At 41.6% G+C, this 288,358-nt stretch overlaps 5 protein-coding genes across 6 annotated transcripts; 3 read left to right on the top strand and 2 right to left on the bottom strand.

Annotated features, from left to right (window-relative positions):
* The first annotated feature begins 33,280 nt into the window (after nt 1–33,280).
* Nucleotides 33,281–47,137, top strand: NUP50 (nucleoporin 50). The gene is made up of 8 exons (XM_084279137.1): nt 33,281–33,524; nt 36,701–36,779; nt 37,866–37,949; nt 40,022–40,217; nt 41,737–42,396; nt 43,378–43,456; nt 44,479–44,597; nt 46,770–47,137. Exons 2-8 carry the CDS (start codon nt 36,711–36,713, stop codon nt 46,970–46,972), a joined length of 1,410 nt encoding a protein of 469 aa, XP_084135263.1. The 5' UTR covers nt 33,281–33,524; nt 36,701–36,710; the 3' UTR covers nt 46,973–47,137.
* Nucleotides 47,138–59,872: 12,735 nt separating this feature from the next.
* On the bottom strand, nt 59,873–128,245 carry KIAA0930. Of its 2 annotated transcripts, XM_084273513.1 has the most exons (10): nt 128,167–128,245; nt 98,321–98,469; nt 77,503–77,610; nt 75,682–75,759; nt 71,693–71,794; nt 71,124–71,264; nt 69,034–69,228; nt 66,648–66,810; nt 63,832–63,987; nt 59,873–60,279 (listed from the first exon to the last, which is right to left on the bottom strand). In XM_084273513.1, the coding sequence occupies exons 1-10, from the start codon at nt 128,228–128,230 to the stop codon at nt 60,239–60,241; spliced, it is 1,197 nt and encodes a 398-aa protein (XP_084129639.1). In that variant the 5' UTR covers nt 128,231–128,245; the 3' UTR covers nt 59,873–60,238. The 2 variants fall into 2 exon arrangements, with proteins under 2 accessions (XP_084129639.1, XP_084129638.1); XM_084273512.1 differs by lacking the exon at nt 75,682–75,759 and having other exon boundaries at nt 77,503–77,607.
* Nucleotides 128,246–128,309: 64 nt separating this feature from the next.
* UPK3A (uroplakin 3A) lies at nt 128,310–198,219 on the top strand (the record flags this gene model as incomplete). The annotated part of the gene is made up of 6 exons (XM_084268423.1): nt 128,310–128,574; nt 191,980–192,135; nt 194,386–194,665; nt 196,599–196,681; nt 197,144–197,276; nt 198,132–198,219. The coding sequence occupies 6 exons, from the start codon at nt 128,310–128,312 to the stop codon at nt 198,217–198,219; spliced, it is 1,005 nt and encodes a 334-aa protein (XP_084124549.1).
* A 27,999-nt stretch (nt 198,220–226,218) lies between these two features.
* Nucleotides 226,219–261,200, bottom strand: SMC1B (structural maintenance of chromosomes 1B; the record flags this gene model as incomplete). Its single annotated transcript, XM_084268310.1, has 26 exons — nt 226,219–226,411; nt 230,198–230,295; nt 230,541–230,651; nt 232,228–232,297; nt 232,540–232,691; nt 235,148–235,302; nt 236,047–236,203; nt 237,489–237,587; nt 238,956–239,109; nt 240,349–240,494; nt 241,898–242,039; nt 243,685–243,791; nt 244,709–244,825; nt 245,287–245,424; nt 246,034–246,180; nt 247,179–247,358; nt 248,408–248,593; nt 251,419–251,626; nt 252,605–252,687; nt 254,361–254,501; nt 255,845–256,103; nt 256,556–256,794; nt 257,178–257,381; nt 258,480–258,592; nt 259,126–259,314; nt 261,092–261,200. The coding sequence occupies 26 exons, from the start codon at nt 261,198–261,200 to the stop codon at nt 226,219–226,221; spliced, it is 3,897 nt and encodes a 1,298-aa protein (XP_084124436.1).
* Nucleotides 261,201–261,622: 422 nt separating this feature from the next.
* Nucleotides 261,623–272,186, top strand: RIBC2 (RIB43A domain with coiled-coils 2; the record flags this gene model as incomplete). The annotated part of the gene is made up of 7 exons (XM_084279059.1): nt 261,623–261,739; nt 264,686–264,767; nt 266,240–266,584; nt 267,227–267,345; nt 268,889–269,116; nt 270,976–271,142; nt 272,105–272,186. The coding sequence occupies 7 exons, from the start codon at nt 261,623–261,625 to the stop codon at nt 272,184–272,186; spliced, it is 1,140 nt and encodes a 379-aa protein (XP_084135185.1).
* Between the last annotated feature and the right edge of the window lie 16,172 nt (nt 272,187–288,358).

The following is a 288,358-nucleotide window of genomic DNA, read 5'->3' as shown; positions in this document are numbered from 1 at the left end:
GTTTACTTGCACAACTGCCATTAATATTGATGGGAGTTAGATATCTTAAAAATCCCAATGCACACAACAAAAGAATAGACTCCTAAGTGAATGTCTATTATAAAATGACAAAGAGCTGTAGTCTTTGCAAAAGCCGACAAAGAGTATTCTTCTGTTTAATGCTCTAATAAGTGTCCTATTATCCATTTAGTTCAATTACACTGAATGAGTCTGGTTTTTCCAAAGCCTTTCACTTTGTCACAGTGAGTACGGGGAAGCTGACAAGAAAGATAAGCCACTGCTAGCTCTTGGGTAGCTACACTGATCTCTCACTATACCTCAGTGAGAATCAGGATCCACTCGTTAGCAGAAAGGAAACGGGCATGACAATGGCCCCCAGTAGAGCCCTCGAGGTACAAATCTGACAATGATCCCATTGTAAACCTTGTATCATCAGAACGTTTTTATTCTCATCCATTACCCAACCTTTAGGGGCTCAGACGTGGAAAACAAGGCGGCAACGACTCCCTTCTGAACTGCTCAGAAGAATATAAGACCACACGGAACAATTTAAGCCAAGAGCTACGTGGGTTTGGCTATGCTGCTTAATTCTCAGAAATTGGTTTTGTTGTTTTCCACAACAGTGACTTTATCCTCTAAGAGACACCCATCTTCTTTTTAGAAGAAGCCCTTCATGGTGCCACGGAATGGGACACAAATAGGCAATGCTTTCAAGTGAAGAAAGTATACAGAGGTATCTCAAGTGTCCGTGACACCATCATGAGCTAGTTAATCAGTATTTGAAGATAACTGATGCAAAATAATTACAGAGTTCACTGATATTTCGTATTATTTTAGCATATAATATATATTTAAGGGTGGAGTGCATATGCAGGCTTCAGTTTTATACCGACTCATCTTTGTTCTAGCAATTGATCCAACATGCAGAAGCCTAGTATCAGAAATCTTGCATATAAAAAGATATATACAGATATATATATTATATTATGTAAACATTCCAGTTTGTTAGCTTACTGAAACACGTATGTATGCAGTGACATGTCACTGCTCCACAGAAGCCTCTATAATATATTGGGTAATAAAACATTTTAAAAATTGTTTTTTGGGGGTTTTTTATGAGGTGCACCGTAACTTGAGAGGCATTTCAGCAGGTCTGGTAAAACATAAGCAATTGAAAAATTGTATTGGTAACACACACGTACATAAAGATATGTGCATACATATATGTTTATATACACTTACATACCATACTGCAGCTATTTGAATCTGTTGCAGGAATTGGACAGATTCCTTTTCTTTCTGTCATTCTTTATTGGTGTCCTGTCTAATCATTACTCATTTCCATCTACCAAAATTTCATAAGAGAAACAGCAGTTGATATCTTGATCTTTTCTGTCCCTTTCTTAATTTTGATTTGTTCTTGCTAGACAGGTGATGCTACTCTGGTGAAGAAAGCTCTGTCCCCCCAATGTGGAAACATTTTCCCTTTGTTTGACACACCTGATCCCCAGCCCTCCATCCCTTGACTGCTGCATTGCCTGTACATTTCCTTACCCTGGCTTTTCCTTTCTCCAGGTGTTTAAACAGAAACAACTAAGATATCAAGACACACCAATTTTATGCTGGCTCAAATATTTCAATTGGAAGAGTGGTTCCACCAGTGTGATTCCTGGGTTATTGTCCCTACTACAGATACAGTTGCACCAACACCATTGTATTTTCTGACAGCTAACTGCTGTCCTACCCTAAGAAATAAACCTTATTTGAAGAGATAAAACTAATTTAATATAAATACATATTAAATAAAATCAATAAATCAAAACTAGAACAACTTCTGTGTGGAGAGTCTCCAAGGGCACAGGTTATTTTCACCCATTAGAGGAGGTCTGAGTTGTCCATGTGTTTTGATGTTTCCTTGCTTCTGGCACACACCCCAGCCTGCAGCATGTACACATGGTCCTTCTTGATTTTCTTGATGTATTCATCTACTTTATGGCGCCAGTATGTGAAGGAGATAAATAGACTGGCACTCATTTTTTTCTTTTCTCAAAGAGAAGGACGGACTTTTCTCATACCGATCCAATTCAGCATGAGCAGGTGGAGCTGTAGGTGCAACATCTCTCACATGGTGAATCCCTGTCCCTGCTTGGGCTCTGCAGGGCAAGTTAGAGGACCAAAAAATAATAGAAGCCTGACTTCTATTCTCACAAAATCAGTTTGAGTATCTTTGTCCATAGCCGACCAGGATATTTGACTACAATAGCAGAAATAGTCAAACCAGAGACACATCTGAATCCAATTCTTGTGGATTGGTCCAATACTACAACATGACCAAACGGATGGATACATGGGTCATTTTTGGTGCACTGAAGAAGAAGGCACACAGAATCACAGAATCACTAGGCTGGAAAAGACCTCTGAGATCATCAAGTCCAAACACACCTGACTTCTACTAAGCCATATCCCTAAGTACCTCATCTACCTGTCTTTTAAATACATCCACAGTCAGTGACTCACCCACCTCCCTGGGCAGCCTGTTCCAATGCCTAATAACCCTTTCAATGAAGAATTTTTTCCTAATGTCTAATTTAAACCTGCCCTGGTGCAACTTGAGGCCATTCCCTTCATCCTATCCCTTGTCACTTGGGTGAAGAGATACACACCCATCTCTCTACACCTTCATTTCAGGCAATTGTAGGTGGTGATAAGTTTCCCCCTCAACCTCCTCTTCTCCAGGCTAAACAACCCCAGTTCCCTCAGCCATTCAAGTGTGTTTATCCAAGTTATGAGGGGTCAGAACTAAAGGTTTGCTGCTTGAAAGTCTATTAAATAACAGCCTAAGATTTCTAACAAGGTACTCAAAAGACATTGTCCTAGTAGAGGAAAGTTTCTTGGTTGGTTTAAAGAGGTGGCTTTGTCTGATGGTAATACGTATTTCAAACGTGTGACAAAGTATGCTGTGTTAATCAACATGTGACACTGCACTTGAACATCAGAAAGAGCTTTCTTGAATTTTTTTATTGATGTCAATTTTCATTTCCATTCACAGAGAACTTGTTAAGAAAAGAGTGAACGTGACCAAACCATTCTGAGACTACAAAACCCACGTCTCTTTTCAGTAAACTCAAGATGTAATTATTTATAGCCTTGCTGATCTCAGCTCTTTATTGCCTTTAAGTCCTTTTTCAGTGTATCTTCAGTGGTTCAGACCAACTCTTGTCTTTATGCATAAGATAATAATAATAATCTAAAAGCTAGAGTCTCAAAGTTTGAACTTTTTAAAGGAGTTTACCAATAAGGACTGAAACAGCATACAGAAGTACATCAGGATTGAAACAGAAACAAGAAAGTGAAACTGCCAAAACCATCAGAAGACTTCCAAATATCATCCCAAGTTTGCATAGCTATACCCTACTTTAAAGGAAATCTGTGTCAGGAGAATACTTATATGAATTAAGAAAATGCTGCTCAGGAGATTCAACTCAGCGAATATTGAAATCAATGCAAAGACGACCACTGTCATCACTGGGTATTGGTTGGATCTGAAAATTAATTGCTGTCTCACTGTTGTGTATTTAAAAGTTTGTCCTTCCTAACATGTATTGGCCATGTCAAAATCCTGATTTTCAGAATAAATATATTTGCCCAGCTTCATTTTTTCTTCCAGTATCTACTAAGAGGAAATTATATCCCATTACAACATACTTTCATAATGCTTTTTGGAGGTAAAAGGAAAGACATAAGACTTAAATACACTGTATATCAATACAGTCAAAAGATTGAAGGCCCACTGGTCCTATCAGCCTGGACTAGCATTATCAAGCAACTAATGACATTGTTTAGGATTGAATTTGTATTTATATTTACATGTGTTTGGATGAAAACTTTGAATTTGCTTTTCTTTTTCTCATCTTCCAGGAGTGACTGTACTAGTAGCATTTGTTAGCAGAAAGTTGTAAAAAAATACCATGAGTATTTTAGGAACATGTACTGAAATCAGGACTCATTTTGTTCCCTTGCAATCTCATTTTCTTCCACTTTTCCATAGAAGTTTCAATAGTCCACTAAGGGAGCAAAAATAATGCAACACTGACCCGGGCTTCTTAATACACATCACAGAAAGCAATCAAGGATGCCACTAAAACAAGCAACTTTCAAGTGACCCTTGATTTGTCATGATTTTGAAAAGAAATGAGTCATGCAATTTTGGTTAACAAACAAGCAAAACCACCACAACATATTTTTGAACAAAATTCTGACAGACTAAAGGTAAATGACCTGCCAGAAGTGTTTTTCAAAGCTGTAGTTAACATGGGTTGAGACGCAGGCAAAACTGCTTTGATAAACCCCCAATTCATTTCCCAACACAACTTCAGAATCGTTACTTGCTGAAAGAAGAAGAGATCCAGAAATTAAATTCCGGATCGCAATTTGGACTGAAATTAAAAACAAACAAACAGGAATTGGGGAAAGCTTATGGAAATAGATGTAATGTGTTTAGAAATAGATTTAATGATTTAACACCCCTGATACTCCATGCCAATTTTTCAGGAGGCTTTAGAGGACAGATAGAAATAAAGGCTTACTCATACACAGTCTTTGAACAAATGCAATGCCAGACCCAATTTGCTGTTCCCTAAAAGACATGTTAAATAACTGCAAAAGGCAAATTTAACTACGGTTACACCCGGGATGAACTCAGCCCATTGTTTTCTTTCCTGGAGGCTATGACATTGAGTAATTATTAGAACGTTCCTTATTGTCAGTGTTTGAAGGGAATAAATGACTAGGTACAAGTGTTTACCTGAGCACCATTTATTCATCAGTTGGCTTCCAAATTGTGTTTGGCAGAAGACCACTTCCAGTTTTTCAGAATGCTGCTGAGCACTAGGTAGTTGGCAAATACCTACATACAAGTCTCTTCTGGCTACACACATGGAGCCTGTAGGTCTCCCAGCACTGCAAATATATTTTGAATAGTGTTTTCAAGCTTGTGCCCAGTATGGTCAGAATTGTATCTAAGATTTCACAGGATTTAGACTGAACATTGAAACCAATGGTGGCTATAGCCAAATAATACCTCCAGTTCCAGTCTCATGAAAATTTCATGTGTCATCTGTCAGTGCACAGGTTGAGAAACTGTATAAACTTTATGGCCCATTTAAGAATTTCTGGCTGAGTGGAAGAACTCAGCCTCTGGAAGGTGCCTCACAGCTGAGGATTCAGGTTGTCCAACAGACTCCCGCAAGCAAACATCTCTTGGTGGTCCCCCTTATTCCAGAAGAGTGAAAGTGAACAGAAACGAGGCAATGTAAATGGCTTTTTACCTTTAGGGTATCAATAACATGTCTGCTCCCTCTTTCCTTCCTCCTCAGTGTCCCTTCCTTAATTCCATCATAACACAAATTTACTCTATTTTAGATACTGTAGGCAAGAGCTTCCCTCAGCAACATCTGTTGCCAATGGGACATTGAAGCCCACACTAGGATCTGCTAAAGTTCTTGCTGGCATTTGTGCTTACTTCCAATTTTCAGTTTTCACATGGATGATTCACCCTAAATCCAGGAACACTTAATTGCATACATTGTCACCGTTGTCCTGGAAGTTTTACCCTCTGTCCTTTTGTTATGTGATCCCTCTGACATCCCCTTTACAAATACACCCAAATAGGGCTAGCATAAAAAGATGTGTCTGTAATATTAGGAAAGACAACATCTTGCTCCGCGTTTGTCTTCCCTGCAGAAGAAAAAAAGGGAATCAAATTCTACTGCTACTCCTGTAGCACACTAATGTGGGCCTGAAGATTTGCTCTCTGGCAGGGAGAGAAGTAAAAATTCTTGTATAATTTTTGCTTTCTCAGAGGGCAAAGGTTGGAAGAAGTCTCTCCAGTGTGAAAGGTTGTTTTGCCACAGTCACAGATACACCATCATATGCCAGCACCCCTAAAAAAAGCACCTAGCACCCAAGGTCACAGGGGCCTTCAGTAAGTAAAGTATCTGCCCGGAGCCAGAAAAACCCTGACGCCTGGGACAGCACATTGCAATTATAATTTCATCCTGAGCTTATAACACTCCTTTCCACCACCCCACTGCAAGGACGAAAAGGGTCTCCTTCACGCATTGCTGTGTGCCTTCTTGAAGGAAGTGTTTTGTATTTGAAAGATTAGCCCACCTACTGTATGCTACAGGATAGGAGTTGCTATGGGAGGTACTCATTAGAGCAAATCATTCCACCCAAGTGCTAACAGCACAAAATTGATTTGCACTAAACATCTTACCAGCTCTCTGAAAGAAAGAAGTTGAACCTCTCTTTAATGCTGTAACACGGTTATCAGTACACAGTATTACAAAAAAAGCGATAATAGAAAAAAATTGAATTACAGTAATGGGATACTTAAATCATTCTTTACATCTGTTCCCAGAGCAGCTGTGGGAAAAGCTGCAGAAAGCGGCTGTTCTTCTTCGACTGGTGGATTCGCTCCTGTTTGGTTAAGTAATGAAATTAACTTTACTTGGGAAAATCCCACCGTGTTTGAGGGAAGACCTGATTGAGTAAGGGTAATGATAGCACAGTAACACTGAGGATATGAAGTGAGAGACTCGGGGCTTTCCCAAACAACAAAGTGCTTGATTTTCAAACAGGCAAAATAACTTTCCTCTGTTAAGAGACAATATAATGTAGCCCACAAATCTACACACTTTCCCATACAGGCAGAGGACTCAGCTGTGAGCTAGGCTTGGATAATTTCTATCAAAGGACCTCCTAGAAAACTGGCAATTCTACATGGAAAATCTTGTATTTAAACCTTACTGGACAGGACAAATAGAAAGTCTCTGCATTGTATATATATGGCCATATGATTACATATTTACAGGTAGAGAAATGATCACCACCATTTCAGACGATGAAGTGGCCAGGACCCCATAGAATACAATGTGTATTGGAGGCATGCTCCTTAAGCTAGGCAAAAGCCAGTAGGAACACCCACAATATAGTTACAGCTGATGAAGACACAAGCCCTAGTCTGTCCACTTACAGTTTCTGCCTCTAAGATGATGACTGAAAAGGTGGGATCACATTGTTTGTTCTCAACTTCAGAGCCAAGTCCAGGGTCCATTTTTCTTAATACACTACATCTTTTACCCCAAAAGCAAAATTATTATTATATTTTTTTTATTTCCAGTCATACAGTTCAGTGGTGGTACAGCAGGACACATAAAAAACTAGCAACTATGGAAATTATTCTTGCATTTGGACTAGTGAAATTTGCATTGCTAGGGAACATATTCCCTACACAAACCCCCCTGTGGCTTTCAAACCTGTTTGTGGACTGATGAGGCACGCTGCCAATGACTTTGAAAACTTCACATTTGCTGCAAAAATATAACATTTTTCTGTAGTTTATTATGGGATATTTCCTTAAGGGGGAAAAATGTCATAAATAGCATTCTGGAAGAAACACCTTGCCTTGAGACAGGGTGTTTATCAAAACATAATGGAACCTCTGAGTAGTCCTTTTTCACTGGCTCTCAGCTACACGTAGAAGTATAAGACTGGTCAATAACCTTGAAGTTTGCATAGGCTGCAAAAGGACATAAAGTTAAATCTTAAATACCAGTTATTGTGATGCTGCATTATACGTGGTAATAGCAATGTTTAACATTCATATGTTTATTTAATTAATGGCAGACTGTCTAGAAAGCTGACAAACTATTTGACGCCCTCAACTAAGCAGCCTCCTGGTAAATAGTGGAGGATCACTGAAAGATCTTTGCACTCACCTCAGAAGGTGTTGCTTTTAAGACATGAATAAACACATTTCTTTTCTGGAAACCGTAGATTTGATGACTAAAATACTAGGATGCACTCCTGTTCTAGCTCTTGTTTATTCCTCCTAATGCTGCTTCATCAGTTTTCAAGGTCACTGCCACTTCAATGTTCTTGTGACTGCACTCTAGCCCAGGTCTGAAGATCTGGAAATAATTACTAGGGAGAAAGTAGTAACTACTGAAAGAAGATGGTGGAGTAATATATGTAAGAATCTCCCACCTGTGACAGACTAGGAGCAAGGTTAACACAGCTGGTTTTGCCAATCTGGGAGTTCAGTGTTCCAAATGAATGGTAACAGTTAAAAAATGAAGAGAGACTAAAATAATCTCCCTAAAGAAATTCCACAGAGAATAAAGCACATTGATTTTACTGTCAGATCTGAAGAAGCAGAACTTCTGTGGCTCGGTACCACAGGGCAAAGGCCTTAGGGTAAGAAAGACAGAAATGTCGCTCTTTCATTGCCTTGAAATGCCTTTCTCTTGTGTTCTGTTCTCTTCCGGCTATAAAGATTAAACATGTTGGTTTCAAGAAGCTGTTGGGTACTTGAGCACAAATTCTGCAGGTTTTCTGATCTGCAAGATGCTCAACTTGGAGAGGAAGAGAATCAGTGGGCTCTACACTTGAACACCCGAAGTCCTGGCCTCCTCACTACAGGGGTGTGCGGGGACAGCAACCTTAAACAAAATGAAAGGTTTTGCCTTCAAAACATTCACTATATATTTCAGCTATGGTGCAATACAGAAAACTCCCCCCACACACACCACCTTCCCCTCCTCCCAGCAGTAATGATCCCTTCTTATTCATACTAAAATCTTCTTTAACCTTCAGAAATACACAGAAAATGCCAAGCACTGTCCACAGTATTTTTAGCGGGCTTAGTAAAGTTTCCATGCACTTTCCACAGGGATGGATGACTGACCATACTCAGGTGACCACGCTGCATCAGCTGTTGGAGACTTCTGCCTTCTCCTGCCACAGAATGCAGCTGGCTGTGGAAAACCCAGCTTTCTGCAGGCCAGCACCACTGGTGGGTCAGTCAGCCATATGCATCAGCTACTAATGTATAGATTACCACTCTCTTGAGGTAAAAAGCAGCGTCAAGAGTCCTTTAAAAACGAGAATATTACGGGACTGATGTAGTCATGTTAATAATGGACAATGCAGCTAAGAAGAGGCTTTTTATTAAAGCCTATTATTTGGTTTAGTGAAAATAATAGCTTAACTGCTGCTCAGTCTGTTTCCCCCCTGAAGAGCATATTATTTCAAGTATTTCTAGATGTGAAATGAGGGCTTTATTATCTCGGATTCTGAAAAATAAAATAAAAGATGAGAACAAATCATAATGTTTCCTGACATTTTTTCTATACTTGAATCACAAGGACTTAAAAAATATCTTGTACAATAGCTCTGAGTACCATTTTCTTGGAATATTTGATTCTGACAAAAGCAAAATGCAGTTTCAAGTAATTCAGACATTAAATGTAGCCCTCTTAAATGTTGATCCTCTCAGAGTCCTCATTTTAACATTTATTTCAAAGCTACTTTAAAAAAAAAGGTTTTTTTTTTCCCCAAAGAACCCTGAAGTTTATAATTTGTCTTCTTTCTGACATTCATTAATTACACAGGCTGTAATGAATCTTCAACTAGCTCAGCTATGAGAAAAGCACCTCTCTTCTCTTGAGGAGAGGCAATGGAAGCACACTGTATCAACTGTGCAGCAAAAGTATTTTTGTTGCTGTGGATGATGGATAGAGAAAAAGGTGACAGTTTTGCAGCCTTGCAGCTGACCTTATCTTAATTATCTCTAATTTGGATGAAGTCTATTCATAGTGCAGCTCTTGTTTATTAAGACAAGAACACAAATGCAGTGGCTGTAAACTGAGCAAAGCAGACATAGTATTAGGCTTTGTTTCCTGGATGGTGCTAAATGAGCTCACTGCAGTGGAATGATCCAGGTCATAAATGATATTTTTAAAGAAAGATGATAAAGCATATTTTTATGAGAGAAGGTGATATAAACTCCTTCATATTTTGCATCTGGTTTAAACATCTCTGATGGTAAGGAAAAGGTTGCTCTTAGGAGTACAGTAATTGCCAGTAACAAGGCGAGAGTCAGTACTCTCTTACATAATGATAGCATGTCAAACTTTCTGTCATCTCTTCTTTATAAGGGAAATTTGCAATGGTATATCCTTGGTAAGAGAGATAAGCAAGCAGAGAAGTTAGCAAGGTAATACTCAACTGACTTTTACTTGCCAAGATAGTAACCAAAACACCTGCCTTACTAAATTCAGCATCAATGTTTTCCCATTCCATAAATATTTTAGAGATGTCAAATCTCCCCCCATTCTTTGGGAGGGCAAATAGGAGGACTTCTGAATAACAAGAAGAGCAAGAGACTGACTTTTAAACTCAGTGTAATGAAACAAAAAAGCAAACCCCAAAAGAGGTATAAAATGTGCTCCTCAGCAGTCACTCAGCCACACCGGTACAAAATACACTGACCACAGTGATGTGCCTGTGTAATAAATTAAGCAATTAAGCAATAAATTAAAACATTAACTTTTTCATGAGTATTTGTTGGCTCCTTGGGCTATCACATAATATGCCAAAATAGGCAAGGACTTTATGTTAAAGAATTTAGAAAAAAGCAGTGCTTGGTAGAGGGGAGAAGAGGCCCACAGTGACAACAAGTTGTATGCAACAGAGTGCAGCAGTGATGGCATGAAAGATACCAGGGATCCTTCTAGGTAGGCACCTTCCAGGTCTGACTTGCTCCCTATGTGAAAAGCGTAAGCTTACTGAGGAAGAGCAGGGGAGAGGAAGGGGAGGACAGTCTGCATACAGATGCTTCCCCCATTGCTGGGATAGGACAGGGAGGAAGAAGATGCCATATGTGTTAATTCATCTTTGTTCTCCCTCCCTAGTCTTCGACCAAATAGGGCTTTTAGCCCCACAAGAGACATGAAAGAGTAGACAGAGTAGGACGAAATGCACATGCACATGCAGATCATACATTAGGATGTGAGAGATAAATGGGTCTTTAAATCATAGAGACAGCTGAGGGGAATGGACTGGGGAAGAAAGACCTGTACTTGTTCTGAGTATGGCTATCCACAATGAAAGGGCACAGATCACAGTAGTATAATCATGAGCACCACAAAGTGTCTCCAGAAAGATGTTGCAGCCCTTGAACAATAGTGGAAGAAAGAAACTTCTCTTTCTACAGACTTTCACAGCCCTACTAGGATCACTTTTCCCACCTTCTCTTTTCCACAGCCCAAGGAACCTACTTCCATTATTTCCACCCAGCCACGACCACAGAAATTACCCTTGCGGTGCCAGCAATGGGATCACATAAGCTGCGTTGTCCTTCACCCTGAGGGTAGCAGAACTGCATTTTACTATACTGCTCAGAAATGTCACTGCTTATGGGTTCTTCCTCAAATGCTTGGCATTGAGAAGAAAGACATTCAGATAGGTACTGTAGGAGACAGCTACAAAGGATTCTTCACTATGTGAGAAGTGGCCACTGTTTACATATAGACTATGAAAGGTAATGATAAAAATCAAAGCCCACCAGCAGTTGAGTATATAAAATAACCAGCAAATTATTATTTGAATAAAATAGGAGATTTCTCAGAAGGGAAAGAAGACCCACAAATCATACCTACACGACCAATACATCTGTACTCAACAGGACCCTTCCTGTAAGAAGGAGCTACTTACAAAATGTATGCAAAATCAGTGTCCGTCTACCAAATTGATAAGCATGTAGCTCACTGCAGAAAATAAACCCAAGTACTAACAGTAAGGAAAAATGGGGCAGAGAAAGGTTGTGTTGCTTCAGGACTATATCGTTGGTGACAAAAAAAAGGCATTACATGGGGCTGTTACATACATCCAGTATATGAAAAAGGTATATGTTCAAATGCATTTAAAACTAAAATACCTTCAGAACTCCACCAGGGCTGAGTATTGTTATCATTCATGTTTTCTACTTACAATACAATGTATGCATATTTCTTGTAGACAAGGCCTGGGGGAAGAGAGAATTCAAATGAGATATGCCATAGTTTGGCTGTCTGAGTCAGCCTGATTAGACTTTCATATATTCAAGAAGATTTATAAACGGATTGTGTGCCTTTATTTTGAAAACATCCTTGTCTACATGACAATCAGCAAATCCAAAACTGCTGCCCTTTCAAGGACACTTGTCCTGAGCACAGGAAGGTACAAAAAATATTGATAATGCAGTTCAAAATGTTTCTAGCTTCCCTAAAGGAGGAAACAAAAAACAGTCTGGGGCTTCTGAAGAACCACAACTAAATATTAAACATCTATTCTGTTGGCTTTGAAAATTGATTCGGTTATAAATACGCAACCACAACCAAACATTCACCTTTGCAACTTCTTCTGTATCTCCCTTGCAGCACTATCTGTGTTCTCCCTACAATTTAATTCAAAGTCTTTCTGTAGCCCTCATGTTTCGTGTAACTTTACATCCCCTTCACATCCGCAGCCACACTAGGATCTTCAGGTCCTTTCTCAAGAGCAACAGTGGCGCTGGTGCGGCCTACGCTACAAGGCAGGAAGGAAAGACCCTTGACTAACCATGTTCACTGCTGCCCTCTCACATCTTGTGAGCTTGGCATCAGCGTGCACTGTAAGCCTGTGAGATGCTGCCTAGTTCCTTCTCCTCCCAAAACAATAGCCCAATTTCATCCTCTTATTGACAGCTGAGTTGCAGCCACGAAAGTGTGCCCTGGTGTCGAGCTTTCTCACTGAGTCACTTATTCCTTGTCTCATTGTAATATTTCCAAATCCTGACAGAAAGTGCACTGCCCTGCTCTCACTTTTCTTAATCATTTAGGGTCTTTTGCCCCTTCTTGATTCAGTTGTCTTGGCATTCGAGATGTGTGCTTCATGCTCCACACCTGGGCCCCGAAAGGTGCCACATGGCAGGGCACTGTGCTGGCTGGTGGCTATCTGGGGGCAGAGGGGATCCCTGTCAGGGAACAGGCAGGCTGGAGCAGGGAGCAGGGGACAACCCCAGCCATAGGGACAGGACAGGGCCTTGGCAGAGGTGCAGACCCGCAGTGCTGCAGGGTCACTGAGGCAGGGAATGATGGCCCTGAGCTGCAGTGAAATGGGGTTAGGGTCATGGGCAGGGGCAGGAGGGGGTCCTAGGTGGGGCTGGGCAGAGGCACTAAAGTCTATTAGCACCCCCAGGGCCCTGACATTGCCCCTCAGGCAGCTTGTTTGTACTGTCCAAGCCACTGGGACACAGAAAACCTAACAGTATGCTGTGACATGCTAAGGTTGGCTAGTATTTCAGGTGCTTTTATATGCTAATACGCCTTACAACTCTGCTCCTAAGTGAGATACATCCCCAGAATCCTTTGTACTCTAGTAACATCCTCAGTAAATGTTTCTTTAAAACTATCACGTTACAGCATATAGAGCTGTTAAAATTTTCCTTCCTTTGAAATCAGCAATACCCAGACAGTAAGTTTGATCTTTTCAACTTTCTTTCATATTAAACTTTTTTTTTTGGGGGGGGAGAGAGGGAAGAATTCCTCGATGAAAAAGCTATTTTATCCCTCGTGGTTTGACCGCTGACCATATGATCTAAGATAGCTCTTACAGATGTCTTCTGTGAAGCACTGAGCTCAGCATGCAGAACAGACATGACCCAACCAACCAAACCAGGGTGTGCTGCTCGCCCAAAGAGCCATAAAATGATCTTCACTGTACCTACCAAAGCAGTTTATGCATAGCCTCTGTTACTTGTCCCACTGGAATTTACGGATTCATAAAATCCTATAGTATCTAACTAGGGTTGCCACTAAACAAAAATAACTTTAAATTTAGAGTTTTAGAGTTTTATTCTGGACTTTGTGCTGCTGTTCCCTTGAGTTGGCAGAATTGCTTCTGCAGCCAGGTGGTGAACCTGATTGGGAAAACTCTTTTAAGTGGAAACCATCCTGGCAAAGAAATGTAACAGTCGGTATTAATCCAAACCAGTTCTCTACCCTCAGCTGTAGAGAACATCTGCCAACACAGAGGAAACAACAGCTTGAACTGAGGATGAGTAGTAGGACTACTTTTTCATTTTCTGGCAGTGGTACCAGCTAAAGTGTTTCTAAAACTATGGCCTGCCTTATTCAATGGGACTTGTAAAGTTAGCTGCAGGCGGAGAAGTTCTTACATACCTCTATGCAATAAGTTCCTGGAAGAGAATTACATCAGAGAAAGACCAGGATAAATGATCTCTCCTCGTTATTTTATGATCAACATTTTGTACTTTCTTGCGGGTTGTTTTTGGTTTTGGTTTTTGATAGAATGATAACATTTCAGTCTGCTGTCCAATGCTCTGCATGAAATGGGCGAAACCATTACTTGGTTGGAAGAGACTATAGGGAAAACTGATGCCACAGAGAGTAACCTCTGCACCAGCTGCAAACTTCCTTTCAGAAGTCCAGTTTTAACCTCCTTGCCTCAACTGGGAGGAAGCACCAACAGAAAATTACACTAGGTTTTGGCAACATCACTACTGTGTTACCAAAGCATTAGCACAAAGAAATACTAAATTTTTTTTTCCTTTCTCATTAAAATTTGGGCCCTGGGTAACCTTGTGTATATCCAGGCCTGGAGGTTGGTCGCCCTGCCTGTGGCAGCGGGGTTGGAACTCTATGATCCTTGGGATCCCTTCCAACCCAGACCATTCTATGAATTTAGAATCTGTTGCTAGTGCTCCTTTCTACTTTCCCCTCACCCCATCTCAAACAAATCTCTTTAAAAAGTCACCTGTCAGCTATATTTAAAAACAGAGACCCAATTTAACTCACAGTGATATCAAGAAGATTCTTTTCACTGGCTTCTTATCAATTACTTCATTTAAAGGAGTACAATGTCCTACTGGCAAGATCCTCAAGTGTAAACAAGGAGCATTTAGAACAATGAATGCTGGATGAATGTGGGAACATCCAAACCAGGGTGTGCTCCTCACACAAAAAGGCCCTGAGATAATCTTCACTGCACCCAGGAAAGCAATTTACACACAGCCTCTGTCACTTGTCAAGCTGTAAATTACACGAATGGGGGGGGAGGGGAGGGGGGTGGATTGCCACCAAACAAAAATAGCTTAAATTTAGAGCTATTCAGTTTAAGGTAAGATTTACCCCTAAATGTGTACAAAGTTGGTCGCTGTTAAGTGCAACAATCTAAAGACAAAATTATTCCCTTATGTTATGATTGAAGAGACAGATTTTCCCTTACTCTCTTAGCAAATAAATGCCCAGGATTTTTCTAAAAATGATGTTCCAGTCCCACTGATGATATTTTTCTCATTATGTAACATGTAGGGGAACTGTTACAGAGATCACATGTGTATCCCAAACACACACAGAGATTTAACGAAAACCCCGCACAGCCAAGCATGTATCTGCAGTACAGTGACAACTGGAGAGTGTTTTAAAAGTTTCATACCTTTCTAAGTTTAAAGTATATTACAATTCCCCTTCCTTTATTAATCTATTGTATCTGGTCTTCCATCTACCCATTGATACCATAGCCAAAACAATTGAATCACTGTATAACTTTTGCAACCACGGTGATGGAATCGACTGACCGTGGCAATGAGCAATGCTGCTACACGCTTTTTAATGCCCTACCCAGCTGGACAGCTGGCCTAGAAACACTGATTATATAAAGCAGGGTGTTCTGCACAGGTGGATCGCTCTGCACATGGCATTGCGCATGTCCCCAAGCACGGGTGTGCGACCACCCAGGACCCTCGAGGACCACCGACTGGTGTCACTGCACATGTGGGATGGGGAGGAGACCCTGCAGATAACTTCTGAGGAGCTGTTGTGGCAAGACGGCCTTTTCCAAGAAATAAAACGTCTCTGTGTATCTTTATTCTATATAACCTGCATGCTTTTGACTGTGTGGCACTGAGTGTTAGGAGGAGCTAGCCCCCATGCACCCGGCGCTGCGATACACAATGCTGCTGTTTTGCACTGCGCTGGCATTACGAGGTTTCTTCTTGGGTTTGGTGACAATATCACAATGTATCATACTACAAAACAGGACAGTACCTCGGGTTGGACCCGATGATCTCTCAAGGTCCCTTCCAACCCCTACAATTCTGTGATTCTGTGATAATGATCCCTAAAGGAGCTAGTTTCCCACACATGGATACAAATTTTTAAAACATTTTCTGTACTTTGAGAATTATTAGAAAATATTTCCATTATAAACTTATAAATAAAATTAATTCACTTTCTTTTGTCTTTTTTTTTTTTTAAAAAAAAAAAAAGATGTTCCAAGATCTGATGAAAGAAATTTTATTTCCCCCGTTTGGTAACCGAGAGACTTGCTGAAAAAGGACAAAGCCAAAACGGCATTATCCATTAAAAATAACTTCAAGGATGTTCTATATAGTTGCTAAAATCTCTGCATTTGTACAGGCAGATCACAAAACAAGGTAATAGTGTAAACGTCCATTTTTCAAATGCATGGAGATCTTTGCAGTCAGGTGAAATGCAGATAAAAAACTATACTCAAGTGCGAAGTGCTGGTCCAGATCCCTCCCCTCCTATCTGTGTGAACAACAGAGTTATCTATCACCTCATTTAGAAAAGCCAAGTACTTAAAAGCAAGAAAATGAGTATTTAAGGACCCTATAAATCTTAGCCTGCCTACATCATAGAAGCACTATTATTTCTAGGTATAAAGAAATGTCTATTTCATCATAACAAAACAGCCTTAGCTACAGAATTCAGAATAAATATTATTCTCTATGTAAACACAGCATAAAAAGCCCTACAAAAAAAAAGCAGCAGGAAAGTACACAATATGAAGTGTTGTTTGGCCTCAAAAATAAGATGAATGTAAATACTTTCACTACAAAACAGAATTGAGGATTGTTCCTCTATGACTGCAGGTACAGTATTATTGTCAAGAAACAGCACATATAAATATTTTATCACATATTTCTTGACAGTCTGAGGGTGGTTTTTTTATCAGCTGAAAGGACAAGTCCATACTAGTGTGTCTACGTGGTGTGCTGGCATCTATCTATAAACCAGGAGACACTATCCACAAAAGAATGTGCCTCCCTCCCAACGTCCTCCACACCACCTTCAAGTTCACTGCCTTGCAGAAAACAGCTGTCATGCATCACAGGGCAGTTATTGCGTGCTACAGATACCCTACATCTCGGCAAAGAAATGCTCTGCAGCTTCCCTTACATTGGACTGAATTTTTAGACCAATTTCCAACAAGAACCCACTTTGCTCAGCATGCAAGGTGGATGGCAGTCTTGTAACACTTCGCTTTTTCCATATTCAACAAGAAGCTCACGCCTTTCCTTTTGCATGCTATTCAAACCCTGCTCTAAAAATGAAAATCATTAATTTTCTCCTTGTGTGTTGTCTGTGTCATGCTCGTCCATCCTCCCCCCTCCTCCCTCTGTTGTTATTTTTCTTTACCCCTTTAATATTTCTTAGCAAAAGTGTTTCTGGCTGTCTCTTCAAGTAGTGAGTTTTATTCTTACAAATACCCAGTAGGTACAAAGTTTGGGGCTGGTGCAGCTCAAGACATGAGGTTATGTACAAAGGGAGTTCGTGGCTGGTGTCAGCTCAAGACATGAGATTGGAAGAACTCACTGACATCAGCTGCCAAGCTGAGGCATTGCTTCCAGAAGACAGGGCAACACCAGCATCGAGTGCCACTTGTGGATCGTGTCTCACGTGGCTAGCATTGAACTGGGCAGCCTGCCTTCTGCATCTTTCTACCAGTTCAGTTGTTTCAGAGACCAGTTGCAGTTTTCTGTCAATCTGAAGTCTCCCTAAAGTATGAAAGGGGAAATGGCACAAAGCTGCACGAGGGCAGGTTCAGATTAGATGTTAGGGAAAAAATTTTTACTGAAAGAGTTGTCAAGACCTGGAACAGGCTGCCCAGGGAGGTGGTTGAGTCACCATCCCTGGATGTGTTTAAAAAAAGGGTAGATTGGGTACTTAGGGATATGTTTTAGCATAGGACAGGAACGGATGGAATTGATGATCTTAAAGGTCTTTTCCAGCCTTGTGATTCTGCGATTCTGTAAAGTACTTGCCAGTGAATTTTACGCACAAAGAATATTGTGGCTTTAAATCCATCTGAAAATTGGAAAAACCTTACTTGAAAGTACAGATTTTTTACAAGAGATCACTAATAGCGTGGGCCTCGTTTCTGCGTCTTTAGATTGTGATTTACTATTTGCAGGTGTCTCAAGCACTCATGGCTGTAAAGGAAAACAACTGTCGCTGTGCCTAAACATATGAAATACTGAATAATACTAATTGCTGAAAAGAAACAATGGAAAAAAACACCCATGCTGAGAGATGTGCTCAGCAAACCACGAAACACAGATTACACGATGCCTATGTGCAGTAGGTGATAGGTGCAGACAGTGCAACAAGAATATGAAAATAAATTGCTTTTAGATGCAGTGCATCTCATTGGCATGAGTGTTGGACATCTGCAGGACAAATTATCCAGAAACCTGGATAATTCACCCATGGAGAAATCAAAAGCAGATTGCACACCAATGCAAAAACCACATATGATACCCAGTTACTGAGAACCAATTACTCCAGAAGAAATGTTATCTCTAGCTTCCTCAAACTGCCAAATCTTTCACTGACTGCCTCCCCCACTCTTATTTTCCTCCTATTTTTACTTATTACCCTAAGTGAGTCTTAAGAGTATTTTATTTGATTCTGGCTCTGGGGGCTGGTCCTGTTGATAGGATAAGTAGGTTTATGTGGGAAAAATGTGTTCTTGGACAACAGACAAAGAATTAACTATCACACAGAAGTTTAGTTTTAAGACACAGAGGTATCCATATACACATTACTACATACACAGCACTGCTTCTGCAGATTAGGACAATAATAAGCATTCATTTGTAAAATGCTTGATAGCTCCATTTTTTTTAAGTGTGCTAATTTCTTTTAAGCTATTTATTCTTGCCATCTCAGCTTTGGAAGAGGTTTACCTTAACAATGACTGAAAACCTTAAATTCCTTTCTTAGATACACCTTAAGCTCGGTAATTCACTTTCCCTGCATATTACCTTGTGCAACAGCTTCTTCTATAATCTATTAAAAGTAAAAATACAATTCCTTAGATAAAATACCACTACGTCTACCCTTGATTTCTGTGGGGAAAAAAAAAAAAAAGAAAAAACCCCAATAAACATCAAAGAGATTAATCAGAAACAATTATTTTTATATGTGAGTGGATGCTTTACCTTGTCTTTACTCAGTTCCCTGGACTAAACAACATTTTGAACTGGTACAATGATAAGATAAAATAACCTTTGAGTTTTATTACATTTCAAAGCTGCGTGGCGCTTAGAGATTGTGGTGAATACAACACTAACACACTCTGAAGTTGAAGGCCAGCTGTAACCAGTTTGTTAGAAGTCCCCAGAAAGAAGCAAAGCTAAGAATTTTTTAGAACACCCCCCCCCCCCCCAAAATGTAACTACCACTGAAGATGGTAGGTAAACCCACTGTCTGGATTTTATTTCCCCTCACTGTGGACCTTGGGTGAGAGAAAGATCCAAGTCAAGCAAGACAAAACCCAAAAATCTGTGGATGCTGAAAATGTTTGCAGGCACATAAGCTCTGTAGTGGAACAAAGGGAGACAGAACAAGTGCCTGCTTTTTAAACAGGCCGAGCAAGTCTGGTCTCTCAAGGAAGAGATTCTATAGCGAGCAGCAGAAGGACCGTAAATTGCTTTCTGCCAACATTAGGTGAAGAATGATGGTTTCCATTGTGTCAAATTCCAAACACTTATCTTCAAACATGTTATGAAAGGCTTTAACAGAGACGAGAGGCAGTGTTCAGTTTTGAGATGGAGACACATAAATCTATGTGTCTACGTGGAGGTAATTATACGCCCATCTTGTCTATAAGGTTGCATTACAGTCAAAGGGAGATACAGTCAATATCACCTAGTGGTATCCAGAAAGCTATTGAGCTGAGTAGTCATAAGGTTTCTACTTTAGAGTAATCAAAGTCAGTCTCTGGCCTCCACTGATTAAATTACACAGTCAATGAGAACTTAATAGTTGACTAGAGCACCTAGACCACAGGGAGAGGCCAAGACCATTAATTCTTGAGAGCATTAATCATATTTACAGCAATAAAAGGGAAATTCCAACCACAAGCGAAACGGTTTCTTCTGGCTCAGGCAGCCTCAGCAAGCAGCACCAGTCATTTCCGCAGACCTGCTCATCACCATGTGAATTAGGCTTATAACCACGTGGAGCCCCTATGGCACAGGATGAAGCAAAGTGACCCTCATCTCACTGAGCAAAGCATAAGACAGAGTAAGCTTGTGAGGGGCCTCCATTTATCCCACATGGACTAGCTGTGAAGAACAGGGAACTGTAACCCCGTGACCTCTCTGATCAGTCAATATTTGTATGCGCCCCGCAGTCTAAACTGCTTTTGAGGAAGAAGCCCACTGGGGTGAAATATGCTTGAGGAAGTTCAAGGTCATACATCCTCTTCTGACCTTTGGTTAATACCAGCCTCCGCAGGGAACACAGAAGTAATACAGCTAGCCCTCTGCAAGCTTAGATGCACCAGAGACCTCTCTAAGGAAAGAAGAGTTGGTAGCAAGGAACAGTGCTGCAGAAGATGAAAGAGTGGAAGAAGCAAAGAGGTTGTCAGACCTTTTTGTGACAATGTTAAAAGTTTGCAGTCCTGGGTAACAGAGGAGGAGGATACAAGCTCTGCTGAATGTGCTTACTAGTGGTGTGAGACTTAAGTCCCCACAGATGTCCAAAAGCTAAAACATCCCTAAGCCTTCTCTAGAATAGTACCTAAAATATGAATATGCAATTTAACAGTGGTAACATTAAGAGACTGAAGGTCAGGAAGATTTGTAAAATGTATAGGATGCTCAAAAAGCTGTGCACCAGCCACAGTCTGACATAGAGTTTCAGGCAAGCCTTACAGATAGTTGCAGCCAAAGGAAGTTAGGAAAGGAATGGCTAAGGAAAAGCAGGGCTAGGAACAGGACTAGCTGTGTTTCATAAAATAAATATGTCATCGTAAAAGATATTCATGGGGAAATGGGCTGACAAAAGGAATCATTGCCATTCTCCCTTCCCAGAGTTTCCTACGTCTACACAAATATGCACCCAGCAGCCTGAAAGCAAGGATGTATTTAAAGAAAAATACCAATACAATTCAACAACTTCTCCTGAACTAATTGCAAAGTATTTGAGGCTTCTGGAAGTTTAGCCCACGACAGCTAGAATTTTTATGTATTGAGAAGTCTACTCTCAAATTTAGCATGTTTTTACCTAAATGAATATACAAAGTCTGTTTAATGGTAAGCTTGCTGTCACTTCACAAAAACCTTTAGAAGTGTTATGGTTAGGAACTGGGACACAACAAAAATAATACACATGCAGGTGAGGAGCCACAAAAAAAATCTGCATTTGCCTTGTTGTCCAGTAGGTAAAATTACCAGTTATCCAGAGCTCTTCAGGCACAGGAGCTAAAGATTTTTGGCTGAGAACTGGCAACAAACGCTGCCCTACAAATGGGGTTTTCTGTTGATTTTCCCCCCCAGCTTCCATCAGTCAACAGCAGATGGAATTTCATTTTTCTAACAATGACTATAGGCTGAGAATAACAACTTCTACATTTCCAACAGAGATGATGGAAAGCAACAACAACAATAAAAAAAAATCCTACACAAATATTCTGGCCATCTGGACACTGAAATGCAGAACTAATGCTTCTCTACAGCTAGGCTCTTGTAACATGCCCACAGTCTCACCGTGGGTAGAATTAGGCATTGTATTTCTACGAACTATCTATCATATGTAGATAATAACATAACTTGGTATTCATAAAGAAATACTTCTCTATAAATATAGAAAATGTTAATAAACCTGATGGTTTCCTAAAAGCTTATAAAGATGAAGCCAAAACTATGACATCTGTTTGTAAGATGAGAAAAAGCTCACATGTGATAAATAGCTCAAGTAATTAGTATTTTTTAAATTAAGACAGTTACTGCTGCAAAGATCTGCAAACTTGGTACAAACTCATCTTTTGTTTGAAGTCTGGTAGAGCAGAATTTACACTACAGTCGGAGAATGGGCAAAATTGACAGTCTTGACCTATTTTGCAGCTAGGGCTGAGCAGAAGAGTGCTGTAAGCACTTTTGGATTGCTGAGATATGCTACTATGAAAAAATATTCCACTCTTTCAGAACGTGGATCACCTTAAGACTGGTGCATTTGTAAATATTAATTAGGACTAATGACCCCACTTTGAAGTATGTAATTACTATTACAATGATGATAATGAAGAATTCAAATAGTGTGCAGAATAATCTTGAAAATGGCATCACAGAAATCGCTTTTCACACACATTTTTCTACCCAAGGTAGCAGAAACCAAACTGAACAGATATATCCAGACTTTGAATTTTGACTTTGAACTGGTCAATCCATTATATAGAATTAAGTGATTGTATATTAATTGAAAAACATTTTATTGAACTTCTCCCACCCCTGGGAGGAGGGCAGAGAAATCCTACGTCTCCATTCCTGTTTCTCAATTTAAAAAAAGAATTATTAAAATGCATCAAAAAACCTAACATTTAATTTCATTTCAGACAAAGCATTTCCAATGGTCCTCAATTGTTTGCATTTTTTGCCTATCTTTGCAAAAAGAAAAAAAAAAACAAAACCAAACCAAATAAAAATGTTTCCAGTTAATATGAAATTTTAATTTTTTGAATATTTTTAGGAAAGGAACTATCAATAATTCATATAGCTCCTCTACTGTACTGACCCTCTTTAAGATGTAGAGCTCTACCTCCTTGGGGAAATGGGTGTCATGCTTTTCAGAGCTCTTTGATGCATAGTGATGAATATGCCTTACACATCATCCCTTAGAAACCTATATACATGTGCTAGCTAGCCTAAACAGCCATCTTCAGCACTTGGTAGCACTGGATGAGCAAAACACATCACAAGTAGTTAAAAGCATGAACAACCCTATTAGGAGACTAGAGGAACTACAGTTATGCTCATTCCTTTCAACAGCATTGAAAAAAAAAATGCTCAAGAATCTTTCTCACTAGGGAGAATAGCCATGTTTGACTCCTTGGTTTTAGCACAACTGCAAAATAAATTTATCTTAAAACTCAAGAAACATGTTTCAGGCCTAACTTTACATTAATTAATAGGCAATCAAGATTAACAACTGGAGTCATCACATCTTACAGACCATTAGAAGAAATTTTCCCATTTCTTAGCCAGATTAACAGAAAAGCTTTGTCTATTCCTGTGTAAATACAGTTTATTTTAAAATGCAAACATGAATTCTTTTCTAAGAATTCTATTTCGTTCGCATGCTTTTAGCCAACTTTCAAATTTCTAAGTCAGTCAATGGCTTGAAATGCAGCTTCTATAAAAGATGTCTCACACGACCCCTGGCTTCGTGATTTTTGTTAGTTAGGAGTAGTATAATTCTTTCTCACTGAGGGCCCAGCGACAACATCGTATTCTGAGGGGCTAATTAAGAGATTAGTGGTGACATTTTAGCAAATCCAATTCCCTGCTGGGAGATACTCCTTTAATTCCTTCTTTCATAATTTTTGGACTAGAAAGAAACAGCCAAGAAAACAAAGCCTTTTTTTAGACAGTTATTTTGAGGGATGCAGGCTTTTAACAGCTGATCAGGTAAACACTGCAAAACAGAGACAATGACAAGAAGAGAAGCTGTAACAAGGCCCTAACCCCAGATTCACTCTTTGTTACCTGCCAACAGAAACGCCGGTGCCAACGCCTGTATTATCACACAGCGCTGAATATTTTCTAATCACCAAGTCTTTTTGCGTGGTGTAGATCAGGAGTTGTTACACAACGTAGCAGACACGTTTCCAATTAAAGTACTTGCTAGGAATTCCTCAGAAATCTTCCAAGCATCGATGACCAAGCATACAAGCATAGAAAATCAGAAGGACTGCCTAGAATCTGACTAAGTGACCCCAGAAAACTCCTTTTGTGGAAGAACATATTCTAAATGGACCTTTTCTTAAGCACACTATAAGTGCTTTAGTTACAATCAATGAGAGTCCTGAGGTAAAGCAGTTTTAAAAGCTACACTTGTGGAACAATAAAATACATAAACAGTGGAGAAAATGTTTATCTACTTTACTGACAATATATTTAAAAAAGAAAAATAAGGGGTTTTTTTCTTCTCCTATTTATTACATATCAGCCAGATATCTGTATTTGGCTCCTCAGCTTTTTCTGGTCAGCAAACCACACCTGAAACGCTTCACCCTCGGTAAAAAACAGACGACCTGTCAACACCTCATACCTTCAATTGACCCGGTATGGTGGGTGATGCAATCATGTGGGCAGTGACCTTTTCAATTTAAATCGAATATGTCTTGTGAGGGCAACGCTGGATTTGGCTTTCAGTTCCTCTTTACGTGTTCTCTGCCCCCTACTGAGACAAAATTACAATCTTTATTTTCAGCATCCAGGCTGGAGACAGAGTTGGATGCAAACGCCTGTCTCTGTGTGACTTTCTTCTTGTCTCACACGCTTATTTCTGATGATTATTTCTGCTGCTGGAACAAGACACTATTTAGTGTTTCTCTAGAATGGGACTCGAATCACAAACCTGTCTCCCGAAACCTGGCTCACACTTTCATACAGCTCCAGAGTAGCTGCAAACCAGAGGCTTGGTTTAACCTGGCTGAACAAAGAGCTCAGCTGCAAGCCTTGGAGTGAGTCCATGTTCCTCTAGCGCATGTTTGGAGCCGGTGTTTTAAGCGGAGCCAGTTTCCCAAACAAACTCTCTGGGGAAGTTTTCCTGCATCACTAGGACGGCATCTGCCTAACTCCTGCTTTTTGATTACTTAGCCCAAACATTTCACGGGCCAGAATTTCTCCTCTGCCAAAATCTGCTAAAGGCAGGTTACGGTTCCCCGAGTCCGCGGTGCACATGCAAGTCACGGGGTTGCTCTCACCCGTGCCAGCTGGCAGCGGGAGCCGGTGGGCCAGCTGACAGCCGAGGCTGGCTGGAGTGCAGGCACACCCCCCCACAACACCCCTTCTCGCGCTTTCTGCTCACCGGGAGACGGGTGCCAGCTCCTACCTGCCAGGGAGCGATCAAATGCGATCTCTGTCTGGCAGCACTGAGCTGTCCCAGAGGGGCTATGCTGGAGGTAGAGCCCGATCTCAGGCTGCAGTAATGAAAGGGAAGGATTTTGCAGCTGTTCTGATGGGATATTCCAACTGCATGGACTTGGGGACTGCAAACATCGCTGTTGCCTGATGCTGATGTGACAATCCAGCTCCCTCGGCCAGCAGAAAGTATTTTCATGTGCTGTACTTTGGTTTCCCATGTTGGAAAATGATGGGTCCTTGCAAGAGCATAGGGGTGATCTCTGGTTTACACCCACCCATGATGATGCTGATATCTTTCACTGTATGGGGAGGGGAGGTTTGGGCCAGTTCTACAAACTGATATGTAGGTCAGCATTCCCATGAAAATCCAGTGGCTTAATTTACTACATGAAGGATTGCAAGGTCTCTGATACACTTATCTCTTTTCTCAAAAGTGTATTATTTCTTGAAGCTGGGCTACTTATACAAAGTTTAAACCAGATTATAGTACAGAGTTGTAAGACCAAACAAGCTGTGATCAAACCCAATAAGCTTATTGAGTATTATTCTTTACTTCCCAGAAGCAGCACATAAACAAACGTGGTGCTAGAGCCTGACAAGTGTACTGACAGCATCACTGGGGCTTTTTTGTTTCTTTTTTTTTTTTTTTTAAAGAGGATTAAGTACTTAAGCTTTTCATTTTTACTTTTTCTTCAAAGCTTAACAAAACCCTATACACATATATAGCTAGTTTCCACTGAGGTCTAACTACAGCAATAGTTTCAGCAGACGCTCATCTGGACATAGCAGGCTATACAGACTACAAATACAGAGCTTACTTCAGTTCAGGGTCTCTCAAAGTATGACCCTGAGCCTCTTAACACCTTCTGAACAGGCCTGTTGGGTTTAAGACTGCTCAAACGCGTTAGCACTGCAGATTCAACACCTAAATTTAGTGCTATTGCATCCAATGAAAAATGCATTACACATCAGGTGGTAATATTTCAAGACACGGTCCAAGAAAGCACTCTGGGAAGAAAATGGTATATAACTTTCATGAACTGTAACAACAGTGAAGTTACATAAAGCAGATGACTCGATTTACTCTAAGTGTTATTTAGAAATAGATAGCTTTGTATTTTTATGCAATTGCCTATTGTACTGTACTGCACAGGAGTAGATAAATCAGGCAAAAATGTATCCACCAACGAATATTTAAAAGCTGACTAGAGACATCAAGTGTCTTCTTCAGGGCCAGGCCACTACCTCTGTCAGTTTGAAAATGCACAGGGTATCAGAATTTGGGACAAAGCAAGGGACTGGCACAAAACCATTCCTGAAAAATGTCATCAAAATTACTTATTTACAGGAACAGAAAAATACATATTTAAACACCTCTGCCAAAATATCAGCTCTTCTTTTCCCAGATCCCTTCAGCTCCAACTTATGCTCCAACGTTTAAAGCATACAAGTTCAGTAAGGCTAACTTCAACCTGTAGCTTAACTCTGTGCCAGAAAACGGCATGCTATAGAGCACCACACTAACTGTATCAGAAAGCTGCCCCTGAAGGGTACTCCTAGCAGAGAATACTCCTCTTGTGACTACTCTTACGCATGTTTATCATGCGGACAGGAGTACTTTCTCTGTCTGGATTCCAATGTGCTGGGTGCTGGACAAAACTAAGAAAAATAGTGCCTATCCTAAAAACTTTACCATCTCAAGTGATAATGTATGTATCTGTTTAAGGAGCACTGTGAACCTCCCTGTGAAACTGCACATGCAAATGAGCTGCGCAGGTCCCCGACTCAGAGAACACGGAGTACAGTATTTTGACAGCGTGCCGGGAGAAGATGAACAGAGAGAGTCAGAAGCAAGTAGGAAGACAACACAGCAATAAAGCTCCTCTCTGCATACATCACAGATCCTTAGCAATTTGTTGTTTTGTACGAAAACGCTGCCTGTTCCCATCCCTGTCTTAATCCGTATGGCCTTTCTGAAACAGAAGTTGTTACATTTTGGTGTAAGTTTGTTCATTTTCAGATCCGCGCTGGCATTTTGCTTCTGACGGTTCCGTTGTCACACACACGTTACTTCGCTCTGCAACCAGGCTGGCCTGGAGGTGTTACACCAGCTGTGTCCTCCCAGTACCTTGAAACTGCTCCAAGTGAACCTTAACTGCATGCAACAGAGGGGTTAACGCTGGACAAGAGCTCCAGAAATTACACAGAATTTAACTGAAAGACATTTGTCACTAACCCATAATTGCAAGTTCTCACGATGAATAGCCTGCGATTTTTCCTTGGCAGCCTGTTACAACGCTTAATTGTTCTTACAGAATTCCTTACGTCAACTTCTACTTCTCCTGGCTATAAACAAAGTCTACCAAAAGAGGTTTTATTATTTTTCTAACAACCTGCTACACGTTGGAGGACAAACTATCCTTTACTCCCTGAATCTCCACTTCATCAAATAGGCAATTATTTTTACTTTGCTTCCTCGATCATCTGTTTTTCACTGTTACAGTCATTTACGATTGCATGTGGACATTTTTGCATCTATTTGAAAGCTTAGTGACCAAATCTGCACAAAGTATTTAATGTAATTATCTGACTCTACTCATTAGTAAACTTCCAAACCTTTTTTTCCTCTCACAACATTGTAAAACAGTGCTTGGGGTCTGCTACAAACCTCCAGGCCTTCTCAGCCTGCTTCTGTTGCACCAGTCATTCCACACTTTGCATTTGTGGAAGGTCCGTGCCTTCTAAAAGTGATGATACACTTTTAATTTTTTTTCTGGAATTTATTAAGTTACAAGCTCATTCTTAAAACTTTTTTTTCAGCTGCACTGCCTTCCTCCAGGAGGGATTCCCGCTGGCCAACTGGCACTTCATCTGAACAACTTATTTCTAAGCGTTCAACACTGACTGACTGGAGGATTTCACTAAGCCAAATCTCTGCTTTTTACTACAGCGTGACATAAAGTAAGATGACCCTCTTCTATCTGCTATGACCATCATAAAGACCTCAAGAAAACGCCTTCTAAAACTTTTTTTCAAACTAAACCCCTTTAAAGTGTGTTTTGCTGCTTTCTCTTTCTAGTTGCTTTTATGTTTGCCTTTGAAACCCAACCAAGAATTAGGCTCCCCCGTGGCAGGCACTGCGGAAACACAAAATACTAACCCTACAGTGCTCGGCAAACAGTGTGCTTCAGAGGAGCACAGGGTAGAGAAATGGGGTATAAACCAAAGGGACAGCAAAGCAGCATAATGGCAGTACGTTGAAGAAAGCTGAGCTGAAGAGAGTACAAAAGAAGGAATGGGGGAATAGTAGAAGGAATGGTCACCCAATGAAGACAGTGTAGGAGACCGACTAGAGCTTCCAGGTGGTTTGGACCCCAGTTCCCTTTTGTCCTTTTTGCCACCCCCACAAGAACTGCTGGAGCAGGTTACGGACAGACGGACGGACGGGGGGGGGTGTTTCTGTAACAAAGGCTCTTGAAATGAACTAAATGAGTCTTAAGCATTTGCAAACGGGAACATAAGGGATTGCCTAAGCACTAACTCGGCAAAAACCATGGTAACTGGGGGAAAGGTAAAGGTGGCAGGAGAACAAGACCACGGACCACTGACTCGAAAAACTCGCTAACTCAAAACTTCCCTTTTTTGAGCATGCATGCTAATTTACGGTAAGTGGAGCCTAATTCATATAAAAACTGAGTTTATGCAAATGAAGAAAGGAATGATGAGTGTAAAAGAACAAGGCATGGATTTGTGGGCAGGATCCATGCTGGATCTCTCTCCTCTTTTTAGCAAGTAACACCTCACCAACAGATACCCATCTTGTCCTGTAAAAACGCTGAGCCTCAGCATAGCTCCTAGGAAGGGTAATTAAAAAGCATTTCTTCTTGGGAGGGATGAGGATTGGCCATCTGATCCAGTCTGCACTTTCATGCAGATCCTGCTTGATTAGGTTTATCTCTCTGTTGTACTAACTGCCAGGCCTTTACAGAAGTAACTTCTATGCCGAGTGGGAGGGGTACTAACAGGGTGGCCACTACCAGCTCCCTGCCACCTCAGAGGACAGACAGTGGCTGAATACAGCAGTAGTCACAGCCAGAAGGAAAGGCGTTCTTACCCACGTCTCAGAGAGGTCCAGTAGAAAGCCACCAGGAAACACTATCACCGGGTCAGTCTTTAAAACCTGCAGAGGGTTTTAAAGCTCATGGAGCAAGACCTCAAGAGAGCTTGTGGGCAGAAAGAAGCGACTTTGGTGTTTCGGAGTTAAACAAACCAGCTAATACAGGGAGAAACCACCATTGCTTAGAGAGGAAAGTTCAGGAATGCGGATTTGAAAAGTCCATAAATCTTCTGCTGCGATCAGACAATAGGGTCAAACAGTGCTCGTTAGCGGCAGGACCTTGAGTATTGTTTGTGCTTACATATGCAAAGAGCAATTATTTTAGAGGCTCTCGTTAAAGACTGCATCTACCCTGAAGGGGGAAACTAGAATGCATCCAAACTCCGGGAAAGAAAAACCTTAAAAGCCTGCAAGAGAGCAAGTAAAGGTGGGATATTTAGCCCAGGTAACAGGCCTATTTCAGGAGTTTTATTTTTAGAGCAGAGAGTAGAACTTTTCAAGGACCACCAGATACTGCAACAAAAGGCCAAAGGAGAATGGTTTTTGCGTTCTTAAAGGGAATCTTCGAAGCACATGGAGTCACTGATGGGGATCTAAACATAAATGGGATCTTAATCAGCAGAGCGCTAATGGCACTGTGACAGTCCTATTTTTGACAGTAAGCTACAAGATACTCAGGAAACATTTAAATTCAAGGCATTAACACTGGTTTCTGCCATCATTATGCAGCGAGACACGTTTTAAAATTGCAAATCTGAAATCCCAGGAGGGCAGGTAAAATGAGTTTTCCAATCTCTTACCTGAAAGATGGTTCAAAATATTTGTGCATTTTATGAAGAAGAAAAACATGGAGTGAAAATACATTGTTTGAAGGTTAAAACTAGGCAACACAACTAGGGAGTAGGCCTATGCTTCAGGAATGTTAGGGTGCCAAGTAATGACAACAACAACAACAAAAAAATCAGTCTTAGCTACTGATAGAGGGTTCCACCCTGTATGTAATGTATTCACAGAATCACAGGTTCACAGAATTGTAGGGATTGGAAGGGACTTGGAGATATCATCCAGTCCAACCCCCCTGCTAAAGCAGGTTCCTTAGGTGTCGTGTTTTCGCCCTGGCTGGAGGCCAGATGTCCACCAAAGTCAGTCTATTACTCCCTTTAGTTGCACAGGGGAGAAAATATATATATTAAGAGGCTCTGGAGTCAAAATAAGGACAGGGAGAGATCACTCTGTCATCCACGTGGGCAAAACAGACTCAACACAAAGTGAAGAAGAGAGAAACTGCTCTACTCTATTACACTACAACTACAAAGAACAGTGATGAAAAAAACAGATTTGGGAGCGTGACCAGATCTTAAAACAAATGTAACCAGATCTTAAAACACTGTCCCCCCACCACTCCCTTCTTAGCAGACTTCAGTCAGTATTTTGCTCCCTTCTTCCCCCCTGCTCGCAGTACAGGGGGGGCAGGGACTGGGGAAGATGGGGTTCCTGGTAGCACCTTCACCCCCACCCCTCCATTCTAAGCAGACTTCCCTTTAGCCATGATCTTGCTCCCTTCTTCCCCCTGCTCACCGTACAGGGGACAGGGACTGGGAAAAAATGGGGTTCTCAGTTACTTCTTCATGAGCTGTTTTCCTCTTTCAGATCTTAAAACACCTCTAACCTCCCTCCCTGCTCCCTTCTTAACAGACTTCACTCTAGTCATGATCTCACTCCCTACTCCCCCCTGCTCGCAGTACCGGGGGCCAGGGACTGGGAGATGGGGGCTTTCAGTCAGCCCCTTGCAAGTTGTTTTCCTTCTTGGCTGGGGGGGGGGGGGGGGGGGGGGGCAGGGGGAAATTAATTCCACACCCTCTCCCTGCTGCACCGTGGGGTCCCACCCACAGGAGACAGTCCTCCACGAACTTCTCCAACATGAATCCTTTCCCCAGGGCTTTATCTATTCACCAGCTGCCCTGGCGTGGGTCGCTGCTATGGTGGGCAGTCATAAATCACAATGTCTCTCAGTCCCAGTCCTCTGTGGGGTCACCAGCCTCCCCCAGCAAACCTGTTCCGGTGCAAATCTCTCACACTCATCTCTGTGTCTCTGTTTCTCCTCATGGCTGCAAGTGCTGGCAGGGGCTTGTTCCAACATCGGGTCACAGCGTCTTCTCTATGTCTCCACCTGCTCCACCCAGCATGCAGACCCTCCACGGGCTGCAGGTGGGGTCTTGGCCTTTTCCATGGGTTTCTCCACGGGCTGCAGGGGCACCTTCCTCTCCCACACCTGGGCCGCCTCCTCCCCCGCCCTGTTCCGGCCTTGGTGTCTGCACAGCTCGTTACATCTTCTCACTCCCTTCTCCGGTGGCAAAATGCAGCTGCTGCCAGGTTGTTTTCTCCTGTATGTGATTCTCAGAGGCGCTTGACTATCTCTCAGGCCGCGACTTTGGCCTTGAATTGCTCGTTGTTTATAGTTTAGGCTGGCAGAAAACTCGTAACTGCTGCTTAAAAACCGTCTCAGCAGCACAGCCTCACAAAACTGCAACATTAGGACAGATTGCCCTGATAGGCATCCAGACTGGTCTGGAATAAGGAGACTCCACAACCCCCCTGAGCAGCCAGTTCCAGTGCTCTGTCACCCCTCACTGTGTCAAAGTTCTTCCCCATATTGGCCTGGAACTTCCTGTGCTGCAACTCGAAGCCATTCCCCCTTGTTCTGTCTCCACAGACAACTGGAAAGAGGATGGCCATTCCCCCTTGTGTCCCATACTTCAGATATTTATAAATATTAATAAGACTCCCTCTCAGTCTTCTTTTCTCAAGGCTGAACAGCCCCAGCTTATTCAGCCTCTCCTCACAGGGGAGATTCCAGGCCCTTAATCATCGTTGTAGCCCTTCTCTGGACTCTCTCCAGGAGATCCCTGTCCTTTTTATACCAGGGAGCCCAGAACTGGACACAATACTCCAGGTGGGGCCTGACCAGGGCAGAGTAGAGGGGGAGGATCACCTTTGACCTGCTGGCTATACTCCTCTTGATGCACCCCAGGATCCCATTGGCTCTCTCGGCCACCAGTGCACACTGCTGGCTCATGGCCAACCTGTCATCAACCAGGACCCCCAGGTCCTTCTCTGCAGAGCTCCTCTGCAACAGGTCATCCCCCAGCCTGCAGCGAGACATGTGGTTATTGCTTCTCAGGTGCGAGACTCTACACTTGCTTTTGTTAAACCCTATCTGGTTTCTTATGGTTTAGAAGAGCAACTCCTTTATAAAATGAAGCAGCTTACTTTAAAAAAAAAAAAACCCAACGACATTTTGGTGCAGGCACTCCAGGCTGCAAGCTCACCACCCGAAGCCAGAGCTGTGAACCAGCACTTACAGGGCACAAGAATGGCAGCTTTTAGGTTGACTTGGCTTGCCTTTGCACCCCTGCTGTTCCACGGCAGCCACCCCACGGTGCGAGGGCGCCTGGGAATCACCCCGTGGCCGCAGCGGAGGCCGCTACCTCCTCTCCCGTCGCTTCACCCGAGCACTAACCCCACGTACTGCTGCAGCGCCCGGAGACGGGCCCGCGGGCGAGGCGGCACGTCAGCCTGGCGCAGGGCCCGGCAAGCAACCGCTTCTCCCGCCGAGCGCCGCGTGAGTCACCTCCGGGTGACGGAGGGGGCTGGGCAGACAGCGCGGGAGCCTCCCGGCCACGCGCGGCTCGGGCAGACCCCGAGCGCGGTGCGCGGCCTAACGCCGAGCGGCGGGGCTGGGCTGGGCTGGGCTCAGCCGCCGCCGCAGCCCCCAGAGTAGCGCCTGACGCGTCCCGAGGCCGGAAGGGGGAGCGGAGGGGGATGGAGAGCACGTGACGCAAATTCGAACAGCCGGCGCGAGACCGACTCCTCCCGCAGGGAGCATGCGCGGCCCAACCGCCTCCCCTGGCCAGACGAGCCCGCCGATTGGGCTGAGGCGGTCACGTGACTTGCGCGCCCAGCGGCCGGGCCGCCGCCGGCTCCGGCTCCGCCCCTCTCCTTCCCCACCACCATCATCGCCGGCCGCGAGAGAAGGGGGCGCATGCGCGGTGGAGGCGGCCACGGGCACGGCGGCGTTCGGCGTGTCTCTCTCTGGATTTTGAAGCGATTTCTGCCCCGTCTCCCGGGAGGGGCGGGATGGTGGCGGTGTGACGGCGGGACCGGCCAGCCGCGGGGGGCAGAGGGCCCGGTCGGGGAATGGTGAGCGGGTTCCGGGCCCGGGCAGCCTGCGACCAGACTCCGCCTCCTGCCCGCCGCAGCCTCGGCCCCGCAGCCCGGCACCGCGGGGGAGCGCCGCCCGCTCGGCCCCGTCGTCCCGCGCCCGCGAGGAGACGCCCCGCGGGGGTAAGTGCCTGCGCCCTCCTTCACTCTCCGGTCCCCCGCCGCTGCGGCCGTGGCCGCCCGCCCCGCTGCCTTTTACGGGTGCCGGCGGGACGGGATGCGCCGCGAGGGAGGCTGGTGGCGGGATGGTGCCTGGGGCGGGGGGAGGACACACGCCGCTGCCCCCGGAGGGAGATCGTCCCCGTTCCCGCCGAGTTGGCGGCTTCCCCGCAGCCTTTGCCTGGGGTGCGCGTCCCGCCGTGGGCGGGTGTCTCCGCAGGCCCGCCCGCCTTCCTCGAAGGAAGCGTGTGGATTTCAGACGGGGCCGGGGAGTAGGGACGGTCTGGCCGCCAGTGGCACCCGCCGGCCTCAAACCGGGGGACTGGACGCCGGGGGGGTGGATGCCGAGTAGGAAAGGAGCCCACCCTCGGGGCTTCCCGGCTCCGTGCGGGGGAGAGGAGAAGGGGATGGGGGGGAGAAGGAAAAGGGGAAGGCGATGGCGTTTGGGCGAGCTGCGCCGGGCCCGTGGGGCAAGAAACCCATCCAGCTGTTGTAACGGCGCGGAGCCACCCGGGGACGGGTGCGGGGGGCTTGCGCTGTGACGGGGGGGGCCGCAGCTGGGCCTTGGGAACGGAAGCAAGCGGGGCTCGGCACGCTGAGCCGCAACGCAAGGTCCCCGCCGGGACAGGAGAAGCGCGGGTCGGCGGCCAGGCGGTAGCCCGGCTTCCGCCGCCTCCGCGCACCCCGACGTAACGTACGGCGGGCGGTTGCTGCCCCGTCTCCCGGCCCGGGGGCGGCAGTGCGCCTGCCTGCAGCGACCGGCCTGCGCGGCCGCGCCGCCCCTCCGCGGCCCTGCGGCTGCAACCAGGGTACCCACCCGGCGCTGATGGATGTTGGCGCCTGGTTTTTGGCTTGGGCGCTGCCCTAGTCGGAAGTTTTGTGGCCTTGAGGTAGAGAGACGGGTGATCCTGTGGGATGCAGGTGTTACATGAGGTCTCGTTGGCGAGCTGCTGCGTCGAACAGGGTAGCTGTAGTTGCTGGGTGCCCAACAAAACATTGGAGTGGTGGTGTGTTGGGGTTTTGGGGTGATTTTGCGGGGTTTTTTGTTTGCTTTTGGTTGTTTTTTTTTTTTAATAAGGAGCTAAAGACTCCCATCTCAACCTGTTCAGAGCATTTGCTGCTGAAACTTCTTGAAGGCTGTTGGTACCAGGTAGAGGCGCCTTAGTGTTGCTGCTGGTTCCACAGGTTGAAAACGCGCCTAGAGTTGTGTTGCTTCTGTCTTCATACGCGTTAGGTTCTGTTGTCTCCTCCCGTTTTCGGCACTGATGTAGAGATGTAAATACAGGTAGGTGCGAAGAACCCCGGAGCCAAGGCCCGCAGGTCCACTCCACTCCTATTAGCGGAGAACAGGCTTTCTATTGAATGTGCTTGTCATGCTCCACTTTAGAGCGGTAATTTGATCTTTCCTGGAATCCGATGGAGTAATTCTAGGTTTTACTAGACTTTGAGCTCCAGCTGCTGCCAAAGAGATGGAATCTTGTGTTCCTCTGGTCACGAGCGTTCGCACATCGTTGTGGGAACCTGGGCTGGGGAGCCAATACGACTTTAAAATAAGTATTTTACTGTTTCTTTCCTCAACGAGTTAGGTTTAAATAGTTCCCCAGACTGAAGGGAATCAAGCAGGGCATGGCAGGACCTTTACTTTCAGATTGGTGCGGATTAGGGTGGTTTAAAGAGTTTACACAAAGCACTTTTTTGGCACTGTACTTCTAAAAGGTCCTGATAACTTGACCTTTTTTGTGAAGTGTGTCAGACCGAAATTCATGTCTTTGATGTGTGATCTCTGTAGGACTGCTGTGCAGCTGGATTTACTGTTCTGCGTAAAATTATTTCATTGGCTAAACAAGATGTTCCATAGTCGTGTAGTGTTATAATTTTTAGCTCTGAAATTCAACTGTATGTGGATTTTAAAAATTTATTATTTTTTTTAATCTAGCCAGGTCTTAGTCATAAACCTAAGAGGGTTTTAATTTTTGTGCTTGCCTGAGACTTGAATTGCTACAAAACTACACATTTTCTTTGAAAAGTTTTCATATTTAGTGCTAGATGACAAAATAGTAGTTAGTAAAAGAACCTCACTGCATATAAAACTTTAGTAATATGGTTGCTTGCCAAGCACTTCAGAAGATAGGATAGCTGGATACATTCTTTGTTTTTGTAGACAGCTGATAAGTTGTACTTTAGTAAAATGGAACTCAGAAGTATTACAGACCTTCGTCCTCCAAAGTTAAAATCAACTTCACATTGCAGAGATAACTGTAATTGTGTGTGAAAATAGTGGAGGATTGGCAAGGAAGATTGGAAATGTGACTAGTAGGTGGGGTGTAGAAAAACCATGTATCGTACTCATCATCGTTTAGACTTGTGTGTTGGGCAAGTAGAACATCTGTGTGTAGGTAACATAGGCCCGTGATCCCGGCACCCTGTCGAACATGCTTGAGATTCCTGCCCTGCCCTGGGAAGGATCAAAGCCCAGCCTGTGGGAATCCCTGGTACACAGGCAAAAAAGCAGCAGGTGCCCTAATGCTCTCTGGCAGGGACCAAGCTCTGTGGTGCCTGGTGCCTGCATTCCCCACTCGTGTGCCTCTGCACTGAGATTCCCCTGGGTTGTGAAGTAACAAACCCAAATTTACTCTTTGCATTTCATCCATGGGTTTGTGGTTGTTCCCTTTTATTTATTTTTTTTTGTAAGAGAGCATTGCCTTCATTCTTACCCAAACTTTTTGTCCAGTTGCTTCAGTGGGCCCTTGTTGGTATTTTATGTGCTATAAAGCAACTTTTCTTTTGCTGCTTAGATGGGTATCCTAAGGCAAGGTGGGGTAAGTGGTGACCAGGTATATGGGTTATGGGACTAAAAGGCCACATTGCTGCTAAAGAAAACATCTCATAATTGAACTGCATGCTTTTCTTGTTGCTTAAATTTAAGATCAAATGTGGTTTATAACCACAACTTTAATCTTGAGTGAGTTGATTGTTGTTGCCTCAATGATTGTTAGAAACATTTGTTTTCAACTGTCATTCCAATTTTGACCTACATGATTATTAACTCTGCTTCCTTCTAAGTAACACAAATGAAAGATCACTATTGCCTAGCTTTAAATTCTGTGCAGTTCATTCTGTGCATTTTTTTCCCCACGCAGGTGTAGAAAAATGGCAAAGAGAATTGCAGAGAAGGAGTTGACTGACAGAAACTGGGATCAGGAGGATGAAGCTGAGGAGGTAAGGTACACTTTAGACCCCACCCCAGGGTACAGGAAGTAAGGTGGTTATTTGCATGTGCTATTTATCTTCTGGGTGAAATCCGCAGTACAATTGGTCAAAAGTGCATCTGTTAAAGATGATTTTCTATTAGCAGTTAAAATGACATCAGCTCATGAGAAAGGAACTTTACATTTCTAAAGGAAACTCCAGTCTTGTTAAAATGCATAATGCTTTTGAACTCTTTGAATGTGTGATGGGCACTTACGCAGTTCATAAGAAAATTGGGTTTGATTTCCTGAGAGAAATTTTCTTCATGTCTCATTTTTTAGTGGTTTTTTTAATGGTTGGTGATAGTGAATTTCAGAAATATGTTAATTTGGAATGCCTAGCTGAATGTCCCTATGCAGCCAGAGGAATCAAGCAAACAGTCAAATCATCTTTCATCTGACTTAAAAAAAACGATTTTCATGTTTAGTGTCTTGTACTGACTTAAGGCTCATGTATTATGTCTAAACAAACTGTGCTACTTTCTGTGCTACTGGAAGTATTAGATGTAAAATGTGTGAGAGAAAACTGGCAGTGCTCTTCCAGAAATTTGAATACAAGATGACTTAAATTTTCTCATTTATTACAGGGTAGTAATTAATCATTAACTCACTTTGCTAATACTTGAACTACAGCAGACTGCAGATTGACAGATCAGTATACCTTCTCCAGACCGCAGATGTTTTCTAACAGTGCAGTGCTGACAGATGACCTTCAGCAGGGATGCCACACACCTTTGTTGAAGAAAAAAATTTAACCCCCCCCTTGAATTACTTGTAATAAAATTGAGATTGAACAAAGGGAAGTGTAATGCAGAACAAGACAGACAGAGTTTTGAAATTATCAACTAGTGGCCAGGCAGCTGGCAGGCTAATCACAGAACTGTATTTTTGAGGTGTGTGTAGGGGTGTTTGGGCTTTTTTCTTCTGCATCCCATATGTGTTTAGGGACCAGTGTTACAGTTGTGTTCAAAAACTGGTCTCAGCTATCTCTTCAGACTGTGATGATGTCATGTGTTCCAAGAATCTCACTAATGATTCTGTAACTGTTCTCTTAAAGGTGGGAACCTTCTCAGTAGCTAGTGAGGAAGTTCTGAAGAACAGAGCTATTAAAAAAGCAAAGCGCCGAAACGTGGGATCAGAGGTAACGTAGTCACTGGGCATTAATGTTGTAGTTTCACTCATTTGCAAAATATGTCACCCATATTCAGGTTTTTACTCACTTGGGCTTGTAGTGATACTGTATAAAGCCACCATTTAGAAGGTACATGCAGCTAGTAGCTTGTGCATGCAGATTAATTTTTGCTTGTTATTCTGTGGCAAGAATAAGGCTAGAACAAAAGAAATGGATAATACTGGTATTGACTATGGAAGAGAGCTGTATATTTTGGAAGTATAAACACAGTGTTTTTCTGACAAGGTGTCATCTACAGGTGGGGAAGTTATCTTCTAGTTATATTCTAGCTGGGGGATGTCTCAGACAGAGGCTAAAATAAGTAAAAGGCAAAATACTAAGCTATTCTGAGAAAAAACCCCACATGTCTCTTGTTAAGAATGCTGCTACTCCCCCCCCCCCGCCGCCCTGTGAACAGCATTAGTACCACCTACTCTTTGCAATAACAGTTTGAAAATTGAAAGGAAGTTGGCCTTTTGTTACAGGCTTAGTCCCTGTGAAAGCATTAACCTGGTCCAACCTAATTGTAGTCCTTTCAATAAACCCCTGACAGGTGCTTTGTCATATATATCTTTCTATGAAATGGTCTTTCAACAGGGCATGCACCATGTTTGAAGTAGGACAGAAGCTTTGCCAGTCAATCAAATTGTTTTTGGATTGGATGAGACTAAGCACAACCAGGGGGTAGATATTTTCTCCTGTGCTTTTGATTTTTCCCTCTGCTGTCCAAGCAATGCAAATGAGGAAGCTGTCCTACCCCGTTTCAGCTTATAGTAGCACCCTAGATGTGATAGAGGATGCAGTTGATTAAAGGACTCTACCAGGAAGAGGTGATGCAAGAAATAAACCACAACTTAAGCAGGAGGAATTCAGGGGCAAGTGGAATCAGAAGAATAGCTGAAAAAGGGGACTAGAAGAACTATTCAGGAGGTTGTGAGTCAGCTGTTCAGAGAAAGCTGGAAGAAGAGCTAGGATAAACTGGGCAAAGTCTAAAAAGCAAAAGAGATGGTGGGATAGCTGAGGATGCATAAGAAGCCTGTGAAGTACTTAAAGAAAGATAAACCTGACATTTACTGATGTCCCTAAATGGAGAAGAGGAATGCTGTAAAGGAAAGGACTGCAGTTTGATGTGAGCATCCAGAGAGAGGTAGGTAGGATTGATAGAGACAAAAAATACCTAGAAATGAGAATCAGGACTGCACTGGCAAAGGTAAAGCACAAAGGGAAGGAAAAAGAGCCCATACCCCCAAGGCTAGATACTGGCTAAAATTGTAGGTTTTGCTATTTATTCAGTGTCAAAAGCAGATGAAACTGAAGCAGTATTCCCTTTTCTCTTGATGGCTTTCCAGAGATGTTGAAAGTCTACTTCTGGTAGTAAGGGTTCATTACTTTTGAAGCATTATATGTCCTACCAAAAAGTGGCGGTGCCAGTTAGTGTGTTTATCACATAAGAAACTATGTCATAAAATAGTATGGTTGTACAGGTAGCATTCAGAACTAGGTGATGAAAAGGCTGCAGAAAGCATATGTGTTATCAGTCACAGTCTGCCTTTGCTTCTCCCATCAGTCACAGTGGAATATTTTTGTTAAATCACTTAGGTGTTACACAGGTGACTACAGAGTGTGCTGTTTTGATGAGTGCCTTGAAGTGCTGGACTATAATTGCAGTTGTAAATGCTGAAAGTTGCTGAAAATAAGCCTGCTGTTACATATTGCCATGCAATTATTTAAAGAAAACAAGATGATGCTATGAATGTCTAAATAGGTAGTCAAACACATCCGCTGATCTGAACAACTTCTATGTATCCACTTCCTAGATCTAGTTTATTTTCATACCAAACATCTGAGTCCTTTAAAAATAGTAGCAATAATATGTGTCATAAGGAAGCTATTAACTCTGTTTACATAGCTGACTTAGAATAATCCATGAAATGACACACTGAACCAGGGTAGAATAAATGGAATGTGATGTGGGCATAGAGGGGTTTTGAGGAGGAGATGTATGTAACTGGTTGTGTCTTTTTTTCTTGTCCTCTCCCCAGTCTGAAAGTGGAGGAGCTTTTAAAGGGTTTAAAGGCTTTATATTGCCTTCTGGAAAAGGAGGAAGTGGCTTCAGCGGATTCGGTAATGGTGCAGGAATAAAGCCTTTAGAAGGGCTGTCTAATGGAAGCAGCAGTGTCTCCAGCACTCCTCCTTTCAGCAGTTTGAAGACCACCTCTGAAACACAATCAGCATTTGGTAAGTTTTAGATAAGCATACATCTTTATCAACAAATTCAGCCCTAAAATCTGTAGGGTTAGTTTAGTAGGGGAAGACCAACTTCAGACAACCCTGTAGTTCTGTTTTAAGGTTTTCAGACTTTACTCCTCGCCATAAAATTTCTTAGAGATTTTTAGACTGCTGGAGGGCCAAGTTACCAAACACATTGCAGTTTTAAGAGGTGAAAAGTAAATCTGCATTTGATGTAATACTGGAGGTAAAAGCTTTAGAAGCACAAGTGGGAATGGAAGACACTAGCATAAGACACTCTCCAAATAGTATAAACCAGCTGATAACATGTTCCACTTGAATAATTGTCCCAGTTCTCTGAATTTAAAAAAAAAAAGCTAATGGAAAATGTCCATTTAATAGGACTGCAGTTTCTTTTTGTGACCCTTTTTTTGGCAAGGTCTTGTCTCCATTTTTTGCAGTTCTTGGTAAATATGTGCTGCATAGCTGAACTCTCAACCTTTTTTCCCATGTACCTCTCATGTTGCAGACTGTCTTTCTAGAATCCTGTCTGTTTAAATTTATACTTACATTTGAAATATTTTGGCAAATCTAACTAATCTTGTGCTTTAATAGTCCCTGAAGAACATTAGTTCTTCCCTTTTGTGTTGAAGATGCAGAAAAGTTAACCACACCACAGTGTTTTAGAGTCCCACCTGATAGAAATGGTGGGACTAATGGTGGGATTAAATATAAATATTTAATCTGAACTTTCTTAATTTGTTTATTCTGGCTTTTACATGGAAACCATTCAAAAACATGCAAAATCATGGGCTAGTGTGTTCAGAGGGTCTTTTTTTAAAGCAGAAGTAGCAAGAGATAACAATGTTTTAATAACTCTTACATCTTGGTAAAGTTTGAATGTAGATTTGGGGGGGTGAAATGTAAAACTGAAATGTTATTTTGTAAGATGTATTTGGGTTATTTTTATACATCTGTGCTTCATCTACTTTGTCTATCCCTGAAGCAACTTACCCATCTAAACTTGGCGAGCTTAGGTCTGATTCATGGCATTGTCCATTTACTGGTACGCAGGGTTGTGCTACAAGACAGGGTGCGTAGCTGAGCAGGAGTCACAGAAACATAGGGGTTGGAAGGGACCTCCAGAGCTCATCGGATCCAACCCCCTGCCAAAGCAGGTTCCCTAGGATGGGTCACACAGGGAGGCGTCCAGATGGGTCTTGAATATCTCCAGAGAAGGAGACTCCACCACCTCCCTGGGCAGCCTGTCCCAGGGCTCTGTCACCCTCACTGTGAAAAAGTTCTACTGCATATTGGTGTGGAACTTCCTGTGCTCCAGCTTGAGGCCATTGCCCCTTGTCCTGTCCCCACAGACCACTGAAAAGGGGCTGGCCATTTCCCCCTGTGTCCCACTCTTATGAGTGATTTGATAGAGAAATATCGAGACCATTTAGTTCAGGTTTTTGAGAACTGTGCTTTCTGGGGGGAAACCCCCCCACGGTTCTAAACCATGTTTTTCTTCCAACAGGATCCGTGATGTCCAACGGCCCGACTGCTGCTGCCTTTGCCGAGAAAAAGGCTGCGAGCCCGAAAGCCAACGGTGGCAGCCAGCCCTCCTCATCTGGCTATGCTCAGGGTAAAGCCTGTAGCTCCAGCGTGTACCACAAACAGTTGGCGGCTTTAAACTGCTCTGTGCGCGACTGGATAGTCAAGCACGTGAACACAAACCCACTGTGCGACCTGACACCCATCTTCAGAGACTACGAGAAGTACCTGGCAAATATCGAGCAGCAGCACGGGGGCAGTAGTGATAGTGGCTCTGAATCCGACAGCAACAAGACCCCTGGCTCTCAGTCTCTTTCCACATTTGGGACTTCGAAGCTCCAGCAGGGATCAACGTTCTTGTTTAACAACAAAACTGAGGATACCTCGGACAAAAAACCTGAAGCAGCATCTGAAAAAAAAGACCCATCGTTAGGAGCTACATCAACAGTCTCGTTCAATTTTGGCAAGAGTGTTGACAGTTCTGTTTTGGGTTCCCTTGGCTCAGGAACGCTTAGTAGTTTCTCATTTTCTCCTGGGAATTCAGGTTTATTCGGAAAGGATGCAAGCCAGGCTAAGCCTGCCCCTGCAGCCTCCACCAACATCCTGGAAGCTCAGGCAGAAAGTGGCAGTAGCGATGATAAAGGTAAATTCTGTTTAATGCAGTTATTTAAGCTGTGAATGTGTGTGACTTAAGGATACTGCAAAGACAAAATAGCACAAAGTTGAACCAGTTCAGAATTGTTCTTGAATTTCCAAGCTGCAGAAGGGTACCACTAATCTGGAAATGTGTCTCTTGCATACTGCTTAAGTAACACTAAAAGTATATGGTTACTAAAAGCATCATTCTGTCATCAGATTTATACTTTCTGTGATAAAATTAATTCTTTAGTTGAACACAAGGCTTGAAACGATGAGAGTCAGGTGAACTGGTATGTTGTTCATCTTTCAGCCTGCAGGACGTCTCAATCCTGCTGCTTTTCCCAATGGGTGCATAAAGAGATCCCTCAGTAAAATGCGTCATACGCCTTTCTTACAACACTGTGAGGCCAATAAAGTTGTGCAGGACCCAGCAGTTTTACCTCTGCTGTTTAGCTAAGCTGGGTGCAGTAGGTTGATGGAAGTCGTAGCAGTTGAGGGACTGGAAAAGACATGATCCCACTGCTGTCTGTCAGCCAGCATTCCTGCAGCTGATTACCCTTTCCCCAAATTAAACTTGGCTGTTGGAAGCATTTATTATGCTTTACTTGGACCTGTTCTTTGCAATGTAAGTTGTTCTCCCCCAGACGGAAGGGTTTCAGTTATGTTTGACTTGCTAAGCCTTGTAGGTTTTTAGTTTTGATTCTTTGGTGGGGGTTGGGTATTTTCATCCCATTTAAATGGAAGATGAGCATAAAGTTGCTTCATGGGTGTGACTGAATGGAAATAAAAGATGTTTTTCTGTACCTGGAGGTGCTTCAGAGCCTCCAGTGACTCAAATGCATTTTTTGCAATCACTGGCATGCTAAGCATGTATATGTCAAATGTGGCATGTGTAGAGCTAGTGCTAACCCAGCGTTAAAACACCTTCCAGATTGTATGCTTGCAACATTAACGTATGGAATGTATTAAAACTTTGTGTTTAAAGGAGGAGAAGAGGACGAAGAAGAGCCACCAAAAGTTATTGTTAACGAAATAAAAGAGGATGATGCATTCTACTCGAAGAAGTAAGTGACTTTAAGTTCCAATAGAGAATAGAATTACAACTTTGAGAGTAGAATTCATACCTGTACATTAATTCTGCACTACAGTGGTGAAGAACAGCAATGATATCTGTGCTCTTGACTTCCTAATTAATAAAGCTTGTCAGGAAGCCACGTAGGATATGAAGTTCCACTGGTAAGACAAGTTAATTGCAGATAAGAATGTATAAGACCTTACTAAAATTCTTGCACGTCCTGTGCACAGCAACTAGTTTGTGTTCTACTTGTGATCAGTTGTTTTCATCAGGTTTTGTATGTTTCAGTTGTAGGTTTGTACCACGGAGATAATGTACTGTACTTCTGAGAAACCACAGGTTGCTCAGCTATTCGCATAGCGTAATATTGTAAGACTCTTCAGTTGGAAAATGCTGATTGCTGTATGAAGGAGTGAACAAGTTGTACTTTTAAGTTGAGAACGACACTACCTCTGCCAGAAGCAGTTTTTCCAAGCATGTTCTGTAGTCCAAGTAATTCATCTCTGCTTAAGGCTTGGCACAGAACGTGTCCTTCCACAAAAAGCCGCGCGCTCTCTCCGCAAGAAGGCACGCGCTAAGTTATGAAGAATGGCATTCACTTCTGAAATGTTATACACAGGGTGTTTATGTAAAAGTGAAAAACTTCAGAGTGATACAAGTTGTTGTGGCTTTGTAATTAGTGTTTTTAAGCAGCAGCTTACAGTTACTGCTCCTTACGGACCCTGAGTGGGGGTTGCAGTGCGTTTTTACTTCTCCCTGAAAGTACTGAGTCTGTCATTTCAACACTAAAAGAAATAATTTACTGTCTGAACTGGAGTACTACCTGTTAGCATGTGGAACAAGGTCAAGATGACTAAAGATTTATGCTGCTCACAGCATGGTAGCTCCTGATTATCGTTGAACTGTGGGCTCACTGTGAATCAGGTGCATACGTAATGTCTGTGTGTTCAGGAGATACCTTTGTGTTCAATGCGCACGTACCTGCACAAACAAGTCTTTGTTTTTGCACAGGTGCAAACTGTTCTACAAAAAGGATAATGAATTTAAAGAAAAAGGTGTAGGAACATTACACTTGAAACCAGCAGGAAATGAAAAGACTCAACTCTTAGTCCGAGCGGATACCAATTTAGGTAAGGAAGTTTCTTCTAGTACCAAGTCTTGATGTGAAAGCTGAGCATTAGGATTTTTTTACACAGCATAACAGACAGGATTGATGAAAACCTTGCTACTTCTTTTCTTAATAATTTCAAGTTTTGAACAATCAGTTGGATGCCTTTAACGAGTATTACAAAAATAGCACGTGTGAAGCAGTGCAGGGGAGTCAGAAGTTAGGGTGTATGTTTGGGCATTCCTCCCGCCTGCGTTTCATGAATGGCTTTTCTCCATCCTGAACTTGCTGAGTGGCATAAGATCCACAGTGAAGGATACACATATTGGGTGCAGTGATGAATGAAAAGGAGTAATCTTGTGCTAAGGTGCCAACTGTCACTTGTCTGCAGTTCATCCTGAGTATGTAAACAGTTGTCTGTGTGGGCAGAGGGGAGCACTGTATGGGTCAAGCATGCAGGACTTTGCTGTATGTGTTGCTGCAGAAACACGCTGAAGCCCAACTGGTGAACTGTTTCAGCTAACTTCAGTTGGATCCCAAGTGGCAGGTTGACCCTACAGAATTAGAGTAACATCTAATGTGATGGTCCCTCAGAATATATTTTGAGATGAAAATGAACACACAAAAGCTAATTGAAAAGGAGAATAACACCCAACTGTTTCTCTGCCCTTAAAAGTTAGGGAGACTCAATGTTTAAAGGTTTTTAAGGTGTAACAGTGTGGCTGAGTGTGTTGACTCACTCAAACTATGTAAGTCCATGTTTTGATCCTCACTGTTGAGAAACTGTGCTACACTTTGGTACTGAATTTCAACAGACTTGCATGTGAAGTTCACATGGACTTGATCACTTCCATAAAATAGAGTAAGTACTGCACTTAGAGAAGACCTGAGGACTAAAGCCATGCTGCACTGCAGGCTGTTAGTAAATCTCACATTGCTTTTAGCTTGTAACTCCAGCAAGTCTTTATGAAGTATAGGCTCATATCTATAGTAGATAGTAGTTTTCAAGCTACTGGTAGTTTTCAAATACACCTGGTGAGATTAGGGCTCCTGTGTTAGTCACTTCTGAGTCATTAACTTCTTTCATTGGAGATGGGGTTTGCTGGAAAAAGGGCAGTTCTTGTCAATAAAACTGCAGGCAGATGTAGGGCAGAGGTGTCAGTTTCTGTGGGGATGTGAATGTGTGAAATAGAGCGGGTGAAAACTTGATTTCTCTGAGTTACCTACTCTTTAATGAGAGTCTTGTTTTTCATCACTCAACTGATTCTAATCTTCATGATGTTGATGTACATTCCTGCTGCCTTCATCCGAGGTGAAGTGCTAGGAGATCTCTGGGTTTTCTTCAGCTCGTGCACAAAGATATTTCAGCCTGGTGTTTCTAGAAGCTCTTGCAGTCACAGTGACACGCACTTTCCTTTTTGCTATCTTCACACAGTGCTATAATCCTTTCCTAAAATCTCACTGTGTTGAAAAACTGAACTGGAAAGGAAGGTGAAGACTGACTTTCCCCTAAATACTATTTACCAGGTTTACAAAACGCGTGGCTCTTCCGTGGAAGCAGATTGCAGTTGGTTTGCTGCTGTCCTAATAGACTACTAATACCCAAGCTGTCAGTCAAACTCACTACAGAATTTAACAAGTTGACTTAGAGCTGGTGTTGAGGCGTTAACCGGGCAGTAGACCACCTCAGATGCATCCTGTGCTGTGAGGATACACAGTACTACCTCTACTATAGTTTGTCCAGCTTCAGATTAACGAGTCTCTGTGTGTGTGGGAGCTAACTTTGCCTCTGCTTATGGATGGTGCTTCTTGATGCTGCGAGTGAGTAACTTGCGTAAGCATACGCTAAGCACTGCGACTGGTTTCCTGTTTGCCGCTTCCCCTTCTCCCCTCCCCTTCTCCCTGCCTGTCCCCACTATGGTTTGATATTCTTCAGGGTCCTCCCTTTAAAAAACAGAGGACACTGTATTTTCAGATATTTCCTCATTCCTAATAAAGAAGGATATACGTGAGAACAGTGGCCGTGAGCAGCTGCTTAGGGAATAATAAGAGACAAGTATATATGACATTTGTGAATCGCCTTCCTTCCAAACACAAACTTAAATCCCTATTTAGTAAGTGTACTAACATCTGTGTTGCAGTGAAAGCTGAAAAATTGCTAATTGTCATTTTCTTTTCCCCTCTTCATACACAGGCAACATACTGTTGAATGTTCTAATTCCACCCAAGATGCCGTGCACGAGAACCGGGAAAAACAACGTCCTTATAGTTTGTGTTCCTAACCCACCGGTTGATGAGAAGAATCCAGCTGTTCCTGTCACCATGTTAATAAGGGTGAAAACAAGTGAGGATGCTGATGAGCTGCACAAAATCTTACTGGAGAAAAAGGAGGCTTAAATAAGGTGCAGTCGTTGATTTAAGGAGTTATTGCCAAGCTGCTGCTCTCTCTCTTTATTTTTTTTTTCCTTCCATAAATTCATTTACTGAATTAAGAACTGTTACAAGAATTCTGGAAATATTCTGTGAGGAAAAACAAAAGTAGCTAATAAAAGCTTTAATAGAACATAACTGTTGGACTGTGCTCCCTCATTTTTCAATATCTAAATACAGGACCTCTTCTGGATGTAAAGCACGTTGATTTGAATTACAGCATACGTTTTTAACGCCGGTCGATTGGGCCGAATGGACCGAAACCAGAGTACAGACCTATGGTACCAGAGCTTCCTCACAGACTGCAGTGCAATGCAACAGCCTCCTGTTCTGAGAAGGACGGATGGTGAAGTTTAACTCTGTTGAAACTGCTTCTAGACTCCAGATTTATTTTTTTTTTAATTTGAATTGGTCCGTCATATCCTGGTGAGACTTAATTTTTCAAACTGTCTGTGACATCAGCAAGGATACTATATGTTGTACTGTGTTTTAACTCTTGCAGACTCGTGTGCTTTGGGGACTCAGAGACTTCATCTCCAGCTATTTAAAAGGAAAAGTTGCTTGCATAGTCTTGTTGAGGGTAGTGTTTCTTAGAGAGGAACTGTCGGGTCTCTTCTTACTGTAGCAACAAGCTAATGATGTGCAATAGTACAAGCAGACAACTGGAAGACTGTTTAATCTCGGACCACACCTGCAGCTGGCATTCCCTGTCTTTGGACAAGTCAGAAGCAAAGGGTTGCACTTCCATTCCTCCCTACTTCCTTGGGTTAAAGCCCGAAACCCAGCAGAGGCAGAGTTGTAAATGTCATACGTGTCTTGCTACTAGTACTTTTCTGAAGATAATCTCTTTTCACAAACAAATTTCAGGATTTTTATAGCTCTTTCTATTGCCTCTGGCCATTACTGAGAGTACATGCATAAGTGTGTGTGTCAGTGATTATTTTGCCTGTGTGCTAAGACTGCGCTGCTGGACTGCGTTACGTTAAGTACAGCAGCAGTTCGCAGCGTTAGGTCAAGCTTTCTGTTGCGAAAGGAGGGAGTGCTGGGTTAATCTGTAACTTATGTGTTCAACTGTGTGAAAATCAACCACGTGGCAATAAGCATTCTGTTCTCAGTTTCAATCTCAACTTTAATCAGACATTGATTATTGAATTGTTTTCTTTTCCAAGTCTTGTTTGCTGGAAACTCCTTCCCTAACCATTGTTTTCCTGCTTCGCTACCAGCTCTGGACATGACCCAAGAGCTACATGTTTAATACTAAACTTGAACAGCTCTCTGCTTTGTCACGCTGACCTGCCCTGGGGAGATGGAAGAAACATCCCCACCTGGCTAATGTGACACACAAGGGGAAAAAAAAATTCCCATTCTTTAAAAAAAAAACCAACCCATCACGCTGCAGTTCTTACAGGGGAACCTGGAACTCTGCAGCAGTGGCAGCCTTGGGTGCAGGAAAAGTAGAAGTTTGATTAGATGCATCGGATCGTGTCTGTTCCCTGCTGCTCTCTGGGAAGGGGCACAAACACCTGCCTTTAGCCTGCATGCACTGCACAATTTGGGTTACGGCCTTTCCCCCTGCCCCTTAACTGAAAGGTGGGAAAATGTTCTAGGAGCTACAGCCCTCTGGACCAGTGTGCAAAAACAAAGGCCTTTGCTCACATCTTTAACACTGGAGTGTAAAGGATGCTTAGACAATATTTGAAATTGCATTTCAAACAAAAAATCGGTGCCTTTTTTTTTCCATCTGGCTCAGTACTTAAAATATTAAAAGTGACATTACTTTCCTCAAAATAACGTGCTGCTTTTTGTTGGGGGTGGTTGTTTGGGGTTATTTTTTTTGGGTTTTTTTGTTAAATCTTGCTGCTACCTAAATGGGAGGCCAAAAGCTGGAGGCCTACACGGTAGCTCTGTGTGACTGAACAGCGGAACATTGCCTGCCAGCTTAGTGCAGGCTCAGGTTTAAGGTCCAGGGGCCCCATTAATCCTGCCTGTGCTGGGTCTGTAACATGTCTCCATGCAGGAGGGTTCACCAGCTAGAGCTCTGGCTGTGATAAGCAGGTGTCCCGCTTTGAGAGCGGTTCTGTACAGACTGGAGCATCCGTGCTCTTGGGTTTGTTGGCTTATGAAAGCTCATGGGCCTGTAACTATTTCTTCATCCAGTGAAACGAGGACCAGCTAACTGAAATGAGAGACAAAGTGAGCTTACTTCCCATCCTCAATGACTTCCTTCGAAGCGAGGCGGTCTTGGGTTCTTTGCATGTGTATTTGGCCCAGTTCTGAAGGTGGCAAACCCAGTGATGGCTAATGTGACTCTGGCCTGGTCTCAGCGTTCTGGGGGGTGAGCACAGAGCCCAAAGGAAAACAAAAAGAGTAATAAATTACATTGGAAAAACTAAACTTCACACTCTCCATGGCAGCAAGTCATAACTTAGCTGCGAGGACTAAGTGAGATGCAACACCTTAGTTCTTTGGCAACCTGTGTATTGGTAGAGCTAAGTTAAGGCTTGGAATTTGAATCTCAAGTTCATTAGAATGTCAAATATATGCACAAATTTAGGATTTAAAATATTTTACATGGGCAAAGTTGCCACTAAAAGATAGGGGAAGATTTGCTTTACTGCAAATGTAGAGATCTTACTCAGCATCAGTCGTAGTGACCCTGCAGTTACCTGTACCACAAAGCAGGGAAAAATAAGTCATGGTGCTTTTCACCTGGTGTTCAGTTATAAAGCACAACCCTTCTCCAGTACTGTTACAAAATCCAGCATTTTGATGATGCTTCACATTTCTAGTTAATAAATAATAAGATACATAAATAGAGTAAAAAGCCAGAGATTTTTACATAGAAATAAAGGCCTAAAATGAGCTAAAAGCAAAAATTGAGAGAAAAAATATAGGGCATAGAAATAAATGTGCTAACATCTTCAGAATGACATGGCAGATGCTATAGAAAGGAGGATTTTTGATCAGAATTCCAACTCAGTGAGGCATTCCACGATCTGGGTAGATTGCTGGTAGCTGTGAGAGCTGGCTATCAGATACCTGATGTTAAAGATGGAAGCTTCCTCCCTAATCTGAGTGAATGCCTTCACTGTTTCAGCTCTACAGGGGTGCTGGAGTGTCTCACAGATCATACCTTCTTCCTGCTCTAATTTTGAAGTTTCAGCTGCTTAGAAGTCTTCCCTTTCCCTCTCATCAACCCACGCCCCAAACAGAAAATCGAGATCTCTGCTTCTTTTAATCATCAGAATGATCTGTAAAGGATTATTACAGTTGCTTTGAATTTGATTTAAAACACTGAATTGCTATATGCAGGGGGTTTAGGGTTTGGGTTTTTTTTTGTAACATACTTAAAAATTACCTATTTAGGTAATTATTTGTTTAGGAGCACAGTGCTGTGTTCCTGTCATTCCTTTTGATTGTGAAGGTTTCAATTAAATTTACAGTTCAAATGAACACGTTGTAGAAGGCAAACCAATTATGAGGTATGCTTTGCTATCAAGAGCGTCAGCTCAGCTCCCCCTGCAGCACTGTTAACAATTAAAACGCCCTTAAAGACTTTCTTTCTGATGCCTTAACTTGTTTGCATTTGCTGAAGTTCTGTAGCTGGTGCCTGTGTGCAGAAACTGACTGACATGAAACAATTCAAAGGGGCACGAGCTAGTACAAAGCCCAGTGAAAATGCTGAATGTGATGATCTGTAAACAGGTTTCGAACTGCTCTCGAGTTTTTCAGTGAACACTTTAGTTTCACATAACTTGTCATGTAATAATGTTTTCATTAGTTCTGATACATCGAGGAACTGTACAAAAATCCATGGAAAATGTGAATAAATGAATGGGAGAGAAGTGCCTTGTGTGTGTACCCCTTTGACTATAAACCCCTGTATTAATAAAGCCAGTTTTACAGATCAGTTGTGTGCAGGTGAAGTCCTGCCTAGAAAATCCTGCACACAGCCTTACTGCTGCACCAAGGTGCAGCATCCTCCTTGCTCCTTCCTCAAGCCACCTCTGAAATACATCAGAGAGTCATAGAATCATTAAGGTTGGGAAAAAAACTTCCAAGATCATCTAGTCCAACCCTCCATACCACATATATTACTTAATAAACAACGTCCCTAAGTACCTCATCCAACCTTTCCTTGAACACCCTGAGGGATGTTGACTCTACCACCTCCCCAGGCAACCTGTTCCAATGCCTCACCGCTCTTGCTGAGAAGAAATTTCTCCTAATTTATAACCTGAACCTCCCCTGGTGCAACTGGCAGCCATTCCTTCCCATCCTATCGCTAGTTGTCTGCAAGAAGAGGCTGACCCCCAGCTCACCACAACCTCCTTTCAGGTAGTTGTAGAGAGCAATAAGGTCTCCTCTTGGCCTCCTCCAGACTAGACAGTCTGAGAGCCAGTGCAGGACAGCACTTTCTTGCTGCAAGGTGAGCGAGCTGAATGGGCTCACAGGGAGGAGCTGCCTTTGGCCAGAGGCAGATGAATGTTCCTGCACGCTGCAGGAATGGCTCGAGCAACCAACCTTGAAAGTCCTTCTGCTTGACTATTAAAGGATGTAAAAGCAAGCTGTGGGACTTGAGCCTAAAAACACTGTCCTAAAGCCAGGCCACAAACTGATTCTTCTCTAGAGTGGTTTGAGAGAGTTTGGCAAATAACAAAAAAAAAAAAAAAAAAAAAGACAAAAAAAAAAAACCCAACCAAAAAAACCCAACCCAAGGAGAGAGACTTAATGACCGGTGTAGATCATCTGTCCAGCAGAAGAGCATGTAGACATCTGTCATCCAACCACATGTTCTGCTATTGGCTGCTAAGGTGCTGTTTATCCCTTCATTCTCTTTGTAGCTCTGGAGGCATCTGCTGCATGCCCACAGGAGGGAGATGATGGTTCTTGTATGAGGGCACAGCTATGGCTTAGCAAAAAATTACCTCCATCCTGCCGTCACCACCCCCTAATTACCACGACCAGGAAAATCCAGAGCCTGTGTCACAGTTGTAAGGTTGCAGTTGCTATTGATAGTCACATTTCTACCCCAGTTAACCCAGATTTAAAAAAAAACAAAACAAAAATCACCACAAAAGTACTTCCCACACTCAGGACATCAGCACTATTCCAAATTTTGGACATCTCTTACTTAAAAAGGCAGCCAGCACTGCTACTTTTATTTCTCCTTTACAGACTCTCCCTGGCTTTTGGGGGTCAAACAGAATAGAAAAGAAAATGTTGTCAAGATCAGAACGGGCTCATTGCTCGCTTGGGGCCAGGGCAATCCAGGACATCCCCCACTTCCACTTCATGCTTTGCTAACTCACCAAAGGTTTTACTGCTTGCACAACAGGAAGGGACAGAAGTAACGGTGCGGAAAGACACCAAGTCCTGAACACCCAGAGTGCGGAAACACAACGCTCAGAGAACAGTCAGAGTCATCACAATCGGCCTCTTCCCTACGCCAGCAAGAGGAACGGCCCCTCACAGCAACCGTCACACGCAGGGCAGAGTGATCCATCCGAAAAGCACATCAAGTGTGAGCAAAAGGCTGTGGACATGTCCTCGGCTGGAGGAACTGAAGATGACAAGTAAACTGTAACGATGATCCAAACAGTACACTGACAGACAGGTTACACCTCCTGTAACCTATCACTGGCTAAAGGCAAAGCTGAAAGCCAAATGAAAAGCAACGGCCAGGCAAGTGATTTTGAGCAACACACCCTTTACACACGACACGTTGTCTGCAGCTGGGAATGAGTTCAGGCTCCAAAGTTTGGCAAACTGCTTGCTTTGGTAAACACATGCTTCGATGAAAGCTCATTAAGACAGACCCACAGACAGACAACTGAAGTTTGGCCAAAGAGGAGCAACAAACTTCCTTGGAGTGCAAACCTCTGCACTACTGCCACCAGCACGTGACTGCGTGAGCACCCGTAACTGACCAACCCAGGTGAAGTACAGGAGGAGCGCCAGGCAAGGACCAAAGGCCACACACGATGAGTAAAGTAGAAGAAAAAGAATTTGCATTGCTGGAAGTAGTCATCGATCCACTCATCCAAGTTTCTGTTAGGTCCTCATACTGCCCATTCTTTTTGTGGCATCATACTCATTTTGAAATTCTTATTTGCACCTGAGCATCCTGAATAAGCAGCATAATAAAAATAAATTATCATAATCATCAGCTTTGTGGGCATTACTGTGAGGAATATCATAACCTGTACTGAGAGGTAGCACAGAAATGGATCATCTCTAGAAGTCTGCAGAGGCATCAAAGATACGAACAGAACTTGCCTTCTCAGGCAGTACCACTGAGTAAAAAGTCTCTGACTTGGGTTTACTATCTCGTGTCATAGGTGACATAAGACAGTACAAAATCTTTTTGTCTATATTATGGACAGTGCTGGTTTTGGAGCCCTACCTGAACAGGGGAGCATTTGGGGCATTCTTCTTACCTGGCAGTTCTGTTAACCACAGCTCCACAGAAAACTTGCAGGTGGTTTCTCCATTGTAAAAAGCAAACTCCTTACGCTGAAGAGAAAACAGTAGATCATATACCAAACAAAATTACTTCAGCAGTTCACGGATTAAGAGTTTCCTTACCTTTACACTGAAGCCAGAAATGATTACTGTGAACAACTGCCTATGCTGATCTTCTTACAGGCCAGGCAGATGAACTGTGGAGGTAGTTACCAGGAAGCACATAATTCAGAATTCTTGCCAAGAAGGAAATTTGAGTAACCCTTCTTGCTCCCTGATGCTATGTCTATCAGGCTCATTTTCAAAGCAGAACCTAGTCTGACACTTGCAGCGATGAGCAGGGACGAGAGAGAAAGTTGTGCCAACCTTCTTGTCCCTCAGGAGCAAAGGAACACCTCTAGACTTGGGGCAGGCTTAAGGTGTTCTCTAGGTGACATAAGGTTTTGATGAACACAGCGGTTGTATCTGAATTAAAGGCTGAGTGTGAGACTTTGAAGAGTCTGCAGACTGGTACGCTGCTTCTGCTGGATCTCCCCCACAACACTGCTCCAGCAGGAAGAGCAGAACCATAAACATAAACACCCATTTGTGTCTTGAGGAGATGGGAGGAGGCAGAGCACGGGTTGAGTAATCACATGTTGTGAAATACAAAGTTATGAATCACCAGAAGCAACTGAAGGTTGGCACAAACAGCTAACAGGGAGAACACTGAAGCAGCTGGAGCGGGCAGTGAGACAAAGCTTTTTTAAAACTGATCTGAGCAGGGTGACTTGGTCCTTTTGGAAATCATCAGCCAGCTCCATTCATTTCAATCGTGTTTTAGAACTGCTCGTTCCCAACTTCTTTTAATCAGTCTCTCTGAAGTGAATTTGGAACCCTGTGAGGTAACTACTTGTGTACTCGTTACCCACAAATTTATGTCATTTCCTGAAGTTCAGCACCTTCAGCAGTCGTGCTCACACCTCCACAGGCTGCCCTGGTCTGGTCTGGCAGGACACCTCCTCGCCCTCTCCCACCCCTCACCCATCCTGTGCTCCGACCAGGATGACGTCTGGCCAAGAGGTGCAGGATGTTTTGCCAGGAGGTTGCTCTTTTTGGGGAGGTGCCACAGGGTACGCATTGCCTGCGGGTATGACGACAGCTGCCTGGCATTTTATCTGCTGCAGTGGAAGTGCACTGGAGGGATGAAGTCCATGCTCCTCACACGCCAGTAGAACACACACCACCTCTGTTGTGTCTGAACAAGGAAACAGTTCCCCTACCTTGGTTTTCACACCGTCATCTCAATCAACACAACCCTACTAGGAAAAGCCAACTAACTTGACTTGGGGAAGAGTTTTCTGGCTTAACGAATCACGAAGGACTTATTTCCCATGATGAGATAGATGACTAGATTCCAACCTTTACCCCGTGAGCAACCACACTGTGGACAGGGCTTGAATTAACTCATATCTCCCTCATGCATTTTATTATCTTTTCTTTACTGACCAGCATCTGCTTCTCCCAGACTCTCATCTACACTGTTAATGGAATAGGGGACCCAGTGTCTTCCTTTTTTACCTTCTCTCCCCTTATACCACGTGAACCTGTCAGAGGCTCATCACTGAAAGATTCACCGAGCAGTCAGAAGTTGGGCGTCACTCAAAGTGGAGTAAGAGCAGCAAGTAAAGGGGCTGCTTTGCCTCCGGAGTGCCTGCTTGGCCACGCTCACCCCGAGTGCCTGTGCTTGCCACCAGTAAGGAATACATCCAGACTCCAACACCACTGAGCACAGCAGAGAGAAAACACTATTAACGAAGCTCACAGTCGTTTAAGAGGTCTGTTTATTGGCTGCAGGGTCCAACGCTTTCTGCACTGCTGCCATACGCAACGTCAGCTCCATTTTTTGGTGCACAAAGGTTCTCCTTGCTCTTTGTTCAAAGGGCTCGGTACAGCGCCGGCACGATTTCCAACCCACCATCTTTTAATCAACACTGATGATCAATGAGGGTAAAAAAAACCCCAAACCATGCAACATGTGTTAGTCTGACAAAATTAGGCTGAGAATATTTATATATTTACACAGAGAACGTTCCACATTGTAACCTGCTCGCAGCCTTGTGTTACCTCGCCCAAGCATCCAAACAGCTACATTCTGGTGTAAAATACTACTTCGTTTAAGGTTTGGTGTAAAAGCTGCTTATTTCACAACGCCTTTAACTGGATTCTACCGCAACCTACTTTTGAGACAGAACTTGTACACACCAGCGCCACGCACCTTCAGTCGTACCTCACGAAACAAGATAAGGCATCCGCAAACATCTGACTGCTGTGACCACAAGAAATCCATTTTCAAGAGCTTTCAGCCACCACCTTAGGAGACCATGAGTGTTGTCAACAGGTGAGTCTGTAGGAGATAGCCAGTTCTTGTAAGAACTAGAAACTTGCCATTCCTCAACACAGCTACACACAACACAGACAGACTTTAAGACTACCGTATTCATTTCCTAAATAAAAACTTGTTCTTAAACCCCACTGGATAACAACAGGGCTTAGGCACTTCTGAAGATTTTTATCTTATACCTATCTGTAATAAGGGGAAGCTTTAGACTTCAAAATACAGGCCAAGCAATCACCTGGAAAGGGAAAGAAATGAATGACTGGCCAGAAGCAGGTCAATCATCTAGAAGTGCGGAGTGTTTATGTGGCCTTCGCATCCATGCAGACCCCCGGTGACCAGATGGGAGTCTGTACATATGGCCTGCCAGAAGAAATCTGTCTGCAGAGCTGAGGACTACATTGTTTAAATTAAAACTTGCTTTGGGAAAATTATTTTACTTGCTTAAACGTCACTCGTGCAAACAATAACCTTTTCAGGAAAGCACGTCGTGCCCAGAAATGGAACACTGAGTAACGGCGACGCAGAGCCCAACACGCTCGAGCCTTGTAAACAATGACGACCAGGAGAGTAAAAATGAGCCCACACAAACTGGATCAGCCAAGACAGATGAAAGACTTGTGGCGTTTCTAAAAATGGCTTCTTCTTTTACAAGGAGACTTGGAACCCACCCTGTGCTGGCTGGCAACAAGAGACCACGATTTCACGCACGCCGTGGTCTCTAAGGCAGAGCAGTAATCTGCTAATACAAAATAACTGATTTAAGAGCTTTCTTAAAAAACAAAGGCTATTTACTTGTTAAATTTATAGCAGTGACAAAACCTGTTAAGGGTGAAAGGACTTGCATCCTTGCATTTGCTATCTATCAATATACATCATCTGTGGGCAGTTCCAGTGCTAAGTCTTGATCTCCAGGGGAAGTGAATGGGCAGAAGGATGGAGGAAGGTGACTGAGTAATGAGGTACAGTGGGATTCTGTAAATAAAGCAAGGTGTTCTGCAAAGCTTCCCAAAGTCTGGTAACCATGCTGCTTTCTCAAACACCAAACACAACTAATGAAAACCACCATGCTCCAACAGCGAAGACACTGACAGCCATGCAGCCATTACGGCATGCTGGCTACTCCAGTGTATCCCTCAGCCGTTACTTAAATGGCCAACAGAGACTCAAAATGGTTTACCACTTGGGAGCTACAGAATTAAAAACCCCTCCAAATTAAAAGGATAAGAGGTTCCTGTTAACATTCCCTTTTTTTTTTTTTTTTTTGGTATAGTGCAATAGCATGCTAAGGGCCTGGCTGTGTCCTCCTGACCCAAGCAAAACTACTGCCATCGTCCCTGTCACTCTGCCTGTACAAGGACAATTCACTGTCATTTTAAGGGTTTGCTGAAACGCAGAAAAACACACAGAATTTGTTTTCACCACTTGGTAAAAGAAAGTGGGAAGCAGGGGCTATACATAAAAATTCTAAGTCAGTTATTCAGAGAAGGGATAAGAGAGTCCAGCACGTCTACTCGTTTCTGGAAAGCACTATTGACATTCAGGAGACTTGTTGACCTCTGTTTTCTGTGGATGTCCACCTGGGCATACCCATAGCCCTTTTCTGCTAAAAAGGTGAGCCTTCAACATACCTATGGCATACCCACTAACAGGATACATCACATCTATTGACTTTTTTGTTTTGTTTAGGACATTTACTTTGCAGCCCCTCAAAAACTGTACATCAAAATCCACCCACGTACACGTAACGAAGCAGACGACAACTCCTGGTTAATAGATGTGGGATCTGAACGGTACTTTCTGTAATGCTGCCTTGACACTAATGTCCTAGTTTTAGAAACATTCTTCATTTGCTCTGAAACGTTAAGGCAGCAGGAATGGCTCAACCTTCCAGAGCACATGAAATAAAGCTACCTAAACGTAATACACGATACCAAGGAAGGATTACACATTGCTGTCGACTGAGCAGCATCCAGTCACCTACTACTTGGATTCTAATCTGGATGCATTTCCTGTTCAGGTGTGTAACTCCTCTGGCTGTTTTGACCAAGAAAGATATCATCACTAGTAATACAAATATCAGTGTGATCTCCCTTCCTACTCCAATGAATATTTAAAGGAAAACCGAGCACTGCTTGGCCCAGCCCAGCAGTATAAAAGTGCAGAATAAGGAGGATCTCTAGAGGCTTCTAGAGTAGGACTGGTCTTCTAGCTGAAGTGGGGTTTAATTCTCAGCATGGCCATAGGGAGAATGCTTGTAGCAACTGCCATGAGGCACACTACTGAGGGATCTCAGGCAAGCACCCAGGCTGCCTAGTAGGTTCCTTGAGAGGGCACTTCAGCTGCTGATTTAGGACTCCACCTCTCCCCCCAGCCCAGGAAGGAAACTGAGGCACCCAAGTTACATGCCGCAGGTTACACTGTGTGAACACCTTCACACACGCGCCACCACACGCTCCCATGGAGCAAAGTGCCAAGGCTGCAACGCCAACAGTGGCTGTGCGGGGTAGTGACAAGGTGAACTTTCCTCTGAGGCTGCTGCCACACGTCTGGGGGGAGCTGAAAACTGGCCAGCTGTCCCTGGCACGTGCTCGTGCTGCCGGTGTTAGAAGTGCGATCGCTCTGTGCAAAGGTGACTGCTTCCAAGCCTAGCCTCAAACAGACCAAAAAACCAAACCCCAACCAACCAAAACCAACCCTCCTTACCATACTAGATTCACCACGGTGGGCTGAATGATAAAGTTAGTCTACCTTTAAGCTGAAGTGGAGCTATTCCCATGGAACCTGGCCTGAGGGGGAAAGAAAAAAAAGCAGAAAGTCCTATTTGAGAGGTGAAGTCATCAGACGCTGTTGAGAGAGTAACAACAAAGCACTTTGGGAAAGGCTGGGTATGAGAGACACAAAGGGTCCAGGCTCAGAGCATATGCCATACGGTTTACTGCGGCAACAGCCTAAGTTGAGGTGCTCAGAGTCTGAAAAGTGACAGAAATTGGCACCTTTGCTCTCCCTTGTGCGCGTACTGGAGTCTCACACACTTAAGTGACATGCTACCCCGTCCTTTGCTGTGACAGTCATGCAGTCATTAATAAACTGAAGTATTGACCGGCTCCCGTATCAAAACAGTGAACCCAACTGCAGCAGCCTCAGTAACGAGCCGTTTAGCTTCCAAATGTCAAGGACAGCAGAGCTTGGCTATTTAGAGAAAGCTGCATTTTACCTGTAAACATAAGGCTTTGTTCCTGAGAGCTCCTGACAGGGCTTTCAGACCTCCCGCTGCGCTATTTTTAGCCAGAGCAGAATCACATTTCAATCTTTCATCTTTCAAGAAAACTCTCTGCGCTCCAGCATGTGGCAGGACAGTGGAACACCACCAGATGAAGAGCCTGGGCAAGCTGCCCAACCATTAATCAACTCCCATGTCCCCCTTAGCTACAAATGCTACTGCAAGGACGACTCCACATCCTCTGACACCCAGCACACGCGGGAGGGTGTTGGTTACTGGTAAGGTTCTTAGGTTTTGGAGTCCAGTTACGGCCTCCTGCTATTCCACTTTAGGTTCAAACTGGTATCCACGGAGCTAACAGAGAGGAGATAAGCAGCATTAGCACTGCACATGAACCTCAGCTGTACTACAGCAGCACATTGTAGCCGCCTTTTCACCGGCTCATTCTCTCAGCCAGTTCTTGAGGATGAAAATGTTGCTGTTCTTTGGTAGATACGGAAATCCGTCAGGAGAGGAGTTCAGCTGTCCTAACACTGACACACAAACACATGGGAACATTTTCCGCCTCTCTTAAGCTCTGACCTGACCCGCTGCACGTACCGAAACGGCGATGGATCTCTGCAGCATCTCTTTCCTTGTCCTCCCCCAGCAGGAAGTCATCCTCCCATCCCCTCAATCCCCACACGCGCACACACACGCGCTCAACACGCTCACGGTCCAGCCAAACCCACAAGGAGAGTGCACGGGCGAGAGTCGACGGGACGATGCTCATTAGTACGTCGTTACGAAATTCTCAGGTTGTTTCTCTCAAAGAATATAAAGTTTAAACACATTCTGTACATATGGTTGGTTTCTTAGTTATAAAGTAAACACAGTAACAAACTGTCCGTAAAGCGCTGACTCGTTTTAAAACGCAGCCCCTTCTCGTTTTAGCTCGCTGAAAGTCCTCTTCCGGTCAGAAACACTCAAGCGATGTACTGCAAGTGTGCATACGGTGTATGACAGCAGAGGAAGGAAGAAAGAGGCACTTTTGATCGGCTGGTATTCTTGGACTTCCCTTTTTCCTGCGGAGGTTTATGTTCCTGACACTAGGTGGTAGTGTTAGCACAGAAAAACCGCTGTGGTTAGGCACTTGGCAACAAGGCTCCAAGGCAGTGCCCGCTCTCTGCTATGTCATCAGAATTGGTTTCTGCCGCACTTCCAGGATATCTGGGCAAGGGAGAAAAACAAAAAGAGAGATACAGCAAACTTAGGAGGCTCCTGAAATTGCCACCACACCAGAACGCACGACAAACTGGAGATGGGATTGTGGAGTGCAGCACAGTCTCCCCTGATAGGCTGCTGAAGGAATTGAAAACACAGTGAGCACACGACTGCCTAAGCAGTCAACCTAAGCTCAACCTAATTCCTCCCCAGCTGTATCCTAGCTGAGAGATGGTAAGACCCAAATATATCCCATCATGTAGAGATGACAGCTGATCTACTAACTACCTTGGGATGAAGCAACATGTGTCAGACACAGAGCAGCAGAATCTTCCTGAGAAGCAAGTGGAGGTGCCCTTACAGGAGGTGCCAAGGGTTCTCCCTTTCTTGAAGGGAGAAATGCTCTGTCCCCAAGACCCTGCGAGAGACTTGTGGCTCTGCAGATGAAGGCACAAATAATTCAACTGTTTCACCCATTCTATGCCCCAAAGCCTACACTTCTGCACTCAAAAAGCTGCTGCAAAACCCACTCCTTTTGTTGGCTCCTCAGCTCTATATTGTCCAAATGTGACAGAATATGAAGCTGTAAAGTGTCTGTCATAACCGTGGGCATCTTTCCAAATGCAGACAGTAAACCCAGCACGCTGGCAGGGCAGTACATGGAAATATCTGGAAACTGGGCTGCTCTGTCCTTTTCAAGGCTACACAGAGAATAAAGAACAAGGGAAAAGGGAGCACACACTTAATTAAGAGGCTGATCACACACAGCTACCCAAGGAGAATGACGTGAGTAAAAATTGATCCACAGCTCCAGAGGGCTCTAGCCACACTCATAAAGAATGAAACACAGCGGAGTGGGTCCAGTGAAGGGCCACAGAGATAACTAAGGGATTGCAGCAGCTGACACATGAGGAGAGGCTGAGAGAACTGGGATTATCTAGCATGGAGAGAAGGCTCAGAGGAAAGGAAGTCTTATCCATATGTATAAACTTCAGGCATTTTAAAATGTATTTTGATGCCTGCTGGTAAGATTTTCATTTCTTACTACCAGCTTCTTAAACTACCCAAAAATAATGAGCATCTTTCCCACTTCACCTTGCCCCACGTGTAACCCTCCTGGTTCACTGGAAAGCTGACACTGGCACCAGTGCATTAGTTACAAAAAGGTGCTGGAAACAGGCTCTGCCTGATGTGCCAAGCTACAGCAAACACGGGTAGTGGAAAACTGCAGATTAAAGTTACAGCCCAGACATTTCACATCCTATTTCTGTGCATCTCAAGATGTACACAGAGTCCTGCAATTGTATGTTAAACAAATTACATCTCAGAGAGGATGCTCAAGCTCAAAACCAAATATTTGAGCGTGGAGCCATTTATGCCACCCACTTGAGTGAGTATTAAATGCCAGCAGGAACAATACATGTTCTGTGAACTCCTAAATGCCTGCGGCAAGAGAGCGAGCTAGCTTGAAAACTCCTGCTAACTAGCTGCAAGATTATCATCAGCACAATTATCATAAGGAATAATTATGTATCTTGCTGAAACATTGTTTAAAAACCACCCTTAATTATAGGGGATCATTTTTTAACTGGAATCCATAATTCTTCTAAATTGAAATCAATCCCTATGTACAGTAAAAGGGCAAACGTAGAAACACCTCTTTGCCAAGAGGAATTTCCACCTCTACCTCATCAGCTCTAATTTCCTTCTCTGCAGAGTAAGTGTCAGAGTACTTTTGCAAGGGGCTCCAAGATCTCAGCCTGCAAATGAGAAGACTGCAGCTATTACTGTTACGCTAGCGCCGTACAATTGATGACATTACTAACCCTGCTATCTTCTCATCTCTTTTAGCAGCAGATTAACCTGTTTAACAACAGATTTCCCAACTCCTTTCCTCTTAGCTGTCTTTCAGGAAAAGTCTGGAAATAACCATTGTGTAATAGATTGGGTTTGTTTTCAGGTGTGTTCTCTTTTTAGACCCAGACAAGAAAAAGCAGGCACTGATCAAAAGCCCACAATCCAGACAAACCTACTCATCCCATCTGCTGGGTGGGAAGAGAAGGAGAAAGATTAATTTCTTAGAGGAAGAATGTAGAGCTGTTATAGCATGTCCAGAGGAGGGTCACAAAGATGATAAGGGGCTGGAGCACCTCTCCTACGAGGACAGGCTGAGAGAGTTGGGCTTGTTCAGCCTGGAGAAGGCTCTGGGGGGACCTAGCTGCAGTCTACCAATACTTAAAGGGGTCCTACAGGAAAGTGGGAGAGGGACTGTTCACCAGGGAGTGTAGTGATAGGACAAGGGGCAATGGCTTCAAGCTGAAAGGCGGCAGCTTTAGGTTAGACATTAGGAAGAAATTCTTCACTATGAGCGTAGTAAGGCCCTGGCACAGGCTGTCCAGGGAGTTTGTGGAAGCCCCATCCCAGGAGGTGTTCAAGGCCAGATTAGATGGGGCTTTGGGCAGCCTGGTCTAGTGAGGGTGTCCCTGCCCATGGCGGGGCGGTTGGAAATAGATGATCTTTGAGGTCACTTCCCACACAAAGTATTCTATGAAGTAACAGCTACAAGGCTCTTCCAAGGTTAGCATTGCTCTGGGATCATGACTTGATTCTGGTCTAGATTTCGGAAGTGAGCAATAGTTTTGCCTAAGATACTGCTGGATCAAACTTTCTTCCTGCCCATGAAGAACAGATAGTAACACTAGTAACACCTACATGAAAGAGACTGCCACTGCATTTAGACAGAGGAGAGAGTCCTTAACCACTGCTGCTTTCTTAGTTTTCAGGCGTATATGGAGTCTCATGGTGACCCTCATACTGCAAGCTGTATCCCTGAAAGGCTACTGGCTTGCTGGTGGATAGAGTTCAAACAGACCAGTTGTTTTCTCTAATCCACCTGCATTTGTAGGCAGACAAGAGTTAACTGGATGAAAGTCAAGAACTTCAGTACTGCCTGCAGACTGTAAAACCTGACTTACTGTGCTATCCTAGCCCTGCTGAAGCAATGCAGATTTGGCTGTCATCAATCTAGTATCTGGTGTAGCTAGACCAACAACACAGAGGATTGACTATTCATGGTAGAATACACACTGGACACCTGATGGACTTATGTGCATCAGTGTAAGCACTCTGATCAGTCCAAGCAACCTACACAGAAACAAAATCTGAGTCAAAATTGGTGAAGGCAGTCACTTTGAATTCCAGAGCTGCCTTTGTAACCCTCTCAGTCACTACTGCTGTCAGGGGATGGGCTCACAATGAGTTGCCTTGCACTCATGAGATGGATGAAGCTTGAATTCCAATCTGAAAGCTACTAGTGTTCCTCTGGAAGTTTGTTGGAACAATCTTACCAACTTGTTTGAATCATTACCAAGCAAAACAGTCCCAAAGCTAGAGAACAGGTTGACACCACTTGTCTGGTTCACACTGATTTGCTGCTGCAGTATTCCCCTTACAGAGAAATACTTGTTCCTCTGCTTTAACTGTAAAATCCCACAACACAGAAGGCTGTCTTGGAATCAAAGCACTCTCTGTTTATGCATAATAGAGGTTAAAATTCACCTGTTAAAATTCGATGCAATGGCAAAGTGATGTAAGTTAAGTGTGCATAGAGTAGGAAGTTTTCATCCGTTCTGTTCAGCTTCAGCCACGAGCCCACCAGAGACCGTCCTGTCCCGGATAAGGACCTTGACCTCAGGTTTGTCGTGTTGTGCAGATCTGGGAAGGTAAAAGACAGCAAGCTTGAAGGGACTGTACTTTCTGTGCATCATCGGAGCAGCCAGTAAAAGCTTTTCAAAGTAAAAAAACAGAGAAATCCCCTATGCATGGTTCAGAGAGGGGTCACACACAGGTCACTATTCTTACTAGTTTGTTTGGGGTTTAATTACTGGCCTAGCACAGAATTCACCATTTATGCTGAAGCTAATGAATTACATCAGCAGCTGCCAACAGTAGTAAACCATTATCCCTCTCCAGCCAGGTAGCCTTTGCTACCCTGCTGCACAAGCAGAATCCCAACCCAGCCTTTCCTTCCTATAGAAAATAATACAATATCCCCACAATTAGGTAGTTACTCATGCAGGAATTCACACCTGTAACAGGAAGAAAATTGCAGCTTATGAAGAAAATCTACAAGACAGGGAGAGAGTCAGTGTTAATAAACGATTTTACTGCAGATTTCCATGCACCCCAAGCCAAACTTGGGACCTTTCAGTGATGCCATTTTTTCCATCATTGGTTTAGAAGCCCACAAATAGTTTTTAAAACAAAAGGATATGGAATCCACTATAGGCTAGAGGCTGTTTTTACAGCTGCAGGTCTCTCCCACAGCCAGGGATGCCCATGCCATGTATTTTAAGTGTTTCTAAACTTTCTCTCCATTTCCCTGTAAAACTCAGCCCTGCCCCATAGCATTAAAAATCAAATGTTGAAGTGGGTGAAAACAATGCAGATCCAAAGTGATTCAAGCTCTGTGACTCATTTAAAAGCAGGTCCTGAGCCACACAAAGGAAAAATATGTAGTGGCAGCTACTCTAGCAAGATGCATAATAATGTGGGAGGGAAATAAAAGTAATAATTATTTAAAAAAAAAATTGTATCTTGTTTTCCCTCCTTCGCTGTACATGTCTATAGCCAACCAGTTTATTCTGTCTCCCCACCCACTACCACCATGCCATGAGCACTGTGGTGATCAGGTCAGAAGGACCTGACTCCAGTAGCTGGAATATGTACAATTCTTCTGCTGTGTCAAAAGCAAAAGGAAGTGAACGGGGCACTCATGAGCTATTCCTGTCCATGGCAGGTCTGTCTGTATTGGGGGCAGGTCTGTGGCACCACTGGCTAGACTGACGACACTGCTGAACTGCAGGCAAGCAAGTCATCCTCCACCAGTGAGGCCAAGATGTCCCAGAATCTCTCTGCTTCTACAGAACCCCATCACTGGGTGAACTTAAGTCAGCTTTCCCATCCTGAAAGCAGGAGAATTTCAACACCACAGCTCCCGAGCCAACTCTGGTAAGACAGTCAGGATTCTGATGTTTGTAAAGAAGTCTTATTTTCGTCATCTCTCCTTGTAGAAATCTCATCTTTGAATAAATTTAACATCCTAGTACAATAAATACATTAGACTTCCTAGTATCAGCTGTTAAAATATTCCTCTATTTATCTTTAAGACCAGGAACAGTAATGTCAAAACACTTATATCTAAGTGAAACCACAGCTCTTGTTATTTCATATCAATGTTCGAAAATGCCTGGAAAACCTGGGATTTGTTTGCCTCCATAAATTAGAAGAAAAATAAAGTAATAACAACATTCATTATTATAATCAAGTACCTAAGATCAGCCCCTGCAAAGCAACACTGAGCAGACGCTACACAGTGACTGAACCAAAGCCCTACTGACTGCCTGGCAAAACACTTAAAACCACCCCTTGTTTGAAACAGCAGGCATTGTGACTAGGCAAATGAAGGAAAAACAGATGAGGAAAGGTTCCTATTGATGGAACCCCATATTACTTACAACTAGTTTAAGCTGCTCATAATTTGAATTAAACATTATCACTTCAGCTTGGGATCAAACGTGCAGTTCTCTATTAGCTAAGCTGGACCAGTAACCGCTGGTGGGTAATACCTTTGCTACTACAAAGAGAACTTGTGATCTAGAAATTACCTTTTTGTTTATCTATTAGCATGCCAACAGATAGCTTTTTGGGGGGTTAGTTTGCTTTTGTTAGGGTGTTTTTTGCGTTTCAACTGAATTGTTTTTAAATGCATGAAAAGCAGTTTGGCCTTTGACCATTTCCAAATTTCCCACCTCACAGAACTGTACATGACTAGATTTACACTCTGTATTCTGAACCAGACCCCATTTCTTCTTTTGTTGGTTGTTACATAGTGAGTAACTAGAATTTAAAGGAAGAGCTCCATAAGGCATTAAACCATTATATACACAAACTCATCAGGTTTTCTTTTCAGAGAGTTCAAAACTGATCCAAAGCCAATTGAAGTAAATTCCTTGTCATTAACTTCAAGCAGCTCTGGATCAAGTCAGGGAATTCAGAGAACTTGTCCATGACAGCGTGCTCTGCCCCGCTGTACTGTGACATCTAGAAGAGTGCCACCTGAGAGAGTCACAGCTGGGAAAGGAGCAGGATCTTTCCTGCTCAGGTTTCTCTCAAATGGGTCTATATAAAAGGGTGAGGGGTGAGAACTCTCCAGCTTTCAAAAATGATGTTAAGCCTGTGAATAACCCCATTTTCAGCACAGGTGTTGGACTTTCAGACTGCAAACCTTTTGGAAAAATCTAGCATCAGGATCCCCTTCTGTAGCTCTGTGCCCTCTCCAGACAAGCCTGTTTAGCTAGTATTACTTCTCTCACCTCCACCATCATCATCTCTGAAGAACTCCTCACTGTCATTTGCCGAGTGAGATTTTTTCATCTCAGCAATTCGATTTCGGGGCACTTTTCTCTTAAGGGATGGGGAGAAAAAGGATGGGCGATTGTTACGTTCTGGGGTCGGCGGTGTGCTGAAAGAAGTGACCTGAAAGGGAAACAGAAGAAATGCTAGAGGACATTTTGTTTTTAAAGTTCTATGCTTCTAGTAAAAAATAATCAGCCTCAAACATGTGCCATGAGGCAGTGACATAGGTAAATCAGAATCTTGACTAGCATCCAGTAGTCAGCTTTACCAGAGTGTTTAGAAAATGTCAACCAAACAGTCATCTCAGCCTTGAGATGCTCATCAAGAGGAAAATATTTTGATATATCATCACCTTCAACAGTAACATGAATAATGAAAACCCTCTATCCTCAGCTGATCACTTCTAACAAGCATTTATAGTCACAGAGGACCAATATTAATGATTTAGACACAAAGAATGTTGATCTCATTTTCGCATGTTGAAATTCAGAAGACTTAGTAGGCTAAGAATGTATTGTATGGGGCACACTAAAATTGTGGATCTTCACTTCTTTGGCAAACACAAGGTGGTAGTTCCCCTGCTTAGAAGGAGGTCATGTGGGATCACTGTGAAATGCCACAGTGTCTCTGTGAAGCAGGGTCACAAGGCAATTACAGCCAAAGATGCTGATGCAATAAGTGAGGTCAGTGTACCATTATACATACATCATTTACATAGGATGGAGAAAAACAAGTTGAGATGCCCCATGATCATCTGGTTCATCCAAGTGATGACAAATACATGGATGTAATTGTCTATGGTGAAACAGGTTAGGGATGAAACTATAGGCACACCCTCCCTTCCAAGCAGTAGCTGCTCTTGAGTAAACCAGAATTGTAGTCTACCATACCTATTTCAGAAAGAATTGAAATGTAGTGTTTATGTCCTGGCTTTGCTATTAATAATTTGATAGTTTCATTTCAAATGCAAAAACCCCAGGGATAACTACTTTGTTAATAATTTCTCTTTCTTCCTTCATTCTTTACACGGTTAATTTAACAATCCTATAACTCTCCCTGAGCTGACACCCAATATCGCTTCTATCTGTCCACACAAAGGAGAAGAGGGGTGAGATGTGAGTGAGGCTGACAACCAAGCCAGAGTGGTGCTGCTCTGCACAAACACTCTATGTATAAATTCTTCTATGCCTAATGTTTAAAAAGAAAGAAAAAAAAAAAAAGCAGGAGCATTCTACCACCCAATGAATCCTCTCTTTAGTGCACTTGATTACTGATTTGTGTTTGTCTCTCTTTTTACTTCTATAGCCATTTCATATCACACCTGGAGAGAAAACCAGAAACAGACAGGTGCCCATTAAAACCATTAGCAAAAAGCAATGATGATGCATTATCGACTATTTTGACTTTTCCCAGTTGACACTGGAAGTCCTGGAGCCAAAAGATGGGGAAGCCCCTCCAGGCCTGATTTTTCCAGGCTGTGATCTCTATGGTAGAGAGCAAGCACATCCAGTTAACAAGCTTAGTGCTAGCAGCTCATTTTCCTTTTTAGGAAGCCAGAAACAAAACAAAAAAATAATTACATGGCTTCCATGAAGACATTTAGAAGCTGTCCTGCAGACTTTTAAACTACAGACATTACCTATGTTATACACAAAATCAGACTAGAATCCCTCAGGAGCTACCCAGCCCAGGTCAGGACACATTTATGCAGGTATTTTGAAGAGGTTTTACCTAATTCCCATTAACTAGGTAAAATGTCTCAATGGAAAACAAGGCTCAAGACTGGGTAAGGACCAAATCAGAATCTATGGGCTGATTCTATTGGTATTTTACTGCACTTGCACTGAAATTAAGCATACACATCAATACAGTTGTGCACCTAGATCCACAATGTTCACTTTAATATTATATGGGCTTCACTCTGGCAGCATTCATCAGTGGCAAAATCTCCTAACAGTACCATTTCCCCTGAGGTTCAGGCAAGCAACTTACACGGTACACAAATTCCACGTCTCTAGGTAAATCCCATCTTGTACAGAAATGGAATCTAATAATTTTCATAGAAAACAGGCGGATTCATCATTTTCCCTGGCATCAACATCGCTGTTGCTTCAACAAAACACTCCTCCAGAAGCATGAATCATCCAGTCATCTCTGTACTCAGTACTTGCTCAAAGAAAACTGCTAAAAACCCAGCTGCGTATACTGAGTATGTTCAGAACACACACGGGCAAACCCAAGTTCGGAACCTGGGTGGGAGTTAATCCCAGCTTTGGTCTGTCTGCTGGCTCTGGAATACAACATGTTCACGCCTAACTTAAGTCAGTATTTCTGTCTACTTACTCTCTCATGCACTGGGGATTCTGGATTTGAATCTTCTTCTGTCCCATACGGTGAAGTGTCACCAGTAGAAACTCTACTCACTGCCATCTCAGCGTGTCCTTTCCCTTGTGGCCCTTTCATTCGGACAAACTCCATGTTGTTGTATTTATAAAATCCAAAAGACATTTTTTGAGCCATCTTAGCTGCAACACTCACCTACAATGCATCAAAAAGGAGAGAGAAACATAATATCATCTCCATGTTTCAAAAAAATCACATTCCCTGAAAGCAGTTATCTAAGTGAAAGCCACAGTGGATCATGATTATTATCTTGGTTCTTAAGAAGCTTTTTAAGCCACAATCTGAAACGATCACCAAAAGGGAAGAAATTTTACAGATACAAAAACCAGAGGGTCAGAGAAGAATCAACTCCTTTGGATATCCAAAAGGCAGAGTTACCCAATGGCACACTGAGATAAAACAAGAGGTTTTTATTCAGACCCACACCACGTGGCAAACCAGAGCGCAAGCAGGTACGTGCACAACTCAACACAGCCTGTGCAGAGACCTGTTTGAGTCCAAAAACCAACACACACACACAAGATGCTTCAAACTAGCAAAGTGCACTGCACAATTCCAGCACTGCTTTGTGTCAAGTCATTTCAGATGTCTGTGTGCCCACACTGTCCAGGCCAAAGCATAAAGAACCACCCCCCCATGCACAACTAACCTGCATTGCACTGCTCACGGCAAAACCCTGACAGCTTTGGAACCCTTAAAAGAATTGGAAATTGGGCTTAATTTCCAGTTAACACGACTGAACTGAAAACTGAACTGAGAACTGAAAAAAGGAACAGGCCAATATGAAAACAGCCAATGTTCTGCCAGGTGAAATAAGTAAAACTTATCCTTAAGTTTAAGTGGTTTACCACAACTTTCAGCAGTTTATCACTTCAAAGGGCCAGGATGCTCATCATCTAACACAACTCTTACTGTACTAAGAATTAATGCAATATTGTGCTAAGAATTAATACAAACACAACTGAAACCAAGTAACCTTCAAAAGGATAAAGAGATTGCTTCTGTTCTGTTTAAAGAATGGTCAAATGTTAAGTTTTGCCTTTGGCCACAATTGAGTATTTGAATAGCTTACCTTTCTATTTCATCTAACACAACAACACAAAGTATCTGTGTGGTCAAACAGGACATTCTGAGGCTATGAGGTGACTTTACCACATCAAATCTTCTTTCCACTGCAGGGCTCTCTTACCTTGTGATTCTGTATTGCCATGTATTTTAATAACCCACTTACTGATTGTATGAGGTCATGAGATGATGGTGGGTCAGAGAAATCATTTCAGTTTTGTGAACTCTTCTAGCAGTTTTTCAAGAGTACAACTACTCACATTTAAAATGGGGAGAAGAGAAATTATGCAGGACCTCCCCTGAGATGGGTAGGAACAAAGGGCAATGAAGTTTAGAGTCACTGTAGATATCGTGAAGGACTTTTGTTTTTCTAATTTGATTTTTTAAAAATCTCTCAGGTCTTCAGAACAAACTGAGAAGATTTTTGGCTTTTACACTCTCTTAACTTCAGTGCTAAGTATTGAGTTAGAAGCTGAAAGTGCTGGCATTTCATGTTTCCATAGAAAGGCAAAGAAAGCTTCTTCCTGAGGCAATGAAACTAATGCAGCTTCTGAAAGCAGCCCTGAGTACCAAGCACACTGAACAAAATCATGTTTTACATATAGCAAGGTGCTTAAGATCTCCTTGAAATGTGTGCCTTCTCTGAAGTAACCAGAAATATCTATGACCTTTCAAGAAAAGGAGGGGGCTCCCAGCACTGTTGTTATTCAGATCCATTCCTGTGTCATGTTCCTGACTACTTGTCAACTCCTTCTGGCAAATACCAGAGCAATATATCCCTCTCTGAACAGTCCCACCTCTCTGAGCCAAAAGCATTAGCTTTCACCTAATTTTGAAACCTAAAAAAAGACAAGACTACAGCACAGATGATCTAACAGGACAAAAAGCCAACAGCCTCAGGAGCGAAGAACAACTGCGGCCAGAGTATTGTTGCAAAAGACGCCATCTCTTCAGAAGCAACTTACCCTGTTGTCATAGACCTTCTTCAGTGCTTCATAGCGGATGGACCCCTGAAAAATCACCCCTTGGAAGGTGTTGCTTTTGTCACTGGCTACCAGCTCCACACAGACCATTTCTCCTTCTCCCACAGTCATGTCACTGAAAACCTGCCAAAGACGCAAGACGAAGCGCTTCAAGGCAAACTGCAGCTGTTAAAAGTTCACATGTATTCAGATTCCTGTGAAGCCCTTGGGCTCAAGGCAGTTTCAATGTAAATGGCAGAAAGCAAGGGAGCTGCATGCTCCACCTCAGCCTTACAAAAAAAAAAGACTTCAGGCTGTATACACTGCAAACCATCTGTTGAGATAAGCAGTGCTCACATCAGCACATCTTTCTTCAGTCCATCATAAAGATGGATGCCAGAATCCAGCCTGAAGTTCAGATTTCAAACATTAAAGAAAGAGGAATGTCAAATAAAATAAAAAATACTGGAAGATAACCCTTCACCTAGCCAAGAACATTTATTCAAAAGGTACAAGAAAACAGCAAAACATTAGAACAGGGTAAAACTCTGCTGCTGCAACAAGGAACTCACCTCTTCAAAACTGTCAATCATGAAGAATATGTTGGGGTAGCTGATCTTTGACTCCTCTCCTTTACTGTCCATCGGGTGCTTGCTAGGAGACGCGAACACTTGCTGAGACAGAAGAGGGGGGAAAAATACATCTTCTCAGTTAAACGTGCTCAGGAATGGATACACCGAATACAAGGCAAGCAACACCAAAACACCACAGTCCCAACTCTGGTCTGATTTTCACTTAGGCTAGAGATGCTGGACATTCTGCAGGCAAATCTGATCTAGTTTCTGGCTACAGCCTGTTCTGCAATAATCACAGCCTTGTCTAGGTTGGAAAATATCTTTAAGATCATCAGGCCCAACCATTACCCTAGGACTGCCAAGTCTACCACTAAACCATGTCCCTACGAATATCATTTACACACCTTCTAAATACCCCAACTACTTTCCCAGATAGCCTAGTCCAATGATTGACAACCTTTTTGGTGAATAAATTTTTCCTCACAATCCAGTCTTAACCACCCCTGATGCAACTTGAGGCCATTCCTTCTTGTCCTATCACTTGTTTCTTGGGAGAAGAGACCAACACCCACCTGGCTACAACCTCCTTTCAGACAGCTGTAGAGCATGGTGAGGTTTCCCCCTCAGCCTCCTTTTCTCCAGGTTAAACAATCCCAGTTCCCTTAGCTGCTCCTCATAAACCTTGTGCTGCAGATCTTCATGAGCTTTGTTGCCCTTCTTTGGACACACTCCAGCATCTCAAGTGTAGTCTTGTAGTGAGGGGCCCAAAACCGAACACAGTATTCAAGGTGCAGTCTCACCAGTGCTAAGCACAGGTGGATGATCACTTCCCTGGTCCTGCTGGTCACACTCAAGGACACAAGTCAGGGTGCTGTTGGCTGCCTTGGCCACCTGGGTACACTGCTGGCTCATGTTCAGGCAGCTGTCAACCAACATCTCCAGGTCCTTTTCTGCTGGGCAGTTTTCCAGCCACTCCTTCCCAAGCCTGTAGCGCTGCCTGGAGTTGTGACCCATGTGCTGGATCTGGCACTGAGCCTTGCTGAACCTTGTACAGTTGGCCTCAGACAACACTTGTGAAATCCCTGAATTTTCACAGCCAAGTTACCAAATCCTAGCTGCTCCATGGTAAATATCCCTGGGTGTACCTGATCACTCACCATCCTAAGGTACAGCTACAGTATCCTCATTTTCATTAAGAGAGAAAAAGACCTTGAGCTACCTTCAAGTTACTGCAATATGTTGCAAAGTAAAGGCACACAGGGCAAGAAAGTTACTGTGGAGTAGCTGACCTAAGACTATTTGCTTTACAGTTAATTTCAGTGTTACTGTTCACTTAGTACCCTGGTAAGATCAACACCCCTCAGTAATGGGAAGCATCTTGTACGTCTGTTTATTTCTCTATCCACTGTGCTTCCTCTTGCATGTTCCTCCCTCTGAAGTGGTTCCTGAACTCTGGTTCCTGAACTCCTTCAGTCACTTCATTCCTCAAAATAACCTATGTTTAAACAGCTAAAGGCTTTAGATTTTATCAGTCCAATGTGATTAACAAGCTGGTGAAGAGGGAGAAGAATTCATACCAGGTAGCTTGCTTTGTTTCCACCTCTGTTTACAAACAAAGCTTTGAATTAAAGAAAACTCTCTCATCTCAGCCCACTGTGAGGGGCCTTGAAAGCTCTGAATCTGCCCAAATTGTCAGGCTTGTCATCCTCTTGCTGCAAACCAATCAACACAAAACATGACTAACGGTAGGATCTTAGATATTAATGAGAGTTGCTTTACCTTATTTGTACTTATGAAGCCTACATGCACATTTAAATACAGATTGTTAAAAAAGCAGGGTGCTTTATGACAAGAACCAGCATTAGAAAGTACTAATACTCACAAGATGACAACTGCACCAATGCCTGAAGCAAGGACATCTGCCAGGCATCCCTGTTCCCATGCCAGCCAATGCAAATCAAAAAAACCCTCACAACAAACCCAAACACATCTCCAACCAGACACACCTAAAGAAACTACAGTTTGTAGACATCTTATTGTCAAGATTCAGTGTAATTTGCAAAATAATTTAGGGGAGGGTCAGCCTTATTTACACTGGTTTTGTGCCCTGGGTACTCTACTGGTACCAGCCAGTAGCTTTGTCTGGAGTAGCAAATTAAGTCCTACGCCTGAAGAGAGCTTCTACTTACTCAACATCTGGCTCCAGACTGACAAGATAATACAAGCTTTCCTAAGTGAGAGCCGTCAAAGCAGTAACAGAAACAGGAAAAAAGTTGGCTTTCGCTCATTTAGAAATAAGAGCCTCCTGGATGGTGTGTGTTACAATGAAACACCCTGCTGCAAACACACTTTCCACGGTACACTGAAAGAACTGGGGCTGTTCAGCCTTGAGAAAAGAAGGCTGAGAGGGGGCCTTACTAATGTCTAGAAATATCTCAAGTGTGGGACACAGGGGGAAACGGCCAGCCCCTTTTCAGTGGTCTGTGGAGACAGGACAAGGGGCAATGGCTGCAAGTTGGAGCACAGGAAGTTCCGTATCAACATGGGGAAGAACTTTTTCACAGTGAAGGTGCCTGTCCCAGGGCTCTGTCTGCCCAGGGGGGTTGTGGAGTCTCCTTCTCTGGAGATATTCAAGACCTGTCTGGATGCCTCCCTGTGCGACCTGTCCTAGGGAACCCGCTTTGGCAGGGGGGTGTATCCGATGAGCTCTGGGGGTCCCTTCCAACCCCTATAATTCTATGATTCTGTGATATGAGTTGCTTTTTCCTTCTCCATAGATCAGCTTAATGATGTTGAAATATTACCAGTATGTACTGGTACATTTTTAACAAGTGTACCAAATTTCTCCCAGACAGGGAGAGGCAATGAAAAATGGATAAACAGTCCCACAGTGTGAGCCTCTAGGCACAAGGAACCGAAACCTCCTCTTCATTCTGAACACTGCTTGCACACAGTGAGGGCAGGTCTCTCACCCTCATCTTCCTGGTTTTCAAATCTGCAAGTAATATTTACAGATTTTTCTCAAAAGAATTTTGCAGAAGTTAAGTGAGGGTGGAATTTGGACTAGTAAAAAGTGGAAAAAGTAGTGAGAAGTAAAAGGCTGACTGACATCAGCAGTGCAATGTGGTGTCTCCAGGAGGGAACTAACACACCTAACTAATGCAAATTACAAATACAAATCAGCATCACTAGTTTTGTTTGTAAGCAAAGCAACGATTGTTTTAAAGGCATAATGAAATTAAGGGGTTAAAGAGCATTACTTTATTTTAGGTAAATCCACACAGGCAGCTGAATGTGCTGAAGGAATGGAAATGCCTGGGAGACACAGCCTTTTAAAGGCAACAGAAGCCTCTACAAGACAAATATCTGCCAACTAAAAGTCATTGCAAGACCTGCTGGGAACTGAGTGAAGAAGTCTGGGGTCTGTTATTCCTATCCTCTCCATGTTTACTATTCAGTGTCCTCCACTACGCTAAAGCCTGGATTAACAGTGTGCTGCACACAAGCAAGTGACAAAAGCCTTCGGTGTGGAGATGGAAGGAATGAGCAGTTTAAGAGAGAAAACAAAAATCTCAAAAACAAAGACTGGAAATCAGTATATTGTCTACCATTTAAACAGCCTAATGTTACAGATTTACCCTGATGGCTCCTCCTAACTCGGGTCTCATACAATCTCAGACTTACCCTCAGAGTTGGACATACTCCTTTCCCCACACCATCACCCCCAAATTCCGTACGCAAAGATATAAATCTCAAAAACATGCAGAGATCTTTACCATTTTTTTAAGAGGGACTGTAAAGGCCATTTGGATCTCAAATTTAGGTGACTGGTGGGAAAAGTCACTGGACAAAGACTTGAGATGCTTCACAAGGATACCTCTGTCAGAGCAAAGCTCAAGAACCACTGCCGTGGTTGCTACATTTTTTAGGATTAGGTAATACAGGATGCCAACCTCTTACCCACAAGGACAAAAGGCCAAGCTCACCTGAGATTTCTTTTTGTGAATGTGAATATCTCCTCCATCAGAGCGTGTGCACACAGCACATGTCACCACATAATCCAGCTAAACCAGGGCAACAGATAGAGAAATAAAGATTTAGAATTAGAAAAAACAAGCATTCATGTGAATGAGGCAGAACAATTTCTGTGTTAATGTTTTTTAGCTGTCTGGCTAAAAGGTAAGATTGTTTGGTATTGCCATTTGTATTATTCTCTTTACTGTACTGAAAATCCTCTGATTTTTCTCTTTACTGTACTGAAAATCCTCTGATTTTCAAGCCTGTGTTTATTAACTCAGTAAAACTGAAGTATTTTGCACAGATGCTTGTTGAGGTGCACAACGTATGGGTAAAGAAACTGCTGTCAATATTGTGGAACACTAGCTTACTGATCAGATGGGGGAATAAGCATCACACACACACACACACACACACACACACACACACACACACACACACACACACACACACAAAAGCAGACTTCAGGCCAAAAATTGAAAAGATATTCTCCCTTTGAAAAGGGAAAAATAAAAATACTAATGAGCAGAAGCAACACATTAGAGAGGTCAGAAACATTGTATGCAGCCTGCCAAACAACCACAGAAAAGATTTTGTCCTGGTTTTGGCTGGAATAGAGTTAATTTTTTCCTAGTAGCTGGCATAGTACTGCGTTTTGGATTTAGGATTAAAATAATGCTGATGATACACTAAGGTATAGTTTGTTGTTGCTAAGCAGTGTTAAGGACTTTTCAGCTACCATACATATAACTGGAGGGAATTGGCCAGGAAGAGCTGGGCACCAATCATCAGTCGGGGTGCTGCACGTCATTTGTTTCATCTATTTTTTTTATCATCATCATTATGATTATCTTTTTCTTATCTGTTAAACTGTCTTTATCTCACCCCACAAGTTTTACTTCTTTTGATTCTCTCCCCCATCCACCCCAGGGGATGGTGAGCAAATGGCCACGTGGCTGTTTTAGCTGTCAGCTGGGTTAAACCACAACAAACTTGTAGGGAGCAAGCGTGATCGCTTCGGACAGCAAAGCCCAGCTGTAACAGCATCCCTACATTCTGACTGTAGCAAGCGGATTCTGGTTTTACTCAGCATCAAATAAAGGTGGAAACTGCTCTCTGCAGAGAAGTTCTGCAATAAGACTTTTGTGAGGAAGGAGAGAGAATTAAAACAATTTATTTTCCAGGACGTGTGCAATGACCCAGCAGTCTCTCATTCCGAGAACATAATCAACAAAACTTTTAAGGGTCTCAAATGACTACAGTAATGTTCAGCTTCTCCAAGCGCCCATCTAACACATGCAATAACTAAACAAGCTTGGAGTTAATTAAAGAAATAATTTGCACTAGGCTCATGTTTCCACCACAAAAAAAAAAAAAAGGTTTTATTAAAATTCTGATGTCAAGAGCAGCAACCCCCCAGTGTAATACATAATATCTTTACTGTATTTCCAGTTATTGGCTCCCTCTCTTAGCTGCACTGTGAACTCTTAGCGGAAATGCTGCTTGTTGAACAGTCTTGTTCACTCTCAAAAAACTAGTAAACTTGACAAAGCCTTCCATTTTGCAAAATTTTGTTACGAAGCATAAAATTCAGTCCAGCCTTGCTGGATAGAGTTTTTTTGAGGGAAGCTATTATGACTCTACTGAAAAATCAGTAAACATCTCAGTCAATGTTCATTTAGAATCTAAAAGACAATTAAAACCAAGGAGGAAAATGGACAGGTCAAAGCGTACCCTGAAACCTCCCTGGCATACAGAGTCCATACAAATTAGATAAGTATCACTGTTACCTTCTGTAGGATGAGGTTCAAGTAGACGCTCTCTTCCCAGTCAATGTCGGGGTCTCCCAAGCCAGGAAGCTTCTTAGAATCTCTCCGGTAAACTTCAACTTCAACCTGCTAAGAAAAGATCACATCTTGAAAAACCCTACTTAAAGGTACCTATACACAAACATAAAACTGACCCCAGAAGCTCCATGTTGGGTAGCTTCCTGCTCTATTTTTCTGTCAGGATTGGACGTTGCTGATCATAGAAGGTCAGCCCTTGTGGGAGGCTTTGTGTGGAAGTGAAGCTGAGGGGACAGCAGATGTGAAAGGTGAGAAAGGCAGGTCTGCACAGAAGAATCTCAGTTTTGGACAGCAGCTTCATTTATTCCTTTATAACATGTATGTTTTAGTCAAAACATAACAAATAAAATCAGTGATTCACACACATATGTATTTCTCAATGCGATCCCTTGGAACCAGACCTGTCACTAGAAGAATGCTCAACATCTCCTAGCAGGTGGCTGTTGCTTGTTCCCTACTGGGGTGGGAGTCCCTTGGAAGATGAAGTCCACTAATTAATGCCTCACAGAGGACATTTTGGTAATCTCTCTTTTGAAGGTTTCACACTAACAATACTGATTGGATCCAACTATATATGAGATTTTCAGCTGCACTAAAACCAAGGAAATGAAAAATCCCAACTAATCTCAGAAAGCAGAAACAAGTCTACCAAGGCTAACAAACTGAAGCAACTGAGAGAAATATAAAACGTGACCCGATGTAGTACAGAGTGTTGAACAGTGGTTTGAGACTAAAAAATATATATTTCAGCACAGCTTAATCTCTGAATTGGTAATACAAAATAGGGTGACTAGTAGAACACACAACAGATGCTATGCACTATTTGAGAGGATAACTGGAAAAACATTTCTCTGTCTCTGTTGGTCTAGTATCTTTTCTTTGTTAACACAGTAACATACTTCACAGATGTTTAAGAAATATCTAGAATTCTGAGAGCAGTGGTCACAGCTGTAAACAGGGCAATCCATGAACCTTTTTTTCCTTTGGTCAGGGCAGAGGAAAAAAAAGGTAGAGCTGACTTATTAGAAAACAGGTTTCCACAAATATATCAGTGAAATCAAAGAGAGTAAGATTGAGCAACTGTGCATTTATTTCAACTCCTCTGGGAAGGATAAAGCCACAATACAGTGAACAACAGTGAAACAGTACAATATTTCAGGACTGAAGCTTTCATCAGATACCATGAAAGCCAAATGCACAGTTTCCTATAATATGTTTTTTAATTTAGGAATATCTTTTAAAAATGCCTGTAGCCTCACACATCATCATTCCTTTGTTTTGGTTTTGTTTCTTCTAAAGCTCCTAACAATAGATTTTTCTATGAGCAATAGAATCACACAAACAAATGAGAATTACTATTAAAAAAAATGAGTTGAGCAGCTGAGGGAAATAATGTAATTTAAATTCATCTCCAAACAAACAAAGGTGGTATTTGCACTTTCATGCCTGAAAGCACAGAAACATCACATTTGCAAGACTCCAGAAATCCCCTCTGAAACAAAGTCCATCCTGCCTCTGAAGGGAGGACAGGGTGAGAGGCCTGGGTGATGGCAGGCCTGAGTAACTGCAGGGTGAAACTCCAGCAGAGGTAAGCAAGGCCGAGTGCTCAGGTGACCGCCTCAGTCTCCACTCCTTGTATAGCTGTGGAGCCTTTATTTTAATCCATGCAGATTTTAATTGTCTCTTAACGACAAAGTTTAAACCTCCCTTTGCAGAAATCAGTCATTAATTTTTTTCTGCTGGTCAAATTAATCCGCATGCTGAACTGTGTCTCCCTGTTGATTACAAAACCATTGCACAACTCCTGTTTTGTGGAACAGCCCCCAACGTGTGTCAGATAACAACATAAGAAGAGCCTTTCTTTCATCACTTTTCCCTGACACATTAATTTAGGGCAGGATTCCTGGGTGGTACAACCTGTGGGTTAGGGGCTGGTGGATCACAATGAGTCACCACCATGGCTGTTCCCTCAGCCAACTGCTTAAGCCTCACCATTACAAAGGAAATTAAAAAAGGAATTTAAGGAATTCAATTTTTTGCCAGGAAATAAGTTGCACGAGGTACAGATCTCTGTTCAAAAGGCCAAACCTGGCAGGACAGGGATGACCTCTGTCCAGAGGGAAAGGAGCAGTCAGCAACCAGAAGCAACAAAGGCAGCACTCATCCAACCTCAGAAAGATGAAAAATCGACTTCCAAGTACTCTCACAGCACTGGCATCTACTGAACATGTTTTGCAGCTCCTGCTCATGCCCAGGTAAGCATCCTCAGTGAGCATCAGGGGAACGAGCCAGCTCTACCCATCACTAAGGCAGTAGTTAGATCTAGAAGCCAACGATTGCTACAGCAGCCAGTAGTTTTGGATGCCTTCCTTTCTGCACCACCGAAGGATCGGCTTCATAAAACGCAATGAGGCCTCACTAGGATGCTATAGCAAACAGCACCATAGTTCCCTGACTGGTAATATGGTTCACAGCGCAGGCACACAAATTACAAGTCACTTCTAAAAAAAAAAATATAGGTAAATAAAATCTCCCCCTTATCTCAAAACATCTCCATCTGCAACATCTCTTTTACTTCTTTCTAAACAGAAATACCTAGGCATAAAGCTAAGTGCTAAATCTGGGTTGGCCAAAACAAACTGCACTCTCCAGGGGCTCAATTTCCCATGCAAGCGCTGTAGCTCATAAATTAATCCCAGCTACCCTCTACTGCCACAGTGCTGGGTATGTGAAGGTGGCCATGTGATATTAAGTGAAATGAATCAACAGGCTCAGCTCAACTCGTAGCAAATGACCCTGCTGTTGATGGCACTCTGCGGAGCATCAGGTGGGGTGCCAAAAAGTCTGGAGCTGACACCATTCAGCACTACTTTGACATCAGCAAATAAGAGAGGCATAAAAAAAAAAAAAAACCAAACCCAAAACCCTGATACAAAGAACTTTAAACAGAAATTTTCACTGTTCCACACATTTAAATCACTACTGTTTAAAATTAGCAATCTAAGTTTCTTGGCAGGCTGACCTAATTTATCCATGTCTCAAAGGCAGCTTGCTCAGCATCTGTAAGCCAGTCTTCCAAATATACATGCCAAGATCTTAAAAAAATAAAAACCTGAAGCCTCATAGAGCCCCATTCTTCAGGCTCCTTATGGACAAAGAATTGTAGTTGTAAGATCACATAAAACCTACAGAAGTAGTTACCTTACCTGTCACCATGGGATTTTTTTCATTTAAGTCTGAATCCAAAAATCAGAGAATGCAATAGGTTGGAAGGGACTTTCAAAGGTCATCTAGTCCAAACTCCCTGCAGCAAAGCAGGGACACCTTTAACTAAATCAGGTCGCTCAGAGCCCCATCAAGCCTGACCTTGGATGTCTCCAGGAATGGGGCCTTCACCACCTCCTGGGCAACCTGTTCCAGGATCACACCACTCTCATAGTGAAGAACTTCTTCCAAATGTCTAATCTAAACCTACCCTGCTCTAGCTTAAAACCACTGCCCCTTGTCCCACCATTACATGCCCTTACAAACAGTCCTTCTCCAGCTTTCCTGTAGGCCCCTTCAGGTACTGGAAGGCTGCTATGAAAGTCTCCCCAAAGCCTTCTCTTCTCCAGTCTAAAGAAGTCCAACTCTCTCAGCCTGTCTTCATAGGAGAGGTTCTCCAGCCCTTTGATAATCCTCATGGCCCTCCTCTGGACAGGCTCCAACAGGTCCATGCCCTTCTTGTGTTGAGGGCTCCCAAGCTGGAAACAGTACTCCAAGTGAGGTCTCACCAGAGCTGAGTAGAAGGGCAGTCCTCTACCCAAATCAAGGAGTGCACTCGACTGCAGGGGTTTAGATAAAAATAGTAATTTATTTAAAGCCCATGTGCAGCCTCAACACATCACTATTGCAGGTTTTATGGATGCAACGGACAAATGCACTACTCTGGGTTAGAAGTACAACTACACTTACCACAACCACAAAGAGAGTCACAAAATGCACTACTGCCAACAAAACAGTCATGAAATGCAGCATTACGACCCGCAACATCCACATCACTTACTAGTACTGCCTGCAGGCAAGTCACCAGATTCAGTGTTACAACCACGGCAGATGCATGGAACACACTACCACAGCTCACAAGCACACTAATACAACACACGTGTTAGTCAATCACCCCAGACTACAAACCTAAAAGCATATTGAATATTCACTTACCCCTCTCCAGGTAAGGGCTCTCGGTACATTACCTTGGCCAGCATCCTGGCTAAGGGTCTGCTTGCAGCGCTGGAGAATTGGCTCCCCCCTCTCAGACCGAATCCAAGGGGTTTATTTTTTTATGTCTTTGATCTACATGGCAGTGGGCAGGGGCAGGACTGTGCCAGATTGGACAATACTGTCTTCTGTGTTTATCATCAGCAGTGTTCCCCCTTATCTTATGCCCTGCCTTTTGTGTATCTTTGTCTTGTCTGGGCCCATTGAAGCCAAATGGGGACCCTCTGGCTTGCCGTTATCTTACTGTTGGGCATCTGTATGAATAGTGGCTTGATTGGAACTCAGGGCTTATTGTTCATTGAAGGAATTCAAGGCTCCACCCAAGTTTCCTTCTCTGAAGGATGTAGCACTGCCCTGTTTAGTCTCAGTTTACAGGACAACTCAAGTTTGAGATGCCTACACAGCTCCCCATGACTCCTCTCTATGGAGATGAGGCCTCAAGGCAATCCAGGGCTGAGTCACTTTTACAACCCCCCATGAGCTGCCCGGTGCACTAGACATTAGCAAAACCTGTTTGTGGAACTCTGAGACAGACTGTTCCTACAGGTAGTAACCTTGTGTATTCAAGTCATTGCAAGAGAATGTAGGCATTTGGAATTGACAGCATGGGAAACAGAAGACCCAGGTGTTTGCTATTCTGACCTCTAAGTGCTGAGACACCAACAAATGTCAAAGTCTCAACAAATTCCCAGTACTAGAAACCACTATATGAGTTGAGGTAAATCAGTGTTGCCAGTGCTGAGCACAGCAGTTCCTAAATGAAGAGGAACACCTGCCTTACAGAAAGAAGCCTTTCCTTATAATTACATAGAAATGACATGGTAAAGGTGAGTCTAATTCGTATATAAATATATAAATAAAATAATTACACATAATACAGAAAAAATATAAATTAAAAAAATAAAATGTCTTAGTATACCTCAGCATTTCATTAGAACACCATTTTGTGATATTCTAGGCTTAATTCATGTTGTCATGTTTGGCCTTCTGGAATTAAGAAATGACACGGACTAGAGAACATGCTGGATTTCAGACAGCTGAGTCCTCCCAAGAAAACAAGCCCGTCTGAGCCAGGGATCCAAGAGACACTGGGTCATTTTCCAGGTCTGCTGATTGATTTGGCCATGCTTCACTGCTATGTTTGTTTATCTGGCTTGAGATGAGACTTACCTTCCTGCAAGCATGAAAACTTAATAATAGAAATAACTACATAAATACTAACTATTTATTCCCAGTGAAATCCAAAAAGCCAAGCTGGGTATTTCTTCCCTCATTCAAGCATCAAGATGATGACCCTTCTATAGTTTCAGCAAGCTGAAATCCATTATGCCAGTTTTTTATAGAAGTTTTCACAGGGTTACTGAGCTAAGGTTTTAAAGGAGAATTACATCAGCCAGGCTGACCTCCTACGTGTCATGGACATTTTACTCCATTACTTCTTCACAAAAGCTAGTTAATCATATTTGACTAGACAGTGCCTGGGAAAATACCTTATTTTGAGAACTCATTCCAATGATTAATCATCCTCTTGGCTGAAAGCGTGCAACTTCATTTAATTCAGATGCTTTCCTTTTGCCAGCCTCTGGTTCTTGTCATGCCTTTTTTCCACTCCATTAGGCTGCTCTTTAATACTCAGCTTTGCTTTGGTGGCTGGTTTTGGTTCTTTTTTGGGTTTTATTCATTATTCTTTCAGATAAACTGGACAAAATTAAGAGGCCTCTGTGACTCTCAGTAGGTCACCTCTGCAGAACTTGTGTTCCTTTACCATGCTCTTGGTACTTCCAAGAGTACCTCCGGTACTTACCTATACTGGAGTTATCTGGCACCAGCACAGCACTGCTGTACACGCTCTTACTGCTCCCTCAGGATTCCACTTTTCTTGCACAGCAACACAACTGCGCATTAAATAACTTGTGCATCTGCAAATCTTAATTCACCACAAATTTATAGTCCCAGTCACCAGCCTCGGAAGACTCTCCTTGCAAACACCTCTGATGGAGGCCATTTCCCCCTTTGTCTGTTTTACCACTCCTCCTAGCCAAGGTGCCTACCATCATCCTACTTCTTCTCAGCCTGTTTCTTTCCCATGACTGGCAAATGTTCTAGCCACCTCCTCAGATGCAGCATCATCCATCTCTGGGACTTCACGGGTTTCTGCACCAACAAAGCTTGTGCCTACTCTGGAGTGAAACCAGAGGTCCTAGAGAACCTCACAGCTACTCCCACCTGCAACACACATCACTACCAAAACTGTTGGTCAGGAGTTATCATCTGCACAAAAAGAACATCCTAAGTGCAAAGAAACAAAGTGTCTATTAACTCTTATTGTGTTGGGGTTTTTTTCCTCTTTTGGGGATGTACATACCATGGAGTGGTTATCTTTACAAAAGAGCTCAAGACCAGACAAGATCTTAAACTGGTAAGCCAACACAGCACATGAGTAAAGTTATCTACTGACAAACAGATGGGGTATTTTTATCAGAAAACCCAGGAAAACCCACCTAAGACCCCAGTCTAGGTTTAAAATCTTTATGGTAATCTGGATGTTTTTCCCACCATGCCTATTTGCTTCCCAAAACTTTCAGAATACACCTCACTCAGGAGACCATTCATTCTGCATAGTTCCCCAGACATTACTGCTGTTTGATGAAAACCACATGAATTGAAAATCACCTTGTTTGTACAGCCTGGAACATAAGCCTTCGAAAAACTCCTGAAAAGAAATCTACAATCAAAATCGATACAGGCTGTCAGCTGGGCAGCACAGAAAGCACAGGACAGTAAGAACAGGGTTTACATGAAATGCTATTTTGTTGGCATTCAGAAGCCATTCAAAAAAAGCTGACCCTGGTTTTCTGTTACAAAGAATGCTAATGGTTACAGGTCTATCTAGGAGTAGCACTGTTCTTCAGGTTTTCTTCAGACCATGTTCACATAACATATAGGAAAGGGAAGGGGACTGAACATGAAAAGGAAGAGGAAGAAGAAGATACAGTGAACAAAATTCAAGACGTTTCCCACAATACAAGTTCAGTGAGGAAATAACTCCCACTATCTCCAGAGCCAGTTGCAATACCGAGAATGAAATTTGATTTTGATTTCATACCAAAAGGTTTGGTTCAAAAGATTAGGAAAAATCAGCAAAAGAAAAAAATGTTTCCTTCAAAAACTGGTCCATCTTCTACAAAAGCAGAATTATCCCCAGGGTGTTCCCACCAGCACAGTTTTAAAAGCCTCCAGTACACAGTGCATCTCACTACTGTGAAGCCTAGTGGCTTTCAACATCAGAAGCATCTTTCTTACATTTATCCAAGTATCTCCTTTTACTCCTCTTCCCTGCAGCAAAAAAAACCAAAAACAAACAAAACCAAAAATGCATCATTCCAAAACAGTACCTTAAATTCTTTTCAAATTAAATGGTCTTTCTAAATTTGCTGACTAAAGGAACTAATGCCCTTCTTTCCTGTGCTTCAGATCCAACCCCAGACAACAGTCCTAATTCTGCAAGCAGAAGCGTTGGTCCTCCAGGAAACAGGACATCAGAAGAGCCTCTCCACTCAGGTGCAACACTCAGCTGCTTTCATACCAGACTCGCAGGTAACCGACGCCTATCACGCTGCACACAGCACAAGGCATCTGGTTATGAATTCAGACTGTGAAAGAAGATTGGTTTTACCTGTATAAATGATCTCTTAGGGGAATTAAAGATGCCTTTAAAACAAGTCAGAGAAAACATTTAAAGCACAACAAAGAAGTGCTAAATGCTAAAAACCAGCCATCAAGCCACGTCAGGACAAAAATAAAGTGCAGTTAACTGTAACTGCAAGGTCAATATAAACTGTAGTTATAGTCACAAGCTGGGCTGCACATTAAAACCCCTTTTCCTTCTGAATCTTCTTGAACACATACAAGTAAACTGAAACACTTCATACAGCATCAATGGTGCTAGTGTAGCAACACAGTTCATGTATGTGGAGGAGCAAGAATTTGTGACTCCAGCAGCTTTGTATTAGAAACAACTGGTTAGCAAGAAAAACACTGGGGTATAAACAGTCATCTTTGGCTCCTTTTGCCACAAAAACAAACTAGCCTGTTTTTCCTCGACCTATGCAGAGACATCAATTCTCACTCCCAAACTTCAGTTCTCCAGTAACCTTAAAGTGTAGTGCCTTCAGATTCTCAAAACCCAATGTACTTGTGGACTTCTGCACCGTGTCTATGACTAATGCCACCAATTTGTATCGATACAAATGCATTTTAGAGGAAGCAATCAAGCTGTGCTAAGCTACTGGAGTAGCTAGAAGAGTCCTAAAAAAGGCATTAAGAGAAAAATCCAGGTCCTTTGACAGAAGTAGGCCTCCATTAGAATGGAAATGATAATGAGCATTCACTTTCTATGCTTTACTTTCACTGTAGCTCTGAAACACTTCAAATCCCAGTACACTTGCTCTTAATGATACACTCCCTTATAACTTTCAGAGTATTATTTGAAAGATGTAGGAATCCTAAATTTTGAATCAGCTTCACAAATGTTTCAAGATAATTTAATACACAGGGAATGGGAAGAGGAAGAGTTATATTGATTTCTGCATTTAAAAAAAAAAAAAAATAATCAATAAGCTCCATGACCCTGATTTAATGCTGAGCACTCCACACTGGGCTGCACATTTTATGCTATTTTTACCAGGCTGGGGTGAGGTTGGAAATTAACAGATACTAGATTCAGTCAGAGCCAAAGCTAGCCAGCACCACAAGAAGGCTTGCGTGCAGTGACTTCTGTTCATCCTGCTCTTGTGGAAGTGGTGGAGGTAATTCATAAAAAAAAAAAGCAGAAGGTCAGACTGCTGCCTGAAACTCAGCAGCAATACAGGTCTGCGTAACAAATGCAGAAATCTTTGCAATGGCTCCCTGGCTCTAGCACCTCCTCCAGCTCACTGAAGCAAGGCTGGCTGCAGGGAGACATACCTGCCAAAAATCTGCCAAAATGCATCCAAACTTCCTCATTGGCGTGGAGCTGCCACTACAGGAGCACTCGCTTCCCGGGGCAAAAGCTCCCCACACTCAGACCACTGCAATGCAGGTCACACTTTGCTTCGCTGCCTACGTAGAACATACAACAATATGATGCAATTCTGAAGGAAAGGACAGTATCCCAGGACATTTTGGCACAGGAATAAAGCATTTGTCAGAGCAAGAAATCGCTGCAAATGGCACAAAGGTCACTATCACCTCCAAAGACTTTGGCTTCACGTACATCTAACAAGCTGGGAGAAGTTGCAGTAACACAGACCTGCATTTGAAGCAGTGCTTTTGTGTTTTGTAATAGGCTGCCAAGCATCACTGTAGTACACACACCCAAGAAGACAACATGAACTGATCTGGCCAAGTCACCCATGAAAATCCATCTGCTCACTCATCCGCTCGGCATCGACAGACCCGTCTCTACTAAATGGAAAGAAAATCAAAGTAGTCCAGTATTTCCTGAAGCGTGCAGAGAAGCCCTATGGGAAGGGTGCATCCCCAGTCCTGTCACACAGAGAAGCTGCAGAAGGGACAATGACATTGACAACAGATTACGTTATACGCCTCACTTTATATCCAAGATAATATTTAAAAGGGGACAACTGTATTGAGCACTGCAACAGTGTAATGAAATGAAGAAGATTAATTCTTGCAGGTGTCACATGGAACTTTCTTCTCAGGATTCTGGCTACTCTAATTTTCACTGGCAGGAACTGTAAAGGACAAGAAGAAACAAAATTCCAATTCCCTTTTCCCAGATACTACTAATGATGTAGAAGTTGCATCCAGTCCTCCTGGAATGCACTCCAGAGCCCATAAAGGCAACATAATGCCCAGTAGCTACAACAACTTGACACCCACCTTACCCAGAAAGTTGAAACAAAGCTCACTGCAATAAAGCAACTGTAAACTCTTTTGTGCATGATGCAAAGTTCAGCTGCAGACAAAACCATCCATTTTGTAAAAAAATGCTTCAATATTAATTACTTTGAATTCTTTCTTCCAAACGCTTTGGAATAACCAAAAGCCAAACCAATAGAAAGAGCATCAAATTATCTAATGAGCTGACTAATTTCTAGTGTCTCTGGATAAATCAGAACAGGTATCTCATACTCCACCATCTCACAGAGATTCCTTCAAAGGTTCAGTGTGACAAGCTGCATGCCCAACAGCAGTTGCCCACCTTTTCCATGATGTAATTACCCAAGGAGAAGGTATTCATAGCTTTGGACTCCCTCTTCCATTTGTTAGCATGAGAAACGTTGAGTAAGTCCAACTTCTGCTGCTCATTCATGACCTGCAGGTGAGAAACTTGGCAGCCTCAATCATCCTAAAAGGCAGCATTTATGCCCTACCTCTGCCAACACTATGCTGGCATTTAGTTTCAACATTCAACTCGGAAAAATTACTGCTAATGCTCTATGTATTTGTAGGCAAGGGCACAAGATGGTGTTTGCAGGTGGAACAAGAGCCTTGGAGAATGACAGTGGATTATCCTCTTTCATCACCCAAGTTGCAGGGTGGCTGATGCCATATGAAAGACGTTGCTGCAACAGCTACTGTTCCTACTCCAGCCCATACAAATAGCAGGAACAAGGAGTTCACAGGTAGCTACCAGAAAACATGCTTTTTAAAATCAAAATGTAAACAATTCACTCTTTGTCGCACTTTTATTCAAATGGGAGATTCATTCAAGTTAAAACCATCCACACTAAGCTGCAAGAGCAGCTGCAGTATTTCCTATCCTCAAGGAGCTGTGTTAGTTTAAATAAGCAGGTACATTTGTTGCAAAATGCTTTCTCCCATCCTGACCTCTTTCTTGTACCTCTTGCAAATATTTAGGACTTAACAACTGCAGCAACCCCCTCATGGGAACAAGGGATTACCAGGCAGATGTCATCTTAGAGCAAAGTGGCTGCAGGCATAGAAAGCTGTAGGGTTACTGTTGCAATGGTGCATGGAATGAGGAAAAAAAAAAAAAAACCAACATCTGGGCTAAGAAAACGGGACTTATGCAACTGAGTTGCTTCCTGCTCCCAGCCTCCTTTCAAATGTGCTGGCCAACTGCCGGCAAACCTGCCAGAGGGCTCACAGACCCCATCGCTGTGACAATCGGCAACCAGACACCCTCACCTCACTGCTACTGCTGAAGAAGGGCCAGCAAAGGTCAGTCCTTTTCTTACTTATTTGCCATGAACTGCCCCCAGGGCCAGTTACCTTTGGCATTGCTACCAACCAAAAAAACCCAAACCACCAAACCAGAAAAAGGCCATGTGGGGTAGGAGGCATGGGACACCGCTGGAGGGACAGTGCAGGGACGTGAGGGGCTGTGCTCTGGGGAAGGCCCAGGGAATGCTGCAGGAATTGAATCAGAGCAGACAAGAAAATAAGGTTAGTAGAGGTGGATTTTACAACAGATCGTTTTACGTATCCATAGTCCTACTATATTATTCTGCAACTCACCAAACAGCTGATTTTACCCTTTATATTTAATAGGTATGAAATTCTTGCCCACCAAAATGAATGCTAAAACCCTCAGCAACTTCAGAGGAGCTGTGATTTCATCTCAAGATTTTCCAAGTATTTGTAACTTCTACACACATACCTCAAGGTAAATTTGACATGGGTGTATCTACTACAACTGCCTGCATTGGAATGTTTAAAAAACAGGTAAACCACCATAACTATGATTAAATTCCCAAAAGAAATAATTGCATACAATATTTTTAATACAAAAATTCACCCCACACAGGACCTTTTCTTTTGGACAAGAATAATCTGCTGGATTTATAGACTTATGATTAAAAGCCATAGATCTTGTAAGGTTTATTAGTCTTCATGTAAGAAACATCTAAAGCAACAGCAATTATTATAATTAAAGGTAATGAGTGCTGACAAAGCTAAAAAGAAAATACCTGATTTAGAAAATACTTTGGTACAAACATACAGAAATGAGAAAATACTGTGTTCTAAAAATTCAATTTGTATTTTCTTGTCACTTAAAGGCTCCACTTGTGACTATGAAACTGGATACGCATGCTGGGGAAAGACAGACATTACAAGGCTTTGCATGATAGGTACTATTTTTTTTTTCTCCTGCAGACTAATAATAGTTAAGAAGGCCAAAAGAGGCAGTGATTTCACCACTTCTGATAATGTTCAGCATGGCTCCCAATCACTTAAGTTTAGCTCTTATCAGGCAAAGAGCTGGAAGTATGCTTTCTTTCCATAGTGAATTTGGGATTCTAAAGAGAGTAAGATGAATAGGCTGACTGTTTCTGCCTTCTAACAGTCAAACAGAACTAAAATCCTTAAGGGAATAGGATGACCATGAAGTCGATGGCTTTGGAACTTTGTCTTGTGCTGACCAAGAGCTTTCAGGGAGAAAGCCTCACGCAACTGTGAAGGGAACCAAAGCAGGGCTCTGCTGCACCTCACCACGAGGGTGTTTTGATTTAGAGCTGAAGTGCTTGGCAAGGGGAAGGGAAGAGAGGATAGAACAACCATCATGGACCATGCATCTTAATTCCCAAGAGGGATTCTCTCACCACCTATGTTTTGGTGCCCTGTTTTGTCCCTTTTATACATTCTGAAGAATGGTATTTCCAGTATTACTGCTCAAGGTCGTTCTTGGAGCAAAGCTCTGAGCAAGATGTGCTAAAATCCTAACCCTACATTACACAACCGTGTTGTACCTTCCTCAGACTGGCACCTGGTAACACTGAAAGGTTCAGGCTGGGGACACCAAAGGAGACTTATTCCCACAGACTGCTTGACTCATCACTTGTTCACTCAACAAGCAAAGTTGCACTCTGAACTTGAAAACAACCAAGTGAACTCACACCTAACCTTTATTCTCTCCCAGTTCCTTCCTCCTTAACACTCTGTTCTACAAAGCTGTTCTCGCTACTGACATACATTTCAGCACTGCTGTAATTCCTTACAACCTAATCTTTCTCCTGTCATTTACTGATCTGGTTGCAGTTGGTGTCTTAATGGCCTAAGACTGCCCCAAAGTCAACATTTTAGTTTACCTTAGAATGAGAAGTGCTCTGATTTGTGATGTTTAGCCCTTGAAATTTAAGGTTAAATCCACTGCTCACCATTCCAACCTCTGTCAGGAAGGATGAGGCATCACTGCAAACATCACCCAACTTTGATCTGTTGGCATCTTTTCCTTCCACTCTACTGCACTTCTGGGGGAAGAACAGGCTTTGGTCTATGACTAGGTCTGAAGGGTAAACTTCAGTCAGACAGACCCCGGTTCTCTCTAATGATACAAAAGGCATGCAAGGCAATCTAAAGCATCAGTTGGCAGCTAGAAACAACAGCTTCCTCCCTCTTCAAAGACAGAAAACACCCTCCTGTAACCCTTGCACTTCACCCATCTGCAGCAAAACCCACTATTTGACCCCTCACTTGAGGGCACACAACAAACACTATTTTTTCAGAAGCTGCATTGTCTTGAGATTATGTTTTCTCACTGAATTATCTTTTTTCCCTCCATTATTACATAAGCTTATAGCTCAATATTAAAGAAACCACCTTAACATTAATTATAGCTCCTGCAGAAGTAAATTTTAGTCACAAGGAATCCCTGCCAAATGTATTCTGTTTTCTTCTTTTTTTTTACTTATGTGAAAAGAAACCAGAAAGTCGAGTTCTGTCACTGCAATTCTAGCAACATCAGATGAAGTACAGAAGATTAAAAAACAAGAAAAGTGCAAGTTGTTCAAATTACTGGAACAGTCTGAACGCTCAATGATGCTCATCAAATAAATGAGGGGAAAGCAACAAACATGCAATCCCTTAAGATGTGGTGAGTGTGGAAACTCTTTTCTCCCAGCACAGCTCTGGCACCACAAGAGCCCCTGTAACTGTGACCAAGTGAGACAAGGCTGGGAGTTAAAACATACAGATCAGTATCAGCCAGACAAGAAATCACTGTGACTGAGATACAGACAGAGTAATCCTAGCTGCCACCTGACACGTGCACTCTGTGAATCGCATCAGCTTTCATTCCCCAATTCAAACACTCCATAAATCTGCTAAATCAGCATGGAAGGGTACACCTATGACTCGTTAAGCGCTACCACACGTGCCCCCAGACCACAGAGTAACTAATATTTTCAGATGCAACAGGTTGCTCACTGTTACTTCATTCCTCTAATATCACTTCCCAGCCTTCCTGAATTCCTTCCCAGAAAAGGATGAGCACCTGAAGCAACAGGTAGCGTGCCTCCTGACAAACACCATCAGTGAAGCGAGGGAAAGGCACGCTACAAGGTTAATATAAATGCAGCAAAGACATGGGAGAAATAAGATGACAGATGCTAATAAATCATCATATTTCAAACCATCGCTGTTGGATGTGGAAATGCATTAACCAGGATACTGACTAGATCTTGCAGGGGCTGGGGGGAGAAACTCAGAAGGGTAGACTAGGTATTGAAGCTGTAGTTACTAGTGTTATTAGCAACTTGTTTATGATATTCCAGAGCTTAAATTTAATTGCATAATTATTTCAGGTCTGAAAACAGGCATTTTCATACCTTTAATGAGCAAGCTGATGCTGTATAACACATAGATCAAATACCCTAAGCTCTCTGCTGAACTAGTAGCCTGATGAGGCTTTCAGGGAGCTCCAAGCAGCCACTTTTACCCTTTCCAGGGTGTGATGCCCAGCCTAGCAGTGCTCTACTGTCCCTCAACCCCCCAGTGACTCAGATATGATGCATTAGCAATACTGAATTATTCATTACAGTTCTACCAGATGGGGGAACTGGGTCTGGCCTTCTTTTCTTTCCAGCGAAGTTGCTCTCTGCTGCAGAGAGCAGTGCACCTTCTCAGCCACATGGCTCAGGGCTGTCATGTTTCAGTGCAATTCATAATAAATTCACTTCTGATTCTGGCTTTCTTGTCACCCTGTTTGACTGCTTAAGGAGAGTTCTTCAGAAACTGGAAGCAATAAAAAAAGAGCTCATGAAAAAGGCCCCTGCAGCCCACACCCCCTTCCTGAGTCAGCAGGTTATGGACTGTGACACTATGAGGCTGTTTCAGCTGCATGCTCGCTTTGCCTCAGACACAAATTTAACCCAGAAATAGGACAGAATATAAAAGCATCATCACCCCAAGTGCTCGTTAGGCCCCCAGGTACGTCACAAGCATACTCAAGGTCACAGATGGCTGCACTTGGTTCTCCGTGGGAAAGGGGTGGTTTTGTCACCCCCGTGGCAGTATCATTCTCTTCGCATTTGCCAGGCCGCACGTCACACCACACACAGGTAACAGACATGGACCGTGCAAAAAACACACCGTGAGCAGCAGCTTCCTTGTGTTCATGTATTTGACAATCAAACATCAGGAAAACAGCGTGAGAAAGCACACAAGTTTCTGAGAAGGGTAATTGTAAAAGAAGAGCTAATGCATTCAATACATTGAGCTCCTCACAGAAAATCATATCATCGGTCTGATAATGACAGTGTTCCTTTTTCATGCTTCAAAATGCAAGCAACATGTTCACGCTGTCCTCTTCTGCAGAAGCCACTGTTCCTACTCACTGCAACACCTCCACAAACTCAGCACAACGGAAGAGTTGAGGCAGAACAGCTCTGTCTCTGTACTGACTTGAACGTGTTGCAGTCATTGTTTGTTCCCACATACTATCAATGTATAAGGAGGTAGTTTATTACTTGGTAAAAAAGGATAAAATTTTTGGCTATTTGTTTCTCTGTTGCATTCAGGTGGTGATGTGGAACTGCCACACGAAGTCTACCACACAGCTCTTCTGGAGACATCCTGTTTGCTTACAATGTTCAAAAATAAAAAACCCAACCAAAAAAACCCCCTTGAAGCGGAGTTCAGGTTTTCAAATCTTCCAGCCAGACGGATGGTGACAGTGAATTAGAGATTCAGCTATGAAAATCCTGTGATTTTCAGTGGGAGTCATGTGCCTAAAGTCATTTAGCTTTGGAATCTAACTGGTCTCCCACCACAGTCAATATTTGTTGTGTCACAGCTCCAGATGCACATAAACGTGTAAACCGTGGCTCCTGTTCAGCTCTGTTTCTGAAGCTGCAGCCACAACATCAGTAGCTTAAGCTTTCTGAAGACTTAACAGCCTGAATGACTATCCCATGTGCTTGGCAGTAACTCCACATTTGAGTTCAACAACTTGAATCCTCTACATTTGTAGGATGTGGAAGAAAAACGACCTATACCAAAATCCAGGCAAGCTCAGAACATATACCAACAATGTCAGAAGTTTATCTTTTTTTATAGCTTTGCCCTATATAATACAGCACCCTTTTCAAGTGACAAATCATGATGTAAGGCTCAAGGGGTTAACACAACCTAGCTCTGACCAGGTTAATACAACCTGGTCTATCACTGAGGTTTTCCCTTTAGGTTCCCTACTCTGCAGTTGCCTCTGCTAACACCGTACAAGCACCTTCTGTACTCCCATGAGAAAGTTAAAGGGGTTCTCTACAGAAAGATGAGAAGCTTGCAGCTGTAAAAAGCAGAATCCTTTATTAACGCCTTCTGCACTAGAAAGAGACAGAGATGTAAATACCATTTTAAAATCAGAATCCCACATCAAACCACCTGAACCTTCTAAAGCAGTAGGTTTTAGCAACGTGCAGGACCCTCTGAAAGTGAGGATCAGGGTTTATGTTTTCCAGCAGGTCACATCAAGCTGGTGCATGAGACAGCAGCAAAAGCAGTTGTTGAGTCTTGATTTAACAGTGAAAAAAAGTTACAAGTCAAAGGGATTGCACCTTAAAAACAGCTTACTAAGCCCCTTAACCTTGAAGAGATCTATGCTCCAGAGTGCTCTGCCTGCACAGATTCCAACAAAGGGCTTTGTGGTTTTGCTTAAAAACCACTGAGAGAAGAATCATCTTCAAGAAAAACTGCAAGAGTGTTATTGTGACAGGCCAAGAAAACAGGGAGTTGAAGGTACTTCTCACAGCTAAGAGTCTCCAATGGACCTAGCCCAGAATTTGGTATGTCAGTTCTGCTCTGGCACAGACCGTATTAAGAGCTTAACTGCTGTTTGACCCATACATGTGCACTTTAGAAATTGGTGGGGTGGAAAAGAGAAGCAAACAGAAAGTCTATTACACAGAACACTTCAAAGGTCTTTCAAAATAAAATTTATGATGGCAGAGAAATTTACTGTCATCACCGACCAACACACCAAATTGAGAGATTTATTGCTTTAATTTGTTGTGACTAAGCTGCATCCAAAGCCCTTCTCATTCAGCCTTCAAACTGAACAGAACCTCTAATCTTGATCCTATCACTTTTTTCTGCTTCTCCTCCATTATACTTCGACTTAAAACTAAATGTTATTGCTAACACTCTTCAGCTTCAGTAAGCACAGAAAAACCCCCACAAGCAGGAGTGACTTTTAACCACACAGAACAGCCATCAAAGCCTGAAAACCGTTTGATAAATCGACACTTGTCTCTTGCTGACATGAGTCATCACTCCGTGGCATGCAAATGATGCGAACATGCTGCGTGAGCCCATCAGCTCAGAAAACAAACACCACCCTTATCAGCATTCAGACAAACACCCTCTCACCGCTCAACCCATTTTTGTTGTCACCAGCATCAGTCCTACAGCAAATTACCATGCTCAAAGCTGTCCCGACCTGACTTCCATGAATATAAAGCAAGGCTCTGAGATGTCACAGGGAAAAGATTCACCTCACGCATCTCTGCCAGCACTCTGCAGTCAAAACCTACAATTGGCAGGCAAACACAAAGCACGTACATAGCGCCTATGGGTGATCTACAGTGAGCTTGCTTTGCTGTATACTCAGGCTACAGAGAGACCCGTTTCTACAGTTCCATAATCGTCAGCTTCTGCATGGCCCATGGAGGAAATCATGACCAGTATGTTCAGCACAGCTTGGGCACAAAGTAGGAGCCAACAGCACACCTCCTGTTCAAGCCCTTCATGATCACAACCAACTCTTCATCCTCCTTTTCAGTTTACCTCTAGGGATGTAGAGAGCACACAGTTTGTTGGGTGGCAGGGATGCCTGAAGTTATATTTGGCTTTTAGAAAAATCAGTCTCTAGCTTCTTCCCATTTTATTGATGTGACTCTGGTATTTGGACACCATCTTTCAAGAAAGAATGGCCAAAACTACAAAGGGAAATAAAGACCTGCCCAGCCATAATTCAAAGAGTAGAGGTAGTTGTTTGGCATCTCACTGCATAGGACAAGACTCAAAACTGAGATACACAAGGAGTTGGAACTACAAAGCAGTCCACTAAAATCAAACAGGAGAGCTGCACTGATACCAAAGAATCAAACTTTGAAGTTCCACAAGCATCTGAAGTATTTCAAAGTCACAGGAAGGGTTCATTTCTCCGAGGCTCAGCAAAGCACAAGCAGTCAAGGGGGAGTTATAAAATCCTGTGTGCACTAAAAGGCACACTTCCCATCTCAGGTGCTACGGCAGCTGATTCACTAACGCTGATTTTGTAACAGCTATCACCTACAAACCCCTTCACAAATAAAAATTATTTATGATGCTTTTAAGAGGCTTAAATAAAGCTGAGAGAAATGCAAGGGTTTGTTTCGCTGCCTCCTCTCCATGGGAGGTTCAAACACTTTAAAATGATTAATAAGCTAAACAGATTGATCTGGGGTCTGTGAATGAATTTAAGTGGATCAGGCTTCCTCTGAGGTTCACCTTCCTTGTTGGGAAGGACAGGAGGTTAAACAACCAGGCTTTTATTAGGCTGAACAAAGCCACAGTATTGTTTGATGTGACACAGGAATCCTTTTACAGTCATTTAAACAATGATTAGGATGAAAGTTTCCTCCTAAAGTCTTAAAGTTCCAAGTATGCTGGCCAAAGATTACTAAACCACTGATCCAACAGAGAAAGAACAATATTTTGCTGTCTCCTTCTCCATGTTTATCATGATGGAACTCGGAGGGATAGGGGGAAGAAAGAAGATAATTCTGCTTGTTTCCTGTATTGACAACAAAAATTTGGGAAATCTCCTAGGATCGTTTTCTCAAGGGATTTGACAACTATGGTTCCTTATGTCACCACATTTAAGCCCAACAACTCTGGTTAAAAACACTCTCATGTACACCATGTGCATGTATCTGTGATCAAACAGCAGTGCAAATTATTTACATATGTCAGGAAGTTAATAATCTTTTCTTCCCCTGTTTATCTTCCTTTTGATCCTCCACAGCTATGTCCTTAATTCCCAATAAAACCAGCGCGTTTTTTGGTTCTGTTTCCCCCACCTGAGATGAAAACTGCCATGAAAAGCTGAGAAGTTTCTCAAATCTCCAACAGGAAAGTACAGGCACTAATGCAGCAGCATTAGGCTACCCGATTATGTGTTTTCAAGAAACAGTACTTCTATAGGAGAGCAAATTATCTTTACTGTAGACTATGAGAATACAGACATTCCATCACTGTTCGTCAGGACCGTATCCCAACTCCAGAAGGCTGCATGTACATAGATGTTCATTCCTGATACTCCGGTATCTCAGGAAGGGTTCTTCTAGAAATACCATAGCAACAATTTTCATCTTCATTTATTTCTCCCTTTCTAGAGATTTAAACTTTCAATTTATAAAGCATGACCACAAAATAGGACAGATGTCCTCCCTTTCTCCCTGAATGCAGGCTGACCAACATGAAAACTTCCCATAAAAGCATGCAGACTCTCTGATCTCCTCAAGTCCGTGTCCTGGTTTTGGCTGGGATAGAGTTTGCTTTCTTCCTCACAGCTGGTATAGTGCTGTGATTTGGTTTGAGGAAGAGAAAAATGTTAACAACATATTAATGTTTTAGTTGCTGCTACTCAACATTTACACCAAGTCAAAGACCTTTCACCTTCTCATTCTTCCCTAACAGCAAGGAGGCTGTGGGTGCACGAAAAGCCAGGAGGAGACATGGCCACGACAGCTGACCCAAACTGACCAAAGGGATGGATACTCCATCCCATACAACGTCACACTCAGCATACAACTTGGGGCAAGCTGGCTAGGGGGTGACCGTGGCTCAGGAACTAGCTGGGCAGTCAGAGAACAACTGTGCTATGCATCACTTGTGTTGCATATTCTATTATCATCTTCCTTTTCTATTCAATTAAACTGCCTTTAACTCAACCCTTGAGTTTGACCATTTTTCTCCAATTTTCTCCCCCATCCCACTGGGAGGGGGCAACAACCAAACAGATGTGCGGTTGTTTTAGCTGCCAGACAGGCTAAACCAGGACAGCCTGTGATAGTGAAGCTCGTTTACACTGCTGCTGATGTCCTCAGCATTAACCACAGTAATTCTCTATGGGCCAATATTTGCACAACTTCCTGCGGTGGGCAGAGCTGGAGATTCCTTATCCTTGGTCTGTACTTCTTCAGATGTGTCAAGTACTCCAGAGCACTAAGTCCCACGTTAGTTTAAACGTCCCAGGTTAAAACAAATCGTTACTCACCTTCTTCCCCTCTGTACTATCACCGCCGACATAGGCGAGCTTGCGACGGACATAGAAGAGCATATCGTCTTGCCGGGGAGCCCACTTCTCCATGAAGTACGTCGAAAACATCCAAGTCCAGAACACAATGCGGTCATCTTTGAAACACCCTGAGAGACATTAAAAACAAACAAACAAGGAGAAGTAAGCATTGTGGAACTAGCACACCACATCTGACTGTGCTTAAGACGACACCCGAGGTCTTTGCTGCACGTGGTGCAGGCGAGCCCAGCTGTGGCAGAAACACCCTCGTACCCCTCAGAGTGGTTTTTTCAGGAGTGCACAGCACAGCTGTCACTTAGCATGAGTTTACAGTCTGCCCTGTACACCACACACACAGACCAGGGCCCACGAGTACACACCCCAGCTCTGCCTATGCCACAGAGGATGACAGGGCTAGTGCAGTGAGCTAGAATACATCAGAGATGCACTCAAGGAGCAATTTCAAAGGCACTTGATGCCAATCTATGCTCCAGTTAATGACTTGAAATACATCAGATGCCAACAGGTTTATGTATGTTCTCAGGGAGTACAGCCAATACTTCAGAAACTAGCAGCTGATACCTTACTTAAACTGATACATAGGAACACGAATGTAGCCATGCCAGGGCGACTGTAAGTCACCCTCTGACAAGGAACAAACTCCAGCTCATCCTCAAGGAAACAAGGAATTTTGAAGTCCTGAATCCCAATTAAACATTAAAAAAAAAAACGGAGGAGGAGAAAAATGGGAAAAGGAAGATGCAGCAAAGTCTTCTTCAAGGAGACAAACAAATTACATCAGCATCAGCACGGCAGTTGGCCTCTCACCAGGAAAAGGAGGCACAGTACTGGTGACATCATGTTTTGTGAAACTCTTCAAAGCACTTAACTTCAAAAAAACAGCAAAAGGTGCTGCATCACTTCTGTGCTGTAACATTTCCACACTGTTAAAAGACCAAAATTTATACAGACAAAGAGCGGAGTCACTACTGTGCCTGGTGACAAAGGAGCTGAATTTCTCTACTGCTGAAAAGCTACTTGGTGGAGTAACTGCATTCCCTCCCCAAAGCCCTACTGAGAGAGAACTGTGGCTGTTGGCCACTGTCTAGCTGTTTTAAAACCTGCAAAGAGACTCACATTAAAAAACCCAACATATATATTAAAAAGCCAACGTTAAGAGCCAGCTGTTCTGCTGAGAAACTGCAATCTGAAATGGATGATGGATGCTGGCGTTACGTACAAGCCAGACAGGTATGGGGGGTGGGGGTGGTGTATGTACACACGTGCAGCTGACAACCTGGCCTCCCAGAACATCTATCCTTTACAGTGACTTATCTCCCTCAACACTACATGCTGGCTGCCAGATGGGTACAAACATCCTCAGCTACCGTTCAGGTTGGTGTTTCCCTCCCAGCGGTACACTGCACGCACGGAAGAGCTCTGCAGAGAGATGAATCTTGCATGAGACAGAAGTGACATTTATTTACAGCGATACCTGGATTAAGCTTTAGAAGATTTTTTCCAGTCAATTGCCAAGAAAGCTGACACATCCCCTAACAACGAACACGGTTTTTCCTAGACGCTGGTGGCTAACTTCAGGGCTTCATAAAGCAATCAATTATTTAATCCACAAGTGTAACTCAGCACATTTTCCTACTTCATTGCATGTGCAATGTATGCAAGACAAATCTTTCTTTCAATCTTTAATTACTGTGGTGGGCAGGAGATTAGACTTTCAAATTTTCTAGCAGACAAATGGGTGATTGAAATCAAAAATCTTAGGTCTCTCCAACTAGAGTCCAAAAGCAACACTGAAAACAAAATGAAATTCCACTGACAGACTGTGCATAGAATACATTAATTGAGATCAAGTCGGATGGTATTTGAAAGTTTGTATATAGTTGATTGAATTAAAAAAAATAATAAAATGAAAAGGCCAATAGAGAACAGAAAAGGCTGAGGTAGGTGCTTCCCAGCTCAGGTTATTTCTAGGGCATGCTGCAATTGGTTTATTTGCGTGGCTGCAGGGAAGTAATTTCAATTACTTAAGGTGGCATAGGACATAATGTGCAATAGTGAATAAAATCTGCAGTGCACTTAAGGACTATTAGTTTTTGCATCAGAAAAAAGGGAATCGAGCACTGGAGAGATATAGAGAATGCTGGGCACCTGCACTATCTGAACCCCTCCCTTGGGCAGAGTTGAACAGGATGGGTAGACAAGGTGGTCAGGGATATGGCTTAGTAGAAGACAGGTATGGTTGGGCTTGATCAAGTCAAAGGTCTTTTCCAACCTAGTGAATCTGTGATTCTGTAAACAGCTGTATTTGAGAGGCTACCACATAAGAGTTAATTTAAACGTTTTCAGACTTCCCAAACCAGGCTGAGAAAGGACAAGAGTATAGCCACAGATGAACACCAAGAACTGAAAAAAAACCTCTTCAGCTTTAAAGATATACCCCTGACACAAAGACAAATGCCCCCAAACTACCCACCAACACATGCGTAGGCTGGAAACTTGAAGCCAATTCCTGAACATTCAAGCCATAATGTTCAGGAGCAGCTGCCCCAGAAAAGTGAGTACAAAAATCCCTACAGATGTAAAGGCACAGCTCAGCTTGGGTAGGAAAGTTCATGTGGTACCAGCAACAGCCGAGGACACCATGACCCAGTCCTGCCTCTATATTTAGCCAAGAGTAGAAAACAGTGCATGCATAGTGATTCACTAATGGTCTCAAACTTATTAAACGTAATAGGTTTTGTGTACCTGAATTCCCAGCCTTAATTAAATGGGGAGGGGGGAGGAAAAAGGATTGCCTTAAGTTGATCTGGACTTCTAGGAAGATCAAAGAGAAAAAATAATTAAAGGACAACAACAACAAAAAATCTACATTCTTTAAGAATCATCTCTGAAAAAGTTCTAGTGCTCAAAAGGACATGGTTTTGATTTTGCTTTAAACAAAATAACCCTAGCCAAGCTACTCCTTAATTTATAGAAGAATGTTCTTCTGTTTGGGGAAGAGAGGCTATTTTCCCCTTATAAAGCTAAAATTGTCAAGTTGTCTAAACCCAGAATTATAAACAAGGGTTAAACCACTTTTAGATTCTGGCAGTACCTGCAAAAACCTGAGCAGCTGTCCGATGAGCCGATTACACCATCGGGCACACTTTACACAATGAAGCACAGGAGTTAATGTGCTCTTCTGTACTATTTATGGGTGGTCATAACAGAGTGTTAATACTTGCAGGAGAACAGCAGGACAGGATAGGGTACCAGTACTTTGGGTGTGTTTTTACTCTTGCTGGGGAATGCAGGACAAATGGATTCGATATATTTGACATCAGTCTAAACAGAAAGCCAGGAGAGGGAAGTGCTGTGGCAGCGAAGCTTGTGCAGCACTGCAGCATAAATGCAGGGGATAGAACCCAACCCAACCTGCAAACCCTTATAGCTATATGGCTGTCAATCCAAAACCCTACCTGCCAGAAATTAAATGTAAAATTGTCCTCCAAGCTTCAGGGACGCTTGCGGACGTTGCTGTAATTAAAACCAGTCTGAGGATGTTCTAGCCGTTCTGACTGCAGTGGTTAAAGAACTTTCCTTGAAGCCAAAAAGAGCCAAATCACTGCAGCAAGACTGATTTTATTAAATTTTTGTAGAAGCAGGAAGGATGAGGAACAGCACACAAGAATTAGCCTTTAAAATCTACTGTTAAATAGCATTAACTTGGAAAGGAGACAAGGAAGTTTCTAATTGTAATCCAGATTTCTTAAAACTTGAGGGGGGGGTGGGGGTGGAAATCTATTCACATTTTAAGCCAGAAACTGTCAGATCCAATATATCTACTCAAGCTTCCCTTCAGCTATTAGCTCCCCAAAAGCACAGCTGTACCCTTACTGTTATTTTGGTGGTTTAAAGCATCTCACTGGGAGACAGACAGCTTTGACAAGAAGAAACTCGGAAACTGTTTTTATAATTGTTTTGGGTAATGACTTTGAAACCACCAGGCTAACAGCCCAGCAGCCCAAGTTACTCTTTTCAATGGATGGAAGAAAACACAAAGCCTCAGCTTCTCAGCCTTTGCCACGGCAGGTTGTTGGGGGGGGTCTCAGCTGCGCCCAAGACAGTTGGGCTCAGAGTAATTAATTCTGTCCCCATCACACGCCACCTTCCACAGAAGCAGATGGAGTCAGCTCATGGCTGGACTGCTGATGACCATAACCCTCCGCTACCATACTCGATACTGCTTCTATCCACCTGGCAAGGACTGAGATAAAAAACAGAAGCCAGTTTTTCTTAGCCCAGACAGTCATAACTCGGCAGTAGCTTTCTGTCATGTTGGTCCATCGCTGTGTGCTCAACACTGGGAAGATGTGCACACACTTACCTGCGTTACCATTAAGTTGGAAGGCCCTTAATAAAACACCTGGCACTTAAAAGCCCTTGAAGATTGGGGAGACCTTTTAAAATGAGAAGAGTTTTATTTTTGCCAGAGGAGAATCTGAGCCTTCTGCAACGCCAGAATTAGATGATATTTGCAAAGGAATCAAATTCCATCTATAGTTGAGTGCATGGAGCAAGAGAGCTTCCTGAAAACACTCCTCCCCTAGAAAATTCTGCTTCTAAATGAATAAAATGGAATAAAAGAGTTCAGACTATAAATCTTAATACACTAAAAGTTGATTATATAATTATGAGACCTTTGTCATGAATAAATCCTAATTACAACAATTTACTGTAATGATTCATTTACATGGATTTTATCCTCATTAGAAGCAAGATTTATGCCAGCTGCTATGTAACAAATGTCTTTCTCTTTACCTACTGGATTTTTATATTGAGCATTCATTTCAGGGAACTGATTCCAGATCCACATATGAAGTTACTTTTTTTTTTTAATTAATGCTTTCAAAAAAGTAATGAGTAGATAAAGAGAAGTGTCAGCACATTATTTTGCTTCAAAGCAATAGAAGAAAAGACTTCCCCATTTGGTGGATAATCATTTTTTCAGCATGTACCACTCAGAGTGTAGAGGAACAAAAATTCCAGCCAGACAGGGTTTCTTTCTATGCTTTTATTACCCTAACTTGCCATGAGCTACTTTTAACCATGAAAGATCATAAAACTCATTCCATCCAATGCTGCCACAGGGCAATCACCTGTAAAATGAGCACCCTTAGATGTTTAAGGGTTAATTAAATGCTTATGAAGATCTCTACAGCCCCAGCATGGAAAGCAAACTAGAGTTCTAAGCAATTCATACTGTATTTAAATTTTTCTTCGAGTTTAGCCAAGTATTCTTCAAGGACAATATGAGAAGTGCCTCGTGTACATTAAAACCACCTTTGATATTATAAAGTTATAATTATGACTGTATAAAATCAGAATGGATGTTCCCTGTCCAGTGATAGTTGCCAGCTAGGCAGATCACAGGCAATCTAACGTTCAGTCTTCTTCCCACGCTTACAGAAGACACCATCTCATCCCTTCAGCTTGACCTTACATACAGGACTTCACCAAACTTTCACAAGTTCACTGGCAACCAACAATTCGAGAGGTGGCAACACAGAGGGGATGTGTTACCAAGGGAGAGGCCCCCAGCACACGTCCTTGCAGCACGTTCCTCCCCCAGAAATACCAGGGCTGGGAAAGGAGCACCCCCACCGACGCCAGCTGCAGTGACACAGCACAGTGAGAAGCGTGCTACTGCAAGCATGCCAAGCCCTAAACTGCCAGAAAAGACAACATATACCTTCAACATAAGTATTTCTGGCAGAACTCTAGCTAAAAGAGGAAGGCATCGTGGTAACAGCAGTGACAGGGACAATACAGATGCCACAGATTAAACATCCTACTCTGCCACAGACACAACCCTCCTCACCATAAAATGAGGTGAGTATTCTCCTACCCCATCACACGTTGCATGCACACACCCATTAACACAGTATGGAGAGGAAAAGCAGAATATAATTAAAGATGAGAGACTAATTTTGTAATAAATACAGCATTCAATTCTTTACTAACAGAGAGGAATTCACAAAGAGGATGGATGGAAGCTTATTTGAAGTTGAATGAAGACTAGGCTAAACCAAATAAAGTGTGGCTGCTCTTCAATTTCTTTCTGTGGGCATTTTAAGAATACATTCTCTATCACACTTTCAAACTTGCATGCTTACATTAGACTTTTTTAAAGACATAATTGATTTAAACCTTGGCTTTTTAGCATATCTGTAAGAGACTGGACTTGACAAAATTTTGAGCGTCTGGCATTGAGTCATCAATGTTAAAAAGGCTGAGAAAAACATTAGGCCAATTACTCTTCCAGCTGCAGTGTCATATTTAATCATTTGCCAATAGATGACATCACCTCTGTCATGTTTAGCACCTTCCCTAAATGGTAGGCATCACTACCATCCCTGGAATCAATATGCAGTTTCAGTACACACCTTAAATTTAAAGCCTGTTCTCATCAGATAATTGACTGAACGGCACAAAATAACTTAAGTCAGAAGCTGCTGCTTAGATCAAAGACAAACGTGTCCTCTGCATGGAGAGGCAAAGATAAACATGTTTCTACCTTCAAGAATAGACTGTAAAGCCTTCCATGAAGGCCTGTGAACAATTCCATGAAATAATAGGTCCAAAACACTTGAGACTCGGAGAAACTGAGCTCGTTTTTAACCAGTAACTCCCATTTCCCTAAAACACAGGAAGGACCGAGAACACACTGAACTGAAGCCATGCTTATGCTGAACTAAACCACATCAAAGAAAGTGTAATTCTGTTCTAAAGATCACAGTTTATCCTACCCAGTAATAGTTTCCCTCCTATAGCACAGAGCTGTAACTTTGAAACTCCAAGTCAAGCTATGGTTGCAGTGATGCAACTTCAAGCTCCACACTTGTAAAGCACCTGTCAGTCACATCACATACCTATCCTCTACTTGCAAAGTGAGGGCCTTATAGCACTGGGTGGGAGTGGGGAGGAGGAGAAAGAAAATAAAGGAAAAAGAGAAATACCACTTTTAATTCTAAGAACCACAGAATAACCTTGAAGTATCTCTGACATTCACTAGTGATGGCTCTCTGCTGCACCACGCTCCTCCTGAGCCCTCAGACTGTCCCCTAACCTGCAAACAATGCCGTTCATTCATACAATTACATAGACTTCTTTGTCTACACTCCAGTTATATTTTATCCACAGAGGCTATACAACCAGGGTCAAGGCTGATACATCAAGGGACATCTGTCAGGGAGCTTTTAGGAGGTTTAGACTTGCTGCACCATAACCACATCCCTACCTAGCCACTTGGCCTTTGGATGGGATAGAGTTGTGCTATAGAAGTTAGGACAGAAGGCTTTGGTTTCAGTGTTGTACAATTTCCAAACATCTAAACAGCTGACACTTCACAGGCAGCTTATCTTTGTCACCACAATTTACTGCTGTCTTCAACCTAGTGTGCATGTCAACTACAATCAGCTTCTTGTCTCCCTGGAAAATATGAGAAAGTTCACTGATGTCGCAGCATCCCTTTGGGTATCATAAACAAGCTCCTCCTTTCTGCTCAGAAAAGAAAGTAATTCATACAAATTAAACACTCCCAACATCTCCCAACGTTGTCAGGAGTGCATATTCTTCCCAGCTAAGAAATATCCATGAATTACTTTGAGGGCACAAAAACATACCTAATCAAAACAAGCAATAGACAGACAAAGTTTACATCCATCTACGTTTAGTTAAAAGTGCCTTCTTTTGTGAAGGGTCTGCAGAAAACAGTGTAAGATGTGTGTATTAAGCACAGAAGATTTTTCTAATGTTGACTGTGGTTGCTTGCATTCCAAGAACAAGAAATGTCATGGATAACCACCTACAGAGAAATAATCTGTACCAAGAATGACATGTTTTGGCCAAAGATTGAGAGTAACAGTCTCCCCGTAAGACCAAAAAAAAAAAAAAAAAAAAAAGAAGTTTTGTACCTTTTCCTAATGTATTTTTTAATAAAAAGACAGCAGTTTCTCCATCATTGTGTTTCTGGAAAGGGCCTAGAGAAAACTGCTTTATAATAGCTATAAACTCAAGGCCAAATCTTGAATTCACTGAAGTTAATCGCAAGCTTGTAAGGGTGGAAGCTCTGTACTACTGGTAATCCATTGCCTTGGCTCTTACCTGGATCAATAAGATGGGAAGGAAATTCTGCATGTGGAGGGATCAGTTCTCAGTGCTATAATGTTACTAATTACACCTGATTGTAAAATGGAACAAATAACATTATATACATCAACCATTGGCAGATGTTCTGGCAAGAAATATGTCTTGAAATTAGGCTTCAAAGTGGTACTTTGTGAGCTTTCCAGGTCAAATATTACAATGATAAACTTAGCAGCACAGATAAGATATAAATACTAAAGTTCCATGATGAAAAGTGATTACTTTTTGGATAAGGACCTACAGGTCCAATTAAACCACTTGAAGATGACAATGACCAACTTCTCCTACATTACAAAACAGCCTAAAGAAATACGAGCATTTCAAGATGAGTGCCATGTATAAAGCCCTTTTGGTAAAACTAAGGATCTTTTTTTCATTCTAGTGTTAAGAAGTGATCACCCTCTTGCCAGCAGTATAAAAATACTATCTGTTAACATGAACAATAACAAACCACCAATTCTCCATGTGGAGCATTTGCTTACTGAAGACCAAACAATACTTGCCAATGAAGCAAAAAAAAAAAAAAAGATTGAGACAGAAAGAAAGAAAATACTGTTAAGGAAACACATGAAAGATAAAATACCAAGTCATGGACCACCACATCTTGCTTCTTGCTTCTAACTGGGACCAGGAGCCTCAGAAAAAGCAAGAATCATTTCACAACAGGTAGGCACAGGATAGCTCACTGCACACCCAAACCTCAACTTAACCATTAGCAGCTGGAGCTTGTGCTGCACATTAGTACATGAAGGCTTTTGTCCTTTCTAGCACCTTGGAATTACCCTAATTTGCCTCTGTAATTTTGGGGGGTCTGGGGGAGGAATAATCTTATGAATATAAAAATTTCTCCCCAAAACTTGGCATGTTCTTGTACTCAACTGATTTTGATATAAAAGAGTAATATAGGGGTGGGGTTGTGGGGTTTTTTTTGGTTTTAGTATTTCATAACTTGAAGAACTAATTTTGAAGAGGAGAATAACAGTGATATTGCTCATGTCAAAACTTTTAACTTTGCCACTTCTGGAAAAAAAAACCCACATTGCAAAACAGCCAGCTAGAATGTTCCTAGAAGAAGACAAAATTCTTCTTGGAACTTACAGGAAACAAGCATATTGTCACAGGAGTGGATTAGCAGTAACAGCTTCTGGTTACTAGTAGCAGGTGATAAGTGTATCATTTCCAGGGCAATGACTGTGGATAAACACAACACATTTTAGTGTACAGCCAAAATACTCCCCAGGGGGTCTTGCTACAGATAGCCATTTCCACTTTCACACATGCAAGTGCAATTCAAGCACACAGCAGGCTTCTGAAAGACAACAAAAAGCACTTATTACAGGAAATGGTAATATTTTAAAAACACACCTAACTTAGAAATATACATCCCACTTCCAAGAAACTGCAAGCAGTTGTTTTTAATATTATACTTATTTCCCTCTTTTCTATCCCATGGCTTTATTTCAAAATTCCCATTGCCTGTCTTCTTTCCCCTGAGAAGACACAGAACAAATGGAATCAATTCAGGATATCAAACACCTAACAAAAGAGACAGTAGATAAACACATAGAACCTTTTAAAACCTGAATAAAGTCATGCATGAAATCTGGAAATCAATACTTTCTCCATTTCCAAAGCTCTGAATTTCTCCATTAAATCTGATTTATTTTAAGCTTTTTTCCATAAAAAGAACTGAACAGATTTTTTCTTTTTTTTTTTAAATGCAAACAAAAGCATCTGGGATGAAAATGAAGGACTAAATCAAGAGAAGGGAAAGGTTACTGGAAATGCTAACAGATCTACTGAGCCAAGACAAAGCCTACCAGAAACGATGCCAGATTTTGCAAGCTGCCACCGTTACCAGAACTGGTGTGAATCCTGTCCCTTTTCTAGTAGTTACGTACTTAAAATGTATGTCACTTAAAAACATTAAGATAATATTGAACAATTATTATAAATATAGTAAAAAAAAAACTCCAACTTTTTGAATGTGTTCCATTTAACATACCTCCTCTGGCTACAAAGCAGGATTTTCAAGGAATTTCAAATGGAGAGTGACTCGTTGCAAGCGCACACTCAGACCAGGAGTGAAAACTGAATGGCAAATACCTACATCACAAGATCAAACTAGAGTTAAGATGCCTTCCATGTTTTATAAAATGCCATGCAAGAGACATGCATGAAATAGCTCTTCCACTAAACAGGAGAATTTCCTGGAAAAAAGCACTTGCAGTTTGCAACCAGTAAAAGGAGAGAGATATAAACATCCTGCTAGAATAGGCTTGTGTCTTACAAATCCTTAGGTCCATAGATTTCAGAAGACAATAGGCCAGTTTTAAGGTAAATACCTAACTGCAGGTAGCAGTTGTAGTTTTGCTCTCCAATGCTAACAAAAGACCACCTCAACCTACTTTCTGATGCTGCCCTTCAAATCTTCCTGTCTCATGCAAACCCACCAAGCAGGAGGAAAAAAGAGCTCCTCAAAGCAATAGCTGGCACAAGGGAGGGGAGGGCTGCCATGGTGGCCAGCACGGCACTGTCAGCGACGCTTTCCTTTCGCTCCCGTTGCAGGCTACTCTGGGAAGCTGCCCGGTTTCCTGTCAGGAACACAGGGTAAGGGATGCTTTCCCTTGTGGTCAGCTTTCCTTCTTTATGTTGAACAAATGCATAGGGCTGGCTTTTTAATTGCGTTTTTCCTTTCCAAGTCTTCTTGAGCAGCCTCTGAATTCTTCACCAGTAAAATAATACCAGTGAAACACATGCAAGGAAATCTATGCTGACTTAAAACCCAAGACAGTGAAACTGAAACGTGCCCCATCCCTACTTCAGTCCCATCCTCTGAGCTTTAAGATACTCTTTCTACTTGCCACTTCATAGATGTCAGTAACTGCACAACATGCAGTTACATGAGGTGTGTGGATGTGGGGGTGCTTGGTTGCTCTGGCACCAGCTGCTGCAATGTGCCAGTAGCATTTCCCAATCGCAGCGTAACAGTGATGTCAGAATTACAGGCCAGCTCTTCACAGTCGGAATACTTCATTTCCTTACACTCAGGCTGCGAAAGCCACAGAAGGATATCCTTCTGACTTTTCTTTTTCTCCTCACCCTCCCCTTTCTTTTTAGCCTTCTAGCTGTGAGACTGCACCAGACTCAGGCTTTCTTTCCGACCTCAGTATGCATAACAGCTCTGGTATCTAAACCCCACCGAGATGCTACTGAACGCTGCTTGAAGGCGACCTTGGCCAACCACAAGAAAAGATAAAGCAGAGCATGAGTAAAACAAAAACCATGATGACATCAGCAAGCAGGGAACTGACAGAGGAGGGCCTTCAACAGAAGCTGCTTTTGCCAATGTTGCGGTCTTGCCCCAGCCAAGAGCTGCTCTCTCTAAGAGGGTGTGGGGAGAAATTGTGGGGAAGGAAAACAAACAAAAAAAACCCAAAACAAACCTCTCATGTTGGGGTGAAGGTTTTCTGGGACAGCAGAGAGAGAGAAAGAGAGAGAGATAACAATAACAGGACCTTATAGCAAAACATACAGAACTGTTGCTACCCAATGCAGTTTCTCACCAAACCACATAGCTCAGGCTGTACAGCTTGGAGACATTCTGAAACCAGACCTTCCCCAAAACCACACACCCTGGAGCTGTGCCCTCCTTCCCCACCATCAGCCTCCCTTTATGCTGAGCATGACATCATCAACATGGAATACCCTCTCTGGCCAGTTCAGGTCACCTGCCCTGGCTGTGTCCCCTCCCAGCTTCCTGGGCACCCCGCACCTTCTCATTAGCAGGGCAATATGAACAAATGAAAAGTCCTTCACTGCCTGGCAACAATTCAAACACCCACGTGTTATCAGCACCGCTCTCACCCTAAACTCCCAAACATATCCATGCTGAAACCAGGATAGCCAAGTAGCCAAAATAGACTACACAGTGCACAGCAACATCTGTTTTGCTGATAAGTTGCCCTGATCAGTGAAAGAAGCCAGACAGGGTACAAGAGAAACAATAAAAAGGAAGGGGAACGCAATTCATCTTGTATCTTCCAACCTCATTTTGTTGCTTTTCTTCTCATAAAGCCCAGATTTATGGCACCATCACACATGAAAACTGTATTCATTCACGCATGCCAACATCCAGCTTCTTCTGATACTTGTTTCACCTGAGACCATGGACCAAACCATACGTGTTCCCATGTGTTTCGGGGAAAATAAGCAATCTACCATCAGGCTTTGAATGTCATTTTGACATAAACACTTCTGGCTACCTGGAATTAATGCATTTCTTGGGTCAACTGTTCTTAGCCCAACACCATCACGATTCAGAACATCTGAAAGATCAAAGCAAAAAATGTATCTTAAGGAAGGGGGAATGTAGTATTAAAAGCCATAAATACATAACAGCTATCCTACAGTCTTTGAACATACTTTAGAAATGCCAGGCATTTCCCTGAAAGACGTGCTTAGCAAAGAGGAATTAAATATTTTTGGTTTTACCAACAACATCTTGCTTGTGGTGAAACAAGAACCTTATTCCAGTAGAGATACACCTAAGCAAAGTTAGCTGAGTGCCTGGCGTTTGGGGAACACACAGTGATTGGAAGGGAAAAGGGGAAACAAAAAAAAAAGGATAATGACAGAGTAGGGATAAACAGCTTCCAATTTGCCAAAGGGGAAAAAAAAGGGAGAAAAAAAAAAAAAGTGTTACAACTAAGACCCAAGACTTGTGCTTCACAAATTAAAACTTTCAATTCATATCTGCTCCCCCATCCAGCTTTCTTTTGTGTAAGAAATTTGACATCTTGATACCTTTGACATATGCATTTCTTTCTGCAGGAAAAAAAAAACAAACCCTGAGCTTTCTTCTTAGTGTATCAGTTGTCAAGCTGTCAAGCTGACTAGCATTCACATCACTGCCACATCACTGTTGTTGTCCTATTTAAGTACTAAAAGCATTTGTCAGAAATTTTCTGTCAAATTAAAATATGAAAGAGAAAATAGCAGAAATAATTATGAAAGAGGATTCCCAGCTGGAGAATGAAAAAAATAAAAGTAAAAAGCTAAGTAGGAAATTACCTCTCCTTCAAATATTAACATAGAGAGTGGTATGCTGGGAATAAATAAAAAGTTATTACTTAACCTGATGTATCGGGACAACAAATTGCCATGAGAAAGTCACTTCCATATGTCAAAATTTTCTACAGTTAGATGAATTTCTTGACTAAAATGTGCAGTGAAGAAAAGCAGAAGAACAGTAACACAGCTTTTCTGCAGCACAGCACTTACTGAAAATAGCCTAGTGCACTACTTTAAAAAAAAATTTTCTCCTGGGATGAGCTAAAACTCAAATCCTGAATATAAGGCCAAGTAGCCTGGGTATAGGAGGAAACCTCTCACCTTTCCACCACAAATACACACAAGGCACATGACTGCTCCAAATTGTCAATACAGGTGTTGAATTTGCACCTCAACGGCTGTAGTTCAGACTATTAACATGAACTAACACTGACTTCTCTTAGGCTGACAGGCTGTGAGCACCTGAGGAACAGACCCAGTGACCATCCTGCAACCTCTACTATGGAGGCAATCTTCTCCAGCAGACAGCAGGGTGGACACAGCTGGTGCTGGCAGCATCTCAAATCCTCTCAGCATGAGTCTGATGATCATCTACTACGTGTCTTTTCATATTAATTCCAGGTATTTGTTCTCTAGAAGCAGGAGCCAGTAATCTCACAGATAAACACTGATTACAGAGAACTGCCTTCTAGAACTCACAGAACAGACAACAAATTGAAGACACTAACCTAATAAAATAATTAGACTCAACATTATCCCAGCAAGAAAAACTGAGATCCCTGGCTTAATGCTTATCCAGAAAACAGCTGTAGATGAGCCAATAAATCCATAGAAGGGCGTGTAGCCTGACTGTAGTCAAGCAAGTACTGTTTTCAAGGAAATCCATACCTAGGTACTGTGCTACAAAGCTGTGTAGTTACAAATGCAAGAAGACATCCTACAGCATCAGTGATCTCTTACCAAGTTTGTGTCTGGACACCAATCAAATTATCTGGAATTAGAATGGGAAGAATGTGTGTCCCCTCTCCTAACAAAAGTGAGAAAGCAATTCCTCTGCTTGAGTCTGGGGAGATGAGCTTCTTTAATCTCTGAAGCTAATGAAAAGGAAGAAAGAGCTTGATGGTGGTAAACGAAAAGATCAGCAGAAAGTAACAATAGAGAAGAGCAGATACTGAAGAACTTAAAGGGGTTTAAGTTGCATAGAGAGTAAATAAATATCTGAAAGCACAGAAACTGCTACCAGTTGTCCTTTCTTCAGCTCTGGGTGAATTTCAGCATCCCCCCATCTCCTCTCTGAGCTCAGATTCTTTTACTCATGCCCTAGACACAGCATCAGAACCTCCCAAAATGCCACAAAGAGCTGCACACACATCCCTCCCAAATCTATGCATCCACCTGTCAGCAAAGACTTCCCAGTGATCAGCCCCACCAGACAGGAATGACACACTGTCACATGACATCACCTACGTCATCTTCTGCTCAGGGTGCCAATTCTCTCTGTCCCTACGTTCAAGGGTGTGCTTCAAAGTAGTAGTAAGATACCCTGAGAGCCTCATCTGTGGGGTGGCCTATGAGTCCTAGCACCTAGGACAGCGGCCCTGCCCCACCATTTCACCTCCTCCCACCACCTGGGATAAACCCCCGGTGTTATGAAAACTTCAAAGCAAGCTGGGCTGAAGTTAAAAGAAACCACGCGAAGCACGCAGAGCTTGCTGCAGCATTCCATGGATGCTGCTTATGTGGAATCTCTACATCTATGACAAAGCACGAGAGTCACACCTTTCCAAAAGGAAAAATAACAATTTCAACCCACACAAGGTGATTTTCTCCCACGTTAATTTCAATCAATAGCTGTACAAGTAAACTCGGTTATCATGGATATTGCACTTAACTGTCTTGTAGGATTTTACAGACCTTTTCAAGTAGAAATGCACACTGAAAGCTCTAATTTAGTCCCAAATCAGAAACACGGCCCCACACAGGCCACTATGAAGAAGGGTGACTCTACCTGAGTGCAACGAAGTACATAGGTCTATTTTGCCAGATGACCCATGTCATATCCAGGCCACTCCATCAAGAAAGGGCAGGATCCTTTTTATGAGGGTGTCCACTTTCTCAGGGAGGCTGCTTTGAGAGCAAGACTCTACAGGCCCTTGCAGTCATTAGAGGATGGGCTCCAACACCCCACAGATGCTCACAGGACCAAGCCCCTCCTGAGGTAAGACCCAGTCCAGAAGCATTACCCTCCCTCTGCAGGTTCTGTCATCCTGCAAGGCAGGCTGTTTGATGCAAACTGCTTGCTCCAACTCACAACAGCCTCTCCCTGCAGGCCCCCTGGCTTCCACTGCCCCCAGACAGGCTCCCAAGAACACACACCTCCCACCATAACCCCTCAACACCTCACAAACCCCTGGACCAGGCCCAGCCTTATCGGGCCAAGGAAGGGAAGGCCCATGGACAACCTTCTGCCCAGAAGTGCCGTGGAAACAGGGCACCACCAAGAAGCTCTCTGCACAAGGCCTCTGGTGCAGGGCGAGGGTGAAGCTTCAGCTCACCTTTACAAACCACAGAACGCCTGTGAAAAAGAAACCCAGAGAACCCACAAGCCCCATGTGCCCAAAAGCCAGTCCTTTCTCACCAGTCAAGGGACAAGGACCTGGCAGGTGGCATCCCCTCTCCTCCATGCCACACACAAGGGATCCCACCTTGGCCTTAGTGCCACTAACTAGGGCAGCCTGATGCCCAAGCACAGCAAACCAACCCCATGGGAGCTTGGGCAAAGCAGCATTACCTTCCCCTTCCCTAAGACGGCATGCTGGCCTTTATCAAAGCCTGTCCCTGTGCTGCCATCCTCCATCAAATCCCTTTGTCTGTTCTAGGGACATCCCTGGCCTCTGCCGTAAGCCTCTGGAAAAGCCCTGATGAGCGACAGGGGATCACGACAACCACTTTGGCTACACAAACATGATAAGAGAATCTCCTGCTCCCCAACACCTCAACATCCACCCAGCCTCTTTTCCCCAACCCCTCCTGAAACAGCCACGGGCAAGGAGGCAGGAGTACCAGAATCCTTACCCCCACTGCCTGCCCATACTCAAGCATCACCACAGGTGGTTGTGTAAATCTGCCTTAACAAGAAGCTTAGCCACAGAACTGAATTACCAAAATCAAATAATTCAAGAGAAGGATAGCCAGTGCTAATCTAACACATGTACACAGACTTTCTAATAAACGTAATTACAGTCTTTCTGTAACTCATTTGGGGTCTTTGTTTCTACCTCCTAATTAACCACTGGCAAGCAGGAAGAAGAGTGCAGACACAGTCAGTGCTGAGAGATCTGAGCACGGTTCCTCCACGAAGCCTCTTTCATCTGACTCAATACCTCATTAACAGGAGGAGACATTTAAGTTGTTCATCTGTCAGTTATTTCTGATTTATTAACAGTATTGGTAACAATCTAATAGAGGCAAAGCACTGACCTCCTTTTTGCAGGATTTGGCAAAATAAATACTTTGTGCAAAGAGCAGAAGAAGTGGTAGTACGTTTATTCCACCAATATTTGCTTATTTTGTCTAAAAAAGAAGAGTAGAAGAACTTCTGTGAAAAGCTGTTACCTTGTGGGAGAAAGAACACTGTTCAAATACTAGATGTGGCCAGCATCCTCTTGTAGGTGGGTTTTTCCCTGTTTTCCTACCAAACTAAGATTTTTCTGCCTAGTACTCACCTCTCCATTTGAGATACCAATAGTGCCCCTTTATCTATGTCCCTAGGGAAGGACTCAGGCTGGAGAAGTTCACAGAGGACTGTCTCCCATCAGATGAGTCCCATCCTGGAGCAGGGAGAGTGTGAGGAGTCCTCCCCCTGAGTGGCAAAGACAACTAGTGATAAACTGATCACAACCCCCATTCCCCTCCCCCATTTATTACTCAGGGGAGATATTAGGAATTAAGTTGAGCCTGGGAAGAAGGGAAGGGTGGTGAGAGGTATTTTACGATTTGGTTTTATTTCTCATTATCCTATTTCTTCCATGTTGAGTCTGTTTTGCCTGTGACGTTGATTGCAGAATGATGTCTCTCTGTCCTTATCTTGACTCCTATGCCTCTCAATATATATTTTCTCCCCTGTCCACATGAAAAGGAGAGTGATAGAGCAATTCTGGGGGGCTTCTGGCCTCAGAAGGGGGACTCAGCCCACCACAAACACTTTAGTTCCTGTCTTCTAGACCTCACATACCACCTGCCACTTTGATCCCCTTTAATCACATTTCTTTTCATTTGTTTTCTCCCCCCAAGATGAACATAGAGCCACCTTTGCAGGAGTCTAGCTCAAGTCTAACTCCTCAAAGTATTTTTGTGGAGGTCATATGAAGAGAACAACTCGTCAGATACTTCAACTTATGTTAAAGTATATTCTAAGCATATGAATGTCTGCATGTAGCAGCACTAAGATAAAGGTGAATGTTTATTTTTTTACATGATAGCTATTAACAGACATGATAGAGTAATAACATTGTATGTCACAGTGCTGAAATACATTTGATAGCTCTATGTCCCCATGAAGTTTTATGGCTGGTGTTCATTTGCACCTTTCTCTGTCACCTTTTAGTGGTTTTTCAAAGTACCACATACAGATTTGTGTGTCTGCTGCATTTTGGCAGCTTTCTCAAACGTGGACCCTCTGTGATCCGTCCTGAAAAATGCTTATGTATTACTTTACTTCCTGCAGGTAATGAAAATATGAAAGGAAAACCACTGGCTGCTCACACAAAAGCATCAAGAAGTCTCTGGGCTTGCTCCCTGGGCACTGTGGTTTTCTCCTTTATTTCCCTTGGGATAGTTTCTGTATAACTCAGAAGGGGAAGGTGGGGAAGATCTTCTTTCCTCTCCTCCATGTGTATTTGTTTCAATTCACCATTTCCATTTGCTCTTCTCCTGCTGAAGAAGATTGCTGCATATCATCATGGCTGAGAACACAAACATAACCTCTTCTTGAGACAAAAGTGCTGTTAAACATATTCTTAAACTTCACACCTCTTTCTGTTGGTCACATCTCTTCTATTACTACATATGCTGTGAAAACCATCGTTTTAGTTAACACTTAATATCAAAGCCCAGGATTTAAAAGCATAAACTACTGTGGTTATCTGCAAATAACCACCTTTTCAAAAGCAAAATTCAAAATAAACCATAAATAATTTGAGAACTATTGTCCAAGACAGAGCAATCCTGGATGTTAAACTTAGAGAGAAATAATTAAATATCATTTGTTGGTATGAAATACCAAATTGAGACAGCATCTTACAGGCCAGTTTACTTTAAATATCTAATCCCAGCAGAGGTCAACACAATTGGCAGGATACACTTATCTGGCACTGTACTTTAGTGCACAGAAATAATAAACTAATTTTCATCACCCAGTCAACAGCAGCTTTGCTGCACTTCAGCCTCTCGTAGCATGTGGTGGTTCAATTCCCTAGAAGCTGCATCCAGACCTCTCTCAGACCCATGTGCAATTCCATGAGGGACTGAAGCATTGCTTTCACAGATCTAATTTATCCATTAGGATAACACCAGAGCAATCACCTAGTTATGCCTTTCACATAAACTAATGCAAAAACCTTCTGTTTCTTACCTGAGGTAACTGTGGGAATTTAATGCAGGTGTAACTATCCTCCCCAGGCAGAGGCAACCTTGCTCCCACTGGATGCAACCACATTAAACCCCGTGAAAGAGGGTCAAATGGTTACACATTCCCTACTGCTGCTTCCAGGACCTAGCAGCAAGAGCCCTAAACTTTCCAAGGCCTAAATCCAGTCTGGGATGTCTACTTGTTAACTTAATGGAGCATGCTGGCACCACTGGAGTGCAGAAACTCATCTGTAACAGCACAAATGGGCACGTTCACTGCTATACACACACGCTGGTTTTGTTTCCCACTGAAGCAATCACTCCAACTGGTGACTGCCGACCGCCGCGCACTTATGACACCCACTGTCTCTATTTCCACACTTCATAAAAACCACTGTCAAAGCACTGAGGGACTACTGTGGTAGGTCAGGTGAAACCAGCACAAAGCTTTTTGCCAGACCTCCAGCCTTACGAAGCTACCTGGAGCGTGGCTGCTTCTGATGTTTTCAGGCTTCTCCTGGCTGTGGGCTGCTACTTCGTGTCACGCTGTCAAGGCAGGAGGGAGGAGTAAATTACTCCAGCAGCAGTTTCCCAGGGAAGCAGAGTTATTTCCTACACACGCCCACTATCCTAGGGTGGTGTCTTCTAAATTCAGCTTCTTTGTTCTAAGTAGAAACATGGGCAGCACCTTTCCAACTGAGCACTTGGCAGCTTCGCCCTGGAAGCTGTAATGCTCACTCACCTTGGAGGCCACAAACCCATTCGCTTTTAGAAGCTGACAACCAACACTTTCACCCTTCTAGCGGCCTAGATTTTTTTAAAAAAACCCAACCAACCAAAACCAAATGACTGTTTGACGCTGCATCTCTCAACTGGGTGTCCAACTTGACAGGAAACATCATAAACTACAGAAGGGGGGACTTCTTAAAACAACACGCCCTTTAAAAATCCTACTTTGAGTTGCTTTCTAAAGTCTTCAGGCTAAAGCAAAGTGGTACTTAAGGTTACAGCCAACCAACAGAACGATTTTGCCAGTGCCTAGATATTTCAGCTAATTAGGCAGCACTCCATTCAGCATTTCCATGATTATTAACACAGGCTTCCAGGGTAACAAATATAGCTGCTTATCTAAAAATAAAAATGAAGAGCGTCTGCCCACACACATACAACCCAGTGAAACCTCCTCTTACTGCAAAAGCAGGCCCCTCTCTTTAAGCAAACCACACTGATCCGTGTCTCCCAACAGCTCTCTTCACTGTGAAGCCATCAAAGGAGACCATCAATCCCCTTGACAGCACACCAGCCTTCTGTGCTGCAGGCATCCTGCACGTGTGGAGGTGGGACGTTGTTCCTTGCCAGCCCAAGTGAAACACAAGATTTTAATTGAATCCACAACAGAACAATTGAAAACTAGAAAAATTAGCGCTCTGGGGAAACGGTCATTACTGGTTACAAGAAAGAATGGAGGAAAAAAAATAAGGTGTTTTATTAACATCCATGACATGCTAACTTCAGTCAGAAAGAATCCAAAACAGCTGCCCTAAAGCCAGCTACTCCTTAAGACACAGAGCAACTACTGCAAAGCTACTGTTTGGTTTAACAGCCAGAGGTTTAGCCTGCTGCTAACATGGTAGCTGCTGACAAAGTGCTCATCCCTTTCCATTCGTAACCAGCATCACTACTCCAGCTTCTCCTCCAAAGAAGAGACTTGGACAACCACAAATTCCTACGGAACTGGAAGGTCTGCACACAGGTGTGCTACAGTGAAGCAACCCAGGAACATGATTACAGGACTAAATAGTCAAGAGACTTTATAGCTTTGTGCCTCCAGTCTGCAACATAACTATGGTTTGACACTTCAGCTGTTTCTTCTGCCTTCTCTCCCTTCCCTGGGGTCTCTCCCACCCACCACCTCACTCCCAAAACAGCCACGCTCTCTCCAGGCTAAAAACAAGTCCTTACAAAATACAGCTTATAAAACCAGAAACAGTCACATCCTTTATCTGTTGAGAAGTCACTACCCTATCTCATGACAGTTACAAGGTGTCAAGGAGGAACACATCAGCTGAGAAATAAAGGTCTTGTTTAGAAAATTCCTCAACAATCGCACAAGGCAGCAATGTCCTTTGCTGCTTTTGCCCACCCCTCGGCTTCAGGACACTCTTCCCTGTGATTCTGATTACAGAGTTTACTACCCTTTGATGTTGCCACTAGAGCTTTCAAGTAAAGAATATAAATATTCTTCCATTCAGTCATCAAAGCACTAAAGCATAGATCTTACATGTGAAGAGACGCAAAGGCTTCAGATACAGTTGCAGAAATTCCAATTCCCCCTCTGTCCTTTTTTTTCCCCATGAATTTTAGAAAATGCCCTCAACCTCAAGTTTAAGAGGCAGTGACAAACAGGTACAAGGTAAGCACTGCATTTTTAATGTCGCATTTTCCATAGCACTTTGCTGAAAAGGCAACATTTGTGATTCCTTTTAAAGTTTCTTGCCAAAGAGAGAAGTAGAAAGAGGAAGGACATGCCCATGCTTGGTTTCCCTGAGGTACTCCACTGTGGCTGTCCTACTGCTCCTTAGAGAGGGAGCTTTCAGCTCCCACCCACCCTTTGTCCTTAAGATATTAGAACTGTTGTCAACTGTAGGACAGTTTTCCCTCTGAGGTAATGGGTTATTGATTCCCAATACCAGATGGGGAACACAGGCACAAAGAGTGCCAGCAACTTGCCCAAAATCAAACAATCCAGATCTCTGAAGTTCAGCATCTGTGCTTGGTATAACCCTCCTCAGCACATGCATGCAGGGTTATAGACTCCAACTGTATTCCAGTTTAGTGACTCACTCATTCCTCCCCCTCCTTCTGTAGTGCCAGAAACATCCAGTAAAAAGAATGATGAACCCTCAGGTTGACTAAGGACTCAAGCATCAGATGGATGACAGTCTTCTATCTGCAGGGGAACTGCCAATGCATCGCTCCCCAACACCTCAACAACCACACTGCCACTCATTCTGCACTTCCACAGCCCCAAAAGGAATTGCTCACATCATAATACATGCCTTCAAAACAACACATTGACCTCAGAAGGATTTAACTTTGTGAATGAAACATATTTAACATACTCCCAGAGAAGTTCTGCATAGTGCCAGCACACAGCCAGTACAACAGTGTTAGAGACCAGTCAAAGCAAAACACCTTGTTTCTAAAACAGAATTGTAGAAAACCCTATAAAGTCTCACATATAGCATCCATGCCTTAAACAGTAAGAATTCAGGGAAAAACATTACTTAGGATGCTTGGTGCATCTAATTAACATCAATCAACAGAACTGCTGTCAGAGTGTACCCAGGTCATCATAACACCTCTACAGAAGCAGCACAAAGCTGCATCTGATGTTTCTATATCCTGAACTGTATTTTATTTCCTGCATCGAGTAATCAATACACTGTTTGGAGATCACACACAAAAAAGAGCAACCTCAATTCTCTGACATTCACCTTGCTTCACTCAAGGGGCTGCAAATAGACCAAAAGCAGCTTGTTTCACATTCTTTTGAATACTGACTCGTTGAAAGTAGCTTCACTATTCAGCAGGCTCCTGCCACCATAAACTGATTTTGTACAGACTTTCTCCTAACATCTTATCATTCACTTCATTGTAATACTTTCAATGCCAGTGAGCTGTTACCCTGATCCTACTTACCCTGTTTACAAGTATAAGTAGATGTAACAATCATTACTAACTTTTTAATCACAGGGTTTCGTTTCCCCAAAATGTAGCTGTAGCACAAGAGGCAGTGCATTTCACCTACTGAAAAGTTTGCACTCTCTGAGCTTTTTCTATTGATTAGCATCCTGAGCACAGACTATGAAAGGGGAGACCAACATGTTTCATCCTTCAGGAAATTCAATTTTTCATTTATTTGGAAAGAATCCAACCAGTTACACAGTTAAATCCTTAGAAGGTCCATCCTGAACTATAAAGGTAAGCTGTATTCTAATCCTCAAGACAGACCTCCAATCCATCTTAAACTCAAAACACAGTCTTCAAAATGGATTTGTGACTGGTACCTTATTAAAGATTTAGGCTATACTACTAGAACAACAAAACCAAGTTTTGTTATCAACTAGAAGTACAGTATTACACGAGAGGCAGATTTTTTAAAATACCCTGACTATTCCCACTGTCAAGCTTACAGATTCATAATTCACCCCTGAGGGACCAAGTCATTTTTAAAAATAAGTTGGGGATTCTGCTAGCATCCAGAAACCAACTGCACCATGCATCATTTTAAAAACTAAACGGCTTATTTAGTTGGCACAGTAGTGTTCTGCAAGGTATCTTGGATATCTTTGGTTTTGCTTGTTTTTTGGGGTTTTTTTTTGGGGGGTGGTTTGTGGTTTGTCGTGGGTTTTTTTAAATCTTACTCTCTTATCTCAGCATCACCACATCACCACTCTGTCTCTTGTAATTAAAACTCTTGAGCAAGACCTGAAAATCCTATAAAGTTTCATCTCCATTAAGAAGAAAGAATAAACTAATAAGCCAACTGCTCAAAAAATATGTAAAAGCTGTAATAATAAATAAAAAAGGACCATATTATATTATCGATCTGGGATGACATCTGTCAAGCTCCTGACGGAAGCTAATCTTCATAGCCAAACTGCAAATCCCCTGAAACACTGGTGTGTAATGGAAAGCCTGACAGGCCATTAGTGACAACAGCATGAACAAGGTTCTAATAAACAACAAAAATGGAATTTTAAACGAACCATCATTAAAGAAGACCTAAAAAGGTATTTACCCTGGGGGTCTGCAGCTACAGTTTACCCCAGATTGCCCTTCTCCATGACTCGATCCTGCACAGATATTCCTAAATATTCCACCCTTGACTGCAGAAGCATCAGCGTGGGATCCTAGGGCACAAGATCTCAATACTCCTTCTGACACCAGTTATTTTCTATTCAGCTTGAATATCAAAACTCATTATTTGCCCCTGTCTGTAATCTTAAACAACCCTACCCCCACATCATGAGGCCTCCCAGTCCTGGTGTGAGATCTCTCAGTTGTCCTCCCCTCAATCCCCACCATCACAGCACAGAAACACACCACAGCAAAATCACAGGCCTCTCTTCTGCCAACAGAACAGGACACCAACAGAATCCTCATCAACAAAAAGCATGCCACCTAGCACAGTGCTGACAGAAAAGGTATTTCCCCAACAGCCGCCTCCCACTTTGTTCTCACTGATGCGTCACAGCAAGAAAAATTACCCTAAAAATGGGTGCTGCACCTTGCTTTTTAATTTACCAACTCCAGCTGTAATACAAGCATCCAAAGTTACCCTCCACAGGGCTTCCCTGGCGCCGGCATCCTTGGAGCACAAACAGTACTCCTCACATGAGTACTGTTTGCTGAGGCCCATTCCAGAGCAGCAAAAGGTTCTCTCTGCCACCCTTTGTTCTCCAGCATAGCTGCTCCTCACCCCCGGGCCTTGCTGGGGTAGGAGGTGAAACAGACCCCTCGCAGGACCTGGCGAACACATCCCTCACCCCATCAGTCCTGCACACAGGGGTGCTGGACAAGCACAAATGTGTCCCCATCCCATGGCCAAACCCACAAAGGCCCAGAATCTGCTCCAGTTCTGGTCTCTCCTACACCGGTGGCTTCTCCTGCACGACCCCATCCAAGCACTTAATAACATGTCAAGTGCCTACACGTGTGCTTGACTGCAGAAATTTCTCCCAGACAGTTTTCTATAACAAACAAAAAGAAAAAGGGAAAAAAACCAAACCACCTTTAAATAATCTTCCCCTTGTATCTCTAAAAATGATCACTTCTACCCATTTCTGCACTGGAATTTCTTTACTATTTGCTCATCTTTCTCCAACATAAATCTGAGGTTTGATACACAGTGTGAGCTGGTTAATTCACTTTGACTTAGAAGTATCTACTTTAAATCTGATTTAAATAATCTGTTCTGATGTTGTTTTGCATATATACTTTTGAGAACTTTGGAAAGAAATATAGATTATTCCTGACTGGAACAACATGAGTTTTGGGGATTTATTTTTTTTTTTACTGATTAAGAAGCTATATAGACATTTATTCCCTATTTTACTATTTGTAAATTACTTTCATTATTATCTTTTTTTTTCCCTTTATTATTTGACTGTTCATTTTTCATTGAGCATTTCGTATTCATTAGCTGCAAAACATTTTATAACTAGGATAAAAAAAAAACCTTGTATGAATATTATGGTACAAGTAATAAAAAATGTCTTTGGATCTCAAATTAAATCCTTATAGCTGTGTTGAATGAAAATAAAAGTAAATTTGTGTTAACTCTTTACACAGGACATTACCTGTAGTCAATGAATTTGGTTGTATACGTCCCTCAAGCTTTCATCAGGGCAGATGTGATTTTCATACCTTCTTGCTATTCATAGATCAAAAGAAAACAAAGCTTCCCAGCTTCTGGAGTTTCTCACCTTCCATTGGGCAAGTCATTGAGCTGACTCCAGGAAGAATCATGAATGAAGAGTTGTGTTTTGTTTCTGTGTGAAAACTACTCCTGTCAAACCAGTTCTGTATTGCAGCGAATTCTACAGCAGGCATTTCCACCTACTCAGTGGTTACACTTTCCTCAAAGTTTCCGAAGCAAATATATCCCTCTTGAATATTATAATTTAATTAAAAATTATTATTGTGTGAGAGAGTTAAGGCCTAAATCTAATACTTTCAGATCCCAAGTATTAATTCTTCTTTTTAATTCTTCATTCTAACCTCTTTTGCTTTCCAAAAATTTCTTCCACCGTTCTTCATCCTTCTACCCACACTCTCCCCCTTGGATCATCGTTATTTTCACAACACTCACATGCACGAGTGCTTAATGTATGCCACCTCACCTTTCCTTCTCCCAGGAAGGCTAGAGACCTATTTATTTCCAGGATTTAATCATCAAGAGAATTTAGCACATGAATCATCCCGTTGCCTTTACTCATCCGCCAAGCCCCGAGGTGCACTGCTGCAACAAACAAGTCCAGGCAATCCTCAGGCTCCAAGGGTGAACGTTCCTCCTTCTGTCCCTGTGCCAAGTACACCCTCTTTTGCTCTCCCCTCGGGAACAGTCGGTCAACTACAAACAACACCTCTGCTACCACGGGGAAACCAAACAGAAGGAACACTTCACTGCTGATAAGGCTATCAGGCCTTTTGCAGGGTTTGGCCTCTCCACTGGAGCCTGTGACCACCACCACCACCACTTCAGATCTTCAGTGCCTGGCGGCAGCAGTTTACAACTACTTCTTCAATGCCAATTTCCCACAGCCCACAGAGCAGCCACCTGCTTCTGGGGATCCTCAGGACTTCTCCAGCTTTCACCAGGCTACATATCTCTGTTACCAACCAGCCACAGGCCAAGTCATTATTCAGACCTACCTATTAATTCCTTCTTTTTCATTCTAAGTCCCAATACACACCATGCCACACCTCTGCCCAAGCACCCTGTCCTGCACTAAAGGACAGGGAGAAACAAAGCAACTGACAACACTGTACAGTAGTTTCAGGCACAACCAAAAAATAAAGCCTTGGGGTTTTATTTTTTGTCCAAAGTTCAGGGCTTTGGACAGAAAGGTAACTTCAGAGCCTTACGTGCAGCCTAGCTGAGGAGATGTGCAGAAAGTATGTCATTCTCCCAGAAGGAGAACTGTTTTGTCAGGAAAATGTTGTAACTAATGACATTTCAGAGCAAGTTTTGCACACCACACTAGTGCAATACTTCGCACAACTGGATGCCACCAACATCCAGCCGAGACTTCTTGAAGAGGCATCACCCTTTCCCCCTAAGCAGCTCAGTAAGGAGTCAACACATGAGTCATCGTTCTGGAGCACGGCGTCAGATCTGATGTATTTTCTACATTAGACAAGCAGAACAATATGGAAAATCCCATGCAAGGGGATTTACAGCTTTGGACAATACTTGTCCAAATGCTTGCGTGATATTCCTGAAATCAAGCGATTCTTCTCACCAAAATGCAGTGTCAGCAACAAATGCAATTTCCTCCTTGTGCTGGAGAGCTGGGGCTCACTTAATGGAAATAGACAAAAGGAGAAAGGCCATCCAAATTATGACCCAGCAAGTCCCATTTTATTGTTGAGGGGTTAACAACACTCACAAAAACCCCAGAATTTAACTTGCTCAAAGTCACTGCCACCTGATTTCAAGATAACTCAGCAGAACCCTCCCAACAGGTTTAACCTCCTGAAACACCTGAAAAGGGTTCGGCTCTCAAAAAGAAGCATCACTGACATAAAACCAGCTGCAGGCACGCTGCTCCTGCAGCCCAACATCTGACATCCCACACCTTGGAGCATTGGGACTGTCTGATACAACAGCACCCAGGCTCAAAGAGCAGGCAAGACCCTTGCGTTAATCGCCTGAACCCATACAGGACTGTGACTCCTTTTGTGAGTCCTGGGCTGGAGGAAAAGCCTCCACATCTGCTGCGCTGCGAGCGCCCAGCGTAGCTGCATTACGGCTACTCTGCCTGTGTTGGCTCTGCCTGGCAACAGCGCTTGCTAGTGCAGCCCAGACACTGGGAAACTGAAGCCACAGCGTTCCGCCTGAAAACTTTCTGTGCACCTACAATTCCTACCAAGCACCACTTCAGCAAATCAGAGCTCTTCCTCAGAGAAGTATTTTTAACTATTTACTTCCCTAGCTTTCAATCACGGAATAAGGGGAAAGAGCACCCGATCGCTGGGAGTCACAGCCTCACACGCAGCACACGAGATCAGGTTCTTGGAAAATCCTTCAACATATGAAAGCAGATATCTATGGCACATAGAGACCCTTTGCCTCTTTGGCCTTAAGGAACCTTCCCAATACGTTCCTCCCAGGCTTTAAGTAACAACATGTATAGATTTAAAAAAAAAAAAACCACCCAACCCAAACAGTCAGATGCTGTCACAATTTAAATGTCCCCATGGCAACCTGAGATTTCGATCTCTAATCCCAAGAGGGGTCCCACTTGGTGACTCTGCAGTGCTCAGTTAGGGATTAGTGACAGGAGTGCCAGCAGGAACCAATATTCAGCAACGGGGCTCATGAACAGTCATCGTAAAATGCGCTCTCCTTGCGTTACAATCACAGCCACCTCCGCTGAAGGTCCTTCACACCCAGAGCTGCCCTGGGCAGGGAGGTCTATGGCACTTCTCCAGCTGCAGAACACTGCACCCGTGAGAAAGGCTAACAGCTATGCAGAGAGGAAACATTTCTATGTTCTTAACAGCCCCGCAGGTTTTTTTTCCCCCTTTCCCAATTTCAATACAAGAAACCGATGGTGATATTTCTCTTCCTGCAAGTCTTTATTCTTATTCAAACGTGACACAGCCAAACACGAGCTGACAACAGCTTTGCAGTGAATGCAATCTCACGGATGTTTAGATTTTGTGGAGGTTTCTCTTCCCCTTTTGTTTGCAGTTTCCTTTCCCATAACATTTTTACACTACAGTAACACCAGGAGATTGAATTCCATTTGGAAAAAAAAAAAAAAAGAAAGTCTAAAGAAGCTAGAAAGACTCATCTTCTCCTTGTTTGCACAAGCTTTCATTACAGGCAAGGCAAAATTAAAGAAGGGAGAGCCCATTCCTCCCCGTGGAGACCACAGTAAGCGCTGGCAAACTGATACACAAAGGTCAGGAGGGATCTCCCATGCCAACCCACATCACAAAGCCAGTAAAACTCAAAAAAAACCCCTCAAAAATAACCCCCTCATTCTGAGTTTTCAAGGAAGATTCAGAAAGTGAGAATTTGGGGACCTTATAAATGAACTGAGGAAGAAGGTGGCATTAGTAAAGGCCACATGGAAGAAAGGAGAGAAGTAACGTACATCAGTGTTCATAACTCGATGCCCTGACCCAGCAAGGACTTTTGGGCATTGATCCCCTTAGAGCACACATCCAGTCCGGGATATACAAAAGCTCTGGGCAAGGTAGAAACCATTACTCACACCAAAAACTTCTGTCTACAATCTCTAACATAAAAATTAACGATTTCTATTCATTAGCCTGGGGAGAAGAGCTTCTTGACACGAAGGACTTTGGGCTGAGAGACCTGTGATACCACTCTGTTGCCTCAAGACAACTGGATTTCAACTCCAAACTTTTTGTTTTGCAACGTGTGGGCTGTGCCGAAAGCTAAATAAGGATGTGCCACGCAGAACGTGCACCGATCACGACGCAAGTAAGTCAAGACAGCCAGAAAGCTGAAGAAAACCTCCCCTATTAAGAAAAGCGAATAAATAAACGGGCTGACCACCGGGAGCCACGACGCTGCATCCTCACTAGACCGTGGCAAGCGGCGTGAAGTCATTTACTAAGAGAAGGGAGGTGCCTGACTCAGAAGAGGCGGAAAAAAATACCTTACAGGCATCGCCGGGGAGCTGCACAGCCTCACGCACCGGGCAGAGCAGCAGAACAGGGGTCTGCCTGCCCCCCGAAACACGCGGTACGCCGCCCGCACCCAGAAGGAGACTAAATAAACCCCACCACCGCCACATATCTGTGCTCGGTGCCTCCTGAGCGGTTCCCTCCTCCAAGGGCATTGCAGACAATGGAGCAGGCAGCTGCGCTCCCCGGTTCGCGGGGACCCCGGGAGGAGACAGGCCCCGCGGAGCAGCGCAGCCCGGCGGCACACAACAGGTTTCCAGGCCACCGCCGCCGCCTGCACAAGACGAACAGGGAGACTGACTCGGCCCCCCGGTCCCGGCCCTAGAAGAGCGAGGGGAAGGGGGAGGGGGGCGAGACGGCCCGTGCTCCCGCCGGAGGGGCCGCATGGCCCCGGGTCGCCTCGCCCGCCCCTCCGCTCACCCTCCCGCCCAGCCCGGCGGGGAGGCCCCGGCCGCCCGACTCACCGAGGCCGCTGATCTCCTGGCGAAGGCCAGCGCGGCTCCGCTCCTCCGCTATCGCCCGCAGCATCTGCTGCAGGGAGCGGTCCAGGTCGCCGTTGGTCTCCTCGTCCTTCGGCCCGGCCCGGGGGCCGCTCCTGGCAGAGGCCATGCTGCCGCTGCCGCAGCCGCCGGCGATGATCTCATGTCAGGCCGCCCCGCGGAGGCGGCCGCGGGTACCCGGCGCTGCCGCCCCCGCCGCCCGCACGGTTCTCCCGGCAGCGGCGGGCGGAGCCGGGGGCCGCCCGGCGGTTAAGGACGAGAAACCTTCTCGACCCGCTTCCTCCGGCTCTGGCGAGGGGCGAGACCCCTCCCCGGTTCACCCCTCAGAAAGTTTCCCGGGCGTAACCGACAAACCCCTGGGACGCCGCGATGGTTTCCACGGGCGCTGCCCAAAAGCGCTCCGCCGCTTCCTGCTACAGCGGCCACGGGAGGGGGGGGGGGGCGGTCCCGCCGGCTCCCGACTCCGCCCTGCCGGGGGCGGATGGGCGGGGCGTAGTCGGGAGCCGGCGGGACCGCCCTCTTTCCCTTCCCTTCCCTTCCCTTCCCTTCCCTTCCCTTCCCTTCCCTTCCCTTCCCTTCTCCCTCCCCTCCCCTTCCCTTCCCTTCTCCCTTCCCTTCTCCTTTCCCCTTCCCATCCCACCATGGTTAAGGCCACCCCTCAATCACGAGCCCATCTATATGTTGCATCTCTTCCTAGATGGTCTGCTGTGTCACGAGCCCAATGGGCTATAAATAATTCGCCCTTATCTTGCCAGTTCATTCTGAGCAGCCCAGTCCACATGCTGGTTGTTCTGATGTTCTCCAGCGGTCTGAGTCTTGGGTATCTGGGCATCTATGCAACTTACTTTTCCAATCATCTTATTGAGCTGGGCAGCGATATCTTGCCACACTAGGGCAGCCCAGATGGGTTTGCCCCTGCATTGCCAGCTGCTCTGCTTCCATTGCTGCAACTGCCCCCATGGGGCATTTGCCACCACCCATGAGTCAGTATAGAGGTAGAGCATTGGCCACTTTTCTTGCTCAGCAATGTCCAAAGCCAGCTGGATGGCTTTCATCTCTGCAAAATGGCTCAATTCATCTTTTCCTTCAATGGCTTCTATGACTTGTCGTGTAGGACTCCTTACAGCAGCCTTCTACCTCCGATGTTTTCCCACAATGTGACAGGACCCACCAGCAAACAAGGCATGTGGCTTCCCCTTTTCTGGCAGTTTGTTATACAGTGGGCCCTCTTCAGCACTCATCACCTCTTCTCCTGGCAATACTTTGAAATCTTCACTTCCTGGATACTCTGATAGATCACTTCCAAGATCTCTGGGTGACTGGGGTTTCCTGTCTGATCCCATTGTGCAATCAGTGTGACCCACTTGCTCCGTGTAGCATCCATTGCATGACTTGTAGAGGGGACCCTCCCTTTGAATACCCAATCCAGCACTGGCAGTTGGGGTGCCAGGAGGAGCTGGGCTCCAGCACCAGCCACCTCTGAAGCAGCTCAAACCCCTTCATATGCTGCCAACATCTTTTTTTCAGTTGGAGTGTAATGGGCCTCATATCTTCTGTATCCTGACTCCAAAACCCCTGTGGTCGGCCTCGTGTCTCCTCTGGTGCTTTCTGCCAGAGACTCCAGGTAGGGCCATTCTACCCAGCTGTAGTGTAGAGTACATTTCTTATATCTGGCCCTGTCTGGATGGGCCCAAGGGCTACTGTGGGGACAATTTCCTGTTTGATTTGTTCAAAGCCTTGTTGCTGACCAGGACCCCATTTGAAGTTATTCATGTCACTTCATAAAGAGGGCTTACAATCAGGCTGTAATTTGGGATATGTGTTCTCCAGAAACCCACAGCACATAAGAAAGTTTGTGTTTCCTTTTCCAGTGGGTGAAGGTATAGCTGCTATCTTGTTGGTGACATCCACTGGGATCTGATGACACCCATCTTGCCATTTTATTCCTAAAAAAATGGATCTTCTGTGCAGATCCCTTGACCATACTTCATTTTATGGCAAAACTGGCTTTCAGAAGGATTTAGATTATGTTCTTCCCTTTCTCAGAAACTTCTGCTGCTTTCGCCTTTGATCATGACATCAAAGTTCTGCAGGTGCTCAGGAGTGTTCTCCCATTCCAGTGCAGCTTGGATCAGCACAATGCAAATGGTGGGGCTATGTTCCCACCCCTGGGGTAGTCAATTCTAGGTGTACTGGACACCTGTCCAAGGGAAAGCAAGCTGTGTCCTGCACTCTACTGTCAGAGGGATTAAGAAAAAAGCATTTGTGATACCAACAGAGGAGTGACACTTGGCTGCTTTTGACTCCAGTTCATACTGAAATTCCAGTATGTTCTACGTGTCAGTACTCATGTCTGGTGTGACTTAATTCAAGCCACAATAGTCTACTGTCAGCCCTCCCTCTCCATTTGTCTTTAGACTTGCTCCTGAATGTTTTCTTCATCGGCATTAGCACCATGTTATCACTGTAATGGTGTGATCAGGAGCCCTGTCCTTTCCATCATGCATGTTCTCACTGAACTCAGTTGCATACAGAACAGTGAATTCACTGTCTTCAAAAGGGCTGATGGGTGTTCGAACCCTGAGGGAACTGAAAGGCCATAATGGCCCTGACAAGACTTACCTGGGGCCTCCACACACACCCACAGGCTGGGAACTCTATTCTCAGTCCTGAGGCTGTACCTGAGCTATGGGGAAGGAGTGTTGGTCTTTGGTTCTGCTATACCTGTGCCTGTGTCTGGCCAGGGATGATGTGGATGTGCACTCTGACCTGTGGGTTGACTTCTCAGCTTGGTCATACACGTAACTCATCATTGTGGATGTACCTTTTGACCTAGGCTCTGACTCTGTTGCCTTGCTCGGGCTTTGTAGTGAGCCCTGTTGACCTAGGAGTGTGCCCCTTTGATTCCTTGACCCCCAGGGACCTTCTAGCCTGCATGGTGCCCTCTGCTCTCTTAAATAATAACTTTGTGTCCCAATATAAAACACCATATTGGCCAATAAGATGGATAGGCTGTGGGCCAGGGGATAAGCTGGATGCATCCTTTTACCTTAGGATGTGCGTTCTACTCAGTGGAAACCTAAACCAGTAAAAACCCAGCTGACCTAATGTTGTGAAGCACATCTTTTGAGTTAGTCAGTCACAGTCAAGCCTTGCTACACTTCCACAGGACTGAAGCAAGTTATTTACATAGGTTCTACTTTCCTTATTTTGATTTTAGTAGCAGCTAACAGCGATAGCCTGCAGTGTGTGTTGGCAGAACCACGTGGTGTATGGATACCTCGCAATGGAAAGGTTATGTAAGCCAGCAGGTAGGGGTTTACTCAATGCATTTGAATGCATTTCTAACTGATGAGTCCTGTAATATGTATATCTTAAGGTACTGACCCCTGAATGAAGGGGTGAAAAGGGAGCTGCGATAGAAGTAGTGCTGCTTAATAATTGCTGTGATGTTTTACCAACCATTATACAAATTAACCAAAGCATAGGGTCCTGCATTGTTTATTGCTTAAACTAACTGAAGCATAGGGTCTTGTATTGTCTTGCTAAAGGTTAGCTCTTGGGAATTGCTTTGCAAGCCAGCAAGAACCAGCCCTGCAGTTTGGATAAGAACCAAGAGACCACTGAGCCTGTGCAGGAACAAAAGGCTACTAGCGGTGACGACAAGGAGCCATCAACCTTCATCCTGATGACCACCAACAACCACCACAAGAAGGCAACGTGCAAGTGCAACCAAGAGGATCTTATGGAGATGAGTTCTTGGAACTGATTTTAACACGGAGCAGGGATAAGTCATGCATATGTATAGGCGTTCGGTGAAATCACATGAATATGTAATACTTGATAAGTTGAGACTGTGAGTTGCTACCTGACATACACAACTTTGGTGGGGTTATCCCCCCTGTGATGCCCGGCGCTGAATAACCATACCTACCTTACAATCTTACAGATTGTGCAGTCTGTTTTCCACACATCACCCCATCAAAACTTGTGCAGCTATGTATAGCCTGGCAAAAGACTCAGCGTTACTTACATGCTTCAAGGTCTCACACAGACTTTAGCCACAACAGACATTGTAATGTCAAAGCTTTGAAAGCCCTGTTCAGCCCTTACAGACATTCAAAGGATCCCTCTTTAATGTCTGGCTTTAGCGATGACGATGGATTTGGCTTTGTAACAGCTACACGTGGCAACTGAATGTTACACCCACTTTAAAGACGCAGGGCATGAAATGTAGCTTTGTGCTGAAGAGATTAAGCAATTTGCTTAAAAACCCTAATCATCTTTGAGTCATAAATTGGGATATCTCCGTCTTCAGCACTCTCCTGATTTCTGCTGAAGGCATGCTCGTAGATTAGTGGGCCACCCAATGAGTTTGTATGCAAAAATGAATTCTGCAATTTTTAATTAATCGCCTTCCTAACTGCATTAAGGCATTTTGACTTGGGACACAGGAGGTTTGGGCCTCCCATTATAAATTGTGCTAAAACAGTGAGCTTGAGAGATTATTCAGAATTACATCTGGAATTTTCCAGTGTTCAGCACAGGACTAATTATGCTCCCAAGATTAAACCTTGTCCTGGTTTCAGCTGACATAATTTTCTTTCTAGTAGTCAGTATAGTGCTGTGCTTTGGATTTGGTATAAGAACGATGTTGCTAACACACAGATGTTATTAGTTGGTGCTTTGTAGTTGTAGTGTCTGCATGAAATCAAGGACTTTTCAGCTCCCCAGGTCCTGCCAGGTGCAGGAGAAGCTGGGAGAGCACAGCCAGGACAGTTGGCCCAGTCTGGCCAAGGGAATATTTCTGACCATAGAGCATCATGCTCTGGATGTAACTGGTAAATCATAGAACAGTTTGGACTGGAAGGGAACTTTGAAGGTCCTCTAACCTGTCTGCAATGACCAGGGACATCCTCAACTAGACGGGCTTTTCCAGGAGCTCATTGTCTCCGTGTCATGCTCTTTAGGTAGCTGAGGATTGCACCTTGATTTTCTCTTCTACAGGATAAGAAAACCCAACCTCCTTAGCCCGTTCTCGTGTATCATATGCTCTAGTTTCCCAGCCAAATTGCCAACCCTCCTTTGGACTTTCTCCAGTCTGTCAGTCTCTTTCATTGGGCATCTTCAATATTTCATCTGGGTGCAGACTCAGAGGTGTCAAACAAATGCAAGTAAGCTCTTCCTTCTCTTTGCTGACTGTACCTTGATGAGAGATAGCAGGATTCTCTCCTGATGAGCAAATGTCCCATTCCAGGTGAAGAAACTTAGAGGCAAACCTAAGCTAACTTTCATATCTTAAAGAAAGATAGAAAGAGAATCCAGACTTCCTGCAGAGCAAATATTGATAGGGAATAGTAGCAATCGTTTCCCACTGGTGTTTGAGAGATGTATTTCCACATACATAACTGTTACGGTCTTGCCCCATCTAACAGCTGAGCACCACGCTGCTGCTTGTCCACTCTCTCTTCAGCAGGGTGGGGGAGAGAATTGGAGGGGTAAAAGTGAGAAAACTCATGGACTGAGATAAAGACAGTTTAATAGATAAAGCAAAAGCTGTGCACACAGGCAAAGTGAAAAAGGAATTAACTCACCTCTTCCCATAGGCAGACAAGTGTTCTGACTCCATCACATGTACAAGGGTCACTTGGGAAGACAAATGTCATAACTCCAAATGTCCCCCCCCCCTCCTTCTTCTCCCAGCCCCTTGTATGCTCAACATGACATCATCATACGGTATGGAATATTGTCAGTTGGGGTCAGCTGTCCCAGCTCTGTCCCCTCCCAACTCCTTGTGCACTCCCAGGCTACTAACCGGTGTGTTGTGTCCTGGCAGAAAAGGCCTCAGCTCTGCATAAGCCCTGCTCAGCAGCAACAAAAACATCCCTGTGTTAACACTGTTTGCAGCACAAAGCCAAAACATAGTGTCATAATAGCTACTGCAAAGAGAAAGAACTCAATCCCAGCCAAAACCAGCACAATACTTTAGCATGTTGGCTCATGAATTACAGAAGACTGCTAGTTCCTTCCCTGACTGCAGTGATGTTCTACCCATCATCTACTCAAACTTTCTAAGGCAGTTTGCAAGGCATTTACTGCAATCAACCCTGATGGGTACTGTGAAGCCTTTCTTCTTTACAGGCACAGAGTCACACTTCTTTCCATGCAGCCCAAGACACCGTTGGGCTTTCTGGGCTGTGAGTACACATTGCCAGTTCCTGTTGAGCTTTTAATCTGCCAACCCCTCTCCTTGGGGCTGCCCTCAATCCATTCCCTGCCCAGCCTGTAGTTGGGTTCTGATGAAGGAGGGGGGCTGCAGGGGTGGCTTCTGCAAGAAACAGCTAGAAGCTCTCTGCAGGCTTACAAGAGAGTAAACGCTATCTGGCTCAAGCTGGGAGTCATTGTTGACCAAGGCCGAGCCCATCAGCGATGGTCACATTTAAGAAGAAAAAAACCCACAAGCAGCCACAGGTAACTTGGCAACAACCAAAACATCCCTGTGTCATCAGCGCTGCTGTCATCCTAACTCACAAACACGGCATTCCACCTGCTGCTGCTCGAAAGACAATCAATGCTATCCTAGCTGGAACCAGGACAAGGGGGCTGTGAGCACCCTGATCTAGTGAAGATGTCCCTGCTTATTGCAGGGGGGTTGGACTAGATGACCTTTAAAGGTCCCTACCAACCCAAGGCATTCTATGATTCGATGATACATATTTGCAAGCTTTGGGTGTGTAAGCAGCAACACATGAGGAGTGCTGCCCACCCCCCAGGGACCCGGTATTTCTGAGCTGTGAACATGTTCAGGTATCACGTATATTCCATGAGATGACAAGTCTGGTTCAGGAGAAGTGGGTGGTGGGTCTGCCACGGTTCTGCAAGATGAGTCAGTGGCGAACTGGCCTTGTGTAACAGCAAGCTGCGCCGATCCGGCAGCGGCGGCTGCTGGGATCTTGCGTGTTTGCTGTCCAGTTTGGATGACGCTGAATGCTTATGTAAGATGTGTTTGTAACCACAAAGAACAGGGTTCAGCCTGCATCCAGGGGAAAGTTAAATCCTAACAGGCAGCAATGGAGGGTACAAAAGAACGTGCTTGTTTCAGAGAAGCTATGGAATTGAGCACAGTTTTTAAAGAAGGTAGTGATTAACTCCTTGATTCTCTTGGGAAAAGATGTGTGATAACTTTCAACAAATAAACTGAATTTTCAGCAGTAACTTCTAAATAAAAGTACTGGAATTTAGATTTTAAACTCCTGAGTTCTTGTGTACGCTACCAGAAATGTAGGGGCAAAATCAAGTTTGAGAATGAGTAACAACTGTATGAATGCAACTAGTAATGGTCGAATCTTTTCATTTCAGAAATCTGTAACCAAATAGGTGTTAGAATCTTACACTTTTTGTAATAGAGCAGTATTTTTACTTTGCTCTTTTTAATGTAATGTTGATTATACTATATTGCACAGTTAGTATTTCACTATTAATTTTAAGGAATATTAGTTACTGTTTTATATAATGGGCAAAATAAGAAAGAACCTGCAAATAGAGAGCAAAAGCAATTGTACTCTCTAGAAGATCTGTTTTTACAGGCTGTGCGGCTCTAATGAATTGTGTAAGCAGCAGCTCTAGATAAAGAACTCGGTATGGTGAGTTTTCTTTGGATTCATAGTTACTTAGCATTCAGAGTGGGTCAACTACACTCAAGACAATTCTGGTAGTTTTCAATACTTCACCTAAAGGAAAGAGTTTTTCTATGCAGATCACTTGGCAGAACTCTGCTTAGACCCTCTTCCTTCACCGACATCTAATCAGAGCATTTCACAGAATCACAAGGTTGGAAAAGACCTTTAAGATCATCAAGTCCAACTGTTCCCATCCTATGCTAAACCATATCCCTAAGTACCTGATCTATCCTTCTTCCCCTTTGCAAAACATTCTGGTACTCATATACATAACATAATACTTGAATTAGGGCAATCAGGTTCCAAATTAAAGAAATCCTTTCCTGCTTAGAAAAAACAGTTTTATTGTCAGGAAGATCTTGGGTGGAATTTGGTCTTATTGAATCAAGTTTGTAAAAGAATGGTGCAGTGGCTGTCAGTGAGATCAGGAATTCATGCTGTGAATTTTAAACTTAGTACTTTTTCTCTATGTCCCTGTAGAATACAGTTAGAAAACATCTCTTACAAAGGCATCAAGTCATTTAGGCATGCAAGGAGCTCAGTCTCTACTTTTGTGATGGAGAAGTTGTAAAGCAAAACAAGCTGAAGGCTCCAGGTACTATTAATGCTTAAAGGGAATTAAATGAAATGCTGCTTTTTTCTCTCAAGAGCCAAAACATAGTGTTCTTTATTTTGCTTAGAAGCAGGGGAAGAAAACCTGCAAAACCCAGAATTTTATTTTGAAGATGCATCTCCAACTATTATGTTATGTTGGTGACTTTGAGTATCTTATTCATGATGATATTAGTGCATTTTTTCCATACTGGGTGTTAAGCCCACTCAGCTGACTCCATGAGATCTTTCTTTTCCACCTAGTGCTAATGATTCACCAGTGATGAACTGAGAAAATGCAATTAGCTTGGGTAGCTATAGCTGTGAAAGCTGCCTCCATTCTGCAGTAGCTTTTAGAAGCATTTATTAGTGCCCAAGGTGATTATTACTTCTGAGAATCCTTAGCCATACTCATTTAAATAAATGTTTTTATAAATAATGGGATCTGATGTTCTTGCATAAAATTACAGAAGTTATATGTGTATGTGTTTCTTAAATGGGTACCTATCTAGTGAGTTCACAACCATGATTTATGATCACTTCAAATCATCTTAACTTTTGCTAATACGTTTTTTTTTTAATTACAGTTACCTCCCAAGTTTCAGACTGTGTACCTTGATAGTCACACATTGTACATTAGTGTATTATATGGTAAGTTTTATATACAGCAATGCCTGGAAATTTATGCCTCATATTTAAATCAGTGGTACTCGGGAACATGAACATATATTTAATAAAATTAAGCAAGTTCATCCTCACAAGGTAAAACATAAGAAAATAGATAATTAAGAGTTAAATCCTAGTATGCCCTGGATATTACCAGAAAGCTTGGACTTTACTAATCTGAACAGAGTACACACCTGCAAAAAAGTCAGTCCTTACTAAACTCAAAACTTAATGGAGTAAGAAGGGAAACTGCAGCACAGGGAAGGACAGGGACTTTTGCAGTCAGAGAAAATCCAAAGCCAAGAACTCGTTTTGCCAGAAAGCTGGTACCTCACCTCCCAGGCCAGTACCTCCGAGAAATTCTCCTCTAACAATACCATGGGCTGACTCCAAAATTCTTGCCTAGCCAGGCCTTCCACTGGTATAATTCTGTTTAGTTTTGTGGGGTTTTTGTTTTGCTTTTGTTTGGGTTTTAGTTGGTTGGGTCTTATTTCACATGGACGCTGTAACTGCTGTGTTTGTTAAACTATCATATTAGTCTGGATTACTTCAGACTGACATTGCCTCAGTTGTTGACACTAAATCCATAAGGTGTGAAAGAGCAAGAAGCTTTGTGCTGGCCTCAGTGGCACAAACTGCCTACAAGTTTGGCTTATTCTCAGGCAGAAAGATAAATTATGTTGATGTGGAAAAAAAAAATCTCAAATTCTAGTAATGATTATCGAAGAAACCTCGACTAAAAGTTAAGTCAGTCTTTTTGAAGACCACCTGCACATCCTAAAAGGAATCTGAGCAGTAGTAGGTGCATTACAGCACAGACCTGAGTTATTTGCACAGGTGTAATTAATGGCAATGGAGGACATAAACTTTAAGAAGAGCTAGGACAGTGGACTGAGAGGCAAGGAGTATAATGACTTGCATTTTCTCTCTGACATACCACATGTCTGCAGAAGTTGTAGCAAGTGTTTAGTGCTACCCACCCTTTTTGGAGCTCTGGGTTCCCTATGCATGCAAGCATGCAGTGCTACTAATCAACCACTTCATTAAGAGTTGCTGACATTTTGCAATGCTCAGCAGAAGCAGGCTATTGAGAGGAAGGAAATACTGAAAAATAAAACCAATTCTGAATTTGGCAGAAGCAAACGGTGTGAATCCAACGAGACTTGCATGACCTGTTCTCACCTGGTGGGTTGGGTCCCTTCAGTTCAACAGGCTAGGAAAAATTACCTTCCTAGTAGGCCTGCTACTTACAACTGGGGGCAACACTAAGCTCAGATCTGAAACTGTTTATCTCTAAGTGTGTGCTGCATATGCAGCCAAACTTCTCAGTGGAGTTGGAGTGGAACTAACGCTTTCAGGATCTATTAAAATGCCTGATTTTCAACATTTTCACATTCAATAAATGTCCAGACTGCTAAAAATCCTGTCTTAAATCATGAAAGCTGGAGTAATGACATTAATGGCTGGCTTATATCTTTGTCACCTTTCTTTGTCTACTGATGTTCCAGAGGAACCTATAGGAAAGTGTTTTTAAATATCAAGGTAATATCTCTGGTTTCATTTCTTCCTCTCCAGCTTCACTCTCACCAAAATCTGTAGAATCATAGAATGGTTTGGATTGGGAAGGACCTCAAAGATCATCTAGTTCCAACCCCCTGCCATGGGCAGGGACACCCTCACTAGACCAGGTATCCCAAAGCCTCATCCAACCTGGCCTTAAACACTTCCAAGGATGAGGCTTCCACAACCTCTCTGGGCAGCCTGTGCCAGGGCCTTACAATACTCACAGTACAGAATTTCTTCCTAATGTCTAATCTAAACCTGTCTTCTTCCATCTTCCTTATGGTGTCCATTTTATTTTTAACATTGCTCCCTCTTTTTTGAAAGCCACATGCTTCCAACTCCTCAGATCCCACACCTTCTATCACTGCATCATTTCTTTCTCTGCCAAAAGTTATCTTCTCACTCTCTCTTCTTGAACATGACTATGTTGGGTTCCTTTGCCCTAGGGCCCCTGTTCTGCATACACTTCCCCATGTGCTTAACTTTAATTGTCACGTACTAAACAGCAGCCAGGCTAAAGTGACACATTTTGAGTAACGTCAACTTATTTCACCTTCTTATGGCAGATTTGGTCATAGTAATTTGGTAAATGTGTTCACCACAAGGGCACTTTGATGAGAAGGCTAAAAGCTGAAACTGGAATTATAAATAACTGGTATAAGCTGAACAAGCAGAGAACATGCTGCTTTGTTCACCTTGCTGTTCTACAGCTATAGGTTCAGCAACAGAGGTTCAATGGGCCAATGGTTCATCTCGTTTAATTGTCTTTACATCACAGACTCTTACCCTTCATACAATAAATCCTGCACTAAGCTTAATAAAGCCAAAGGACAATGTTAATCTTTTCAACAGGCTGTTCAAAAGCTTGTTGACAAAAGTGTAAGTCTGGAATATATAATGTCTTATCCAAGGGTCCACCAATCTGAACTGTAGTGCAATTAGTTTAGTTTTCCATTTTCCTGGCACATTGGTAGTTTACATAAGCCAGAAGTTATTTGAAATACAGCAGAGCTTGCTGTGGCTGGAAACCAGAGTTTTACTTCTGAAGGGTGTATGCACGTATTCCTACATTTAGACATTGTATCCTGTTAACAGCAACTTATATATATATATATATGTATAAATCTCAACTAGACTTGCAGCCTTATTTCACAATGCATAAAGAATTCCCCAAATAGTATTTTGGAGGTGCGATGGTTCAGTCCCAGACAGTGGCTGAGCACCAGACGCTGCTCATTCACTCCCAGAGGAGAGACAGACAGAGCCTCCATGGGTTGGGATAAGGACAGTTCACTGACAAAATCACCATGAATGTAGAACAATAATGGCCAGGTACACTCACACCCAGTGCTAACACAGAGTACCTTACTGACCTGACGATTACAGAGTGCTGCCCAACAGCAAGGGCCCGCTGGCCAGCACCCCAGCAACACTCAGACTGTCCAGGAGGCAACAAGCCCATACCCTTTCCCAAACAGCTGCTTTTATGGGGAAGTGATGTTGGGAACAGCCCAGGAGAACTCAGCTCACCTGGGCTAACTCAGCTCCCTTGTGCTGACTGCTTGGGGAGGTTGACTGTGGCCTGGCTAGAACCAGAACAGGAGGGATTGTGTACCTAGAAGTAAAAGCTTCTTTACTGTTTGTAGATAAGCTTACTCTCTCCTGCAAGGGATCAGGGTCACACCAGGGTTAAAGAGCTGAAACCAAGTGAAGAACTGAGGTGTGCAGTGCTCTTTCTGTGTTAGCGTTAGGTTGTTCACTGGCCACCTGTACACTCCCACAAATCCCCAGGGAATTTTGGGTTTGGATGGGTAATCCTATTCTAGGAATTATGTGCTGAGATTAATTTGCCAGGTTTAATAGCAAAAACTAAATAGCCATAAGTTAATTACTAGACATGAGATGCCCTGCTTTCCCACAGCTGTGGCTGTTGTGAAACCTCAACAGTTTGTGTCCATCTCTGCTTGCTACTAGTGCTGAGGAGTGAGGCTGATGTCAGACTAAAGCACACAGAAAAGGTAGACATGGTTTTACATCATTGGTGATGTTTAAGACTGTTCATGGTTTCTGGGTTTCCCCCAGCACCTCACTACTTCGTGTGGTGATGTTTTTCCCTAGCCAAGTCTTTTAGATTTTAAAAAAGTGTTCCCCAGAGAAGCTTAAAAAGTAGAGACATCTGTTAGATTTATGGGAGCTTATGTGATTATCTCAGGTAGAAGGCTATGGGATTTCTTTTCCTGATGCTGTGCAATGGAACAACGGGCAGATAAGGAGCTTCATGAGGCGAGATGCCTCTTTCCACTGAAAAAAAAGAGGCTTCTCTTAGTATATTTAACATAAATAAGCTGAAGAACATAAATTTGAATTTCACAGTTCTAATTACTTGTAGAACACTTTGAGTTATTACTTCATGTCATGAATTCAGGGAGAAACTTTGCAGTCTTGAAACACAAAATTTGGTACCTAAGGCCAGAAGCAACAGTGCATTGCAAATGTCGCTTCCACAGATGTCTTTTTTTCAGTGCACCCCAAGTGTAGTTGCCAGCTTCTCTCCTGGAAAACCCATTATCCAATAGGTGTTGCATGTCAGGAGTGCCAAGGGGTTGCCGCTATGGCTGCTTTGAATCTAAGACTGTACTGCATGTACCAACTCTTGTGCCTCGTCCTAGCTGCTTGCAGGGACTACTTACTGTTGGTTTATGGATGTCAGATGCCAAAAACACAGAAGTATTTCCTGTGCCTTACTAGCTCTGTGGAAACATTAAGGGAGAAAAAGCAATTTCCTGTCAGGAAGAGCTAATGTCTCTAAGTGCAAGCATTAAGGCCCTGCAGAATGTTGGTTGCACATGCTGTATCTCCTTGCCAAACTCAATCAAGTAAATGGGAAGACTTGGTAGGTAATTAGCTAGTGCTTCATTGTCTGTTCATGGATGCTTGGCTGTATATTAGCCCTGACAAATGTTTTCATTCAACAGTGTAATTGATAACCTGCCAGACTTCCTCGTGATGAGCTGGTTTGATGTCATGCTTTGTTTCAGTGTCATGCTTGCACCTTTGCTGATAAGCTTGGGTCAGGACTCCCATTGTAAGGCTTGTATGTTCAGAGGGGTAAACACAACTTTAAGTATTTGCAATAGGTAGAAAGGGGTGAGATCATATTAATTTGTTGGGCAGCATGAAAAGGGTAAGGGTAATATTTTCAAATGAAAGGAGAAATGCCATGCATATTAGCTTTTCATGCTCCAGTCTCCCATACAATATCTAGAGGCTCTAAATCATGCTGAGTCTAATTATTATGTATGCACAAAGGAAGAGATAGTCCCTGTCCTGAAGAGATTAAACAGACTAGTTATTTCTTATGCATGAGGCTTTACAAATTTGATGTTAGAAGGCTTTCAAAAATCAAGATGTGGCAGCAGTAACAGAACTGCCATAACACAAGCATTCCAGTGTCGGGTCTTTGCTACAACGCGGATGCCACCTGAGACTTCATCCACAAAATCCTCTCTTCCATATAGCTGGCTGCAAGCCTTACTCCCATTTCTTCTTTCATTTTTTTCCCATTCTCCAATCTTTTCATCAAACCTAGATGAATTCTGCAACCCAGAAAAGAAAGGAAACCTGTTTGCAGCTCAGTCCAGTCACTCTTGAAATGCTTTACTACATCTTGAGTAGCAAACCAAGCGGGCACAACATGTAACTCTTGTGTACTGGTAAGAGTCACCAGGGCAACTTTGGTCTGGGGAGATGATCCCCAGATGTGGTTTGGGGGCTTTGCACAGGCCAGTGACTTGTGGTGGTGACATTGTCATGGAGGACAAGGGATTTCAGTGGCCTAGATGTCAGTTGTGCTGTTTGTCCTGGAGATGGAAAAGGGTCTTTTATCCCGTTTTATATGCTGGCCTCTCTGAAGCTGCAGAAGAGTTCAGAAAGTATTTGGGGGACCAATTTGAACTAGTGAGCAGTAAGATCTACTGAACATGTTTCCCAATGCTCTTCATAGAAAGGTGTTCAATCAGGAAAACATCAGGGGATCACATCTTCAGGCTGGGGAACTTGCTGTAATTTAATTCCAGCACCATTCCTCGAATGTTAAAAATGTGAACAGACTTAACAGCACACAGAGGAATGGTATGATGAAGCAGAGCCTTGGAAAGAGGCACAGAGCTGACACAGCATAAAAATGCTGAACAGCTGCTTGAGAGAGCTGTCAGAGCCCTGGGGCTTTGGGTGCTTGGGCTCATGGCCAGCCCAGAGCTGATGTAGCTGGTAGGCTTGAAAGACAGACAAGGACCCTCATCAGAGGCTCTCCTGAACATCTGTGCTGAGAACCGCCAGTGGGGGCTCCTCACATTACTTTTGGGAGCTGTTTTCAAGCTGCAGCTTACACCTTTAGTGCCTCAAGCTCTGCCAGAGCTGTTTTCTCTGCCTGGTGATGCACCCTGCAATCTGGATGCTGGCCCAGACCTGGGAACCTGACTTTGCAGCCTGTTGCCATGAACTTGCCTGATGTTCTGGGTTAGGGCCTGCCCCTGGGCACACCCAGATCTGTTCTCCTCCCTGAATGGGTGTGGTGGGACTGGCTCTAGCTGGTAAGGACCCTGCACTACCACACCGATGGGGATCCTCTGCAGCTCTGCCCTTGCAGAGCAGCCAGCTGTCACAGCCTCCTGACAAGAGCTTTACTTTCAGTAGCAGGAGACCTTAACCCTCAGGAGCAAAAGTGTCTGATGTCATTGCAACAAGCATCATCATCTTGCATTATAACAGCTATTATTGCACGCAGTAGGTAGGTATATATAACAATATGATATTGCTGGTTGGATGATGGCAGCAGATTGTCACAATAAATGTTGATTTTTAATTATTCTTTTTAAACACTAAAATGCATCAGCCTAAAAGTAGGGCACTTTGTTTTGGAACTAACACTGTGGTAGGAGTGTGGGACTGCTGCTCAAATGGTCCAGAACCAAGGGAGCGCCATTGTCACAGTCCCCCTAATATAATATCTTACATTGTTTTGGTTTTAGTTTAGAACATGATTTAGATTTTGAAGGAGTTATAGCAGCTATGAGAATATAAAGCACGTTAAGGCCCTTAGGAATAAGTAACTAGGACGGTGTGTACCTTGATCAATAAGGGAATCGCTGTGGTCTCCGAATTAAAACAATGAGTACTGGTTATGGACCTTGAGTCAAAACAATAGGTACCAGAAGAAACTGGCTGTGGTTATGGAAGACCAGCCAAAGATGAAATGAGCATGCACGAGGATGGGGTTCACTAGTGGACACAGCGAGGAAGACTATCGACGACCACGAGAGGACCCCCTCTCAGCATAACTATGCATGTGTTGGGGGCATTTTAGTATGATAATGACTTCCAGGCAATGACATAAATATCTAATCAATACCCTCCCCTCTTTGTATTTAAACCAATAATTTTAATAGAATAAGAATATAGATAAAGTGAAGTAATCGAAAGCCAATGATTGCAAAGGTCAAATTAAGAAGCAAGCATTCCATGCGATTTTAAACAATGACTTTGCTAAAAAATTGTATAAATAGGTTGTGCTTTTTCCCTGTCAGGGAACACGTCTTTGTTGGAGCTATCCCCTGTGTTTCCCAGTGCTGGAATAAAGAAGTGCCTGCTTATCTGCTTTGCCTATATACATTCTTTGTGACTGTGAGTGCTAACACCATGACAGTGTGGGCTAATCAGAATGTTACCAGTTCCATAGAAACCTTTGCTTTCAAATCAAATATATTCAAAGAATCACAGAATCACTAGGTAGGAAAAGACCTTTGAGATCATCGAGTCCAACCACACCAAACCATACCATTCTTTTTAGTTACCAAGAGATTTTAACTAAAATTCTCTCTCTCTCTCTCTATCTGCAGTGGACTGTTTGGGACAGCTGGTGTTTCACAGGAACTCCCATATCTTTTTCTTCCCCTTCTTTCTCAGGAAGAGGGAGAATCAACAAAACGACTTTCTGTCAGAGAACCAGTCAACATTTTCCTGCCATAGCTCCAACACATGGCTTTTAACACATCCTGAATGTGCATCAAAGATTAAGGAGCACTCTGAAAACATCTCACAAATGGCTAAACTGCAACAGTCCTCCTCTCAGACTGAGATAATTCCTGAAAAAATTAGGTGAGAGATAACCTGAGCTCTTTTATGACCAACTAGAATGGGTGACTATGTAAGGAAAATGAGGTGGCTAAGGAAAGAAAAAAGAACAAAAGAAGAGATGGTCTTGTGAGCAACACCAGGCAATTTCCTGGTTATAATGGAGAAATGTTCAGATTTTCTAGCCCTCAAAGGTATTCCTGGCCACCCCCCAGCTTGTGCTGTTCTGCTGGGTGTTCTGTGATTGCTGCCCTGCATTACGCAAGGTAAGGAGGCTCTGCAATCCCTGCAGGCAAAGGTCAGAAATATCTTTGCAAGCTAGGAATGTGGGAAATCTGGATTCTGCCCTTGGCTGGGCCAGTGACATGTTGGTCAGCCCTGAATGAGTCAGTTTAGACCAGTGTACCTCTGTTCCTTTCCTACTTACAGGCAGTAAGTAGGGATTTTTCCTTTCCCTTCAGGATTCTCAGATGTATGGGGCCTGGCATAGTGGATCCTCTAGCATGATGGCTTCTTTAGGCAGTGCCATAACAACCATACTATAAAGGAGGAATCTCCCCGTTTAAGCAGTGAATGATATATATATATATATACACATACACGCACACCATATATCCTGTGTGTGTATATCACAGAATCACAGAATCATAGGGGTTGGAAGGGACCTCAAGAAATCACCGGGTCCAACCCCCCTGCCAGAGCAGCTCCCTAGCACATATTGCACAGATAGGTGTCCAGACGAGTCTTGAATATCTCCAGAGAAGGAGACTCCACCACCTTCCTGGGTGGAGCTTGTATTGAAATGTGTATCCCACACTTGTTCTACTATTATTTCTGTTTCGTAGTCTGGAAGGGCAAATCTAGTGACATAAAGTAACTTAGCTTTTTGGCCCAGCAGTAGAGTAGAACTTGGCACCTTCCATTGATTATAAGAATGTGATTTGGAACTGCACTGTCAGAGGCCTATAAAAAACAGCTTTGCCTTACATTAGGTCTTTACTGTTTCTAAAATAGTTGACAGGAGAAGTGCTGTTGTGAGGTAGAAGACCTTGGAGTTATTTATCATTCATTAGTACCTGTGCCTGTAATGAGGAAGACTTTAGGAAGAGAAGAGATGAGCACAGCACTTGTGATGTTAATTTTATTCAAATGTCTTAGGTATTCATGAGCAACTCATGATGCATGACTATTCAGATTTCCCATGTTGGCCCACTACTTAGCACATACTGTTTGAAAGGAAAGAAAGTAGTAATAATTCTAGCATGGAATTCAGGAAACAGTGTTGTAATGGAATTATCTGTCCTAACAGGCCTATGAAGATACAGCATCTTTGCTGCTGGTCTGGGCTGAAAGCATGCAAGCGACTGCACAGACATGTAGCTGTATGGACAGTTGTGTGCCAGTGCTCAGAGCAATGGCTGCAAGTTGGAGCACAGGAAGTGATGTACAAACACATGGAAGAATTTTTACACAGTGAGGGTGACAGAGCCCTGGGACAGGCTGCCCAGGGAGGTTGTGGAGTCTTCATGTCTGGAGATATTCAAGACCCGTCTGGATGCCTCCCTGTGCATTATGAGCTGGGGAGCTGCTCTGGCGGGGGGCTTGGACCCAATGATCTCTCGAGGTCCCTTCCAACCTCTATGATTCTGTGATTCTGTGATTCTCACCCTATACATTTACTGTCTGTACAAACATCACTTTTGTTCCTAGCCAGTCCAGGCTATGGATTGCTGTGTCTGTTTGGTATGTTTCTGTGGACATATGAGGTATATAAGGAGCAAGAATTACATAGGACAGTCAACTTCTTAAACTTGTGAGGAAATCAGGTTTCTGACTGGTGATTTGCACATGAAGTTATTACCAGTACAGACAGCCATTGTACAGCACACCGCTTAAACACTGTCTGCCCAGGATCTTCAAAATAACTTAATGCCCACAGCAAAGAGAGGTTTTTATAAGCTTGTCATACACCTGGCAGCTACATTGTTTCAAAAAATGATGACAAATAATCATAAGTGTTAGCTGTGGTTGTTGAACTCCGAAAGATGTAAGGAATTGCTAGTGTTGGCCAGATAGAACTCTGATCTTCAGTGTGTTTGAATACCTGGTTAAATTTTGAAGAGCTTCTACTGAGCTTTTGAGCTTTTGAGACTTCTACTGATTCATAGAGGTAAGAACCTTTTTGCAGAGAAGTAAATGTCCTGTGTCCAAAAAAATGAAGTAAATGGTTTTCTGTTCTTCTGTGAAATGATACAGTAGATAGGTTTTCCTCAGTCTCTCTGCTATATTATACTCATATATTTCATTACAGTAATGAAATAAATTGGAAAGATGCTAATAGCTGCCATTATGTGAATGTGATGCAATGATTATAGCAACTTAATTCTAACCAAAGTAAAAGGATACACTAAAAGGCAAAAAGAAAAAAAGAAATAGTAGACAGTTGTATACAGCAGGTCTGCTGAAGACTGTGCTGTGTGGAAAATGTTAAGATTCTTTATAGCAGAATGTATATGAAATAGGCTATATAGGTCAGCAGAAAGCTTGAGACAGTATTGATAAGAGCACGAGAACACAGAGAAGCACATTTGATGTTCTCCCTGATCAAAGAAATGGTTAACTGTTGTTTTCTTTTGCAAACAAAATTCCTCAAAAAATATACATTCCTTATGACATCAATATTTGACTGAAATGGAAATACACCTACAACTCATTATTTCAGCTAACTCTTTGGGAAACCGTAATTTCCCCTACGTTGAGAGACAAATGTATGGTGGTTTGTGGTTTTGAAGCAACCGAAGGAAACCACACATCACTTATCTCTGGGCATGTTTTCTCATTATGGAGGGTTTACAGAAAAGAGCAGCAAATCAAAATGGCTGTGTTATTTATCCTGCACTGTTTAAGCAACTATATAAGAACACTGCTGAACCTGGCTTACAATTCTGGGTCCGAAAATTCCTATGCCTACAGTGTATGATGAATAGAAATAGCTCATGCAGCTTGAAATAAGCTAGTTCGGACATGACAGCATTAGCAGGAGACTCTGCCTAGGCAAGTTCCCCAAACTTTACACTGGGTTGGAAATTGCTCTGACATTTTGCAGTAAAACACATGTGGCCAAACCTGTGCAACTGAGAACCACTCAGACTCAGCATTCCATTTGCTACAAGGGGCAATGCCTCTGCACATTTTCTTGTATTAGCTGCTTATAAAAAACAGAGTTCACAACATGGCAAGATTACAAAGAGTTGAGATTAGGACTTGAATAAATTTATTCTTTCAATAAGCACATTTTAAAGGGGTAATATTTTTCCCCCTTTTCTGTATCAAGGAAAACTGGTTTCCATGCCATCCTGGCACTGAAGTTGAAGTCAGACACTGACTCTTCCACTGTCAGCCATATCTAGCTTCAATCAGTGGCTGCCTTCCAGTGATGGTTCAGCATTTGTGTCACATCTTAACAGGATATTATAGGCTCAGCCTGTGGGCAGCACAGGAAGTGCTTTTTCCTGCTCTGATATCACCGGTATGATAAGCAGCCAGGAGCAGGATATAATTGCCTAATGACATGCATACTGAACTCTAAGCATGGCTTTAAAGGAATTGCAGCACATAGCTCTGCAGCAGCTCAACTCTTACTAGCCCAACACAATTAAGGCAGAAAATTAGTCATGCTGGGCTTTGTTTTTATGTTGGTTATTTATTTCTGTCTGTGCAGCACAATGAAACTTTAATAAAAAAACCCAGAGGTTTTCATTTTAGAGGTATTAAAATAGTTCAGTGGCAAGATGCCCTGCATGTTCCTGTACCTTCTTTTTATTGACACTTGTTTTAATTTTAAAACTGTCAATATCTCAGTTTGACAGCAGAAAAGTAAATTATTTCATATAATGAGCTTAAAATGGCTGCTTTAAAGTTACTTGACTTGTTGAGTAACTGATCTTTAGGAAAAGTCAATTGAAAAAATACAAAAACCAATTTAAACATACTCAGATGTGTGCATACACATGTGTATTCCTTCAGTTCTTTATTGCTACCCAGCTTAAGGTTTCTTTCCTATTTCTGTTTGTTTTCCTGACTATATATGTATTATTTTAGTAGTAAATGACTCTCCAAAGCTTTAGCTGTTCATTTTGGGTAATAACTCCAGAAGGTGGAAGGGCATTTTTATTTAAAGGTAACATTAGTTTTCCAAAGCTTTGGGAAGAGGGCTGTGGTTTGGGTAGTGACAGACCATAGGCTGACCTGAGTTCCACCAAGGTACCAAAATGGACCAGAAGGTACAGAAATCACATGGATTATCACAGTGATTGTAATCATCTTTGCCTGTTAGCAAATCCTAAGGAAAATCTTTCTCTGGTGTTGGGCAACCGGAGGAACAAAATGAGGAATACCAGGATTGCTGAATGAACATGAGAAGAAGGGCTGTCTGGGATCACAAGAGGATATTATCTTCCATGAGGGTCCCACTCCTTTCAGCCCTTTTCTTCCACTGTCTATCAACAAAAGAGCAGTATGATCCTGCCAGCTGCAGCTCTCTATGAGGGGCAGCCACTGACTACATGGGTGATACTACCGGTGAAGCAGCAGAATGCTTTTCAGCATAACAAGATGTTCTAAATCCGTTGATGACTTGTGAGTACAAAACCTACATAGTTATATCAATGGATTTAGGTTTTAATTTTAAATCATTTCAGTCGGTGTTTTAAAATGTGGGGATGGCACAAAAAAGAAATGAGAAAAAAAACCCTAAATCAATACAACTCAAGTGCTCAGAAGTTCCTTGAGACCTGTGTTAACATAATTTGTGCATCCTGAAAGCAGCTTTTGTCACATTATGTGCCTATTCCAGACACTTGGCCCCCAACCTGGAGGTGCTCTTGGGTTGATTTAAGATTGTGTAAAGAACCATCTTGCCAACAATATCTCTTCAGAAACTGCAGAAACATGTGTCTAGCAATTACGGTTTCCTGAAGATCAGCTTGGTTGAAACTGAACTCTGTGATTTTTGTGCTTGGAACAAATGACACAAAATGCAATAGAGGTGAAAAATACACAGTTACTGCTTCCTCATATGGGGTACTCCAGATCGCTGCAAGCTTTTTACTTGATTCTTTCTGTGCTCATTTCATGTTGAATGAGTATTTATCATTCTGACAGGCAAAAAAAAAAGTATGCAATTATTACTTTTGAAATAGAAAACAGTGATGATGAAAACTGTAAAAGTATCTGTAAGATTATTGATTATTCTGTGGTAGAATGAGCTAGAATTCATTATAGTAAGAGAGGGTGTCAGTCACTTATTCCTGAAGATACAACAAGGTATCAGTAATCATTCCATTTATGGGTCATAATCCATCTCCTATGGATTAATTTAGGGCCCAAGACGAAAATAAGATATAATGAAAGACTGATTTTGCAATCTGAACAGTTCTGTATATTTTTTGCAATTAAAATATATTTTCCTGCTACAAATTTGAGAATATATCCTGCTATAATAAACTAAACAAATGCAAAACCATCACAATCATTTGGTTTCATACACAAACACATAAAATCAGGTCTTTCCCTTTGATTAAAAAAATGACAGGAAGCAGAAACAAAACCTTTAAATTAAGAGTGGCTGTGGTAGGATTGTCCTTGGGATAAGATTTTGAAGGTTGCCTTCTCAGCTGGGATGTATTGCTCACATACCAATGGAGCTGTGCCAGTTGAAAAGCGCGAAGGGTATGGCCATGTGTCAGCAATATTAAAGATTTATGATATTTACTATACTGCTTTTTATAGCATGCGGCGTACTTGGGTTTTGGTTCTTACTGAAGGTGGTGTGAAATTTCACAACTGATTTTCTGAGAGGTTTATGAGAGTCAAAACTGAAGGGACAGCTATAAAAACACTCTGTTTCAGAAATGAACCTCACATTCTACTGTCATTGCCTTTTTCTTTTTGCGGTTTTCTGATCTATGTTGTTCCTAGTAGGACACCCCCCCTCCCCCGCCCCCCCCCCCCGCCCCACGCTGTAATACTGCACTGCCTGTGCTATAGTAAAACTCAGCAAATATAAATCAAAGTAATGTCTACTGAGGAGCACACATGCACACACACAAACACACTGATTTGCAAAACTAGGTGAGGTCATTTCTCTCAGCCAGTCCCTTGCTTCACATTTCCCTCAAAAGATCTGTGCACAGGACTTGGCTTTTGAAGTGCTTCCAAAGCAGCAAAGTGGTTTGCATAATTCTGCCTTCCCCCAGGCAGATGCACTGGGTGTGGGAATTCCTCCTCTCCCTGTTGGCTCAGATCCAGCGGGCGCTGCAAGGATGGGTAAGGACAGACTGGTCTCCTGGTGCAGCTTGTCCCACTGGTCACATTCACAGGTCACAGGGGAACAGGGCTTCTAAGACATGAAGAAGCTTGAGATTGCCTGAAATGGATGTGTCTAGAGAGCTGCACAGACTCCCCCTGGTCTGTATGAGGATCCTGCAGCCCAGTTTGTATCCTTGTGCTGTGTTTTTTATTGTGCTTATAAATGATGAAGAGAAATGCTTCCTTACAGGTGTTGCCCTCACAGCCATTCTGTTTCCTTTGTGCTTCAGGGAACCTGTGGTCAAGGGAGAGGTGAGATCCAGACCCAAGCCACTGAATGCTGGGGCAGCACTTCATCTCTTTGCCCCTTTACTGCAAGCAAAGACCTTCACAGACCTTCAACACCTCTCACTCCCCACCCCCTCCAGTCCTACTTACACCAAGTATTAAAATCCTTCTTGAACTCTGCTTTCTGAACTGGCATGGGGAAACATGAGGGTCTGGTGAACAAGACCCCGGACTGCCAGTCTGGGGAGCTAGACCTCACCTCTGGTCACCACTCATACAACATGGACTGTTGGTGAAATAACTTCACTTCCCTATGAGCTTTCACTAAGCTTTAAGGACAGTTTCTTCTCTACCAAGCAAAGCTACAGTATTTAAAGCGATAAAAAAGACAAAGACAAACCTAACAACTTATTCAATTATTGTATGAAACTACCAAACCTTTGCTAAAATTAGGAACCACAAGAAAAGCTGATTCTAGCACGATTTACACTAAGGGATCCAAGGTACAGAACTGTTGGAGAAAAGTGACGTCATTCAGCTTTCAAAACGTGTGATTAAACTTAGGCATTACTTTGATTCATGGCCACCCCTGTGGTACTCTAATTTTAGAATCCATTGTTGGGGTTCTTATAGAGGGCAAGCCATGACTACCAACGTGCCCTGTGATGTTATCATTGGTATTGCAGAATCCCAGTTCCAGCCTCTGCCTGGCCATGCTCAACCCACAGGTGTCCGTGTGTCTGTATGTGGGGTTTACATGTGTGCTTGCATGAGGTGGGGAGTGAAGGTCTTTTTTTGCAATGTTCACACTTTTTCTTATGTGTCTGTCTGGTAATGAACAGGATTAGGGCAGGACACTTTTCTCTGTGAATTTTATTGCTTTATCTTTATGACTAGTAACAGCCCCGTCACTGCAACAGATTTTTCCTTTGTGAGATGGGATTCAAGGTGTTATAATGATTTCTCAGTCATACCCAGTGGAAAAGAGAAAGACCTGGCTTTTGCTTTCATGACTGTAAGGGCAGAATAAAAAAAAAAAAAGCAATAACATAAAGCCAGTCAAACGCTCAGTTCTCTCCAAGAAATAAAAGCAGTGTCTAGGAGTCATATTTCAAGATAAGATCTGGCTGGGTATTTGCTCCCTTTTCATTTGGAAAGAAATTCCCAGACAGTGTTCTTTCCATGCAGCTTGAGAAATGCGCTCAGGCCGCTGCTGTGCAGCTTTTGGATGATTTCAGTTTCTATATAAAGAAGATGACCTCATCTTCAGTACTTAAAGATGTATCACCCTACTTTTTCCCCCTGCCTGGCACAAAGGGGAATTTCAATTTATGAAGCCTAGTGTGACTATAAAAGGATTGACCTGAATGACAGAAAGGCATTAGCTTTAACCCCTTCCCCACTTCCAGCCTGTACGTGCTTGTGTCCTGGCAGGAAGAACAATCACCTAAAGCATCTGGGAGTTGAGATTCATGCAAGGTTTGTGAGGTGGGCTGCAGAGAGGCTGCATTGCTCCATTGCAGACAGCATTTCTCCCTCTGAGGTACAGTATCACTGATCTGTGCCAGTACTTGGGCACAGGCAGAGAGTAGCATGCTCAGCTCTACAAAGATCAGGACCCAGTGGGTTCCCTGGATGGACTGTGAGAGTACTGGTAGCCTCCCAGGAGAGAGGGATTCTATACCACGAGTGTTTACCAACATTTTCAAAACCAGATAAGTAGAGTTTGAACCCTGCAGTCACACTTTGGCATGCCCAGTAGGATTTGATTTTCAAAAGACCTACTCAAGTCAGTAAGGAATGTTTAAGGTGCTTAGGATTGCAAGAACAAAATCACTCAGTTAGACACCAGATATTAAAAGGTTTTTAGGCTCCAGAAACCTCTTGATACTAAATTTAATTAGGTTTTATGAGCCTAACACAAAATATATTGGCCTGAGGGATTTGAGGGGGGGTTGGCCCATGTGTATGCACAGATGCTGATAGCAGAGTAGCCATTTCACCTTAGCTACCTGCTTGCATTCTCGTAACACAAGGGTGCTTTTTTTTTAAAGTAATTTAATAAACTTAGTCTAATTAAAGAAAAAAAAAAACACAAAAAAGAATCATATAAGGGACATACAACTGTGTCAAGAATTTTTTTTCCCAAAATACCTTTTACATTCAACGTGCAGACCTTGGTATATTACACAGTAGTTTCCCATGAAGACAAGGCGCAAGAGGAGGTGGATTGTAACACAGAAATGATCTGGAGTACTGTACGTGTTGCATTTCCTAGCTAAATATTCAACTCTTCATATCTTATCACCACTTCATTCCTGCCTACCACTGACAGCACACACCTCAGAGTGCAATCCAGCTCTCGTCTACACTTCAGTTCCTTCTATTGTTTTTTCTTAAGAAGCTCCTTAATAACTTCATCCAGCAGTTTCAAAATGGGCTAAAACATGCTGAATTATCCTGAACACAATAGGTGTACTAATAAGAAAGGAAGTTTTCCAATATCCCAAAGTGTCTTTTCTTCTTCCCCTGAAAAACAAGAATTTTTCAATCTGGTTCTAATCAATAGAGTTTAGTCATCTCAATTTACCTCAGCTCGCACCATGCTCACTGAGATTGCTCTATATCAGAATTAATCTTCTACTACCTTCAAGCCAAAGCTTGCCATGTGCATCCCTTCTCATTAGGGGTATCACTGTTAATTTATTACAGGAGAAGAGACAGCTCATATAGAGGTAGAGGAGAAAAGGGTGATTTCAAAAGAAATTGTTTTATACTGTGAGTAGTAGGTGTGATGATGTTACAATTTTGTTTGGAGGAAAAAGAGAGAAGCTATGGATTGCTCTTGCACAAAGCCTGTTTTCCCTTAGGTTTCTCATTACCCGTTCTTCAGTCCTGTCACACAGTTTAGAAGCTTTCTAAGCACTCTATAAACGATTGACTTTCATGTACTAGAGAAATACATAGAGCAATAAAAAGGTACTCAATAGCAATTATAAATAAAAATACTTCACATTTGTATAATGGATTTCAAAAGGACCTTTCAAAAAACATTTTCTTTTTTAGCATTAATAAAGTCTTTAATATCTCCTAAAGGAAGATGAAAACTGTATCACCAGTGTGGTGGTTTAATAGTGACATACAACTGCTGTCAGGGTGCAAAAAAAAAGCCACATAATGACTTAGTGCAACTTCACAGTTCAGAAAAGAAGGCGTAAAGATTCTGGAACTGAAAGCATAGGCTGAATTGCTGGGGGTAAAATGCAGAATGATCTGTGCTGAAATTTGGCCAGAGCTTCAGAACTTGCAGTAGTGTGAGGTCATCAGTGTCTGACAATAGTAAGTGGGGCAGGAGTCTTGTTCTCTCATACAGACTATGTGGGACATTTTCAACACTACAATAAAATGATAGATCCCACCAGATTCCGATTAGGGGATCCTACTGAACTCTTTCTTACAATAATTGCATCACCTGAAGGGAACAGATACATTGCTAAAATATAGCTAAACATTTCCTTTTAAAAAAAAAAAAGTATGTTTATGGAGAATAAACACATCATTTGACCCTTCTTTCTGGCTTGAAGTCTAGAAGTTTGGATTTTTACATGACTGGCTGCCAACACTAAAATCCAAACCAAAAGTGGATTCTTCCCCCACATGCATGCTAGGAAGTTTGATTTGGGGGCAGCTGGCAAAAATATACTAAGGAATAAAATTTGAAGCAGCAGATTTTGTTCAAGTTATAAAAAAAGTTATAGAAGCAAGTAAAAAACTCCATAAAGAACAGTCAAAATTTGATTTTTGCTTTGAACTGTACAATTTCAAACGCTGTATTACTTAAATATCACTCTTAGAGCATCATTTTCTCAAGAGATGCTCAGATCTATGAAGAATTTGGACTTTGCAAACGGATCTTCTCCTTTTCTACTAAAGCCCAAACCTGTGTTCAGAGCACTTCCCATTTATGGATTGCTAAAAATGTCAGTGCAGATACACTGAGACAGAGTGCTCCTTAAAACAGACACCTCGTTTTACTGGGCAAATTTAGTCTCCCCAAAATGTCAGTAAACAAGAAGGGAACTGAAACTGCTGCACAATTAAACCCCCCAATATTTATAACATGATTTGTGAAATATACCAGAGTAAGCCTATTACTCAAAAGACTTCCTAAAGGAAAAGGTAAAAGTGAGAAGAAGAAAGGGCTTTCTCTACCCTTCAAAGGCAGTCATTCTTAAGGGCAGTCTGGCAGCAATCTCTCAGGTGCCTAAGGCAGCACCTCTGGCGAGTCCTCTGAAAACAGGGGACTTTTGTGGTGGACTTTGAAGCATCATTGACATTCAAGACCAATCAGAAAAACTGGGATATAAATGGAGATGGGAAAGTGTCACCCTTGAGGCTGAGTTCTGTGGAGTCAAGCCATGATGACTGCAGCTAAGAGGTGCTTTGGACATCCTCGGACCAAAGCCTAAGTCTATGCATATTCAAAATTGCTATTTTTTGCTCTTATGCTTTTATTTCCAGTTTTAAATGGAAATTTTACTGTCTTTTTTAAATAGATTTTTGTTTTTAAATTTTGAGTTTCTTTGTCATTTAAAATGAATTTTACTCAATGTGGCAAATTAGGGATGATTTTGATTTCTCTAGAGGTTCGTACTCAAATGAGGCCAAAGTACTGCTGCAGATAAACCAGGTGGGCATTTGAGGAACTGGGGTGCATCTTCATCACTAAAGTTGAAATGCCAGGTAGAGGGAAGAAGTCATCCCCATGATCTAGGAGAGAGACAATCACCAGCTTCAGAAAATCTTGGTTTATTTAGTGGAGTTTGCAGCTGACCCTGAATCAGTATTATTATTATCAGCAGTATTTGCCAGCTTTTGCTCCTTTATCACAAAGAAAGAACAACATTAATGATGCATTGTTGAAACTCATTGCTACCTTGTGAGCTACAATCCCCAGATGAGACTGCTGGAAGGATGTGGCTTAAGGATCAAGGAAGTAAAGTTATTCAAATGTCATTTTAGTGACATCACTTTTCTCTAATTGCAGAATCTCTAGGATACATTATGTTACATTACTGGAATAATGATTTTTTCATAATTATGAGTCATGCCATAAAAATATGAGTGTGTAAGTCTGTTCTATTGCCAATTGAATAGACAACATGAAATGGCATGAAATACATCTGAGTTTTAAAGGGAAATAACTGTTCAGATCCATGAGAAGTACAGCTTTCAGTATTCACGAGCTCTCACCTACATTGAATGAAAATACAGCGACCCTGTGTTGTCCCAAAAGTGGGGTTGTTACCTGGTGTGTGGTACACCAATACATACACTGAACAGAGGCATTTGATTTATTCCATGTCTGTGCAGAGATGGGCACTGGGTGGTACTTCAGCAAAGTCAGCCTGCTGCACACAGAATTTACAACCTATTGATCTTGTTGCAGGATTAGAAAAAAACACCTAAATTTACATGAATTGGCTAGTGGCTATTGCATCATCTACTACAGGTCAAGGATATTCAAATTAGCGTGCGTGCTCCTTGAAGGTGTGTGTGGGGTCATTTGCATAGTCCTTTAATTGGGTGAGTGGTCATAGTCTTCCTTTGCCACCTTGACCTTTCCCCCAGTTTTTGTGGCCCTCAGGCCTCTCAGGAAATGTCCCAGCCCTGGGACCCTCTGGGGCAGGACGTTTCCTCTTTATCAACCTTTCAGCTCTTCTCCAAGGATACTTTTTAGCAAAACATGCTTCTTATCAATCCTTCAGCTCTTCTTGAAAAGCAAAGCAAGTCAGTACATTTAACCCTAAATTAAACGGTGTCTAAGCACTAACCCAAACACATATTTGTGCCTGTGAAAATGATGGGAATCACCTACACTTCTGAGAATTAGTTCTTAGTCATATAGTTCCAATGAAAAGCAAACCATTATAAAATAATATCTGCAAATATTTTCTTAGCTTTGATTTCATGAAATAAAACTGTCATCAGAAATTTGATGGGTAAAAATATACATTTAGTGTAGCAATAAGTCTACTATCTCTATGCTTAATACCTCCATTAATGATCTGGATGATAGTGCAGAGGGAACCCTTTGCAAGATTGCAGATGACACAAAACTGGAAGAACAGCTGATACACTAGAGGGTCATGCTGCCACCAAGAGGGACCTTGTTGGACTGGAAAAATGGCCCAACAAGAATCACAGAACCTCATAAAGTTAATAAGAAGGGCAAAGTCTTGCACCTGAGGGGTGAGGGGTGTCCTGGAGCCTCACCCCAGGCTCCAGTACATGTTGGGGGGCACCAGCTGGAAAGCAGCTTGGCAGAAAAGGACCTCAAGTGTTTCTGGGTGAACACCAGGTTGAACATGAACCAGCAGTGTAGCCTTTCTGCAAAGAAGATGAATAGCGTCCTGGGCTGCATTAGACAAAGTATTACTGACAAATCCTTTCCCTTTATTCTGTGCTGGTGAGGCCACAGCTGCAGTGCTATGTCCAGTTCCGGGCTCCTCAGTACAAAAGAGATGGGTATACTAGAGACAGTCAAATGAAGGGCCATGAGGATGATGGACTGGAGCATCTCATGTATATGGAAAGTATGAAAGTGGTGGGACTGTTTAGCCTAGAGAAGAGACAGCTCAGGGGAATCTTGTCAGTGTATGTAAATACATACAAAGAAGAAGGAGACAGGGTCTCTTCAGTGGTGCCCAGTGCCAGGACCAAAGACAATGGGCCAAAACTGAAACACAGGAGGTTCCCTCTGGACATCAGGAAACATTTTTTACTGTGACTGAGCACTGGCACAGGTTGCCCAGAGAGGTTGTGGAGTCTCCATCCTTGGACATACTAAAATAATATCTGGGCATGGTCCTGGGTAACCAGCTCTAGGTGGCTTTGCTGAGCAGGGGGATTGGACCAGATGATCTGATCTCAGGGGGTCCCTGCCATAGAATCATAGAATCATAGAATCATAGAATCATAGAATGGTCTGGGTTGGAAGGGACCCCAAGGATCATAGAGCTCCAACCCCCCTGCCACAGGCAGGGACACCAACCTCCAGGCCTGGATCTACAAAAGGCTGCCCAGGGCCCCATCCAACCTGGCCTTGAACACATCCAGGGATGGGGCATACTTGACCACTCTGTGATTCTGTGTTCATGTTGGGCAGAAATTTTTTTTAAAATAATTTCACATTTCAAGACCACTGATTAATCCCATGAATCCCACAGAACTGATTTCCTGTTTGTGAGCTTGCTGATTTCATCTTGGACAGACAGCAGAATTGGAAGCAGCCTTTCTGAGTTTGCTTCATAGAGAGAGACTGTGGGGCAACCCTTTATTGAATGTTGAAACCAAGTCTTTTGTTTATGTTCTGTCACTGAAAAATTGGAATCTACTCTGGTCATGTAGTGAGGTCGACCTAGAAAATAACATTAATCCATTGCTACATTCAAGGCTTGATTTCTCTTCTGTTAAAATCAGAAGCAATAAGGAGTACCATGAGTACCCTAGCCTGACACTTAAATATGAGGTCCAAGATTGTTCTTGGACGCCTCCATCCAAAAAGTGTGAGTAATTGATAGAGTTGGGCTAAGTATATTTACCACCTATTGGAAGCCTAACCTCTCCTTCATGTAGTGTCGACAGTTATGTTCATATGTTCACATAAATACCAAGGGAACAGATGATATCTTGTTTTTAAAAGTATATTGTAGACCTAGCTATGCCAATGTACATATAATGCATTGTTAAATAAATAAATAAATAAATATTTGCTCACCAAACTAAAGATGTTCCTAAGATAATAAGAGGCAAAAGTATCTTGCCTCACAGGTCCTCTTCTCTAGCCCTTTCTTGATTTCTTTTAGCACAGACTACTTAAGAAAGCAATGTGTGACTCTTCTGGTGCAACATATTTCTCAAGCCTGTAAATATATTATTTCACTATCATGAATATGAAATACAAGTTCACCATTTAGTGTGCAATGTATGTATCATCAAGTGTTACACAGGGTTGAAAAGGTTTTATTGAACAGATAGAGCTCTGAATGGACACTGTTTTGGCTTCATCTCCAAGCCCAAGCAGTGTTATGCTGTAAGTGCTTAAACTGTGGAAAGCTGTTGTTGTCTTGCCTAATTAAACCTCTTGTAGTATCACCTTTATCACCATTGATGACATCTTTCAGAAAATTTGAACTGAAAGTTGATGAGTTCTCCCTTTTGCTGTTGCTAATTATTAAGGCTATCTTTAACTTAATGTTTGAAAAGCTCTTTTGTAACCATGTTGGTAGAATGGTCACAGTATTGTCATTAAAATGTACATCAGGCTTACAGTTGTTAAGCTAGTGGTGCTATATAAACTAAATGCTAAATACTTTCTCAAATAATTACCCATTCTCATGATGAAGCAAGAAATTCCATGAAGGTGAAACAAGATATTTTCATTTGACATTGACTTCTATGTTAAACTGAAGCTATGCTTACTTTAAATATAAATCTAAGCCTTGCTACAAAAGTTTTGATGTCTGTTATTTTCATTGGATATAACATTTCAAGATGTTCCAGAATGACACTGATGCTGAAGCCTTGTCAAAAGCTTTCTTCAAATATGCAAAACTTGTGAGTAGCTTTTGCTACTCAAATTTCCCTTTGATGATTATTCTTAGGGCAAAAATCTGGTGGGCACATGGTTTTCTGGAATGAAATGTGTCTTGCTCTTTCTTTCCTTTTGCCTTAGTTCATTAATTCTTCTTAAGACAGTATTGTCTTTGTCTGCAGGGGACCAAAGGACCCTGCCACCTGCATAGCTGTTGCACAAGCTTAGGACATCTTTGGCATTTTGAACAAAATGTTGTTTTCACATTGATATAAAATCTTCTCCTGATCTAATACAATTTTTTTTAGCAGTTTGGTGATTTTACTGATAATCTTACCAATTCCATATTTTTGTGACTGGTTTCTTTTAAAGCTTTTCATCTTTACCTGAAACTGCATTGATTTTACATTTTCCACAGCTTTTTCACAGCTTTGTTCATGATGTAAAACGATTCAGGTTTTACCTCTGACTGTTTAAACACTTTGGAAACCTCATTGTTTTTCTGTGCTGCTTTCCAAGGTTCCACCTCTTAAGCATGATTTGTCCAGAGGCTTGGGGTTTTTTGTCACAGAAACCAATGAGCATTTTCACCATGATAGCATATATTCCAAAGAAGGAATAGTATGTCTTAAGCAGCATGACTTCTCTCCTAGAAGGACATAGAAAGGTTACAGCCCTTCTCCAGCACTCTGTCCCATCTCTTTGGAGTAAAAGAACAAAATACAATTTCCTTTTTTTTTAAGTTATCAGTTTAGACCAGCTTAAAAAAATACTTGTTAGGCTTGATGAGCCAGATTCTGATCTGCTAGAGAGATACTGGAACTATTACACATATTTGTGTAGTTTAGCCCACCTTGAGCTATGTCTTGCTCTCTTCCCAGACTCAGTGATACACTACAGTTTCTAATTTCCAACGTGATACAAACTTCTCCACTCTTTTTTTTCTAGAAAATGTATATCTGTAATTCATACTGCAAGCTCAAATTCCTTATAAAATACAGAAGCAAGAGCTACTCATAGAAATAGCTTGGGAATCATAGAATCATAGAATCACAGAATGGTCTGGGTTGGAAGGAACCCCAAGAATCATAGAGCTCCAACCTCCCTGCTGCAGGCAGGGACACCAACCTCCAGGCCTGGAGGTTGCACAGGAAGTCTTTTGGAGAAAAAATACTTTCTATGTTGCCTGAACACAGACAATCTGAGAGCTCTGTAACTTGTCAACAAAAAGTACCTTAACTTAAAAAAAATATTGCACCAAACAAATAATTTTTTAATGAAAACCAATTTTGAAAGGAAATGTTCAGCAGCCTCTGTGTAGGCAAGTGACTCTCTTGTTACAACTCCCACCTCCTTCCCACAGCCTCATCTGCTGCCTGCTCTCATGGGAGCCTCTTCAGAGCCTGGAATGCAAGGAGAAGGCAGTAGAGGACAAGGAAGTAGTGCGGGACTCTTCTACCTTAGGAGAGGGCTGTCTTTACCTTGACAATTGTGTTGCTTCAGAAATCAGAAAGGAGGCAGTGAGGCTTATTTTAGAAGACTGTATGATGCCCCCTTTGTCCTGCCTTCTTCTGGCATTAAGGAGGCTGAGCTCTCACAGTTTGTCTGGAGTCGTAATACACTGAAAAACTTCAAGAAACGGAGAAACTGGGGTATTCTGATTACCACAGTGAACCTGTGCTGCATAAACCAATAAGCTTCTTTATAGCTTTTTTAACTGCTTGACATGAGAATATCCCCAAAGAGCAACCTGCTCATGGATTTCTTCCCTCAGGCATTTTCAGAGGAATTCATTGGCAAATAGTTATGGACAAAGTCCTAAACAAGGGTCTGCTCAGGAAATAACTGACGTGGAAAAGGTATGGAGAGGTAGCATGACTGGCTGAAACCTCCTTACAAACCAAACTCCATTGTTAATCTTGACACTGTGGTCTATCAAGTAAGTGATACACCTCCCTGCAATAACAACACATTTCATCAACCACTTCAGGCATTAGAGGACAAGAATAGTTCAGCAATGCACGTACATGGAATAATTACCACATCCCAACTCAGGCATGAAAACAAGGCAAAAAAAAACAACCCTCCCTGAATTTCTTGGGAGAAGCTGACAGAAATATCATAATGGCTGTTTTGAGCAACAGTTCAGTCACCCAGCTGTGCCAGAAATATGTGTATCTGTAACAAGATGTGAAAGGGCTGGGATGTTCCATTACTGAGATTCCAATTAGATAAAATGAGGATAAAATTGGTTAATACTTAAGCTGATTCAATCATCTGTCTTTAAATTTAAAAGCCAGAATAGTAATCATCTCAAGCATGTTCTCAACCATGTGATCATGACAGCTTGAGGATGAACCAATTCAGAAGATGCATCCAGCAAAGATTTTCAAGAGCTGGTTGACACACATCTTTTGATTTCTATTTTGGCTTCTCTCTTTCAAGTCACTTATTTTTGTGTTGAGAATTTACAGTGACATACCCATTAAAGCACTGATACTAGCTAGCATTAATGCACATAAAGTTACACAAATCTCTTATATAACAATAGCAAAACCTTTTTATTTTTATTTTAGTAGGGCACTAGAAATCTGAGGATGCAGCCTCTCTCCTGGTTTTTGTAGCTAGCTCACTGTGGTTATGAACATATGTAGCTGTGTGGAGTTTAACCTCCTCTCCAAGTCACCCAGAAGATGAGCCAGCTCCCTTCCGGCAGCCAATTCGCAGTGTTATCACGACCTAGTGCCTGATCTCATCTGCCTGGTTGTCTGCAATACCTTTCCTTAAACTCAGCATTGCATTAACAAAGACTTCTTTGAAAAGTAGTCATTTGTTGAACACAGGCAATAGATCCTTGTTCTGAACACAAACTAGAAATATTTCTCTCCCTTGGCATTTGCGTGTGAGGCACTGGGAACACCTCAGATAGTCAGCATGCACACACACACACACACACACACACACACACACACACACACAAACACACACACACACACATACACACACACACACACACACACACACACACACACACACACACACACACACACACACAGAGTCGTCCACTAGGTTCACATCACCAGACTCCTTAGTCATTTAGTCCAGCTTGACAGGATCAGCCTGAGGAAGCTGGAAAAATGCACATTAAAAAAAATTACACATAACCTGTATATCAGAAGACTTTCTAAACCATCTGGTTAGTGATTGCTCTGTGTCTTTCACCTCCCAGTGCAGTTGCTGCTGCTTCATTGTGCAATTTATAGCTGCAAGAGGGAAAAAAAAGAATAAAATTTGCAGCCTGACAGAAGTCTCTTCATACCTAAAATAATAGAAATCCTCCTCTTCAAAACACCCCTCAGCTGCTTACTACAGATGGTTTGCGTATTACGAGAGCATGTTTTGTGCTCTCAGTAATCTTTGCCATCTTCCTATGGTTAACATTGGTCTTTACTTTTTGAACAAACGAATGTTTTATAGGAATGCACTGAATCTTCTGAATGTGCCATTTCCATTGAGAAATATTTTGTGTTTATTGCTACGTGGCCCAATTAAGCTTTAAGAAATTATTAAAGGTGTCATACATTAGTTTCTTGTTCAATTCCTCAACAACTGTTGTTGACTCATCTGAAATCATGGCATGCTGTGGCACGTATCAACCTGACCTAGAAGCTGTTGGAGCTATTTTGAGAAGTATAGATGTCATTTAAAAAATAAAAATGCAAAGCACTAGCTATTATGTTTCCACTGACACTTTCATTTATGTATTCATTTATGTATTCATTCTGAGGTTTCGAATCCATGAGTAATATCCCTGTGGTATTGCACAACCCTATCAAACAAAGATCAAGTACCTTTCATTCTACATTATGTGATTGTTCTCCAATACATCTCTCTAAATTCTCTTTAAACTCCAAAGCGTCAGCTACAAGATGGAAGATGAAGCTTCTCTCGTCTGCTTGAGTACAATTCCCTAGAGCAAATAACTTATCAAAAGCCATTTCCTGTTTGGTTTTTGCCCCCTCCTTTTATTTTAAATTTATTTCATTACATTTGCTTTCTCTATCAAGGATAAAATGCCCCTTTTAAAGAGATATCCAGTGCAGTGCCATAGAGAGAATACTTTGCCGAAGGGCACACAGTCCTGAATCCGGTTGTCTGACTCTTCTACTGACTTGCTGTGTCTGTGGGGATATTTTTTTTTCTTTTTTAGCTCTCGCTGAGTCACTTTCTTCTCCCACCTTCTTTCTTTCTGTGGTCTCAGCTCAGACTGTATGTTAAAACAGACTCTTAATCAGTGCATACATGTTAATTAAAAAGAGGTTCTCAGGAAGTGATGAGCAAAAAAGACCTTTGCGCGCTTTACACGCACTGAAAGACAGAAGACCGCAACCAGAGCTACACAATATAAAATCTGACTGTTCTGTTCCTTCTTCACCCCCTCACATGATCCCATGGTACACAGAAATAGATGTTTTAATTTTATTTCACAAACCAAAGAAGTTTGACTTGCATTAATAAGTTTTCTTGACCTTTGGAAAAATCTGGACACTATATTAACTTCTGTTAGTTCCTTCTGTGTTTTGCTATTAAAAGATTTCTTCACTGCAGAAATCAGATTGCTGGTCTTCAGACTTCTATTACAAAGTCCCTTTGCATTTCCCTAAAACACTCCTGATGATTTTAATAGGCCAAATTACAGTAAAATATAGGATCTGTCCTAACCCAGATGCTTCACATTATCATGTGACTTGTGGGAGCAACAGCTTGGGAAGTGTCAGAGCTGAGTAAGAACACGCAAAAACAAAGGGATAAAAATAAAGCACAACAGGAAGAAAACTAGAAAAAAAAATCATGTTTTTTAATCACAAAGAAATAAAAGGCAAACTAATACAGCAATTATTACAAACTCACTCTTTTCAATATTGTTTCCCTTATAATCACAGGCTGGTTCGGGTTGCAAGGGCCCTCAAAGACCACCTAGTTCCAACCCTCCTGCCATGGGCAGGGGAACTCTCCACTAGACCAGGTTGCCCAAAGCCCCATCCAATCTGGTCTTGAACACTGCTAGGGAGGGGGCAGCCACAGCTTCTCTGGGCAGCCTGTGCCAGGGCCTCACTGCCCTCACAGGGAAGAATTTCTTCATATCTAATCTACCCTCCTTCAGCTTCAGGCCATTGCCCCTTGTCCTATCACTACACGCCCTCCAATAAACAGCCTCTCTCCATCTTTCCTGTAGGTCCCTTCAGGTACTGGAAGGCTGCAGTAAGTTCTGCCTGGAGCCTTCTCTTCTCCAGGCTGAACAAGCTGAAGAAGCCCAACTGTCTCAGTCTGTCTTCACAGGAGAGGTGCTCCAGCCCTCTGATCATGTTCATGGCCCTCCCCCAGACTCCATCCAACAAGAAGGACTCTGTTAGTTCACTTCTCTCTGGCATGGTTCTTTCACCCCTGTTAATTCTGGCCATGCTTTAAATATCTTCTAGATTAAAAACCATACACTTTTCCTTCCTCAGTGTATTCTGAGGGATCCCTCAGTGGAATCAGAGGGATTCTTTAGATTGACCTCTTTCCTTTCATTCTTGAACTGCCTGTGCTTGTCACAGGAGATACTTTGGCTTTACTTCTTTGTGTCTCGCATAGTTATCCATCTTCTCTGGGTAAAGCTGATACAATCTCATCACTTAGTAAGAATTCTTTATTAAGAAGTGCTTTCACGATGTACTTGTCTTCAAAAGGCATTCTGAGATTTTTCAGAACATTGGTAGATCTCTGGGTTTTATAGTCGACAGTGTGGATTAATCTTTGAGTTGAAGATTTATAATTCAGTTTTTCCTTTGCAGACTCTGTAGTCTTTTTGACATTGATGACAGCATCCCTTGCTTTACCTGCTCCTAAAATCATTTATTTCCTTGCTCTTTAGCTTTAATGCAAGCTAGTTTACACCTACCATTCAAGGTAAAAGATGTTATTGTACACATGCACTAAGCATATGACCAAGTTTATGACAGATTTAATTCACTCCTAGTTTAGCATTAACTATGTAGTCTAGCCCAATGCTCTGCAGAATCTCAGCTCTCTGATTCCTTTCCACCACTCCCAGATGTCTTCTGCACCCTACAGCAGGTAAGGCAGCCCAGGAAACTTTAATTTGCAGCCAGCTTAATTCTATCCAATGCCACACAGGAAAGATATGTCAATCTTGATATATGTCCATAGATATATTCACATTCTGAATTTTGCAACACTTAGGAAAGATGGCCAAATAATTTGTTGAATAGTGCTTGTTGGCAGTAAAGATGTTTATACCGCTTTCTCAGAGGAAGCTCAGAATTACATTGTTAATCTGACATCACAGAAATTTCCAGTTCACCTACTGTTTCATTCTGTTTCACTGTCAGGGTAAACTTGCTTTCCATGACTGGTTTACATGAAGCATGTCATTTGGCACCTTGCAGGCTGCAACCTTGATTAATTAATATTGAATTTATTGAATTCCCTTCTGAATTTGAAGGGAAAATCAATACAATTACTAGGTGAGAGGAAAATATTTCTGTATTAGTAGCTGCGTTAAAAGCTTTTCCAGAGGGGTTATGCAACACAAATAGTAATAAACATGAAGACATATCTCAATGTTTAGAAAAATTGGTGATTCCTTTCAAGAGTTTGTTTTTATCTTGAAGGACAAACAGAAACACCAGTTCTTTTGTTAATGCTGTACCTACTATTTGCAGAAGTGGAGTGAATGGAGACAGGTGAGACTCAGGGCTTGGAAGGAGAAGGGGAAAAAGGATGCAATGTTAACCAGTGTGAGAGAAGAGAACAGGTTGTGCACTTGAAATGAACAATCTGAAAGGCAGAGGAATATTTAAGACAGTTTGGCAGCCTCTGTACTTCTTCCAACTTCTCTTCTCCAGAGAAGGAGAAATGGAAACTGAGGTCCCTTGGGCTTGACCTTCTGTTGTTTCTGAGGAAGGACAAAAGAGGAGCTCAACTGGAGTACATGCAGACTCCTCCTCGAGCCCATCCTTATTGGTGTAAGTCCAAGAAGTCCAACTGTTTCTAGTCCTGGCTGTACGAGAACGATTTGGTTGAATGCCCTAGTACAGAATATGGGCTACAGCTTCATAGAGCTAGACAAAGATGCATTTTAAGCGTTTCTAAAGCACCAGGGATTTTGATATGGGAGTTTTGTTTTGCAGTCGGTGAATCTGAAAAAGAATTTTGGGGACGTTCTGGCTGAAAGAAAAACGGGTTGGACACCGATGTGCCTGCTGGAGTGCAGTTCGCTAGAGGGAGCCGTTGCCATTTCTTTTCACTTAGCGGTTCCTGCAAAACCAACCAGAAGACACAATTCCTGGTACAGAAGAGCAACTGTCTTCTGATGTCCCCAAAGTCATGAGTTTTCTGCTCTATGACATAGAGCTCCACTGCTTCTGGAAGAAAGATAGGGCCAGAGGCAGAAAGGTTTACTGAGGGGCTGGCAGTCAGCTGCATGCTGGGTAGAAGGACTAGGCCCTTCTGTGCTTACATTTTCTACCTCACTCCCATTTGAGACTTTGACTCTTTTGTTTTTCCAACTTATTTAACTCCATTCTACCTGTAATACATTCAGGATGCAGAGTATTCCCTTTCCTCCTATAAATATACATTACAACCTTATCTGGAAGAACTCTCCTACAAAGGCAGTATCTCTTGAAAACTGAGATGAATAGAAATTAATTTTGTTAGGCAATACCTACACCTCCAAAACTTCCTAATTAGTAGGATATAAGAAGGACTGTGATCAAAAGCCAACTATTGCCTACCTCAGAAGTAACTCAGTTGCAGTAATGGATGTGATAAGTTAAATAAATCCCCCAGGTAAACCAGAATCTGATCCTATGAGACACTAAATTCTGAATATTCAAGTTCAAAGCCTGAATAATAATAATATCAACACTAGTACAAATTCTGCTTTTGTGTCTTTTCCAACACAGGGAAGTGGCTGGAGAGGAGATGACACTGGTTTGATGTCACTTTTCTCAGGAAATCTGAAAATTTTTCTTGTTTAGATTGTGAAATTTAAACCCAGGAGGAAGCACTGAATGATTCAGTCTCACGCCAGCGTGTCACAGAACACAGCTTTCAAACCATGGCTGCATTATCTGTGTAACTTCTGCTTTCTACTTTACAGCCACCCAGTAATTATTTGAATTCACCAATGAGTCATTACTGCATCATTTGACATGGCTTGTTCAGTTAGTTCATGTTTATGTTGCAAATATTACTCTCAGTTTTTCATGGAAAAGGCTTTGACAACCTTTGCCTTTGCTGGGCTTCATTTATGCCCCATCCCTGGAGGCATTCAAGGCCAGGTTGGATGGGCAACCTTGTGTAGATTCAAGCCTGGAGGTTGGTGGCCCTGCCTGTGGCAGGGGGTTTGGAACAGTATGATCCTTGGGGTCCCTTCCAACCCAGACCATACTATGATTCTACGATTCCCTCCTCGCTCCTTCCTGCACATCTCTTAAATGAAAGGGAGAGGTGAGAGTACCTGATCTTTTCTTCCTGCAGAGGCTCTCACAAGCTGTAACCAAGTTCTCTTTTCCATGCATTATTTTTAACAAATGGAAATCTTTGTAATAAGAAATTTATGGAATTTTATGAAGACATCATTGTTTTCAGTGATCTTCATCATGTTGTCTCAACTTTTGGATAAAATTTCCACACACAAGGAATGACCCGAGTCATTTTTATCTCAGCATCCCACTGGCAGTTTTCTTTCTGTGGTCAGTTCATTCCTCCACATAATTTTTCAGTCCTTCCCAGAGTGACTGATTTGAAGCTTCATGTTCTCCTATCCGTAGGCAAGATTTATCTTCCTTGTTCAGAAGTCCGTATTTGTATTTGGCTATGCCTTTTACTGGGCTCTCAAGGTCATTTTGTGTGCTGCTTTGCCTCTATCATTATACACCTTTTTTTGCCAATACTCGTGTCACCAGCAATTTTATCAGCAGTGTCCATTTCCCAGTCAGAAATGACAGTTTTCTGCTACTTTCATTTACTTGACTGTCAGCAGTACTTAGGTGGTGCCACTGGGGAAGAAATTCTTATGTGCAGAAGAAATTGTAGACCTATTATATGCTTCTTACTAATGACTACCCACACATAACTGGAACAGTCCTATATATAGGATGTCCTTGGTGTGCATCAATGATACATGAGTTCTTACCTTGCACACCATTTTTGAAGCTGAACATGTTCCAGGAGGATTTTATTTATAACAGGGACATGACCATGTGTAAGTATTGAGAACTTTCCCTGTCAAATCTCTTGGAACTGCAAAGTTTGAAAACACCTATTACTTTTCTATCCTCAACCAATAAACTGCTTTGATCTTAGATTCTATTCCAGAAAAGGTTTTATCCTAAAACAATGTGTGACTTCTTTGAGGAAAATAATCTTTTAATTCTACAAGCTTTTCTAAATCAGCAGATGTTTTGCAATTTATAAATGAAGCACCTCAGCAGCCAAACCTTTCCCCTCCAAAGGTGCAGTTAAATCAATGTTTGTCATTTCCAAAGGGTGATTGTTTTTGCTTCTGAGGTTTTCAAGTGTTTCACTCCAATAATTTATTTAGTATTGCACTAAGGCATTACCTTGTTGAGATTTTTCATTGATCAAATTACTAATGAGTAAAATACATCTCAAATCTTGTAGGTGCTGATACAAATCAATAAGGTTGCTATTTGCAACTGTCAAACTATGATGAGTCTATTTACTCTTGTTTTACTAAAGAGAAGAAATGCAGAGTTTTTTTACATACTCTATATTGGCCTTGAGAGCTTCAAAGGATAAAGAAAATAGCAGAACAAATGAGGGAAGGCCAGCCAGATGGCAACAAAGGCACAGAGAAATCAACCAAGCTTTGTTTTGGTGCAGAGGGGTGGATGTTATATATCAGATGCTATGATATTCTCTATCTGTTGACAAGTTCTATGATGTCTGTTTCATGTTGTCACATTTTTAAAATAATAAATGAAGATTCACAACACAAACCATGAAGACTGGGGCCTTCTCAGGATAGAGCAGTTGAGCCACATGACAATTGAATGACTTGCCAAAGTCACACAAAAAGCTAGAAGAGATTCGATCTGGAGTCCCCAAGGCCCAGTTCAGCATCTTAGCTGGAAGTTCTCCTTGTATCACCCTTTTCTGCTGTTTTGGGGGCTAAGACAGGGGACAGAATTAGAACCAATCAGAAGAAAACTTAACTTCTACTGCCAAACCATATGACAATGACTGAAGGAGATATTTACTTCCCGAACACAACAGGGAGAAGGTGTCTTGGTCATAGTAAGGGATAGCAGAAGGGACACAGCATGAAGACCAAGATTTGCAAGGACAGGGGGAATAGAAGTGGACAGGAAGAAGAAAGAAACCAAAATAAGCAAAGAGCAGAGGCTGAAAAAGAGGAAGCTTTTTGTTGCAGTGGGAGAATAAGAAGCAACAACATACCCTACCGCAATGGTGAAGTACCAGCCAACCAATCTGCACTTAGAGGAACATCAGTAAAAATTTTTGAGCCTGGGAAACTATGAGAGCTTTCCTGAGTTTGTCTGTGTTTGGCCATATAGCAGAATATCAGACCTGAAAACATGACTGAAAAGTCTCTCTCCACTCTTTCTTATCAGCGGTTATCTTTTTGGGGCTTCCTTTCTATTTTTTATTTTCCCTCAGAAAACAAAATAAACACAAATCTCAAATGGGGAAAACAACAAACAGCCCCCCCAAAAAAACCAACCAACCACCAAAACCCCCAAAGCAGAGCAGGCATGAAATCACCTTTGAATTCACTAGGTGGCAACAAGGAGTAAGAAATCTACATTGGAGTCTTCAAACAGAACATCTGGTTGGACCTTCACAACATCCCCCACCCATTCATCTCCACCAAACACTCAAGTTCTGGTTGATCAAATGACCACCTTCTAAACACTAAATAAAATACACTCCCTGCAGATGTATAAATATTGTCTCAGTTGTCTGGTGCTCATGCTGACTGACTATCACTGCATTTATCTGGTTTCACTCACAGCCACCTTTGTGTGACTTTGATGTGGCATTGAAGCTACCAGCTTTGACGTAAGCCTTGGGTCTGTAGCTCTCTTTGCCTCCTGAAAGCAGAGCAATTACTTTCCAGTCAAGCAGCTTAGGAGAGGGGAGGGGAAAAATAATTCATTTTCTTGATGTATAAATCAATTACATGTGTTGAAATGTTCCCACTTTACTGAATATGGGTTTCTAAGGGAGACATTGCCTTTCTTGTCTCTGGTTCTTATTGCCTTTCTTCCCTTGTAATGGCAGCTTTAAGTTAGTAAACAAAGTGGCACATGAACAAAATGTATACTTTTTTCTTCCAGTTAAAATACACAGTGATTATCTTCTGCTGTGTACACCTCTAAATTGAGCCATTTTAAACAAGAAATAATATCAGCATGATATTCTTAGACTTCATGCTCCTTCATTTTTTGTAACTGTAGGCAACTCTGTGTAAGGTTCAAAGCCCTGAGGGCACACATAGGCCTTCATGTCCCTGACCACAACCCCTGCTCATGGGCCAGTTAAAGCCCAGCCTTGTGCTATGGTCTTTGCTTGAGTGTTGTTGTAGGACTGCTGCTCCTCTGTGTAGATGAGCCTATTGATGGGTTGACACGGACCCTGTTGATCTGGACCTGAGGGTTGACATTCTAGCCTGTCTGGTGGTCAGTGAGATCTGCCTGACCCTGGCTACCATCACTGGACCTCATCCTGACTTGTGGATTGAATTCCTTTCTTGATCCTGGACCTGCTTCATCACCATGTCCTTGCCCAGTGGCACAGACTCTGTGCTTTCCCTGTACTTGCAGGCTCCCCTTGCTTGTTTGAGGCTGTGGCCTAGCCCCTGCCTGGTGAGGACCCTCCTGTGCTGGCTGTGATATCCCCTTGGCTCCTGGCCCAAGGGACCAGCTAGCCTGTGATGTGAAGTCTGTGATGTGAAGTCTGGCGTTAGTAACAGCACAAAGTCTGCTGTTGCAAAAGCAAGTGAGGATAGAAAAAGCAGCAGCACAACCTCTATGCATGCAGCAACTCATCCTGCCCCTAATGAGAAGGCAGAGATGAAAGGCAGAAGTACATTTGAAATGTGCTGCTGAAATCAAAAGAGGTACCAGTGCAAGTTAGTGGCTGTGAGCTCCTGGTTCCTCTTGAGTTTCCGACTCTGCTGAAGTTACTGCCTCTTACGGAGGCAAGCTGTCACCTCTCAACTGAACAGCTTGGGAACATCTCAGAGCCTCCCTGGGCTTCTAGCAGCATGCCAGCCACTCATCTGAGGCAGAAAGATACATTCTGGCATGTCACGCTCCCTCCAAGCTGTCAGCTTCCTCAATGCACCACTGATGAAGGACAGAAGAGAGACGCGTTCAGTTCCTGCGCCATTCCCCTCCTTCCTGTTCAGTGCTCCCATACACCTGTCAACTTACTCAGCTCCAGAGCTACAGCTGCAAAGTGGGAACAGCACTTCTCAGCCTCAGACAGCCGGGATACAAACCCACCCTTCACTCTGGGACTTCCAGGGAATACTGCCTGTGGACTCCGTAGCTGGGCTCTTCTGGTGAGGGACACTGGAATCTGTGTACCAAAATGCCTTTCTGAGATGTAGAGCTGTACACAGGGTTTATTTAGCCGACTGTTCCTAACACCACTGTAAAATGTCAGTTCCCTTTACCACGGGCTCAGCAATGGCATTGCAATTTAAAAGTGCAGATACAGCACAGGCACTCATCTTGTGACAGATTAAATCTAAGCCAGAGAAAGATGGTTCCTTCTTAGGTAGCAGCAGTGCTTTTTATCTGTATTTTCTTGTTTATCTTCACTAGATAAATTTGTAGTCCTCCTTTTCTCGGACTGGTAGTCGTATTGTTGTCATGGACTGGACATCTTACTCCCAACGTGCTTATAATGTCAGCAAATAATTTATTGGTTTCACTCCCAGCTCTCTGACCTGGTGAGTGAGCACGTGCTACACTTCTCACTTCCCTTCCACCATATGCAAGTAGAATGACTTATTTTCTTTTTCCTTTAGGAAAGATACTCACATGAAAGATATTGCCATGTGAAAGATATTCACATAGGCCAAACCAATCAGCCATGGAAAAATTAGATGCTGACTTCAGTGAGCACCAATAATACAAAATGTTGCACAAATACAATAATAGTTACAACAGACAGTAATATAGCAATATATCAGGGTTTATGTTTAATTAGAGACAGAGCTGTAAGACACTTAAGGGCTGTGATCGGGCAATGCTGAAACAGCCCTGGTTATTAAGATACCAGGGGTAATGACCTTAAGCTGAAGGAGAATAGATTTAGATTTAGAATATAAATTCTTCCCTGTGAGGGCAGTGAGGCCCTGACACAGGCTGCCCAGAGAAGCTGTGGCTGCCCCCTCCCTGGCAGTGTTCAAGCTGGATGGGGCTTTGGGCAACCTGGTCTAGTGGAGGGTGTCCCTGCCCATGGCAGGATGGTTTGTACTAGATGGTCTTTGAGGTCCCTTCCAACCCAAACCATTCTATGATCTTCCAGTTCCCGGGTTTTATTTAGTGCTAGACTGCCTAGTTCTTAGATATTAATTATCGGAAGACAATTCCCCTTCCAAGGTTTTTCTCTGTGTCTCTTAAATGTGTTATTTAAGGAACAGTAAGAAGCTAGAAGTGCTTTGTGCAACTTTAACAAGCAGACCAGTCATTAGCTGTGACCACACAGTCACTGTCTATGGCTTTAAGCATGCACCTGTGGACTGAAAGGGCACCACTCATGGAAAAGTTGCAGTTTAGAAACACCCGTTCTCAGAATCCTGGCATCACAATTAATCTCTGTTGTTTGGTTTTTGTCTTGGCAAAACCAGCAATTGTAAGTACTACCTTCTAAATTTGGTCACTGCTTTATGCAGAGCTTGCTCAGGACAGGAGAGATAGGACCTCAGGAAGAGGAAGATTGATAAGGTCAGGACTGAAATCAGAGGGTGGATCAATAAAATAGCTCTCTTGTGCACAAAAAAGGAGACTATGAACCCTGCATGCTTCCTTCCAAGTCATCCTGTGCTGTTCTGAGTAACTCATATGCTTGAGCTGGAGTGCAAGAATTTCCAGGGAAAAGGCGAAAATACCTATTCTTCCTACAGGGCATAACGGAGTTGGACTGCGAGAAAGGAGAAGTGAGCTGCCTGCACAGTTCCCCCCACCAGTCACAGACCATACTGCCATGGGGAAGGAGGAGCACAAACCGTTCGGAAATCAGGATATGAATCAAACTATAAATCTGAGGGGTCATCTGGAGAACAAATCTCACTTTGTGATGGCCAAGGCTTTTCTGGCAGCGTCACTAATGGGACAACAGTATTTCAAATAATGATGTTCTTGTTGGTGGCAGCTGCACTCTGTGCCTGTCTCTCTCCTTCCTCACCTATTTATATTGCAAGCTTTTCAAGGTGGAGGCTCTTCTGTGTTTTTATAAAGGTCTGCACAGTGAAGACAGCATCTCTCTTGGGATTTTTATGTTCAGATGAATTATAATAGAAGGCCAATATTAATTGCAGAACTTAAGGTATTCATAATGGAGAAGTGCATGCAGTTTATGTTATTTAATGTGGGGCTTTTTTTCCTCCACGTTACTTGAAGGATATTTGTGTTCTGTGCCACATGTCTTTATCATAAACATTATATCATTCCAGGAAGACTTTCTTCCTAAAATTCAAGGCTCATCTGACTCTCATTCAACATCCAAAATAGAATTCTAGTAAAGACAGATTAAAAATTCTCTGGCTTAGATAACTAATCCTTTCGTGTAAAGTGAATTGTTTTACCCATTTAAGTCATACTACAGATATGACTGTTGTATTTCATTGAAATAGTGTAACTACAGATCCAGAGGTCCAGTAATTTAGATCTTACTCAAAGAGCTGAAAAATCAAAAGCAGCTATACAGCCAGCCAGCAGAACTCCGTTCTTGCAGGTCAGGTTGAAGCATAAAAGCAAATAAGTGTGTGTACACCTGATCACACACATATGCTCTTAAATCACGACTGACAGAATCTATTCTCTTTAAGTCACAGTAACCTTGACCACCTTCAAGACCTCTGAACTACCTTGTAAAGCAAGTGTGCTTTAGTGCCCAGTTTCATCTGGATGAGAAAGTGCTATATAAAGGCAAGAGATTACTATCACTAAGCCCCATGTCTTCAGCCCTCAATCTATCACTTATCCATCATCTGGTATTTTTATGCAAGGGAGGGAGGGAAATATTTAATGTTAATGGAGATGTTATCTTCACTCATAAATATTTCAGTGGATGAAAAAAATGTTCAAAAGGGGTCAGTGCAGCTAATATCCTCTATAAAAACAAAATTCTATGCTTCCTTAGAATATTTTTAATTTAGATGAGGATTTTCATAATTCTGGTAAGAAGAATAACAGTTCACCTTTTATACTACATTTCTTTAAAGATTCTAATCTCTTTAAAGATGTATGACATCATTTTAGCTGTCTTTGGATTAGATGTCATTACTTCAATGAAAGAAGAGATTTTTTAAAAGAAAATATGTGATTTTTCCTGGGAGATACTGGCCTATTCTGCAGTTACAGTGTAAATTCCATCATAAAATGCTTCACTAGTTTTATATCCCTGGATGCCTGTAAGACAGAAGAAGAATATCTAACAAGAGCCATTTCCAGCAGAGATGTGTGAAGCAGAAGGTCAAATTCTGATATACAGCTACAGAAAATGCATGTTTACATTCCTGACAATGTTGAATTCACCCTTACAGTGATGAAGCTCTAAGTACAAACTGCCTTGAAATTATATTCTTTAGTTTTCAACTAACCAAAGCGATACTCCTTGAGTCCTGGCAGGCAGACTGCTACTCAGATCATTGGACCAGAACATGGTACATTCATGTACAAATGTCAGTGAACAAGATTCATTCAAAATCACAAACATGTACCGTGCATTTTGGGGAACTGTTAGGGAAACTAAGTGAACTAAGCTATACATAAGAACTTGACTTCAGAAGAGATTCTGATGACCTGTGGATTTCTGCTGTTTCTTTCTGAAAGGCAATGAGCTACAAGCCAATACCCTATTTCAGAAAATGTGCATTTCTTCTTAAACACACACATCCAACCCAGCATTCCCAAACAGTTAGGAAAGGAGGGTGGGGGTTGCTGGAGAGGAAATAATTTTATAAAAAGACTCAAAACCAGTTTACAAATAATTTAATGCAACTCGTTAAAGTAATATTGCCAGACGCTTTGTCTCAACATTTAATAGTGATCTCTAATTAAAGAACTAGTATAGCACTCATTATTCCATGAAATTATTTAGATGTTGGAATAAAAATTTAAATTATTGCACACTGCCTTAGGATTTAATGTTACTTTGAATATGCCTTATTAGCTCATCTTAATGTCTCTATGCGTATTGCGTGGAATAAGGGAAGCTCTGCTTAAAGGATGGACAACACAGCAGAGCCCTCCAGTCTTCCTTAGCTTTTGCTCAAACAAATATCTGTCTGAATTTGATTGCAGTTTAACTTGTGGTGAGATTAACTGCTGGGAGGAAAAGGTTACAATATAGTAATATAATATGTATAACTACATAACATAACATAACATAACATAACATAACATAACATAACATAACATAACATAACATAACATAACATAGCTGGATCTATAATAATGATAAATAGTATCCACAAAGCACTTTTTCATCATTAAATTAAAATTTGTGCAGCATAATTTCTCAACTATTGACAACATAGTTTGTGTTCCCTAAGGTTACAAATTCATTAGGACATTATTTGCAGCCATCATAAAAGACTGTTCTTTACCCTTTTCACCAGAGTTGTACTTTGTAATCCATTCCCTCCTGTCACAATTACAGGATGCTGCCACCGTTTGTTCTTAAGGCTGAGATCAGTGCTCTTCTAACATGCTTAAACCCTTGATTTTCCTCCAGAAACTTTTTTCATTTAGTTACTTCTTTCACAAATTATTCCATTTAAAATGAGCTAAACCCAATCTCAAAGATGAGGACTTGGAAAGAAGCATTGGTGTTGTCCCCTCCTGCTGCAACCCTGAGCCTCGGACTTGCAGTGCCAGCTGGCGAGTAAATGCTGAGATGTGGTGTGAGTACAGGCAGACGGCAGAGAGGGTGACCATGAGGCACCTAGAAGTTGCCTCTGAATTATGTGACAGATGAATGGGGCATGAAACATCTCTGGATGATGTGCAACATTTGGGAACACTGCAGAGGGAATAAAATTTCCAATAACTTTTAAGTTTTTTAGTTTCTAGTACATGACTGATTGTGTTTTCAAGACAGACATTTATGTAATCCCAAACTCTTGCCCTTGGCTATGAATGCACTTGCAACTTGCTCTGCTGTGAGCTGGAGAATTTTCTACAACTCAGTATTTCTGTGCAGTTAACCATTCTGACTTTCTCCTTTTTTTGTGTATCAAAAAAGCCCTCTCTCCTCTGGCATCTTACCAGCTTGTAAGTGTGAAATGTTTCCTACAGCAGCACTGGATTTATTCAACACTGCCTGAGATGTGCCACATTCCCACAGCCTGGCTGAAGGCTCAGCCCTGCTCTAGCGTTACCCACTCTCTGCCCCCTGACAGTGGAAAGGGACATGGGTGAACTGCAGTGCCAGTCACAAGCACCTGGCTTAGGAGGCCATATGCTCCTCTGCTTTCTACTTGTTGCTCCAGGAGCACATTCCCATGTTTGGATGCAGAAGGTACTCTGTTGACAAAAAGAAAAACTAATTGACTTTGTATGTGCTGGCTTTGTTTCATGTTGGCTGTGGAGAGCTTTGTCTCCTTTTTGTTTCTTACATCATGGAGCCTTTTGGTTTGGATCTCATCTTTGTATTTGCAAAATCTTTGTTCTGTCACTGTCTTTTCCCCAGTTCTCTTCAGCAGGTTCTGCCCTGTTCTCTCCTCTATTTAACAGTCCTTTTTAAAGAATTACCAGTGCTATCAAGGCAGCATCTGGAATCTGCATGTTCATTCCCTTTTTCATCCCTTTCCCAAGGAAAGGTTTGTGCAGGCAGAGTAACACTTTATTTCAGGAAGACTGTGTCTACATATTTTTATGTATGTGGTGCTATATATGGTGTGTTCTTGGATGAAAGAAGGAGGCTAATTTTCTGACAGTCAAGTTTTTATGGAAGACCATTACACAGGCTAAGAAATCTGTCTTCTCCATGTATATGCTCTACCATGTCTTTCATCAACCCTTTTTCTTTAGAGGAAATACAGTTCTGCCTTCCCCTTCCCTGTATCTTTCCTTTTCATTGTTTGAGGAAACTTAAGAGACACTACAATCAATTAGGAGGGGTTACTGCCTGGAGGAGACCAGACATACTATACTTGGTATAAAGCTATGTAGTGGCATTGGCTTCAGTTCATTGTTCTATCTTTGTAAGTGGTATCAACAGTGTTGGATTTATGATGCTATCCTTCCAGCTCATAGATAGCATTGCTATGTGGTAACACATCTGGAATGGTGGCACTGCCTTGTTATAAAACCAGATGTATTATAGACTCTAAAATGTATTTTTGCTGCCCTTTGGTATCTAATATAGAAGTCAGGCATGATAATGGTCTTCAAGTTCTGGCATGTCAAGTGTGAGCATCACTAGTCAGCTATTGGTAGAAAAATTGCTCTGACCAAGCAGGATGATGGTTGTGTAATACAGCTGCAGATGCCTGAGCTGCTGGATGGTTCTCTTTAAATATCTATGCTGTGTTCTATTGCATTTAGGAGAGATGACCCTAAAGAGAAGATTTTAGGCCTATGTGGGCTATAAATGCACTTAAAAAAGGCTTGATAGAATAAAAATCTGTAACTAACAATCTTCCTTGGGATGTGCAATTCATTGTTAATAGAAGAGCAGGGATTAATGGAAGTAGAGCAAAAGAAATGAGCTGAAATGCAGCTCTAGCAGATAACAGATAGAAGTATTGCCATTTGAGGCAGGCATAACAACATAAATGAAGCCTTGCCTGACTGAGAACTGACTGAGTAATAGTGAACAGCCTGATGTCCAGATGGAGAGTGATGAAGGTTGATATCCCTCTGGGGTCACTATTGGGACAGGCACTATTTAATATTTTCATTAATGACATAGTGTGATCAAGTGCCCCTTCAGCAAGTTTGCAGATGACACCAAACTGAGTGGTGCAATTGACACACCTGAGGGTAGGGATGCCAACCAGAGGGACTTGGACAAGCCTGGGAAGTAGGCCCATGTGAATTTCATGTGGGTCAACAAGGCCAAGTGTGAGGTTCTGCACATGGGTCAGGGCAGCCCCTGCTATCAATACAGGCTGAGGAATGAAGGGGCTGAAGGCAGCCCTGAGGAGAAGGACTTGGAGTACTGGCAAATTAAATACTGGATGTGAGCCAGCATCGTGCACTTTCAGCCCAGAAAGTCAACTGTATCCTGAGCTGCATCAAAAGGAGCATGACCTGCAGGCTGAGGGAGGCATTTCTGCCCCTCTGCTTTCGTGAGACCCCCCCACCTGGAGTACTGCATCCAGCTCTGGGGTCCTCAGCACAGGAAAGGGAGCAGTTGCAGGAGAGCTACAAAAATGGTCAGAGGGCTGGAGCACCTCTCCTATGAAGACAGTCTAAGACAGATGGGCGTGTTCAGCCTGGAGAAGAGAAGGCTGCAGGGAGACCTTAGAGCAGGGTCTCTTCCAACCCAAATCGTTCTATGATTTTATGATCTGAGTGCAAGTTTGGAGTTTTTCTTTGTTTTTGTAGCTGCCTACATCTTGCCACTACTGGGTAGGGTACTGGAATAGCAGAGCTATTGATAGAAATTGTCAGGCTGGATGAGTGCTAAGCTAAACATAAATTTTTTTTTAAAGCTGGAAGAACTAGGCAACTAATTAAGCTTGCTCAAACTTTTCCCTTCGATTTACCAGTGGGATTTCAGGTTCAGATTAGATGTTAGGAAAAAAAAATTCACTGAAAGAGTTGTCAGGGCCTGGAACAGGCTGCCCAGGGAAGGGTGTTGACTCACCATCCCTGGATGTGTTTAAAAAAAGGGGTAGATGAGGTACTTAGGGATATGGTTTAGCATAGGACAGGAATGGTTGGACTTGATGATCTTAAAGGTCTTTTCCAGTCTTGTGATTCTGTGATTGATGTGTGATCCTTACATGTAGATAGTTGCAAATGATTGAATTTCCCCATTTTAATGCTCTACTATTCATCACATCAGATGCATTTACTGTCAGTGTAACTAGCTCTTACACCACTGCAGCTGTATAATGAAACATGACAGCTTAAGTGGTTTAAGTTATCTCGGTGTAGTCCACAATTGCAAAGGCCTGGGAGATCTCATACATCCAGCTCACGTGGCTCAGATGACAAGATGGAAGCTGGTAAGTCACAGTAACTTAATGTTAGCCCATGCAATCACCAGGTAGCACATTTGTCATACCAGTTGCTGGGAAAGAAGAAATCGTGTCTGCTTCATTCCCAGTTTTAAAAGGATTTGAGGCTGGAATAGCAAGCACATCATCCGTTAATATTTGTAAAGACCCTGCATGCTGGACGTCTGGAACTGCCTCTGGTGAAATTGAATCATTCCACCAAACAGGAATGACCTCTTGGAGCTATGCTTTTCTCTTGAATGCTTAACAACAAAGATAGTGGCAAATATTTCAAAAATGTGAAATGCAGGAGACAGCAATGAACAATTCTGGCCTGTCTGGTAGAACAAGAATTAGAGTCAGACTGAAAGCAGATGAAAAGCTCTTGCACATTTGACAAAGTCTATTTAGTACCTTTTCATTCTCATTTTCAGGACTTTTGTGCTAGGGATACACTGTAGCAGGCACTGGTTATGAATGTTTGCTATTAATCCCCAAACTAGCATAGCAAATGAGGTGCAGAAGTCATCTGCTTTTGTTTTATCAACAAGAGCAGCACAAAGGATCTGACTTCATTTTTGTATTTGCATGAGGGACAAGGATGAGCAAAGATGTGTCTTCAAATAATATCTTACACAATCTGTTCCTCATTTTGGTTATCAGGTAGTCTGCTTGGTCTCTGGTCCAGATTACAGCAGTTTTGGCACTCATAATTTCATGTGGACATCTTCTTGACTGCAGTATATTTAAAAATAGAATTCACACCATGGTGCATTTGTAGTCTTCCTGAAAAAGCATTTCTTAAGCATTTGAATTACTTTTGGAGAGACCCTTTTTCTCTCAGTTGATTGCTTATACTGCTGATGGACAACCCTTTGTACAGAGTCCTGTAATGCCATTTGGTCCTGTCTTTCCATGTGCTTCCTCTTCTGGCAACCTTCTTGTTACAGGGTGCCACCCATCAGGTGTTTATATGCATTGATCGGGTTCCCTTCTGCAGGCTAAACAACCACAGCTCTCTTACATCAGATGCTTCAATCCTTTAATCATGCTAGCTGTCCTTCAATGAACTCCCTCCAGTAACTGCAGGTCTCTCTTACACTGGATAGTTCAGATTTGAGCACAGCACTCCAGCTGTAGCCTCAGCAGGGCTGAGCAGAGTGTGAGGACCACTGCAGGCAATGATCTTCATGCAGCCCTCCATGCTACTAGCTGCCTCTGCCACAAGGGCACATTGGTGGGTCATGGATAACATTCTGTCCACCAGGAGCCTGGCTTTTTGTCTGCAAAGCTGCTTTCCAGGCAGCTGGCCCATTGGGTACTGCTGTATAAGGTTATTTCTTCCCGCTGCAGGACTTGGCACTTTCCTTTGTTCAGTTTCATGAGATGCCTGTTGGTCCATTCTCCAGCATGTCAAGGTCCCTATGCATGGCAGCACAACCCTCTGATGTATCAGCCACTCCTCTCAGTTTTTTATCACCTGCAAACTTGTTGAGGGTGAGCTCTGGTCCACCACCTAGGTCGTTAATGAAGATGTTAGATGGCATTGACACTTGTATTGACTCCTGGGGTACACCATTAGCAACTGGCCTCCAGCTGGCCTTCATGTGGCTGATCACAGCTCTCTGAGCCCAGACATTCAGCCCACCTTGCTGTCTGCTTGTCTGGTCTGCTCTTCATCAGCTTGTCACTGAGGATGTGTATTTCCATATATAAATATCTTAAACCTTGAGATTCAGAGTTTGAGTTCTTGGTATGTGGCGATACTGGAATCAAATTGCTCAAGAATCAAGCCCTCTTGTGCAACAAAGTTCTGTGTGTATGAAAAAGAAAACAGATGGTTCAGCTTCTGAGCAGGAATATTTGTTTAGACTGTGTTCATATGAAGTTTGCTCTTAAATTATTTCAACAGCTTGTACATATGGCAAGCTGCATGGTGAGGACTTTGTTTCCAGAGATTCTGTGCATGAATGCTTGGACACTGGAAGTGAGTTTGAGGATTGTATTCTATGTCTGTCCAAACTTGACCAGTGAATTGTATTACAATAAAGCCAAAACCTTCTTATAAAGGATAAAATAACCAATATACCTATTTAATTAATAAAGAATAATCTTTCCCCTAAACACATATAGTTTGAATGGACAACACCAAAAGCTGAGCGGAATAACTTTTATTCCTATTTTACCAGTGGGCAGATGAAAAACTAAATAGATTGTTTTAAGAGTCACTAACTATGCATAATCTTTAGAATCCTCATCCCAAGTCTTAATCATGACACAATTATTTCTTAGGGGAGTAATTAACAACTGAGAGCCAAGACAATTGCACTGCAGAGGTGGGCACACTGGAGACAAGGATAAGATATTTGATTGAAACTGAAGCTGCCTAGAGAGCAGATTTCAACAAAATGTCTCTTAATGAATCCCATTTAGTGCATTGAGTGGACAAAGAAAAGGTTTAAATAGCTTTATATGATCACTGAATCATAGAATACTTTGGGTTGGAAGAGACCTCAAAGATCACCTAGTTCCAACCCCCCTCCCATAGCAGGGATACCCTTACTAGACCAGGTTGCCCAAAGTCCCATCTAACCTGGCCTTGAACACCTCCAGGGATGGGGCTTCCACAGCCTCTCTGGGCAGCCTGTCCCAGGGCCTTACTACCTTCACAATAAAGAATTTCTTCCTAATGTCTAACCTAAACCTACCGTCTTTCAGCTTAAGGCCATTGCCCCTTGTCCTGTCACTGCACTCCCTGGTGAACAGGCCCTCTCCCACTTTCATGTAGGACCTCTTTAAGCATTGCTACTGTTGCAATTAGGTCACCCATAGCCTTCTCTTCTCCAGACTGAACAAGTCCAACTCTTGCAGCATGTCTTCACAGGAGAGGTGTTCCAGCCTCTTGATCATCTTCGTGGCCCTTCTTTGGACTTTCTCCAACAGCTCTACATCTTTCCTGTACTGGGAACCCCAGAGCTGGGGTCTCAAGAGAGCAAAGGGGCAGAATCACCTCCTCTCGACCTGTTGGCCATGCTGTTCTTGATGCAGCCCAGGTCATGTTTGGCCTGAGCCACTAGCACACACTGCTGGCTCATGTTGAGCTTGTCATCGATCAGCACCCCTAAATTGTTCTCCTCAGGGCTGCTCTCAATCCATTCTCCATCCAGGCTGTAGTTGTGCTTGGGTAAACCAAGTTTCTGCCTACCAGGTTAAGTAAAAAATTCTAATCATAAACCACCCTGAAATAAACTTGCAATGGGATAGGCTCAATTGATTAGATAGGAGCCATGAGAGTCAAGACACAGGCTTCCTTCGATTTTAACACCTCAGTCAAGTCATTGCACTTTACCAGTATCAGTTTCCCCATTTCAGTGTTTTTCACAGCAATGTTTACTTTTCTCATGTAATCTTTTTGTGCAAAATACAGTTGGAGCTTTATCTCACTTTACAGGTTTCAGTATGTCGACTGCAGAGAAACATACACCAGCATAGCTGAAATTCTAATATTGTTTTATCTATCGCATCCCCACCCCTGCAGCTATTTACACTGAATCCTGCCTGCAATCAATTATTAACCTACATTTGCCAAATAATATCAGCTGAAAGCTTAGAACATTCAGAAGCACCAGAAGTCAGGAGAAACATTGTTTTTCATTTCTTATATTGTTTCTTAAATGGTTGTTTCACTTTTAAATGTTAAAAAATTATTCTAGGATGTTTTATTTTTTTTTCAAATGCTTTCTACAGAATCAGATTGACGTTTCTTTTGCCTTCAATCACTGACCAAAGCTTTTCGCTGCCAAGCACATGATCTCAGAGAAGCCGTAGAAGAACACTGAAGCATCTCAGTTTATGGTGAACTGAAATTCTATAAAGGTCATGCTAAACTACAAACCATACAGGTACAGCTGTGTCAAGTGTTTCTCTCCCTTTCCTAAAACAATTGTAAATCACAGTAGTTTACTACATCAGGATTCTTTTCCCCAAATCTCTTGGTTTAGTCATATTCCAAGTGTATTTGTGCATGAAAAGTTGCTATATATATATCATTTCATCAAGCCATAAGAATGAACTCCTTAAAAAAGCAATCTTTTTATGCCGCTCATTGACTTACAGATAACTCAGTACAGGGTTGGCAGCATTCCTGCTTGACAGGTTCTCAGGGCTTCAATTCAATTAAGAATTGAACAAGAAGCCACTGATGCCTCGGAAAGCTGGAATCAAAACTCAATAGCATTGGTGACTACTAAGCAGGTATCCTTTATTGCAGCGCTGGGGACACAGGGGATCACTCCATCTTCTGGCATCATCTGTGCTGGAAGCACGGATGTGAATACCATGGACTTGTGTATCAGAAGTGTTTCACAAAGCCCTTTTACCCCTCTTGGAAGGCAAAAGAGCAGGGCATTTCTGCGATATCGTCTGAAGAATGAGGATCCAGACTTAATAACACCTGATCCATATACTTCTTTCTAGGAGGTAGTTTTGGTTTGGGGTTTTTTATCTGCTTGTTAACTTCAAACAGTATGTAACATTATTTAGCATAAAGCACTTCAGCTACAACATAAAGCCTGTAGTTCAAAAAGCATATATACTTTTGGTCCTACTCAGAATGATGAATCAGCTAGTGGGTTGCAATTCAGGGAGTACAGGAAGCCTTAACAGAAAGCTTTTTCCATTTTTCAATTACGACATTATGGTCCCAATTCATCATTTTGTTAGAAAATTTTTACCCTGGTCTGACTGTAGTGGAATTTGGCACTCTGATCAGTACAAGAGACTGGTTGTGTTGTACTTCACATTTGTATAAAACCACAGCTATTGCACCAAGTTCAGCCAAGTCTCAAGGGTATTAAACTGGCTCCATGAAGTGATATTTCAGTACTCCAGACTGGGAGAGGTATTCCAAGCCCTAATAAAATTGTTGTGAGGAAAGACCCCATTCTTCACCCATTGCGTAGCGATTCTTCTCAAACCTCAAATATTAATCAAGCTGCATCTCATTAAAATTCACACTTGCTTGTCAACCCAGAAAGCTATTTTATTTACTCAGTAAAATGAAACTAAAAGAGCTTCTTTATACAAATAATCAGGGGTGACCTAAAGACAAAGGTGAGGGATTACACCTACTGCTTAGGGAGGGCTGCTTCCTCACATCAGTCAGGGAAAGGGTCATTGCATGGCCCACATAATGCCACCACAATAAAATTCCCTGAGCAGGAAGTTGGTTAACAGAAACTGCAGCCTAGGGAATGTGGCCAGTTCACAGCCAGGAAGATTAACTCCATTTCCTGTCATCTTTGCTCAGTTCTTCGTCAAAACCCACGGTATTTTGGTCATAGATATCACACACAACTATCCAACCAAATTGCCAGATACCTCCTCCTGTTCCCAGCACCAGTTTCACTCCTCATCATAACTGAAGTTTAGAGCAAGTCCCTAAACCAACAGTGCATTCACTGCACTAGGAAAATATTGTCCTTTTTCGGGTGAAGAAATGTGGGACTAACCTACACTGACCTGCCTGGCAGAAATGATCTGTCACAAGGGGCAGTTCTGCGAAGGCTGCAGCAAACAGTCCTTGCTTTTATTTGGGACTTCGACACTATCACGAGCCCAGGACTCTTATAAAAACAAGTACTTTTTAGTGGTTTTTAACAGTATGAAAGTTCAAGCAGATAACTGTAGATGGTAAGACATTTCCTCAGCAAAAAAAAAAAAAAAAAAGCAATAACTTCTGTGTAACAAAGGGGCCTCTCATTTTAACCTCTGGGTTCTCCAAACCACAGATGTTTCAATGTTCTGTGACTGTTTGGGGTTTACTGCAGTGATAGGATCTTATATGTAATTTCTGAGGGGAATGCAGGAAAAACCAGTTCTTCTGTTAGTAAGAAATTTACCTCAATGGAGCTGTGCCAATTTATATTAGAGAATGGTGTGGCCCTGATTTTTTATGTATAAAGTTATTTTTCCCCTCCTGATGTTTCCACTGCTTGACCTTTCAGGTTTGCACAAAATTAATTGTCACCAGATGATAAAATAAGTTCCAAGTTCTCATCTTTCTGAGCCTTCATATTTCCTTATAGACACATGAAAGATTTCTAATTTAAGGAGATCAATGGCTCAGTGAGTCATGCTGCTCCGATCTGTGCACAGATGTGACCCTCACTCAGCACCTAAGTCTGTTTCTGTGCTGAGTGAGTGTAGGATGGGGCTTAATCTCCATTACACAGGTCCCTTTTTAACAAAAGGGTTTGCAGAGTTCTTCTGGAGACTCACAATCTGTACATGCAAAGGGACTTTATTAGGAAAGGAGGAAGAGAAACATTGAAAATAAATCCTGAGGCCATGTTAATAGGTGTGTAGATTCTACAGCCAGAAGTGAATGCCCCTTGTAAAGGGGCCTCCTGCAAAGGACAGAAATACTTCTCCAGGAAGCCAAAGACATCTCAAAGAGATGACAGAACTGCACAACAGCACTTGGCCTCCATGTGGCCTTTGTGCAGCAGATATTGTGAGATGCAAATCTCCTACTGCCTTGAAGTATTCTGGCAAGACTGAGAGAGAGAACTGTCATAAGAGTTATTTCACTGTGCTTTATTCTGACCAGCAGCTAAAACAATGACACAGGTCTAACTATCCAGGTGGCCTTTGTTAAATGTGTATCCTGAGGTCTGAAGGTCCCAGCACTCATTGCTCTCAGTGTAGTCTTTAGCAGCAGGCTGTGGCAGGGGACATAGGATAGGTTTCCAGGATCTGATCGATGCTTCCACCATTTAAACCATGTAGTGATTCCCTTGGAGGATTTGTTGGAGTGTGATATAATCATAGAATCTTCTGAGTTGGAAGGGACCCACAAGGTTCAGCGAGTCCAACTCCTGACTCCATGCAGGGCTGGCTAAATCAGAGCATGGGACTTGGTGCGTCATCCTGATGCTTCCTGAACTCAGCCAAGCTCAGTGCTGTGACCACTTCCCTGGGGAGCCTGTGCCAGTGCCTGACCACCCTTCTCAGGAGAGAACCTCTTCCTAACATCCAAGATAAACCTCCTCTGTGGCAGGTTCATGCCATTCTCTCTGATTGTATCAGGGTGTGTCTCCATCTGTTCCTTTTGCTTCAAGAAAGATGCAACTCTTCCCTAGTTCAAATTTCCCTCACCAAATGCAACTATTTTCATGTTACACTGCTTCCTCGTACTATTACGTATCATTACAAGAATGCCCTAGTCATAGGTGCAGAAGGAAATTAATTTTAATACACTGCTGTATGACACAACTACTTAGCTTATGAGTGTGAATGAGCAAGATCTGTACCCTCATATTAATCAGGATATTTCTCAGTTGAGCTGAATTTCCATGCTTGTGAGTTTCCTAGAAGTACTTCCAGGCCTCCCCGTAATGCTATTACAGGCATCATCCTACATACTTGAGAGGCTTTAACCACTTGGTTTGTTTTATTTCAGCTCACATTTCACATTCATGGATTACCTGTGCAGTAGCATCCATGGTTAAGTCCACCCCTTAATTATAAACCCATCTATATGTTGCATCTCTTCCTTGATGGTCTGAGGATTTCACAGTACCTTATAATGGTGCGTCTCTCTGCTTCCTGAGTCAGCTCTCCACAACTCTCCAAAACCTTGATCACCTGCTTTATCAACTTCTTTAAGCATCCCTGTGTTCCCTTTCAGATATTCTATAGTCATGGAAAACTTTTTAAAAATTAGCTCACAAAGGCATTAATCCTCTCCTCTTTCAGCCCATTCCTCAAGGTCTACACCCACCAGGATATCTGCAGGAAATTGCAAGCTAATAATAGCTATGCAGAAAACTAGTGAGGACACTCAAAGAACTTTGAAATGGACTCTATGTTTTATTCATCTTTCTCACCCTTTGGATTAGATTATCTCTTGACCGGTAGATGTCACCAACAGTTTTTTTAATCTCTTTATTAAACACCGTAATGTCTCTATGTGGAGCTGGGCTTGCAAGTTGCCTGTAAATTTTAGCCTATGCAGTGGATTGAAGATATGTAGCACAGTGGACTGTGGAAGGTTATCTCCACTACACCCACAGCTGAGCATGTAAAGAAAGCTTGGACTTCAGGTCCTGGAGGTTTTCTATAGATTTCATGGCCTTTCAGGACTTCAGGCCTCATCCTCCTCAAACACTCATGGGCTTCATATAGCCCTGGAAAGCCAGGCAAATTTTGTTCTCATGGAGCCATCATTCCAAAGTGACTGGAAGTTTTTATGAATTACTCCAAAATTCCCCACAAGGTAACATGGAACAAGAAAATTGGCATTGTTGCTTAAATGAAGACATTGGAATTTACAATGGTTCCTTTAAGGAACACAGTAATTACTCTGAGGTTAAGATTGTTTGTGATAACATCCTTTAAAAGCAGACCAGCTACCCTGACTTCAGTGGAGTTAATATGGATTTACAGAAGTGTAAGCAAGGATGAAATCTGGCCCTAATTTAGGACACATCTGCCAGCACAGATGGGGATGAGAGAGTTTATTGTCATGTTAATTTTCTACCTTTGTTTGAGATTCTTCTGAGCACGGAACAAAGCCAACAATTGAAAAATCTTGCAACACAGGCAACGTTGTCCCTCCTTATTGTGGCTGGTTCCACCAGAGCACAAGATGGCCTTGCACTCAACAAAATCATGATGGCTTATAAAAACAGCCTTATGAAAAACAATGGATACAATTTTCATCCTGTAACCATTTTGAAAGGTGATTAACATTCTGTGATGAGCAGCTTTCCTGGCTGCTGCAAAATTAATCGCCTGAGTAACACTTGACATGAGTGCAGTCCAAGGAACAGTTTGCCAAACTTCATCCAGGCAAGACTCCAAGAAGTTCATGCAGAGTTTTGCCTGAGTAATAAGTGCTGAATTTATTGCTTGATGGCTGCAAACCTAAAAATATAATAAATAAATTGCTACCTTTAACCTGTTGATTTTCAAATTTATACTGTTTTCTGTTGTCTGTTTTGATGCTTTAGAGAGTCGATGAGGGAGCAACACTTCCTTGTAACATTTGGAAGAGTATTCTGTAGCACATACAAGTGTGCCATGAAAAACAATATTTCTTTTATTCTGCTACCCAACATGTCCTGGTGTCTATTTTTTTTCTTAATTATGCAAATAATGCATCTGTTTTCTGTCTTCAAAACAAAACAAAACAAAACAAAAATCAACGCTGCTGATTGCTCTGAAAGGGTTACCTGTCTAAAGAATTCAGGTTCTGATTTTACAGGAATCACTGTTTGGAGAAAGTACTGATTTTGTGAAAGAGATCTCATTCTTCTTAAGCTCTGCTTTTACTGTGGAATCAGTAACCTTATGGGTTTTGCACATTATTATTTCGTTTTAAGGCATAAACCCACTCTTGAGCAGATCAGTACCAAGTTTGTTGAACTAACTCCTCTAGTGGAAATGTTAAAAATCAGATTCCTAGCAACAAAAGACAGAAGGGTAAGGTCTTTGCTGGCTTAATCTGATTTACCTGAGTATTTATGCTAGCACAGGCTTAGAGCGTGTTGTAGAATGAGAAGGAAAAATATACAACTCATTCTTATTCTACTGCAGTGCTAAGCTAGGGTAACTCCTGTATTCAATACGCTCCCTCAAATGGCAGGGCGAGAAAGAAGTCAAATCAAGCACACTGAAGATGACAGGCAGAATTTGAAACAAAATGAGACACATATGGGGAGGAAATTGCATTATAATCATTTGATTACATATTTCAAACAGATTTCTGGGGGCCATGGCATATTCATAAAGGAGATGGATTTTGTAATGTAACTATAGTGATATCAGTGTAAATCTGGAGGTGCTGCAGTGACATCATGTTAGCCCCATTAATTCTGTAAAATCTCCCTGATACTCTTTTTTTTCCTTTCAGCCTATTTTAAGTGGGTGATTAATAGTTTTGTAATATGAGCCATTGTGTAATAGCAATTACTCATCAAGAATATTCTCAGCTGAACAATTTGGTACAACAGGCCAGATTCAGATTTCCCAGTGGTTTGCTCTTCATGTAGTTGCCCTGAATCACATTAGGGTTAACCAGAAGCAGAAGGCTTATGTTTTTCAGGATGTAACCCAGGAAACACAATTCAGAAGGCAACCATATCCTCAGTTAAGGCTGCTCAAATTTAGAGCTCTGAATCACAACCATCCATGATGCAGAGGTCAGATAGATATTCAGTTCCAAATTTTTCCTACTTGAGAGATTTCAAAAGTTTTTTAGACAGAAAGTAATGAAAGAACAAAGCCACCTATCAATGACATAGGTAGGAAAAAATTCTCTTTACATTTGTAGCACTGTGGTGAGCTGCACTGGTACCCAATATCAGATGGAAATCAAAGCTACAACCTTCCTCACCTGTGAGCAGATAATAGCTGTGGTGGGGGAGTTGCTGACACCTGAGCAGGAGGGGCAATAAGCATATAGGGAGGTGTTGTGGAGGCAGGCATCTTCTCACCACAGAGGCCCTGTGGACAAAAGCAGGTGGGGTTGGCTTCAGGGAGGGAGTAGATGTGAGAGCTCTTCAGTGAGGGCTGACTCCTGGCACTGTATTTCCTTTCGTGTCAAGTTTCTGGAAAGCTTAAGCATGTACAGGCATTGGGTTATGTTTGCCTTTTGCTGCTTTGGACAGCTGTGTGCAGGTAAGGGGGACTCTATCTACAGTCTCTTTTCCCTTCTTGTTGCTTATCCCTCTGTATCTTCTCCCTTACTGCTTCTCTTATGACCTTTAGTTGTTGTTTGTTTCTCTTGGGAATCTTTTTGCTCTAGGATCTGTATTGGAAAGGGAGGAGAGTTTAGTACTTTAAATGTATATTCTGCTGGAAAAATGTTAAAGTGTCTCTACTGCAGCTGGGCTGGGAAGGAGGAGGAGCTGCTGTATCTCTCAGCTCCTAGTTATCTTCCCCAGGTAACTGAAGATCAGATGAGCTTGTGTAGGGAGATGGGCAGTGTCCAATATGAACTTTACCTTAGTGCCACTTGCTCTCTCTAGGGCTTCTCCCAGAAAGCTCTCCCATCTGCTAAATCTCTCATGCATACATGACCCTATTAAGGCTCCTGGCTGCTAAAGGATTCAAGAACTGACTGTACTGCTTCTGGTGCTGCCATAGGAGGGGAGAGACTGTACATTGGACTCTAAAGACAGAGATTCAAGTCTGTCCTAGAATGCGGCTTTGTCTTTCTGAGGTGATGTGACCAGTGTGTTTGAGGAGCAATGCTCTTGCCTCCCTCCTGAAATCCCTGTGTTTTGCATTAAAGCAAAACCTTGAACTTTAAGACTTCTATGGGCAGGTAGGCTGCTTTCTGCTCAGCTGTGATCCGCATCCCTCTTTTAGGCTTTAATGTTGCTTGTTAGCACTGCCACATCTTCTCTTCTGACTCAGAGCTTGCAGCAGGGAGAGGAGAAATCTTTTTCATATGCTTTTTTGGTAACTTTCTCTTCTAGATCAGAATCTGAAGCCTCAGCTTGCAGCCTCTCAGCTTGCCACAAACAATCCTACTCTCACTACCATTGCTCTAGAAAAGCCTTTCTGTGTGTTTGACAACTCACTGTCTCCAAATAAGTCTTATGTCATCTACTTGTACGCAATGAAGGAATCGGGTGAGTATTCCAGCATTACACCTCTCTGGAGGATGATGTGGATGTTGCACACAATTTCTGACAATTTGGTGGAAATAGGGGGAAAAGAGAAAAATCTGTAGTTGGAAGCTATGAGCAAACTAAGCCTCTGGTCTGTTTTCTCCAGGGTCTTATTAGAAACAATAACCATAGTATTTCAATGGGGCTGATTAACGACAGCAAGTGTTAGTACTGTGTGACCTGACTCCCAATAGGTGTGAAGCAGTGCTATCAGCCATAGAAATTTGTCCAAATCTTACTAATGTAACCAAGTGGCCCACAGTCTGATTCTTTATCTTTGTTGAAGAATGTCTTGTGTAAAAGCCTGAATTCCCCCTAAGTAAACCTGCTTAGAGAAACTGGGTAACTGCTGCTGTTTGCTTCATAGCTAGGGCAGCCAGCCCTTGCAAGGACTACATTTCTTTTTGTAGATGAAGGTAAGTCATGCTAGGCTTGCTGTCAAAGATGCCTGGCCCATGTGTTCATTCATAAAATGAATTTCATAACTGCTTGGCAATGAAATCTTGCTGGCAGTGACTCAGAGTTGCTGCCTTTGTTCCCTGCTGCTTTGGCAGACTGTTTTGAATGCCAGCTAGAGATACCCTGTAAGCTGAGAGAAATAAATGACTTCTTTGTATCATACCTTCTCCACTGAAGGTTGTGTGCAGCCTCCTTTCCTAAGAGGCACAGAGATCTTGAGGGAGGGCAGTAGAGAAATTGACCAACAGATAGAACAGTCTAAAACTTCCTCTGCTGATTGTTGCCATTTTGGACAAGGTGGAAGGAAAAGGCATTGAGTTGGTAGAAGCCATAACCTGAGACCCTATCCCATACAGCTGACATAGCTGTGAATGCATGGCCTTCTGAAACACATCCCATGATTGAAGTGCACATCTTTATATGTCTAAAATAGACTAGAAGTGCATTATAATTATATAAAAAGCTACTGATATCTATCTATACCTCCCAGTGTGATGTTGTGTTATAAATTACATCAGTCATAGAATGATTCTGGTTGGAAGGGACCTTAAAGATCATTAAGTTCCAACTCCTCTGCCATGGGCAGGCAGGGACACCTCTCACTAGACCAGGCTGATCAAGGCCCCATCCAACCTGGCCTTGAACACCTCATCTTCTGCAGACTCTGTGGCAAAATCTTCCTACACAGATAGGTGAATACTTACAAAAGAAGTTATATATGGAGAAATCTCTTCTCCTGCTTTTAAAGCAAGCAGATGCAAACTTGTGACTTGGCAGACTGGGAGGAATTTTGTTTGGATTTGCCTTTGGTCTGCAGAGAAGCATGTTGATCACCCTTGGATGCCTCTTGAAGCAGTGAGAAGGGAAATTTAAGTGAATTTAATTTTCTTAACACCTCATGTTCAGGTCCTGTTGCAAAAACTCTGCTCCAGGAGTGGTGCAGAACGTTCCCAACTGAAGTAGTTATCAATGTACTGTAACTTTGGAAAAGAAACGCTATTCCTTTGCTGGTAACAGCACTGAAGAGCTGCAGCCCACCACCCCCTTTCCTCCCCCAAATAAAATAATACACATCTGCAGAGTCTGTGAGCATCTCTTGGGACTTGTGCCTTGGCTTTGCAGCAGGAAGGTCTGAGAAGCTGCAACTGATCTTTCAAACAACACTGTAGGGCTGGGCACAGATCCACACTCCTCTTGAAGCTGTGAGGACTTCCAGGCTTTCTGTGGCATGCTGTCTAGTTGCACTGGCGTGCTTGACTGGCCAGAAGTGTAGATATTGCATCTGTTCATGCAGTCCCTACACACTGATCTGTATACTGTACAGTTCTGGGAGGTCCAGCTGTTGCATGACCAGAGGTCTAAGTGTTTTGGCTATGAGACAGTTGTGACTCTCTAGGAACTCCATCTTGGCCCTAGATTAAAAGTTGAAATGGCAGGATTTAGGGGATGCTTATTGGAATCATGTGTGGCATGGGGAAGAGCAGCCTTTGCCATGCCTGTCCCCACTCCATCAGATTTTCCTTGGGGAAAAATCGGAATTTTGGGAACATGGCTACCAAAAAGTGTTGCTCTAAGACACACTGTGGATCCTTCACAGTTACTGAGGGACAAATGGCAGAGACATTTCAACAAATGAGGAAGGAGTAGGGTCACTACACAGCCAAAATGGTAGCAGTTGTCAAGTAAATACAGGGTGAATGAAAAGGGCTAAACTACTGCTAACAACGTTGTTAAAAAGCATCTCTCTTGCAGCAGTTGCAATAAGCTCCCTGGTGACTGACAACAGCAACAAACCACTTGACAGCACGTTCCAACAAACAAGTGGGGGAGGGCTTGGACCTTACAAGGCTGCCTTGTTCAACGTACCCAACTGTGCATCACCTCCCAAGCTTGCAGATGTAGGAAATGTCAACAAAGTCGCTGATGTCCTGAAACAATACCTCTTCAGAGTTGGGGACGATGGGACCTGTTTGTATGACCCAAACTTCCTAGGTGTCTGTAACCCACCTCTTGCACCAGACACAACATACAGGTATAATTCTTATTTCTTACAAGGTCATTGCTGCTCTTAATCATACAATATTTAGGTTGGAAAAGACCTTTAAAATCAAGCACAGCCATTAATCTAGCACTGCCAAGTCCAACCATGAAACCCTGAGCATCACATCTACACACCTTTTGAATGCCTCCAGGAATGGAGACCCAACCACTTCCCTGGGCAGCCTATTCCAATGTTTGACAACCCTTTTGGTGAAGAAAATTTTCCTAACATCCGACTTAAATGCCCCCTGGCACAAATTGAGGCCATTTCCTATTGTCCTATGTCTTGTTACTTCGGAGAAGAGACCAACACTCACCTGGCTACAGCCTCCTTTCAGGTAGTGGTAGAGAGCAATAAGGTCTCCCCTCAGCCTCCTCTTCAGACTAAACAGCCCTAGTGCCCTTAACCACTCCTCTTAAGACTTGTGCTATAGACCCTTCACCAGCTTCATTACCACCCTGTGGACACACTCCAGCACCTCAGTCTCTCTTGTGAGGGGCTCAGAACTGAATATGGGACTCAAGGTGTGACCTCACCAGTACCAAGCACAGCGGGATGATTACCTGCATAGTCCTGCTGGTGACACTATATCTGACACAAACCAGGATGCTGTTGGCCTTCTTGGCCACCTGGGCACACTGCTGGCTCATGTTCAGCCAGCTGTCAACCCATACTCCTAGGTCCTTTTCTGCTGGGCACTTTTCCAGCCATTCTTCACCAATCCTGAAGCATTGCATGGGGTAAACACAAAATGAAATAGGAAGCAAACTTGACTCTGTTCCTTTGTCATGGTGCAATGTGAATTACCAGTCCCTAACTGAAATGTCCTATTGCAAGGCCAGTTGTGAAGGTGGCTTGGCTTCGGATTAGCATCCCACAGATGGTGCTCTAGCAATGGTGAGCTCTACCCATCAGGTTAAATTAACGCATCAGTAGGAAAATTCATGCGTGAACTGCCAGATCTGTATGTTTTCTGTGATTCCATTTATGTTGGAGTGGGTAATCCAGTTACAGCCTCTGATTAGAAACTGCTGGAAGAACAGGACTTTGACTGTTGAGATTATTCACCATGTATTTTGTATTAGTTGATTCTGCCAAATTGCAGATATGCACCTGGCTATGCTTGCTTTGTTTTGATGGGATTCTTAGGAACCAAAGCTTTCCTTGGTCTCCAGCTCCAGGAAGCCCCTAATGTAGCTGGAAACTTTCCATTGAGGGCCAGGTGGCTTGCAGACCTGTCTGACCCCTGTTGTCTGGGGAAGCTGACCATCTGGGGGATTCAGGCAACCTAATAGCTGTTACCCAAAACACTTGTTTGGCTGTTGCCAGCTATTTAAAAGTGATAGTAAAAATGGCAGTCCCATGGAGCTATATCTGCTGCAGAGACCTAATGTGCTTCTGAAACAAAATACTGTGGGCTCTTAGTTTTGCAAAATCTTGCCTCCTCTGTCTTTTCAGAATTTTTGTGAAAACTCAAACTATTGTGGAATGGAAACTTCATTTCCTTGCCAAATCTGATGTAGACCTGTCTCTTCAGTGCTCTCCTCTAGCAGCGAAAGTTCCAAAGATCTCTACTGTTGGACAAAATCTTTGACTTCCATATGGAAATCAAAAACAGTTGCTGTCCTAAATAATGAGGCTCTTCACAACAGGGAATAGCAAGTCTGGAAAAACTGTTTGTTGGAAGGTTCACAAGAAAAAAGCGCAAACTGTGCATGACATAGCACAGAATGCTTTTCCATGATTAATTCTATTTGGTTTTTATAAGATCTTTGGAAATACTCAGGTTACCTCTGGCTGCCTCAATCTAATGCTCTGATCATATCTGAAGGCTCATTAGCTATTCCAGTAGTTTAGGAATTGTAGTACAGCAGTACAAAGCTCAAATTTGAAATATGTAGTTTAACACTTTTTCCCCCCACAGGTTTAAATATGTGTTGGTAGAAAGCACTGAAGGTATCATGAAAGACCAAACTCTCTGGTCTGATCCAATTAAAACCAGAAGAGGTAAGTCTGTGGCTTTGCTCAGGTCTTCTGAGTAGCTGTGCTTGCCTCAGGGCACTTGCTCTATGAGTAACACCTATTCTTTTACTAAAGTTTTAAGAGTTTTGTCAGTCCTTTAATATTGGAATTGTAGGCTTAAATATGGAATAATTCTCCTCTTTTATGTACTTGAAATAAAGATAAATTTGTACACATAGTTTCAAATTTGATGCATGCCATAGTATCTTGTGCTGTTGATGTTTCTCAGCAATACAGATACTTGTCATACTGACTAACCTGCTGAGGAAAGCTTATAAACACTAAAGGATGACACTGAGTCTTAAACCTGTTTCCCATAAATCATCTAAGACTTCAGGTATAGGCATAATCAGCTTGCCTCTCCTTAATCACCAGATTTCTCCTATTTAGTGGATGTGTTCATGGTCAAAAATAGACCATAGGAACATTATTTCCATCCTTTTCTAGTTAAACTTCCCTTGAAAATTGATACCTGGCCTGGTCGAAGAAGTGGAAGCATGATTGTCATTACATCAATCCAAAGTGTTCTTGTGTTCCTTCTGCTTGCTGGCCTGCTTGCTTCTGTGTCCTCTGCTGTCATGTAAGTACTGCTATGCCTTATGACTTCCAGTCAAAGTACCTAGCTCCTCAGATGTTAGCCTTCATCCCTGTGGCTCCAAGCCACTGTTGCTGGTCTTGTTTGAGATTATATTCTCCAAATTTTGAAGCTGGTAACAAGAGAAGGCTACTTTATTATAATCTTCCCTAAGATCAGCAGCTCGTGTAATTATCACACAACCTTATCCTTACTAGCTGGCAGAATTTACTAAGGACTACTGAAAAAATTCCCCAACAAAATGGTAGAGTTGTACATACTTAAAGCCTGTATATTCTTTCTTGCATATTGCAGCATTCCATCTATTCGGGAATTTTGAAACTGTCTTTAAGAGTGCAGGCACTTGTACAGATCACATAATGTCCTAATGAATGTCTTGATTTTATTTTTTTCTTCCTTCCTGGGAGAAATAAGTTACCCTTTTGAATTAATAAGTGAGGCTTTGCTAGAGCTGTATAACTGAGTTAGTCTATGCATGTTCCTTGTCTTCTACGCCTCCTGCCCTGAGAAATCAAGGAGGTCTGACAGATTCCTAAACTGAACTTTAGAGGGAATTAATGTAATTTTAGAAGTGTTAAGAACCAGGGCTGCTAACACTCACTTATTTCAATCATTTGAAAGTGATGCAAGTGCTTTCTGTATTCAATCAGCTCTGCCAGGCTCTCCTGGATTAAAGATGTGGAGAGCAAAAACTGCATTGTGAATTAACATGTAAGAAAATTGATGGGCTTCTCTGACACTAAATGATCTAGTTACCAGCCAGCCTTCACAAAATGTTGTGACAGTAGGCTTCACTCAGTCCCTACTGGAACTTAATAAAGCCTTTCACTTGCCCACCAGGAGATCAGAAGATGCATCTGCAGAGACAAGGGGCGTGTCTCAGAACATTCAACAAAGTGAACCAAGACCGCAGTTAAGCTCTGAGTGAATAATCTGATTCAAGCCAAGCATGGAAAGGCAACTGAATCGCTACATGTGCTAGACCTACAGGAATGTCTCTTCTACTCAACCCTAGTCCAAAACACACTACAGTACACAACCAGGCAACTGAAGATGAGTGGAATAGATGACATAAGGGCACCACTTTGAAAGTCTTGCAGTACATGATATCCTCTCTTGTCTTGATCTAGTTAATTGCATATATAGCACAAATCAAATGTCTGGACTGGAGAAAGACCCTTCAGCTTCAGTGTTGTGATCAGAGCTTGTCTAGTTGTGTATACATATCATCTGGAGTAAGCATTACTGCAGGCCTCTAATCTGCCTCTTGCAATCAGATTAACACGATACAGTGATTCGCATCTCAGCCATTCTCTAGGGTAACTGATGAGGAATGAATGAAAGAATATCAAGCTGCTTTAGAAAAAGATGTTTTTTGAGAAAGCTAGAGACTAAAAGTTAGACAATGGGGAGCTACTGTTGCTTCCTTGGGATTTAGTGATTATTTGTGTCATAAGAGTGCATAAGCAACCAGGTTCCAACTGCCCTGTATGTAGCTGGGTGATTCTGATCTCAAATATGTAAATACCCTCAAACAGCTTTGCAGGGATGTAAGCTTAGAAAATTGCTTAAAAAAAGGTGTGCCGTTTTTGGCTCTGTAATTTGGTGGTGGACTAGCAGGGAGATGCTGCTTTAGTGGGAAACAGTATATTCACTGTTGTCAGGTTTAGCCTTATTTCTGACCTTTTCCTTAAGCAGAAGCAAGCCTGCACTCCTCACATTATAGTGACTGTGGTGGTGAGGCTTTTCTGAGCTAATTCTCTGTCTTCATTTGATGGTCTCAGTTGGTGACTAGAAATAAATCTTTGTCCCAGATTTATGTACTGCTTTTTTCCTCTGATGCCAACTTCCATATACAGTTTTGTCTCTATGAAAGACTTGAGGAAGATCTAACTTCAAAGCCCTACCTTATACCTCTTGAGCATGAAGAAGAAACTGTCTATTGTTGCAAGCACTTAATTGTGATAAGCATAGAACTGTTACTGGTTATTATTGATGGTTTCTTATTTTATCAATAAATTTCTTAACTGTCTTAGATTCTAAACAAGGATTCTGTTTTGATGCAGGTAGTTCACTCTCGCTGTTGTGGCTGGATGATCTTGCACTGATACTTATTTGGAGTGGAAATCAAGCACTTCAGATTATGAAAATTCAAAAGTTATGTGTAAAGTCAAATATTGCCAGGATGGAATGTTGTGACTGTAGCTTGGTGACATAAAAAATTGCCATTTTAAGCTTCAGGACTTAGGCCCAATGAAACTGTACAGGATCTCTTGGTGTTTTGGTATTCTAAATGCAGTATGTTAAAGTTTGCTTGCTTTCTCTTGGTGTCAGCTGTGCAAGGACTGACAGGGAGAAGGGAGAAAGCACATTAGGGGAGTGATGGGTGTTGTGCCTTCTGGCTAGAAATGCATGCTGAATTATATTTTTCTGGTTTTTGGCTGTTAGTACGTTCCCTGTCATTTTCTGCCATACAGGCTGCTCCAAACACTGTTCTGAGATGCGTTCTCTGTTTTGGGTACTAATTTGGAAGCAATGGATACCGGAAGAAAAGGGCAGTATGAATTGTGGAGCATTAGAGTATGTGAGAGCTCCTTGGAGGGTTTGTCTCCTTTATAAAGCCAAAGCAGTACTTCATTGCTATAGAAGGCTCTGACTCCTTGCTCTGGACCCAGTGGAAAAAACAGTCTATCTAACAGTAGGATCAGTAAAATTAATAAAAGCCAAATAAGCACTCTCAAATGCAGACAGTCAATATATGTCATATCAGCTAATTCTATTACTGGAATAAGTTCTTCCTTTTGCTTAAAGGAGTTGCTTGAGACTGTATGCAGCACATATAGCAATATTTTGAGACACAGCACTAGAATAACCCAGTCTGCGTTCTGCCAGCCTGTAGTGAGGCATTCACATCAAGCAGTTTCTCTCCCTCAGCATCTGATTTTAGCCAGTTTAGCCCTGCTAATGGACCTAGTTATATAGCTTACATTTCTGCTTGCACTTCTCTTACATTTTTCATTTAAAAGATCTTCGCTTTCTTTATGGAAAAATTTAGAATGGATTACTTTGTGTTTTTTTTTTCTTCCCCATCCCACACAAATGAAGCAGAATTAACTCTCTCACTTATTCCTATACTGGATTTTTTCACTGTAGCTTTTCAAAATTTTTCCAGTCTTCATAAAGTTTGCGTGAAAAAGAATTCTGCTTTTCACCAGCTTCAGATCTTAGGACATTTCTTTTTCAAAGAACATGGAAAGGAAGAGAATTCTAACATATGATTTTAATAAAAATTTCCTGTTGAAAGATTTTGTTGAAAATGACAACTCATCTTACATGTCAGTACCCATTTGTTATGTTGTGAACTGTATTTCAGGGTTGTGCCCTGTCAAAACAGTCATGATAAATAACAGAACAAGGTTACAACTGCTTTTGCCTCTCCATATGGTATTTCCATTGATCTGAATACTGACTTCTTCCCACTCTGCTTTTGACTCCTCACTGAAGAAAGTGTGTGGAAATTCCTGTTTGGAGCCTGTCAGAGGTATGTCCTGAGTCTTATCCAGGCCATGCAGAAGAAATACAAGGTATCAATGATTAACAGAATTTCTTTAGTATATAGACTTAAGAAACATAAAGGCTGGGGGTACCCCTTAATTTTTGAAGGGCTGGGGTTGCGAAGAGGCTACACCCAGCTTTTCCAGGAGTTGTTGTCAACCTCACCAGTTGTTGTCTGTGGTGTTGTTCAGATATGCCTTTCACAGTCAGCCTACCTCACCAAAGGAAAGAGCACGTATGTCTAAAAACATTCCCAAGCCTTACATCTATCTACATTAAAAGTATTAACAGGAATGAGACAGAACTGAAAAGTGGCATTTGCTAGGTGTTTTCCAGGTCCTGTACATCTACTTCTAGCTATTGCTTTGGGCATTGAACAGTGGTTATCATTCCTTCAGTAACCCTGCAAAATGTATTGAAAATGCTGATTGCAAGTTCTGCTGTGTAGTAGAAAGTAAATATAAAAATCAGACCTGTGGAGAGACTCCAGGAACCACTGCAGAAATCCTGCTTACATTCAAGACTTCAAGGTTGTGCTTAGGCTTTATCAGTGTTACAGGTTCAATTTGAGATCTCTCTTCAAGAGAAGCTCTAAGAAGACTTTGACCCACACCTGCTAGCCTGCACTGAGATAAATGCAGCCCAAATGACATTAGGTTGCCATGAGTTTACTTGTATACTCCATTTCTCATGTTTTACCTGAGTTCTGGCACTCCTCTGGGCAGAAAGTAATAATACGAACTGTACTGTGGAACAACCGCTGGGATGAGGTTACTGTGCATATCTTTACCTGTAGTCCAAGTCAAGCATCAAATGCCTGGTCTCTGGGACTGAAAAAAACCCAATTTGCATTCAATTCTCTTTGCATCACTCACTGCAGGATGCCCCCAGCTAAGGTCCTGGCAGAAATGTGACTTTAGGTTGGCTAGAGGATGGACTGACTGCACTAAGATTCAGAGTAGTTGAATGCTGAAGTTGTTGGCAGCTGTGACCAAACCTGTCTGTGGAGCTGCCTGAGTCTGGATGTGGAAGGCAGGTGGTTAAAAGAGTGAGCGATAAACAAGATTTGTGTTGCTTCAGGCACTCTGTTGCTTGTCTCATTCATTTGTCCTGGGGCTGCCTGCTGCTTAAAACATGTCTATCCAACCTTGTGTTGGCTAAAAGACTCCTTTCTGTGTCAACTATAACATGGTGAGTTCACAAAAATAACATCCTCTGCAACTTCAAAACAGTCTTTTCTACTCTATTTTCACCAGGAAAAATACATAATTAATCAGAATTAATACACTGGCAGGGTAATAGAAGAGGCTATTTCCTTCAGAACTTGTCTTTTATTCAGTAGCTATTAACTGCCTGGTCACTAGTACCATTAGAGACTTCAAAAAAATCCACTCTTAGATAAGGAAGTAGCTCATTTGACTGTAGCAAGTAATGTTTTGGGACAGAGTAAGGAAAATCAGCATTCTTGGAAGATCCTGGTAAAAAACATTCTCAGTTGTATGAGAACTGAGCAGGAAACCTGGGAAACGCAATATTTAATGCTCTTTTCCAGTTAAATCGGGGCACATACCATTAGGTTGTTTGGATGCTGAAAGAACCATGGCCAGTGAACTGAAATAGCTTTGCTTTTGTTTAGTTTGGGCATAAATGCAGATCACTTGCTAGATATATCTAGTAGTATTAAACACCAGCTGAGCAAGCTGCCAGCAAAGTCTTGGGGCTTTTTTTGGGTTTGTTTTTTGAACTGGTTGGAAGCAGCAATGCTGAGGTACTGACAGGCTGACTCTTGTTCTTACCTCTGCTGTCAGAGTGCTTCCAAAAAATGTGTATCAGTACAGTGATAGGCACTTTATATATATATATATATATATATATATATATATATATATATATATATAAATAAATTCAGGTTATATATATACATATGTATATATATATATATATATGCGCATCGGGAATGAATCTGTAGAAAGGGGTGCTAATGAGAGCCATACTGTAAAGCAGTCACAGTACTTTTTCTGAGTATTTGTGATAGATCTGGTCAGCTGTGATCAGGAAACCTACCTCAAGCTCAGGACCAAATTGTAAAAGGCATTTATCAATGCCTAATGGTACTGAGCATCAGTACAGTGCTGGATGCTTTTACTTATGAGCAAAAAACCTGACATCTCATAGACTCACTGAATGGTTTGGGTTGGAAGAGACCTCAAAGATCATCTAGTTCCAACCCCTAGCACTGAAAAAATGCCATATGTTAAAAAAAATCAGAGAGGGATTTTACATTTCATTGGTAAAACCACAAAGAAATAAGAGCTCTAGAGTTCTCAGGCTGTTTCAAAAACCATGCTGCTGATTTTTGAATACCCAATTTATGTAGTGTTTTCCTTCCACAAACAAATTTGCATTCTATTATTTGATAGTTTTTCTTTCCTGAAGAAGCCTGTAAACCTTTTCTAGTAGGAAATGATTGATGATCAGAGGGTGGAAGCACCTCTTCTATGAAGACAGGCTGAGACAGTTGGGCTTGTTCACCTTAGAAAAGTGAAGGCTCTGAGGAGACCTTAGAGAATCCTTCCAGTACCTAAAGAAGGCCTACAGGAAAGCTGGAGACGGGTGGTTTACAAGGGCATTTAATAAGAGGGCAAGGAGTAATGGGTTTAAACTACAAGAGCGTAAATTTATATTAGATACAGATAAGAAATTCTTCCCTGCGAGGGTGGTGAGGCCCTGGCATGGGCTGCCCACAGAAGCTGTGGCTGCCCCCTCCCTGGGGGTGTTCAAGGCCAGGCTGGATGGGGCTTTGGGCAACCTGGTCTAGTGGAGGTCCCTGCTTTATGGCACAGTGTTTGAAATCAGGTGATCTTTGAGGTCCCTTCCAACCCAAACCACTCCATGAAAAGTCTCAGCAGAATATCTAACATTCAAATACTTCTTTGGCTATGCTTGGTAAAATGCACTGACTTCCACATGTGAGTTATGACTAGTTCTGACCTTAACAAAGTAATGTATGATAGCTTTTAATCCTATTATTGACAGTGCTGCTTGAAGAAATGCTCTGACCTTTTACACACTTGCCTGCAGGGCTACGTGCCTAAGTAAAATACCTGAACTGAAGATTGTATCTCATGGATACGGCTGTCTCTCACAGAGTGACTCAGCATTCACCATAGGTGATTCAGTGTATAAAGAGCTTTTGAAATTATTTTGATTTAAAAAAAATAATAGTTTGGTGTAGGCTGAATGCTAGGTAAACTCTTTACCACTTCATGTATTATATAAATTCAGAGATACACCTCTGGTTATATTCAGCCTGGTTTAATTCCTTGTTCTAAAGGGAAATTTGCAGCAAGCATCTCTATACTAAGCCAGTTAATACTTAATGACAGAAACAGGATGACAGTATCAGCACGCTGAGATCAGTTACTGTAAATGTCCTTTGGTCTCACATCACAGTGATTTTAAGCCATGGTCTCGTGTCTTCAAGTTAAAATGCTTGAACAAACATTGCCAATGGTATTCCAGATGTTATGTCTACACAAACATTTTTGCTTTACTGAGAGGTATGAGGTGAACTGTGTAATTAAAAGTTACTCGGAATCTGCAAGGCAAAGAGTTTACCTGGACAAAGGGAAAAATCAGAATAAAATGGTCATCTGGATCTGTTAAAGAGGTCAGTTGCTGGCTCACTATGTTTATCCACTATGGGGTACTGAGTGGAAGATATTGCATTAGGAAAAAGTACCAAGAAAACACCACTAAACTTTTCTTTCAGAGGCCCTTCAAAGGGTATTATAGACTGGGGTGCAATATGGTCAACATTCCTTGTTGACATCATTACAGTGAATTGGCCATCAGTTTCCCAGGTGTGGAAGTGACTTCTAGAGCAATTTTCACGGTTGCTTCTGTTGGTGTTAAAATATTAATAATATTAATTAAACTATTCCAGATATATCCAGCTATGAGGCATGTTTGTATTTCAAACCAGTAATACTAGCATAAACACTGCAGATTGCAAAAGGACTGAGATGTCTTCATGTGTGACTAAATAGGAATCACCAAAACTCTTGTGCTTTCCTAACAACTATATTCATTTCCCCTGTATACAGGAATGTCTTTCTTCCGAGGTAGCCTGAAAGAACAAGCTTGGGAAAAGCATCTGCTGCCATATAACCATTTTCCCCAGTCTGAGCAGAATTCACCAGTAGAGATCTGAAGGTTTAAAAGCACTAGGAATAGTTTTCCCATGATGGAAAAAATAAAAAAAGGGTAGTTGCTTACAATCCCTGGTTCTAGGGATTCATCATGCATCAACAGACTCAAGATTAGAAGTGGGTACAGAGGTATGTATGGGTATAGCAGGTAGGTTTGCTATTTCTATTCACCTGAATAGTTTTCTTTGTGATTCTAATGAGGCACACAGGAATGGCATTGTATTCTAGAAGTGTGATATTTTTGAGGGTAATGCTTTGTTTTGTCGTTTATCTACAAGATAGTATTCATAAGTAGGATCTGTGACATTTCAATATTGCATATGGTGCTTTATGGCTCCAATGAAGCACCAGCTGAATTTAGTTAGTCTTTCTCCTTTTTTTTTTAACAGATCTTGTATCATGACTTTGGAGAATGATATATATTTTCTTCAAAACATTGTAAATACTTTCTGGATGAAAGGAGGTATTTAAAGACAATGGATTATTATTTTTTCCTTAATGGCATGAGTAACTTTGGGAGAGATTCTGTTGCAGGCTTGCCAGCATAGTGTAAGCCAAATCCATTGAAGCCTGTCCATTTTCTCTGCATTTATGCAAGCAGAGCTTAGGAGCAGAATGAGTTCCAGGGCTGCAGCCCTTTCTCAGGAAACATCCTCACTGAGATTTGCCTAAGGTTTGAATGATTATGTACACTTGGAATCAGTTTATCAATATGTGAGTCCTCTCACATCTCTTTCCACCCCTGGCACCAGCACAACTGGCCAGAGCCCAGCTAAAGCACACAAGGACTAGTCCACAGAAGAACATCACTCTGCAGTTGTGCTGAAGCTGTGTATCTGCTCTTGGCAGCCTCAGGAGAACCCTAGGTTTTATCTCAAATTTGGCTCAGAGTGAGGAATTCTCAGCTTAAACATCTGTAAAAATCCATGCATTACTGATTGCTTATGATGTAATTGCAAGAGAATATGATGTTGCTAGCTCTACATGCTCTTCTATCGCTTTTAAACTCCAGTTTAAGTAAGAGTTTGAGCCTGAACATAATTTTAAGTATGTGAATTATGGAAAGGGACTTTACAGAATTCTAGCAAAAGATACAGTTTTCATGAGAAATGTGTTTTCACAGTTGAACCCTCCCCCCCAAAAGTACCAACTGAACATCAAAACATTTTGTCCATGTTGTTAAGTTTGTTGGTTTTTTTTTAAATTGGCTTTGGGTTTTGGTGGGGTTTTTTTTTGGAGGGGAGGCATAAATAGGTAAAATATAGATGCTATACTCATCTTTCATTAGATTTTCTGTCCATCAAAATCTTGTGTGGAAAAGGATTTGCTTTAATGTCGTCTCTTATTTTCTCTCCAGTAATGAACAGAATTATAGCATCATGAATGGTTATTTCTTTTGTTGGTTGTATTCCAGAAGTATTTTCTCCTCTCCCTTTTCAGTTCATACCCAACACCATCATCATCATCAGCTATTCTTGAAGATTCAATTGTTGTACTAAGTATGTTATGTCTGTTTCATTTATTTTTGGATTTGCAGGTAGTTTTGCACTTCTTGAAACATTATTTATCAGAAACATGTGAAAGTGTTGCCACTTGCCTAAACAGATTTCTGATCATCACAGAAAGTCAAGGCAACGAAAGTGTCTGTCTTCCTTGTCTGTGACTTCTAGCAGTTCACCTTTATGTGGAAAAGGTTAGTTCAGTGTCTATATCCATCACTTCTTGCTGCTTCAAAGGATTTAAGAGCTACTTATAATTTGTCAGCTTTCCTGCATACAGTTTGCAGTCTATCAGGAATGGAATGAAAATGATTTAGATAATTTCAGACATTAATGTGTTCCCCTTGTTCCCAGTAGTATTGGAATACATCTGTGCATAATTCCTCTATTATACAAATACACTTTTGGGGAGAATTCCTGTGTCTTGTGTTATAGCAGCTAGGGATCTTTTTTAAATGGACATTGGTGGCAACTATAAAGTGATCTTGTTACTTAAGCTGTCAGGTGGGGCTCTTCCACAATCACATCCTTAAGTCATCATAATTTTAAATGTATTGCATCAGTCAAATGAAATAATAGTAGCTATTTCATTTTACTCATTCAGCAGCTTTTACTTCTTAAAAATAAAACCCACAAAACTCTTATGTTATTACTGATGAGAGGAAGGTACAAAGTTTTGTGGTAGCCTAGTGTTATCTATTTGCCTAAAACTAAAACACCTTTTCCTGATTGCATTCAATACCTACACAGAACTAGATGTACTTGAGAATTAGAGGTGCACCTAGTCCACAGGTAGTAACTATAGAAAAAAAACCCAAACACAGCAGAACTGATAGTAACAGAGCCAGTTAATTCTTAAAAATCAAAGAGATGTTTTCTTGTTCTGTGCTAACAAATTGACATCCAAGCACTCAACGTTCATGCATTACTACGTGACTAGGATCACAGAATCACAAGGTTGGAAAAGACCTTTAAGGTCATCAAGTCCAACCAGACTGATGTTCATTGCACCATTTCAAGTCAGTCTAAATTCTATCTGGAATGCAAAGCAGCAGCTTCACAAACCTCTCCCTTGCCAAGTAGCACGAATAACAGGTTCCAACTTAAAGCATGTGAGATGTGCAGCCTAATTCCAGCCATGCTGAAGTCTACAGGAGTCTTTCTTATAATGGGTGGCTTTAGACCAGACTCGTAAAGAGCCTTGCTGTAGAGTGATGAAAGGGCTCCATTTAAATGGACAACCTAAAAATGGATTCAGTGAATATGTTTAGGATAAACTCAAGCACAGGTACAGATTTAGGGTAAATTTGAAAGTAAAGGATAAGAAATAGTGACAAATCTAACCCAAATTCCATTTCCAAAACTCTTTCCTCTGAGCAATAGTAAATTGAATCCTGTGGAAGGCATTGAACTAGATTTTTCAAATTACAAGTATCACATGGTCCTGCCCTTTTCAGTCATCTTCTATCAAATGAATATTTATTACTGTTTGGACTGGACTAACAGAGAAAAAACACAATGCAGAGCTAATTAACAAAACAAGTAGTGTATGCTAATTTCATAGGACTGTTCTAAAGTGTACACTCTGGTCTTTCCCAGGGTTAAGTTAGGGCTTTTTTGAATGAAGGAGTTACAATAAATGCTCACACAACTGGCCAATCTTTAAGATGATAATGTAATCTTTCAGCTGTGCTCATCAAGTCTCATTTGCCTGGCACCAAACCCACACACATAGAGTACTGAAACCCTTCTTTAAATAATAACCTTGCAACACTTCTACTGCTCTATTACACTTCACATAACTGTTTACATGTGTACTATATCCAATGGCAACATTTATTTTACAAGTGAAGTCAGATCCCTAGATACCCCTACCCTGATAAAATAAAACAGATTACAACCTTTGCTCTGGACTCCAGGGCAAGTGGAACAGCATTGCTCACTTCCACATGGCTAAATGCTTTCCTCTTGAAACAGAGTGGCCTTGCCCATACTGCTGTTAGGAGTAACACCTGGCTAGTGCTGTCCCCCAGATTCTGTCTGGACATTGATTTATGTATTTTTTATTTCTTTGAGAGTGTTAGTTGTCATAAGCCAAAACCCTACTGGGTACTAGCCTGACAGTTAAAGCGTATGGACAACCATGAAGCAGAGGTTGGGCCCATAACTTAACAGTTAGGTCATAGCTGATGGTTATGACTGCATTGATATTCAGCATTAATTCCTGCCCACCCAAGCCAGTATGAGCTAAACCAACATATTACAGACTACATCACAGCTCCTACTGCAGCTTAGATCAAATGCAGAGGCCTCTTGGGAGTTGCTCTTTTCTGTGTGCCTTTGTTCACGAGCAGTAGCCTCTATATCCAAATTGTAAGGCCCAGCAACATGCTGCTTTATATTGAAGTGTAATCAATACCCACCCACTCATCCCATTTTTCCTTTCTACAGAAAAAAACCCCACAAAACTCAGCAAAGGGCTGCAGTGTCCTGTGCCACTTCTTTAGCCTGTGGGATGAGAAACCATGAGTGTGTCCTGGAAGACAGATGCTTCATTGCATAAATGTAGCCAGAGAGAGAAAAACCATGGAAAAACAGAGAAGGCATCAAGAACTGGAGGACTTTGTGGTGTCAAGGGGTGTCCCATGCCCTGGGAAACTACAAACTCAAGACAGAGAAGAGCAGGACCAAAGGTAAGCACTGGAAAAAATATACTCTGGACAGAAAGATTGCTCCAAAGGGTTGACATGAAAAGACCAAACTTGCAAGATACACAGAGAAGACATATACATACATATATATGTGGGAAACTTCCTTAGAAGTTGTTCTGGGTCTGGCTAGGATAGAGTTAATGTTCTTTCTAGGTAGCTGGTGTTCATGCTGTGTTTGGGATTTAGGAGAGGGCAGTGTTGATCACACACTGATGTGGTGTTGCCAAGCAGTCAAGGATTGTTCAGCTTTTCCAATTGCCTTGCTAATGAGGAGGGGGGTGGAGAGGAGACACCAAGGAAGCTGGGAGAGGACACAGACAGGACAGGAGACCCAAATGAACTAAAGGGGGTATTCCATACCAATGATGTCATGCTCAGCATAAAGGGAGGCTGGTGGGGGAGGAGCATGCAGCTCCAGGATGGTCCAGTTTTAGGACAGCTCTGAGCTGTATGGACTGAGTTGTGTCGCTTGGTGAGAAACTGCATCATGCATCAACAGTTTTGCATGTTTTGCTACAAAGTCCTGTTATTGTTATTTCTACCTTTGCTGTCCCAGCAAGCTGTCCTTATCCCAAACATAAGGTTTGCTTTTGTCTTTCTATTTTTACTCTTCAACCCAGCCTTTTTCCCCCTCTGTGGGGAGCAAGAAAGTGAGTGGCTGTGTGGTGCTCAGCTGCCAGTTGGGCCACGACAGAAAGTCTGTAGTGTAATTGGTTTAGATATAATAAAACTCTGTTTTGGTTCAATATGTTATTGATTTAACATATTCCCCCAGACATCTAAAAGCTTACCTGCAGGCAATATGTTTCATTGACTTAATTATACAGACTTTAAAACTGACTTAGTGAATCAACTGCAATATCTTAATGAAGGTGGTCTTTGTCAGTTTACATCTAATTTTACTAAAATAATCCTGGTATAGGGTTATAGAAGGTAGCTTTAAACATGCTGCACTCTCTTTGATGTATTCTAGTTTTAGGGTTTCAGTTGTCTTAGTGGTAGGTTTCATGTAGGACGTGTCACTTGAAGGGCAAGTGGCAAGAACATCAGAGTGTGCTATTCTGCTTTTTGCTGTTAGATGCTTCCTGTTGCTTGGCTTAGTTGTGGCAACATCTCATGAAAGTGGAAAAAAACCCAACCTAAAACCATAAAGCAATAACTATTTCTTTCCAGATAGCAATAATATGATGTGAGTAGTAGTACATATCATGGAGGTAGCATTAAGAATGAGAATGTGAAGACATGCAGTTTATGAAGTGTGACAGTATTTACCTCAATTCCTCATGGAAGAGATGAGAATTCAAATCTCTAGGCCCAAGATATACAGTGACAATTACTTTGGACCTCTTCTTAATGGCCTCTGGAACATAATATAAAATTGACTTTTAATTGAGATACTAATATGAAAGAAGGCACAACTTCTTATTTTTTGAGAAGTAGTATTTCTGACAGACTGGACTTCACATCTCAACACATACATATGATGTGTATTAGCCAACTATGAGCTCCTGTTTAGAGCCCTGAGTTAGAGGTCATCTGCCTCTGACTCAAGTCTGGTATTTCATGTCAATATAACAACTTATGATATATGGCAATGGTGTTTGATCTTTAGCTGAACATCTGTAATTCTGCTGACTCAGCTCTGCAAGCTCCTTACTAGCACTTGAGAGATGCAGGCCTCAGCCCATCTTGAAATCCAGACTTCTACCCATGCTGTAGATGATCTGAGGAGCTGCCTGCTTCTTGTGCCAAATTACAGTATCATTTCAGCTCCTAAACGTTCTGTGCCTATTACCACTTGAAATATTTTGGCTGAGGCTACTTAGGCTTCTCACATAACTAATTAGTTTTCATCTCAAATAGTTTATTCTGCTTGATCCCAGTGATTAGAATTTATTTTGGTCTTAGAACAGTTGCACTTGCGCCTGAAAAGCTTCTTATGTGATCTCCAGGAGGAAAGATGCTAAATAATTTTTGCAAACCATAGTGACGTTGAAAAATGTTAGTGATGCATGAGTGAATAAAATACCAACATAGCAACCTCAGCAAAATTCTGTAATAGCTTTCATATCATTTTTTGTCTACAATTAAGTAAAAAATTATAGAAATCACCCTCAACTTCACATAACCATTTGAAATTTAATTCTATTCCCAATCCAACTTATTAAAGGGCCATTGATTCCAATAGGACCTCACATGTTTAAGCACAGACTCTTACTTTGGAGTTCATCCAAAGTCTATTGAATCCTTACAGAATACATTCTGTATACATGCAGTGGACTTAAAGTTAATCTCTTTCCAGTTTTTATGTTTCAGGAAATGAACTTTTCCAATACCTAATAATTAGCTAAAGTCAGTGACTAGTGATTACTTTATGAAAGTGGCAATGATATATCAGTGTGTGTTACAACCCACAATAAGAAATAAAAAAAAAAGAATGATGGTACTAGAAGTGTAGCTGTAGTTCTCAGATAATCCATTCCAAAGAAAAGATGTTCTTCTAGCCTATGCTGGGGGAAAGGTCTGCAGCACCCCATGGAATGTGCTAGCTGATTTAAAAGCAATAAATACAAGAGTTTAGCTTACACCTGAAATATGTTAACATAACCTGTTAGCAAAGTTGTCTTCCATTTACTGATACCACTGTTTACGATTCCATTACTCTTAGAGTCTCACCAGGTATGCACATTTTTAGCTGAGAAATGCACAGTAATCTTACTCTCATGGTCTTGATAAATTATGATGTTTGGGCTTTCAAGAAATGTGAATTCTTTTTCTACCTCTCTCTCCAGTCTGTCTTTACTTTTTTTTTTCCCCTTCCTCCTCTATTCTGGCCATTGCTTTGAGTGTCAAATAAAAAGAAGTGATGTTCCTAATTTAAAGATAGCCACAAATATGTACTGATTCTAATTGCAACAACACTGAATCTTGGTTGAAAAGAAGATTTTTCTTTTTAAAAAAATCAAATTATTTCCTTGTAAAGATGAATTATTAAAGAAGAAAAATGCATATCATAAAACATGTAGTGAGACATTTTTATTACTTTCTATATGCTTTCCAAATTAAGCTAGTCCTGCTCAGTACTTGAATTACACCCACATTAAAGTGGGATATGATTTTTTTGTTTTCTAAACTTATGAAAGTATATTTACAAGCAAAAACCCTTGTGTGTACACAACTGCATATTCACACTGTGGGTGACCCCGGTCAGTACTGGGAAGCATACATACATGTGTGTGAGAGTCTGAGAGTCTTGAGGAAAACAGCGATTGAAAAACGGCTCTGACAAGCAAGTGCTGTACCCTGGCTGGTAGCATCTGCTGGAGCAGAAAGCTTGGCAAAGGCATGGGTGAAGCAGAAGCTGGCTGTTATTGCAAGTGTTCTATACAGATATATTTTTAAAACTTGGTATAGAGATCACCCAAACTCTCCTACAATGCAGTCAAACCACACACAGAGACGATGGATCAGTTTTAGCCACCTGTTTTAAGTCTTGATGCAGCTTTCTATTTGATAAAGAAAACCTGAAGATTAACACTGGAGTACCCAGATAACTTACACCCTTGGTGTTGAAGTCAGGGAGGCCCATCCAAAGCCAAAGGTACAACTGACAGACCACTGGTCTGGAATCAGGGGAGCGGTGGTACCTACAGATGGCAAAGTTTTACTCCCACGTCACATGAACATGGTGTATAAATACACATTTTTAGAGTCTGCAGGAGCATTCCCTATTTCTGGAACTCACCCAGCATTCAGGTGTGGAAGATGCCAGCGCAGCTATTTGGACATGACAGACCCACGTCTGCAGGAGCAGATGGAGCCAGCATGTTGCCTGCTGGGGCCCTAGTGTGCACGCTGGGAGCCTAGGCATCTGCCCTGGGTAGTGCAACTGCTGCCACTAAGCAGAGACTTTGCAGTGCTGGTGCTGAATATAGCAGGGAAGGAGCATATTGGTGGTTCTTACTCTGCTTAAAGCCTAAAGTCAAGCTCCACTGTTCAGTGGCTTAGTCACTTAAACTGCCGTTACTTTGCTGGGAAAACTGCAAAGCTGGTGAGAAGAGGCTTTCTCCTACGGAAATAGGGCACAACAACAGTAAAATAAGGTAAGATAACAAGATTATTGTAGATAGGGAATGTATATGCAGTAACATAAGGTAAACTTTTTGGGGGATAGATGTCCAGAGAATTTGTGGATTATCTATCGTTGGACATAATCAAAACTTGATGGCACAAGACCATGAGCAATCTGATGTAGTTCTGCTTTGAACAATGGACTAGGCAGATGATCTTTAGAGGTCCTTTCTGACATAAATTTTATGGTATTACACTATTTACATGCTCATATATATACACACTAGGAACCAAGTCTGTATTGCTTCTGTAATACAGAAACAAACTATCCACAATTACACAGTTAAAAATAAATATGATGTGAATAGAGTACATAAGCTATACAGTAGAGCTGCCACACATACAAACTAATAATAGGAAGTACTTCCTCTAAACACTTATCAACAAAACATGAAAGGTTTTCTTTTGCTCTGAAGACCATCTGATAGATGCCTCAGCTGCAGGGCATTATGCCAAGAAATGTTTAAAATGTCCTAGAAGTCATAAAGCACTTTGCACAGAGTTCCTCTCTAGAGGGAATTATTTCTGCTTGAGTACACAGTTATGGTACCTAGGGACTATTAAGATACACAAGGCATCAAGAGCTGAACTACTTGTGTATATACTGTTGCCCTTATTTGCATTGTGCAACATTTAAGAGATCCTCTTTGTAAAAACAAGAGCTCATTGTGCTATCTGCTCTAAAAACAGAGAGCAAACCTGGCCCAGTGTATAGGATGACCCAGTGCAGAATCTGTTCTACATAACAGAAAAAGCTCCAGATCTCATACCTGAAAAAGACTTATTTTTGCAAACTGCTGTACTTTTCTATACCATACTATTAGTATGGAATTAAATAATAAAAATGGAATGCAGGATTCCCCTGATATTATTCAAGATAATTTACCCCACGATTAAAAAGATAATTTGCTTGAAGGTAAATATTTATAGAATTACAGACTGGTTTAGGTTGGAAAGGACCTTAAAGATCATATAGTGCCAACCCCCAGCCATGGGCAGGGACACCCTCCACTAGACCAAGCTGCCCAAAGCCCCATCCAGCCTGGCCTTGAACACTGCCAGGGAGGGGGCAGCCACAGCTTCTCTGGGCAGCCTGTGCCAGGGCCTCACCACCTGTATTGTAAAAACTTTCTTCCTCGTATCTAATCTAAATCTACCCTTTTTCAGTTTAAAGCTGTTACCCTTCATCCTATCACTAGATGCCCTCTCCAGCTTTTTTTTTTTGTTAATATATGTATCATACATTTTGCTACTTCAAGCCCATATGTTCCTTTTTTAATTCATCCACTATGTTTGAAACCTGGGGTATTGCATACGCCTGGAATGTTCTCAATGTTCTACACCATTTTCTAAAAAATTGAATGTTTTGCCATTATTTCCAAACACTTACCTATACTCAGATCTGAACCATCTGTAGCTGAACCAGTGTATGTTGTTTCAAGTTACAATGCCCTCTGGGCACTCATCCTGTAAGTCCTAGATTTGTGCCTAGAGAAGCATTGGGTTCTGGGTGAATTTAAAAAACATTTTTGAGCTGTTGGGCAACAGACAAATAAGTAAAATTTTTAAATGCATTTAGTTAACAATATAAAACTTCAAGAGACAGGGTTTGGGTTTTTTGGTTACTTGTAGCGTTCTAGTTCAGTTGGGTAAGTTATACCCTGCATGAGCTTCATGTATCACCCGTACCAAGCTTGCTCATGTACAGCAGAAGCTGTACATGTATTTTCAGTACACGCTTCTCATCATCTGAAAATTGGCATCAGGTAAAACATCTCACTGTTTCTTTCTGGCAGAATTTTCTATACAAGTAACCTTGAGCTTCTATAATGTCTCTATTCTGTGGTCTTTTTTATAATAGCACTGATGATGATAATATATACAGTTATGTTTTTCCACTGTTTTCCATTAAAGGACCCAGTCCTTAGCTACTTTATGACCTTCTGAACACCTACCCATACCGGCTGATATATTGCAATAGCCTAAAAAATACTCCAGAAAATAGACCTAAGAAATTCATCTAAGAACATGGCTAAGGAAAATAATTCGTTTTGTTCCTGTTTTTCCCCCTCAAGTGCCTGTAGCACTCCAGTGTTCTCCACCTGAAGCTTGAAACTTCACACAAGAAAAAAGGAGGGAAAAGACATGTGTGCAGAGTAGGAAATGCCTCACCTTCTTTTCCTCACAAAAGTAAGCTATAACAAATTAAAATATATTAAAATAAATGTCTATGTGGAGAAGGCCTAGCAGTCTCCCTTTACATTTTTCACCTTTGCTCTCGCCTTTCGAGTGCTACCTCCAAAACAGGGAAAGAAGTGCCAGTTGGAGATGCCAGAGGGGCAGCATTGGCTACTGGTGGCAGGCACAGTATGGCTGTCACCTATAGCTCTGGGCCTAACAAATCTGGCAGCTCTGGGGGTGGGCTGAAGGAGAGGCGGCCCTGGCCTTCCTCTTCTCTGTGGCCTCTGTACCTGGATGCTGCATAGCCAGCTTCTACTTGACAGTATAGGGCAGGGAAGGGGAAAGCAGGGAGAGTGATGAGGTGTTTGGGGTAAAACAGGGCTGAAAATACACGTCTCTTGGAGAAGTGAGGGTGACATGGAGCTCACAGGTAGAAAGGGATGGCTGTGGCAAGATGGCGCTGCTGTGGCTGTGTGTAAGATGCCTCCAACGGACCACCACCACCCTGGCAGCAGGCTGGTTTTCATGGGGGTGCTGGTTCTCAGGCAGACTGGTACAGAAACAGTGAAGGGAATAATCTCATAAAATGTGATTCTGCTTGTTAATTAAAAAAAGCAACAAAACATCCCTAGTTACTTACTGCTCTGTAGCTGCTTGAGGCTGCTGAGCCCATCCTGACAGGAGAAGGGTTGATTTTTCCTGAGTCCAGGCAGGAGAGCCATACAGGCAAACCCAGGCCCCAAGAGGCAGTTACCGGCTGTGGCTGGCAGCTGCCAGGCTGGGCAGGTAAGCTTCAGGCAGGCAAATCTCCCAGAGCCCAACTCTGTGACCGGTCCCCAGCAGTGCCTCTGAGGGACTGGCTGCCATGGGCAGCAGCTCCGGGCTGCCATGTCCACCGCTGCCTACAACCTCCAGCTGGAAGCCAGCAGTTGCTATACCTCAAAACACAGCAGTAAACAGCGGAGTCCCACTGGGGTGAGTCTCAGTCAGTATGTGTGCCAAGAGCTTAAGCCCACCTTTATTTTTTAGGTTGACCACCTGTGGAAATAGGGCATATACCATAATAGAATCATTAAGGTTGGAAAAGACCTCCAAGATCATCTAGTTCAACCATCCCTTCCACTACCACTAAACCATGTCCCTAAGTACCTCATCCACCCTTTCTGAAAACACCCCAAGGGACAGGGACTCCACTACCTCCCCGGGCAACCTGTTCCAATGCCTCACCACTTTCTGAGAAGAAATTTATCCTAATTTCTAACCTGAACCTCCCCTGGTTCCCTCTTGATCTATTGCCAGTTATCTGCAAGAAGAGGCTGACCCCCAGCCTCTACCAGCCCCCTACCTCCTTTCAGGTAGTTGTAGAGAGCAGTAAGGTCTCCCCTGGGCCTCCTCTTCAGACTAAACAGTCCCCGTTCCCTCAGCCGCTCGTCATAAGACTTATGTTCCAGACCCTTCACTAGCTTTGTTGCCCTTCTCTGGACGCACCCCAGGGCCTTGATGTCTTTCTTGTAGTGAGGGGCCCAAAACTGAGCACTGTATTCAACGTGCTGCCTCACCAGAGCTGAAAACAGGGGTAAGATCACCTCCCTGGTCCTGCTGGCTATGCAAGCCAGGATGCCATTGGCCTTCTTGGCCACCTGGGCACATTGCTGGCTCATGCTCAGGCGAGTGCCAGACACAGCTTCTCCAGCAGCTCTTGAACCCACTGGGCACCCCCATCCAAATCTCAGTCAAGTGTGGTGATCTCCTAGATAATTATGATTCCACTTAATTAGCTGCCATGCCAGCAACTGGGCAGAGGAGGGAAGCGTTCTGCTATGCGGAAGGCTGGCAGAAACCGTTGCCTCTCTTTTGGCAACAGAAGCAGCATGAATCTGGCTTTAAGCCATCAGCTGCACTGGTATAACTAGTCATTGGAAAGACATTAATGTATAGCAGAGCATGTTTGTTAGTCCTGCTGATTAAGTAGTAATTTGTTGCAATTTATTTTCATTTGGTGAATTGAAAAGTCTTTCTGTAGTGTTTTACTGCCCTGCGAGCTGCAGTGGTAGCTGCTTTTGTTTGTCATTGCTCCCTGTGCTGTGGGCTGGGTTTTGTAGGTGGTTGAACAGAAGGGTTTGAATGGGCCATGAGATGTTTCCCACAGGGCCTGGTTGAGGCCACAGTGGCGGTAGCATTGGTGCAGTGAATGCTGCCTGTTAGGCTGGGAGATTGTTCATGGCTGCAAAAGACTGGCTTCTGCCCACAGCAGGCGTCTGTGGGCCTTGTGCTGAGTGGGCTGTGAGTGAACCACTGAGGCTGCCCTTCCCCAGAACGGTTGCTCAAGGGCTAAGGTTACACTTGCCAAGATTTCCTTGGGGTCTTCTTGTCTCAGTAGCTGTAGCAGAGGAAAGGAGGAAACCATTTGGTTTAAGTGTCTGAAGAGAGGGCTGAATCTGGTGGGGACTTAATCTCTGGAGTTTTGTGGGTGTCAAACAACATATTATGCAGCAATGAACCTGATGGAGACTCACTTTCTAGGCTTTTGTAGATTCCAGTAACATATTTTGCGTCAATGGTATTGTGGAATGTGCATACCAGCACATTGTAAGCTTTCTAGTGGGACTGTCTCTGAGGACAAGAAAACTCAAAGCTACAAGGGGCCCCAAGACCTGTCACATGGTTCTAGTAAGCAAGAAGAGGAAGATATGGGTTAAAACTCACAGCAAAAACAGTGATGAAGATGAGTGAATGAAGTAAACTACCACCATGGTCCTTGAAGACCACCTAAAGACTGTAGTATGCATGTGGGAAAGGGTGGAAATCTATGATAATGAGTTCCTGGAAAAGGAATGAGTATGTTAATCATTTCTTGGAAAGGTCACAAATATGTGTGTATATCCTGCATATAAGCTGTGGAACTAACTTGTTTGGCATGCACATTAGGAGGAGCCCAGCACTGCAAGTTCAGGGTCTCATGAACTCGTTAATTTTGTTTCCTCTCAGTCATTCAAATTACTCCTATAATATTAATCACATTTACATAATGCTTTCATTCCAAAGCATTTAAGTCCACTAGTGCAACCCAGCTTCCTACTGTTTAATAATATAGCTAAAATATAGAACTGGACTTCCAAACCCAAGGGGTTCTTTCTAAGCCTGGTCAACATGTTCTTGTATAAAACCATGGAATAATTTAATCACATGGACGGGAGGTATACAATTAATACTTCTAGAGGAAGTTAAATAGAACTGAAGTAATGAAATAGGGTTTTAACTAAGTCACAAATATTAATCCTTAATGTCAGTTTAGCTTCTGTGTCATCAGAAACATTGCGTGTGTGTGTGTGGTGGGGGGGGTGTTATTGTTGCCTTCCTTGAATTTTATTACAGTACAGGCAAAAAAGAAAGATCTTACCAACTTACAGGCACCAAATACAATACTTTTGGTTTGGATCCCTTTGCCCAAATACCAGTCTCTGTAGCGTGTGCTATGTAACAGCAATGCAGCCCATAATAGGATGGCTGCTGAATTTGATCTTTCTGTGACTGTGGACAGCCTTGCATCACTACAACATATCCCGATGCCTCTACAGGAAACGTTTCTGGGATGCCTGCCTTTGCAAATGTTCTTTCTAAGTGTTCGCCAGGCAGGTGGCACGTGTACCCTTGTGTATACCTTGTGTCCAGCCTGGTGACAGTGCTCATTTTCTTTTTAGTTTCTACAGACCTTTTGTTGCAGAAAAATCAAAAGACTGGCTTTTCAGTTTGCCATGAAGCTGAAGAGTGAAAAATAAAAGGCTGTGGCTTTTTGGTACTAAAGTTCCTGAACAGATTTAATCGCAGTGCTGGTTCACTTCAAGACACCAAACCAAAATCAAATCTTAGCCTTATATATAGGAGTAATGGAATGCTATTGCACAGGATTCCTTCTGGCTCTGGCATTGCATGGTGTGCAGTGCAAGTATTAGCTCTAGCTTGCAGGTGAGGAGATACGGAGTGAAAATGAAGCCTGAAGGAGATGTGAAGTCTTGGGAAATTCCTGTCGCTCAAACCTTTTATAACTATCTTACCTTTCCACAAAAAGCAGGACTAGCACCTAGGTGAAACTACCTGGAAGTATCTGGATTTTTTCACCAGGACGTTTTTCAGCCAGGAACACACTGCAGAGGTAATTTGGGGTTTATATTCTTTCATGTATTTATTTTTTCATATCTACTACTGTGAGTCACTGTAAGGGATGTAGCAGGAGAAGGCAACCATTTCTTAGAAAGCTGACTTTTAAAAAGTTAACCACAAACTAGCTAGCACTTGCTATAATCAAGATTGCATTAGTACAATAAACCTAATTCTACTTTTATTGTTTCCTATTAAGAATGAGGAATTCTGGAGAGAGGCATATTGCACTGTGAGTCAGTACTGGAGTTGATATCTTGCACAATAAATCCACTAAAACTGGAGATTATGGAGCCTTTTATGCCTCATTAAAGAGACTTGGAGATAGTTCCCAAAATAACAGACCAAGAATTTCTTACAGAAATTTCTTATCATAGTGCATTCTAGTGAAATACTAAAACTCTGAAGTAACCTCATAGCTTTTTTCCTTCTGTAGAATGCAGGACCTCTACATTTCAAGTTTTCAAGCATTTATGGGTTACATATTATTCAAGTAGTTAAAGCTGAGACCTGAAGACATTGTCTTTCTGTGATATCATGTTTATGAGTTTCTGTACGAAGGCCCAGATTCTCAGATGAAAGAACGGAATGTAAGTGTCTGAATATCCCTGGGCTGGGATAATGTCTATTGGAATGACAGTGTACATTTATAGCAAGACATTTTATTACAACATGTGTTAAATGAGATATGTAACTGACATCTCACACCGAAAATCATATATGATATATAATATGGTTCTCATCTCTTGGTGATCTTAATCCAAGCAAGCGTAACATAAATGTGGTATAAAGCTTCATTTCTCTTTAGGTGTACTACAGGGTAGGAGGGATGGCAGCTGGCTGGATCCAAAGAACTTTGCTTTTTAAGTAAGATTTCATTTGGCTTCCAGCCCTAGACTTAAACGCTGCGTTTGCAGCTTCCCCTGTAGAGCTGGTCCTGACTTCACAGGAACTACAAATACAGATACCCTCAGCCACGCACCCTACTAGGAGTCAGGCTCAAGCTGCAGGAGAGATCGTGTATCCGACCACCTCAAAGCAAAAGTTTGTTTACTAGAAAATGCACGAGATCTGGGCAATCAATAGCATTATTATGCAGACAACTCCCCAGTGATACCCAGCCAGTCCATCTGGCCACCAATGCACAGGGTTACAGGGTTCCTGTTTGTTGGGGTCCTTTTTGCTGCAGGTCAAAAGAAGTCCAAGTCCTTAAACCTATGCTTGTCTACTGTGCTTCTGCACTGCATACCGGACCCCCCTACTTGTTGCCTTTATAGCTCTCTGCTTGCTGATCTGTGATTGTGTTTTTAAGCTTGTTAAATACATGCCTAGAGAGAAGCAGCAGCCACTGGACCACAAAGGCCCAGCCAAACAGAAAACCCCCTCCGGTTACTCAGCCTTGCACATGGTGTGTTTTAACAGAGTAGAGGAACACTGCTACTTTTGTCCTTATTTTATATGTATTTTATTTCTGTAAATATTTTGGCAAACATCTTCAATATCTGACAACCAAAAAAGGTCTTTATGCCAACAAGTTCTTAAAATAATATTCCAAAGGTACATTTCTCTGACCTGGTTCTGCTTTTCACCAAGCAGCAACGTATTCAAGCAAAATGTGGATATTTAGAACTTCCTGTCTAGCTTTCTCTCTTCTCATTTCTTGCAGTAATATGCTTGATTTAAATCCATTCCTTCCAGTCTCTGTTTTATTTCCTTTTACCTTTTCTCTTTTCTTTTCCCCTTGTATTGTCTTCTCTGTTTTTTTTTTTTTTCTCCCTTTTTCTATTACAGTTCTGCATCTCCTTCCGGATTGTTTTTCTCCCTTTCACACTGCTTCAGGCATTGCTGCTTTCAGAACAGAGAAGGGGCTTGTGACAGAGCTCCTTTGGTTTCATTTGTGTTTTTGTGAGTGGGTTGGTTGATTGGGTTTTTGTTTAAAAGTGCAAAAGAAAATCTATTTAATCGAAGGACATTCCAGTCAGTTACAGTCCTTAGTTTTTCAAAGGAAACTCACATCCTCAGATTTCACTGTAAACAGTTCAAGCTAAATTCAAGGTCAGGAAGACTGCAGCTAATGAAGCTAGCTTCCCCTGTCAGTTACCTTTCTAATACACATTTTTCCCACATATGACTATGCTGAAAGGATTACACTCTCACTGATGTTAATGCCACTGGACTCTAGAAAATGGATTTTTATTATAGGGATTTCTCTAGTATTAATTATTAATTTGTTAATCATTAATTTAATTGTTAATTATTGTATTAGTTTGTTGGAGGGGAGAGCCGTGGTAAGCAGGTTTAACAGGTTGTGTTTGAGGTGCATAAAAAGGGTGCCTATAATATAGAATTATATACTGTAATTTTGTCCTGTATTCAGTGTAGAGTCAAATCTGTTATTAAATAGATTTGAAAGCTTATACATCAAAAAGAATTTCCCAAGAAACCATAGCTCATCATCCCTTCCCACAGTGAGGACAGCAGCAGCAAGCTGTGCCTGTTGAAGAACCAGCTAACTTAACCAGCTACCCCTCAGCCAGCCTGTGAGAGGGAGGTGCAGGGGAGCGCAGAGAGTGCATGGAGTTACACTCTGTTAAGTAAAAGTTGACTGCAGGGAGACCTTGTTGGCATCTGGCACTAAAGCTGTGCTTATCGCTTAACTCTAAAAATAAGCTCTAGTGTCCACCTGCGGTGACAGACAGAGCTAGTTTACAGATCATGTCTCAAAAATTAAAAGGTTGTCTTTCAAAATTAATCTCTGTGTTCAATCACAGGTAAACTCCAAGTGAACTGACACAGGCTTTTGAAAGCATACTTGGAATTTCTGGTAGTATCTTTCATCTTCAAAGCATTTTATAAACTGTTCTGTTTGCCAAGATGACAAACTAGTAAGATCCAGTCAGATCTGAGGTAGGAAAAAAGCAATCGCCCCTCAGTAACTACCCCTTCCACTGTGCATGTAGGAGGAATTTTCTCTCGATCAACAGGGTTAAACTGGTTTCCCGCTATGACAAAAATTAAGACATGAGTTAGTTGGTGTCTTAAAGGTACTTCTCAGCACGGTCAATAAACTTTCATTACGAGTTTTACTTTTTTTTTTCCTTTCAAACCAGCAGGTTCTGGCATGATGTCAGATTATAAACTAGGAATTGCTTTATCATAACTTATTACACAGCGAGATGTCAGAATTAAATCAACATTACAACTTGGTGCATAAAACCACAGCTGAATAATCAGATGCATTGCTTCTTCCAGCCAAAACCATCCAGCTGCATTTCTTATCCTGATTACATCACCTTGAGTAGCATTTCCAAAGTCTGTGAGAAAGCCCTAAATAAGCAACTGAGTTTACGTGTTGTTGAGTAGGCTTGGATAAACATCTGAATTTACAGAAATATCTCTTGGGTTGAATGGAGCAGTAAGCTTCTGTAGCTATTTCACTTTAAAAAGCTGTGTTCTGCCTCTCAGAGTTGCTCGCCTGTGGCAACAGTACTTGCCTTTCTTTGTCGCTTCTTGAATGAAACACCCTATTTCAAAGCTAACGGGTGTCAGCACACTTCATCATCCTCTTCTTGCTGGGACTTTTGCCTACTGAATCTTATGCCAGTTTTGTGAAAGTGTTTGCTTGCCTCTCATAGTTTGAATAATAACAAGAAAAGAGAATGAAGAATATATACATTGTTGACTCTTGTTGTGGAGTGGGAAAACTACACTGAATCTCATTTCAATTATATTTTATAGGGCTACTTTTGGACAGTATTGGATTGGAAAGTACTGATACTCTTTGTCCTTCGTGACCTTCCTAACCCGCCACAAGGGAAACCAGAGCTTACAAAATTTATTATTGTTGTGAGTACTCTTGGCATGTTTAAATAACAGTTATCATAGCCTAATGACAAAAAAGGAGCAAGCCTGACAGGGAAAAGTAATGCTATTTGTCAGATTGAGTCAGACCAAAAAACGGAAAAGCTTTCAAGTGCCTTCACAAATATTTCCTCCTGTATTATTTTTTAAATTAATATGAAACAAAGACTAATTCAAGGTGTTGTAAACACACAGGATGGGTCTGATCCTGAGTCTCACGCTCAGGAAAGTATTTAGCAAGTCTTTCTGACTCCTCTCTACAGCTGACAAAATAGCCTAAAGTATTCTGCAATTCTCGTAGTAAGACAGTCCAACAAGTCAGTGTCAGATGGCATTCTGAGTTGGATTTCCCACGTAGTTACTGGGGTTTAGAGATCAGAATATCACCTGTTCCTTTTAAAACCCAAGATCTTTGACCTTCAGGCTTACCAAACCCTAAATATCAGCCTGTTCAAGTAACTTTGCTGACTGACTGGCGGTAGTGAACGGTGAAAGGCAAAGAGCTGGAGGCACAGCAGAACTTATTCAACTGAACTTCAGCTCTCAGGTGTGAGAGGAGTTATACTTTCTTCTCACTTCCTCTTCTCTCTGATCCCATCCTCTCATTCCCTTACCACTGGGAATATGAGTCTCCAGATGTTAAGCCTTTCTTGGGACACTGCAGCACAGTAATATAAACAAACAAACAAAAAAAGACAAAGTGAGCAGCAATGTCTAGGGAATATTTCACTGATGGTTCGTGAGGACATAAAGCCCTTCAGCAACCTTAAAGGAGGTTGTAGAGAGGTGGGCGATGGTCTCTTCAGCCAGGTGACAGGAGATAGGGCAAGGGGAAATGGCACAAAGCTGTGCCAGGGCAGGTTCTGATTAGATGCTAGGAAAAAATTCTTCACTGAAAGAGTTGTCAGGGCCTGGAACAGGCTGCCCAGGGAGGGGGTTGAGTCACCTTCCCTGGATGTGTTTAAAAAAAGGGTAGGGATATGGTTTAGCATAGGACAGGAACAGTTGAACTCAGTGATCTTAAAGGCCTTTTCCAACCTTCGGCTGTTGGTTTTCCCGTGTCAGGCGCCGAGGTGAGTGAGAGGCTGCCTGGCTGTCACTGCAGATACACCGCATGCCACCCGCCTCGCCCGTCAGAGCCGCGGGAGAGCCGCTTAAGGTGACTCCGCGGCCTCCTCCTGCCGCTCCCCGGGGGCTGTTCAGCTCTCTCCTCGCGCTGATGCTTTAACGCGTCTATCGTTTCCGTAGCGCCAGCCCTATTCATCGTCAAGTTCATCCGTTCCCTTTCTCCTGCAACTGGCAGCTGCCCCTTCTGCCTGGCACACAGACCGCGTGCCGGTGCTGCTGCCTGGCAGGAGTTTGGAGGGGTTATAGGGTACGTTACGAAGCAGGCGAGGTGTAGGGGCGTCCACCGCCTCGCCCAGCACCCCCAGCTTGTGTGGGGGAGCGGGGCAGGTGGGGGGGGGGCATGTGTGTGCTGCAGAGCTCTCCAAAGCATCGCGCTGGTTTTAGCGAAACCGTTTCCCAAAGCACAACGTCACGCTCCGAGCGCTGCCCCGACCCGCCGGGCCGGCTGCACGGCTCCAGCCGTTCCCCTCCCCTCCCGCCCGGCCGGCGTCTCTCGGGCCGGAACCGTTCTCGGGCGGGACGTTGCTCTTTGGGCGGCTGGTTCCCAGCCGGCGGGGAGGGTTCCCCTCGGTGAGGGGACGGCCCCGCCGGTGAGGGCGGGGGTCGCGCCGGGGGCAGCCTAGTGCCCTGCCTTGGCGGGGCGCAGCTGCTCCTGTCAGATGACAGCGCCGCAGCCGGGTCCGCGCCCTGTGCAGGGGATGGGGGACACACACGGGAGCGGGGTTACTGCGCGTAGTCCGGGTCTGGTGTCGTAACCAGGCAGAATTGGCGTGTTTGGCTTGCGGGTGTGTAAGCAGGGGAAGAGATGGCCGGTAACGGGAGGCAGCCGGCCCGCCCGCAGCGCGCTGCGCTTCTTGTGCCGCCCTGTCCCGCCTCGGGCACGGGCCGCGGGGCGCCGCTCGTTCTGCGCGGGTGACTCGCGCTGCCGATGGCGGGTGGCATCGCGCATGGCCCCGAGCGCGGGTGTGCGACCACCGGCACCGCCGGGGACTGTCGAGGACCACCGACTGGTGTCTCGGAGCGTGCGGGATGGGGGGGGGGGGGAGACCCTGCAGGTAACTTCTGAGGGGCCGTTACGACGAGACGGCTCTCCCGGGGGGCACGGCAGCTGCGTGTGTGTCGTTGGGCTGTGTAACCTGTACGCGTTTGGCTGCGCGGCATGCGCGTTAGGCGGAGCTGGCCCCGTGCGCAGGGGTACGCGACGCTGCCTTCTCGCACTGCACCGGCGTCACGGGGTTGCGTCACGGCTTTCGGTGACGACGTCGCCGCCGCCGCCGCCTCCCCTTGGGCGGTAAGGCCGAGCCCAGCGGGACGGAGGCGGATGGCTCGGCGGCCTGCCGCTCAGCCGCTCCGTGAGCCTTTAAGCGCGGCCTTTCGGACTGCCGGAGCGGGGCTGGGTGTCCCCGGGGCCTCCCCTGGGGAGCAGCTCCCCTCTGCTTACGGGTGAGGGAGGCTGCCTTCGTGCCCACTCGCTGCACCGGGTGACGCCGGTTCAGTTGCCGGGGGGAGGCGGAGAATTGAACTTGGCAGACCCCGCTGCCCCGCGCAGCCCGGTGCGCTTGGCTTTGTTCCAGGGAGAGTCGGTGGGCAGGAGGCAGGGGCTTCCCTTTGCTTCAGAGCGGTTTGGGCTGCTGTCATACCGGCTGGGAAACTGGTTTGGGGCAGGTTTCTTACCCACTTCGTTACTGTGTGGAGAATTGTTTGGTCCAGCTCAACCATTGACTTGACGACTCAGTCAGTGGCTAGAGCTCTTTTGTCATTGATAGATCCTTAAATAAAAGTTACTTTTTTGAAGAGGAAGGAAATAACGTGATGAGGGTTTGTTCTGACAAACTCTCCTTGTGTTTGGAGTACAGACCCGGCTCCCACCCAGCACTTTTGGCCCCATCTGGATTATAGCAGGGCGTGATTTCCAGGCTGCCGTGAGGAAAGGCTGGAGAAAAGCATCTGTGCAAAGCCTTCAGCTGGTCCCAGGTGGTGGCCAAGGCAGCCAGCGGCTTCTTGGCCTGCATCAGGAATGGTGTGACCAGCAGGAGTAGGGGAGGCAGAGTTGTACTTGGCTGTGGTGAGGCTGCATGGGCCCCTCACTACAGGAAGGATTTTGAGATGCTGGAGCGTGTCCAGATGAGGGCGACAAAACTGGTGAAGGGTCTGGCGCACAAGTCCTGTGAGGAACGGCTGAGCGAGCTGGGGCTTTTTAGTCTAGAGAAAAGGAGGTTGAGGGGAGAGACCTTCTCACTCCCCACAACTACCTGCAAGGCGGTTGCAGAGATGTCTCTTCTCTCTAGTGTTAAGCGATAGGACGAGAGGGAGTGGCTTGAAATGGCACCAGGGGAGATTTAAGTTTGGTATCAGGAAGAATTTCTTTACTGAAAGGGTTGTCAAGCATTGGAACAGGCTGTCCAAGGAGGTGGTAAAGTCACCAGCCCTGGAGGTATTTAAAAAGTGTATAGATGAAGTCCTTAAGGACATGATCTAGAGATGGCCTACGCAGGGTTAGGCTATGGTTGGACTTGATCTTAAGGGTCTCTTCCAACCCCAGTGATTCTGTGAATGCTGGTGGCCAGTTCCTCTTTTTCTAGACATGCTGATGGAAGAAGCATTTATTACATCTAGTGACTCAGGACTAGTCACAATTACTCAGGACCCAAAGGCACAGGGGATTTGAACTTTATCATTGCAGCCATTTAGCTGTTGCAGGTTGGTGATAATTCCTGTCACTTGTCTGCACAGCTTCTGCTTCCGGGAAGCAACCATTAAGGGTTAACAGGTCTAAAGTGTTGGTTCTGAAAGCATCCTGTGGTGAGGTGCTGATTTTACTAGTGTGGTAAGTTACTTGTGCAATTATTAAAACTTCCTTTGGGCTTCTTTCCCAAGGACTTCAGTGGATGGGGTTATAAAATAATAGTCTTTTTCAGAATAAAGAAGTTGTGCTTCCTTCATGGGGTGGTGCTGCAGTGTGAACTCCTAACTTTTCCATATACAAAGGAATCTTGTTCTGCAGATTTTTGTAGTCTTTTGCTCTAGATAGGTTATTGTTCAGAACTTTGACTGTGTTAAAGTTCTTCTAATGATAGCGTAACATCTTGGGGGATACTGTCAGTGACAGCAGGGAGCATGAAGAAAGAAATATTACAAGGTAATATTTTTTCACTTGAAAAGACGCTGGGTGCATTTGCAGAAAAAAAATCAGTGTGCTTTCCTCAGAAATGTCCCTCTATTATAGGGTGGGGGGGTTGTTCTCTTTTTTTTTCTCCTCTCCTTATATTTGTATAATATCCTGCAAAAAAAAATGTATTTAGAGTTTTAAGTGATGATGTTCTGATTTTGAAGGAAATTCCCTTCCATTTTTACTGTCCAGCAATGCTGTTTATGCTTTCAACAGTACCTCACACTGAGATTATTTTCCACTGAGAAAGGGATCCAGACATTTTAAAGAACTCGACTGGCATCATCACACCAAACCAAGAATTATTTTCTTCCAAAGGTGGCTGAGTGAGCTTCTTCCCATTTCAGTGTTAGTACCAGAGCTCTGTGTCAGGGAAGAGCTTGAGATCAGTGGATTGGTGCAGACACAGCATGAGTAGTGTTACATTTAAGAGTTCAATACAAGAACTGCAGTGGGACCAGTGTATTTATCTTAATGTTTGGTGCTCGTGATAAAAATTACACAGAGCACACAGGGGCAGCAACGTTGAATTCCATACTCCCTACCCAGGAACTTCACCTGTGGACTGTGCTACAAAGCAGTTAGGAGGAAGTGTCACTGACACTCCTAAGGGAATCAAGTTTTAAGCCCTGCTGTTCAAATCAGTACCCAAGGACTCTGAAAGAACTAACCCTAGAAATCTGCACGTTCAGTCACTTTTGGCAGCTGTACTGCAGCTGGCTCTTTTTCTACTTGGTATTTTCTTTAGTAATATATTTATTGAAAACAAGCTTCTTGACCATTCATTGTCCTGTTTTGCTCAAGCCATGTAATGAAGCTGATAGGACATCTCTGATAGTATCATAGTCTCTTTTAATGAAGTTCTTGTAGCCAGACAGACCATTCTTGTACAGCAGTGAAAGGGTGCAGCTTTCACTGTTCTTCAGAGTGTTTTAAGTCTTTCCTGCATTTTTCCATTTCAGGCAGCTGCTCCCAGCAAACAGTTAAACACCCACAAACCAACCCCAACCTTCTGTATTTGCATCCGATGTGGGTCAGAGGTCTTTGAAGAGCCTTCACACTCCTCTCTATTTCCACATCTGTCAGTGGACTGAATTAAGGGACTGATGCCAACTCATGACTTACTGTAAATGATTTTATTAAATAAGTGTGGCAGCAATATAAATATTTGATAAACAGCTGTCTACTGGGTAAGCACACACATTTATGTTGTTGAAAACTTCCCATAGGAAGATGTTATTGGCTGCCCACATCTCACTCATGCTCTTTATGTCGTAACCCCACACATCCAGGTGTCATCACTTGCGTACAACAAGCACAGCATTAGCAACAGACTACAAGGCAGATGTGTATAAGCAGCACACTGGACAAAAGGAGCCTAATATATGAACAGAAGAAGATACAATTATTATCAACAACCATAAACCAAATAAAGCTTGTCAGCACATCTTGAGGTGAACCAGAAGCCAGGTGCTCTCAGTGTTCTGTAACCAACTTCATTAACTTTGTTCCTTAGGTGAAGCACAGGCGTCAAAACAAACCTGACTTTACTAGAACAGCTGTGTCACAGTCTCAACTGCAAACCAATATACTTTCTGCTGAGGCTGCTGTCTGTATGGCATCTGACTCACCCCTGTGTTATTCTGTCCACTTTTGTGTGTGGTAGGATACCTCAGAAGTGATTTTTTTTTCCAGGTTACATCACACCTATAGAAATACAAGTTTTTGTAAATTTATCATCTTTGTAAGGTTGCAGTAGAAGATTGAAGTTTAACTTTATGTCCCAAAAGTCACATAAGCTACTGGCCAGATTCCAGTATCTTTTTTTAAACCCAGGAAATAATCCTGTCTGAAGGCAGAGATGCAGCTGCAGCATGGAAGAGAGACTGGTGGCAGCACACATCCAAACAGTGCACCCGAGATACAGCTAAACACATTACTTCCTAAGAAAAGTGAGAGGCTGTTACTTGTACCCATGCAGGTATGTGAACCTGTAGTGCTTCATCTAAAGGCAACACCATCACCCCCACCCCTCCTCCCCAGGCCATGTGAAGAGAAAGCTTTGCTTACCAGAGTGTGTACAACTTCAGTAACCACCCGCAGCTCACTCCTCTAACAAAACGGTATCAATGAGTAACAGTTTCTTTCTTCAATATTTTTCCAACCAAGCATTTTTCTAAGGTGAACGTTTCTCTCTCAACCTCTATTAGCAACATTGAAACTCCAATTTTTAACAGCCTGCTGTAAACACTCTTCTTGCTGTTGTCACCTGGCCCTGAAGTCATCTGTGCTTCACACTGACACAGAACTGTGGTTGTGCCCCTCTCTCTCTTCCTGGCCATCCTCTGGATACTCGGTAAGATCCAAAGTCAGTACTTGGCTGAACATAATGTCATCGCGCTGCAGAGGAAGGATTGTACAATTTAAAACACTTGACATTTGAAATAAATGACCATGAGATGCAGTCAGGAGTTTGAGTTATCACAATGTTCTTCTAATCAAGCCAGTACCTGCAGTTACTCTTGAACACAAAGTAGTTCAACACTGCAGTTATGAACATGATTCACTGCAATAACTTGTAAGGCCAGTACTCCCAACAAAAAAACACCCTGTATTATTTAACAGAATTTGGTAAGAATTGTTACCTCTGGGCACACTCCAATCAACGCGTCTGCTTTGGAATAGAACTCTTCCTTTAGAGAAATAACTATCATTTGCAACTGCTCATGTGCCTGTTCTCTAATGAAACTTGATACCTTTGGAAAGAAGCCAAATATTTCAATAAGTTAGTTCTGGCAGACTTACACTGTGCTGTAACGAGGGAAGGATGAGGAAAGAACTGAACTATGTTAGCTGAAGAATTGAGTCATGATAGAAGCAGGATACAATGAGAAAGAAAGCAGCCTTTAGCCAGATACTTCGTGTGTTCTTACGAAAGCCCCTCAGACTCACTGCTTTTTGAATTAATAAAGTTATAGGAAAAGGCCAGTGCCAATGGAAAGTGATTTACTTAATGTAACCACAAAGCAAGGTGGAAATTCCTTAATAAGGCAAAGATGTAGGAAAAAGTCATTAGTGGCTGTATACCAAGATCTTCAACAGGTATTGGTTCGCTGTGGACAGCAACATTTTTTTCCAGTGATCCACAAAATAAAGGTAGGAATATTAAGTTATAAACCAGTGACTGAATAAAGCAGTATCCCAGTGTACAAGTTTAATGCTGAATAAAAGCAGTCTATTTTTCATTATACTTTTGTCTGCACAGTTGCATCTATATGATATGGAAGTAATTTTTTCAATGGAAGAACTGCATTTAGCAAGTTACATTAATTCACATTGATTTTACAGTATAATTGCAAATAAATTATTGGAGAACAGCTTTAGTAAATCCTTAAACTGTAAGAATGGAAAGGAAATGACTTAATTCCAAGCATGAAGCCTGGATACCAGTGAGTACTAGCAACATACAATTTCCCATCTAATGGGAATGCTATTACACATTAAATAGTGTAACAGCAGATAAGACAGACAGTAAAGGAGAACCTGGAGGCAGCCTAGGTAACTCCCAAGTCATCAGCCATGATACATTTGACTCCAAAATTAAGAATAACAGCCAGAAACCACAACGCTGGTAATTAAACAGAGTATGTGATCTTCAACTATCAAGTCAAGTGGTCCTGAGTAAAAGACTGGTAACTAGGAGAGTGTCCAGTTAAAAAGATTAGATCACAGAGGTGTTTTGTGATTGCTTGATGTGTTCCTAATCATGTCACTGAGAACCAAACCCTGGACGATGGGTGTCCCTCATGGTCCTGTATTCCAAGGAATGGATAAAGAACTTGTGTTCAGGAAAACACATCTCTCAATGCTACGTGGAATCAGTATTGTTTGAGTCTGGTTTTAATGTAGTAACGCTTAGCCAGTTATATCAACACTCCAATGATAGCATGACTTGATTTTCAACATGCAGACACACTCTGTTCTGCTTCTTAGAGGTAGGAGAAACCAAAGGCCTTAAAAACTCCAACCAAACAATTCTCAAGTGACCTTCAGATGGTACTAAATGTGGTCACCCAGCATATAACTGCACATTCCTAACCTACTTTCTCAACTTCATAGTTTGGAGATTCATTAAAAAAGCCACAGATTTATGAATTTAAACCTACCCCTCACTTGACCTCTTGTACAACCATTAATTTTAAAAAAGAAATTAAGACAGTGCAATCAATCTCTTTATCCCAACAACCTGTAATAAATAAAAAGTAGCCATCCTTCTGCAAAAGACACCATTATATTGTTGATAAAAGGGTGATGTGAAATGAACCAACTTACTCTATCAATGTTTGTATTATCCAGGGCAGCATCTATCTCATCTAAAATAAAAAAAGGTGCAGGCCGGAAACTGTAAAAGAAAATAAGAGTATTTCACACTTAGATGGAAAGATGTTAATAAACATTCTAATAACTTTTGAGATTCACATACTCTATTAAAAAAAAAAGTATGAAAAGTAAGGACAGGCAGAGCAGAAAGGATTTTAGTAAATGTTAAGACACTGTCCCAGCAGATTTTTAAACATGTTTAGAAGTGTAAATCTTCAGGCCACTCACCCCCATACTTGGATGATACCCTAAGATTTCTTTTACCTGTGTATAGCAAACACAAGAGCCAGAGCTGCCACAGATTTTTCACCTCCTGACAAACTGTCCATTGGCATAAAGCGTTTCCCTGGAGCCACGCAGTTAAAGCCAATGCCTTCCAGATAAGGCTCCTCAGGATTTTCAGGACTAAGGAATGCCTGGAAACATACACATTCCATTATTAAGAGTGACATTTTTAAAGCTGAAGTGGGTATTTTTTGTGTTTAAATACTGAGTTAGTGTTGAGACTGGAACTTGGCGTCATTTGTGGGAAACACCTGCTCATCTGTACTGAAGAGCAACACTATAAAATTTCCCAGTGAACTTGTTAATGAACCGTGAGCTGGAAGGCTAATTAACACCACCATTTTGGAAATGACTCCACATATTTGTCATGTACAGACTTTCAGCTACTAAATAAACCTGACTTATCACCTTTTATGCAGCTGCTTTTAATTTATTTTTCTTTAATTACTAGAATTTTAGACTTCAAAAACAGTTTTCTTTTTTGTTTGGAAGAAAATATACATCCAAAAATCACGCTTTTTGTGTGAAAGGTTAGCTTCACAAAATCTAACTTCTAGCTGGAGAAAGCTGTATAGGCCTCTATACTTTGTATCCTGGTTCCCCAGTTCAAAAATTAAAAGCATTATTTTAAAGGGACAGCCATTTTACTAAAGCATTAAAAAGTATAGCTGGTAAGGTAATTACTACATGGTTTATTTCTCCCATTAAATAGAAGAGACAATAGAATAATATATTATTCTTGTCTGCTCAAGTGGATGCAGATAAAAGAAAAACACTCCATCGATGACTGGCATTTCAAATGGCTCCTCTCAGATCAGATACAGTGGAAGAAAACCAAAGCACTACATGTACTTTGATTTACAATAATTTCTGTGGTAAATGACCCTGGAAGTAAGATAGAATGCTTTGTTTTGTTGGTTGTAAGTGTATTTTCGTCTTCTCCTGTGAAGAGAGAATGCCTGTCAACATTCTTCAGGCAGGAAACATGTCAAGTATCTTGCAGTGCAACTCCTGGTTCTAAGCCATTGTTGAGATGTATGGACACTGTTAGTAAAAGTCATCTTGTAGCTTACTAGGGTACAGATATTCCTCACTCATCACGATATGAAAGGAATGACATTTCTCTCTCCATGGAAGGACGGAAGAGAATTGGTGGTGAAACCAGCACTGATACCTGTTTACACACAGTTTCTTAGGCAGTAGTTTCATTCAATGCACTTCTAACACACAATTGTGCTGATGAAATACTCTGAGTGCGTAAGTGTTCTGAATCCAGAATCTCTGTAATTCAGACTAATTCAGCCTGTCAAGCCTCTCTTTTTTTTTTTTTGACTAGATAGTAAAGCATTCTTAATGCTATTAATTTTTTTAAAATTAATTAAATATTAAAAATATTAATTTTACTATTACAAAATGTTCATGTTAAAAATTGTTAAGCTTGCTTAAAAAGCATCTCTTCAAGCTGCAACTTAGGCCACCCCCACTGACGGCAAAACACAGAGGAAACCCTTTCCTGGGCAAGCCAAAGCCACAGCTGCACACACAGCAATCGTTCCTCCTGCAATGCAGTTAGACTGGGCTCCTTCAGCTACTGTGTTAGCACCTAGTAGGCAGCTTTAGTTTTCCAGCTAAACACAGGACCATCTCTTGGCTACATTATCACTGTGGCTCAAATCGAGGCAAAGGATCAGAAAGCAAGCACCCAACTCCTTGTTTCTGGCAATGCAGCTGGAAAATACTGGTTCTTTCAGGGCGATGCAAACTCAAGACCTGCCTCATGTTTAGTCTAGGGGAGAAGGTATGTGCCAGCTTATTACCCCACCCAACCTAAAAGCAGCAAGAATATATTTAAATGTTATTTAAAGCATTCATTGAATATTTGACTTTGAGGGAAAAAAATCTGAAGTTTAAGAGAGAGAAGAGTTCAAGCCTGAGTCCTTCATAAAGGCTGAACCATCCATGGAATTTGATGTAAACAAAGCATTTGGGAGTTTCCTCTTTACTGTTGGCATTAATACTAGAACCCTAGAAAAGAGAATACAATTGTGACACCATTTTTCTACAAGATTCTTAAAAGCTAATATATTAAGCCTATCTTTTTAAAATGTTTATTGCAGCGGGGTGTAAGAAGCTTCAAATCTTCATACAAGACACTAGCACAGAAATAGTGATTTATGATTTTTAGATTTATCTATACTCATGATTAAGCATTTTTAATTACTCACCGCCAGTACCACCAGGTCTGTAAGCCAATGTTATTTTAAAATCGAATTCTTGATTGTGTTTCACATTTGCATCCCAATAATTTACATGCCTGCTAAATACAAAGAGTAAAACTAACCCAAAGGGAGTAGTTCCCAATTTGGTTAGTACTTTATCTCACATTTCGCTGTCTCGTGCCAAGCCTGCTTTGGCACATTGCCTATTCCTCCTCTAACCTAAAATTCTGAAGTCTTTATCATTGGTGTAATTTTCTTCTTCAGGATCGAAACTATCTTCAGAAACTAGAAGCTACTAAGTCCTCCTATTCTAGGTAACAAAACCTCAAGCAGGCCTTTTAAGCCAAGCACCTAGGCACACAACACACCTGAGCACTGCTGTTCCTGCAGAGCTTCTTGTAGATCTGATCGATAGCCACCGAGGCGTGCTCAAAGCACCGGCTGAAAAGCTCGTATCTCTTTTTTTTCACCTGTTCAAATTCCTGCTTGCATATTCTGGCCTCCTTTCTGCTGGTCTCAAAAGCTGTGAAACAAACCCAAACAACCCCAAAATTACTCCCCCAAAAGCTTCTGAACAAATACACAGAACAAATACATATTGTGTACTGTAACGAGTGTCAAAACATAATTACTATAGAAAAAGGGTCTAATGCACATACAAGGACCATACCAATATTATGAGTTTTCTTCCAGATTTCAAATTGAGGAGCCAAAACCTGGAAAGCTGGGATGTATTCAATCTACTCTACACCACATCTGTCTGGAGCAATGCACAGAAGGATTCAGGAGAAGAATTGTGTAAGCTGGATAGCATTTACCTGTTACAGCCTCAGAATTCCCTCATTTTCTTACTATGTTGATGTTTACAATGCTCTTCAAGGACACTAATAATTTTGAAGTAATACTCCTGTCTCAGTTCTGGGCAACACACACACACACATATATATATATTTTCCTTCAATTATTTAAGTAAAAAACTTTAATAAGTCAGTAATTTTTAGAAAAATAAGTAAAAATACTTCATTATGTCATCTGGTCAACAAGTATCTTTCCAATCATTCAAACTGCATTTCCATACAGTAAAGTATATGTTAATAAACTGTTTGCTTATAATTAAAAAGACAACTGAGAATAAACATTTGAGCAGAAAAAATACCCCAGTATCTGAAAGAAGTGAAGGCACCAGGACCAACCCCAGAAAGAATTTCATTTAGGGTAAAAACTCCTATGGCCACGAAAGAGATTAGTAAGAACAACTCAGTATTACCATCCATTGATTCTTGGAACTTGTCCCGAGCTATCTGTAGTTTCTCTACTGCTCTCAGGTTTGGAGCAGCTGCTTTCATTAAAGTATTCTCTTTAGCTTTTATTTCCTTCTGCATCTGGTTCAGATGATCCTCAATATCTTTATCAGACTCTAGCTCCTAGAGTGAAAAATAAAAATAAAAATACTAGAGCAATAAAATCTGCTTTTAGGCCAAGACATTTCAATACATACAGCAAGCACTCATGGTTTCTGGAAGAATACCCCACTCATTAATAGCTTTAACTGGAAACACAACAAAACAAAAACCTCTAACTTAGTTCTCAGAATAAATGAACTAGGTCCTAAGCATTGTTTCACCAGACCTTTAAAAACAGACAACAAATTCTCTTCAGCCTAGAAGTCTGGGTGAAAATATAACATGAGGAGAATTAGCTGACTTTACTATTTGATTTGCTAAGAAAAGTTCTGAAGACAGGTTCTTGAGTCAATGATGGCAGATTCATCCCTTGCTCTGTACCCAGACTCTGATACTTAATTATTTTCCTTATTACTAAAAAGAAAAAAAAGAATTATGAAGAACTGCTGAGAAAATATGACCCAATGAAGTGTTACAGAATGAAATATGTTAAGCCTCAGTCTCTGAAAATACTATGAAGTGGTGGGACCTCCCTGGCAGACAATCACAGCTTTCTAGAGTTTTGAGTTATAACCTATAGTATTGGGACTTGAAGGCAAAGGTAAAAAGACAAAGGAAAAATCAGAGTTATATTTACTATTTCTCCACTCCGTATTTATGGTTTAAATAAGCATTAAATTAGTTATATGGGAAAATTACTTGTTCAGAAATCACAGGGGGCCAGAGCACCACTCCTGTGAAGACAGGCTAAGAGAGTTGGGCTTGTTCAGCCTGGAGAAGAGAAGGCTCCCAAAAAGACTTTAGAGCAGCCTTCCAGTGCCTACAGGAAAGCTGGAGAGGCGCTGTTTATCAGGGAGCAAATACACAGTGACAGGATGCAGGGCAATGCCCTTAAACTGAAAGAGGGTTGATTTAGATTGCATGTAAGGAAGAAATTCTTCCCTATGAGGGCAGTGAAGCCCTGGCACAGGCTGCCCAGAGAAGCTGTGGCTGCCCCCTCCCTGGCAGTGTTCAAGGCCAGGCTGGATGGGGCTTTGGGCAGCCTGGTCTAGTAGAGGGTGTCCCTCCCCATAGCAGGGGGTTGGAACTGGATGGGCTTTAAAATCACCTTCCAATCCAAACCACTCTATGATAAAATCCCACACAGTAGTGCTATGTATGACTGCATAACCAAAACACACATGCTTAAGCTTAACAGCAGTAAGTTTCATTTTAAAACTAGGGGAAGAATAAATAATTTCAAACAATAGGGTATATTAAATAAAAATTAAAAACTCATTCTGTAAGTTTCAAACCGAAAGATTACCTTCAGGTATTCTTCTAGGCTGCTGTAGTCTATCTGAATTGCTCCCTCCCTTTCATAGATACTTGATGTAGTCCCAGTGTCTTCTGTTTCAGTTCCTAGCTATAAATACAGAGAACATTCCATTTCAGAAGTAACATTTAAACTATTAAAACATGTCTTAACTAAGACATTAAAAGGAAATAAAATGAAGAGACAGTAGTAACATAATATATGGTAATTTTATTCCATTGCTCCTCCCATAGCCAAAATGGAGTTAACAGTTGGCTAATATTGAATGAGTCCAATTAAAAAAAAAAAGCACCTTCTTTACGAAGGTGGAAACACATTCTAACTTCAGTTTGAAGCTAAAAAAGCAGCAGTAATTAATTTGTAATATATTCAAAACAATGTGCATACTCTAAGTCTCCTGATTGGAAAAGATTCATATGGTAAGGCATTCCATTTTCAAGGAAAGGGTCTGAAGTGTGTACGTCAAGGCACTTCTTCCACTTGGTTGGCCTCAGAAGAAATAAGTAGCATCAGTTCTGTACAACATAAGCACCTTATGTTCTTGGCATTGTACACCTGGATTTTAAACAGCTACTTTCTCTTAGATAAAAGATGTTCTGCACGTTGTTACCGGTCCCTTTCCTACCACCAGTCTTTCCTAGAACCCAATCTTACTGGTCTCAGTGGTCTTAATTAGGAATCAAAGTTGCTATTCCTACTGCCCTCCTCCTTGGTTTCCTCCCTTCCTTACTCAAAGAGTGAGCGGAGGTGCCTACATGCTCTCATAAAGTCTCACTGACTTCATTTTGTCTTCTGACCCACTGATTCATATCCACCCCTCCAACAAATGTACTTCTCTAAGCAATGGGTTCAGGATGCCTTCCGAGTTCACAGATGTTACAAGTCCTTCAGAACCCACACCTCTTTTCTTTTGTAACAGTGGAGAAAGTACCATTTCTCCCTGCGAAAGATATACTGGAAAAAGAGGGAAGACTGAGAAAAATCATGAGAGTCAATCCTCTGGTAGCAGAACTATTTCTATTCTAGCCTATCCCTCATTTCTGTACCTACCTCTACTGAAGACAAACTGAAGATTTTAGCCAGCATTTATATTATGGATGATTAGCCAATTATAATGTCAACCAATGTACATGCCATGTAGAGTTCTGAATTGACCTGTGTGTCCTCTCACACACATGCATCCAGAATACTCCATACCAATTTTGATGCACCACAATGACTGTGTGTATTTCACGGGAATCCATTTCAAGCACAAGCAAAAATACTGGCAAACACCACTTCTATCTCCAAAGTAAACAAAATCCTTCTCTTCAGTGGATGAGGTCCGATCATGTGAAAATTATCTATTTATTTTAACATCACTACGTTAAGACAAACAGTTCCATAAAGAAAAAGTAAGTATCTTTAAATTCATGACTAAATAATTGGTCCTCCATATTCTGTAAACATTTTAAGTACCTCTACTTCACTGATGTCATCCAGTGATCCGGACAGGAGCTTTATTTTCAAGTCCTGCACCTTGCATTCAAGAAGCATGTTATGTCGTCTTAATCTTTTCTCTTCCAGAGAGGTTTCTAGAGCTGTACCTTCCCTTTGTAATTGTGCAGCTTCCCTACATGCAGAGAAGGCACAGAACTATTAAAGAGCAGCAGCACCACTGCCAGTCACACCCACAGCTGTACAGAACAAAAACCAGTTACCGAGTACAAGAGAGCTTTACCCTCTATAATCATTAAGCATAGAAGATAACAGTACTTAGCTTCCTCCATCCCCTTGATTCTCCCAAATTATTCAAGAGGGAGCAGGGAACCACACACTACTCTAGCACAAAAGCTAACACTCTGCTATTCTGTACTGACTCTTAACTCTACCACAAGGTAAATGCTGAAGGCAGACAACAGACAAAGATTCAACATATTGCAAGTTCACACTATATACAGCGCTTGCTAATACCCACCCCTCCTAACCACAACTAAACTCTGCTCTGTTCAGCTCGCTGAACACATATGGAGATCAAATCCTTTTAATTTTAATCCAGTATCTTTTATCATTACTTGAAATACACCTTGATGCTTTGCAACAAATTCCTCTGATAGTATGAAGCTGCCAAACAAGGCAGAAATAGAACAGTCTTAGATTATTAAAAATACATGCTATAAAACCATTTACTAGGCATATAACATACAAGTTTTTATAGAATTCCACAAGTTTACCTAGCCATACTATGCCATTTAGTTGTTAGGGGGGTTTTGTTTGGGTTTTTTTTTTTAAACATAAAGAAGACTCCTTATTAAGAGTTATTAAATATATCAGTAATAAACAAGCAGAATAAAACTTAAGTATAAGCTGTCCCCAAACCATCTGACTTAACAGAAAGGACAAAACAGCGACCTAAAATTAATATTAGTTTAAGGTATCCAACACCTGAAAGGCCTGGAAAAAACAAGAACACTGAAATCACAAAAAATTTTAATTAATTGAATGAACTGTACAACTCAAAACTCCCCAAAAAACCTACCAGCAAACTTAATATGTTCCTCCCCTACCAAGCTGTAAGCTAACAGATAACTTGCTAGAAACAACTCCATATTTGTCAGACATCATCATGAGACCTAATACTAGGCAGAGAGGGAAATGTTATCGTAAATAGTCTGGTCCACTTAACTTTTGGGAACTACATACTGAATTAGAAAAAAACCAATTAACTACTGCATACTGCAAATGTGAGTTACCTTGTATCCAATGTATCTTCACAAGAAAAAAGAACAAGAGAAATTCAAGCATATGAGCACTTAAATTCTTTTAAATGTTGCCATATTAGTAATTTTCCCAGGAGTACAGTGGTAATTACCTATTTAGAGTTAGCAACATCTTTCTGAACTCTTCAACTTCATTTTGGGTTTTTGTAACCTCAGATTTATGGACACTTAATCTAGCCTTTGCATGTTGCTGCTCCTCCACCATTTCATTCACTTTTTTTAGAAGCTTCTCCTCATCCTGCATAGGAACATTTACATTTTTAACTTGTCACCAAAAACCTTTATACAGAACGTTTACTATACAGAAAGAGTCAAGATTTTAAATCTGTTATAATTACTTTATGTTACAGCTCAAAATCCAAGAAGCACTGGGAAAACAGCTTTACAGTTAGGAAGACCCTCTTGTTTTGCATACAGAGGCACAGCCAGCTCCAGATTTGTGACTGTACCAAAGTATAAAGCTATCAAACAAGGCAGGGATTTTAAAATACCCAGGATCTGCAGACTACTCTCTTTTCTTCAATTATTCCCTTACTCCTGCAAGAAGGATCCCATCTACTGTGTATCTACAACATATTTAGCAACACCTAAATTAACCTGAAATCCTTTAAAAGTATCCTTCTTCAAAGATAAATCCTGAGGTAAGCTACAGAGAATCCAGAAGTCTTCCCCTACATAACCCATACCACTGTTAACTTGCTAGATACAAGGTTCTAGAATATAGTAAACCAAATGCTATGTGTACGAAGACATGGTTCTTAGGAGACTAATATTATGGCAACTTAATCAAGACCTACTGCTGTTGCAGCATCCAAAGTAAGTGCCTGCAGAACTGAACACAAGGCAATCCTTCTCCAGGACAAAAATGCCTGAATTTACTCAGTCCTAATTCAGAAGAATTATGCACACAGACGTGAAGTTAAGACATGTTTTTTATGCGTGACTGAGCAAGGGTCGATTGTTTTTCCTACAGTACCAGAAACATGTCTTCTAATGCTAAACAAAAATAGTTCAAATGATGCATGCAGGGTTTTTTTTGCCTATTTTTGGGCAGTCTTAGATTTCATTTTTGTTTATTTATTCAAAGCACTATTACATTTCTCTTTTCCCTTTATTTCCCAGTGTACCACATGCAGTTTATTTAACAAGCAACATTAACACAACAAAAAGTTGCTTCTTAATTAAGACAACTATAAAAGAACAATCCATACATATTATTTCAACTAAAAAAAAATTAATCTAAATTAGTTTTCCTACAATCATTTTAAGTCTATTAGTGACTGTGAAGCACCTTAAAGATACAAAGCACCAGAAAATCCTCAAAGAATCTCAGCCATATGTTACTAGTTTTATATGTAGTCACATGCCACCTCTTGATGTCAACACAATGTAACACTACATACAATTTTATTTTTATCAAGTATTAAAAATAAGCTTACTAAGTACCTCAGGTTATCCCAAGGTTAAAATGACAATATGCAACTGGGGTTTTTAAACATTTGCAAAGTCAAAACTGAATTAAGCCCCAAAAGAATTACTCAACAGCATCAACTACGTTTATTCAAACTGCAACTGAATGCATTCTTTCCTCTCAGTCCCAAAGATATATAGATAGATATAAATACATAATTTCAGAGTTACCTTCTTTAGCCTGGCAATCTCAGCTTCATCTTTATCAGCTGTCTCCCTCAGCTTGCTGACTGTGTTTGTTAATTTTTGTAGATGGTCACGAACATATTCCAGCTGGACGCTTAGTTGCGTCTTCTGGTTTTCAAACTCCAGTCTAGTCAAAGCACAGTATTTCAAACCAATGCTTACAAAGCAGGTTAGCAGCTATGATTTTATGTTATTACAAGATACATTTTGGTTTTGACTATTTAGATAGCATTCTACACAAACACAAAAATTTGCATACATTAGGATCATAGATTCCACTACGCTGCATTCTGTGGATATACTGGAAGTTACAGAAGTACAGGGATGATAGTTCCAAAAACACAGTACAAAGATATTGCTGTGGTCACATTTTATGCAGAAAGGAACAGTAAAAGTTCCAAGTACCTCAGTGTGAACAATATACCTGTAAACAATACAGACCTGATCTGGGCAAAAGCAACACTGATGCTGTATATTACCCAATGCCTGTACTCCCTGCTCTACCTCCACAAGGCTCCCTGTCAGCTGGCAAGTACGTTTATCCGAGTATTACAAGGGACCCCTCTCTGCTGGGAGACAGCAATTAAGAAGCACAAGACCAGGAGCTTTTAAAGCCCTACTTGGCCTTGTGTATCATTTCTCAGTTGAGACCTGTAGTTGTTTAAATGGGTACAATGGCAGAAGCTGCTTCCTGAGAAAGGACTACAGTAAAACAAAGTGGCTTTTTACAGAAAGGTCTCTTCTCAGCTGTTGCTGTCTGCCTCTCCGCTTCCCAAATGACTTACTACTAGTGCTGCATCTCTTGTTCAGGCAAAAGGGTTGGCACACCACCAGCTACAGGCTCTTTACACTTGGGTAAGAAGGGCCCATAGCACAAGCTCACAGGACTGATGATGGCAAATTAGGGCACAAGCAAGGCCAAGGCTGTATATGCTGTGCAGCATAAGACCATGCAAAAAGCTCCCCTTTTCACTCTTCTATGACTGGTTTCATACCCTTCAGCAGACTTAATTTATTTATAAGAACTGATTAAACCCTGTCAGCCAGCAATTGCTTTAAATGCAGCTCAATGTGCTGCACTACTAACTCACTGCAGCCCCAGGCTAAAATGTAACATTTGGACGATTCTGAAAACCAGTCAAAGAGCCTCTCAGCAGATGAGGAGACAGCTGAGAAGAAAGTGATGTTCAGTGGTAGCCCTTACACTCGTCACATAGAAAAGCTGTTATCTCCTGCAAGTAACATTAGCAAGTACACAAACAGTCACCTGCCTGAAAACACCTATATACAGACAGTTCCTTTTAACATTCTCATTCTTTAAGATACAAATGTGTGGTCCTGTGACTTGTGCCTGTTTTGAGGGAAATATCTGAGAAAATCAAGATCTGATTTTCCTTAATAGTATGTTCCTATACTAAATTACTGCACCTTACGACCAATTCTCCTCTAAGATTTTTGATACATGACTGAGCCCTTCAGGTCATCCTCAAAAATGGAGTCATTTTTCAGTGTGAATTTTAGAAAACTGTTTTTCTACACCAGCACTTTTGGAGGTAAAATACACTCTTTTCAAGTTCGTAGAAAAATGTCACTGACTGTAACTCTCCAATAAACCCAAACCATAGGCAGCAGTGCTAACAGATCTTTGCAGTGATAACATAACCTTTTACAGTCTTCTCCCTTTTTGTCATATTTCTTGTGGTGGTTACTCATTTACCAGCATACCCAATCTAACACAAACCACTTTTTTACATTTCAATTATAAATACCACCTTCTCTTATCAATCTCCTCTTGCTGTCTCACATATTCTTGTTCATACACACGAATATTTTCTATACCAATTTCTTCACAGAACTCCTTGAAAACAGCATCTTCAGCCTTTGAATAAAGAGAAATGGAACAAAAAAGTGTTTATGTTATTTTGGCACTCACAGAAGTAAAACATTTACACAATCACACTGCACTACAGGCTGGATTTTCAAGGTACTTTAAGGAAGCAAACTGAACTACTGAGAAGTAATCTGTACTTCACATTTTCAAGTTACATTTTCAGTGCAAGTGCCAGGTACAAGGCATATGATCTGCAAAAGCTAACTCTCATCTAAGCTCCTACAGACAGCACTTGGCCAGTCCAAAGAGTCACAATAGTTTAACCAGCTTCCCTGTTTCTGCAGTTCCCAGACAACTCAGGAAGAGAAAGCTGAACAGTACACAAGACACTAATCAGGTACCAAGTTTCTTGATGTAGCTCAGATCTTCATTTTAGTCCTTCCAAGCAATCTATAAATATTAACTGCTATGTTCCATTACAGCCTGTCACAGAGTCTTTCATTTCTTAATTATACAGTATATACTATCAAAAAGTTTCAGACAAAAACAGCCCTAAAGTTCTAATGAAAAATTTAAGCAGGCAAATAGGCACTGTGCACACGGCAGGACTGCACAAAGATACAACTGCCTACAGCATTTAGAAGGAAACCCATTGGACCATGCAAAGTTTTAAGAGAACTTTGCGAGTCAAAACCTAGTACTGTTTATACTTTTTTGGTGTGCAGGCTTGTTTAACCAGGTATCAAAAACTACATAATGTATGTATATACTAACATCCAGGTGCATTTCTCTTCACATATACCTTGCTAAGAAAGGCAAAGAATCTGAGAAGATTGCTGGAATGACTTAGAACCCTTGCTTACAAAGTAGTTTACAGGTGTCCAAGGTCTAAAAGTGAGCAGGAACAGAAATTTCTTTAGTGCAATGGCACAAGCTGTTATGTATGATTACAACAAATGCATTACCTCATTAATTTTTTTCTGAAGTTCTTGTATTTTTTCTTTTCTACGTGCTAATCCTTCATTCAACATCTCATGCTGAGACTCAATGTTTACCAGTTCACTTTGCAGTTTTGATTTTTCCTTAATAGAAAGGTAAAAAATTAGACAGTTCTGTTCCAAATGAACTGTATTTTCTAATTAAATATTTTCTTCTCACTTAGCCACTACTATGCCATTTACTCACTATTATTGCTGATTTGCATGCAATGATCACACTTATAGTAAGCAGCAAAGCAAATTACATGGCAACCATCATTTCAAGTGCATTTTGACTCAGACTTCTGAAGGTTATTAAATTATAAACCTATCATACCAGAAATTCAAATCTAAAATCTAAAACAGAAAATGCTTCATGTAACTATAAAAAACAAGGTTATAGAGTAATTACGTTTATTATTAATTCCTCAAGCATAACTGCTGCATGTAAAGCAAACTGAATTAAAAACATAAAACACTATGTAAGGAAGTAGTATTTACTTCATCTGCACCTTGGATTAAAAAATTAAATTATTAGCCATGGAAAGAAAGGCTTTGTACTATACCGTGTAGAGATTAGCAAGATGTTTCTTTTTGATAACCTCTAATTCCATCTGTGAATATTTAAGTCGCATCTGAGTTCCGTGGCACTGAGCATGCACCTGCTTTAAGTCAGTCTCCTTACGTCTGATCTTCATTAAATCCTAGAAACATATTGCAATGGGAGAAAAAAAGCAGTTTAAACAGAGGACTTCCAAGTAAGTCACTCATTTTTCTGATTCATATAGTACGTAAAGCCTCACTGACACAGATCCCAGTCAAGGTAAATACTGATAGTACTGGTCACATTCAATGTTCATCTTATAACAGGTATCTTTCTCAAGAGCAACATGCCTGCAAACCCCTAGATTCCTACTCTATCTACTTCTATACTGGAAGTATGACAAATCATTTTCCACTGACAGGTTTTGGTCCATGCAAATATTTTCACATTGACAGAATGTATTATCTTCTTCATTGGAAGTCTTCAGGTACTTTAAAGAACAGCTCTTCTTCCTTGAAGGAAGCTGTATAAAAAGTACTGTCCTGGTTCCCCACCTCTGTGGTGTGTGAGTCACCCCTCCTGGCTAAGGACAGAGGCTCACAGTTGATTAACTAGAAGAGGACAAACAGCTATTATGTCCTGTCTGCATCTTCTGGAAGTTTTGAAAAATCACCTTTTTAAAAAATCCTCCTCCAGTACCGAAATTAAGTTACCTACAACTTTTATTCACATATCCCTTTTAGGGTCAAGTACTTTTCAAGAGACCTACCTTTAACTCGTTAATCAAGCTATCTCTTCTTTCTTTCATTTTATTAATTTCCTTCTCATCCCAACATCTAGCTTTAAATCTTAGATCACTTGATCCTCCAGAAATCACTCCAGACTTCAAAAATAAAGTTCCATCAAGAGCCACTGTCTAGAAGAAAACAAACAAAAAAAACCCAAGCCAAGTAAATCTGAACACAAACCAGCCATAGTATCTCAAACTAGCACACCAAGATACAGTAGTTAAACAAGTGACAAACATGTTTTAGTGGGCTCCAATATTTTCTCCTATTCCAAACCTTCCAAAATGTTACATGAAGTCACAGAGTTGTCTATTGTTTCTTGACACTAGTCACATTTTAATATTATTGCAGCCAATCAGAAAAGGAGGCAAAATTGCATAAAATTTTCTTGTTTTTATGAAGTTATGATGAGACATTTGTCTATACACTGTGGCTATGTCTGTCTCAGTACAGCAAACCAAGCAACATGATAATAGAATAAAGATAGTCAACAGGAAGCATCAATTTTAGTAAAGAATGTGGGCGTTTTTGTGATTTACCTGGATTCCAATTAAACATGATTTCACACTCAACCTCAACTTAAAGCAGTTTTAATCAAGATTTTAAAAGATTTAGTAAGTGGACAAAAGGGCTTTACAGCCTATGACAGCAATAGATACACGCAAGAAGAACAAATTGCAGGAAGAGATGCAGGAAGAACTGATTCCAGTTCTCAACACAATCTACAACTAAGAAATTCTGTCAGACATTTTGAAGGATTTTTGAAAGCATTTCTTCATAGAAAACCAGCAAGATGAAGTCTGTATTTTTAAATTAGGCTTAATTTAAATTATATCCCTCCCTCCTTCCTCCTCTTCAAGAGGACCATAGCAAGAAACATATTCAGACACTAATTATGCTCTAATTTGCTTCCTTTCCCCAGGAAAGGATGTAAATATACTATTATACAAAGGAAAACACAACCATATGAAATATCTGTGGGCTTATTTGCGTGGGAAATACACAGTGTAGTACCATTCTGTGTTTATCTGTAATACTTCATGGGATGTTTATAGAAGAATTATTTAAATGGCATCAAATATATAACAGTGATGAAAAACACAGGCACCAAAATTAATCTGCTTACTTTCAACCTTACTGGTCCATCAAACGCTATTTGTTTTGCGTCTTTAACCGTTTCACAGACCAGGCCATTCCCACTCACAAACTGAATCACTTTTTTCAGTAGAGGAAATGGAGTTTGTACAACATCCACCAACAGTTTAGCTCCTTTTATCTCTCTCAATTTTTCATTGATGGGTTTAACCTACAAAACAAATAAGGGTCATTTAGAATCCATGTCATAATAGCAAAGCATGTCCAAATCTGAGTAGTCTTGGGACAGGACATACAAATCAACAGAACAGGGGATTAGTCGCTACAAAACTAGGAACAGATCTGGTGTTTGTTCTCTGTGTATACTGCAGTCCGTAGATCTGTATAACCTATCTCACTGCATGTGAAATGCAAGTACACTAATGCATGCACACGGGGAATAAACAAGATCCATATGCAGTTGCAAGGCTAAAATCTTCTTGGGAACATGGAGACATGGCGGGATGGCTCCCACAGCCAGAGTGTTGCAATGGAGGGACAGAAGCTCTTCAGGAAGAACAGGCTAGGAAGATGAGGTATACCTGCCCTGTATGTGAAACCACAGCCAGAACACACAAGGAAGGACCATCCAACTGAGAGCTCATGGGTAAAGACCACAGAAATAACCCGTAAAGGAGCATTGTAGTGGATTTCTGCTACAGGCCACCTGACCAGGACAAACAAGTGGATGAGACTTTCCACAAACAGCTAAAAGCAGCATCCCATTCTCAGGAGAGCAGTGGATATTGTCTAAAGACTTCACTAAGTATTTCAACACTGTCTCACACAAGATCCTCATAGAGAAGCTGATGAAACAGGGGGTGGATGAACAAACATGGTGTGGACTGAAAACTGGCTGAACAGCCACGTCCACAGACTGGTAACTGGTTGCACAAAGTCCAGTTGGAGTTCAGTGGCTAGCCATGTCAATACTGGGACCTATCCTGTTTAATATCTTTAATAATTATCTGCATGTTGGGGCAGAGCATGCCCTTAGCAAGCTTGCTGATGAGGCAAAACAGCAAAACGGCTTGATATACCAGATGGTTGTGCTGCCATCCAGAGGGACCTCAGAAGGTTGGAGAAACAGGCTGACAGGAACCTCATGAAGTTCACCTCTGCCTTAACACTTAAGCCTATCTTAGTTTAAATAAGCCAATATCAAGATTTTCAAGTGTTTTAAACTTACTGGTGACAGGAAGAAAAGAAAAATGTACTTACATCAAGGTAATCCAAAGCAAGAAAAGTTTCAGGTTCAGCTCGTTCTTGTTTTAGGAACCGAATGCAATCTTTTGCTGTTTTTTCAGTGGCAACAACAATAGCAGTCATGTATTTGCTGAACACTTTGGTAACAGCAAGCTGGTATTTTTTATGAATGGGATGACACAGGTCGAGCAATCTTCCAAACTGAAGACAAAAATACAAATAAAAAAATTAATGTTACTTTAGATATCAAATGTTACTTTAGATATCAAATAACATTTCTCCATGCATGATACTGAAATAGTAAGAGGCAGAAGTGTTACCTACCTACCAACCAGCTGTACATAAGAGAAAAAAAAAAGGAAATCGCAGCAGATATCAAACAAAATTGCAAAGTATGCCTTCAAAATCTGAAGGGATTTCAATTTTTTCCCTAAGCTTAAAACACTGAGATACATCACTGTACTCAGACTCTCTAGCATACACTTCTAGAAGTATGACAGAGTGACAGCAGGAAAGATAGCTAAGCATCTTTTTTGATGAGAAAGTATCTAACACATATCAAGATCTTTGAAAACACATATCAAGATCTTTGAATGACAATAAGGTCTTAAAGAAACAGAACTGTTAACTGGAAAATGGTAGCAAGAGACACTATTCCAGTTTCAATTCAAAAAAGATATATCACCTTAGCAGCTTTTCTTGTACTGCACAGTCCAAATAACTCAGCCTGTTTTGCCATATATTCAAATAAAACTCCTGAGATAAAACTAATCATGTCTTTCCTGTGCATGCTCCCTAAAGATCTTTTGTTCCACTTCTGTATCTGTAGAGTTGAGCTTTCCCTGAGTGATTAAAACTACTCACGCACTTTCTCAACTTTATAACCTGTGAATGCATGCAAGCACAATTTCTCTGCTTGCTGACACATAGCTACAGTTCCCCTCCTGCATATCTAAATTCTCATTCTTATCAAATTTGAACAAATGTGTAAAGGACGACTGCTGGTAAGAGTTGTACGCGACAGGTCATCCACAGTATTAACTCACGAATGGTATGATAGGGATAATTTTCAGTAGATAAATATCACAGCCTTGCTATGACCTACTTTCCTACCCTTCTCTAGACAAATGTTTTCCCTTTTCTGAAATAACACCCAACACCACAAAGCTCTTTATTTAGCTTCCTAGTTTCCTCACACAGTGTCATTTACTTGGATGTTTCTCTCTGCAGCTCAGCCACATATTCCAGACATGCAAAATTATAGAGATTCTATTATACTTTCAGATGCAGGCATTTAAGTCCAGACGGAATGCCAGATTTCTGTGAAAACAAGTATTGATGGCCAAACTGAATCTGTAACAACAGTAATCTTGCCAATTAAGACTCCCAACGTAGGAATGCCATTTTGAAAGCTGAATTGTAAAACTCAGCTGCAAAATTTGCTTTGTTGATCAGACAAATCTGTGAAAACGCACACATCGCTCATACAGCAGGAATCATATTGCTGCACGGCCCCTCCAGAACCTGGCATGTTCACCAACCAATAAAAGAATGTTTTAGAAGAACAGAAGCTTTAAAACATGTAGAAACTAAACATTTAGAAGCAGTATGATACTTTTTGCCTTTGAAATCCAGCAGGCCAACACCAAGGTTTCCTCCAGTTCCGCCCAAGTACTTAGAGGACTACCAGAAGACAAAGTGTGCCATGCGTGACCCTTCCATCCTGAGACTTTAATATGGATTGTGTTCAGAAATGTGCAATTAGTACACCAGCATCTAAGTAACAGCTCAGAAGCAACTCTGTTACCTCATGTGCTGGTGTTGTGAAAACTATTGGAGGAACAAGGGTAACAAACACATGTCATAATGACTTTCTCTAAGAGGATCATTTTGTAACCAATTTGACTTATCTAGTTTTCAAGTGCTAGGAGATCACATGTAACTACTTTTCTGTTTGCAGCTCCTGAAGCTAAACGGAGAACATCACAAACACCTGCTCTCCCCTAAGCCAGCAGGGTTATCACCAGCCTGATGCACTTTTCAAAGAGGGGTACAATGCAAAGAGTGAGCAAAAGAGAAATATAACAATCACCTTCGTGATTTTTTTTTTGAAACACCTTGTTAGCATGGATGAAAGCATGCTGGAGAACAGCTGTAAAGCAAAGCTCTTAATCTCTTAAGAAAACAACAGGATCAGACACCAGACTGATTCTGAGGTTTCATAAAAAATTAAGAGGCAAACAGCAACCAAAACCATTTTAGTTTTTATGTTCTTATAGCAGCACTAGGAAGTAGAGGGGTGTGTGTCTGTCACCTTCTGAACATTATATAAAAAAAGATTCCCAGCTTGTACATCTCAACCGACCATGTAAATCAAAAAGGACTGTTTATAGTAAGACATGTTCAGAGACCAACTATTTAATTGATTAGATTATTTTAAAAGTTCTTATTTGGAATGGCTCCCAGTATTGGAGCAAATCTTTAAAAAAGGTGTAAATCAGCTTCATAGAACAATCAATGTCTGCTGACAGTTCAGAATCAATACACAAAAAGCTTCAATTACTCTTAAGTAATAAATACAGTAACTGATAAGCAAAGAAAGACCACTTGGAAACACAAAAATCTCATGTACCTAATCAAAATTTTCCTTTGGAAGAAGTATTATTTCTGGAATAAATGGTCTCACTGCTACCCATTCATTTGTTCAAAATAAGCCAGTCAAAAATGTATTTGATGACAGAAGAAAACCAAACCAAAAATGGAAAAAAAATAATGTGAATGCTACAAAAATCACACCAGAAATCAAAATTAATGCTTTGATTCAAACAACAATCTCTCTAGTTCCGAAAACTGTGAAAACTAATGACAGTATATGCCGTCAGTAATAGTATTCCAAGTACACTCAAGCAACCATAAAGTTTAAAATAATATTAGAGACAGTCAATTTACTCTAGCTGCTTACTCTAAGGCAGAATTACTACATCTTGATTCTAAAGTAAAGCATTTAAATGAGGCCATTCGATTACCACAGAATCCGGATATAGTCTTTTGAGACTCTCCAGGATCTCAGCTTTCATTTGCTGGCGCCTTCCCTCATGGTAATCCATCTTGGCATTCTGCAGTTCCCCACCTATTTTGTTCAATTCTTCATTCACTTCAGCCATTCGCGTTGCTGCATTTTCGATTTCCTTAGTTAGGACTTCCTCTTGCTGTTTCTTCTCTGCTAACGATTCACTTCGAAGAGAAGCAAAAGTAGGAAAGCAATTTACTATTTCATTTTTACAAGCTTTTAGCTTATAAAATTAATTTTGTCATCACCAGCTATGAAAATTATTAAACATTTGGATTAGCTATAAGGAGCTACTTCTTACACCAATTGCATTCTATGCTCTAAGCTGTTTCTGAGGATTCAAAATTGAAGTCAGTTTTTGCCTGTGTAACACACAACAATATTGTTTTATCCTCCATCAAGAAAATGTCTAATATTGTAAATTTAGGATGGAGAATACTCATGCAAAGTTATGACTCCCTTTACACTCTCACCAAAGTCACTAATGCTTTACCACACTCTACAACTCCTTAATTAAAGCCATTTTGCATCACACTAAATCACAAGGGGTCTGCTGCTACCTGTCCATGGCAGAACTTAGTTCAATACACAGACAGAATTAAGCCAAAACACACCACAGGGGGACAGGAAGAGATAAGGAGGAAAAAAAAAAAAAAAATCTATGGAGATCCCCCACTCTGATCTCCTGCACAAAAAACAAAACACAGGCTAATGTCAGAGTTAATTCAGGTTGTTCAACAAAGGGTTTATACACCTCACTTCACAAAGAGTAAAAATCAGGTATGAGCCAAATACTAGGAAAAAAGAATTGAGCTGTCCTAACACCCAATGTAATTGGGTCCTAGAGCAGCACAAATGCCCTGTTCTGCCACTCAGAATTTGTACACTAATTGACCCTACCTGTAGTGACATAATTTTCACACCTACAATAAATCAGAAGTAATGATGAAAGTGGTTTCAAACATGTGGATGAGTCATCATACTTCCTACTTTATTCTGACAGTAACTAAACTATTAATTAGAATCTAGTTCTTACTAGAATTTGAAAGAAAAGAATTTGAAAGGATTAGAAACCTCCTTCATTAACTTTAAAATAAAGAATACATAAGAAATCCAGTAAGCTTTTAATTTTTTGACCGTACGTGCACATCTTGACATATTCTTCCAACTTCTCTATCCGGTTTTTATACTCTTCTATCTGTTCCACAGTCTGTTTTATGTTTTCCTATGCAATCACAAATAGAACGTATTAAAAACAAACCAGGTGAAAACAACAGATTTACAGCACAATATGAAGCTCTTAATTCCAAACAAGTATGGCTACATCTTATCTCCCTGTCTGGTATTTCAAAAGCACATGCAAATTGCACCATGAAAAATAAAGGAAAATTATTTTATGAAGGCCATTACCGGATTTTTCACATTTAGCTACAGTTCAGAGAAAGCCTCTTCAGCACAAGGAATCATAGAATCACACCACCATCAAAGAAAGTGACCTTAAACACAGTGCTAGTAAATTATAGGTGTTAAAACAGCAACAAAAAAGGTGCTTTCCTTGGCCTGGGATTAATAGTTTTCATAAGGACACACAAAAAGTTGACAGAATTTCCAATCTGACACAAAAGCAATGTACTAAAAACCAAACCAACAGTGAAAACAGTATTTTCAATTAAATATTCAATTCAAATTGAGTAAGAATAAATGAAGCAAATGAAAGGGGGAGAAATATTGTTAACTTTATCTATTATTAAGACTGAATTTAACTTCTGAAATCCTTGTAACCTTTTGAGGATGGAGAGTCCACAACCTCACTGCACACTCGCTTCAATGTTTGACTGTCCTGGAGATGAAATAGTTTACCTAATAGCTATTCTGAATTCCCTGCATTCCAGGTTGTGCCTGTTGTCTCCCATCCTAACACTGTGCACCTCTAGTAAAAGTGACTTTACATCCTCATAGAAAAATACAGACTTCTCCATTTAAGCAAGTTCACATGTATAAGAGAGGTGTTAGGAACTCTAGAACTGGTAAAGTCTCATATGATGGACTTTAAAGCGTTCTGAACATAAGGAGTCTCCTCCAAACCTTGACTCCATAAGTCAGTGAAGAAATGCATACTGGGTCTCTAAGTTCTTAGCAGGTGACAAAGCTGTGAGGTTAGTATAGTTTGGAGGGGGAGGAAGGCAGAAAACCACCTAGTAGGGCAAGGTTTCAAAGACAAATTACCAGCTGAGCTTCTATCCATTCTACTTTTATCAGAAGCATCATGCAAAGTCAAACAATTAGGAAATATTTTTTCTAAACCACAACATGGTGACTAAGTCATAGTGAAAAATGTAAGCATTTTATTGTTACATTTAGATCTGCAATAATGAACAGAAACAAATGACAGTAGTCATCTGCATTCGCAGCAAATATCCTGCCTCTGAAGTGAAACAGAAAAGCAGACACCAAGGAGAATTTTTCCAACACCACACTCATCCACACAACTGACCTTAAGAGCATTTCAGCAGGAAGGTAGCTTTGACCAAAATAAAATTCTCAAGTGTGAATATCATACACCAGTGGTAGAACATCAGAAAGAAGAACTACACTTAGAAAACCAGAAACTATTACAGTTAAGCATAAGTTCTGAGTAACTGTAAAACATTAGAGCCACAGCTTTCAAAACCAAATCATCAGTGTGGGCCCACACATCCATTTTTTGAACAGATTTAGAAGCCACTTTGCTAAACCTGGTGTAACATGAAAACTAAACTAACACTTTCAATACATCTCCTCTGCTGAGGATCTGCTTATGACAAAGCATTTAACAGATTCATGCTGACATTAATACCAGAAGGAGGGGCAGGGATACATTTTTCTCCTTAAATTATAGTTCTAGCATGATACAAATACCTCAACTTCTTTTTTCTTCCTCCAATTAAGTTTCAGCCTTTCTTGATCTGCTTTCTCCTCCCAACGAAGTTTTTCTAGCTGCTGGGTTAGTGTAGCTACTTTCTTTCTTGCAATTTCCTTTAGCTCTTTATAGCGTTCCAGCTGGAAAAAAGCAAACCAAAATACATTCACTCCCCTGAAAGTGGGAACTCACATTGTTACAGCCTCGATAACTAATTGCCTACTTAGTCAAAATTAAGATTATGAAAATCACCCAATTCTCCAGACCTAAGATACTAATTGCATTATAAGAAGCTTTATTTTATTGGAGAAAGATTCAACCCAAAGCTTATACTTAATAGTTCTAGAGTCTTGTTTTACACTTCCAATGACATATTTTTCATGAAAGTTTATAAAGTTGACAGTACTTTGCAGTCGAGGTTAACAGTAAAGTTTTTTCACAGCCTCAAAACAGTGCAAGTTGTGGTCTTTATAATTACAGCATTTTCATGTTATCAAATAATTTTTGAAAAGTAAACATTTAAAAAAAACACAGTAAAAAACTGACCAATGCTAAGTAGGAAGACTCACAAACCAAGAGACAACCCTGCAGCTTCTCCATTGAGGGATCAGAAATTATATTAAGGAAGAGACAGTGAAGAAAAGCAACTAGCATTTAATTTTAAAAGTATTTCTGGCCATATGGTTGCAAAGATAGCTGCCTCAAATACAAATTTAGTATCAAGTGATGTAGTCCTTTCCTTCTAAAATAACCTAAAATAGCTCACAAGTGAGCTTCCTCAGCAGATGGCATGCATACTACCAAGTCTTGTTTGCATTTTTGTTGTCTTTTGCTTTTTCCTAATTGAAGACATATTTCTGTACCTAAGCTAACATGCCATTTCACAAAAATTACCATCTCACCTCAAGATCCTACTGATGTTTTCTGTTCTACCCTTCCACAATGTACAATGTGGACTTCCATGAAGCGGAAAAAATAATAATTAAAGAGATCCCACAATCCCTGTAGTCCTCAACCACAGATGACAGTCCCTGTGTACATCCCTTCCAAAGTTCTCATCAAAATATTCTCAACTTCTTCACTGAAGACTTACTGCTTCCTCCAGTACGGTATCTCCTCACATTGCTTAGAAGATGTACTTCACACCCTGGGAGAGATGTTTACCATTTGCAGTCTCACAAAGGTGAATATTTAAACATCTATGCAACTTGGATTTGCTTACTACAAATCTTCTACATTTGGAACTTCTGTGAGATTCCCCCCCCCCCACCTCTCCCAGAACGGAGGCAGCCCACTCCCCCCAAGAGGCTGCATTGTCACTTCTCTTCATCCAAAGAACCAATTTCTAAATAAAAGTTACAGCTTTTGAGCTCAACAGCAAAATGATCATTAGAAATGACAGGTGTAAACAATGGTTCCTCCATCATCAGTGGGAGGAACTTTACTTCACTAGTAAACAGTATTTTTTGGCCTCCCAATTCACCTGACTTTCTTCCAGCTCAATATCTGCTGCTCTCTGCAGCATCTCCTCTTCGGCTTTCTTCTCAAATGCTCTCCATGCCTTCTCAGTATCATTCAATTCTATCTCTAGTTCTTTTATGTTTTGCTTTTCTTTATCACAGGATTTCTCCTTGTCCCTTAGAGATTTTTTAGACATTTCTGCTTTCTTGATTTGGTACAATGTGTTTTCCTTTGCTTTTACGTAGAGGGATTTCTGCTGAATAATCAATGCTTCCAGATCCCTATAAAACCCAAACAACCAAACTCAGAACAGCAAAAAAACCCCACCCCAACCAACAAACTGCCAAAAACCACCCAAAACACCACAGCCACAGCAAAAAAAGAACCACTCCCTCCCCAACCACACATGCCATCGACTTGTCAACTGCAAGGTCAGATACCCACAGAAGATTTTTTTTTAAACTATGCACTGACAATAGAATTTTAAGCAGCATAATCTTCTAAAAATATATAACAGCAAATGTCTTTAACAAAATTACTGACAACCTGGGCATGGTGATGGAAATAAAATCACTGTCTAGATATTACTTCAGTAAACTCCTACTAACTGACTTCCCTAACACTGGGATATCGTATCACCCAACTGCTCTAACAGGAAATGCACCCTGCCAAGCAAATCCCTGTGCAACTATGCTTTATCTCAACTATCAGAGAATGTGATTGGAAAGCATACTTTATGTCTCTTTCAATGTGCTGCTGGTCTCTGTTTAGCACACCAAGCACTTTTTTCTTGGCTCTAAATGCATCCTCTGCTTCAGAAAGAGACTTTTTCTTGCTCCTAGTCTCCATATTCTTCTCATCCAAACTTTTTTTCAGAAAGTCAATGTTGGTTTCATTGTGATAAAGCTGGAAAAGCTGCATCTGCACCCTTTCTTCATACAATTCCTTGAGAAGCTCCTGGTAATGCTCTGCCTGCCAACAATACAATTTTATTTATGGTTCATAAAACGGATTTTTAATCATTAGCAGTCTAATTTCAAGTCCCAAGTGATGTAATATACCGTACCAGTACCTGTAATTTCAATAATGTGTGCTAAGCATAGAACTCAAACATTTAAGTCAATACTTAATTATACTGGCAAATCCACCGTTCCATTTATTAAGATTGTACATAAATGTATTCCTCTATTCTTTAAAATTATACTAAGTTATTACATTTTATAAAATACTAGAGGAAAAAAACCAGAGGTTTGGTTTTTAAGAAAGCCTGTATTTAAGCTCATAAAAGATGCAAAATCCGAGCTCATAACTCAAAGTTACTTCTTTTTTTGCATGTTATGATCCTATGATTCTACCTCCTCTTTCTCTATCTTTGCTTGTTTGCGTTCTGCTGCAATACTTTTCTTCTTGTTATAATTAAACTGGGCATCCTCTTCTGCTTGCTGCATTTTTTTCTTTTTTGTTTCATAGTCTTCAGCATATTCCCATGAATTACTGATTTGTTCAAACAGTTGAGTTCTCTCCTTTGGCTTCTTCATTGCAATAGATTCCACTGTTCCCTGAAACATAATTGCAAAAACATGCAGCACTCTAGATAACTGTATTGTCTAATTAATTTAAGAGTTTATAGCACAGATTAATCTCCAGATTTATTTATGGTTAATAGAACTGAATGGAAATAATTTTAGATTCAAACCCAAGGAAAAGTTAGTAAAGAAAATGAGTGTCACCTAGCAACTAAAATGATGTCTGGTAGTAGAATGTCTGGTAGGGTCTATGCAAAACATCTGAAAACTAAATCAATTTGCACAAATCAGTGAGCAGTATCAGAATGACAAAATTAAACCTTCTTAGCCTCTTTAAAGCAACAGAAAGTAATTTTCAATGAAAAACACACTAAGCCCCCTCACTCAGAATTTCTAATGCAAACCAGCTGAAATCAATGCACTAGAAGATTAAAAGCTCCCAAAGCTAATGGCTGCATAAGCTTTGTGCATTAATTAGCTGCTCAAATCTTCACATATCTGAAGGAATCACTGTTTTCAGTGAAGTGCAGCAAGTAAGTTTTGCCATTTCTATTCTATTTATATAGCAGGCAAATACTGTGAAGATAGTTTCAGTGATGAGGGTAAGAATCTATACATAGAGTTTCTGTAAATTCCTCTGGAATCTTCCTCATCAATGGTAAGGAAGAGAGTCCACGAAACAAACATACTCATTGTGAATATATGGCATTACTGACCTATGTCATTCAAAACTTGTGAACTGCCAACCCAGTAGAATTTTAAATCCTATGAGTTTTCATGCCTCTTGACCACTAGGAGTGTTTTAAGATGAAATTATCTTTTCTTGTTTAAAACACCCCCAAAATTTCATACAGTAAGCATTTATAAACAGAAATCCACATTTTCTTGTATACTCCAAATAATGCAAGCACTGAACTTCTTTCCTTTTTTCTTAACAGTGCATTCATGTACACATAATCCCCATTGTTTCCATTCTGTAAATAATTCTTGCAATTCTTAGCCAAGGTCAGGAAAAAAGGTACTGGCTTGAAATTAGCTACGGCTGCCCCCTTTTCTGGCAAACAGATAACTGTACTCCCATGAAATAATCTCAGCAGCTTTTATTTTCTTACAAAGCATTTGAATGCTCACCTGAAAAATAAGACAATTCCTAGCTTTGACAAGTATGCCTACTTTTTCAAGCTCAGCTATGTAAGTAGATCGGCTGACAGATTTATCATTGAAAAAAAATTCAGAACAACTACCTAAAGGAGGAAAGAAAAAAAATTTACTATAAAATGGCTACAATACAAAAATCTACTAGAAGAGAGCTAAACTAGTGGTACAATTTAACAGCACAATTTCCTAAAAGAAGAAAATAGATTTCAACTACTCCCTCCGTCAGTTCAGTAATTTCTTTTTTCTGCATGAAAATTCTAGTCACATACTTCCAAAAGGTATTGGCAGACACTCAAGTGCTCATGCCTGCAGCAAGGTGTCAGTCCCCACTTTCTACAGCCCACACCATCTACATATCCCAAGTGACTAGCTACAGATGAAAGTACACTGCAAAGAAGGCATAGTACTTTAAATTTTTAACACCGACCCAGTATGTTTTCTCAATTATAACACTTGACTACCAAAATGCTAGTGATGGTAAGTAAGAAATACTACAATTCTTGATCCACTCAAACATGAAAGAACATTAAGCATCTGAAGTCAGAGCTGCATGTTCTTGGGTCTCCATTTTTTATACATCAGACAACAGCAAGTATGTTCAACAGCCCTTACTACCTACCACGAATAACTCTTGAGAATGTTTTTTCTTCCCCGTCGTCTTCACAATACACTAACTTCACACTAGCTGTAGAAGAAACCGGTTTTCCCACATGCGCTCCATGAATAAGCTCGCGAACGTTTTTAACTCGCAAATTAGATGTCTTTTCACACATCACAAAACTAACGGCATCCATGATGTTAGATTTTCCTCAAAAAAAAAAAAGAAAAAAGTATGACGTGGCAGAAGTGAAAGGATGCATCTGATTAACAATTAACCAAAAAGCATATACAAAATTGCAGAAAGTCTTCATAAATTCCAGTTCTCTACTTCATGGAGGAAAAATATGGTATTTAATAAGATTATTTTTTTAGTGGTAACACCACAGCAGCAGGTAACAAGCCTGAGTGTAATAAAAATCGTCACAAAACTGATTTTCGTTTTGTTGAACAAATTTTCTCTTACACAGGCATCAGAGGTCATTACTTAATCTGAGTGAGCAGCGTCATAACCCTTACTTGGTAGTTTCTTTTACACAACGCATGCAGTGAGGTTTGCAGCATAAACACACTGTCACATAACTGAAAGTTTTCCACTATAACTCCAGTGCTCTAAAGCACACAAGTATTTTTCCCAGATCCATTTACCAGAGCAACAATGTTCCCTGATCATACTCCTCAGACAAAAATCCTCTTAATTGAATTAGTCTTCTTTTTGTTTTTCCCCTTTAATCTTGAATATTTCTGTTGACAGCTTAATTATTTTCTGCCTTCAACCTCGTTATTTTGGCAATATTTTTTTGACCTGCTCTCCAAATTATCATGAAAGGAAGAATACTAAAGGGGGGAAAAAAACCCAAACTAAAAAAAACTCAATTCAGAGGTTACACAATATCCTTATTTTTTTCCTCTCTGGGTTAATCTGTAAAATGTTAAATCTGAAGATTTAACTAGACAAGCACCTGGAGAAAGCATCCATAACTGTGAGACTTTCGAAAATGGAACAGTGGGTATAGGAGGATAAAGAATATTCTAACTTTACTAAATAAGTTACTTACATTCATAGATCTCACTTCAATTAGTTAGGTGAAGAACCAACAGGTTCTAAAAATCTAAATCATAAACTCAATCACTAGCAGCCTGGAGAAGCCAAGACCAGATGCTAAGTCCTTCCTTGTGGCTCATTTTTAGGACAACCCTACCTCCTATCGTATTGTTCTCCGAAAATATAAGATAAAATTCCATTTGTTGAATGGAGCTTTCAGAAGGGAATCAAATTTTTGAAATTCCAGTACCCACAAGTTAGTAACATGGGGTTACACCTACAAACCAAGGCTCTTGTGGGATAAACTACAGAGCAGCTACCATCCTGCAAAGCTTCTGTTTCCCACAGGACTTTATTCATGCCTAAAAGACCAGGGACTCCAATCAAGAAGCAGTTTTTCAACCGTTACTGTTTACAAGTCAATGTGTTAATGTAAAACCATCTTGTCACCTTAGTAAACTGAACTACAAACTGGAGTGGCAAAAGCAAGGTATACTGTCTGCAAACCACTCGTTCTAAAAGGGCTGCAAAGAGCACATAACTAGAACTGGAAATTCCTGTAAGCTGGAAAAAATATATACTTTCCCTTAAAAAAAAACCCACAATGGTGTATCAAGAGCCTGAAAAACTTTCCTTGTGCTGCCACCCCCTCAGGTACACACAAAGAGATTTTAAGCAGGCCAAATACAGTCTTTCCTTCCCCTCTACAATGGTCGGCAATTACACCTTAAATGGCACATTATCACCATCCCCACCTGTTCAAGGCAGCCATACTGGGCCTGTTCCTGCACTGCTAGCACTTCCTCCCCATTAGGCCTGCGGTCTTCACAGAAAAGACCTGACAAAGACCCTCAAAAGACACCCCCATCCTAATAGTTACAATAAAGAAGCAGGGCCACCAGTGGCCCCCAGACCCTCCCTTGGCCTCCCCGCAGTCTGCTACCTGATCCATTGGGCCCAATGATGCAATTGAACCTCATGAAGGGGCCAATAACCTGATGCCCCCGCCACGACTTGAAGTCCTTCATCACCAGCAGCTTCAGGTAACCCATCCCCGCAGCAGCCAGCGAAGAGCAGCTGAGGCAGCTAGCTCATTCGCTTCTCCCTCCCCCCGGGATTTAAATAACCAACGACTATTATTTTCTCGCTTGGCTTCAAGGAGAAGGAAAAATTTCCCGCCGAGCGCGCTCAGCGCCCCAGCCGCCACCCAACCCCCACCCCCCGCCGCGACAGGCGCTGCCGCCACCCGCCCCGGCCTCAGCAGCCGCCCGCCTCGCGCTCGCCGCCGACCGGCCTCGCCGCGAAACGACGACCGCACCCGCGCGCACGCGGAGGGGGCGGGATAGAGGGAGGAAGGGCGGAGCTCCCGTTCCCATCGCGACCCCGAGTGTTGTGTGGGCCGCCCTTCCCGCTTCGTCCCCTGCTCCTGCCTGCCACCCGCACGGCCCCGATGGCTGGTTCCCTTTCCGGCGTCATGGGAGGGCTGGGGCTGCAGCGAGACCTGCAGGAGGCAGCTGCCCGGGAGCGGCGGCGGCAGCGGGAGCTGCAGCGGCAGAGCCGCATCTTCAACGCACGAGTTCGGACCATAGGGGTGAGGGCGCGGCCCAAGCTCCAGCCCGGGCCGCAGCGCAGCTGGGAGGGACAGCGCTCTGATGTGGTCTTGAGGAGATCGGTCTATAACGGGGGAGATCCTTAGGACACACCAGAACGTGGACGGGGGTGGGGGGGGCGCGGTGCGCAGCCATGGCAGCCTGGGCGGGCGGCAGCCGCCCAAGCCCCCTCAGAAATTCCCGTGTCTGCGAGCGCTTGTGGCTCCAGGTCGGGGAGGGGTGGGGGGAAGGAAGAAGCGGGAAGAAAACACCCTGTTGCATCTTGTAAAGAGATGAGACTCTTAGGGAAAGTTGCTGGTGGGAGCGAGTTGGTGCTAGGCGTCGCCAACGGTTACTCTTCGGCAGCTGTCGCTGAGGGGGTGCGTGTGCCTGAGGGAGCGGGTGGGGGATTTGGGTCTCTCTGCTGTAGAGTTCAGGTGCAAGTTTTGATGTTTTTCCTTAATAGGAGGAGAGATCAAGCCCCGTGTTTCAATATTTGTGTAGGAGTTTAACTTCAGGTAGTATGCTTTGCTTCGGGGTAAGCCAGAAGCCTGCGCAGTGAGCTCGCGCAGTCTGGTGCAAACAGAATGTTGTTTACCTCACTGTGCTACTGATAGTTCTTTCATCTGCTTGATTCTGACCAGCAGCCACAATCTCTGAGAGATTTATTGCTGAAAGGCATCCTGCAGTTGGTCCCTATTTTGCATTATGCAAAGTATGACATATCCATCAGGTCATGCTTCTGTATGCGGAGTTAACTGATATGTCTCATATTCCCTGGAGCCGATGTCAGAATGTGAGCGCTCTTCAGTCTGTGAAGTTCTGTGGGGCTGATAGCTTCAGTCTGGTGGGTTTTTTCTAGAGTAATTGATGGAATTTGTGCCCCAAATGCCAGGAAATTATGTTATAATTTATATAGATTTAAAATTTGGGTGCAGTAGTTCATTTAATCTTCCAATAATATGTCTAAAGGCTCCTGTTAAGACTCCATGTGTTTGCACAGAGGGAGAGTGTTGTGAGGTCAATAAAGTTTAATTTTGCTTGTATTTTGAGTACCCAGTGCTGATGCATATATTTATCACGTGTAAGTGGTGTAGCATTAGCTAGTGTAGAACTAAATTCAGAACTGGTGAAAATAAGCCCACTACGTTCACTTCACTGGACTGGTAAAATTGCAACAGATGTCAGTGTGATGCATTTTGTCTCTTGTCTTATTTTAATGTGTAGTATCTTATTTGTCAGTGTATGGATATCTTCACTGTATCTTTGACAGCACCTTAGATGATTTCTCATGACTCTTACGCAAGAGTCATTTTAGTTGCATAGGAAGTAGAAGTTCCCACTTAAACAGGACGGGATGCCCACATATAGCCAACAATATACATAAGTGGAAGGAGCTAATAAGCTTTTTTAACAGATGCGGGATGGGTATAGTAAGAGAGTTGAATTTTATTCATCAGAACATACAAAATGACTTTGACTTCTGTACCTGTTTCCTCATATGAGTAATGGAAAAGGAAGATACTGCTCTCTTCACCTACAGATTTAAGAATGTATCATCAGTAAATAAGTAGTTTCCCAAAAAAGTTCAGATGAGTAGTCCAAATGAAAAATTACTTTCCTTTTACATATGAACTATTATACATAAGCACAAATAAAATAGAAATCAGCTGCTTCAGACTGCTATAGTAAGAGATTTGATATTTTAATGCTTAAAAATTTGATCTGCAGCTTTATGAAACTAGGGATGTTGTCTTGTCAAGTGAAAGCTATGCTAACAGGAGAGAGCTTATAGTGTAACTGAACTTGCACACACAGGTCAATACGTTGATTTACCTGTATTACTGTTACCGCTAATTAAGCCGTATTGAATTTCTCTTAACAATGTTTCCTATAGTTACACTGAAAGCTTAGTTTCCCAAAAGAGACCTCTAAACGGGTTAATATTTAATGCCCATGACACCAGCGTTTTTGGACAATGATACCCTGTAGAATTCTTTATAGTTTCACCCTTGCTTACAGATTTACCTCTTTTCCAGATTGGTATAGTCAGTAGCTCTTTGTGGCATTAACAACATACCTTTCAAGCCACAATCTGGTAAAGTCTTTGTGTCTTGATCTGAATAGTTTTTAGACAAAGACTGTCAAAATAATTTACCAGATCCTTAAAGAATTGTCATTTTAAAGACATTAAGTGACTTCACCAGTTAAAAAAAAAAAAGTAATCCAAGTTTCTGTCAATTAAATTGTCATCGTCTGTCAACAAATATGGGATCGAATTCTTTTGCCTGAAATAGGTAGGTGGCTGCTTCCATTTGGTGATATGCCTTAGGGTATTATGCCTTGCTTAGCTACGACTCTCCAGGGATGTGAATATTCTGTCAGCTCCTTGTAGGTGTCTGCATGTACCTCAAATGGCATCCAGTATTATGTTTTGGCATCTACATGAATCCTGCTCCCCATCAGAGCTGGAAAATATCTTCCCATTTCCCAGTATTTCTTCAATGTAATTTAAATCAACCATCTATATTTTTTTTCAAATCTGAACTACTACAACTTTGTGTCATCTTGGCTGTCAAAGTGCTTACGTGCTTTATAAATGAAAACAAAAAACCAAGAATAAAATAGGAATTTTTTCTCTAATGGGAAAAACATATTCCATGTAATGCATCTTAAAATGTTTATAGCTGTATATGTCATGTAAATGTGATGTTTTGAGTTCCTTCAGTGCAAGAATATGCGTATCGTTATTAAAACAAAGTAAACAAACAAAAGTACCGTTTTTTCTGGGTTTTCTTTTTGTGTTACTTAACATTAAATAGTGATGTGTATATACTCTTGGTAGTGGCTTTTTATCTAGTACAACTGTGAATCAATATAGCGTGACAATCCCCATTTTTAATTGTTCAAACATAGAATCTCTTAAAAAGCTTTTTTCTTTTTATTAGGTTGATAAAGAAGCATTGGATACTCAGGTCAAGGATAGGAAAATTCAAGAGGCAGCTGAAAAAGCACGAAATGAAGAACTTGGTATATTCATAGATACTCTGATATTTCTGTGAAGTCAGATGTAATTTACCATCTGCTTTCTGCTTGCTTTTTCCCTTCATGTATTTCAAACTGCCATATTTATTTCCAAATGGAGCCTATCTCCTTGAGTCTTGATATATAGCTCTTTCTATATAAATCTATCAATCAAGATGATATTCTCTAAATTCAGACACACAAACCAATACCATATTGCATAGTCCTATCTGTGTCCATACATTTGCATTGGTGCAGTAGGTGCCTAGTACCTGAACATTTACACTGACATGATTATACTAGTATATCTTGCCTAATAGGCCAGAATTTACAATGTTTTCTTTTATAAAATACTGAAAATAACATTGTTTACAGATCTGAAGAATAAAAAACCTTTATTACTTAATACTGTTCTTTTCAGAATAGTAGTGGCAAATTTGTTTCCCTTTTTAGAGAGTAAGCCCAAGTTCTGTCTAGTCAGTTTTAAATAGAATATATAGAATCCTCTAATGATTGTTATTGCTGGGACCATGGGCCCTGTCCAGTGGGGCTGTGAGAAAGAGCCATTGCTGAGTCAGAACACATAGCCACACAAATATTTCAGCCATGTCCCCTGACCTCAAAACCCTTTGTGGCCCTCTGTGTTTGGAATGCTTTCCTGTGGTATCATGTGAAAAGGTCCCACAGACTGAGCTCCCTGTGGGTTTCAAGAACAGCTAGAACGGAGCTGCCAACTTCCATGCTGTGCTGCTATGGCTGCTTGTGATTTTCCTGGCAAAATACCTGTCAGACCGACTCCTAGGAAACTGCTAGAACCAATGTGTAGTCTGGCAGCAGAGATTTTTTTTTCTTGTGAATTATATTTAAATTACTAGAATGGCTAGTTTTGTGTGGGGCTATTGTTTGTTTGATTTTTCTGTAAAGCTAAATCAATTACAGCATTTTGGTTAAATAGACAAGAACTTTTAAAGTTCTTTGAAGACTGTTAATGCCGGCCAATTCTTTTAGTGGAGCTATGAAACAACGATCTATATTCCTTTCACTGGGTGCCTGATTTTAGGCTTTTTTTTTTTTTTCTTAGTAAGTAACTTAATATATTTAGTCTGTAACTGTAAACCAAAACTGAATGGAAAGAATTAGTATACCATACATTTCATATGTTAATGCAAGTTTTAATCAAATGAACCTGTGTAGTTCTAAAAATATGCATGTGAAACAAAGGCAATACATTTCATTGTAATGATAAGAAAATTGATTTCTAAAAAAGTGGGAATGTTTTATGAGTAAATATTGACAACATTAGAGTGTTTGCTGGGCTGTTACTCATAGATCCAGGGTACCTTTCCTAGGATATAAAACTTTGAAGAGTTATATTCTATTTATTCCTCCTCGGAATTTTATTTTCCATCTTACATGTGTACTTCCGTGATACGTGTGTATTTTAAAGTTATTTTTTCATTGGGTTCATTTTTCTCTAGCAAATGAAATGAAGCAAAATGACAAGATTGTGTGTTTGCTAGAACAAAGACAGAAAAACGCCATCAGAAACATAAATAAGGCTATAAATGAATATCAGAAGAATTTTCAGAAGCCTGAAACAAGACGTGAATTTGACCTGTCTGACCCACAAGCCCTGAAGAAGGATAGACCTGCTCGACTTTCAGACGATGACCCTCGATGTACCATATCTGGCTTGCAGAAGTTTATGGGTGAAGACTTAAACTATGATCAGAGGATGAAATTTCAAAAGGAGCAGTTCAGAGAGTGGTCTCTTCAGCAGCAGAGAGACTGGAAGAATGCATTAGCTGATCAAAAGTTTGCAGGTAATGAAAGAAGACAATAAGGTTTTAATGTGCTGCTTTTTTTTGATTATTTTTAGATTGTGGTGTATCTGACAAAACTGCGGTATAGCCTATTGTGTCAGATTCTAACAGCAGTATTTTGGTGTATTCACTATTCAGCTTTTAGAAACACTGCGACAGGTTTTACTTCACAAGTTGTAATGTATTTGATACCTCGGTTAAGAAATATGTATGATTGTAATATTACCTAGGTTTCATTTCTGGTTTACAACTCAGATGAGGTATCAGAGCATTCTGAAAAACTATGTTTTGCTTGCTAGATGGTATGTTTATTTTATCAGACCAAATTGTCCAATCTTTACTATTCTAGAGCACACAAAAATAATACTGATTTTTCTTTTTTATGCAATACTTCGCATGCTTCTTCATGTTAACTTTGCCAAACTGTTAAGACAGGATAGGTTACATAATAAACTGATTTCAGCAGTCACAATAAATTCCAAAATGGAAAGTTTCAGCAGTGAGATTTGGAAATAGTTATGTATTTCAGCTTACCATATCTGTAGCTTCTCTCTCTCTCACATTCTCCGTCTTATAGAAGCTTACATGATATGGCACATCATGTCCATGAACATTGAGTAAACTTCATTTTAATCTAATTAGATGACCTTCATGACAAGAATAGGATTGAAATTGACCAAAAGAGTATGGAGCAACAACGAAAAGAAGAAGAAAACAGGCGTGCTGTTTGTGCAGCTACTAAAGATTTCAATAGAACCCAGGTATATTAATGTTGGGTCTGTTTGGTTTGGGGTTTGGTAGGTTTGGAGGGGTGGGCTTGTTGTTGCTTGTTTGTCTTTTTTTAAATGTGGAGAGACAGAAGGAAAAAAGTGATGTCATGGCTTAAACTTGCCTAGCAACTAAGCACCACACAGCTGCTCACTCGCCTCCACCCCTGCAGTCAGATGGTGGAGAGAATCAGAAAAGTGAGGGAACTCATTGCTTTAGATGAAGACCGTTTTATAGGTAAAGCAAAAGCCATGCACTCAAGAAAAGCAAACAAAGAAATTAATTCATCACTTCCCATGGGCAGGTAGTTGTTCAAACATCTCCAGGACAGCAGGTCTCCATCCTGTGGAATGGTGATAGGAAGACAAACATCATCACTCAGAATTTCCCCCCCCTTGCTCTTTATATGCTGAGCTTTATATGCTGAGCATGACGTTATATGGTATGGAATATCCTTCTGGTCAGTTGGGGTCAGCTGTCTCAGCTGTGTCCCCTCCCAGCTCCTTGTGCATCCCCAACAACAAAAACATTTCTGTATTAGCAACACTGTTTTCAGCACAAATCGAAAGCATAGCCTCATACTAGCTACAGTGAAGAAAATTAGCTTTATTCCAACCAAAACTGCCACTGATGAGCAAAAGTACAATGAGTAATGATGTTTTCCCAAAGCGTTTTTAGCAGCGAACTTCCAAGGTTGTTTCAGTCACTGGAAGAAAGAATTTATTCACTTTGTTGTCTGCAGGAATCTTAGCTCTGTCTTCCTGCTTTTCTGTTGCCATGTGTGGAAACATTACTACCAGTAGCTTTTGTCATTACTGCTTATATTGATTCTCTGTGACCACCAGTTTTGGCACTTCGACTGCCTCCGTGGTATTTATGTACATGTCTCTTTGTTGTTTTCTTAGCATGCTTTGGAATATATTGAAACATGACACGAACCTTTCTCTGCCTGTCTTATTATCTGTCATAGTCCAGTTCTCTATCTTACTGCCCAAATTTTTATCTGTTCAATTTATGCAAACAGCTCAAAGAGCTACATGCATCCTATAAGTTTGGTTAAACTAAATTTTGTATGAATTAGCTTTAAATTTATTTAGTTGCATCAAAATAAGCCACAATAACATTATCTACAGTTGCTCATTGTGCTTAAGCATATTCTTCACTTAGATTTATTATATAATATATATAATGGCTGGTAATTCAAGATTGTAAATTGTTATCATAAATTTCTTCCATATTGTCCCTGGCCTCCAAATATCATCTGGTATTTGCATGTGGATAAATGTGGAATTATTTTTTATTTAATTTTGCTTTTTCTTCCTTTCCCCAAATGACTTGCTCTGCGTGATATGACAACATGAAAGAAACATATTGCCAGCCTTAGCCAATAGGACCCCAATTGTAGTGTTCATATGAGATGCTCTTGACAGTTGTATGTAAGCTGGAAAGAAAGCTGTTATGATGGGCTTTGTTGCATCCCTTAGTTAATATCTTCTCTTGGAAAAACTATCAGTTCTCTGCCTTCTCTGAATTCAGGCTGCTGAAGTAGCTGACAGAAAGAAGTTGGAAAAACATCAAAAAATGAAAGATGACATGGATGAAATTTCCAGCCTCCTTCAAGGAGACTTACTTTCTGAAAACCCTAAACAAGCCATCAGTTCGTTTGGTCCACATCGCGTGGTCACAGATCGATGGAAGGGAATGAGTCAGGATCAGCTGATGGCAATCCGGTACTCTCAACAGCAACAAGTTCTGGAGAAACTGGTATTTAAGCTTACATGCACATTCTCTATTCCTGACAATGTTTGCATGTCCCATTATAAAACTGTTTTCCATTTAGTTGAATTTTACCCAAACTTTTATTTCCCAAACTGAGCAGTGTCTCTGAAGCAGCTGGGAAATGTCAAGGAGCAGGAGTGGGCTGGAGTTTTGGAGCTGGGCTGAGAGGATGGTTGCTGTAGAGCCCAGGGCCACGGGGCCTGAAAAATCCTGGGGCATGTTCCATGGTGGCCCAACTGAGGAGCAAAGTCCTGCACAGCCTGAGAGCCAGGCTTCATGGTGCAGTGTAGGGTTTAAGACTTGATGAGCTGCCTGCAGGGGACAAGCAGGAATGGGCTGCTCCACAGGGGAAGAGCCAGGAGCTGAGTGGGAGCAAGGCAAGCAGAAGCAGTGTTCACATGTTCAGGGGTACTTGAGAAACACAAATAGAGCAGGTGAATCCTGCTCATGCATATTTTATATTTCATAGGTACAACAGAATTTCCTCTCTACCACCCCACACATCTATGAACCATGCTCTGGGATAGAATTACACTAGGAAAACTCAATATTGCTAATAATTGCTGCTTTAAAGGTGGATGGAAGCAGGCAGACGAAATGAAGAAATCTACCTATCCTAGGTAGTCATGAGCGCTTAGGCCTGGGCATTGTGATTTAGGAAGCTAATTTCCTCATTCGGTGCAGAGGCTGGATGCATAGCAGCTAATGAGCAGCTGTTCAATTTTATTTTTTAATACCTACAATATTTGTATGCTACACTATGTCTTACCTACATCTGTAATTAAAGTCAAAGACAGACTTGCCATTTTCCTGGCTCTCCTATGGCTCTAAAACGGACTCATTCAGGTAGTTAAGCTGGCAGAAAATGAGCCCTGCCAAGAAAAGTGAGGTTTTTTGCAGACCTGGGTTCTTGAATCCATTCAATGCAATGTCAGACAAGAAGTGAGGAAGTGGTAATACAAGGCCAGAGGGAAAAACAAGTTGTCTCTGTTTGTCTGGTGTCAGAGGCAGAGTTAGCCATATTATATGCCATACCGATGACTACTAACTTCTGACCTCAACAAGTTGCGAATCTTGGTAACAAGAACTTAAAAAAAAAGCCAAGCCCACAACTCCTGTGTTGCTGCTCTGGGTTTTTAGAGAGCGCTAATGTGTCAAAGAGAAATAGTAATTTACTGATTAACCTCTGCCAGGCAGCAGATCCTAATTTTCTTCCTTTGTGCAGAGGTAGGAATCAGTCTTGCTACCTGGAAAAGGATAGATTTCTCCTCTACAATATCATACTTAATTGTGGTGGTTCAGCCCCAAGCAGTGGCTAAGCACCACACTAAGCTCGCTCATTCCCCAGGCAGAAGCAGCCTGAGCCTCCCGTGGGTTGGAATAAAGACAGTTTACTGACAAAATCACCTCAAAAGAGGAGCAGTAACAGCCCAGAGTAAATTACACTCCCACACAGAGCACTTTACCAACCCAGACAGTAACACTGAACACTGTATCAAGACTAGGACTGACCCAACACCCCAGCCACACTCAGACTTTCCCAGAGCAACACAAGAGCACCCCTCCCTGACCAGCCCCTTTTACATGGGAGTGATGCCATGTGGTGTGGAAAACAGCTAACTCGGCTCACCTGTGCTGGCTGCTTGGGGAAAGTTAACTCTATCCTGGCCAGAACCAGGACACTAATGCATGGATTTCTACCTAGATTTCTCCTTACTTCAAATGCTACCCCTGGTGTTTAGTAAAGGCAAGCAAGTTTGTTTGATGATTTTACCACTCAGACTTTATATTCTGTTTCATCTTTGAACAAGGAGAAAATGAAACATTATTTTTCACTCCTGTAGAGACTAAAAGAGGAAGAACGCAGAAGAGATGCTGAATGGGACAAGCAAACTATCCAGGTCGCGAGAGCACAGTTGATTTTAGAGCGGCATCAACAGCGACAGAATCGGGAACGCCGCCAAGCTTTAGATAATATAAATGCAGAGCTCTCTCAGGAGCAGAAATCTAAGTAAGTACCAAAAAAGTTTTCTTCTTTTTAAAGGAAACTCTTTGCCATTAACATAATAGCTTGGTTTCCAGAGAGTTTTTTACTTGTATTGTTTGTTACTTTAAAAATGCAATTTTAAAAAGATTTTACTTTTTAAAAATTCAATAATTCCACTTAATGGTGTTTTCGGTACTATTTAAAGAAGCTCCAAAGAGTAGGTTATGGTTGTGATTGACTTACATGTATGGATTAGCAGCTGGAATTCTTAAGTCTTCCACTGACAACAAAATGTTTCTATAGATAACAAAATGGAGAAAAAAAAAACTATGCAGGGAATTTTATTATCAGGTGTAAACAGTATATGTTTCTTAAATTTACCTTAGTTTTTTGAAACAAAAAAGGATGGTTATCCAGTGACTTCAGTAGAACTACCAGTTTCTGATAGCTCAAGGATAAGGTAATGGCACAAGTGGAGCTTTTCCATTTCATGTGACAAAGCTAGATGATTCTTTAGCTAACCACTGGGTATGACTTGGTGGACAGGTCTAGCATCTGCTTTTAATAGGAAAAGAGGAAGACAATATGTTAAGGGGAAGAAGAATTCAAACCAGCTCATTTAGTTTTCTAGCCTTTCAGTCTTCATTTTCTTTTTTATCTTTTTTTTTTTGAAATTGTGATGAATACATACATTTGGCAAAAGAATTTCCAGTATCTAATGCTTTCCTATTATGAAAGCAATAGCTCAGAATTGTGTTAATCTAGTTTTTCACTGTGAGAGATTTTTGAAAGCTATTTTAGGATGAAAAATCTACTATATTGAGACATGGCATCCATTTTGGAGAAAAAGACCTAGTTATATTTAATTCCATTTCTAATAATTCTGAATTTTATGAGTGTTTATGTCTTACATTTCTTTAAGTTTCTCAAGTTGCTTCGATATTACAATGAAACATTTGCTAACTGAATTTTGTATTTATTGCTAGGAACATTTATCTTAAAGAAGAAGAATATTCAAATTTTCCAACAGACGATTATTACGCACAGTTTAATACAACCAGCCGATGAAATTCACGATACATCAACCTGAAATGTTCAGAAGTATGTAGACATATTAAAAAATTTAATTGAGGAATCCCATGTGTAATTATTTTTATTTGTTCCTTATCCAGTGTGCCTACAATAAACAACGGTCTGCTAAGCCACATCTGCGCCAAAAGGGAGATGTAATAATTTTTAAATGTGATTGTTTTTCTAAATGGTACTTGCAGATTCAGTAGTAGATTGTTTGACTATTGTGTCTCAGGCTTAACTGCAATATTTACATTATCTGTGCCTTTAGAAATAAATTTCTGGAAAGGAGTCACAGTGAGTGGGCTCTGGGACTCCAGATGCCTCACAATGGAGGACTATGACTGCGGTAATAATAAACTCCTAGTGAACTCTGAACTTCTGGGTGATTTGCTGTTCCATCTGCATCCACATAAGTCCATGGGCACTGATGGGATTCATCCCAGGGTACTCAGGGAGCTGGCTGATGTCATAGCAGGACCTCTCCCAATTCTTTTTCAATGGTCTTGGGAATCTAGAAGGGTCCCCGTTGACTGGAAGCTGGAAAACGTCCAAATTTTCAAGAAGGGTAAGAAAGAAGACCCTGATAATTACAGGCCTGTCAGTCTTACCTCAGTGCCTGAAGAAAATTATGGAGAAAATCATACTGGGAGTTACTGAAAAATGCCTGAAAGACAACACAATCATTGGTCACAGCCAACACAGGTTCAGGAGAGGAAGGTCATGTCTATGCAATCTGATTTCCTTTTACAAGAAGATCACCCAGCTGGTTGACCAAGGGAAAAGAGTTGATGTTGGTGTTATGTTTATGGATTTCAGTAAAGCTTTTGATACAGCGTCTCACAGCACCTTGAGGGACAAAATGTCCAGCATACAACTGGAAGAAATATAATGCATTGGGCAGGCATCTGGCTGATGGGTCGGGCCCAGAGGGTGTTAGTAAATGGGGTTACATCTGGCTGGTGGCCAGTCACTAGTGGGGTTCCCCAGGGCTCTATTTTAGGTCCAGTTCTTTGTAATGTTTTCATAAATGACATGGACTAGAAGGTGTCTTAAGTAAATTTGCAGATGACACCGAATTGGGAGGAGCTGCTGACCCCAATGAGGGTGGAGAAGCCTTGCAGAGGGACCTGGACAGATGAGAGAGTTGGGCAGTCACCAACAGCGTGAAGTTAAACAAGGGCAAATGCCGGATTCTGCACCTGGCAAGGGGCAACCTTGGCTGCACATCCAGACTGGGGGATCGATCAGATGCTGGAGGCAGCCATGCTGAGAGGGATTTGGGGGCCTTGGTTGACAGCAAGTTAAACATGAGCCAGCAGTGTGCCCAGGCAGCCAGGAGGGCCAACTGTATCCTGGGGTGCATCAAGCACGGCATTGCCAGCTGGTCCAGGGAGAGGATTGTCCTGCTCTACACTGTGCTCATGCAGGCTCACCTTGAGTGCTGTGGGCACCACAGTACAGGAGAGACATAAAGGTATTGGTGAGTGTCCAGAGGAGGGCAACGATGATGGTGGAGGCTCTGGAGGGGAAGTCTTATGAGGAGAGGCTGAAGGCCCTTAGTTTGTTCAGCCTGGAGAAAAGGAGGCTGAGGGGAGACCTCATCATGGTCTATGGCCTCCTGGCGAGGGGGAGCGAAGGGGCAGGCACTGATCCCTCTTTGGCAGCCAGCTATAGAACCCGAAGGATTGGTATGAAGCTGTGACACGGGAGGTTTAGGTTGGATATTAGGAAGAGGTTCTTTACTGAGGGCGTGGTCAGGCACTGGAATGGGTTCCCAGGGGAAGTGGTCACGGCACTGAGCTTGGCTGCGTTCAAGAAGCTTCTGGATAATGCACTCAGTCACAGGCTCTGACTTGGCTGGCCCTGTGTGGAGCTGAGAGTTGGATTCAATGATCTTTATGGGTCCCTCCCAACTCAGGACATTCTATGGTTCTATGATTTAAGATATGTTACTTAATGCACTTGGTCAGAGGGCAGTGATGCCTGATATAGATCACAGGTGATACACAGCTAGCAGATTCTATATGAAGGAAGAGAGGTGACATAGGCAGAAAGTTTTGTGTTTGGGTTTTGGGGGGTTTCTTTGTTTTATTTAAAGAAAAAAAAAATAGGACACAAAAGCAAGCAAAGAGGAAGAAATGGAGAAGTTGGTTAAGAAATATTGCTTTTATTTCCTAAATAATAGGAATAAGAAGAGAAGATGTGCATATTTACTTAAGTGATTATAGCAATGAAGTTTCCCACAGAAATGGAATCTGTGTTATAGTGAGTGGGGGACAAGTATGGGGGACAGTATTCTGTCATGTTTTTCATCTGGGATAGAGTTAATTTTCCCAAAAAGCTGTAAGGGGACAACTTACCCAAACTAGCCAAAAAGGTTATGACATCAAGCTTAGCTTTTAAAGGGAGCTGGCCAGGGAGGAGGGGCTGTTGCTCAGGAACCTGCTGGGTGTTGGGTCTCAGGAGTACTTGTCTTAGAATAGAAAGCCTATCAAACGGTGTGTGAGGATAAAACAATAGATCATCTGTAGCAATTTTCATTTAACTAAAGCTGGTTTTGATCTGTGTTGAATATTTCTGGCTCTGATTTTTGTTTTTAAACTGAAGTTTTCGTTACCTGACAAAATTAATAAAGCATTGAAAAGTTCATTGAAGTTGTCTTTATTTGTCCAACTTGTGAGTAGATGTTTACAGGCTTTGCAACAGCTGTATAGTTTTACCTAAAAGATACTGGATCTAGTCAGATGATAGTTGAACTTCCTTAAGGAAGGATTATATGATTAAAGCCTTTTTGTATTTTCCTGCATTTGCTTGGAAACTTTTCACATGGATTTACAAAAAGGATAGCTTTCTCAGTTATACCACAAATAATTTTGTTTGTTTATATAGAAATGGAAATAAGAAGACTCTGAGAATTCAATGTTTGAATAGGATGAGGCATCACTAAATTCCCTGGAAAACTTGGAGCACCATCAATCATATTTGTGAGAATACCTGTTTCCAAATGCAAAACCTGGAATTTATTTTAGATCTTAAAAAAGAAGCATAATCAAATTGTAGAGAACATTCTTAATGTAACCTAAAAAAGCTCTGATGAATTGTTGATGTTTTATACCAATTGTTGATGTTTTATACCAATTTATTTTAGCTTGCATTGAAACAATTTGTTTTCAGTAGGCGTATCTCAAATGAGTAGGTGATAATAAAGTGATAAGGGTTGATGTGCAGGAACTTCTTAAACCTGTATAACAAACATGTGGACTCATTGCTTTTAGTTTTGCTGTAAGCAAGATTCATGTAGCAAAAAAGAAGACTGGATTTAGAGATGAGCATAAACAGGCAGGTAAAGGGATGAAATGGGAAGTGGGATTGATGCAATTCACATGCAACTTTGAAACGTACAAGTCCATGATGCAGTTTAGCAGGATAATGGTGATTACTTTCAGAGAGAAAACACAAAATTACTCTGGCTGTTGTATGTTAAATGACTCTGCTCCCTGCTGTGGGGAATTTATCCTAAATCTGGAGCAAAGCTCTGACCCAAGGACATTCTTGGTTAGTGGAAAAGATTCTCATGGCAGTGGTTTTGGATATGTTTGTAGTTCTTTAATGTTTTAATTGGATTGGTATACATTTTTCTGTGTTTCAGTGGAAAACAAACTGGCTACTTGTATACGTAAATGAGTTGTATCTCACTGTGACATAGTGCAAAAGTACATCTTAAAAGTACATCTTAAAAGTACATCATTAAAAGTACATCTTAAAAGTACATCATTAAAAGTTAAATCTTATGAAATTATAGTAATTGCTATTAGCAAGTTAATTTGAAATTCTGTGTATGGTTACCCTTCTTCCATTCCTTTTCCTATAGAGGGCCTAAGACATGTGAGAGAATGAGTCCATAGTGCAACTAAGTCATAGTCGTCCTTTCATTGGAGGAATATTAATTATCTAGCAAATGTCTCAGGGACTTCCAGAGCTGTAGGTGGTTGTTACTACATTTATTAACTGCTAGTGAAGTCTTAAACATTTTAAATCTATGTACATTTATCAACCAGAATGTATTGTTGCAGACTCCATACTGTTTGTTTGGTTTTGAACCTGACCTATTCAAACTTTCTTGGGTGCCTGTTAATATTTTTATGAAAATATTTTTTAAAGAAGACTAAATAGAAAATTTAGTAATTTGGTTGGCTAAGTGACATTCTATTTATTTCATTACAAGTCATTAAATTCTATATAAATAGAAGAAATGTCTACTGTAAGAATGCAAATCTTCGTGTGTAAAATTGGTATATTTATTTGGATTTGAATGTTCACTTAGTAAATTGCTGCTATTACTCTGGCAATTTGCATGAACAAGTAGTGGAGACTCAAGTTAGTATATTAAATATATTTCTGCTCTTGTAAGCATAACCTTTTCAAATACTGAAATTTGATGACAGAATGAGAAGTTCTCTTTTTCTGGTCTTTCATATTTCTGTGAGGATCTTGGTATTTCTTTTTTCAAGTAAATTGTTTTTAGAACACTTTCTCAGAAGTTCTAGTTCCTTGTATTAAACTGATGATAGTGTTTAATACCAAATTTAATTCAGAGGACATTAACCTCAAAGCTTGTCAGTGTGGACAGATAATGTAATCACAAACTTAATTTACACATCAACAAGGCAAACTGTTCATAGACGAAGGGGCATATAGATATAAAAATTGGAAATAATAGTTCTGTACAGGGGAAAATATCAATTTCTGAATGGATTAACTATGCTGCTAAGATTTTGCTGTTTTTTCTGCTTCAAGGGTAAAGTTTTAAGTTTTATTTGCAGCTTTTAGAGAGATGTTATTAGTATTTTGTTCTCATCTAATGTTACTTTAGTAGTGCTAATAAAAAAATAAAAGCACTTAATGAAAGAAGTCAGATCAGTTCTGGTTTTCCTACTGTAATTTTATTTTTCTTTATTTGCTTCTCATACACTTTCATATTTCTTTCCTGAGATGGTGTGTTTGTTCCCAGTCCTGTAACGCAACAAAACTGTACTTCAGGTTCTTGAAAAAAGAAATACTCTGAATAAATTAGGGAGTCATGTAATGTTAACTCTGTTACAGCAAATTTTACATATTTTTTCTGTCATACTGTGTTGCAGTTATTAATGGAGTGAAATTCCTTTCAGATAACAGCACATGGAACCAGGAAAACTTGAATATATAACAGGCGTTCTACTCAGTTAAAGGCTGATGATATACTCGGAATATGAGGTGATTTAATCAGGATAGATATTGTTTCTTGGAAGCAGAGTTTTATCTAAGTAGGAATTTATTTAAGGATTGTTTTAGTTTATTTGTTTTTAGTTATTGCTACTGTTTCTGAAGTTTCTGTTGCTACAGATACACATCTGTGCCTATTTTTTCACGAATCTGTCTTTATTTTGTCTTTAGCATAATTTTTGTTGGTTTAAATACTTTAAATATACCATCCTCTTCTTTTCTAGATTCATTGCAAGAGTTACTAAAGAAGAATGTATTGCACAGCCAGACACTTTACTGATTGTATGTGCTACCTGCATTTTATACAGTCAGGTTCAGAAAGATAATCTTTAGTGGTGTTTAAAGCCATAGTTCCTAAGCAACTACAGCCAGAAGAATTGATCAAAATACATACAGAAGTCTGGTCATGGAAAGTGAGTGCCATATGAATACATATATTTGTCCCAGGTCTGGAGAAATACCACTAGCTACATCCATGATACATAGAGAATGAAGTCTTTGCATGAGTATTTCCCAGTTAGGAGAAGAGGACATTACAGTTACAATTTTCTTTTTCTTTTATTGATGCCTTAACTCAGAAATGTAGTGCTGTTTAGGAAAATTATAGTGAACTCTAACCCTGAGAAATATAATTCCTGTGGCTTCTTATTAGCAATACCAGTTCTTCACAGAAGAAACCACAAGAATGTTGTCTGTAGAAGAAACCACAGAAAAGAAACAGCAGTCACTAGACGTCATAGTAGAAATTGCACAACTGCAGTTAACACAGCAAAAAATACGCCTGCTAAGCGCCAAAAACTTTCTATCCCTAGAAAAGATGGATAAAGGCAAGTCATTCTTTTGTAATAATACATGAACTAATCTAATTATGGCATTTTGCAATAATACAAGAGTGGAAATACTGGGGACCCAGACACATCATCATCACACCAACTTGGAACAAAACAGTGCTCCAGTATGTTCTCCGTCATTCTTAACAGAATAGTTGCTACTACAGTGCCAGTGTTTGAAATATGTTATAAGAGAAAGACTCCTGTAAGTACTAGCTCTCTACTTCTGACACAGCATATAAAAATGAAAATTGTTTAGTTTTGAGCTTTATTAAAATTTTCTGTGACAATTCATACCAAATCCTTAATTGAAAATGTTAGGAAGGGAGGATTGGAAAAAACTGCACATGCAGGAAGAAATGACAAAAAAGAAACAGCCAACTATATAATGATACTTCCATTTTTAAAACTGCAACATGTCACTGGTAACATTAAAATATTAGCTGCTGTTTTAGTGCTGTCACTGGCAATAAAGTGATGAGCCGTTAAAGCATAGGTTTCTTGAAAATTGGTTAAACTACTTGAAACCAGTAACACTGCTCTAGAATCAGTGTAAGCAAGAAATGGATGAAAAGATTGATGAGAAAACAGTAAAGCTGGTGAAGAGTTTTAATACTGTAGTAGATGAGGAAACTCACAAGAAACTGCACAGGCACATAATAATGGGAGCTTGATTATTTTACCCATTTGACACCCAGTGAGCAGTCTCCAGCAAACCATCTAGCTGGAAAATGCTGTCTGTCTTATCACAAGCAGAGGCATCCATGGTCATCTCCCAGGTTTGTGCTCCTGCTGGGGTAACAGTCTGTTCGAAGCAATGAAAAATTTGAGTTGTGGATTCCAGGGAGATCTGAGTGTCCCTGTATCTGTAGTTATCCAAGTCCAGCTCCGAGATCTGAGTGTTAAGTCTATACTCAGGAAAATTTAAATTGCATTGGATCAATTTTTTAGCCTGTGTTTGTGGATGTATATATATATATATATACACACACGCACATATATATATATATATATATATATATGAGTGTGTAAAGTGTAAGTGCAGATGCATATGCATACATATAAATGAAAGTGCAATTTGCAAAGCCATCTGTTTAGCTCCTGCTGATTTAAAAAAAGCAAAATTAAAAATAATAAATGAAAGAAATACCGGGCTTCCGGAAGGATGGTCGGCAACAGAGTTCATTCCAACAGAGATCATAAGATTTTTTTCTATGAAGAAACCGTTTTTCATTGAAAGCTTAACTGACTGAAGAAGGAGAGATTCTGCCAAGGCTAGCCAAGTGTTATGCAGCTGGTCTAGAGCTGAGAAATAGCTTATGTCACCAAGGAACTGAATTAAGGCACAGTCTAAAGGCTCTTAACTTTTTGAGACTTTAGTAGGATGCATACCAGTTCATACCAAATGGAGAGCATTAGTCATGTGTAACTCAAACGAGTTCTGATATATAACAATGTATGCTTAAAAGATATATAACAAGTGAAAACCTAACCTCTGAATGGAAACAAAATTCCATCCCATATCCCCTATTGATTTTTGTTTTGTTGAGCTCTTCCTCTCTCCCCAGTAAACTCTACATGAGGCGTTCAGTAGGTATATTTTACATAAGCAAAAAGGAGATGACATTACCAGAACATCATTTCTTAGACAGTCCTTATTAAGAGATGGAAGAAAACATGAAGAATTAATGACACAGAAAGAGGGAAAAATTTGTAAACTCTTTTCTTTCCAAACCAGTGTTACATTCTAAGATCTGCAAAAAATAGGAAAAATCTAAACAATTAAGAAATGTCAACACAAGAATTTTTTTAATATACTTTTTTTAATACTTTTTTTTTTATACTTTCAAAAAGTCATCAAGTTAACATGAACACCAATATTGTCAGTAGGAAAATGTTCCTGTTTCATAATGCATGCTTTAATTTTAAAAGCTGAACACTTTATTCTCATTTTAAAAGTATTTGCTTACTGCACATCTTTAGTTAGCAAAATTGTGTGTGGACATGGAAAATATGTATAAAGAACTTGGGTTTCCTGAAAAATATTGACATGCAACATGGAGTTAACAAAACAGGAGGTTACTTTCATTTCTACTTGCCACACAGTACTAAGATGATAAGCCACTGTTAGCATCTCCTATAACTAACTATTTTTCTGTAACATGATGAGGTAGAATTTCACACATACACGGGTTAGTGGAAAGGCTTACCTCAGAAAAGGAAAAATGGATTTCACATGAGTTAAATAGTTTATGTTGTCAGATATCTGACCAAGAAAGAGAAAGGAAAAAATAGAAAAAGAAATAAATAATAATTGATGAAAATTCAGAAATAGAAAAGCATGGCTCTAGGAAAATCTGAGTAAATTATCAAAGAAAGAATTGATACATCTAATTTTTACACTTTTGAGCCTCTGAGAGGTAATTTATGAACAAAATAGAGTAGAGGTCTCTGAAGTTCTGGTTTTGATTTTGGCCGGACACTTGGCTGCCACCATGATTTGAAAGTGAAAATGTCTACGACCGTATGTGACCACTCTCCTGAAATAGGAGAAGCAGAATGTATCAAGCTCAAGACAATAGATGTCTACAATTTCTGTAACTTCACTTTCACTCCGAAGTAAGCCTGCCCCTGTTGCTTTGTAGCTACAAGGTACATTGATTCATTAGTATTTTGCAAAGGTGTCATTGTTTGCCACACACCTGTTACCATCTTTTTCATGTTCATTCCTGATTTAGTTGTTTATATCTGTCAGTTTGACAAGAAATTAAGTGTTCCATGGAAGGACACTTGAGAGACCTGCCCCTCTTACAACCTAGATACTTTTCTGAGACATTGAACAGAAATCTTCAAGTTTCTTCCTGAATGATTATATTCAAGATTCAGGTTGCATAGAGGTGGAAGAATCACAGACTGCCAAATGGGCATGTATTTCAAGTTACATTCCATGTTGGAATAAATTAAGTACAAAACATGAATAGTATAGAACAAGAGAGGATATTGCAGCAATGTTCTTGCAATTTTGTTTCCTCTCTTCTTGATAAAACTCAAGTTTTAAATTGTATACCTTGAGAAAGCAAAGGATTTTGCATTCTTACTGAAAAAAAAGCCCTTGTGTTAAGTCTGGAATACAGCATCAGTTTTAAATTTAACCTGGCTATAAATAAGCTACAGAACTGTGAAATAATTCAGTTTGTGAGGAAATGCATCATAGTGGAGCAGAAAAAGCCTCTGCAAGACATAAGTAAGACTGAAATGATTTTAAAGGAGGAGTACAAATTTTTCTCTTCTAGAAATATGATTAGTGCCAAAGAAAATATATTTTGCATTTCTGTCACATAAAACCCATGTGCCCCGAAGTTACTAATCTATAGTTCAACACACCAGAGGCTTGGGAAGAAACAAAGGCTGCAACCTTCATTCTTCAGTGCCTTAGTAAGTGCTAGAAGACTGTTTTATCATTGTATTTCAGTACAAAAGATCAGCTTATTGGAAAAGATAATGAACAATAAAATCATACCGACTGGCTAGCACAGAAAGTAACTTCTCTCTAGAGAAGTTTCGTTGTGTTACTGTGAAGACAAAGCAGGAATGCAAGATAGGCAATATGGGCTCTGTGACTGTGCAAGTCTTATTTCCATAGAAAACAGGTCATAGCAATCTATGGACATAGTGTAAATATCATACCTTCTCTAGCCCAGGTATCTTAAAGCATAAGACACATTAGAAAGCATTCTTCTGTAACAGGAACTACACAGAACACTTCAAAGCAGTATACATCATGATAATATATTAAATCTAGTGAAAGACAATGCATACTATAGATAATGACACCTACCAAGTAGAACTTGTAGCCATTGAAGGAAAACAGCTGAGACAAGTGTAGACAGATGGGGGAAAGCTTATTGCCAGTTTGATACTGCCCCAAAAAACAACAGATTAAGAAATTATGTAACTCAATAACATATCAAGTACTTTATGCTTGGCTTTGATCTTGGCTCTTTATGCTTGGCTTTTTTATTTTTTACTTTATGCTTGGCTCTTTATGCTTGGATCTGTCAAAAAATTCTGAAGAGGGGGGCATTTTGGAGATAAGAAAGGAAAACATTTGGATCGCAGAAAAGAATGGTTTGTGCAATAGTTTAGAGTAGCAGACACAATGATTGCATAACCTTGGTGTGCCACACATTTCATGTCTGACCAAAAGAGCATTCTTTAAGCTTTCTCCACTTTCATTTCAGTCTGAAAAATGAGAATAATTTGGTAGCAACTATCATAAACAAATTCTTAGATTAGGTCTACTTCCTATGCTCACTTGAAATTTGAAGAGACTATTTCACAGCACTACTGTCAAATGATAAGATTAAATAACTTCATTGAATTATAATGCTGCCTGAAGCGGAAGTATGGTCTAGAATGAGGTAAATACACTAAAGATTTTAATGTCACCACAGAAAGATATAAAAATACATAAGAGAAATTGATAGGTACAATGGACTTCAAGTTGTATTGGGCAACTGGTAGGCCCAAATATTTCAGCTAATACACACGTACATCAAGCCATTAGAACCCTCATATTATTTGGACTTACTAGTTCTGTAGTTCTCGGCAGCGTCATCTCAGGTTTCCACAGACTTACCTGTTTTCTGTGCCATGTGATAACACCAACTGCTTCTGAAATGCAGCCAACCTTGAAAGCAGAGCAGTTGCATTTGGACAGAATTGCAATCTAAATCAGTCCTGGTTTGGGTTAGCTCAGGTGTCTCCAGTCACTCAAGCTTCCTACAAATATTATAGCAAAGAACACGGACAAATTGAATGGGCTATATTATTCGTTCTCTGATAACATAAGATATAAGGCAATGAAAATAGAAGGCAATGTGCTTAAAATTGTAGAAGAAAATGTTTGAAAGCAGCATGCAATGTAAGGAAATAGAACAAATCTTTAGGACAGTTTAATAAAATCTAAAATCATTTATGTGGCTAATGAGAATCTGTTGAACTATTTTAGTCATGGTGTGAAAATTACGTAAACCGCCATGTTTCAGGGGTTAAGCCAATAATTAAGACCATCATCTGATAAATAACTAAAGCACATTAAGAATATTCAAGGCAATGAAACTATTAATGCATAAAGATGGTATGCATTTGTTCACTGGTAGAAAGGTAATACAACTACAGACAGGTTCTTTAAAAGGCATCTATTATGTCTTTCTTTTACTTTCCTCTAAAACAAATAGTGTAAGTTACTGTCAAATGCAGGATATTACAACAGATGGTTTGATTCAATAGGTAGTTCATGTTCTTACATTTTCCTTCAACTAGCAGTTTTTCCATGCTAGTTTTGCTTTTCCTTTTTCTGCAATGCATAGAGGAAAAAAAAAATTATTAGCAGTATCTTCTGCATGATCTGTTTGACCTCTAAAAATAGCAGAGGCGTAGCTACTAGGAAGTGTAAATTATTAGAAGAGTACATACTAGGAATAGACAGCAGAGATTACCTTTTTAAAACATCATATAGCATCCAGTGTTTTTTAAGTAGACAGGGAAATAATTTCGTTCTTCAACAATGATGTCACTAAGCTTGTAGCCCAAATGGTGTTCTCATTCTTGGCAAGTAACATTAAACAAAGAATCTATGTTTTTTAAATGCTGCTCAGAGTCAGCAAAAAGCATTTACACAAACAAAAGCTGTTGCTGTGTCTAGAAACTGATGTTTATCTTTCGAATGGAGCCATGTTAATAGTTTTAATATGCTAAAACGTGAGGTCCTAGATGTGCAGAATAATCAAGTTCTGATCATCTGACTAAATAGCACTGTCATTTGCATGCTGAAACTTCAGGCCCTGAGTAAGTTGTGCCCAAATTAGATACCATACAATTATTTTTTATTCTTATTTTCCATGGAAAATATAGTTGTGGTCCCAAGTTATAGCTGTATTTTCTAGAGAAAATATAACACAAATAATAGTTGTTATGCTGCATCAATATACAGCTTTACTGATCTGATTAAACCAATGTCTGTCTTGTCCAGAATGGTGAAGGAGATGTACATTGAATAGGCATTGTGAGGTTTGGTTCAAAGTGATTAATCTCCACATCCAAAATCATTAGTCATAGAATCACAGAATTGTCAGGTTGGAAAAGGCCTTTAAGATCATCAAGTCCAAGTATTAACCTAACATTGCCAAGTCCATCACTAAAAGATATCCCTAAACACCATTTCTACTTGTCAATAATTTTAGGGATGGTGACTCACCCAATTCCCTGGACAGCCTGTTCCAGTGATTGACGTTTTCAGTGAAGAAAATTTTCCTGTTATCCAATCTAAACCTTCACAGGTGCAATTTGAGACTATTTCTTCTCCTCCTATTGCATGTTACTTGGGAAAAGAGACTGACACCCACCTAGCTACAAACCTCCTTTGAGGTAGCTGTAGAGAGCAATAAGGTCTCCACTCCTCAGCCTCCCCTTCTCCAGGCTAAACAGCACCAGTGCCCTCAGCCGCTTCTCCCAAGACTTGTGCCCTAGACCCTGCACACACATTCCAGCACAGTTCCTGTGGCGAGGGGCCCAAAACTGAACAAAGTACTTGAGGTGTGGCCTCACCAGTGCCAAGTACATGCACTGCTGGCCTCATCCTGCTGGGCACACCATTTGACACAAGCCAGGAGGCTATTGGCCTTCTTGGCCACCTGGGCATGCTGCTGATTCAAATCCAGCTGGCTGCTGGCCAACACACTCAGGTCCTTTTCTGCTGGGCACTTTCCCAGCCACTCTTTCCCAAGCCTATCGCACTGTGTGCAGTTGCATCAAGTGCAGGACCCAGCACTAAGCCTTGCTGAACCTCTTACAGTTGGCTTTGTCCCATTGATCCAGCCTGTTCAAATCCCTCCTGTAGAGTCTTCCTACCCTCCAGCAGATCAACATTCCTGCCCAACTTGCTTTTATCTGCAGACTTACTGAAGGTGCACTCAATCCCCTCATCCAGGGGGATAAAGGTACTAAACAGAAGTCAGTAGAGGGAATTTGGTGCTTTTGGTGTCCTTGCTTTTCTGGTGAGTACTTATAATTGTACCAAAAGATACCATGATATACATATACCAAGACAACATACAGTTATCTTCATTTTGCAGAGAATAAACAAATACTGAAACTTTTAAGGGAATAGTATTCCTAATAGTAAATATGAATATACAAATGGTTATGAAATAATATGAACAATGTAGTCTTTTGATGATTTATTTGACTGTCAACCTGTATTTTCAGTTTTAACTTTTCTGGTTTTACCTCAACATTTATATTTTCTTTAAAAACCCAGTATATCGTGCCAGCTATCCTTTTGTACTTGGGATGGAAGTAATTCCCATGAGGATGACAGCACCGGAACAGGTTGTCTAAAGTAGTTGTTGCATCTCCATCCTCAGAGATACTCAAAAGCTTTCTGGACATGGTCCTGACAACCAGCTCTCGGTGGCTCTTGCTTTGATTAGGCAGTCTTCAGATAGTCTCCAAAGGTCCCTTCCAATCATAACCATTCTGTGATCCTTTGATTTCATATATTGCCTCTAAAACAGGAGTGGAATTGGTGTTTAGATGAAGAATTCTGTTTATACTAGCTTTCAGAGCTGTCTTTGTGAAGATACTCAGCATGTCACAGTGAAAAACTTCTGAAGCTTCTCATGGTTCTCAATTTGCTTCATTGTCCTTCAGGAGGAGAGGCGGCAACTGACTCTACTGTACTCAACGTATCTCTAGTTGGGACTTGATAAGGACTGAGAAAAAGAGCAGGGGAACAGCCTTAGTCTTCTTAATCAGCAGGTGCAACCAAATGGACAATATGATATTCTAGCCCAGTATAGATTTAGCAAGTGGGAATAATACAGAAAATACTCTACAGGTCTCCTTTTGGGAAAAAAGTGGATAAGGATTGCTCTGTGTGTTGGAATGACTCCTCTAATAAGTTGGCACTCCTTAGCCTATTTCAGTCATGTGTGAGCGAATAGGAAAGGCTGCAGAGAGAAGTTTCCACAAGTCAGAATGTAGTTAATGGAGAAGAATTCCTTAAATGTCTAGTGGAAGAAAAACCTACATGGGATTAAAAAAATGGTAATTTCTCCAGCCACAGGAAACACTTCAACTGCAGTTTGTATCTTTTTAAAAATCTGCCTCAAATACTTACAGGGAAAAAAATCAGGAAACAAGTGTTAGTATTGATGTTTCAGTATGTCAACCTGTCTTAATATTTATCTAGACCAGGAAAAATGATAGGAAAACCATAAAGGAAGTGGAAGATTGGAGGAGGAAAGGGAAAGGGAAAAGGAAAGGGAAAGGGGAAGGAAAAGGGGAAATGGGAGAGGGAGGAGAAGGGGAAGGGGAAGGGGAAGGGGAAGGGGGAGGGGGAGGGGGAAGGGAAGGGAAGGGAAGGGAAGGGAAGGGAAGGGAAGGGAAGGGAAGGGAAGGGAAGGGAAGGGAAGGGAAGGGAAGGGAAGGGAAGGGAAGGGAAGGGAAGGGAAGGGAAGGGAAGGGAAGGGAAGGGAAGGGAAGGGAAGGGAAGGGAAGGGAAGGGAAGGGAAGGGAAGGGAAGGGAAGGGAAGGGAAGGGAAGGGAAGGGAAGGGAAGGGAAGGGAAGGGAAGGGAAGGGAAGGGAAGGGAAGGGAAGGGAAGGGAAGGGAAGGGTTTTTTTCATTTAAAATGTTCATGTACATATTTATGCATCTTTTAATCTCAATATCATTGTGTCATTTAGTGGAACAAAGAAGGAACATCTGTATATTAGTTACATACCATAATGTTGTAAAACACAATCTCCAAATATCCTTTGGATAACTATAATTATCAAGGCAAGTAAGACATTATAAGTTGTTTCTAAAGTAATACACAAGCAAAATATATTATGAGTTTCCATAGGTTGTTTTCTCATTCCTTTCATTTGTTCTTAGTCTCAAAAGGTCTTGGACAGAGACCAGAAAGGAAAAACATAAAATAACAAAAATTTGGGGGGGAGGGGAGTAAAATAAGAGAGAAAAACAAAAGGAAAGAGAAAGTTTAAATACATGCTGTACTAGAAGTAACAGCTATCCATTGAGAACCAAAAAACCTCCATTAGATTAAAATTGCAAAAATATGCAAAACCTGAAAGGTTTAATCACTCCTGGGAAGAGTTTAAGTTTACAAAACTTAGTAGTGTTTTCAAAATTTATTTAGTTGTTTTGTGAACAGAATTAGTCATTCTATCTTCATAATGAATCCGGCTTTATACATATATGAAACTCAGAATTGATACATTCTTGGTAGATGCAGGGAAGCAGAACCAATATTCTTGTATGATTTAAAAAGGAAAAAACACTCCCAGCTGCATAAATAGTACCAACAGACTGCAACTGAAGCAGTCCTATGGGATAGAGAAGGAAAGGTACCATTGTTTGGGAAACAGGAAAGGTGGTTCTTTGTTCTCTGCTGCTGTGAGACTGCTCTCTCCCAACTGAGCTAGAATATTCCAGGTTATTTTGGAATATGCAGAGTACATCTCTGTATGTTCTGTTTCTGAGAATCCCTGAGGCAACTGATTGCTTTGCAGTTTGCTATGCCAGTTACTAATTTATCACTAGTATTTTTGTAAAATTATGTGCACAATAACAACTAATGAGGCTTCATATATATTTGTGTCTCAGATTTGTAGTCTAAGAAGTTCTAGCTGCTAATTTAGCTTTGCTCAAGGTTGAGAAATGTGTAGGTTCTTTCGCTCACCTGCTATCTCTCATAATAATTCCTTGGCATCTAATTAAGTAGTGACCTGGAATCAGATAAGGTAATTCTCTACCCAAGTGTCTATTGTCACAAGCTGTAATGGAAATTTATAGTCTTTTGTTTATTTATGTGTTTATTGAATTTGGTCCAGACAGAAGTGTGAATGCACTAGGAAAAGAGCAATGTCATTTAGTTTTGAAAAAGTATTTTTAGATAATCTAACCTTTTTGTCTCTTTTTTTTTAGCCTTTAATGTTTGCCCTGGAAGACTTTTTATCTACAAAGATTATACTAGCTCAGCTAGAAACCACACAGGAAAGTTAAA

The sequence above is a fragment of the Gallinula chloropus genome, assembly GCF_964237585.1.
Source record: "Gallinula chloropus genome assembly, chromosome: 1".
Classification (NCBI taxonomy): Eukaryota; Metazoa; Chordata; class Aves; order Gruiformes; family Rallidae; genus Gallinula; species Gallinula chloropus.
Note: the sequence above shows the minus strand (reverse complement) of the source record. Positions and strands in the feature narration are given on the sequence as shown.

Bases quoted from the DNA above. Each gene is read 5' to 3' on its own strand.
- NUP50 (XM_084279137.1), top strand. From the start codon at position 36,711: ATGGCAAAGAGAATTGCAGAGAAGGAGTTGACTGACAGAAACTGGGAT. The intron at 36,780-37,865 runs GTAAGGTACACT...GTTCTCTTAAAG, and splicing joins AGGAGGATGAAGCTGAGGAG to GTGGGAACCTTCTCAGTAGC. The intron at 37,950-40,021 runs GTAACGTAGTCA...TCCTCTCCCCAG, and splicing joins GCCGAAACGTGGGATCAGAG to TCTGAAAGTGGAGGAGCTTT.
- KIAA0930 (XM_084273513.1), bottom strand. From the start codon at position 128,230: ATGCTGCGGGCGATAGCGGAGGAGCGGAGCCGCGCTGGCCTTCGCCAG. The intron at 75,760-77,502 runs GTAACAGTGATA...GCCCTGGTTTAG, and splicing joins TGAACCTCATCCTACAGAAG to CTGGATTATGTGGTGACATG. The intron at 60,280-63,831 runs GTGAATTTTAAC...TCCCTTGCCCAG, and splicing joins ATTGCATCGAATTTTAACAG to ATATCCTGGAAGTGCGGCAG.